The sequence below is a fragment of the Spermophilus citellus genome, assembly GCF_964194105.1.
Source record: "Spermophilus citellus genome assembly, chromosome: 8".
NCBI lineage: Eukaryota > Metazoa > Chordata > Mammalia > Rodentia > Sciuridae > Spermophilus > Spermophilus citellus.
The window spans coordinates 31,580,992-31,841,292 of record NC_138189.1 but is presented as its reverse complement, the minus strand read 5'-3'; the positions used below and the strand labels follow the sequence as shown (position 1 = coordinate 31,841,292).

General features: G+C 36.8%; 2 protein-coding genes and 2 pseudogenes across 8 annotated transcripts; all 4 read left to right on the top strand.

The window, feature by feature from the left end:
• The first annotated feature begins 4,552 nt into the window (after positions 1 to 4,552).
• Positions 4,553 to 4,871, top strand: LOC308655055 (cytochrome b-c1 complex subunit 7-like). The gene has a single exon (XM_081304829.1). The coding sequence runs from the start codon at positions 4,598 to 4,600 to the stop codon at positions 4,835 to 4,837; it is 240 nt and encodes a 79-aa protein (XP_081160955.1). The 5' UTR covers positions 4,553 to 4,597; the 3' UTR covers positions 4,838 to 4,871.
• Positions 4,872 to 11,364: 6,493 nt separating this feature from the next.
• LOC308655031 (large ribosomal subunit protein uL11-like) lies at positions 11,365 to 11,857 on the top strand (annotated as a pseudogene). The gene has a single exon. The product of its transcript is annotated as a large ribosomal subunit protein uL11-like (transcript).
• A 66,017-nt stretch (positions 11,858 to 77,874) lies between these two features.
• On the top strand, positions 77,875 to 78,527 carry LOC308654842 (large ribosomal subunit protein uL16-like; annotated as a pseudogene). Its single transcript has one exon. The product of its transcript is annotated as a large ribosomal subunit protein uL16-like (transcript).
• Positions 78,528 to 90,562: 12,035 nt separating this feature from the next.
• PDS5A (PDS5 cohesin associated factor A) lies at positions 90,563 to 243,148 on the top strand. Of its 5 annotated transcripts, none has more exons than XM_081302951.1 (33): positions 90,563 to 91,000; positions 91,854 to 92,031; positions 149,741 to 149,944; positions 151,903 to 151,989; positions 152,526 to 152,623; positions 156,421 to 156,547; positions 159,350 to 159,430; positions 161,898 to 162,038; positions 167,306 to 167,421; positions 169,572 to 169,666; positions 170,845 to 170,990; positions 174,137 to 174,288; positions 175,416 to 175,529; positions 178,091 to 178,172; positions 179,475 to 179,523; positions 179,748 to 179,887; positions 188,046 to 188,161; positions 197,197 to 197,302; positions 199,406 to 199,566; positions 202,564 to 202,687; positions 203,516 to 203,674; positions 209,953 to 210,021; positions 211,801 to 211,937; positions 216,201 to 216,324; positions 216,553 to 216,757; positions 217,216 to 217,330; positions 226,927 to 227,059; positions 228,308 to 228,427; positions 229,905 to 229,967; positions 231,792 to 231,937; positions 233,365 to 233,473; positions 238,963 to 239,309; positions 240,255 to 243,148. In XM_081302951.1, the coding sequence occupies exons 2-33, from the start codon at positions 91,894 to 91,896 to the stop codon at positions 240,256 to 240,258; spliced, it is 4,008 nt and encodes a 1,335-aa protein (XP_081159077.1). In that variant the 5' UTR covers positions 90,563 to 91,000; positions 91,854 to 91,893; the 3' UTR covers positions 240,259 to 243,148. The 5 variants fall into 5 exon arrangements, 4 of the variants coding, with proteins under 4 accessions (XP_081159077.1, XP_081159079.1, XP_081159078.1 ...); XM_081302953.1 differs by lacking the exon at positions 90,563 to 91,000 and adding an exon at positions 91,079 to 91,211; XM_081302952.1 differs by lacking the exon at positions 90,563 to 91,000 and adding an exon at positions 91,112 to 91,252.
• Positions 243,149 to 260,301: the final 17,153 nt, after the last annotated feature.

The window sequence follows — 260,301 nt, the reverse complement described above, 5'->3', positions numbered from 1 at the left end:
CAGCCAGGGCGCGTCGACCCGCCCCGTGGGGCCGGCCCGGGCGACCCGAGCCCGCCGGCGCTCCACCTCTCCCGCTCCCTCAGGAGAGCAAGCCCCGGCCTGGCCGGTTCTACGGCGTGGGGCCCCCAGCCCCCGCGGGCTGGCTCCAGCCTGTGGCTTTCCCCTTCCTAGTCAGGGGCACCGGAAGGAGCAAGCTTCTGTCCATTTATCAGGTTCTGGGGGAAGGCTGGAGCCGTTTCGCGCGGTTGAATGTAGCGACCCGGGGCCGGAATTCCTGCCAAAATAAGCAGTTGCTGAACCACGGCAGTTTCCAGCCCTCGTTTCTCTCTCCCAAGCCCGAAAATCAAAACAAACACAAGGTCGTACTAGCCGGCCGAGCTGAGGGAGGAAATAACAGCTGGGGAGGGCCCGCCAGCGTGGGGTCCCGGCTGCAAGTTGGGAGGGACGGCGGGCGGGCCGGACGGCCCCGCACTGCTCGCGGGGGCTGCTCACTCCGGGCAAAGGAGGGCCGCAGCCGCGGCGCCCAGCGCGGAGACAAAGGAGACCGCGGCCGGACGGAGGCTGCCTGCTCCCTACCCGCGCTGCCAACGAGGGTCTGAACTCGCTGGCGGAAACAAAAGTGCAGGCACGTTTGCATGTGGAACTGTGGGCACCGGCCTTTGCCCCCTGCAGAGCTTGAGGTTTTTTTGTTTTTGTTTTTGTTTTTTCTTCGGATGCCAAGAAAAAGCAAGAGTATTATCTTCCCTTTTGCGATTTCTATATTATTAGCCTGTCCTCCAAGCCTGCTCCATGTGTCTCCCTGAACTCTTCCCCGGTTTATTTGTTCTGTGTTCTGATATGAAGTATTCCAGGTTATGAAAAATTCCCATCTTAGCTTTCTGACTAGTGATACTGATGGTGGTGGTTTTGCTTGGTGTTTTGTTTTTTTCCTTCCTCGGTCCCATCTCTTTGCAGTTACTTTGTATCCCACCTTTAAATGTTTTTTTTTTTTTTTTCGCAGAATAGAGAAATGAAATAAACTCTTGACCAAGTATTCCTTCACTTCCAAAAGACATGGTCTTTCAATATTGTTAGGACACTTGCTATAAACTGAGTGTAAATTTGGGGAAAGTGCAAGTGAATTTTTTTCTTCATTTAGATCTAATTGGTGCCCCAACACTATTCTATTGATTTTTCTAGAAACCTGTAAACAGGGAACTCGGGATGGTAAATTTTCTGATAAAATCACCCACACGAGGGGGGAGGGGGAAGAAGGGAAGTTTGGTTTTTTTTTTTCTCTTTTCCTTTTTTTTAGAGATCTCTTGAGTTCCAGTGTTAAGAAATTACTATGCAAACACCTTTCTTAATGCTTTTACTAAATGTCAAAAACAAAAAGTTGTAATAACCCAGAATCTCAATATATAATAGCCATTGCTGAGAACCTAATATTAGCTTTGCCTCTCAACAGCCCTTAAAAGAGGCTAATAACTGTAATATATGCCACTTTTGAAATGAAAGAACCCTAGTAATTATAAACTTCAAACAAGTCTAGCAAATTAATGTTAATTTCGTTCATATGAAATATGTTCAACATGATAATAAAACTTGCATTTAAATTCTTTGTTTTCCTTTGAACATCTATTAAGGATTTATCACATTTTAAATCTGAACAATAAGAAATGAAGTGTTTTTAACATTGGAGAGAATATTTCAAGGCACAAAGACAACATCCAAGCTGAATAATTTTTTTTCCTTACTCTACCCGTAAAAAAAAAGTCAATACCATAAAATTCTGAAAGTAGACTCAAATGAAGAACAAAGCAATCTTTACTCAACATTCACAAGGCCAGCCTTCCTTTGTGGATGTTTATAAAGATTTCCTCCTCCCTTATTGGTTCAAATTCTAAGCCAATAGGAAAAGTACAACACATCTTTCAAAGGGAGAGGCAGCTTTAGGTTGACAAGGAATAAATGGATTGTTTTATGCTCATTCACATTCAAGATCATGTATCTTGTAATTTGTAAGAAGAAATTTTAAAATCTTTGAATTATTGAGTATCTTTATGTGGGTGCTACACCATCTCACAACCTGCTCTCTGTAGAAGTCCAGCTGATTATATTGGTTATGCTATAATCCATTGTAACATTATTTAATTCAGGCTTTTTTCTTTCTTTCTTTCTTTCTTTCTTTCTTTCTTTCTTTCTTTTTTTTTTTTTTTTTTTAAGAATCTCACTTTGCTGCTCAGGTATTGGTCTCCAATTCCTGGGTTCAAGGGTTTAAGGGATCCTCCCACATCAGCCTCCCCAGTTAACTGGGACTGACTACAGGTATGGGCCACCACACCTAGCTGGTTCTAATGTTTTAAATAAAAAGACTAGCCTTTAAATAATGAAGTTTATGTTTCGAAAAATGTCTTCAACTTTTGTAGATAAAATTGGTAAGGCATTATAAATAAACCTTTTGTATTTGTCTAATGCCACGTTTGGTGAAACATGATTTCCTTCCAACTGAAAGTAATCTGTGCCACCTTTATATTCTTATGGTTTGACTTGGAGTATTCTAGTTAATTATTTACATGTTTACACTCTCCCTCACTAGATCACTAATTCCTTTAAGATAGGTCTGTTTCCCATTCAGCCTTGTATTCCTTGCTGCCAAACTCAGCATACAAAATAAACACCCCATGGATGTCTGCTGAGTGAAAGAATGAATAAGCATTTACTCTTTGACACAATATATGGCAAATCAAAAGAAAATCTGTCTCAGGAAGTTTTTTCTCTTTTACATGATAGTTCATAAATTGTTTCCATTCCAATTAAATTTAGGATAAATTTGTTGCAAGAACTTCACTGAAAGAAAATAGGACCAACATATGTTGGAATGCTTATGTTTTTAAATTTCAAATCTGATGGAAGCCGAATAGGAGGTAATATTGCTGTTATCCAAAGTGAGTGAGTTTCAATGAATTTGCGTAAGATTGCTTTAGGGCTTGGGAGGTTGCTCAGTGGTAGAACACTTGGAGGCCCTGGGTTCAATCCCACACACAAAAAAGAAAGCTGAGGCTGGGAATGTGGCTCAAGTGGTAGCGTGCTCACCTGGCATGCATGTGTGCGGCCCAGGTTCGATCCTCAGCACCACATACAAACAAAGATGTTGTGTCTGCCGAAAACTAAAAAATAAAAAAAATTTAAAAAATAAGCTGAAGGGAAGGGAGGTGTCACACCTGTCAATCCCACCTTCTCTGGAGGCCGACGCAGGAGGATTGCAAATTCAAAGCCAACCTTGGCAATCCCTGTCTCAAAAAAAAAAAAAAAAAAAAATGAGGGGTAGGCAATGGGGAAAATGGAGGAACTGATTAGGCAAACAGGAGGGAAGAGGAGGGAAAGGAAGGGAGGGGGAATGAGGGCAGGAAAGATGATGGAATGAGGTGGACATCATTACCCTAGGTACATGTATTGACTGCACATATATATGGCACAATGCTACATTGTATATAACCAGAGAAATGAAAAGTTGTGCCGCAATTGTGTACAATGAATCAAAATGCATTCTACTGTCATATATACCTAATTAGAATAAATTTTTAAAATTTTTTAAAAAACTGGAGATGTAATTTAGTGGTAGAATGGTAGAATGCTTGCCTAGCATATGCAAGCCCCAATACCACAACAACAACAACAACAAAAATTGCTTCACCACACTCAACAGGTGCTGCAAGCTCTATGGCTTTGGGGAAATTACTTAAGCTTAAGACTCTGTTTTCTTATCTCTCATAAGAATGGCATAATATCTACTTTCTGATGAATTAAAATAATACCTGTAAAAGTAGAGACTTATGGTAGTTATTATTACATATACTAGTGTACTTAGTCATGAACAAAAAGTAATTTTCTCCACTTAATTACTTATCTAAAAAGACAAAGTCTGTTAAAAAAATAATAATAAGGAAATAATTAAATCTCCTGAGGGAAGGAATAAGGTACTAAGAACATCTAAGAAGAGGTAACTTTTCAGAGTGAGGAGAATGAAGATACTCCAGTCAGAGTTAAAACTTAATGAAAAACCAAATCTGACTATTTCTCTTCTGAGAGACTTAACTATTTACATTAGCTTTTCTCAAAAATTGTGAAAAAATATATAAGTAAGAGATAAATAAGTTATACATTTCTTTTAAACTGGAGACCTTCTCATTGCCTTTCCTTTGAATAAATTCTCACTGCTTTTATGAGATAAGTGTGTTTATAAAACTTAAAGAGAGGGCACTGGCCCGGCGCGTCCTCTAGGACATACCCAGAAGGCAGTCAAGAATGGCGTCAAGGGGCTGGGGATGTGGCTCAAGCCGTAGTGCGCTCGCCTGGCATGCGTGCGGCCTGGGTTCGATCCTCAGCACCACATACAAAGAAAGATGTTGTGTCTGCTGAAAACTAAAAAAATAAATAAATATTAAAATTCTCTCTCCTCTCTCTCGCTCTCGCTCTCTCTTTAAAAAAAAAAAAAAAAAAAAAAAAAAACTTAAAAAAAAAAAAAAAAGAATGGCGTCAAGGCTGCTGTTGCAGCATCAGGCCCGGTATTCCAAAATGGTATTACAATGCTGCAGGATTCAATAAACTAGGCTTAATGCGAGAAGATACGATATATGAGGATGAAGATGTAAAAGAAGCCAGAAGAAGGCTTCCTGAGGACCTTTATGATGATAGGATGTTTCGCATTAAGAGAACACTGGACCTGACCATGAGGCAACAGATCTTGCCTGAAGAGCAGTGGACAAAATATGAGGAGGATAAATTCTATCTTGAACCATATCTCAAAGAGGTTATTTGGGAAAGAAAAGAAAGAGAAGAATGGGAAATGAAGTAATCATGTAGTTGAAATCGTGGATACAGCTGTCCTCATAATATTTTTATGAAGTCGGTTAAATCTGAAACATACAATTTAAAAATTATTTCATCTGCATATATATTACTTTAAATAAATGTCTATCATAATAAAAAAAAATTAAGAGAGGGCTGGGTGCAGTTTCACACACCAGTAATTTTAGGGACTTGAGAGGCTAAAGCAGGAAGATTGCAAGATTCAAGACCAGCCTCAGCAATTTACAGGCTCTATCTCAAAAGAAAAAAGAAAACATTTTAAAAAGGCTGAAGGACTGGGGTTGTAGTATGTGTACGGCACTGGGTTTGATCCTCAGCACCATATAAAAATAAATAAAATAAAATAAGTTTATTATATCCAACTGCAACTAAAAAAAAGTCTGAGATGTGAAGATAAAATCTAAATCCCTCAATCCCAGCCACCAAATCCTGTTACTCCTGCAGGAATGGACCTGAAATAGGCCTCAAACCTAAGTCTTCTGAGGGATGCTCTTGAGAAGTAGACCTTTGTTTGACCCAGTTTCACTGTGTGTAAATGGATAGGCATGAGGCAGTCTCCAAACTTGAAAGGGTGGAAATGTGATTGCCAAAGAGTATCTAAAAAGAAAAAGAAAAAAATCTTGAGAATGCCAAGGATGGCTTCCTCATTACTAGGATAATCCTCCTCTGTTATATGATAAATTCACACTTCTATATCTTTGTGAGGGATTTTATAGGAAGCCATACCTCAGGCTGGAAGCATATTGTAGTAGCTTCCAGGTTTATGTCACTCTAAATTTTCATGTAGTGACTGAGGGTGTAGCTTGGTGATAGAGCAGATACTTCGCATGCACAAGACCCTACGTTCAATCCCCAATGTACACATGTGGGTGAGCATGCACACATGCACACGCAAAGTCAACAAGTATGGTTACAGGATATAAATTTTCCTTACCGGCAAAGGATATGATTTGGGGGGCAGGTTGCTAAAGAGCAAACCCAGTGCCTATTGACATTTGACAAGTTTTGTCTGCTATTTGAGACAATCACACTCTTCCAAGTACATCCTACTTCCAGTGATGGTGAAACCATTGGCCCATATAACCATTCTCTTTCATTTATCTGTGTCTGTACAACCCAACTCAAATGTTCTTCTTTATATAAAATTTTCCTGATGTCCCAAACACAATGAACTGCTTCTTCCTCAATCCCCCAGCAATTTGCATACGTCTCTCTCACTCGTTCGCAATAGTAACTATTCATTGGTGTACATCTTCACTAGAACTGTGAGCTCTTTTCCCCTAAAAAAGCAGCAGATGTACTCACAGTAATTAGAAAGTGTTTTTTTTTTTTTAAGAGAAAGAGAGAGGGTTTTTTTAATATTTATTTTTCAGTTTTCGGTGAACACAACATCTTTATTTTATTTTTATGTGGTGCTGAGGATCGAACCCAGTGCATGCCAGACGAGCACATTACCACTTGAGCCACATCCCCAGCCCTAGAAAATGTTTCTTACACATTGAAATGTAGTATACCCACTTTCAAGTACCTTCCTATCTCACAATTTCCCTGTTGGTTGTACTTACTTCCATTCTACAAGAATGGACTTGAGAAATTACTCTCCCTCCATGGCCACAGTTAATTAACCATGGTTGGATATCTTTATCCAGTTAGCCCCTTCCTGAAAAATATCAGACTTGGGACAAAGGCTATTAGTAAAATCAAAATGGAAATAATAAACAAGAAAAAAAAACAGCACAATTTGCATCACAGACAACAGGCTGGTTTCTAAAATATATAAACACTTAGAAGTCAATAGGGAAACCACTAGCCAGGTGTAGTGCTAGTACAAGCCTGTAATGCTAGCTACTCAGGCAACTGAGGCAGGAGGATTGCAAGTTTGAGGCCAGTCCCAGAAACTTAGCAAGACTCTGTCTCAGTAAAAAACAGTAGTTGTTTGGTATAACTCAGTGGTAGAGCACCCCTGGATTCAATCCCCATTACCACAAAAAAAAAAGGAAGAGAACAACAACCCAATAGGAAAAAACAGTGGACAAAACATAAAAAGGAAATCTCACAGCAAAAGAAATACAACTTGTTCTTAAGCATATTTTAAATCACATATGTTCCTGAGGTTTTTTTTTTTATTGCAGCATGATTTGTAATAGCAAAACATTGGGGAAACCTAAATGTTCATCAATAGGGAAGTGTTTAAATGCAGGATTACACCAAAACAACAGAATCCTATAATATAAATGAATGATGACATTCTCTAAGTGCTGATGCTTCAAATCTCCAGGATATATTTTCTATGGAAAATATTTGTTATGCTGCCATTGGTGTAAAAAGAAAAATGGAGAGAGGGGAATAGACAGGTAGTTACATAGATAGATTTTACCACAAGTACATAAAATACTTCTGGAAGGAGATGGAACAAACTGTTCCATTGGTTGTCTTTGAGAAAGTGAACTGGGTGACTAAAGGAAAGAGGATGGAGAGATTTTTCACCACACAGTCTTCCCTTGGTATCCCACATGTGATTGTACCAGAACCCTTTGTGGATATCAAAATCCACTCAAGTCCTTTGTATTAAATGACATAATATTTTCATATTATGTAGTCACATCCTTCTCTATGCTTTAAATCACCTCTGATTATCTGCAAAACCTAATACAATGGAAATGCTATGTAAATAATTGCTAAACCGTGTTGTTTAGAGAATAATGACAGGGGGAAAGTCTGTATATATTCAGTCCAAATGTGTGGTTTTTGTTTTTTCTTTTTTGTACTGAGGATCCAACTCAAGGGTGCTCTATCACTGAGCTACAGCACCAGCCCTTTTTAATTTTTATTTTGATACTCAGTCTCACTAAATTGCTGAGGCCAGCCTTGAACTCCTGCCTCAGCCTCCCAAGTCTCTGGGATTGCAGACCAGCATCACCACACCCAGTAATTTTTCTTTTTTTCCTGAATATTTTCAATCTTCAGTTAATATAACTTGCAAGTATGAAGGGTCATTTTGAATCAAATGAATATTTTCTATGTAAAAGTAAATAGCACTTGGACTGGGGTTGTGGCTCAGAGGTAGAGCGCTCGCCTAGCATGCATGAGGCACTGGGTTCAATCTTCAGCACCACAATAGAAAATAAATAAATATATAAAGATTTTATTAAAAAAAAAAGTAAATAGCACCTAAGTGAGCATAAAAGATTTAGGATTCTAGAGAAATTTGGTTTCTTTGCACCACTGAGTCTGTGGGTTTAATTCATGAACTGGGAACAACTGCATTGCACATGGGAACTGGAGAGGAAAGGAAACTGTTTTAAAGAATGAAGCCAACAAAGCAAAAAGATGAAGAGAAAAGACTGGGCTCTGAACAACTTAGTTCCACTCTTTCCTGGTGCCAGCTCCCCTTGGTTTCTTCAAAACATTCTTGTATTCTTATAATAAATCTCCCTCTTTTTTGGCCTAAACTAACTTGAATTGTTTTCTGATAGTTTCATCCAAAAGTATCTATTCTGGTAGTTTTCTGTAAATGCTTGTGGAAATGAAGTGAAAAAAATCTTTGTAATGGAGTTTATTTGGGTTCTCAAATTTTGATTGTACTATTAAAAGGAAAAAGAAAAAAACTATCCAGGCCAGACGCCGTGGTGCACACCTGAACCCAGGCACTCAAGAGGCTGAAACAAAAGGATCTCAAGTTTGAGCCCAGCTTGGGCAACTTGTGAAACCCTATCTCAAAACAAAAAAATAAAAATATGGGAGCATAACTCAGTAGTAGAGCATAACCGGGTTCGATCTGCAATACAAAACAAACAAATAAACAAACCCCTCAATGGAAGGAAGCCAAATCCAAGGCCATTCTGAAAGACTTTCACCCTAAGCTAAGGTGGTGTTGGCTAGTGGAAAACATAAGCTGGACAGGGGACAAGTAATACATCCACCTTTTAGACTTTACTTTTAGTCCCTGCCTAAGAACTTGACTGATCAATTAATGTTTGGTGAAGGCCTATCTGAAAGATAAACTCATGAATTTTGTTAATCAGGATGAAATTTGAGCATTATGGGACATTTTTATTTGTTTGGTTTGGTCTGGTGTGGTTTTGGTAGAAAGGCATTAAGGATGACAATTCCAGGTAAAGATACCTTGGCTATCATTGTTTCAGCATATTCGAGTTTCCAAGGTCTAGGACTACAAAAAACTTTGAGGCTAACTCCTTCAGAAGGTAATGTCCATTTCCTTCTCTATCTATGTTTTCTAACCTACAGATGATACTATCTTCTCCTACTATTTTTGTCATTCTTCCCAGCACCAAATAAGAAGTTCTTAGGAAAATTTCTGGAAGGCCCAGAATTATATTTACAAAGAAACTCCTAGAGTTAATGAAGTTAGATATATTTTGTATGAGCATGGTATCACAATGTATACTCCACGAATTCAGTACAGAAGTTTCATGTATGTTCATATATCTTTTACATAAGGTGAATTTAAACAATGACAAAATTTTATCTGATATGAAATAAGTCAGAAAATAATTGCATTATGAATTACTATAATGTAGAAGAGCACAATTTATTTCTATTTTCATAGTCTTTTATTAATAACCTTTTATAAATAACCTACAAACTTTCCTGAAACAAAAGAAAAATGAATGTTTAAAATTAAAATAAAATTTCATTTGAGTTATGATTGCAATTAATAATTACAACAACAATAGTAGCTAACACATAGCATCTTCTATGTGCCAGGTACAAGTCTAAGCACCTTATTTAATTTAGGGCTGGGAATATAGCTCTGTGGTAGAGCAGTTGCCCAGCAGTGCATGGACCCTGGGTCCAATTCCTAGTACTGAAGAAAACACACACACACACACACACACACACACACATACACACACACACAATTTATTTCTATAAATTCCACAATTTATTTCTATCACTGAAATTCACTGAAATTGAAAGATAGTGTTCTATAAATACTATAAATAGGGCTGGAATTGTAGCTCACTGGTAGAGCACTTGCCTTGCACTTGTGAGGTCCTGGATTCAATCCTTGGCACCACATAAAAATAAATAAAAATAAAGATATTGTATCCATCTACAACTAAAAAAAAATTAAAAAATACTATAAATACTAGGATGTTATTCTCCATTCAACCAATATTTCTTGAAAACTTATTAGGGATTTTATAAAAGTGTAAGACATAGTACTTGGCTGTAATTTATCTGAAATAAGATATAGAAATACAAGTCATCATTGTTGTTATTTTTCTAAGTATATAGTAACATATAAGAATATATATTCCTGTGATTTGTGTTAGAGTCTTGAGGGAGTCCAGTAAATAGCATGCCCAGATTGAAAATAATGGGCAAGCATGCTGAACACAGTAACCTACTCAGGAGCCTAAGGCAGGAGAATCACAAATTCAAGGCCAGCCCGGGCAACTTAGCAAGACCCTGTTTCATAATAAAATTTTAAAAGCACTGGTGGGGTAGCTCAGTGGTAGAGAGCTTGGCTAACATGTGCAAGTCCCTGGGTTCAATGCCCAGTACTGAAAACAAAACAAAAGGTGTGTGTGATGGGGGAGGGGCAAGCATAAAGTAAATTAAAAGTTAAATATCACCTTGAACTGGTAAGGATTAGCTGGAATATACAGTTCATGAGAATCAAACTGACCTGTCACCTGAACTCTGAGATGAGATGAACTCACCCACCCTGTTCCACAGGCAGCACAGGGCCTCATTATGAATTTCATGGAACTGGAGGTACTTTTGCTTTTTTACTTGAGTCCTCCTCCGCCCCCATAAAAAAATAATATTTAAATTTTTATTTTGTGACTACATTGGTATAAATACAAATAAATTATTACATATTAAAACATTTTTTCTCTTTGACTTAAAAGTTCATGTTTTTCTTCTGGTTTTAAAAGAAATTAAAACATTTTCATGAGCCTCTGAAAGTAATATGGACTCTAGACATTGTGTCCACTGTGTCTAATGGAGAAGTTGGCCCCAGGCAGCACACTGGACCAGGTAACTTCAATCCTGGAGGAAAACCTACACTCTGAAAGCAGGCTTCCTCTTAAGAGGAAATGAGACCAAAATGCTAGGTTGTTCTTCCTCTTTTCTCTTTCTCCTTCGTGTGTGTGTGTGTGTGTGTGTGTGTGTGTATGTGTGTGTGTTGCTGGGGATCAAACCCAGGGCCTCTTGTATACTAACCAAGTGCTCTACCACTTACCATATCCCCATCCTCTATTTTTCTTCCTGAATCTACCAAACTGATAAATTATTCTCCCCTCCCTAGGAGTAAAGAGATAGCAAGGAGTTGCATCGTTTCAGCTCACTCCATACGAAAGAAAACTATCAGGAGAGAAAAAGAAACCCTTTCTTAGCAATTATATTCTTATTACTGAAATGGTTGCATTTGGTTTCCACAATTTTATAAGATTACCCGTCTAGCCTCGGAGGACGTCAAAGTGCAACTTTCTTTGGTAGTCCCAAATCCGGGTTTATCCAACACCAGCTGCCTCCACCATGCTGCCCAAGTTCGACCCCGATAAGATCAAAGTTGTGTTCCTGAGGAGCATCTGTGGCAAGATCAGTACCACATCTGCCCAGGCCCCCAAGATCAGCCCCCTGGGTGTATCTCCAAAAAAAAGTTGATGGTGACATTGCCAAAGCAACTGGCAATTGGAAGGGTCTGAGGATCATAGTGAAACTGGCCATTCAGAGCAGACAGGCCCAGACTGAAGTAGTACCTTCTTCCTCTGCCCTGATCATAAAAAAGCCCTCAAGGAGCCACCAGGAGACAAAAAGAAACAGAGAAACATTAAAAACAGTGGAAATATTACTTTCGATGAAATTATCCAACAGATGTGTCACCGATCTTTAGCTAGAGAATTTTCTGGACCTATTTAAGGAGATTCTGGGGACTGCCCAGTCTGTGGGCTGTAATGTCGATGGCCACCACCCTCATGACATCATAGATGACCTCAGTAGTGGTGCAGTAGAGTCCCCAGCTAGTTAAGAAGTACATGGGAAAATATTTTAATAAAGGATCTTTTGACAACAACAACAACAAAAAAGATTACCCATCTAGCTGGTCACAGTAGTACTTACCTGTGATCCACCAACTCAGGAAGCTAAGGCAGGAGACTCACAAGCTGGAGGCCACTCTCAGTAATTTAGCAAGGCCCTAAACAACTTAGCAAAACCCTGTCTCAAAATAAAAAATAAAAAGGGTTAGGGATGTAGCTCAATGGTAAAGTGCCCCTGAGTTTAATCCCCAGTACTAAAAAAAGGAAGAAGAAAAAATTATCCATCTAACACTTCTTTCTCCAGATTCCTCTACCAGAAAATTTTCTGATTATAACTAAGCTTTCCATGAAGCTATTTCTGCAAGGAAAGAGTGTCTCAAGCAACTGATAAAATACACAATCTGCTGTCTGGTTACATTTCTCATTATAAATTAATAAATTAGCATTCTAGTCTATATATTACTCTCACAGGAGACTGTATGCCTTGAGAATTCATGGATTCATTTAACTTTTTTTTTTCTTTAACTGTTATTGAGCCCAAAAAGTTAAGTTTCAGAATCTGAACTATGTCAGCTTAATCTAAGTTACAACAACCCTACCAGACTTTCTGAGTAACCAATAGGATTTTATTAGCCAGGGGCTGGGGATGTGGCTCAAGCGGTAGCGCGCTTGCCTGGCAGGCGTGCGACCCGGGTTCGATCCTCAGCACCACATACCAACAAAGATGTTGTGTCCGCCGAGAACTAAAAATAAATATTAAAAATTCTCTCTCTCTCTCCTCTCTCACTCTCTCTTAAAAAAAAAAAAAGATTAAAAAAAATTCTCTCTCTCTCCCCTCTCTCACTCTAAAAAAAAAAAAAAAAAAAAAAAAGATTTTATTAGCTGAAGTTCAATTCTTCCATTCTCTAACAATAGCACTTCCCACTGTCCCCAGACTGCCTATCATAATCTCAAATCCTCAAATTAGTCAAGAGGGTGGGAGAAGAAACACTAAAGCAAAATTTTTCTGTAGCTATTGTTTTCTTCCAGTTCTATTCAATGACAAGTTATTAAAAATACATGGCTTTTCTCCATGGCTCATAATTAGGGAAGGGTTAGTCATTAGCAGTTAGTTCTTTATAAAATAAATCGTATCTTTTATGAAAAATTGTCTCTTAGAAATTTTCATGAGGGGTTTCTTTGTTTTGGTTTTGGTTTTTTTGTTTGTTTGCTTTATAGTACTAGAGATTGAACCCAGGGGCACTCTACGATTGGGCCACATCCCCAATTCTATTTATTTATGTATGTATGTATGTATTTATTTATTCATTCATTCATTCATTCATTCACTTATGATAAAAAGCAGGGTCTCACTAAGTTGCTGAGGGTCTCGCTAAATTGCCCAGGTAGGTCTTGAATTTAACAATCCTCCTGTCTCTGTTACTCCTCCTCCTGAGTCACTGGGATTATCATTATCATCAGCACACTGGGCTTCATTTGTTTTTAAAAAACCTCCATGGCCAGACAATGTATCATCTTGAATGACACAAGAGAGGACTGGTGATATAATAAAGGTTGGAATGGAACATCTTAATACTTTTATCTTTTCTTCAAACAGAGCCACTGAAGTGCCAGCCAGTTATGTGCTTAACCTAATTGAAAGTTGGAAAGCATTATCTAGCTGTGTGTCCAGAAGAAGGAAACAGATTCCTTTGAACACTTATTAATCTCTGTCTCAATAACTGAGATTAAATTATTCCCATTTTCAGAAGAAACTGAGGCTCAGAGAGAATAAATAACTTGTCAAAGTCACACAACTAGAAATCATGATATAATGTAGTCATGATTCAAACTCAGGTCTGGTCAATAAAGATTTCTTGATTTCCCCTGTGAATTGGCATTGAGAGTACAACCAGGGTCTGCCCTTGAAAAATTCCATCCACTTCCTGCCACTGTGCCAGTAAGCCTACCTCCACTACCAACCCAGCCCTTGGTTCAGTGGAAGAGACTTAGCTCCTCCTTTTTCTACGCTATAGACCACACCCCTACCCTTTATTCTTCTCTTTTTTTTTTTTTAACATTTTATTTTGAAATAAGTTTACACTTACAAAAAAAAAGTCACAAAAACCATTGTGAGTTCATGTATACCCTTCACATAGCTTCCTCTATCATTAACAACTTGCATAACCACAGTGCAATTATTAAAACCAGCACATTAACATGGCTAAAATACAATTAACTGAACTGTACAACTTATTCAGATTTTGCCACTTTTTCTCCTAATGCACTTTTTCTGTTTCAGGACCCAATCTGGAATCCCACACGACATTTGATGATGTGTTTCCTTAGTCTGCGCCAATCTATAATTGTTCCTCAGCCTTCCTTGATTTTCATGACCTTGATACTTTTGATGAGTTTTATTACAGTCTCTGGCTTACGATGGCTCAACTTGTAATTTTTCACCTTTAAGATGGTGAGAAAATGATCCACAGTCAGAAAAAAAAAATTGTATTTTGGATTTTCATCTTTTCTTAAGCTGGTGATATGTGGTAGAATGAAATCCTGGGATGTAGCAGCAGGTGAAGTTCCCATTCAGCCACATGGTATTGGGGGAGGGACAGACCACCAACACTCTATCTAGTACTGTGTTGCTAAGGTAAGATATTCAGAAAGTTAGATGAATTACACACATTTTCAACTTAAAATACTTCCAACTTTTATGTATGAGAGTTCACCAGAGAAACAGAATCAATAGAATATGTTTATATTTGAATATTGATTTATTAGGAAATGGAGTCACAAATTCAGAGTGAAATTTTCCACAATGACTGTCTGCAAGCTGAATAACCAGGTAAGTCAGTAGCATGGCTCAGTCCAAAAAAACAAAAAGCTCAAAACCAGCAAGATTGTTATAGTGTAGTCCCCAGTTGAAGGCCAAAGGCTCAGAGCCACCAGAGGACTGCTGGGGCAAGTTCTAGTTCAAAGGCTGAAAAACCAGACTCTGATGTCTAAGGACAGAAGGAAGAACCAGAGTTTCCCCATTCTTGACCTTTCCTGTTCTATCTGAGCCCCATCCCCCACCCACACTAAGGATCTATCCCACTCATTTGCTGACTCACATGCCAGTCTTCCCTGGGAACACTCTTACAGACACACCCTGAAGTTATCCAGGCATTCCTTAATCCAGTCAAGTTAACACCCCAAATTAACCATCATGGATGGGCTATCCAGATGTTACCAGCCTGAGTTCAGGAGCATCTGTAGTCATTTTGCAAAATGTTTCTCAATTTGGTTTCTCTGGTATTTTCTTGTAATTAGACTTAAATCATGAATTGTTGGCAAAAATATCACAGAAGCAATACTGTGTTCTCAACAGATGATATCAGAGGTCAGTGTCTTATTTGGTGATATTAGTCTTGATCACAGGGTTAAGCTGATATTTACCAGGCAGTAAAATTACTGGTGTTTCTTTTGTATTGATATAAATATCTTGAAGGAGATACTTTGATATTATGAAAAAATGCTGTTCTTAAACTTTCCACCAATTTTTTAAAATTTATTTTAATTAGGTATATATTATATCAGAATGCATTTTGATTCATTGTACACAATTGCAGCACAACTTTACATTTCTATGATTGTACATGATGTAGCATCACACCATATGTACAGTCATACATGTACCTAGGGTAATGATGTCCACCATCTTTCCTACCCTCATGCCCTCCCTTCCCATTTGCCCCATCAAAGTTCCTCCATTTTTTCCCATGTCCCCCCCCCCCCACCCATCCACTTATCAGAGAGAATGTTTGGCATTTGGGCTTTTGGGATTGGCTTACTTCATTTAGCATGATGTTCTCCATCTCCACCCATTTACCTGCAAATGCCCCAAAATTTTATTCTCTTTTAATGCTGAGTTTCTTTATCCATTCATCTATTAAAGGACATCTAGTTTGCTTCCATGAATTCAACAAAGCAGCAGGATATAAAATCGATACCCATAAATCAAATGTATATCTATTCTTCAGTGATGAATCCTCTGAAAGAGAAATTAGGAAAACTACCTTATTCACAATAGCCTTAAAAAAAAAAAAAAACTTGAGAATCAACTTAACAAAAGAGGTGAAAGACCTCTACAATGAAAACTCAGAACACTAAAGAAAGAAATTGAAGAGACTTTAGAAGATGGAAAGATCTCCCATGCTCTTGGATAGCCTAGCACCTGGGAGGCACTGGGTTCAATCCTCAACACCATATAAAAGTAAATAAATAAAATGAAGGTATTGTGTTCAAGTACAACTAAAAAATAAAAAAGATTCAGTGGTAGACGGTGATATCAATGGTGGAGAGGAGTGGCAGAGGGAGGGGGCAAGTAAAGATTGAACATGTTAATAGCAATAAAAGCAAATCATGTTTACATATGAGAATTAGAGTTGTGGGAGGGAATGTAATTCTGTTATATTTCCTTGCTCAAGTTTCATACCAGATGCACTGATCCATGAAGGATTTGTATCATAGTAGATGAGACAGCATTCTGCTCTGAACTAAAAGTGATTTTTTTTTGGAGGGGCGGGGTGCTGGGGATTGAACCCAGAGGTGCTTTACCACTGAGCCACATTCCTAGCCCTTTTTATTTTTTATTTTAAGACAGGGTCTCACTAAGTTGTTTAGGGCCTTGGTAAATTGCTGAGGGTGCCTCAAACTTCCAATCTTCTTGCCTTACCCTTCTAAACGGCTGGGATTATAGGCATGTGCCCTATGCCCAGCTAAAAAGGATTCTTTAGAAACATAACCTGCTTACCAATACCTGTCTTTGACTCATATTCTACTTTCAATAAAGCATGAAAGTGAAAAACTTGCTGCTCCTGTTGTGGAAAAGTGTCTTCAGATTTAGACTCCCCTCTGGTTGGACGCCTGTGTCGGTGTTGGTAAAGGAGAGGCATCTGCATGTCTCCTGCAGTGAGCAAAGGACTGTCTCCTTGTTTGCTTCAAAGGCTTTCTGACTTAGTACATTTCAAAAAAGCAGGGAGAATGTTCCTTACATGTGTATTAGCTTCCTTCAGTTTGGCTTTTATTCATAAGTGGAAAATCAAATATTCCTTGTAAGTAAGTATCTGAAGTACATTTGAATAACAGACTTCTCAGAAATTTTGTTCTTCCCATTCTCCAAGTCAGCTGTTTCTTGGATCTTGTGTGTCTCTTTAAAAGGATTCTTTTGAAATGCCCTGAATGAATCTTTTAGATCACTTTGAAAAAGAAAAAAAAAAATGACTTTATGGATGGGTGTGCTATTTTATCCAACTCAAGTTTATTGTTATTAGCAACAAATAATCAAAGCAATACTCTTAAGAATATCAAAGTGTGCTGGGGTTGTGGCTCAGCAGTACAGCGCTTGCCTCGCACGTGCATGTAAGACCCTGGGTTCGATCCTCAGCACTACATAAAAATAAATAAGTGAAATAAAAGTATTGTGTCCAACTACAACTAAAAAATAAATATTTTTAAAAAAAGAATATCAAAGGATGTTTAAATAAAAAAATTTCAGGAGTCTTGTTAAGGAAGTCAGGGTCTAACTTAACATGATAAAGATTTGGGCCTACTTTTTCCTCTATTAGACACAGGGTCTCTGGTCTAATTCCTAGGTCCCTGATCCACTTTGAGTTGAGTTTTGTGCATGGTGAGAGATAGGGGTTTATTTTCATTTTGTGGCATATGGATTTCTAGTTCTCCCCGTACCATTTGTTGAAGAGGCTATCTTTTCTCCAATGTATGTTTTTGGCACCTTTGTCTAGTATGAAATAACCAAACCATATTTATGTGAGTTTGTCTCTTTGTATCAGTCAAGGTTCTCTAAAGAAACAGCACCAATTAGAATTATAAGGAGAAAGATTTTTTTTTTATATATATAAGGAGAAAGATTAGTCACATCCCTAGTCCTTTTTGTTTATATTTTATTAAGACAGGGCCTAGCTAAGTTACTTAGGGCCTCACTAAATTGCTGAGGCTGGCTTTTCAAATCGTGATCCTCCTGCCCAGAAAGATATTTGAGGGAAATTTTAGAGGAAATGGTTTATAAGACTATGGAGGTGAGAAGTCTCACAAAAGGTCACTGCATGTTGGGGAACAACGAGAGCCAATAGTGTGGCCCAGTCCAAGTTTTAAAAACATCAGAACCAGGGACTGGGATTGTAGCTCAGTGGTAGAGTACTTGCCTAGCACGTGAGATGCACTTAATTCAATCCTCAGCACTATATAAAAACAAATAAATAAAGCAAATATATTGTGTCCATTTACAACTAAAAATAATTCTTTAAAAATCAGAACCAGAGGCTGGGGGTGGTAGAGCACTTGCCTAGTGTGAGAGAGTCCCTGGTTTCCATCCCCAGCACCAAAAATAATAAATCAGAACCAGGACAGCCAGTGGTGTAACTCTTAGTCTGAGGCCAAATACCTGCAATCCTGGATGACCTCTAATACAAGTTCCAGAATCTCAAAGCCAAAGAACTGAAATTCTGACATCTAAGAGCAAGAGATAGATGTCCCAGTTCCAGAAGAGAGGGTGAATTTGCCTTTCCTCTGCCTTACTGTTCTATCCAGACCCTGATCTCATTGAATTGTGCCAGATCTTCTTCATCCAGTCACTGATTCAATTGCCAATCTCTCTTAAAACACTTCCCAGACATACCCAGAAATGATGCTTCACCAACTATGCAGGAAACTTTAATCCTGTCAAAGTGACACCTCAAATTAGCCTGCACTCTCTTCCCATTCTGTGGTTTCTTGCTACTTTTCTGACTGATCCTTGTTGGAAGATTTTTTTTTTTTTTTTTTTTTGCACAGGAAATTGAACCCAAGGGTGCTTTACCACTGAGCTACATCCCCAGTTCTTTACTTATTTTGAGACAGGGTCTCACTAAGTTGCTGGGAATCTTGCTAAATTATTGAGACTGGCCTTGAACTTGAGATTCTCCTGCCTCAGCCTCACAAATTGCTAGGATTACAGGAATGCCCCATTGCACCCAATGCAAATTCCTCTTCTTATCCCTTAAACATTGATTCTTCCCTGATTCTTTCATCAACTTATTCTCTCCATCTGCACTCCCCAGTTTCATGAGTAATCTCATTGTAGCTAATGACTTAATTATCACATATATAAAAATGACTCTAAAATCTGGAAGCATAATTTAGCTTTGTCCAGTGGCACTAGAATCATATATGTAAGTGTTTTTTAGTCAATCTTCATTAAACACCCTGAAAAAAATTCAGGTAAACAAGTTCAATAATGGTAGTTCTATGTAATGTTTTGAGGAAACTCCATACTGTTTATTATAATGGATGTACTAATTTTCATCCTACTAATAAGGTACAAGGATTTCCTATTCTCCACATTCTCTCTGGTTTGTTATCTTTCTTTCTTTCTTTTTGTAATAACTGTTCTAAAAGGAGTGAGGGGATACCTCACTGTGGCTTTTGTTTGCATTTCTCTGATGATTAGGTATGTGGAGCATTTTCATGTAACTATTGGTAATTTGTATATCTTCTTTTATAAATTCCTATATAAATGTATTTTTGTCTTTTTTATATCTGGTCATTTGTTTTTCCTACTGTTCAATTATTTGGGTATTAACTCCTTATCAATCAGATAGGTGGTTTGCAAATATTTTCTCCTATTTCATAACTAGTCTCTTAACTTATTATTATTTGATGGGATGTACAGAACCTTTAAGTTTAATGTAATTACATTTGTCTATTTTTTGTTGATGTTGTGCTTTTGGGTTCATATCCCCCCAAAAATATCACTGTCTGGACTGTGTATGCTGATGCACATCTGTAATCCCAGCTACTCTGGAGGTTGAGGCAGGAGAATTACCAATTCAAGGCTAACCCCAGCAATTTAGCAAAACTCTAGCCAGGCATGGTGGTGCATGCCTGTAATCCCAGAGGCTCAGGAGGCAGAGGCAGGAGGATCACATGTTTAAAGCAAGACTCAGCAACTTAACAAGGCACTAAGCAATTTAGTGAGACCCTTTCTCAAAACAAAAAAATAAAAAGGGCTGGGGATGTGACTCAGTAATAAAGCACTCCTCGGTTCAATCCCTGATACCAAGAAAGAAAAAAGGGCAGGGAGTGGTTAAGGGATATAGTTCAATATCCAGAGCCATAAAATTAAATAAATCAAAATTAAATTAAAAATTTAAAAATAAAAAGGGTCGTCAGGCATAAAAAGGCAAATATATAGATGTCATTTATATGTGGAATCTAAAATACTTGAAATCATAGAACAGAGTGAAATGGTGACTACCAGGGGATAGGGACATGGAGGTTAAGGAGATGTTGCAAATTTTCAGTTAGTATGAGATATTCTGGAGATTTATTGTACAACTTGGTGTCTGAAGTTATAATATTGTATCCTGTTTTGAAAGTTGATAAGAAAGAAGGTTTTAAGCATCTCACCACAAAAAATAAATGTTAATTAGCTTGATTAAGCCATTCCACAATGTGTACATATTTTAAAACATCATGCTGTACATGATAAATGCATGTAATTCTTATGTCTATTTAAAAAATGATATTGAAATTGTATTCATTTGAAAGCTTTGCCACACTTTTTTTAGTATTTTCACTAACTTTCTGATATATTTTTCATCATTCAAGAATTATACCTTTTTAAGTTAGTACTCTATAGTTAAGTCTACCAATAGTTTAAAAAAAAAAAGTGAGAGCTAAAAATGAATTTTACAAATTTATGGCCAATCCACCTGTAAGAACATTCTCTCATATTCCTTTACTTATGATAGTTCTATTGAGATTTTTTTAAACCATATAGAATTCCCTAGAATATTATTAGAATGAGTAACTAGGGTTTATTTCTTTGTTTTGGGGTCTGTCATCTACCTGATTGCATCAAAAATAGTTCTCTTTTGGAAAAGCTCAAAATCTTAACTTAGAACATATATTCAGTGATATTAACAGTCACTGATAAGATGTGACTTGCTCTTTTTATTTTATTTTTTTAGCTGTATGGACCTTTATTTTATTCATTCATTTATATGTGGTGCTGAGAATCGAACCCAGTGCTTCACACATGCTAGGCAAGTGCTCTACCACTGAGCCACAGAATCAGCCCCTGTGACTTGATCTTTTTTTAAATAGTTTTAGTTATGGTGGACACAATACCTTTATTTTATTTAATGTGGTGCAAAGGATCAAACCCAGTGCCTCACACATATTAGGCAAGTGCTCTATCACTGAGCTACAACCCCAGCCTGTGACTTAAACTTTTATAACATTTTTCTTTCTCTCTGGAAAAATAAAAATAAAAAGAGCTAGAAGTGTAGCTCAGTAGTGGAGCATCCCTGGGTTTTATCCCCAATAACACAGAAACAAAATAACAACAACAACACTGTTTGAGTCAATGTCATGGAGCTTTTCCCTGTCTTCTTCTAGTAGTTTTATAGTTTTAGGTCTTACATTTGTCTTATCCATTTTGAAAATGGAGTTGATTTTTGTATATGATGTGAGAAGAGGCTCTAATTTCATTCTACACGTGGATATCCAGTTTCAACAAGTTCATGTCAGAACTGACTGGTTTTCCCTTGGGGTCAGACACAGTGGAATACATCTGTAATCCTAGCTACTCAAGAGCCTGAAGCAGGACGATTGCAAGTTCAAGGCCAACCTGGGTAATTTAACAATATCCTGTATTGAAAATTAAACTAAGGACTGGGAATGCAGTCAGTGGTAGAGCACTTGCCTACCATGCACAATACCATAAATTCAATCCCTAGTACTGCTAAGAAGAAAAGAAAGAGAAGAACTGATTTGCTTCAGTAATTTTAATTTCACACTTTTTTTGTGTGTGTGTTACTCTCTGGGGATTAAACCACTGAGGGGCATGCTACCACTGAGATATATCCCCAGTCCTATTTTTTTTAATTCTGAGACAAGGGCTCCCTAAATTGCTGAGGCTGACTTGGAGCTGACTTGGGACTCTCCTGCCTCAGCCTCCCAAGTCACTGGGATTACGGGTAGGAGCTACTACAGCAAAGTTCAAATGCTTTTTAATACTTCCTTTTCTATTCAATTAGTTTAAGACCTCATATATAAATAAATAATCCTTTTTCATACTTTTTGTTTAATAATATTTCTGAAATGTGACACATACTGTTGAAAACAACACTTGCTCTTATATCTAAATCACATTTGCCTGGTTGGGGATGTAGCTCAGTGATAGAGCAATTGCCCAGCATTTGCAAGGTCCTGGGTTTGAACTTAGCACTGCAAAAAATAAGTAAATAAATCATATTTGCCTAAAATCAATCAGAAATTTTATATAATAAAACTTTCAAAGCAGGAAACCATCTTTCATGGCAATGAACTTCTTACAAGTCCAAACTGCATCTTCTATTTTCTTTAAATCAAAAGTAATTCAGCATGTTTGTATGCCATCTAGGTTGTATATTCCTTTTGGTTCAAGAAGTTAGAAATTTATATATTTAGCTGGGGGAGAGGGTGGCACATGCTCATAAACCCAGCTACTCAGGAGGCTGAGTCAGAAGGATCACAAAGTTCAAGGCCAGCCTAGAAACTTAGTGAGACTCTAACTCAGAATAAAAAAATAAATTAAAAGGGCTGATGATGTAGTACAGTGGTAAAGCACCCCTGGGTTCTATTTCGTGTACACTCCTCCTGCACACACAGAAATTTATATACTTGAGTACTTGTCTAGCATGTGTGGGACCCTGGATTCAACCCATAGTACTGCCAAAATCAATAAGAAAATTATATCTCCAGTGCTTTTTTAATTAAAGTTGCATTGTGTCTCTAACTTGTCCAAGCCAAAGATACACAGGCTTCATCCATGATAGCTCTTTCTTTAATACAAACCTTATATTCTTTATCAGTAGGCAATCAATTTTCAAGTCCCAGAAATTCTAGCTCCTACTCAACCCTGTTTTTCTCTGTAACAGTGCTACTGCTTTATTCTAGGCCATCATTATCTTTTTTGGATCACCACAACTGCCTACTAACTGGTTTCTCTTCTCCAGTCTTGCTTACCCACACATAATTATCTATACCATAAACAAAATATTCTTTCTAAAATGTTAATCTTCCTAGTTCACTTTCCATTAAACTCTTCCTTTGAGGCCTCAAAGGACACTAACAAAAAAGCAAAAAGACAATCCACAGCATAGAAGAAAATTTTGCAAATCATATAACTAAAAGGGACTTACTTCTATAAGAGTTATTGCAACTCAGTAATAAAAATGCAAATAGCTGGGCATGGTGGTTCATGACTGCAATTCCAGCTATTCAGGAGACTAAGGCTGGAGGATCACTAGTTTGAGGCCAGCCTGGGTAATCTAGCAAAACCATCTCAAAATAAAAAATAAAAGGGCTGGGGATGTAGCTCTACAAACACTTTAGCATGCAAGACTCTGGGTTCAATCTCCAGTAAAACAAAAACAAAAATCAATCAAACAAACAAAAAAGAATCCCACAAATAACCCAATTTAAAAATGGGCAAAGAATCTAAAAAGGCACTGCTAAAAAGAAAATATATAAACAAACCATAAGCACATGAAAAGGTGTTCAACATCATTAATCACCAGGGTAACTAATATTAGCTATGTGCTTCTGATGCTTTAATATTTGTGGGACTTGCTTATTCTGGAGTGACTGCCCTTCCCAAGATTAGCCAGTTCCCAAAGATAGCAAAGGACTTGCCTCTGAGCATAACTTTTATATGCAAATCAACCCATTGATAAGCTACACAAATCCATTAGAGTGCTCTTACACTTCAGGCCACATTTCCCTTCCCTAATCACCCTCAGGGAAGGATACCAAAAAAATAGGTGAAGGGCTGGGGATGTGGCTCGCCCGGGTTCGATCCTCAGCACCACATACCAACAAAGATGTTGTGTCCGCCGAGAACTAAAAAATAAATATTAAAAATTCTCTCTCTCTCTCTCCTCTCTCACTCTCTCTTTAAAAAAAAAAATAGGTGAAGTCCCTAAACCTCAGAGTCCACTGAAATTACTCAAACTAGCCTATTCTATGCCAGATGAGGTGATGCTCATCTATAATCCTAGCAACTGAGGAGGCTTAGGCAGTAGGATCACAAGTTCAAAGCAAGCCTGGGCAAAATAAAAAGAGCTGGGATATAGCTCAGTGGTAGAGTTCCCATTGGTTCAATCCCACAATAATAATAATAATAATAATAATAATAATAATAATAATAATCTGCAACATGAATGAGCCTTGAAAAATATTATGCTAAGTGAAAGAAACCATTGGAATACTTGAATCTATAAGAACAAAGTAGAATGATAATTGGTAAGGAATGGGAGTTGGGTGACAAGGGGTAACAAATAAGGGGTACGGGTTTTGAAGGGGATGAGGAAAACATTCTAAAATTGATTGTGGTCATAAATGCATGATTCTACAAATAGACTAAAAGCCATTGAATTAAACGCTTTTGTGTGTGTGTGTGTGTGTGTGGCACTGGGAATAATACTCGGCTTCTCAAATGCTAGTTAAGTCCTCTACCACCGAGCTATACTTCCAGCCCAAATTGAGTACTTCAAATGGCTGATATGTATGGTTTAATATATTTCTCTTACTCCTTTTTTTTTTTTTTTGGTACCAGGATTGAACCCAGGGGTGCTCTATGACTGAGCTATATATCCCCAGCCCTTTTTATTTTTAATTTTGAGACAGGGTCTCACTATGTTGTTGAGGCTGGCCTCAAACTTTCGAGCCTCCTGAGTTACTGGGATTACAGACATGTGCCACCATGCCCAAATGAAGAACGTTTTTTAAAATACTTTTATTGAGTTATAATTCACAACCCAGCTGGGTATGGTGGTGCATGCCTCTAATCCAAGCAACTTGGGAGTCTGAGAAGAGAGGATGGCAAGTTTGAGGACAGCCTGGGCAATTTAGCAAGGTCCTAACCAATTTAGCAAGAATCTGTCTCAAAATAAAAATTAAGGCCAGTTGCAGTGGCAAATGGCTGAGGCAGGAGGATTGCCAGTTCAAAGCCAGCCTCAGCAACTTAGCAAAGCCCTAAGCAACTCAGCGAGACCCTGTCTCTAAACATGTAACGTATATATGGGCTGGGAATGTGGCTCAGTGGTTAAGCACCCCTGGGTTCAATCCCCAGTATGTATGTATAAATTAATTAATTCTTTAATGGCTCCCCCTTGCCCTTAAATAGAAACTAAAGAATAAAATGAGTAGGGCAATAAGTAATCTGGCCCCAGCTAATTTTCCCAACACTATCACTTACCAGTCTTCTCTTCAGTCATCAGCCTCTTTCCTCCACTCGAATTCTAGCCACCCTGATCTTTTCTGCCATTTCCCTGTATGTGTGTTGGCTTGAAAATAAGTTTACAAATTTTCAGATAGTTGAAGCCTAATTCTCCTCCACTTCAGTATGGAGTAGCTTTAATGAATAACCACTAAGAAATAGAATGTGGTAGAAAGGATAAGGAGTGACTTGTAAGACTGGGTCATAAAAGACATTGTGTCCTCTTTGCTCTCTGGGATCACTTGCTCTTGAGGAAGCTTCTTTGGAGAGACCTGTGAGGTGAAGAGCGGAGATCTCCTGCCATCAGCCATGTGAATGAGCCACCCTGAAAGCAAATCCCCCATGTGAAGCTTTTTCAAGTTTCCGGGTGACTTCAGCCCTAGCCAATAACTTAATGGCAATCACACAAGAGACCCTGAAGAATAATCACCTAATTAGGCCACTTCCACATCCCTGGGCCACAGAAACTGTGATATATTGAATTTTTGTTCTTAAGCCACTAAATTTGAGGGCTTAAAGATATATAACTAATATAATATGCCAAGCTATCCATCACACATGTCAAACATCACAGGCTGTTTAGCCCACCTCACTAATCCATAATTATACTTATCTATTTCAAAATCATATTCCAGGCTGTCTTAGCCACTGATTATTTCCCAGTACTAATGGTTACCACAGCGTATATTCATTTAATTGAACTCTGTACACACACCTTGCCAGAATACAAGCTCAGTGAAGCCCCAGATGTGACTATGTCCTTTTGATACTGTATTCCTAGCACTAGCCAAAGTGCCTAATACATGATAATCTATTTTTTAAATGGAGGAATGAATAGTTTGATGAATTAATGAATGACTGAACGGTTGGCAGGGATAAAGAAACCTTGAGATAAAGAACCCATATGTGCAGAGGCTGCTATAAAAGTACAGACGAATGACATTTAATTCAATCTGTGACATTCCCTGTGTTAGTCAGATTTTTGTCACTGACAAAATACCTGAGAAAAACAACTTAAAGGAGGAAAGACTTCTTTTGTCTCATAGTTTCTTTTTCTGGACCTGTGGTGAGACAGTACATCAGGGTGGAAGAGCTTGGTGGTCACCTCATGGTGGCCAGGAAGCAGAGAGAGAGAAGGAGAGTGGTGGGGATAAAAGCATGCCCCCAAGGACCTGCTCCCTTCAATTGCTCCCTTCAACTAGGTCCCACCTCTTTCAGTTTCCACCACCTTCCAGTAGTTTGTTCAGCTATGAATTCATCAATGGATTAATCCACTGATGAGGTGAGAGCCCTTGTGATCTAATCACTTCCCCAAAGTCCCACCTCTGAACACTGCTGCATTGAGGACCAAGCCTTCTACACATGACTCTTTGGAGGACACTCCAGATCCAAACTGTAACAGCATTTATTATTTGACTTTTGGCAAGCTTCAGATTTTATGGTCCCATTTGTATGAAAAACCAAGAATAGGCAAATATATAGAGACAGAATCTAGATTAGTGTTGTCTAACACTGGGGAAGGTGGAATAGGGAGTGACTGCCAAAGAATAATGGGTTTCCTTTTTGGAGGAATGAAAATATTCTAAACTCAGATTGTCATGATGGTTGTAAAATTTTGTGACTATATTAAAATCATTTAAATGTGTGAATTTTATAATATATGAATGATATCTTTAAAAAGATGTTTTGTGGGGATTGAGAGTGGTAGAGAACTTGACTAGCATGGGCAAGACCCTGGATTCAATACCAGCCACACACAAAAACAAAAACAAAAACAAAAAAAAGAAAAAGAAAAACTAAGATGTTTGGTTCTGGGTAAGACAATATTCTTTCTAATACACTACTGTGTAGCATTATTATTATTATTTATTGTTATTATTATTTCTATTAATATGTTTGTCTTAAAATATATGATTTAGTGGAGCATGATTATGCATGCCTGTAATTCCCACTTAGGAGGAAGAGGCAAGAGGATCACAAGTTCAAGGCTAGCTAAGGCAACTTAGTAAAACACTGTCATAAAGTAAAAATAATAAAAAGTAATAGAAACATTGTTCAGTGGTAGCATACCCTGAGTTCAATCTCTAGTCTCTGCCAAAAAAATTAATTGAGCATGTGTACCATAAAAGATATAAAAGATTTATGCTTTTATTTTTTTCAGTTCTAGGAATTGACCCAGGGCCTTGTACATGTTAGGCAAGCACACTACCACTGAGCTACATCCTCAATCCCAGGCCAGGTTACACAATTTTATTTACAGTATTGCTTTGTGTAGCATTAATTTTCATTTATTTATTAGTCAGTTTTCTGTTACTGTAACAAAATGCCTAAAGTTTGGTAATTTGTATAGAAAAGAGATTTATTTAACTCACAGTATTGGATGGAGGCTGAAAGTCCAAACAGCATGGTACCAGTATTTGCAAAGTTCCCCTATTATATCACATATAGCAGGTGGCATCATGAAGAGAACACATGCGAAAGGCAGCAGTTACATAATGAGACAAGAAGCCAGAGGCAGGAAAGCAGCTGTTTTTAACATCTCACACTGGCAAGAATTAACTCAGGGTCCCACGAAAACTATCTTAATCTCTCCTATAAGGACAGCACCTCCAATGGCCTAAGGATCTCTTACTAGGCCTACCTCTTCTATTATTTTTTAAAATGTTTTCTAGGCCCCACCTTAAAGGTCCTCCTACCACTTGACATTGTCACACTGGGGACCAAGCTTCCAACACATGAACTTTTAAGGAACAAGCCACATCCAAACCATAAGAACTTCTTTATCTACTGTGAAGTTTCCAAAATGGAAAATGGTTTTAAAAGTTCGTCCTCTATGTACGGTGCAGTGGTATTTGCTTGTAATCTCAGCCACTTAGGAATCTGAGACAAAAGGATCACTTGAGCCCAGGAGTTCTAGGTCAGCATGGGCAATATAATAAGACCGTATCTCAAAAAAAAAAAAAAAAAAAATGCTGGGCATTGGAGCACATTTGTAATCCTAGTGATTCAGGAGGCCAAGACAGGAGGATGACAAGTTCAAGGCTGGCATGGGCAACTTAGTGGACTCTGTCTCAAAAAAAAAAAAAAAAAAAAAAAAAAAGGACTGGGGATGTAGTTCAACGGTAAAGCACCCCTGGGTTCAACCCACGGTACCCCCTCTCCCCCCAAAAAAGTTCCCAATCTATTCAGATCATTCATTTTAGAATCATTTCCATCATATTGAAATAATATTTCCCAGGGCACATTGCAACGATAATATATGAAATACTGGAGATGGATTTTTTTCTCATATATTTGGTACTTTATTTTTTATTTTTTGTTTATTTTGGGTTTTCAGTGATGGGAATCGAACCCAGGACATTGCACATGCTAACGCCTGGATTCTACCACTAAGCTACCCTCCCACATTTTCTTTATTCATCTAATCATGAAGGGACCTTTGGGGTGCTTTCACTCTTGGCTATTGCTAATAGAGCTGCTGTGAACATGGTTGTTCAGGAATCTCTTTGAGTGTCTGTTCTCAGTTTTTTAGAATGTATACCCCAGAAGTAGGAAAGCTAAACCATAGTGTAGGGCTTTTTCTTTGTTTGGTGATGCTGGAGATGGAACCCAGGGTTTTTTCTTGTTTGTTTTTTTTGTTGGTTGGTTGGTGGTTACATCAGGGATTGAACCCAAGGGTGCTAAGCCACATTCCCAGCCTCCTCTCTTTAAAAATTTTTAAAAAATTTTGAATTAGGGTCTCACTAAGTCCTTAGGGCCTCTCTAAGTTGCTAAGGTTGGCTTTGAACTTGTGATTCTTGTGCCTCAGCCTCCAGAGCTGCTGGGATGACAGGCATGCACCACTGTGCCTGGCAATTTTTATTTATTTTTTTAAATGGGGTTTTACTATGTTGCCCAGGCTGGTCTCAAATTCCTGGTCTTATAGGATACTCCTGTCTCAGCCTCCCAAGTAGCTAGAACTATAGGCATATTCCACCATACTCAGCTGATATTTTTTATTAATATTTTAGAATTATAGAAGTATAGGAGGGTTTTGTTGTTGTTGTTGTTTTGAGTACAGAGATATAACCCAGAGGTGCTTAACCACTGAGCAACAATCCTCAGCACTTTTCATTCTTTTTTTTTAGTATGTGCCACCACACCCAGCTGTGGTCTTTTCTTTTTTGGTATCAGGGATTGAACCCAGGGGTGCTTAGCCACTCAGCCACATCCCAGCACTTTTTTATTTTTTTTATTTTTGAGAGAGTGAGAGAGGAGAGAGAGAGAGAGAGAGAGAGAGAGAGAATGTTTAATATTTATTTTTAGTTCTCGGCGGACACAACATCTTTGTTTGTATATGGTGCTGAGGATCGAACCCGGGCCGCACGCATGCCAGGCGAGCGCGCTACCGCTCGAGCCACATCCCCAGCCCCCCAGCACTTTTTTAATATTTTATTTAGAGATAGGGTCTCACTGAGTTGTTTAGGACCTCACTAAATTCCTGAAGCTGACTCAAACCTGCAATCCTCCTGCCTCTGCCTCCAGAGTTGCTGGACTTATGTGTTTGCACCACCAGGCCCAGTTCCCAATTCTCTATTTCTTTCTTTTTTCTTTTTAATATTTTTAGTTGTAGATAGACACAATATAACTTTATTTTATTTATTTAGTTTTTTACATGGTGCTGAGGATGGAACCCAGTGCCTCATGCATGCTAGGCAAGCCCTCTACGACTAAGCCACAACCCCACCCCTATATCTTTCTTTTATTAAAAAAAAAATTAGTTGTCGATTGATCTTTATTTTATTTATTTATATGTGGTGCTGAAAATCAAACCCAGTGCCTCACACATGCTAGGCAAGCGCTCTGCCACTGAGCCATAAACCCAGTCCCCAATCCTTAATTTCTTAGGAGAGATCAACTGTGTCCACCATGAACAGAGAAGATTCAGGTATAGCTATGTAGGAGGTCTTAGGAAGATAAACTGAGCCGGGTACGATAGCTCATGCTTGTAATCTCAGCAATTTGGGAAGCTGAAGAAGGAAGACCACAAATTCAAGGCCAGCCTCAGCAACTTAATGAGACCCTATCAAAATAAAAAGGGCTGGGGATGTAACACAGTAATAAAGTACTCCTTGGTTCAATAACCAGTACCAAAAATAAAAAATAAAAAGAAGAAAGACAAACTGATCAGAAGAAGGTTGATAATGGGATTTGTCTTGAAACTGAAAGTTTGCATAGCAGGCAAGCTGCTTACTTGGATGGCATGTTTATGTGTAGCAGCTTGTGAGATGGGCAAGCTTAACTGATGAAGAAAATGATACCTTCCAGGGCCAGGATTAGGTGAAGTCACTCAACTGGGTTAAAGTATAAGGTGTGCCAAAAGACTCAGTAATGAAGATAAATTAGAGTTTAATGCAATAATTTTAAAAAATCATAATTGGTATATAAAAATTGGTATAAAAATCATATATGGGGTAATAAAAATATTACCATAATAAAATATCAAAAATTTAAAAATCTGATCAGTATTACTAATTTTTTCTTTGGCCTCAGACTGCAATATGCCTGGGCACTGCACTGCTTGGCACCACCACCTAGTAGAGGGTAGGCTGACAGAACTGCTTTCTGGACACACTTGTGTTTTTGTGTTTTTTTAAGAAGTTTGGATGGTGATGATCAAGACAAATGCTAGTATGTCACCCTCAAAATTTTCAGGAGTGAATGGATGAGCTTGACCTTCCAGCCTTTTCTTTTAAAAATCTCCCCAAAACACATCAAAACAAGAAATGGAAACACAAACCTATCTTCCATAAAACTAGGAAACATAGATACTCCAAAACTTATAACAGATGAAGGAACAGTATCTAAATTAGCAGAGCAAAGCCTACCTCTGTTGGAGAATACCTATAAGAAGGAAGGATGTGAATCCCCCAAAGTCTCAGCAATCGAAGCCTGATACTTGGGAAGACAGTGATAAGAAATGGGCACTGAAAATAGTGAGAGGTGTCTGAACTGAAGAAGTCATTAGCTCTACAACACCCTCCCCAGGCAGGCAACCACCCCTCCCCATTCCCATAGCCATTATCTGGGGAGCTTCAGGAGCACCAGGCAGGAAGAGGGCAGGATATAGATTCAGCCCAAGTCTACAAACTGCACTATGAGTTTCCTTCATCTTCCTTTGCTCTAGGCTACAAGGTCAGAACCAGGTTTATACTCCCCAGGCAAGAGATTAGAGACTTTCTCCTGAAAAAAAAAAAAAAAATATATATATATATATATAATTGCCACATAGAAAATACCTACACATACTGACATTTGGAGACCACACACTCACCCACACACAAAAGCTGCCTAAGGACCTCATCGATCTAAATATAAACCCACAAACTGACAAGACCTGCCCACTCACACAGAGCTTTGAATCAGATTTGCAGCGATTCAGTTAAAAATCTGAACAAACACCCAAGGATCATCAGGCCTTTGAGGAAAGCTTCCAACAGTGAAGACAGAGACCAAAACAAATAAACTGGAGGAAGGAAAAGAACTCAGGGAAGACAGAGGTAATAGAGGCAGTAGAAGAAAAATTGGAAAAGTAAATTAATATACTCAAGGAGATATGATTTTACATAATAAAATAAGACTTTAGTCCTCTAAAAAAACAAATGGAGGGAGGTTAAAAAAAGAAGGAAGAAGAACAGGAAGGAGAAAAGAAAGAAAGGAGGGAGGTGGGGCAGAGGAAGTTAGAAGTTTAGAGAGCAGAAGTGCTTTTGGAAATTAAAAATGGGGATGAAGTAAGAAGGACAGGAAAATTAAAGCACCATTCTAGCAGATTGAATATCTAACAAAAGATTCTCAAACTAGGTGTGGTGGTGCACATTTATAGTTCTAGTACCTGGGGAGACTGAGGCAGGAGGATTGTTTAAGGCCAGCCTCAACAATTTAGCAAAAACCTATCTCAAAATAAAAAATAAAATGGACTGGGGATGTAGCTCAGTATAAATTGTCTCTGAGTTCAATTCCCAGTACCTGTCCCCTGTGTTGCCAAATGCTCAGTCCTTGTCCCCGATGCCAATCCAATAATAAGAACACAGTTTTGAGAAAAAGGAAAAAGATTTATTGCTTTGCTAGCAAAAGAGAAACACAGGGGACTCATGTCCCAAAGATGGTAATTCTGCTCATCAGCAGAAACAGGATTTTTTTAAAGAGGTGATTCACAGAAAATGAGATTAGAGAGGAGGGTTCAGGAAGGAGAAGATCAGAGAAAAGATTTGCAAGGAGAAGGTTAGGGATAAGAAGATCAGGGAGGAGAAGACCAGGAAGGAGAAGGTTAGGGATAAGAAGATCAGGGAGGAGAAGACCAGGAAGGAGAAGGTTAGAGAAAAAGAAAAAAACATATAAATTGCAAAGCCACAAGGGATAAGGTCAAGTATCAAATGAACCCTTTACACCCGCTGAAAAAAGTGGGGGTGATGCTGAGGATATAGCTCAGAGGTAAAGAGCCCTGAGTTCAATCCTTAGTACCACAAGAAAAAAAAATTGCCAAAAAAGAGAACAATGGGAGGGCTGGGGTTGTGGCTCAGCGGTAGAGCGCTCGCCTAGCGCGTGCGAAGACCTGGGTTCGATCCTCAGCACCACATAAAAACAAATAAACAAAATAAAGGTATTGTGTACAACTAAAATAAATAAGTAAACAAAGAGAACAAGATTATCAAAAATTAACACAAGCCAGGCTTGGTGGCATACGCCTATAATCCCAGTGGCAGAGGCAGGAGGATCATGAATTCAAAGCAGCCTCAACAACTTAGCAAGATTTATTGTCTCTAAATAAAAATATAAAAATGAGCTGTGGGTATGGCTCAGTGGTTGTGTGCCCCTGGGTTTAATTCCTGGTATAACTGTTGTATCCCCCACCTTCCCCCCAAAAAAGAAAGAAAAAGAATTAGCAAGAGACTATTTTCCAGAAATGAAGACCAAGTCTCCAGTTTTGTTTTTGTTTGTTTGTTTTTGCAGTACTGAAGATTGAATTCAGGACCTCATATATGCTAGGCAAGCACTCTACCACTGAGCCACACCTCAAGACTCCCAAGTCTTTTTTCTTTTAGATATTTTTAGTTGTAGATGGACACAATACCTTTGTCTTATTTATTTATTTTGATGTGCTGAGGATCAAACCCAGTGTGTCACATGTACTAGGCAAGCACTCCCGCTGAGCTACCATCCCCAGCCCCCAAACTCCAAATCTTTTCTTTAAAAGAACATATTTCATACCCAATATAATACATGAGAAAAACATCAACACCAAGACATTATCTTGAAGTTTCTGAACCACTAGAAAAAAATACAATTCAAAAAGTGCTTAAAGAAAGCGGGGGAGAAGACCATGTACAGAGGATTGGGAATTAGAATAGGATTGACTTTCTCAACAATATTGGATGCTTGAAGACAAAGATCATTGTGCATAAAATTCAGAATTAAAAAATGATTTTTTTTAACTTAGACACATTTAGACATGACATGCATAGTATCAGAAAGTTTAACTTCTTTGCACCCTTTCTCAGAATAATGCTAAAGGATGCACTCCAGCAAAACAAGTGGGCACATGAAGAAAGGGTAAGTCATGAGGTACAGGATGTAGTATAGTCCAGGAATAACAGTTGTACAGCCAGTCTAGAAAGAAATCAGTACTGATGTGAGTAGAAGGAGAGGAGACCTCCAGGAGGGAGGACTACAGGAGAGAAAAATAGAAGTGATAATGTGAAAATGGAATTCACAGAGCCAGGCATGTTGAAATACACCTGTAAGTCCAGTGACTCCAGAGTCTAAGGCAGGAGGATTATTCAAGACCATGCAAAAGGATGGGGGATGTAGCTCAATAGTAGAGAGGCCCTGGGTTCAATACCTAGCACCACACACAATAATGATAACAATAATTAAAAATAAATAAATGATATATATGTTAAATAATTATTTATGACTTTGTGCAAGAAAATAAAAGAAAAATTATGATGAAACAATTTTGAAATGAGAAAACTCTGAAAGAGTTTTTCAAAATGGAGTTTCAAGGCCATTAGGCAGTGTTTATACGTATTTCCCATGCTGCTGCCTGAAATGTAAACTCTGATCACCTTAGCTCTCAACTGCAGGCTGTCTCAAAATAAAAAATAAAGGGCTGGGGACGTAGTTTAGAGGTAAAGTGCCCCTGGGTGTAGGCATCACGTTATTACACAATGATGTATATCAAGAGGTTATCAGACATTTTCATTCTGTTTATACATTCTTTTCTTTATCTTTTTCACCAGCTCCTGCTCTCTCTCAACATTTCAACAGAAGTTTCCTACAAAGGAATGTTTATTGCTTTGTAATAAATAGCAATGCTTGCCTGCATAGGCTCCCACTCAGCTTCATTGGAACACTGATTCAGAGTTATCTGAAACTGTCTCCTGAATCGCCATTGCTGGACCCCCAAATAAAGTTCTCTTACTTTTGCAGTTTCTGAGATTGAATTGACCATGTGCTGGGGCATGTTGTGGTGAACTGGAAAGAAGTGGTTTCTATGAACTCTCCACTCAGAAGACAAATTAAATAAAAAATTACAAATTTAATTTATGTTAATTAAAGGGCAGTGTAGGGTACTGTGGCAATATATAGAAAGGAAATTCAACCTTTTCTAGGAAGCCAGATAAGATCACTTTGAAGAAGGTAAAATGTAATGTTGATATTTAAGGGAGACATAAGAAGAGTTCAAGAAGAAAGATTTAAGTTCTATGCTGTTTCTACCAAAATTCTATCACAGATTTTCATGAAACTTGACAAGCAGAATCTAAAGTAGATACAGGGGGGGAAAAATTAAGGTTAAGAGGAGCCAGATCAATTTAAAGAAAAATAAGATGGGATAACTTTTCTGAACAAGATCTATTATAAAAATATAGTAACTAACTAGAACACAGTATTTTGGGTGGGAGTTGTTTTATTTTGTTTCTTTTCTTTCTTTTTCTTCTTCTTCTTCTTTTTTTTTTTTTTAGTACCTTGGATTGAACCCAGGGACTCAGGCATGCTAAGCACCTACTCTACCATTGAGCCCTAGACAGTTTGCTTTTCTTCGCTCTGTTTTGTTTTTAGATAAAGGATTTATTGCTTTGCAGCAAAGAAAAAACACAGGGGACTCCTGTTGCAGAAGCTGTGATTCAGCAGGAAGAGAGGGCTTTTAAAGAAGTGATTCAAAGGCTGTATTCCACACATTCTGTTGGGGTTGTTAATTTGGGAGACAGTCATTTCTGAGTTCTTCTGGTATCATCCCCAAAGTCTGGATTACTTTTTTTCTATGGTGAATGTGTACTCAAGAACATAAATTTTTTTCTTGGGCTTTTTTTTTTTTTTTTTTTTTTTTGTAGCATTGACGTAGGCAATTCCTTTTTGATTGTGACAACTTTCTCAGGAAGAAAGGTAATCCTGTTGCCCCTGAGAAGGTATACTCTTACACATGCATTCCCTTCCCTTCTCCCTTTTTTTCTTTAGCAGTACTGAGGATTGAACCCAAGCCCTTGTGCATGCTAGACAAGTGCTACATTCCCAGATTATTATTTTTTTGGTGGGGGGGCAGTACCAGAGATTGAACTTAGGGGCACTCAACCACTGAGCCACATTCCCCAACCCTGTTTTGTATTTTATTTAGAGAAAGGATCTCACTGAGTTACTTAGCCCCTGGCTTTTGCTGAGGCTGGATTTGAACTCACAGTCCTCCTGCCTCAGACTTCCTAGTCCCTGTGCCCATCTCATCCTTAGCTTTTTTTTTTTTTTTTTTTTTTTGAGACAAGTTCTCGCTAAATCGCTCAGCCTAACCTAAAACTTTTGATCCTCCTGCCTCAGCCTGCAGAGTAGCTGGACCATAGGTATGCTTCACTGCAGCCACTCTTCCCCTGGCTGTTGTCATATTATACCCTGCACTACCTCGGGATTCTACCAGCAAGAAGGTCATCACCTGATGTAGGCCCTGGACATTGCACTCCAGAACCAGGAGCCAAAACAAATCTTTTCTTTATAACTAAACAAATAAAAAAACAAAAGTCAATATGGTCTCCTTACCTAAATAAAATTAGAACAATGGAACACTCTCTTTGCTCACACATTCTTACTTATCCCTCAGGGCACAACATGAATATCACTGCCTCCAGGAAATCTCTGCCTGCCTCCTCCCTCAAATTCTTGATTAAGTTCCTTCCTGTGGTGCTTTCATAGCACTCTCTTTCCCTATAGAGAACTGTCAACCAAAATGTAAAAAATGAGAGATTCTCCCAAGAATACTGGTATTTACTTGGGAAATGCATGGCATTGGGAATAGCAGAGCATCGCAGTGGGAAAATGCATGCCATCTAGACTATTGGTGCATGCAAGGATATTGAGGCAAGGGGAAGTTTTAACGGCAAAAGCCAGGAGACTTACAGCAGTATTTTGAAACAATAATCCTTGGTCTCAGTGATTCATAACAAGAGTGGCGTCAGACCAAGCTTGGACAGTTGCTGGGCACATGTCCTTGGAGAAACACTTTTTGTGTAAGGTTGCAGTAGTCTCTGTGCAAACGTGTGTTTCTGGCAGAGTCTTTTGTGTTAGGCAATCTGTGTTAAGAACCCTTCCTTTATAATAACCTTCTGGCTTTTTTTTTCCCCTTGGGCTTTTTTTTTTTTTTTTTTTTTTTTGTAGCATTGACGTAGGTAATTCCTTTTTGATTGTGACAACTTTCACAGAATGCTACACATTTGTTCTTACATCTGCCTCCCCCGGTAACAATTAGGACAGAGACCATTACTCTTTATCACTCTCCATCCTCAGCCTGTGGTGTTCCTTTTTACTTATTTATTTATTTTTTGCAATACTGAGTATGGAACCCAGGGTATTCTACCACTGAGTTACGCCCCAATCCTCTTTTTTTTTTTAATATTAAGACAAGGTCTTGTTAAATTGCTGAGACTAACCTTGAACTTGTAATTCTCCTGCCTCAGGTTCCTGAGCCACTGTGATTCCAGGCTCATGCCACTACACCAGGTTTGTGGTATCATTTATGGGAAGACATTTCATTTTCTCCTACAGCACTAGGGATTGAATAGGGGGGGCGGGGCGCATTCTACCTCTGAGTTACATCCTGGCTCTTTTTATTTTTTATTTTGAGACAGGGTCTCACTAAATTGTCAGTGATCCTCCTGCTTCAGCCTCCTGAGTCACTGGGATTACAGGCTCATGCCACTGTGCCTGGCTTTATGTGCCCAGATTTATGGGAAGACTTAAAGTACTATCTTAGAAGAATAGAAGAAAGTCAGTACTAACCTTCCCCTACCACTGCCATTCATTGCTGCTCTTTCTGCCCCTTTTCCTCATTTGTTGAATAATTTAGCCCTTTTGTTCAGTTGTCTTCCATAAATCCAGCCAAATTTCTGGATTTCCACATATATAAAGACAGTCCGTCCAAAACTTGTCCTCTGGGGTTCTTGACTTTTTCATTTTCAAACAGATTTCATCACTTCACCTCAGCATCTTCTCAGAAAGTCATGCCTAGGTGATATGGTTTAGATCTGAAATGTCCCCCAAAGGCTCCTGTGTTAAAGGCCTGGTCCCCAGTGCAGCAATGTTCAGAGGTGGGGCTTTGGGGCAGTGATTGGATCGTGAGGGCTTTGACCACACCAGTGGATTAATAATTTGATAGCATACTGGGAGATGATAAATACCATAGGAGGTAAGACCAAGTTGAAGGAAGCTGGCCCTTGTGGGGGGAGTTCCCTGGGGAACTACATCCTGCTCTGGATCTTCTCTCTCTTTCTCTCTCTCTCTCTCTCTCTCTCTCTCTCTCTCTCTCTCTCTCTGCCTTAAATGCCATAGGGTCAACAGCTTTCCTCTGCCACACTCTTTTGCCATGATATTTTGCCTCACCTTAGCACCAAAGCAGTAGAGCTACTCACCATGGACTAAAACCTCTTAGACTATGAGCCAAAATAAACCTTCGCTCCTCTAAGTTGTTTTTCTCAGAGATTTTTGTCCCAGTAATGGAAAGCTCACATACTTTATCTTCAAAAGCATGAATCTAGCCATCTACTCTGGAAATAAATGAAGCTATTTACTTGGAACGACACAGGCTATTACACAGAGCTTGTTCTAGCAAGGGAGTCAGTCACCATCACTTGCCGTTGGCAGAAACTCAAAGGCAAGCAGAAAGCAGTGTAGAGGAAAAGATTTAAAAAAAAAAACCCAGCCAGGTGTGGTGGTGCACACCTGTAATCCCAGCTGCTCAGGAGACTAAGACAAGAGGATCACAAGTTTGAGGCCAGCCTGGACAATTTAGCCATACTGTGTCTCAAAATAAAAAGGGCTAGGAATGTGGCTCAGTGGTAGAGTGCTTGCCTAACATATGAGAGCCTGTGAGTTCAATCCTAGTACTTGCCAAAAGAAAAAGAAAAGAAAGAAAAAAGAAAAAGAAAGATAAAACAACAACCAAACAAAACAAAAACAAAAAATCTTTGAAGGAATTTTTTCAGGTAGGGTCTGATTGGAATTCAGATTTGGGGTATGAAAAAGCTGGACACAGGCTATCTAGAAGTGGGACATCTCATCACATTGACTTAGCATGTTTGGCTTTCTCTTGTCCTATATTGGAATGAAGGGACAAAACAAAAGGTGGGGGGACTGGTAGTTATTGACCAAGTCCTGTTTGTTCTGGGCCCATTGCTTCAAATTGTGTGTGAGAGTTCCATTGTCATGCATGGTTTGGCCAATGTCCATGTATTCAGTCTTTCACTATTCATTAACCATAACCACCAATCTTTTCAGTTTGCCTATTCCTGCTCGATGATTCCTTACCTTACATTTGGACTAGTTCCCATGTTTCATGGATTTTCAATTTCTCTTTACTGGATCTTTTCTTCATTTTTCAAATAGGATATTAAAAGCAAATGCAGCTGGGTGTGGCAGTGCATGCCTATAATCCCAGCTGCTTGGGAGACTGAGGTAAGAGGACTGCATTTAATGCCAGCTTTAGAAACTTAGAGAGACCCTTTCACAAAATAAAAATAATTTAAAGAGTTGGGAGTTGGGGGATGTAGCTCAGTGGTACGGTACCACTGGTTTTCAATCCCCAGTATGGAAATAAAAAAGCGAAAATCCCAACTCCATTTCCTATCTGCCAACTTTGATCTCTACTATCCTGTGCAAACAAACTTCTCAATTTTTCTATATATGTTTTCTGTGATGGGTCTACCAGAAGTCTAATTACCATCTTTTCTCCCTTTCCTGAGATAGTTCACTCTCCTAAAATTGATGTATATCATTATGATCCTTGCTGTTTTTGAACCTTATCATTAGACTACACAAAGTCTTAATGATTTGATTATTTTAAACTATATGAAAATTTAATTTGGTTCAATCTAAAGTAAATTTTGTAACCCTAACAATATATACTATGGTTTTTTAAAAAAACTTTTCTTAGTTGTAGATAGATACAATGCCTTCATTTTATTTATTCATAACTTTATTTTATTTATTTATTTTTATGTGGTGCTGATGATCAAACCCAGTGCCTCACACATGCTAGGCGAGCAGTGTACCACTGAGCCACAAACCCAACCCCTACTATGGGTTTTTGTTTTAAAATTTTACATAGGGCTGGAGTTAGGTTCAGTGGTAGAGCACTTCCCTGGCATGTATCTGGCCCTGGGTTTGAACCCCAGCACCACAATTAATGAATAAATAAGTAAATAAATTTAAAAAGTCATTATATAAATATATGTTTATATGTATGTGTCTGTGTCTGTGTGTGTATGCAACTTGCTTCTTATGAGTCAGTATAAACTTTTTTTTTTTAATTGGGGGTCTTGCTATGTTGTCCAGGCTGGCCTTGAACCCCTGGACTCAAGTAATGATCCTCTCACCTTAGCCTCCTGAGTAACTGGGGTCATAAGCATATGCCATCATACCCATCTGCTAGTTTTTAAAACTTTTTTATTTTTATTTTTAAATAATTATGGTGACACCATAATTGCAAAGATAGTACAGAGATCCTGTTGCACTCTTCATCTAGTTTCTTGCAACAATTACATTTTTCTGTAACCATAACATAATATCAAAATCAGAAAACTGGCTTTTGTATAATATATGTTTAAAGTCCTAGTACTATGCCATTTTATCACATATATAAATTTGTTCAACCACCACTGCAATCAAGACAGAAAAATATTGCATTACACAAAGATCTCTTTTGTGCTACCCCCTTTATAATCACATGTATATTCCCTACAATCTCTGGCAACCACTAAGCTATTTTGTGTCTCTGTAATTTTGTCAAAATCATAAAAATGAAATCATGCAGCATGTACTCTTTTGAGATTGGCTTTCTTGCTCAGCATAATACCCTTGAGATCCATTCGAGTTATTTCATGTGACAATCAATAGTTTCTTTTTAATACTGAGTAGTCCATGGTTTAGATATACTAGTTTATTTAATCATTCACCTATTAAGGGATGTTTTTGATTGTTTCAAGGTTAAGGCTACTTCAGATAAATCCACCGTAAGCATTAATATACAGTTTATATGTGAACATCAATTTTTATTTCTCTGGGATAAATATCTGGGAGTGCAAATGTTGGGTTGTATGTTGTATGACTAATGTATGTTTAGGTTCTTAAGAAACTGTCAGACTTTTTCTCGGAATGATTGTACCATTGTACATTCCCACAAGCAATGTATGAGCAACCGAGTTTCTCCATATTCTCACTAGCGTTTTGTATGTTACTGTTGGTTTTAGCTGTTCTAAGAGGTAAAAGTGAAATTTCTTCATGGGATTCATTTGCATTTTGCTAATGGCTGGTGAAATTGAACATCTTTTCATATACTTATTAGCATATGTTTTGTGTATTCTCCTTGGTGAAAAATCTTTTTACCTCTTCTCCTCCTCCTCTTCCTTTGCCTTCTTCCTTCTTCTGTGGAAAATCCAGGGCATACAGACAATGCTGTACCACTGAGCTACATCCCCAGGTCCTACTCATTTTCCTTTTTTTTTTTTTTTTTTTGGTGCTGGGGATTGAACCCAGGGCTTTGTGTATGCAAGGCTACCATCTGAGCTATATCCCCAGCCCCCTCATTTTCCATTTTTTAAGATTTTTTTTTTAGTTTTGATGGACCTTTATTTTATTTATTTATATGCAGTGCTGAGAATCAAACCCAGTGCCTCACACATGCTAGGCAAGCACTCTACCACTGAGCTACACCCCAGCCCTCATTTTCCATTTTTAAATTGGATTTGGTTTTGTTTTCAACTCTTGATTCACTAATTACTCTTTTGAGACTTGTCTTATATTAAAAAAAAAAACACTAAATACAGGAAAAGCTTTATATAAACCTATAGTGAAGTCATATTTATAACAACAAAATGTAAAGATCATCCAAATATATCATAAAAATGAAACATAAGGATATTAAAATGAGGTAATATTGTACTTTCTTTATTTTTTTTTTTTGTCAAATGGATACAATTTATTTATTTATTTATTTTTATGTGGTGCTGAGGATCAAACCCTCACACATGCCTCACACGTGCCAGGCAAGTATTCTACCACTAAGCCCCAGCCCCTAATATTGTACTTTCTTTACCAAATACAGCCAATCATCAGAATCTCTTGAGAAACTTTAATAAAAATACAGATTTCTGAGTCCTTGTTTTGCTGTTGTTGTGTGAGATCCTGAGTGTGTCTCATTCTTGACCTACTAAATTATGTTTTCTGTGGTGAGACAGAGAAAAAGGGATTCTTCTATAGCCAGGTTTTAGAATCATTGGGTTTGGTGGGAAGAACAGATTCTGAAGACATCTGATCTTTCTGCTTATCAGCTCTGTAACCTCAGGCAAGTAAGTTTTCAGACTTCCCTGAGGTCAATTTCCTCATCTGTAAAATACCAGTTCCTGGGAGTGCTAAGGAATTAATTAAATGGTGCTTATAAAGAACTGACCTGGGCTGGGGCTGTGGCTCAAGCGGTAGCGCACTGGCCTGGCATGCCTGAGGCTCGGGTTCGATCCTCAGCACCACATACCAACAAAGATGTTGTGTCCACCGAGAACTAAAAAATAAATATTAAAAATTCTCTCTCTCTCTCTCTCTCTCTCTCTCTCTCTCTCTCTCTCTCTCCCTCCTCTCCCCTCTCTCACTCTCTCTTTAAAAAAAAAAAATGTTAAAAAAAAAAAAGAACTGACCTGTGCTCTAAGTAATTGTCATTATTGTTACAGTAAATTGACACTATAGGGCTGGGGATGTGGCTCAAGCGGTAGCGCGCTCGCCTGGCATGCGTGCGGCCCGGGTTCGATCCTCAGCACCACATACAAACAAAGATGTTGTGTCCGCTAATAACTAATAAATAAATAAATATTTTTTAAAAAATTGACACTATATAATATTATACAGCAAACAAATATTTATGAAAAAAAAATCTTGTTTTCCTATTTATCAAAGTCCTAGAAGAAAGAACATCATGTAATTTTCAAAAAAGGGGGGCAGGCTGGGCATGATGGCACATGTCTGTAATCCCAGCTACTTGGGAGGTTGAGGTAGGACGATCAAAAATTCAAGGGGCCATACTGGGCAACTTAAACATGATCCTGTCTCAAATTAAAAAAAATAAAGGGTGGTAAGGTTGCTTTGTGGAAGAGTGCACCTGGGTTCAATCCCTGGTACCACAAAAACAAAATCAACAAAAAATTTATGCCAGCGACATGCACCTACCTGCAGCTCCAGGGTTAAGGCAGGAAGATTACTTGAACCCAGGAATTCAAGACCAGCTTAAGCAACATCGTGAGACCCTGTCTCAAAAACAAACAAAAATAAAATAACATTTCTGATTTTCATCTGGACACGAGGCCACCCAGAATAAAGATGACATTTTTCAGCTACACTTCCAGTTGTAATTAAATGTGGTATGTTTAAATTCTGGACAGTGAGTTATAATGAGAAGTAATGTGTACAATATTCAGAAAGCATCTTTTGACAGAAGGACACTTTGTCCTTTCTGTAGGCTAGAATGGGAACATGATGTCTGGAGGTCAAGCAGCCATATTGGATTCATCAGATTAAAAAAAAAAAAAACATCATTTTGGGGGCCATGGGGTGTCAGTATTAGGGATTGAACCCAGGGGCTAGTTACCACAACTCCTGTTTTTTTATTTTCTATTTTTAGATGGCTCTCGTTAAGTTGCTGAGGATCTTGCTAAATTGCTGAGACTGGCCTCAAACATGCAATTCTCCTGCCTCAGCCTCCCAACTCACTAGGATTACAGGTATGCACCACTGTGCCCTGCCAGGTTTCCTTTATGTAAGATAAAAATAAATGTTGTTCTATAACCCGTTGTTTTGTTTGTTATTTCTGTTAGTCAAGCCAAAAAGTAATCCAAATTAATGCCTCTTGCTTTTACTTCTCTTCCTTTAATCTTCTTTCTGCAATTTGCTTCTCTTCTTATGTCATTTCCCTTGTTATGTGCAGGGCACAATTACTTTCCTGTTCTCTCCTTGTCACTTTATTTGATTTTTTGTGTGTGTGAGTAGTGCTGGGGTTCAAACCCAGGGCTTCCCACATGCTAATCAAATGCTCTGCCTCAACTACACCCACAGCCTCTCTTTGCTTTCTTGTTCTCCCTCCAATAACATTTATTGGGCAATACCATATGCCAAATGTGGGCAATACAAACTGCCAATAATGCTACCTCTATCCTGAAGCATTCATATTCTAATTAGGCAATTTATAAACTGGTGCAATACAGTATGATATAATATAAAATATACTACATCACGTACAAAGGACATGAAGAGTTCTTTAAGACTCAGTTCATGTGTAGGTTTCCCTGACATCAAATGACTTTTCTGATTCTTTTTTTTTTTTTTAAAGAGAGAGTGAGAGAGGAGAGAGAGAGAGAGAAAGAGAGAGAGAGAGAGAGAGAATTTTTTTTTTAATATTTATTTTTTAGTTCTCGGCGGACACAACATCTTTGTTTGTATGTGGTGCTGAGGATCGAACCCGGGCCGCACGCATACCAGGCGAGCGTGCTACCGCTTGAGCCACATCCCCAGCCCAAAATGACTTTTCTGTACTCTGTAGCAGTTACCACACTAAATGATCTGCAAGGATTTTTCTGGAACTTACAAGAATCTTCTTTTCCTTTCTTCTTTATACCAACTTTATTCTTAAACATTATTAGTGGTGACATAACAAGACTGGCGTGAAATGGGTATTCCAGACCCTTAGAGATGCTCTTTTCTCTTGGACCCAAAAACCTTAAAAAAGAAGTAAACTGATGTTTAAAGATATCAAGAGGCCTTAAAATATGGCAGGATGATGGAGAACCAGTGAAAACATGGATCAATTTGTAAGTTTATGATTTTCACTTTTTTTAAAAAAAGTTTTATATCTGTTGTGTGCCATCATGTAACTTCAGGTGCTCAGAGGACAAAAAGATTAAATAAAACACTATCCATGTTCCTTTTCAGTATATAAACTTAAACGTACTTAATGAATTACAACAGACCACAAGATAAAGGCAAAATAGGGGCTAAAAGTGCTTTTTTGACAGGGGGGAGTACCAGGGATTGAATGCAGGGGCACTCAACCACTGAGCCACATTCCCAGCCCTATTTTGTATTTTATTTACAAACAGGGTCTCACTGAGTTGCTTAACACCTCACTTTTGCAAAGGTTGGCTTTGAACTCCTCCTGTCTTAGCCTCCTGAGCTGCTGGGATTACAGGCGTGCACCAGTGCACCTGGCAAAAGTGCTTGTTGGCCAGAAGATGGAGAAATTAATTTGGGTTTTTAAGATATGTTTAATATATAATTATTTAAAATTTTAATATCTCAGGCCAGGATTATGGCTCAGTGGTAGAGCACCTGCTTAATATGTATGAGGTACTGGGTTTGATCCTTAGCACCACATAAAAATAAATAAATAAAATAAAGGTATTGTGTGCATCTACAACTAAAAAAAAAATGTTTAAAAAAATTTTTTTAGTATCTCTTGGGTGTCTACATTATAAATTCAAGCACATAGAAATTACCTTGAATTTTTTTTTTCAATATATTTAAGCACAAAAAAATGTGTACACAGCCGTATGTTGGAATTGGTGACTCTGAGGCCCACTGGGCTGGCTGTTCCCTCCATGCTGGCTTTGTGGTTCTTGGAGGAAAGATTGTGAGCAATCTCAGCACAGTTAGATTTGCACATTAGCACTTCCAGCTCCTTGATATTGTGGACCAGTAAATTCCAGAAGTCACTGGGGAGCATGTGCTTTGTTTTCTGGTTGCTCCTGTATTCCATAACCAATGCTTGGCATCAAGATCTGGCCCTTGGATCTTCTCCACACCCTGTTGTCAATACCTCTGTGTTTCTGTCTGATATGCTTTATTTTGATATATTGGTCTGACTGGTGCTTCATGAACTTCTTGGTCCTCTTTTTAATAGTTTTGGGCTTCACTCGAGGTCTGAGGGCAACCATATGTTTATTCATGCAGCTTTCTCTGTTTTAAATACCATTTACTCCCTTGTCCGTCTGGCAAAGTCTATTTAAGATCTAGTTCAAGTATTTCTTCTTTGGGAAAGTCTTCTCAGTTTTACCTCTTCCTTTTCCTCTCCTGACAAATAAGCATCATGTCTCAGCTTTAAGGGAGGACATTGAAGCTTTAGCCTCCAAGGCTGTTTGGTCAGGAACCCTCCAGGGGAAACCCAACAATCCATAAAGAACAAATGGAACAGGCTACCTGGTTTTTTAAAGGCAATGGTTCTCAGGCCTAAGTCAACCCCTGGATTTATTGAATCATCATGAGTAGAGAAAGTCTTGGGACAAAAAAAACCATCCCTTAATAACAAATAGAATTTCCAGGGGGCTGGGGATGTGGCTCAAGTGGTAGTGCGCTCACCTAACATGCATGAGGCACTGGGTTTGTTTCTCAGCACCACATAAAAATAAAATAAAGATATTGTGTCCACCTAAAACTAAAAAATAAATATTTTTTAAAAAGAATTTCCAGTTATATGATTTGAATACTTTTTTAAAAAAAGTGACCTGTGTAATTGCACATTTTATTTCAGGCAGAGGGAACAGCATGCACAAAGACAAGGGTTCACAAAACAATACTAATTTAAAACTGATTACATTTACAAACTGCTACTTCCACTACCACATCTCTTCTTGTATTATTTATCTTTGTTAATGAGTGAAGTATTAAGTCTGGGGAGTGGTGACAAAAATTTTTTTTTTTCTTTTTGAGTTTAAAAAGTGTGATCACTTTGAGAGAGCATGCAAATTTGCTTCACTTTACAGTGTTTATCAGAGCACTTAATAAAATGTAAGGGTGGTATTTATTTGAAGTTGTACAGTATGACTTACTTCACATCTGTTGGAATAGAAAATATATTCTGTTGAGTATTTAGGAGGCTTACATGTTTTCTTTTGTGTTTGGATTCTTTGTATTTTTTCATGTTCAGTACATCAAATAAACAAAGTTGAAGAGGGATAAAAAAAAAAAAAAGAAGGATCATTTAAGGTCTTGTAAGCCATGTAAAAATATCTTTGTTCACTGTCATCCATTGATTCTAGAAAATTCTTAGCCATTGTTTCTTTGAATATTCAACTTTACTGCATTCTTTACTTTTGAACCACTGTTAGAACTTTATTAGGACTGGGGTTGTGGGTCAGTGGCAGAGCATTTGCCTAGCCTGTGTGAGGCACTGAGTACAATTCTCAGCACCACATAAAAATAAATAAGTAAAATAAACATCCTTGACAACTAAAAAAATATATATTTTTTAATGTGGGCTGAGGATAGAACCCAGTGCCTCACGCATGCTAGGCAAGCGCTCTGCCACTAAGCTACAGCCCCAACCCTAAAAATATATATATTTTTAAAAAATTAGATTTTTCCTTATTCTATAAATTTCTCCATGTCTTTTTACATTTTTCTTATTTTTAGTTTTATATCTTCTATGTATTTTCCCTAAATGATTTATGCAATTCCTTAATACTCTCTTCAGCTTTTTTCATCAGCTGTTAAATCTGTTCATAGTTCTTAAAATTTCAATGACTACATTTTTCTTTTCTAGAAATTCTATTTGTGATTTCTTTTTTTTTTTTCTTTTTGGTACTGGGGTTGAACTCAGGAGCACTCTATGACTGAGTACATCCCCACCTGTTTTATTTTGAGACAGGATATTACTAAGTTGCTAAGGCTAAACTTGAACTTGATATCTTCCTGCCTCAGCCTCCCAAATCACTGAGATTACAGGTGTGTGCCACCATGCCCAGTTTGTAATTTTTTTCTTTGCATGCATGCATGTATATATGTATTTAGGTGTTGTTTTCTAAGCTCTCTGTTTGTGTGTGTATGCGTATGTGCATGCGCACGTGTGTGTTTTGTCCGCTTTTCTTCCCCCAGCACTGGGGATTGAACCAAGGGCCTTGTGCATGCTGGGTAAGCATACTACCACGGGGTTGTAACCCCCAGCTCCTGGTTTTTTAAAATAAATAAATAAATAAATATATATATATATATATATATATATATATATATATATATATTAATTATAGTACTGTTGATTGAACACAAATGCACTCTTGAACTACATTCCCAGCTCTTTTTATTTAAGACAGGGTTACTGATGCTAACCTTGAATTTCTGATCTTTCTGCCTCAACCTCCTGAACAGCAGGGATTACATGTGTGCACTGCTGGGCCAGAATTAATTTCTCTCTGTTTAAAAAATTTTCTATGGAGATCTTATGTTCAGCTGGGCTTTGTCTTTGGAAATTTTGTGAAGGCTGAGTTAAAGGTATATTCCTCCAGAGAAGTTTATGTGTTTGACAGGAGCATACTTAAAACAGGCCACTTTTCTTTTCACCAGTTTTACTGAGGTATAATTTACATACAAGAAGATTCACTAATTTAGCCAGGAGCTGTGGTGCATACCTGTAACCCCAGCTGCTCAAGAGGCTGAGGCAGGAGGTTCCTGAGTTCAAAGCCAGCCTCAGCAACTTAGCGAGGCCCTAAGCAAGTCAGTGAGTCTCTAAATAAAATACAAAAAAGGGCCGGGATCTGGCTCAGATTGGACCCCTGGGTCCAATGCCTGGTACAAAAAAAAAAAAAAAAAAAAACAGAAGATTCACTAATTTGAAGTGTACAATTCTATGAGTTTTCATCAACACAAGTAGTAATGTAACCATCATGATAATTAAGATATAGAGTATTTCCATCACAGGCCTGAGCCACCTTCCTTGGATTGTTGTTGTACTGTTAATTTACTTTTTTCTAATAACTAATAATAGTAGCATCTTTCAAAGTCTTTTTTGGCTATTCATATTGCTTCTTTTATGACCTGTCTGTTCAAATCTTCTGTCTTTATTATAGTGTTGTCTTCCTTTTATTGTTATGAGTTATTTACATATAAAAAGATATAAGTTCTTGGGCTGGGGATGTGGCTCAAGTGGTAGTGCGCTTGCCTGGCATGCGGGGCGCTGGGTTCGATCCTCAACACCACATAAAAATAAAGATGTTGTGTCCACCGAAAACTAAAAAATAAATATTAAAATATTCTCTCTCTCTCTCTCTTAAAAAAAGATATAAGGTCTTTATCAGATATATGCTCTGCTAATGTTCTCTTCTTTTTCTTTTTCTTTTTTCAGTGCTGGGGTGGAATCCAGTAACTTAGGGAATAAGTATATGGAGTATATGGAGAGGGGAGAGAAAACACAGAAGCTTTGGTTTTAGAACCCTTTTAGACCTCACGCTTTGAGTCTCTTCATTTTTAGCTGGTCCTGATAAGTGTACTTTATAACAAAACTGCTATTGTAAGTATAGCACTTTCCTGAGTTCTGTGAGACATGCTGATGAATTCCTAGACCTGAGAAGTATAATGGAACACCCACCCTCTCCAAATTTGTAGCAAGTTGATCAGAAGTGTAGATGTCTTGGGTACTCCACTTCTGGTTGGCATCTAAAGTGGAGTCAGTGTCATAGGAGACTGTGGTCTTTAACCTGTGGATTCTAACACTAACTAGAGATAATTAGCATCAGAATTAAACATACTACACCATAGCATGTCAGAAAGCAAGGGCAAGGTCTAGAAGGGTTCTTTAAAAAAGCAGGTTAAAGACAGAAAGGTGGGGGCTAGGGATGGGCTCAGTGGTAGAGTGCTTGCCTGGCATGCATAAGACCTTGGGTTCAATTCCCAGCACCAAAAGTAAATAAAGGATGAGGGGGTAGTTTCCTTATCTTGAAAGTGCTAGGTAGCATACAGACAGGAGCAGTAGGATCAAGAGGTTAAGGGGATAATTCTATAGACTGGGGCTGGGGATGTGGCTCAAGCGGTAGCGCGCTCACCTGGAATGTGTGCGGCCCGGATTCGATCCTCAGCACCACATAGCAACAAAGATGTTGTGCCCCCGAGAACTAAAAAATAAATAAATATTAAAAAATCTCTCTCTCTCTCTCTCCTCTCTCACTCTCTCTTTTAAAAAAAAAAATAATAATTCTGTAGACTGGTCCTACTATGCTGGCCCCCACTTGCTTTAAAAAGTAATTTACCTGAGGCCATTCTGGCCTGTCCTGGTTTAAGTCAATAGGATATGCTACATTCCTCAGCAGATAGCCTGTTATCTGCAGGAAAAATACTGGTCCAAAAACTTCTCCTGGCAATTACCCTGAAGGGGGGATTTTGTGACCTTTGTACACACCAGATTCTAGGACTCAGGGAGACAGAATAATTAGAACACAAAGCCCCCAACCTCAAAATCTGTAAGAACAAGTTCCAAATAAAATCAGTTAGTCTGGGCCAAGGTGACCCAGAGTTGCCTTTAGTTCTTTTTTTTTTTTTTTTTTTTTTTAATTGTTTTCTAGTTGTATATGGATAGGATACAATGCCTTTATTTCATTTTTATGTGGTGCTGAGGATTGAACCCAGTGCCTTCCACATGCAAGGTGAGTACTCTACCACTGATCTACAAGCCCAGCCCCTTGCCTTTAGTTCTTTAGCAAGTCATTATAATGATAAAATTTCCCCTCCATGGGATAAGATCGTATGCAGTAGGGACTTAAATGTCTGATGCAAATCAGCTATCTGTCAAAAATCAAAAGGAGGATCTGGGTGAGATTCTCTGGACAATTTCCAGGGACCCACCAATAAAACTGGAGGACAGGAGGGGCACACTGTTTCTATCTGGGAGGACCCACTCTCTCTCTTTCTCCCTTAAGAGTGTCCCCATTTCCCCTTTTCAATTCCTTCTAAGGAACTACTGCCTGCTACTGTATGCAACTCACTTGAACTTCTTCAGGTAAGATTCCAGGTCTTGTTCTGAAATAAAATGACCAGTAGCAAAATTGCATTGCAAAGGGGTGTATATATTGTGTCAGGAGGTATTTGTGATCATTAGGCAGTCTATTATGGGCTGGGTTTGTGGCTCAGCAGTAGAGTGCTCACCTAGCATGTGAGAGGCCCTGGGTTCAATCCTTAGCACCACATAAAAAATAAATAAATAAAATAAAGGTATTGTGTCCAGCTACAACTAATATATATATATATATATATATATATATATATATATATATATATATATATATTAAAAAACAGTCTATTATACCTCCTTTCTTGCTATTTTGGCTCTGCACTTATTTATTTATTTATTGTGGTGCTGGGGATGTACTCACGGCCTTGTGCATGCTAGGAAAGCCCTCTACACCTGAGCTACACTTCCACTCTGTAGGTGTTCTTTAGGGAGGCTTTTGTTTTGTTTTTTCCAGTTATCGGTTCATTACATCACCAAAAAAAAGGAGCCCTCCCTACTTACTATAGTATGTAAGTGTGATATTTAGAGACCAAGAAGGAAAGGCTGAGAGGAAAAACCATGTCAGTAGCTTAGAAGGATTCATTTAAGAGAAATCTGGAGAACAGTTAGGGAAGAGGATGGGATAGGAAGCACTAGTTTGGTGTGTGAAGAGAATGAATTCTTTAGAGGGCTGGAAGTGGGAGTTGACTTTGAGCTAAAGGAGAAAAAATGAAAAAACAAAGAAGAAATAGAGAAGAAACAAAAATAAAATAAAATCCGAAAAGGCCTCCCTGGAAAGAAAATTCCTATTACAAATGCCTCTTTTCAAAGGGGGTAAGAAAAGAAGTAAGATGGAAGGAAGGAAGGAAGGAAGGAAGGAAGGAAGGAAGGAAGGAAGGAAGGAAGGAAGGAAGGAAGGAAGGAAGGAGGCTTCAAAATAACTGTCTTTGCTAATATAGAGAAATATGAAAAATTCACTGAAGCCTAAAAAGAATGTAGTACTTCAAGTTAAAGTGACTCAAACTGGAGTCATCAGACAGAGATGCATCTGGGAATTGCTGTTGACATTCCATAACAAGCTCCGCATAGGAGTTATAATGCTGGGACCTACTCAGCTTCTGTTGAATACACACATACACTAAAAGTGCCAAGGCTTATGTATTCAAGCTAGAGTTACAGATCTCTGCTTTCAGGTTAGTCCTTTTAGGGAAGTAGGAAAGAGAAAGTGGATCCTCCCAAGTAGAAGGGATAGAGAGTTTCTTTTGTAGTTACAGATTCCTGATTATACATGAGGTTAGATACAAGATTGGTTCCTCACCCTCAAGTATCAGCAAGGGCCCTCTCCTCCCTTGATATCCTCCACCTCAAAGTATGGAACTCAGGCCAACCAGGCTGCTGCTGTGTCTGTGTTGAATTACCTGGCCCAGCTCTTATCTGTAGTTACTAGAGCCCAAGTGCCTTCATGAGGTCAGCAAAAGGATCAGATAGGTATCAAACTGTTTTTAGCACCTTTATTAAAGCTGCTGTGTGACAAACAGCATATTCTTGGTTTTACACTTTGTGAGGTGGGAGAAACAGAGGACTAAAAATCTCACATCTTAAGCCAAGCCGTGATGCTCACCTATACCCAGCTACTTGGAAGCTATGGCAAGAGTATTGCTTGAGCCCAGGATTTTGTGCCCAGCCTTGGCAACACACCAATACCCACATCTCAAAAACAAACAAAAAACTACCTTTAGGGCTCAGTGGTAGCACTCACTTAGCATGCTGGAGATGCTTGGTTCTATCCACAGAACCATACAAAAGAAAGAAAGATGGGGAGAGAGAGAAAGGACAGATGGACAAAAGAAGGAATGAAGGAAGGGTGAAAATCTCTCCCATCTCTTATACAAGAATACTCACAGAAGTGCTATTCACTATTCACAGTGATCAAAACCTGGAAATAAGTCAAATCAGTGGGTGACTGTTGACACGTGAATGAATACATAAATTGTGGTATATCCTTACAATGGAATAACATTCAGCAACAAACTGGCACCCATAAGTGCAGGAAATGGCAATGGATGAAATTTTAAAATGTTATACTGAATTAAAGAAGCCTACAAAAGTATGTGTTGTATACTCTAAATTTCACTGACATGAAGTTTCAGAACAGGCAAAACTACTCTGTTGGACCCCTTTACTAACCTTTATGATATGCTAGCTACATCAGCTTTTTTTTTTGGTTCTTTGAAGTTAACAAGTATCTTCCCACCTCAGAGCTTTGGCTCTACTTTTCCCCTACTAGGTTATTCTTTTTTCCCTTTCAAGTTGAATTACTCCTCCAATGCAGACATTCTCCTCCTGCCCCACTCAATGGAAACCTAAAACTCAGACTTTGGCTAACTTTCAGAGAATCTTGCTCCTCACTTTTGTTACAATTATCTTAATTTTTTTTTTTTTTAAAGAGAGAGTGAGAGAGGAGAGAGTTAGGAGAGAAAGAGAGAGAGAGAATTTTTTTTTTAATATTTATTTTTTAGTTCTCGGCGGACACAACATCTTTGTTGGTATGTGGTGCTGAGGATCGAACCCGGGCCGCACGCATGCCAGGCGAGCGCGCTACCGCTTGAGCCACATCCCCAGCCCCAATTATCTTAATTATAAATAAAAATAATTATTAGGAGGAAGTGTTGGGGAGTGACATTGGCCAAATATGATTTATAGTGTATGTATATATTATATGTAACAAATCCCATCATTATGTATAACTATAATGCTAAAATTAAAAATGTGGAAAATAAATAAATTACTATATTACTTGAAACAGTCTGTCCTTATGTTATGAATACCTAGGTTTAGGAACTACTTCTGTCCACTCACTATTCTATTCCTAGTCTTTTTTTTTTAATATTTAATTTTTAGTTTTTTAGGTGGACACAATGTCTTTATTCTATTTTTATGTGGTGCTGAGGATCGAACCCAGTGCCTCACACATGCCAGGTGAGCGCGCTACCATTTGAGCCACATTCCCAACCCCTCTATTCCTAGTCTTTAGCATCATTCTTAAAAATATAGGTCAGGCATGATGGCACATGCCTATAATCCTAGCTTCTCAGGAGACTGAGGCAGGAGGATCACGAGTTTAAGGCCAGTCTGTGTAACTTAGCCAGACCCTGTCTCAAAATAAAATTTAGAAAGGGCTGGAAATGTAACTCAGTGGTACAGCACTTGCCTAGCATGTGTGAGGCCCTGAGTACAAATCCCCTGTACCACAAAAAAAAAAAAAAAAGAAAAAAGAAAAGAAAATATGGTATGCAATTAATAAATAAATATTTGTGGAATAAAGAAAGAGCCAAATGAACAAATCTCTCCATATTTCCATCATGTTTTCAAAAAAAAAAAATTGAATTTTTTTTTTTCTGTGATTCTCCACTAAACCTAAGATTGGTCTACCATTGAGCTATACCACCATCTCTTTTTCTAGAGACAGGTTTCTTTATGTTCCCCAGGCTGCCCTCAAATTTGCAATCCTTCTACCTTTCAAGTCACCAGGATAACAGTGGTATGTTACTACATCTAGCAATACTTGTTGATTACCTTTTCATTTGGTGATAGTCTTGTAATTTTTTTTCCAGTGCTTGGAATCAAACCCAAGGTCTTACACATGTTAGACAAGCACTCTACTACTGAGCTACATCCCTTGACATTTTAAATTTATTTTTTCTTTTATTTTCTTTCTTTCTTTCTTTCTTTTTTTTTTTTTTTTTTTTTTTTTTTTTTTTTTTTTGAGGCAGAGGTCTTGGTAAGTTGCTTAGGGCCTCACTAAGTTGCTGAGGCTGGCCTTCAACTTGTGATTCTGCTGCTTCAGTCTCTGGAGTCACTGGGACTACAGATGTGTACCATGCTGCCTCCCAAAGGAATCTTTATGACTTGCTGCACATAGGAAAAGACAAGCCAAATGGCCATTTCTGAAATTCCAGTTCCTCACATGACTTCAGCTTGAAATAGTCAATACACCAATTGGGCATAATTTGAGAAGGCACATCTTTAACTCCTATGACATTGAAGTTTGACTCTGAAGGTCTAAGAACCAGGGGAGTCCAGAACTCGAAAGTTTTAATAACCAGGAGCTCAGATACCCAAGGACAAGAGGAGATGAGTGTCCCAGCTCAAGAAAAGAGAGGGAGAATTTGTCCTTCTTCCATCCACCCTTTTGTTTTACTGGAGTCCTGGAGGGATTAAATGATGCCTTCCTGCCTTGGTGCGTATTCAGTGTACTGATTCATATGCTAATCTTTTCCAATTAACACCCTCACAGATACACCAAGAAATTATGAGTTACCATCTCTCTGAATATCTCTTAGCCCAGTCAAGTTGATACATAAAATTAACCATCATGAAGAAAAATCATTTTTAAGTAATATTGAACATAGTTAATTCTACTCCGTTGTTAACTCTAATTCCGCCTATATCTCAAGTGGAGTCAGGGATAAAAGCATTAAAAGTCTAACATGACTGAATGTGGTCTTCTCTTCTCCTGGGTACACCACTTGACCTATGTTCTGGTTCATTCTAACGAACACCTGATATATGCCTTGAATAAGACAGAGAGGGTAGTACAGTCCTGTGTTAAATCCTATTGTTAGCCAATGGGTATATTCACATCGTCCAGAATTTTTTTTTTTTATTCAATTAAACAAGTATTTATTTTTGTGGCACTGGGAATTGAAACCAGAGGATATCTACCATTGAGCTACATCCCTAGCCTCCCTCCATCCCTGTTTTTTGTTTTGTTTTGTTTTAAATTTTGAGATAGGGTCTTGCTAAGTTGTCCAGGCTGGTCTCAAACTAGGATCATCATGCCTCAACCTCCTGTGAGATTACAGGTATGCATCACTGTGTCCAGCTGAACAAATATTCATTGAATGCCTATTGGTTGTCAGGCACTGTTCCAGACATTCAGGATATATCAGTGAACAAAATAAATATCCTTGTCTTCACAGAGCTTGTGTTCTAGAAGAATATATACAATAGTCCACTGCTTCAAGTTAGTGTCAGATCTAATTCATAGTCACCGGGAGTAAGGGTTTGGAAAGGATTCTTTTATTTTTTCTTATCGGTTTTCTCAATCCCTTAATGATGTAAGGGAGTTTCAGCTTGGCCCCTTGAGCTGCCCTTCATGGCCACAAATAAAAACACTTTGCCTTCAGTCTGTCCCTGTCTTTCGTCCTCCATGAAAGACACCTGAACACTATCCTTGGAATCTTATCTCTACTTTTCCACCTCTGGCACAAGCTGTGAGCCACTCAGTTATCCTCCACTTTAGACAAGAGCAGGGTGTGTCAAATCCTTCCAGTGGAATACATATAATCAGACTTTTCATGTTCAAGAGGCCCTCCCTCGTGCATTATTCTAAAAGGGTCTCTGTTTCTTCCTCTGCATTTGCTCAGATTGCCAAATGCCCTTTCTGTTCCCCAAGGTACAGGTACATTCGTAGTAAGGGAACTTCAAACAGGGAGACAAAAAGTCTATCCTGCAAAACTAAGAGTGAGAATATCAGGAATGTAGATCATGGTCCAGAAATGGAGTTTCTTGTAAGCAATAGTTTTCTGCTTCATTTTATGAAAAAATGGTATTGATAAATTTTGATTTATTAATATATATTAAAGATTACTTATTAAAATGTGAATAATGAATTAGGATTTTAAGATTATAGAGGTGAAAACTCTGACAATTAAATTTAAATAATTAGGGCTGGGGATGTGGCTCAAGCGGTAGCACGCTTGCCTGGCATGCGTGCGGCCCGGGTTCGATCCTCAGCACCACAAACAAAGATGTTGTGTCCGCCAAAAACTAAAAAAAAAAAAAAAAATATTAAAATTCTCTCTCTCTCTCTCTTTTAAAATAAATAAATAAATATTAAAATTCTCTCTCTCCCTCTCACTCTCTCTTTAAAAAAAAAAGAAATTTAAAAAAAAAAACTCAAAAAAAAAGTAAATTTAAATAATTAAATGTGATACTAAAGGAGAGGTGTTTTTTTTTTTCCCAAAAAAGTTGGTGAATACATTAGAAACTTGGTGTGAATATATGTATATGGACTTTGTGTGTGTGTGTGTGTGTGTGTGTGTGTGTGTGTGGTGATGGGGACTGAATCTAAGACTTTGCAAGTGCTAGGCAAGGGTTCTACCTTAGAGCTACAAACCCAGCCCTTTTTATTTTTTTTATTTTGAGACAGAGTCTAAGTTGCTGAGGCTGGCCTGGAGGCCTAGGATCCTCCTGCCTCAAGTTTTTGGAATTATAGGCATAAGCCACCTCACCCAGATCCAGTCCCTTTTTGTTGTTGTTAACCTGTGGCACCATGGAGATCAAACCCAGAGCCTTGTGCATGCTAAGCACATACCCTACTGCTGAGCTATATCCTAGCCCTTGTGTGTGTAAATATAAAGGATACTGCTTTGGTACCAGTTTAACAGAGATAAAACTTTGGGTCCATGACCCAATGATGCTTCCCTTTCTCAGGAAACTGTATTAGTTCTTCAATTCATTAATGATAGATCACCTAATGATTTAAGACATGATTCTGTCTATCTGTCCTTAGTTGATTAGACCAGGCAAAGACACCTGGGGAGCAAATCATATGTAATCACCATAATGAAAAAGAAAAGCATTTAGAATTCTAGATGGTAAGGGATATGGGGAAAAGAAAAAAGAATTATATTTGCTGTCTTTGGAATTTGGACTGAGAGATCCTCATTTAGTCTGGACTGATCTAAGATGGAGATGTAAGCTCAGAAGATTCATTCTCTTCTGCATACCACTATGAACTGAAAAGCAAAGAAGGGGGTCTCTTTAAAGAGCACAGAATGTCTAGGTGAGGCAGCACATGCCTGCAATCCCAGAGACTTAGTTTTTAAATTTATTTATTTATTTTTGGTGGTGCTGGATATTGAACCCAGGGCCTTATGCATATTAGGCAAATACTCTACCAACTGAGCTATATCCCCAAATCCTAGAGACTTTGGAAGGTGAAACAAGAGGATCTCAAGTTCAAGTCTAGACTCCACAACTTAGCAAGATCCTGTCTCCAAATAAAAAATAAAATGGACTGGAGATATATCCCAGTGGTAGAGTGGCCCTGGGTTCAATATCAGAATCATAAAAAAGTTCTAAAAATTAAAAAAAAAAAAAGCAGATCTTCAGAGAAGCAGAAGTAGTATTTCTGATACAATTTTTTCAGTTCTTACTTGATTTCCTTCTTGAGGCCTGGCTATAATTTTACTCCTGAGTTCTATGAGGCACCCCTGTTATCATGTCTATCTCTAGCTAACTATCTTGCTTGCTTAAGATAGTTTGAGTTAGTTTCTTTTGTTTCTTGCAACCAAAGAGAAATAACAGCAAGGATGGTAATAGCATTAACAATAGTAGCCAACATTTATTAAGCATATTCTATGTGCTGGTATTATGCCAAGATGTAGATTTTGCCAAATTTGTTTGCTTTTGTGGTACTAGGAGTCAGACTCAAGGCCTCACACATGCTAGATAAGTGCTTTACCATTTATGAGCTACATTCTCCAGCCCATTGTCACATTTTTAAAATAAACTTACTTTCCAATTTTAAACCTTTTTTGAACCATCGTCTGAACAAACTTTTTAAGAATGTTTGAAAGGTACATAAAGTCTGAAGAAAATAAAGAACTTTTCATAATTCTACTACCAAGAGACAACAGTTAACGTTATTACTTGTTGACACCTAAAAATTTCTTCATTTTGCTCTACCACCCCAATTCCATTCTGTCTTCATATAGACTCTGTTTCCTAAATTAATAAGCTTAGCTAGCACAAATGCATGACAATATAGTAATAACACAAGAAATGTCAAATTGCTGGTTGAACTCTGAACAAATAACTTGTCTACTTCTGTATCCTCAACATTTAGTAAAGAACCTATTAGATAGTAAGTGCTAAGTGGCGACTTATCACTTAAGTAAAGTATCAAAACCCTTTTTAATAAAGGTTCTTCACTTGCCTCTCTTTTTTATATTAAAAAATAAACTGGGGCAGAAGATAGAACTCAGCGATAGAGTGCTTGCCTGACAGATGCAAGGCCCTTGGTTCCATCCCCAGCACCAAAACAAACAAACCAAAACACATAAAGATGAAACTAACTTCTATGGAAAGTTCTATCCTCTGCCCACATTTGTCTCAGTTTCTGATCCTATGCCTACAATTTTGAAAATTTAAAATGGCTTTCAGATTGACAAACCTAAGGCACTGGGGTATATTCAAACACCAAAGTCCCCTTCATGTTCACTATACCATGCTTTCTAAAGATAGGAAAGACTGAAAAAGAACTTAATGTACTCTAGAAATATTTGCAACAGAGTGGAAAGAAAAGGAGTTTCCTGGTTAACTTGCAGTTTATTTAAAAAAAAAAAAAATTCAAGCCAGGCATAGTGACACATACTTATAATCCCAGTGAGTCAGGAGGCTGAGGTAGGAGAATCGCAAGTTGGAAGCCAGCTTTAGCAACATAGAGATATCATCTCAAAATAATAATTAAAAAGGACTTGGAATGTAGCTCAGTGGAAAAGCATTCTGGATTCAATTCTCAATACCAAAAAATTTAAAATAAAAATTAAAAAATTCAAAGGGTTAGGGGTATAGCTTAGTGGTAGAGCATCCCCGGTTTCAATTCCTAGTAGTTGCCCCTGCAAAATGCAATTAATAAGAAACTTTCTATATCCTAAAAAATCATGATAAATCTCAGTTATGATTAGAAGGGGAAATAGACTTTCTTAAGTTTCCTACAGATCCTCTGCTTAATTTTTTCCAGTCTCTGGACAGGTCTGCATAATTGCACTCTGATGAGGTTTTCCAAAACAGTATTTATTTAGGAAGCCCACATTCCAAGAACCAGTTTCTGGAATTACTTGGAGAATTTAGAGAGAAAGTTGTGCAAAATTCTTGGTACATTCCTTGGACAGTCAGATACGTTAGCTACCAGTTCTAAAACTGGTTACATTTCCAGTTAAACTTGAAGTTCAGGTATTTATTCTTACAATCTGCCTGCTGCTGCTGTTGTTGTTATTATTATTATTATATTTATGTTTTAGTTGCAGTTGGACACAATACCTTCATTTTATTTCTTTATTTTTTTATGTGGTGCTGAGGATGGAACCCAAGGCCCCCCGTGCTAGGCAAGTGCTCTACTACCGCTGAGCCACAACCCCAGCTCCCTGCCAGTTATTATTTCAGTGACATTTAACTAATTATAACTGATAGAAAATATTGCTTTTATAAAAATTCATAGTGAATAAAATGAATACAATCATTTGATTATTAAACAATCATTTGTAATACTTTAATGATTATAAATTATTAATTACATGATTATTAAAATATTCCGTAACTTTATTCCTTTCAATTTTGCACAAGCTCAGTTAGTACACTATATATTTCCTATTAAAATTCTACTTTGGATTTTTGCACAACAGCTGACAAATAAATACTTTGAACCAAGGTTTGGGGAGCTGTCTGCTAACCAACAATTCTATTTTTGTAGTTTCTTCATATTAGTTGTGTAACTATTTAAATATTTGCTTTCATATTGTCCTCATTTCATAAGAATGTATGAAAATAAACAAAAATGCAGATTGTAGAGATAAATTAATGCTCACAAACTTATATAATTGAAAAATGTGGAAATCAGATAAACTACTGTTCATAGCTTTATAAATATTTTATGGGTCTTCAAAAGCTAAAGTTTAGGTCCCAAAACATGAGTGTAATGACATTTGTCTTGCAGAGGGTAAAATGCCTTTGCTTCTTTTTACCCACTTTGAGAGAATTTTTGCATATGGCTTGTGTATTCACTTAACAGGGCTATTGGGATAAAACAACACAAACATGGTGGTTTAAAGCAACAGAAATTTATTCTCTTACAGTTATGGACACCAGAAACCTGAAATCAAGATGTCAGCAGGGTCATGTTCCCTCTGAAGACTCTAAGAATCCTTCCCTGTTTTTTCCCTAACTTCTGGTTCTTGTTGGTAATCCTTAATATTACCTGGCTTGCAATATATCTCTGGAATCATTGCCTCCATTGTCACATGGCCTTCTTTTCTAACATGTTTTGTCTTTTTTATTTAAATTACTTAATTCATTAATTTATTCAGATTTGCTATACATGATGGCATAATACAATTGTTTCATATTACACATATAGAGCACAATTTTCAAGACACTGGTTGTACACAAAGTATTTTCACACCATTTATGTCTTATACATGTTCTTAGGGTAATGATGTCTAACTCCTTCCACCATCATTCCTACCTCCTTGCCCCCTCCCATTCCCTCCTTCCCCTTTGCCCTATCTAAAGTTCCTCCATTCCTCCCATGCGTCTGCAGCCTCATATCATTCAGCCTTTGGTTTTCTGGGACTGGCTTGCTTCACTTAGCATCATGTTCTTTAACTTCATTCATTTACCTGCAAATGCCATGATTTTATTCTCTTTTAATGCTGAGTAATGTTCCATTGTGTATATATACCAAAGTTTCCCTATCCATTCATCTACTGAAGGGCATCCAGATTGGTTCCATAATTTAGCTATTGTGAATTGTGCTGCTGTCTTCTTTTTCTTCTTCTTTTTTTAAATTCGTACTGGGGATTGAACCCAGGGCCTCAGACACACTGGGCAAATGTTCTACCACCAAGCTATACCCCCAGCCTTTCTACATGTCTTTTTATAAAAACACCAGTCATTGGATTCAGGGCCTATCCCAATCCAAAATAACTTTACTTTTGGGCTGGGGATGTGGCTCAAGCGGTAGCGCGCTCGCCTGGCATGCGTGCGGCCCGGGTTCGATCCTCAGCACCACATACAAAGATGTTGTATCCACCGAAAAAACTAAAAAATAAATATTAAAAAAAAAATTCTCTCTCTCTCTCCCCACTCTCTCTAAAAAAAAATAATAACTTCACTTTTTAATTTTTTAAAAATTAAATGTTTATTGAACCTAGGACCTTGCACATGCTAATCCTTAACTAATTATATAATCAAAGATTCTACTTCCCTATAAGGTCATATTTTGAGGTTCCGGTGAACATAAATTTAGGAAAAACACTATTCCACCAGTACATTAGGATCATGATTAAGATTTCATCAACTCCAGGGTCTGGAGTGTAGCCCAATGGTAGTATATGTGCTTAGCATGCACGAGGCCCTAGGTTCAATCTCTAGCACCACCCCCCAGCATAAAGTCCAATGGTTCATTATAAAATTGGTCATATTTAGTGGTTAAAGATCAGAAATTTATTTAAATTAACTCAAGCCAGGATTCCTATATTCTGAATTCTTGGGAGATTGAGGCGGGAGGAGCACTTAAGACCAGGAATTTGAGGCTAGCCTAGGCAATATAATGAGAACCTGTCTTTAGTAAATAAATTAATAAACTCAAAAGGAGCTTTCACTAAGGGAACAATTCTTATGGATTCAAGAAAAACTGAAAAAAAATAGGACAAAAATGGAGGCACTCCATATTGCCTTAGCATAGATGTATGAAGAAAGCTAAGGAGACACTATTTTAGCATTGTGTAATTCAGCTAAAAGTTTATTGTCCTAGTTTATAGCTTGTCTTGTTGATATTTTGTTTGCTCAGGTCAGTGTAGGTACTTATACTTAGTCCTCTTTCATATTTGAAAATAGTTTTAGCTTGATGTTCATCCTCATTAAACAATACTTAATTTTGATTTAATGACATTAAGAAAGCATTTTCTTGAGTCAGTTGTCACTGAGGGTTCAATCATTGTGGGGAGCAATCCACACAGCTGGGCTGTAGGGGGAAAGAGACAGAATTTGTAGGATTAAGATATGGGCAAGAGGTAATGGGTGGACAAGAGGTAATCATTATTACCTCAGTACATTGGATAAATGAATGTATTCCACCCTGCTTGTAATTAAGAAGTATATGTCAATACACCTACTTTCTTAATTACTTTAAATCATATAAAACAAAAGGAGACTGACATCCCAAACTTCATTACAAAAATACATTTGTAATGCGATTGTTGAAAGTTTAATTACCCAGAAAATGCTTTCAATCCTATAATAATTTATAGTCCTAATACTAGCAACTTGAGGAAGAACTACAAAGTGGCATTTGTGCAAAATATAACTCCAAATAATTCCTCATGGTACTACCATTATTAGAAAAAAATTATCATAATGGTAGAATTTCTTTGACTTGTGGGATATAATTTCAAAAATTAAATTATATTAAAAGTTCTTCAGGACTGGGGCTATAACTGAATGGTTGAGCACTCACCTAACTTATGTGAGGCTCTGGGTTCAATCCCCAGTACCCTAAAAAAATAGTTTTTTTTGGAATTTGTTTTTGTTTTTATTTTTTTCTCTTCTGCCTTTAGGACTTTGATTAGTTATAATCCTTGGGTTATGAACACATCCTTCATTCATTCATCCATTTATTTATTTAACATACAATGAACATATGATAAGCTACCACCCTGCCCAAGAATAAAGTTGCAGCAAGAATATATCCATCCATGTATTCATGTTCCTATCTTGTCTCACTGTGTTCCCTGTTTTCTCTGGGACCCCAGAGGTAAGCATTGAACCTTGCTTCAGAACTTTCTAACAAGATTATCATATGATGACACTGAGAGTTATCCACATTGCTTATACTTAGTCCTCTTTCATGTTTGAAAATAGTTTTACTTTGATGTTCATCCTCATTAAATAATACTTAATTTTGATATAATGACATTAAGAAAGCTAATATAACTAATTTTATTAACTGCCATAAAAAATGCCAAAATGTATTAAAAAATGGGGCTAGGGTTTCAAAACAAAATTTTGGAGGAACATAATTCATATCATAGCACCAATGATATGGATGAATATATTAATATTGTTACTTTTTTTTTTTTCATTTTGGCCATCCTGGGGATTGAACCTCGTGGTGCTTTACCACAGAGCTACCTAACCTTTTAATTTTTTAATTTTGAGACAGGGTCTGGTACATTATCTGGGTTGGGCTTAACTTGAAATCCTCCTGCCTCAGCCTCCAGAGTAGTTGGATTACAGGAGTGCATCACCACACATAGCCCCCAGAATGTCTCTTATAACAACTCACTCTTAAACAGCTAACTTGGGATCCTAGAAGAACTACCTTAGTTCCTTCCAAGGCAGCACCTACAATGATCTAATAATCTCCCACTAGGACCCAGGTCTTTATTGTCCTATTAATACATTGAGGACTAAGCCTATAACATGTGAGCCCTGGGGAACAAGCCATATCCAGACCATAGCAGTCAGATTTTGCACTTCAAATTGAAAGGGGATGAATACAAAAACAAAGACATTAGAGTGAATTTGTGTTAGCTTTGCATTGCTGTGACCGAAACACCTGATAATAAAAACTTAGAGGAAGGAGATTATTTTGACTAACAGATTCAGAGGTTTAGTCTATGGTCATCCAAGCCCATTGCTCTGGGCCCAAGATTAGGCAAAACATCATAGAAGAAAGAAATGGTAGAGAAAGAGGCTCCATTCATGGCAGCCAGAAAGCAGAGAAAGGGAAGGAAGACGGGGCCCATAAGGAGAATGCACCCTTCCAGGACATACCCGTAAGGACCCACCTCCTTCAGCCACACCCCACCTGCCTAGAGTTACCATCCAGTCAGTCTATTCAAGCTAGGATGCACTGATTAGGTCACAGCTCTCTTTAATCTAATCATTTCACTTCTGAATATTCCTGCATTAACCTAGGAGCCTTGTGGGGACTCCTCATCTTCAAACCATAAAAAAATCTAAATACAATCCTCAAATTACTGTTAGGTGCAGGACAGACTGAGTAAGCTGTCTGCAGGGCATGCAAACAAAGCTATCTACAGGATGACCTGGCCTCTCAAACCCTCTGTCTGGTTCTTTATCACCTGTTTGCTTCAAGCCCAAACGCCCAAGCCCCCGCTCAAGGCTGAACACTCAACCCCCTGCTCAAGGCCGAACATGTAACCCCCCTTGTGCCAACAAGGCAGCTTGCAGACCCAGAGACCTCATTAGATTTGGACTATAAAAACTCCCTCCTGCCGGGCCCCTCTGTCTCTTGCTATCTCCCTTGCTTTCTCTGTCTCTCTCGCTCTCTCTCTCTCTCTCTCTCTCTCTTTTCTCCTCTGTTGCACTGCTGCAATAAAGATCTCTTGGTTGCTCCGAGTGTTGTGGTCACTTTTCTTTCATTGGTGCCGAAAACCCAGGAGAGGGTTAAAACCCACTTTTGGGTCCCTCTTCCTTCGGAAGTGCCACTCACAGGACAGCCTGAACCCATTTTCTCGATCGCCAGAACTCCATCCCCACTGGCCTTCTATTGGTGAGTTTCCCCTTCCTGGAGTCCTAAACCCAATGGTGGTGTCAGGAGGATTTGACCGTTGATGGTCCAGCAAACCCCTTTGCCCACCTGTGGGGAGGAAAACACCCCACCACAGCCTTTAAGGCTACGGTGGCCCTCAGGGACTCCTTTCTAGGGCAGAATAGACTCCTGGGTTCAAAATTATTCCCTTCCCTTCCCAGCTGGTAGTTTCCCAGCATAGGCTTTGTAGGTCTCCCTCGAAGGACTGTGTAACCTCCAGGGACACATAACAGAGAACTGAACATCACACCCCACCCAGACCTTCATGGTCTCGGTGGCTCTCCTAAAGTCCTAGTCCTCACCTTCAAGACTTGGCCACCAGAGAGAACCTTACCCTCCCCTTCATCTCTCTTCCCCTGTCTCTCTCTTTCCCCTCTTTCCGGCCCTGGGAGTATCCGGCCTCTCCAGGAGGGGTCCCAAAAAGCCTTGGCCAAGGTCTCCCATGGCTCCGGCTCCGTCCAGGACCAGAGCTTCGACTGTCAGGATTCCGTGACGACCAATCTCTGCAGCTCGAACCTGCCACTAAGGCACTCCTGATTTTGGGCTCTAGCGGGGACGCCTCTTTTGCCAATAAATCAGTTTCCTCCTTCTCTCCTGTACTATCTTTGCGTCTCCTTCCCTCTCCCTTATACTATGTTTGCGTCTCCTTCTCCCTTATACTATGTTTGCGTCTCCTTCTCCCTTATACTATGTTTGCGTCTCCTTCTCCCTTATACTATGTTTGCGTCCTCTTCCTTCCTCCTTATACTATGTTTGCGACATGGGTAATGTGTCCTCTCTGCCAGTCGACTCTCCCCTACAATGCCTCTTGGATAACCTCAAAACCCTCTCCTTGACACCAGACATCAAACTTAAAAAATTGATCAAATATAGCACCCAGGCCTGGCCCAATTATCCCTTAGACAACCAAAGCAGATGGCCCCCTTTTGGGTCCCTAGATCCCTCCATTCTAAGGGATCTCTACAATTACTGTGAGCATTCGAAAAAATGGGTAGAGATCGCTTATGTCCAGGCTTTCTTCTTGCTCCGTTCCAATCCTGCTCTCTGCACCTCTTGCAAACCTCTACAAATTCTTCTAGCCTACAAACCACCCCCCCACCACCGATCCCCAACTTTATCCTTCTCCAGACTCATCCACTACTTTAACCCTGCTGATGAACCTCCACCCTATCGCCCTGCTCAAATAGGTCCTCACCCTCAACCTTCTGCCCCAGCCCCTCTATTGTCTCCCCCGCCTCAGTAACCTGTTTTCTCCCCTCCACTCACTAGATCAAAAACCTACACCACCACCCTTCCTCAGACCGTTGCCCCCTTGCTGAGGTAGCAGTTACTGAAGGAATCCACCCACTCACTCACTCCTCTCTTCTCCTGTCAGTGCCCACACTGGGTCCCACCGGATCCTCTTACCAGCTAAACCCAAAATTCAAACTAGCTGAGGAGAGCCCTCAGACCCCTATCCAAGATCTGGTGAAAATGGCCTTTAAAGTTGCTTTGTCATCATTGAAAACAGGTTACTAAGAATTAAAGTCCCTTATAGGCTTTTTGGGATATTCACTCCCATCTTCCCCTCTGCTCTACCTGTTCTACTGCTCAAGTTTCCTTGCTAGGAAAATCCCAAACCCCTTTCCCATTATTCTTTTACATCACTCCTTCCTCATTCTCAGATCCACCAGAGCTGCTCTCAGCCCCGCCTTCCCGTCTTCCCCCTTCCTACCCAGGCCCACAGAAAAGTCTTAACTGACCTTCTCCAGCAACATTCACCGTGGCTGATTTTAGGACTTTCAGCAAAAGAGTCTCTACAAAAGAGTTCAGTGTAGATAAACTTCCTCTTTTTATGTTGCCCTGTTTTACTTGGCCACTATCTGAAAAAATCAGCACTTCAGGTGCTGGACACCCCCTTACTAATTTTTCACAAAAAAAAAAAATATAAACAAGGCCTCTGGCCTTGAGCTGGGCTTCACAGTGATGACTACATTTCTAAGATAAGGGAGTTACTAACTTGGCTCCCTGGTAACAGCTGGCAGGGGGAGGAGAAAAAAAAAAAAAAAAGAAGAAGCTCTCCCCTTCCCAGGTGTCCTTGAAGGGTTAACTTGCCCAGAACAGAAAAACAAACATACAAACAAACAAACCCTGCTATTTATGAACTTCTGCAGACTGTGAACTTCTGAGCCCCACCCTTTACATGCTAGGTGCAAAATTCTGAAACTACCTAAACTCGGGGTTCAGGGATTAATTGATTACAGCAGAAGCTGTGTGCTCCAAATCTAGCTGCAACTAAATAAGACTGTTTCCCTATCTTTGGTGCTATCTTAGGTGCCTTGCCTTGTCCATCACTACAACAATATAATTCTATACACTTAAACATTGCTCATGTTTTCATGAAATGGTCAACAGATGTGATTAATTGTGTGCTACAAATAACAAAATATCTCTTATTAAAATGGAATAATTTGCCTGAATTCAGAAATTTACAAGGATTGTTTCAAAGTGTAAATAAAGAAGAAGTTAATAGATGGGAAAGAGAAATTAGAAGGTTCTAAGTATGGATTTAATAGAAGGAAAAAGTGTTTCTGGATAAAAGAGTCTATGTGATAAAGTAAATAAGAGGGTTTAAGCAAGTGATAAAGAAGGTCTATATATGTTGGTTATATATGTAAGTTTTTTGAGCAAGTAATCTTGAAGGAATTAAGAATTATACAACTATGGTTAAACAACAACTGTTATTTTGCAATATTGTAATATGTTACTTCTTTAAGAGCTAAACTTGATTAACATAAAAACATCAATGTAATTGTGGTACTATTACTTTTCTTTGTATATTAAATGTATTCATATTTTCCAGATATATAAGTCTTTAAGATAGAAGCTTAAAAAAAAACATTATATCAAGCTGATGTTCTCCAAAAGGTTGCATGGTAATTTTAGGTTTATAAAAATAAGATATTGGAGATTTATTTATATAATTTAATTTTCTATAACTGGACCTGTTATCAATAAGATTAATATAAAGTTCTATACACTGGGTACAATTTAAATGTAACATCATATTGTGTTAGCTAGTATTCATGTGACATCAAGAAACAATATATGTAAACTTTATAAAATAATTAAAAAAAAAAAAAAGATCAGCTTCAATACTAGAACACTTTACCTAAGATTTATAAAGAGCCCTGCCTTACCTGAGATAAGGCTGTGCCTTCCATCTTACTACATGTCAGAATGACTCCAAAGTAGGCCAGACTTCAGCTAAAGCCAAGTACTCTTAATTTAAGGTGAAACTGACTTTGCTGGATGTTTATGATCAAGACTTAAACTTAAGTTAAAATGGCCAAGAAAACCAATATTTGGCTCTGGCCCTCTGAGTCAGTCTGAATCCAGGGAACAGGGAACTTCTCTAAAGAGCTTTGCAACTCTGGGCCACATAACCTCCTGATCAGGGAGATTATTGAGACCACTGGAGAATGAAAAGCCAATCAGTGCATTTGCTATGAAGAGGAGGGTCATTGGAGACAGGAGACATCCCTGATGCTTCCAAGGAAAGCCACATGGTCAAGCAAGACCTGGACCCATCCTAGCGCAAATGGCACTAGCAGAACTGAGAAGCTGTTCTCAAGTTCCCCCAAGAGTGACCCCTATGAGAACTCAGCTGACTCTTAACAATAGATAAAAACAAAGTCAATCTTGACTAGCTTGATCTTAAACACCTACCAAAACCATTTAAGCCAAAACACAGTCATTCCTGGGAGTAATGAAAGACAAAGAACAGCTAGAAAAGAGGAGACAACAACTAGGCCAACAGGCTCCATGGGGAATGTTCAGTCAAGTATGGCCTTGGCTCCTCCCCCTCACAGGACCCCTATTAGTCCCCTTTATGTTTCTCCTAAAAGGACCATGTCTATTAAATTGCCTACAGAAGTTCATGCAAGATCAGATACACAAATTCACCAACCAGTCAGTCAATCAACTACTTCTTTAAGACTACCAGCCCTGGTGCCCAAGACAGAGACCTATGACTCATGACCAACTCCTCTGGCTCCAGAGACTCTGCCCCCACCTAAAACCCTCCCTAACCCCTTTTACAGATTTTACAACCCCTCTTTCACTTCCTAGGAATGAGAACTACTCTCTGGTAGGTCCACTCTGCTTGTTCTGTCTGCTCTACAGCATCCCCACAAGGAGCATCAAACCTAAACTCCCCAGGCATCAGATGAGGAGCCACCAGCCAGGCAAAGACTGGTAGATCAACTCCACCCACATGCCTAGGCACAAAAAGCTTCACCACCTACTTACTTTGGTTAATACTTTTTCAGGTTGGATAGAAGCCTTCCCTACATCCAGGGAAATTGCTGACACCATTGCCTCCATCCTCATTGAGGGGATCATTCCCAGGTTCAAACTTCCCGCCTCCATCCAGTGAGACAATGGTCCAGCTCTCACTTCTCAGGTTGTTCAACTAGTCTCCAAAGGCCTCAACATCACTTAAAGGCTCCACATCTCCCACCAACCCCAATCCTTGGGTAAAGTTGAAAGGCCTAACAGCATTCTCAAAGATCATCTCACTAAACTTACTATAGAACTCAGGCTCTTCTGGCCCAATCTCCTGCTGTTGGCCCTCACCTGAATTCAGGCAGCCCCAAGAGCCCCCTCAGGCCTTAGCCCCTTTGAGAAATTCTATGGGTGCCCTTCCTTAACCACCCAAAGCTTTCCAATCACTCCTCTTCCCCTTGTGTCCTACCTAACCTATCTCACACTTCTACGCAAACTCCTAAGGGAACATGCAGACCAGTGCCTTCCTGCGCCATTCATTGCCTCAATCCCAGCACAACCACAAACTGAATTGGACTCTCTTCAACTGGGTGACTCAGTCTTACTTCAGGAACTGCATTCTCAATTGTTGGAACCTCACTGGACCGGACCCCATATATACTACCCCAATGGTGACCAAGCTTTTGGGCCACTCCCCCTGGTACCATGTCTCCCACCACGCCCACTAAACTCAAAAATTTTTGCCAACTCTCTTCTTCTTTTACTAATCATTAATCTCTCTCAAGTTTCTATCCCAACCACAGATGGCGCTTTAACATCCAAGCGACACGGCACCAGGATGATACCACCCACTCTCAGTTTATGGGTCAAAGCGATTGCCCTTCCACTGGCTGCAATTGGGCTGTCACCCTTAACATTACTGGATTCAACCAAGCCACCTCTAATATTTCCTAGAGTCTCTGCTACAGGACCAGTGGCTGACACCAAGAATCTCCTCCATCCAGGACTGTTTTGATGCCATCGACGACTGTGGCTTCAAGGAACTTTTATGGACTACCGAAGTAGTTGTCTGTAGCCTCTGAGTGTTATTTTTGGCTGCCCTGGTGTTCTCAGACCTGTCCCCCGAACATTCCTCCACTTCCCCTTCTAGGCCCAACACTGCCCACCATTAAGCAGGAAGTAGCCAGAGGACTTTATGTCGTCCCCCATGTCACATAGAAAAACAAAAAGGGAGAAATGTTAGGTACAGGACAGGCTGAGTAAGCTGTCTGCAGGGCATGCAAACAAAGCTATCTACAGGATGACCTGGCCTCTCAAACCCTCTGTCTGGTTCTTTATCACCTGTTTGCTTCAAGCCCAAACGCCCAAGCCCCCGCTCAAGGCTGAACACTCAACCCCCTGCTCAAGGCCGAACATGTAACCCCCCTTGTGCCAACAAGGCAGCTTGCAGACCCAGAGACCTCATTAGATTTGGACTATAAAAACTCCCTCCTGCCGGGCCCCTCTGTCTCTTGCTATCTCCCTTGCTTTCTCTCTCTCTCTCTCTCTCTCTCTCTCTCTCTCTCTCTCTTTTCTCCTCGGTTGCACTGCTGCAATAAAGATCTCTTGGTTGCTCCGAATGTTGTGGTCACTTTTCTTTCAATTACTATGACAAATAAGTTAATTATTAAAATCTTGCTCATATGAAGTCAAAAGAATTCAGACTTCCTATGTGTTGTCTTTATCAGTCATCAGTGAAATGCCAAACTCATTTTGTTCACTCCACATATATATGCTACTATCCTATGCCTTCTGTGTCCCCAGGTTCTACATCCTCAATTCAACCAATTGTGGATTGAAAAATACTTAGGGAAAAAATTTTGTATGCACTAAATGTATACAGACTTTTTTTTTTTTTGGTCAATGTCTCCTAATACATAACAATAACTATTCACATAGTGGCTATATTATTTAGATATTATAAGCAATCTAGAGAGGATTTTAAGTATACAGGAAGGTATGTAAAAGTTGTATGTGATTTCTATGACATTTTATATAAGGACTTGAGTATCTGCAGGGTTGGGAATCTGCAGAGATCCTGGAAACAATCTCCTGTGAATACTAAGGAATGACTACTTTCAAGCTTTAGCAAATCTAAGCCAACATTTTAGTGACACCTAAAAAGACACTAAAATAAATTATAGCCTCCTTTTTATTTCATTTCATAGTGATTATGACATATTATTAAAATTTCTTTATGACCAGAGATATGTGGGTGATTTATAATTTGTGAAATTATTTAGGATAATTTTAGTTACATTTCTAATTGAAAACAAATAACTAATTTTAGACAAACAGTAAACATATTTTTAAGACTGCTTTTTTTTTTTTTTTTTAGAGTGGAAAGTAGAAGCTTTATTAAGGACAGCAGAAAAGACTTCTCCCTAGAAGAAGAAAGGGACCCAAGAGGTGGAATCCCTTAAGACTGCTTTTGATAGCTTAAATATTTTTGTAGGGCTGGGGATGTGGCTCAAGTGGTAGCGCGCTCGCCTGGCATGTGTGCGGCCCAGGTTCGATCTTCAGCACCACATACAAACAAAGATGTTGTGTCCACCGAAAACTAAAAAATAAATATTAAAAAAATTCTCTCTCTCTCCCTCTCTGTCTCTTTAAAAAAAAAAAAAAAAATATATATATATATATATATATATATATATATATATATATATATATATATATATATTTGTATTTTTATCCATTGGGTTACATTTTACTACTGTTCATTTTCACTTGAACAGATGTAGTCTTCTATTATCCTGATCCATTCTTTTAAACTACCACCCTGTTTAACATCTGTGGCATTCAGTAGGAACACAGTTCTTTGTCAAAAGAAAAATTACAACAAATTTTGTTATAGATCTAACTGGCTTTTATTTGTGGTTTCTGAATTGCAGTGGCCTCCATTGTATGAAATCAAAAGAGAACTTCCACTGGGCAAGAGCACAACAATGGGGTTGTTTGGGGTTTTATTTTGCCTTCTGTTTTCAGAGTTAGGATCTCACTGTGTTGCCCAAACTGGCCTTGAACTCTTGGGATCAAGTGATCCTCCTGCCTCAGCCTCTCAGGCACTACCACAATGTTCAACAGAACAAAAAAAAAAATTTTTTTTAAGTGGAAAACAAGGAAACAGAACAATAGGGCCTGTCTAAAACTTAATGTCTTAGCACTATTCTCAATTACTGTCATTCCGGGATTCTAGTCTCATCATTGATGGGTTATAGTACCCTCATTATCACACATTCCTTTGAGGTTTTTTGTTTTGTTTTGTTGTTTTTATTTCAGCCTAAAAGACACTATTTGACATCTGATAGATGGCTGAATGCAAATATTTAAAACTTTTAAGAGAATACAGCACCACAGAGAAACTACTACTATGACCATAAGGAAGATAATACCTAGAATTTGAAGTTTTTTTCCTTAGCCAGGACCCTCACGAAGTTAATCAACTAAAACTGAATAGATCAAAGAATAAACCAAATGAGGAGACTACCTATTTGCTATGGTTTGAATTCCCCCACCAAAACTCACGTCAAAATTTAATCCCCATACTAAGAAGTGCTAATTTCTCTATGGTACTTAGAGGTGGGACTTTTGAAAGGTCATTAAGATTAAATGAGGCCATAAGGAAAGGGGGCTCATCCAATGAGACTGTGGCTTTAAAAGAAGAATAGGAGCTAAAATGCTCTGTCTCATCATATGTTGCCCTGTATTAACTGCAGTTTCCACCAGCAAAAAGGACTTACTTAACCAGTAGCAGCCATCCAATCTAAAACTTCCTATCCTTTAGAATCATGGGCCAAATAACCCCTTATCTTTATAATCTTATCTGTAGTATTAAATTATAGCAATAGAAAATGGATAAAAGGACTGTTTTAATCAAGGATAAACTTGTGTCAGGGATGTTGCAAAAGTTACCCCCTGGATGGACTAAAAGAGGATCCAACATTTCATCAAATTAACTGAAGAAGCTACTGGTTGTAAAATTCTAACTACATACAGTATCATTCTGCCAAGCAAAATAGGTAGAGATGAACAAGGAAAAATTCAGAGTGTAAGAGTCTCATTCTGATAGGGAGTTTTACTCTATTTTCTTGGGGAAAACTGTCTGCCGCTTGAAGTCACCAATTTTTTGTTCTGGTTTGCAATTTGAATATTTCTAGTTATGGCATTGGATATTCTGGTGAAATTCAGGAATAGAGAAGTTCTTGTTCTTAGTGGTTATAATGGGGAAAAATTTGGATTGGAGGAACTGGAAGAATTTATAACCCAGTCTAGACTACAGAAAAATAATAAAAACTCAAAAACAGCAATCCTAGCTACTTGGGAGGCTGAGGCTAGAGGATCACAAGTTCTACAAGACCAGCCTTGGCAACATAGTGAGAAATTTAAAAACAAAAAAGGCACCAGGCATGGTGGTGCATGCCTGTAATCCCAGCAGCTCTGGAGGCTGAGACAGGAAGATCATGAGTTCAAAGCCAGTCTCAGCAACGGAGAGGCACTAATGCTAAGCAACTCACTGAGACCCTGTCTCTAAATAAAATAGAATTGGGGATTTGGCTCAGTGGATGAGTGCCCCTGAGTTTAATCCCCAAAAAAACAAAAAACAAAAAACAAAAAAACAAACAACAAAAAAAAAAGGGCTGGGGATACAGCTGAGCATTAGCCAGTAAACCAAACCAAACCAAAATTTAAAATCCTCAGAAACAATGAATAGGAATTTAATCTAATAATAAATATGCTATGACTTTTCTTCAAAAACATCATGTTTACCTCTACAATCACCCCCATTTCTGCCAAAGATAATCAATGTAAGACTAATTTGTTTGAAAAATAAATTTAGCCTCATCAAATTTGGACTAATTATTTACAGAAGTACAGCAAGGCTCTTTTAAGAGTTTGCTTTGCTGGAGCTTTTGATAAAAAATCTCAGATTGAATCTTTAAAAGCTTCTCAAGGCCAAAACAATATGTCCAATTCTATCCTGTTATAAAGAGAGTGAACTCTTGGGGCTGGGGTTGTGGCTCAGTGGTAGAGCACTTGCATGCATGAGGCACTGAGTTCAATCCCCGGCACCACATAAAAATAAACAAAAGTATTGTGTCCACCTACAACTAATAATAATAATAATAATAATAATAATAATAATAAGTGGATTTTTAAAAAAATATACAAGTAACTATTATCATAAAAATAAGAATATTCATGAATAGTTTCAGAATTCTGGAAATATCAGATAGGAAGAAAAAGCAAATGTTTAAATTTTTATCAATGAAATATACATTACTAAATTATGTAAAGAAAAAAGAGTTTCCTTATTTCTGGAAAACAAAATATTTTTTTAAATTATCAATGTTACAAGTAAAAAAAGTCATCAAAACCCCAAATTATTCTTTATAATTTCAGTCAGGTATGATGGATTTAATTCTTGCTCTGCTTGATCTTAGCAGTTTCATGAACCTATCAAGTTTTTCATTCAAGTTCTGGAAATTCTTACTGAGGCCAATGGCATCAGCTTAATGTCATCAGAAACCTGTATTTGTCAGAATCCTTCTCATAAAATCTCATTGAAGACATAAAAATTTTATTTGCTTGCAAAAAGTTTTCAGAAAGCATTAATCTCACCTTTATGTATATCCACAAGGCATTAAAAAAAAACTACGAATAAATAGCAAAAAGATTATAGTAGAGGGAAGGGAATGGGGGAGGGAGGGGGAGAGGGAAAAGGCAAGTACTGAGGACTGAATTAGAGCAAATTGTATTCTATGCTTTTACAATTATGTCAAAATGAATCTTAATATTATGTATGAGAAAAAACTAATAAAAAGAAGAGCATACAGGGGCGGGGGATGTGGCTCAAGCGGTAGCGCGCTCGCCTGGCATGCGTGCGGCCCGGGTTGAATCCTCAGCACCACATACCAACAAAGATGTTGTGTCCGCCGAGAACTAAAAAATAAATATTAAAAATTCTCTCTCTCTCTCCCCCTAAAAAAAAAAAAGAAGAGCATACAAATATTGTATACATGTATGAATATGTAACAAAGAGCTCCACCGTTATGTGTAATTACAATGCACAAATTTTAAAAAATGGAAAAAAGAAAATCATAGGAACAGAGCAATTACCTGTGGACAAGACTTGAAATAGCCATGGTTAAAGAACTGGATGAAAGTTAATGATGCAACTCACCAATAACCAAATAATTTGATTATTTCTGTGGCATACAACATTTTAACATAATAGCCAGAATTGTGAATGATAATATATATGGTTTAGGAATCTAATTCAATTTTTGGAGGACTTGTATCAATAACATATCCATACATAGCATCATGTACTATTTGACAATATTTCCCATATATTTTAACATATCAAATAATATTAAATCACTTTATCCTTTCACAAGGTAAGAGACACATACTTTGAGGTTTTCCAGGGGCCCAACTGGAAAATCCCAAAGTTAAGTCAAGGTCAGAAAGATTTAATATAGAATTTGATTTTGGAAATTTTGTCAAAAAATGTCAAAAAGTTTAACAATACTTGATCAAAATAGGATCATAGGTTACTGTAAATAGTCACTCATTTAACCACAGCAATAAAGACATCAAAGGCAAATACAGATATTGAAATTGTAAGGAAAATTTGCTATTTAATAGAAAGGACTAGTTTTTAATTTTTTCTTTCTTTTTTAAATATTTTATTTTTAGTTTTAAGTGGACACAATATCTTTATTTTGTTTTTACGTGGTGCTGAGAATCGAACCCAGTGCTCAAGCATGCTAAGCAAGCGCACTACCACTTGAGCCACATCCCCAGCCCTTTATTTGTTTTTTTTTTTAGATACACAAGACAGTAGAGTGCATTTTGACATACATACATGGAGTATAAATTATTATAACTAGGCTTCCATTCTTGCAGTTGCTCATGATGTGGAGTTTCAGTGGTTGTATATTCATATATGAACATAGGAAAATTCATTCTACTCTTTCCTATTCCCAGCCACACTCCCTTCCCTTCATTCCCCTTTGTCTAATCCAATGAACTTCTATTATTCCTCCCCACACACCCTTATTATGTGTTAGCATCCACATATCAGAAAGAACATTCCCTCTGAAAAATCTCCCTTTTTTGGGGGGCGGGGAATTGGCTTATTACACTTAGCGTGATAGTCTCCAGTTCCATCCATTTACCTGCAAATGTCATTATCTCACTCTTCTTTATGGCGATGTCATATTCCATTGTGTATAAATACCACATTTTCTTTATTCATTCATTTGTTGAAGGACACCTAGATTAGTTCCACAGCTTAGCTATTGTGAATTGAGCTGTGTCACTATAGTATGCTGATTTTAAGTCCTTTGGAAATAAACCAAGGAGTGGGATAACTGGGTCGAATGGTTGTTCCATTCTAAGTTTTCTAAGGAATCTCCATATTGCTTTCCAGAATGGCTGTACCAATTTATAGTCCCACCAGCAATGTATGAGTAAACCTTTTCCCCCACATCCTTGCCAACATTTATTGTATTGTTACCTTCTCCTTCTCCTTCTCTCTCTCTCTCTCTCTCTCTCTCTCTCTCTCTCTCTCTCTCTCTCTCTCCAGTGCTGGGGATTGAACCCAGGGCCTTGTGCATGGGAGGCAAGCTCTACCAACTGAGCTATATCCCCAGCCATTATTACTTGTATTCTTGATAGTTGCCATTCTGAATGGAGTGAGATAGACTCTCAGTGTAGTTTTTTTTTTTTAATATATATATATATATTTAGTTGCTGATGGATCTTTATTTTATTTATTTGTATGTGGTGCTGAGAATCGAACCCAGTGCGTCACGCATGCTAGGCAAGCGCACTACCACTCAGCCACAACCCCAGCCCCTCTCAGTGTAGTTTTAATTGGCATTTCTCTAATTGCTACAGATGTTGAACAGTTTTTCATCTATTTGTTGACCATTCATATTTCTTCTTCTGTGAAGTGCCTATTGAGGTCCTTTGCCCATTTGTTAATTGGGTTATTTGTATTTTGGGTGTTAAGTTTTTTGAATTCTTTGTATATCCTGGAGATTAATGCTCTATCTGAGGTGTAGGTGGCAAGGATTTTCTTACATTCTGTAGGCTCTCTCCTCATGGTCTTGACTATTTCCTTTGCTGTGAAAAAGCTTTTTAGTTTGATACAACCCCATTGATTCATTATTGATTCTTTTTTTAAAAAATATTTTTTAAGCTGTAGATGGCCACAATACCTTTATTTCACTTATTTATTTTTATGTGGTGCTGAGAATGGAACCCAGTGCCTGCCTTGCATGTGCCAGGCAAGCACTCTACCACTGAACCACAATCCCAGCCTCACTTTTTTCATCCTTGATTGTACTTCTTATGCTTTAGAATCCTGTTAAGGAAGTAGGTTCCTAAACTGACTCAATGAAGAGTTGGCCCTACTTATTCTTCTAGTAGGTGCAGGGTCTCTGGTCTAATGCCTAGGTCCTTTATCCACTTTGAGTTGAGATTTGTGCAGTGTGAGAAATAGGGATTCAATTTCATTGTACTACGTATGGATTTCCCATAAAAAAGACTGTTTTCTTAAGCAATCAAAGACCTAAGAAGGACAATAGGAAGCACAGGAAATCATCCTGACAAACCACAAAAACTAATATAAGGCATGTGCAGGCGTGGGAGCGCCTGTTTTCCTTTGTGGTGCCACAGAGATCCTGGTACGGCCATGGGCCACCGCCACACCCAGTGTTACTAGTACTATAAAAACAAGCTGTCCCCAAAGTCTCCTTTCTGCTGGCATGTCCCTGATGCCAAAATCTGCATCTTTGATCTTGGGCAGAAAAAAGGCAAAAAAAAAAGAGGCAAAAGTGGATGAGTTCCCATTCTGTGGCCACGTGGTGTCTGATGAATATGAGAAGATATCCTCTGAAGCCTTGGAGGCTGCTCGTATTTGTGTCAACAAGTACATGATAAAAAGTTGCGGCAAAGATGGCTTTCATAGCCAACTGTGGCTCCACCCTTTCCATGTCATCCAAATGACACGTTCCTGTGCTGGGGCTGACAGGCTCCAAACAGGTATGCGGGGTACCTTTGAGAAACCCCAGGGCACAGTGGCCAGGGTTCACATTGGCCAAATCATCATGTCCATTCGCACCAAGCTGCAGAACAAGGAATATGTGACTGAGGCCCTACACAGGGCCAAGTTCAAGTTCCCTAGCCCCAGAAGATCCACATCTCAAAGAAGTGGGGCTTTAACAAATGTAATGCTGATGAGTTCGAAGACTTGGTGGCCGAGAAGCAGCTGATTCCTGATGGTGTGGGGTCAAATATATTCCCAATCATGGTCCCCTGGACAAGTGGTGGGCCCTGAATTCATGAGGGCTTCCACTGTGCTGTCCCCTTCTTAATCTCACACACACACCAATAAATCCTGTATTGTATAAAAAAAAAATCTGTTTCCTAGGCCAATTACTTAAGAGGCTAAGGAACAAAAACACCTCTCAGTTTCCTATTAAGAACAGATCAGGCTGGAAATGTAGGTCAGTGATACAGTACCTGCTTAGTATGTGCAAAGCTGTAAGTAGTCTCCACCAACATTATATATATTTGTTATGGTTTGAGTGGAGGTGTCCCCCAAAAGCTCATGAGTGAGAAAATGCAAGGAGGTTTAGAGGAGAAATGATTGGGATATGAGAGCCTTAACTCAATCAATGAATTAATCCTCTGAAGGGATTAATTGAGTGGTGACTGAAGGAAGGTAGGGTGTGGCTGGAGGAGTTGGGTCATTGGGCGTGTGCCTTTGGGGTACATATTTTGTGTCTGGCAAGTGGAGTCTCCTCTCTGCTCTCTGATCATCATGTGAGCTGCTTCTTTCCACCACAGTCTTCCACCATAATGTTCTGCCTCACCTCTAGCTCTGAGGAATGGAGCCAGCTGTTTATAGGTTGAGAGCTCCAAACAGTGAGCCCCCAAATAAACTTTTCCTCCTTAAAATTGTTGTCAGTCTTTTTAGTCACAGCAGTGAAAAAGCTGACTAAAACAATATTTATAAAGACAGATCATTAGCCACTGTGCTGACCCCTTCTTAATCCCACACACACACACCAATAAATCCTGTATTGTATAAAAAAAAAAAAAACCCAACCAAAATCTTTGTTTCCTAGGCCAATTATTTAAGAGGCTAAGGAAAAAACACAGATCATTAGCCAAAAGAACCTTGTTATTTTAGTATAGGGGACCAAATTCTAGGTTTGCATCAGTATACTTTTGATATTAATGATCAATTTTTAGAATAACTTATAAATACTTGCCCTCTAATTGTAGCCAACTTTATCATATATAAAATTTCTTGGACTGGGGTTGTAGCTCAGCAGTAGAGCACTTGCTTAGCATTTGTGAAGAGCTGGGTTTGATCCTCAGCACCACATAAAAATAAATAAATAAAATAAAGGTACTGTGTCCAACTACAACTAAAAATATATGTTTTTAAAAAAATCTTTTATACAAAATCATGGAATTTGCAGGGAAATGGATGGCACTAGAACAGATTATGCTTAGTGAAGCTAGCCAATCCCTAAAAAACAAATACCAAATGTCTTCTTTGATATAATGAGAGCAACTAAGAACAGAGCAGGGAGGAAGAGCAGGAAGAAAAGATTAACATTAAACAGAGACATGAGATGGGAGGGAAAGGGAGAGAAAAGGGAAATTGCATGGAAATGAAGGGAGACCCTCATTGCTATACAAAATTACATATAAGAGGTTGTGAGGGGAATGGGAAAATAAACAAGGAGAGAAATGAATTACAGTAGATGGGGTAGAGAGAGAAGATGGGAGGGGAGGGGAGGGGGGATAGTAGAGGATAGGAAAGGTAGCAGAATACAACAGTCACTAATATGGCATTATGTAAAAATGTGGATGTGTAACCGATGTGATTCTGCAATCTGCATTTGGGGTAAAAATTGGGAGTTCATAACCCACTTGAATCTAATGTATGAAATATGATATGTCAAGAGCTTTGTAATGTTGTGAACAATCAATAAAAAATAAAATAAAATAAAAATTTAAAAAAAAATATTTTATACAATTTATCTTGCACAAACCTACATCTTTCTAATCCATTTAGTTTTATCTGATACTTTTCCTCTTTTTAATTTTGGTTCAATCATTCTACTTTTAACAAAAAAAACCCACATCTTTCATATCTCATAGCTTCATTTACCAAAGTCATATATTACATTCCTTATATACCAAGTTGTTTCCTGTTTTCTGTATTATTTCTATTTTTAATTATCTCATGTGAATTAGATTTTTTTTAAAAGAAGTATTAGGGACTGAACTCAGGGCCTCACACCTTTTTTGGCAAGAGTTTTGCTGCTTAGCTACCCACCCCGCCTCAACCACTGGAAACACACACTTTTGTTTTATTTTGAGATAAAGTCTCTAAATTTCCACAGGCTGACTTGAATTTGTGATCTTCCTACCTCATCTCCTGAGTCCCTGGGATTATAGGCCTGTGACACCATACCAAGAATGAATTAAAAATTTTAACTCCTAGAAACCTTAACTTTTAGTGAAGACCTAGGCAGTATATATTTTGAATAGTTACATATCAATATTTTGTGAATATACGTTTCATAATTTCTAGAAATGTGCTTTCTCATAGAACAATTTTTCATGTTCACTAGCAGACTCAAATACATATAGCCTATCTATACCATATAAAAACAAGATACTGTGGTAAAGATATTGCCTAGCATGCTTAAGGTTCTGGGTTGGATTCTCAGTGTTGAAAATAAAAAACAAGACACTGAGTTGGGCACTATTTCACTTACTTGGGAGGCTAAGGCAAGGGGAACACAAGTTTGAAATGAGCCTGGACAACTTAGAGAGATCTTTTCTCAAATTAAAAAATAGAAAGGACTGGGGATGTAACTCAATGATAGAGCACCCTTAGGTACAATCCCCGTGCTGAATAAATATAGATAGTAATAATTCATATTATATACATATATTTTATATATCCCAGAAGCAAAGAAAGTTAAAATTTAATCATGTTTTTTTCATTTTCTTTTTTTTTTATTGAACAAATGAAACACATCAAGCAATTCAGCAATTCCTTTTTACTGTGCTCTGCTCTAAGGTTGGATTTGTAATTTTATGATACTAAAACATCTAGCAGAGAAAACAAATCTGTCTAAACAGGAAATCCAGACCAAATGTTATTTTATTTAATGTTGACAATTATTAAGACATTATTTATTTTACCAACAATTTTTAAAAACTACAGTTATGTGCTGCATAACAACATTTCAGTCAATGGCAGACCACATATACAACTGCAGTGTCATAAGATTATGATGGAGCTGAAAATTTTCTATCACCTAGTAACATCATGACGATTCTACCATCATAACACAATGATTTACTCACATTTGTGGTGATGCTTGTAAACAAGCCTACTGCACTGCCTCTCATGTAAATGTACTGACCATATAATTATGTAAAGACATAATACTTGGAAATGATGACAAAGAACTGTTACTGATTTATGCACTTACTATATAGTAAATTCTTTATCATTATTTTTTAGTGTACTCCTATTTATTAAAAATAGTTTACTGGGGCTGGGGATGTGGCTCAAGCGGTAGCGCGCTGGCCTGGCATGCGTGCGGCCCGGGTTCGATCCTCAGCACCACATACCAACAAAGATGTTGTGTCCGCCGAGAACTAAAAAATAAATTATTAAAAATTCTTTCTCTCTCTCTCTCTCTCTCTCTCTCTCTCTCTCTCTCTCTCTCTTTAAAAAAAAAATAGTTTACTGAAAAACAGCATACACGCATATTACACTGGTAAGAATGCCATACAGCTCACCTTTATCAAGGTTTGTTTGTTCATTTGTTTGTCTGAAGTGCTGGGGATTGAATCAAGGGCTTTGTGCACACTAGGCAAATACTCTAAAACTAATGACATCCCCAGCCCTACCAAGTCTCTCCTTTTTTTTTTTTTTCCCCTGCAGTGCTGGGGATGGAACCCAGTGCCCTGCACATGCCAGATAGGCACTCCACTACTGAGCTGCATCCCCAGCCCACAAGTTTCTTGATGGCAGCAAGAGGTCATGTCAAGTGATTGAGGTGTACCATCTAGGTTTGCGTAAGTATACTACATTTGAACAAATGCCTCACAATATATTTCTCAAAAGTATCCACATCATTAAGCAATATGTGACTATAGTTTATTTTTCAAAGGTTGACCCAAGTCACATGAATAGGTAATTTGTCAATTTTTATTTTTCTGAGCTAATGACATTATTGCTTTTTTTTTTTTTTAAACAAAAAATTAGGGCTGGGGTTGTGGCTCAGTGGTAGGGCACTCGCCTAGCATGTGTGAGGCCCTGGGTTCAATCCTCAGTACTACATAAGAATAAATGAATAAAATAAAGGTATCGTGTTGTCCAACTACAACTAAAAAATAAATATTTAAAAAAATTTAAATAGAACAACTAAATAGAGAGAGAGAGAGAGAGAGAGAGAGAGAGAGTGTGTGTGTGTGTGTGTGTGTGTGTGTGTGTGTGTAGTGTAGTACTGGGGCCTTCTACCACTGAGCTATGTCCCCAGCCCCCTTGTGAGACAGAGTCTCATGAAATTGCCTAGATTGGCTTTGAATTTGTAATCCTCCTGCCTCACCCTCCCAGTTGCTGGGATTTTACGCATGCACCACCACCCTTAGTAAGCTTTTTATAAATTTTGATGACATTATCTAAGGTAGAACTATATTAATATATACAAAACACATACATCTATATATGTACAAAAACATATAGACAGAAGCAAATCTTACGGCATTCGTTAAGATTTTTTATTTTCCAATTTTCAAATAGTTTCTCTCTCCAGTTATATTCAGACTACCAGACTTTCAATTGTTCATTGCCCTGAGCAATTGTTAGCTAGGCAACTATAAATTTAATTCTCTAAAGGAATGACTCCTAAGTGGAAAATCTATATCTCAAAGGTACAGAGAATGAATGCAAGAGTTTTCTCCAAGGAATAATCTAGTACATATTGCCTATCATTAGAGGTCAATTTTATAGGGGCTGTACACTAAAATTTTAGATTTTAATGTCTCCAAGGCTCATGTGGATGGACAAAATATCTGTTTCTGTTCAAACAGGATTTGGTGAACATTCCTCTAATTTTCTTTTCTTTTTTTTTTTTTTTCTGGAGAGTGAATATATGAACTCCAGTCTTGCCTTGAAGTTAATCCAAGGAAGCTAGTAGTAAGTTTACAGGGTGCCTTTCATGGGATACTTCTTTATCCTGGTGACCAACATGATAACTAAATGCCCAACCCACAACCAGTGTTTTCTCTCCCAGGAAACTTGTTTATCCTGGTCAATGCATTCTGGCTCTATGTCTAAATTATGTCCAATTAATTCCTAATAGGATAGCCATGAAAAACCTGCTTGACGGCAGGTATGTGCCACTGCACCTGGCTGACTGATTTTTCAAAACTGATTCTGCTAACCCTTTCACTCAGTTCTATCACATCCCAAAGGTGAAAAGAACACTACATAAATTACATAAAATCAGGCCAGCAGGATTTTTAAAAAATATTTATTTAGTTGTAGATGGACACAATATCTTTATTTATTCATTTTTACATGGTACTGAGGATCAAACCCAGGGCCTCACATGTACAAGGAATGTGCTCTACCTCTGAGCTTCAGCCCCAGCCCTCAAGCAGGTTTTTCGTAGCTTTCCAGGCATATAAAATGCTTTGTCTACCATATTTGTTAATGGGTTCTTCCATGAACTCAGTAATATAGTTAAGAAATAGAAGCCAAGTTGAAAAGCCACCTAACTAACTAAATTGGTCTCAAATTATGTCCTTCTGACATTCAGCTGGTTATTTTGAACAGGCTCCTGAGTTTTCTTCAAAGCTCATCTGTATACTTACTTGTAAAATCCTGTGTGATTTCCTATGATTTTCTGTTGTCTCAACATCCATTTTTGAAACCTCCTCTGTACCTTGCCTGACTGACACCCAAACCAAACTCTCATCCAGCCAAGGCTCTCATAGAGCATGGCTATCCTGATAGGCACATACCTGAAATCCCAGCAGCTTGGGAGCCTGAGACAGGAGGATCGCAAGTTCAAAGCCAGTCTCAGCAGAAGCGAGGCACTAAGCAACTCAGTGAGACCCTGTCTCTTAATAAAATACAAAATAGGGCTGGGGATGTGGCTCAGTGGTTGAGTACCCCGGGTTCAATCCCTGGTACCAATCATTGGTCACATTTAATTCGCCTTTGCAAAGAGTTTTTGAAGGACACAATGATGTAATTTTGTTGAGATCTTTTTAGAAGTTGAGTTTAATTGAGGAACCCTCATTTAAACATTTTTTAAAGCATTATATTACTCATTTGGAAAATTCCACATAAAGGCCATACTTTGTTCTGTAGATATTAAGGATCCCATTTTTACATCAAATCTTGGATCTACCAGAGCCAAGATAAAGCCTGGGAGAGCAATGCCACCAAGTTGTGTTGTATAATGCATTCATAACGTATCTCATTGTATAGACATTTTCTAGTGTCCAGCTTATCCTCTCACAGTAGCCTTACTTTTTGGTGGCAGCTCCCTCTCATAATTCTAAAATGTTTGAACTATGCCCACGAGTCAAGTTGTGGTTTTGGCCCTGAGATTCCCTTGACCAACCTGTCTAATGATTTCTCCCTAACGGAACATGCAAGGGAAAACACACAAACACACAGAGAGGAATTTCTGAAAGCCTCAGTTCATATCCCCTGCAGTAATGGCCATTTATTGCCAGTTTCTGTTTGATTCTATTAATAGACACCTGATTCTTCTTATAGGACCTGTCATGATTTCAACTTTTGCCAGTGATTTATCAGCCACTTTACAATCCCCCAAAAGCCACATGTTTTCTCATAGCATAAACCCTTGGTACCTATTACAAGGAATAGCATAAACTCCTTGTAGTGGTACGCACTACAAGGGCATGCACTTTATCATAACACAAACTCACCCTGAATTTGAAAGTCAAAAAGATTGAGGGCTCAATGCGAAAAAGAGCAGATTCTGACCAAAGAAGTTTACTTACAATCATTGGGCTCCATGAGGAATACAAAGGATTCAATACCTCAAAAAGGGTCAGTGGTACCTCTCAGGAGTCACCAGCAACATCATTCATATCCCTACATGATCACCAAAACTATCAAAAGACAAAATTACAACCATTCAGATCCCTGCATGATCACCAGAACTATTTTGTTCAGATTTTTTTTTTTTAATATGGTGCTAGGGATTGAACCTAGTGCCTCATGCGTGCTAGGCAAGCACTCTACCACTGAGCCACAATCCCAGCCCAATCACCAGATCTATTAAAAGACAAAATGACAACAAATTTTGTTGTAGATCTAACTTGTTTTTTATGATTCATGAGTTGGGGCTGTGTTTTATTCTACAAAATAGAATGAATTGGGTACAATGGCTACAGGCTTGTAATCACAGCCACTAGGAAGGCTGAAGCAGGATTATAAATTTGAGGTCTCCCTGGGTAACTTAGTCTAGAACAGAAAAAAGAAAGAAAGAAAGAAAGAAAGAAAGAAAGAAAGAAAGAAAGAAAGAAAGAAAGAAAGAACAACAACAATATGATAGGGCTCCTATTGGGCAATAATAGAGACAGTTTGGTAAAATGGGACCAAGGACATAGAACAATAAGGGAAAAAACTAATTGGCTAACATCCAGTAAATTCAGGTTACTTTTTTTTTTTTAATAAGAATTAAAGCAGAGAAGATTTCCTTATCACGCTGACTCAGGTGAACTGAAGTCTTGTGTTAATAGGAAAAACTGGTCTGTTTGGAGATCTGTCTGCTTCTTTAAAGGTTCAGTTTGATTATGTGACCTTTATCATGAGTGACTCCATTTTGATTTGGTCTGTTGTGTCTAGTGCAGAGTACAGTTCAAACCCATGGCCTAGTATAAATTATATCTAACATCTTCTACCCTCATCCTCAGTCAATTACTACTAAACACTATACTAGAATAGTGGTATTCAATACAGTGGGCACTAGCTACATATTGCTGTTTAAATTTAAAATCAGCTGGGCATGGTAGTTAAATTGTAGAATATTCCTGAGTTCAATCCCCAATGCTGCAAAATAAAGGAAGAAATAAAAAGAAAAAAATTAAATAAAATTCTGTTGTCCCAGCTACTTGGGAGGCTAAACAGGAGGATGGCTTCTACCCAGAATTCAGGGCCAACCTGACCAATATAGTGAGACTCTACCTCTTTTTTCTTTTTTTTTTAAATATTTATTTTTTAGTTTTCAGCGGACACAACAACTTTGCTTTGTATGTGGTGCTGAGGATCAAACCCGGGCCACAAGCATGCCAGGCGAGCACGCTACCGCTTGAACCACATCCCCAGCCCGAGACTCTACCTCTTAAGGAAAAAGTTGGTTTTGCCCTGGTAGTGCTGTATACCAGCAATTTGAGAGGCTGAGGCAGGAAGAATGCAAGTTTGGGGAGCAACTTAGCAAGATCCTGTATCAAAACAATAAAAAATAAAAACAGCTGGGGATGTAGCTCAGTGATAAAGCACCCCTGGGCTAAATCCCCAGTACCATATACACAAAAAAAAAAAAGAAAAAAAAAAAAAGAAAGAAAGAAAGAAAGAAAAAGAAAAAGAAAGAAAGAAGGAAGAAACTCCCCCCCCCCATGCCAAGTACTGGGGATGCTTGGTTCATGTTACCATCACTCCTTGAGAAGTAAGTTAACCAGTTATAAGACAACTGTTTTGCAGTTGTCTTATGACTGGTTAACTTATTTCTTACACTTGTATCCCTATCATTATGTCCAACCTAAGCAGCTAAAATGATTTTTAAAATTGATTAATTATTATTGTTATTTAGTGTGTGTGTGTTTACTGAGAATTGAATCCAGGATGCTCTACCACTGAGCCAACTCCTCCATTCTTTTTATTTTTTATTTTAAGAAAGGGTCTCATTAAGTTGCCCAGGCTGCTAGCAAACTTTCGGGCCTCCTGCCTGAACTTCCTGAGTAGCCAAGATAACAAGCATGTACCATGGTGCCCTGCAATACTATTTTATGTAAAAATAACCATGTAAGGCTTAGTATGTGACAATTAATTTTCTAGGAATTTTATAAATGTTGACTTAATTATTCTTCATAATGATTCTCTAAGCACATACTATTGTTATCCCTGTTTACAGATGAGGATAATGAGGAACAGAAAGATTGATTTAACCAAGGTTGCCTAGATTATAGGACATAAATCATATTATGTTACTTCTTTGCTTATAACAGTCCAATGGTTACTCATCTTAGAGTACAAACCAAAGTGCCCCAGAGGCTTAATATGTCTATATAATAGTAATCTGCCCTTATCCTAAGATTCATTTCCATAGTCTCAGTTACCTTGATCTAAAACTGTTAAATGGAAAATTCCAGACATAAACAATTCATAAATTTCAAATTGTGCAGCATTAAGTAGCATGATGAACTATCATGCCTTCCCACTCCATGCTGTCTAAGACATAAATCATTCCTTTGTCCAGCATATCCATGCTGTATGTGCTACATGCTGTTTTAGTTACTTAGTAGACATCTTGGTCATTAGATACACAGTAATGGTATGGCAGTACTTGTGTCCATATAACACTTATTTTACTTAATAATGATCCCAAAGTGCAAGAGTAGTGATGGAAATGAAACACCAGGGCATAAAACATAGAAGGACAGATCAACTCTGGTGCTATATAGCAAAACTGCAGTGTGCATAGAGGAAAACATAGTATATATAGGGTTTGGCACTATCTATGGCTTCAAACCTCCATTGTGAGGCCCTTGCAGATTGTGGCAGTCTACTAGATTTGTATCCCCCTCTTCCCTACTTTATTTTCATATGTATTTATTATTATTATTTTGGTCTATTTCTTCCCAAACAAATGGAAGTGCCATCCCCCTAGACTCTCCATCCCAGCTTTTTTTTTTTTTTTTTTTTTTTTTTTGTACCAGGGATTGAACTCAGGGGCACTCAACCACTGAGCCACATCCCCAGCCCTATTTTGTATTTTATTTAGAGACAGGATCTCACTGAGTTGCTTAGTGCCTCGCTTTTGCTGAGGCTGGCGTTGAACTTGCAGATCCTCTAGACTTAGCATCCTGAGCCACTGGGATTACAGGTGTGAACCACCACACCTGGCTCCATCTCAGGTTTTAATGTGTCCTCCATTTAATGGTTGAATGTGACAGGTAGAACCACTAGGGCCCTGTCCACCTTCTACCATGCTTTTTTTCCCTCAGAGCCAAAACAATGCCTCCCATTGGCAGAAAGACCTTTTTGAAAAATAATTGTTGCACAAATTTTGTTTTTTGTATCTTTTTGTATGTATCTTTTCTCATTTATTGTATGTGGAAACATGTTTAAGAAGAGAAATAGCTGGGCAGAGTGGCACATGCCTGTAGTCCCAGCTACTCAGGAAGCTGAGATGAAAGGATCACTTGAGCCTACCTTTGATTGATTAGTTGATAGAAAGGAAGGACAGGAATTCTGAAGAGTATTGTACAAACTTAATTTGTTTATGTGTTGCAGTTTTCAGGGTTTACCATCTTTTGAGGGTCTATAAGGTTATACAAAGTAATACGTTGTATAAAGTTGAAATTTATGGGAGATACAAAACTCCCTTCAATAATGGAAAAGTTACTGCAGGTAAAAATAAAAAAAAATCATTGCTCTTTAATTTTATAAATATAACAGGAAATCGTGCTGTATATGTGTAATAAGAATTGTAATGCATTCCATTGTCATTTATTTAAAAAAATCAATAAAAAATAAATATAACAGGGGAAAAAAAAACCCCACACACCAGAAATGAGAAGGAAAAGCCTAAAAAGAGTAGCTTTTGGTGGACTTAGGTTTTTTGTTGTTGTTTTTGGTGGACTTAGTTTGGATGAGGCCAATCTTAGATTCTGCCTTCTACTCAGAATTCCAGCAAGGAGCTTAGATTCCAAGAAGATTGCTCCTTTGTGGAATATCTGAAAAGTAATTCAGTAAATTGAAGTGTCTTTACTATTTTTAAGATCAAGGTAAAAGATGTTGAAAAGAAAATACACCAGCCAGGCCTGGTGGCACATCTGTACCCAGTGACTCTGGAGGCTGAGACAGGAGAATACCAAGTTCAAACCCACTCTCAGCAACTTAGTGGAGCCCCACGCAATTCAACAAGACCCTGTCTCAAAAAAAAAAAAAAAAAAAAAAAAAAAAAAAGGGGCTGGGGATATAGCTTAGTGGTTAAGCACCCTTGGGTTTAAGTTAATCCCCGGTACTAACAAACAAACAAAAAGTCAAAGAATATGCATCAATAATAAATAATCAAATATTTTAAATGATGCTAGTAGTTTCAGGAGCTAAATGTTATTATTATATTCTTTTTTCAACTTCGCTTTCTGAGGTTTATTTGTTTTATTTGTCTGAGGTTTTATTTGTCTTTTTTCAACTTTGCTTTCTTAGGTTTATTTGTTCAATATTTGCCTTAGATTGCTCAAATACTGCTTTCCTGAACTTTCCTCGAGAGTTGTTTTCCTTTGGATGAAAAGAAAAGTTAATCCTTGGCACATTTAAAACATAAAACAAAATAAACAAGCGAGGTTTTCCATATCTTCAAGAACCATCTCGCTAAATTGTAAAAAAATTTTGTAAAAATTTGTAAAAAGAAAAAAATAATTCTGGGTTCCACTGGGAGATTCTGATTAGTAGCCGAAGTGATAGGGAGGCCAGTAGTCCAAAGACCATACCTCAAGAACTTATCTCAGAAAAAAAAAAGAACTTATCTCAGTGCTATTTTCATATTTTGCAGCTTTCAATATATTAATTTTAGAAGTTTCCGGTGGAGGAGGGTACGAACTCTGGTGACAGTCAGAAGATAAGAGACTACGCAGCAGCCCATGTCGTTCCATGTTGCAAAACTTTCCTTCAGTTTGTAGATGTGTCCCTGGGGAGGAAATCAGTTCGTTTCACCGGGTAACTAACCGTTTTTCAACTACTTCTGTCCACGTCCCTCAGGGTGACACTCCAAAAGTCATGAACTCAAGTGGGCGGCGAAAGGTTAAAGAAAGCTCTGTTCGCCCTGCTCGTCCGCGCGGCCCTGCGAGGACGGGGTTCGCTTCCCGCCACCCGGGCTCCTCCTCCGCTCGTCCTCTGGGGTCCGGTCCTCCCGGAGGCGCCCCGCGCGGGCAGGTCTTGGCGCCAACCGGGTGGCGGCGCTGTTCGCCCCGCGCACGGCGGTCTCGGGCCCGAGGGAGGCGGAGGCACGGCCGGCGGAGGAAGGGGAGGGAGCGAGGCGCGCGCTCTGCTCTCGCGTGCTCTCGCGCCGCTCGCGTGACTGGCCGGTGTGTGTACGACGCGCCGGCTCCCGGGGGCTCGGACGGCCGGGCGCACGCCGCGTCTAGGGGTGTCCAGGTCCGGGTCGGCACTAGGTGCGGGCGGGCGGGCGGGCCGCGGGGGTCCGGGGCGGACACACGCGCACACGCTCCCGGAGGAGCCTTCTCCGAGGCTGCTCTTCCTCGGCCAGACGGAGAGCGGCACTGTCTCCCCGCCCAGCGCATACTCGCCCCGCGTCTCCCCCCGCGGCGGCTGCTCCTCCTCGGCACCGCCAGCCCCAGCGCCGCTCCGGGGCGGGCGGGCGGGCGGCGGCGGCGGCGGCGGGACCCGCGGAGCCGCTTTGTGTGCAGCCCGACGAGGGGCGGCGGCGCAACCACCTGACAGAGGCCCGGGCGCTTGATGCACCTTCCGCCCGCATGAGTAGGAGGTAAAGGCGGCGGCGGCGGCTCGGCTCCCGCCCTCGGCTGGTGGAGGGAGGGGACGGAAGGGGAGAGCGGAGGGGGGGCGCGGGTCCGAGGCCCGGCGGGGTTGCCCGGAGGTGCCGCTGAGGCCTCGGCGGTGCCGGGTGGCGCCCAGTGGCCGGGGCCAAGAGAAGCCGCTGGGATCCCTCAGCCGAAGTTGAAGGAACAAAATGTGAAGTGCGGAGCCGCGTCAGCCGCTTCCTGGCGTGGGGTTGGGGGTGAGGGCGGCTTGTTTTCCCCTCCCGCGGGGGTGAGGAGCTGGACAGGGGAGGGGCAGGAGCGCAGCGGGGACTGCCCGGGCCCGGAATCTCAGCCGGGCAAGGGCGTTTTGTTCCCGGGAGCCGCCGCGGCGTGTGGGTCCGGTCGGGTCCCTAGTTTTGCGGCCTAAGCCGAGCCCTATAGGCCTCGCGTCTCCTTTCCCGGAGGGGAACGGCCGGGTGGGGACTCCGTGCTGCTCTCTGGCCGAGACGGGGCCTTGGGATCCTCGCCGGCCTCCCCCGGCCGACAAACTTAAGACCTTGGTGCTCGGGGGTACATTTCATTGTGAAAGGCGGAATGGGAAACTCTGGCCGCTGCTCGGCGCCTCCTGCGGCCGTGGTGGCTGGTGCCCGGGAGCCCCGCGGGCCCCGGGCTGGCGCGGGTGTGGGCGACGGGCCGTCGGTGGGGTCCGGACCCCGGGACCGGGCGGATGAACAGGCTGCCTCCGGGTTCCCGGCCCCGGGGGAGAAAGAACCCGTTCCAGATTAGAGATTTTTGAAATGAAAAAAGAGGTTACAAAGTCGCCCCTTTCCCGCTGAACTTTGGTTTTCTGACCGATAGAGGCCGGTAGAGGACTGTGAAAGAAAAGTTGTCCCCCAGGATGGACTTCACCGCGCAGCCCAAGCCTGCCACTGCCCTGTGTGGCGTCGTGAGTGCGGACGGGAAGATCGCTTACCCTCCGGGAGTAAAGGAAATCACCGACAAGATCACCACCGACGAGATGATCAAACGACTGAAGGTAAGGTCTGAACAGACTGTTCACACTCAGAGATGTTTTTCATACCCTGTCTCCTGTGGTATTACTGCACTACTCCGCCTGGCCTTACAGTTCAGCTACCAAGCCCCCCCCCCCCCCTTCTTCTCATTTTATCTCTTCTAAAAGGTATTTGTTCTGTCTTGAATACATCTTTGAATAAGTTATGTAGGAAAATGACTTACGGGAAATTAAAAAGGAGTGTGATTTTAAAGAAAATCTTACTGTTTTTCAAGCATAAGAATTCAGGTGTTTGTAAAGTAGTCCCCCCCCCCCCCCCACACACACACACCCCGTGAATATTTCATTTTATGAGACTACTGTTTAAGTAGCTGTCATTCTTAAGTTAAGGCAGTAATTTGCCTAGGAACATTTCTGTTTTCATCAGCATCTGAGAAGTTGATAATCAGATGTGTGCTTAAACATTGACAGAAGGTACTAGTTTTTCAAAATTCAGACTTAAGGTGATGACTTAAGTTCCTGTGTTTATTTGAGCTTAAGAAAGAGTGTTGCTCTTTTTATGAGACCTCAACTTATTTAGTATAAGTATGGTGGTCATGTGAATTTCAACTTTAAGTTGATCAGTTCTTTGCTTTCCATTCCATGGACATAGATTGTGGTCACAGCCATTCTTGTGTGATCATCTTGAAGCAGTGGTTCTCAATTAGGACAGCTTTGACCCCCAGGGAATATTAAAGGCAATGCCAGAGAAATTTGGTTGTCACAATTTGGGTTAGATTAGGGAAAGACCTGAGGCAGATCAGCTAGGAAAATGTTCAACACCGTGGTCTAGGTAAAAGATGTTAAAATCTTGCAAATAGTGCTATGACCGTGGGGATAGAGATAAGGAATGTTCAAGGAAAGTTTCAAAGTTAAAATCAGAAATGGTGGGAGGTGACGGAAGAAACAATCGTGGTGATTTTTCTTATTTGAACAACTTGGTGAATTTGTGGGAACTGATCTTGCCTCTTTTTTCTTAGAGTTTAGTATAGTACCTGGTAAATGTATACAATGTTGTTCTAAAGTATTCCTATAGTTTCTAAAATCTAATTAGACTCTTCAGTTTGTTGCTTTTTTGGAAGGGATGAGACACAGTTTCACTAAAACAAGCTTTTTTTTTTTTTTCCTCTCCAAATTTTTAGTGGTACTGGGGGTTGAACCCAGAGCCTCACATACTAAAGCATGCATTTTACCATTGACTTATACTCTGCAGCCTAAAACAAATTTTGATACCAAAGATTAGACATGAATTGAGGTACTTAATTTTGGGAGCAGGGTACTTGGGATTGAACCCAAGGTATTCTATTACTCAGTTAGACTCCCCCCCCCCCACACACACACACCTTTTTTTGTTATGGGGGTATTGAACCTAGGGATGTTTAACCTCTGAGTTACATCCCTAGCCCTTTTTATTTTTTGAGACCGGGTCTAGCTAAGTTGCTGATGGTGGCCTTAAACTTTCAATCTTCTTGCCTCAGCCTCCCGAGTCACTGGGATTACCGTCATGCCACCACATCCAGCTCCCAGTTTTTTGTTTTGAAATGGGGATCTCACTAGGTTTCTGAGGCTGACCTCTAACTTGTCCTCCTGCCTCAGCCTCCCAACCTGCTGGGATGAGGTATTTAATTGATGCTTCTTAAAAGTTATTCTAGGTGTTTTGAGTGAGAACCTGAAAAATTGTGAAATATAAAGCTAAATAAGAAGTTTATAGATGTTAAATTTTATTTTCCAATTAAGAATATTCACACCCTGAATTCTAGTGGTGAATAATTGATTAAAAGTGGAAAATTAGGGGCTGGGGATGTGGCTCAAGCGGTAACGTGCTCGCTTGGCATGCGCGGGGCGCTGGGTTCGATTCTTAGCACCACATAAAAATAAAGATGTTGTGTCCACCAAAAACTGAAAGATAAATATTAAAAAATTCTCTCTTCTCTCTCTCTGTCTCTCTCTCTCTCTTTAAAAAAAAAAGTGGAAAATTATATCTTTATATTTTCCACTTGAAATAGGTTCAGTATCAGAAATACTGTTAACTATAAGTGGACATATAACCAAATCTAGAATGAGCATTGGGTTAGGCTATTTGTTATGAGTTCTTTTGGGAGTTAAATTGACATAACATTTTAGCCAATTTGAATGTCCAACTGCCAAAATTTTGTTATTCTTTTTATTGTGTATTCCTCCTGCTTTTCTTTTTGTATGTTTTTACAGTGTGCTTTTTGGGGATTCCTATTGATATAAAGTATTATTGTCTCATTGGAATTGTAGGGCTTCATTGTTGTTGTTTTATGGTGTTGGTGATGAAACCCACGTCTTTGTGCATGTTAAATAGTCACTTTTCCTCTGAGCCACATTGCTCAGTCCAGAATTTTTTTTAATGTAGATTTAAAAAAATATTTTTTAGTTGTTGATGGATCTTTATTGTATTTATTTGTATGTGGTGCTGAGAATCCAGTGCCTCACACATGTTAGGCAAGGATCATAATCCCAGCCCTTTATGTAGATTTTTAGCTATATTAACTATTTTAACATTTTGACAGCTTTTTTTATTAGAACATTAGTTATGGGTAAATTTTATAAATCAATAGTTTATTATTATAACATAGCAACAGTTTCTAATGCTGTATAAATATAGAGGGCTTAAAGGCAAGTAAAATCTTGGTCAAATGAATCCAGAAATGTTTGATTTATTCTCTTCAGTTGTTAAGAAGGAACAAGCATATTTTCAGCAGAATCATAATTTTAAAATTAGAGGATTTTAAAAGAAATTCTGGAACCATCCTTACTTTACAGATGACAAAAGTTAAGCCCAGAGTGGCTAAGGAACATTTATCACTAATCACTATCAATCATAGGGCATACTGGCAGACTCAGGGCAATAGCATTTTTATTTTGGTTCTTAAATAGCTTGCTTTTTTTTAAAAATCCCAGGTTTGAAACCCTGGATGCTTTACCACTAAGTTGCATCCATAGTCCTTTAGTTTTTGTTTTGAGACAGAATGTCTGCCTTGTTGCCCAGATTGGCCTCAAACTTGCAATCACAATCTTTCTGCCTCAGCCTCCCAAATTGTTGGGAATTATAGGCATGTGCCACTGTACCCAGTTTAGCTTGTTTTCTTCTTCAGAATCTAAATGAAGTAAAACTAAGAAGCTGTGATTTTTATCAAGTATTTGAACATGGCTATGTGAAAAGAGAAGGAAGTTAATGAAATTTAGTTTGGTCTTTTTGCAGAGAAAGAACAGTTTTTGTTTGTTTTTGTTTTTTTGTGGAACTGGGGATTAAACCCAGGACCTTTCATTTGTTAGGCAAGTGATCAACCACTAAGCTACATCCTTGCCTTTTTAAACTTTATTCTGAGGCACGTCTTACTAAATTGCTCTGGGCTGGCCTTGATTTTGTCATCCTCCTGCCTTAATAGCTGGGATTAGAGGTGAATGCCACCAGGCCTAGTGCATTTTTTTTTTAAATTAGAGGAAAAACTATTATGAAGATTTGAAACTTTCTTGAAAATAAATGTTAACATTATATCTTTTGAAGAGCTAAGATATTCTTACATATATTAGAAATTTCAAATTTCTTTTCCCAAGGAACTACTTACATATTTTTGTTATGTCTACTCACACTGATCTTCTGTCAGTTCCCTGAACATACCATGTTCATTTCTGCCTAGACAGATTCCTTATCCCCCCTGCCCCTCCCACTTCACTCTAGTCATTTATTTGTAACTTCTTAGGAAGGTCTCTTAGATTTCCCATTAGATACTCTTAACATCTTCATGTCACTTACTATAGTTGTAATATCACAGTTGTCTATATGTTTGTTTGGTTTATTTCCTCATCATCCCTGTAAGACTCATGTATACTAGTACCATATCTGCTTTTGTTCACTTTTATATTCTCCCAGGGCCTAGCTTAATACCTGGCACATGTGATATTTGTTGTGTATCAATATGTTGAATGAATGAATACTTTGTATTAATGGTAGAATTGAAATGTGTTTTTATTTTTGTAAGTGAGGGAATATTTTAAAACATTTTTGAATTAGAATTTTGGATGGGGATTTTCACTAAGGTTCCATCCCAGATATGATAACACAGATTCTTAAGACTTTTAGAGTTAAAAGCTAATTTAGAGTTATTTAGTTTTGTTCTAATTTTTTAGATGAAGAAACTAGTCCTGCAAGAGATGTGAGCAATCCAAGTTACATAAAACTGAAAATTGTTATTAACTTCTGTTAAATTGTATATGTATATTAATTGACAGAAATTTGGGAGCTACATTGAGTTTATTGTTTGGAAGGACAGTATCATTGTTACCTTAAGCATCTCAAATGGCCATCTTCCCATATAGTTGGTTCTGGAGCTAATGCCAGAGTAACATCTGATAAGTTTTTGAACACATTTAAAACATATCTATAGGATTTGGGGCCGTAACTCAGTGGCAGAGTGTTTGTGTAGCACTTGGGAGACCCTGAGTTCAATCCCCAGCACTGCAAGCAACAACAACAAAAACATAGTTGTACAAATTCTGTTAAGGGCTTCTCCCCCAGCTCTATAATCTATCTTAGATCATATACTTATACAGGTCTATGTGTACCACACAATACTTTGTTCTTTCCTTTCTTGCTATTTTGGGAGTGGGAGGAAAAGATGGGCAGGGTGAAGTTTCTTATATACATTTCTTATTTTCTTGGTCCAGGCAATATTGTGGCTACCACTTTATAACCAGATCTACCATATTTATTCTATCACAGAATCAAATCAAAGTATTTATTCCCTTGATGCTAAAAGTAAAGAAAGATTAGAGAGTAGAGTTTTATGAAAATATACCCCCCCTTTCTCCTACCATGCGTATTTTCTTCATATTTCTCTATAATTTTCTCATCAGCCATTTTTGTTCCTCCCATCCCTCCATTTCAACTTTTTATAGTCAGGCCTGTTTGACAGTTTAGTAGGAATTAAGTTATGGTGGTCTTGATTAAACACGGGGCGTTTCCTTTTCCTCATTACACCTAGGTTGGGTGAAGGGAATAATAGATTATTAGAAACAAAAATGCCATAAATTCTTTCCCCTTTCTTCTCTCCAGAAGGATCCCAGAAAGTATTTTTACTTCCATGAATGATTTTTACTTATCCCTAATTGCCACATAGTATGATAATTTTGCATATAATTAAGTATATAATTTCAACTCTAAATTCTGTGTATATGGTTTAATATTTTTATTAATTTAGAAGATTCTGCTAAGACTTTTACATGTTAAAGTTTCACACAACTGGCCTCAAACTTGCAATCTTCCTGCCTTAGCTGGGATAATAGGTGTACACAATTAGCTTGGTGAGAGGCAAAATTTCTTAAAATGAGTCCTAAAATTCAGCCTCAACTACATGCATTGGTGAAGTGATGCTTTGTGTGGCACAGTTCTATTTAATTAATTAATTTGTTTATTTTTGGTACTGGGGACTGAACCCAGGATTGCTTTACCACTGAGCTATATCCTCAGTTCTTTTTAAATATATCACTTTATTTATTTACTTTTTATGTGGGGCTGAGGATCAAACCCAGTGCCTCACCCATGCTAGGCAAGCGCTCTACCACTGAGCTACAGCCCCAGCCTCATCCACAGTCCTTTTTATTTTTTATTTTGAGAAGGATCTTGCCAATTTGCTTAGGACATTGGCAAGTTGCTCAGTCTGGCCTCATACTTGTGATCTTCTGCCTCAGCCTCCTGAGTAACTGGGATTAAGGTTTGTGCCATTGTCCCTGTCATTTTAATTATTTTTAAGTTTATATTTATGTGATGTTAAGGACATTCATATTGTTATGCAACCATTACTACCAAACCATCTCCAGAGAACTTTTTCATCTTCGTCAACTGATACTGTACCCCTTAAACACTAACTCCCATTATTCCCTTCCCCCAGTCCTTGGTAATCACTGTTTTACTTTTTGTCTCTATGAATTTAACTACTCTAAAATACATGAAATCTCATGTATGTAAAACCATGCAATATTTATCCTTTTGTGATAGGCTTATTTTACTTAGCATAATGTCTTCAAGGTTTATCCATCTTGTAGCATGTGTCAGAATTTCTTTCCTTTTTAAGACTGAATAGTATTCCATTGTGTGTATGGACCACATTTTGTTTCTGCATCATTCCTCAATTGTCACTTTTGGCTCTTGTAAGCAGTTTTGATTACATCACAGTTTTGTGGAACATAAATTCAGACAGGGTTTGGCTTGCATATACTTTTTTTGGGTGCTAGGCACACTTGTTGATAATCTATTGGTAATTAGGCTGATCTATAGAATCCACAGTAGTTTCATTTAAACACTTTTTTTTTTCCTTTGTTACTGGGTGTTAAACTCTGGGGCACTTTAACACTGAACAACATTCCTAACCTTTTTATTTTTTATTTTTATTTATTATTATTTGGTACTAGAGATTGAACTTAGGGGTGCTTAATCACTGCACCACATCCCTAGACCTTTATATATATATATATATATATATATATATATATATATATATATATATATTTTTTTTTTTTTTTTTTTTTTAAAGAGAGAGTGAGAGAGAGGGGGACAGAGAGAGAGAGAATTTTAATATTTATTTATTTTTTCTTAGTTCTCGGCGGACACAACATCTTTGCTTGTATGTGGTGCTGAGGACCGAACCGGGCCGCACGCACGCCAGGCGAGCTCGCTACCGCTTGAGCCACATCCCCAGCCCCTTTTTATATTTTAGAGACAGGGTCTCACTAAGTTGCTTAGAGCTTCGCTAAGTTGCCAAGGCTGGCTTTGAACTCAACAATCCTTCTGACTCCTGAGTCACTGGGATTACACACATATGCCACTACACCCAGTTTTTATTTTTTATTTTGAGGCAGGATCTCCCTAAGTTGCTAAGGCTGGACTTGAACTTGTGATCCTTCTACCTCACCCTCGGAGTCACCGGGATTACAGGCATGAGCCACCATATATGACATTTCACTTAAACGTTTGATGGTCTTAGTGACAATAGTTGAAAGTTTGTAGTCAGCTGCTCCTTTTCCTGTTTATGATGCAGTCTTAGGGTTTCTCCACCAGAGTATCTGGACTTGTCTCCAAGACACCATTGTTGCCAGTACTTGATCTAGGATTGGTAGTATCACTTCTACCTTACTGTATTGATTAATCAGCCCAACTTACATTCAAGGGGAGAAAAAGTTGACTCTACCTTATTTTTTGTGGTGCTGGGGATTGAACACATTTAGATAAATGTACTACCTTTGAGCTAGGCGTCCATCCCTATTCACCTTTTAATGGAAGAATTAGGAAAGAATTTGTAGCCATCTTTAATATGCCATAGGAGTTCTCAAGACAAGTCAAAGTGTACTGATTGTTTACTTTGTAGTTACAAATTTGAAAAGCATTTTATTTCAAAAACAATAGTATATATTCACAGGCACCTAGCTTGATTTGTAAAGTTAAAAAGCTGTAAGAAAAAGTTGTAGGATTTTTTTTTTTTTTTTTTTAAGAAGGAGGCGCTTCTCATTTATGTTGCCTAGGCTGGCCTTGAACTCCTGGGCTCGAACACCCAGGGCCTTGTGCATGATAGTTAGGTGCTCCATCACTGAGCTATATCCCCAATCTCTTAGACTAGGTAGTCCTTCCACTTATTGGGAGAGGGAAGGCTTCCTTAACAAGACACTTTTGAAGCATTCATGTCATATATCTTATAGTAATTCCATAATTGGATTTATCTCATTTCCTCATGCTTAGACTTAGGTTAAACTTTTTTGGGGGGCAAATATACTAAAATAGTATTGTATATTTCCCTTTGTATCATATTGGGTCACATGTCTTAGATTATTTATTTTTTTAATGAATTATATTAATGTCTTTATTCCTTTTCAGACTCAAATTGTCCCAAATATGTGTGCTGGCTCTGGTGTCTTTTTGAAACATCTAGTATCCTTTTGACATGTCTATGAGTCTTAAAGCACATTATTTTCTAGTATAAGGTATTCTTCATTTTGTTTTCCTTGGTCCAGATTTGTTTATTTTGCTACTAGGGATTGAACCCAGCTGAGCATTTTTTTTTTTTTAAATTTTAAGCCCTTTTTTAAAATTTTAAGACAGGGTCTCACTAAGTTGCCCAGGCTGAAATTTGCTATCCTTCTGCTTTAGCCTCCTAAGTAGCTGAATTACAGGCATGCAATAACATACCTGGTTATTTTATGTTTGTTTGTTTTAACCATAATAAAAATGTTTGTCAGTGGAAATGAAAAAGGCCACCACCAATAAATAAACATAGATACATAAATGGAATACAACCGTAAAGAAATTAACTGTATATTAAAATAATTCAAATTTGGGCTGGGGTTGTGGCTTAGCGGTAGGGCACGCACCTCGCATGTGTGAGACCCTGGGTTCGATCCTCAGCACAACATAAAAATAAATAAGCAAAATAAAGATGTTGTGTCCATGTATAACTAAAAAAATATTTTAAAAAAGTAAATTCAAGTAACTCACAAACATGGTACTTTATGTACCCTTTATGCGACAAAAAGAACAGTAAAGAAATCTTGGGGGCTGGGTTATGGCTCAGAGGTACAGTGCTCACCTAGCATTTGTGAGGCACTGGGTTCGATCTTCAGCACCACATAAATATAAAGATGAAAGGTATTGTGTCCACCTATAAGTAAAAAATAAATACTTAAAAAAAAAAGAAAAAAGAAGGAAATCTTGGGAGCTGGGTGCAGTGGCGCACACGTGTAATCCCCGTGACTTAGGAGGCTGAAGCAGGAAGATCACAAGTTTGAGTTCAGTTTCAGCAATATAGTGAGGCCCTAAGCAACTTAGTAAGACCCTATCTCAAAATAAAAAAAATGAAAAGGGATGGGTTGTAGCTAAGTGCCCCTGGTTTTAATCCCTGGTACCATTGATAGATAGGATTCAGGATATAGCTCAGTGGTAAAGTGCCCTTGGGTGCAAACCCCCGTATCAAAAAAAAAAAAAAAAAAAAAAAAGAAAGAAATCTTGTGGGCTGGGGACATAGCTCAGTAGGAGAACGTGTGTGCTTAGCATGCATGATATTCTAGGTTCTATTCTCAGCACTATTAAAAAAAAAAAAAAGATGGGGCTGGGGTGGTAGGTAGCTCAGCGGTAGAGCGCTCGCCTTGCACATACGGGACCCTGGGTTCGATCCTCAGCACCACATAAAAATAAATAAGTGAAATAAAGGTATTGTGTCCAACTACAACTGAAAAATAAATATTAAAAAAACAAAAAAGAAATGAAATCTTCTAAAGGATACTGGTAAAGAAGATCTGAATTTAGTGTATTCTCACAGTAAGATAGTACTGATAATAAGTTCATCCATGTTATGGGGAACCAGGGTTTTTACTGTAGAAAAAAAGGAGATACAAATATGGAATGGAGAAAGGATTAGAACTCTGGTGCTGAATTGCAATTGGAAGTATCAGACTGAACACTTGATTGATTGATATATTGATTAAATAAACTATTTTCTAATTCTGTATTAATCTAAAAAACCTATAGAAATTATATCTTAATAGCAATGCAAACACAATTCAAATCTTGATTTATAAACACCATTCTCTAGTAAAATTAGAAATAGGGCTCCTTGGAAAAAATGACCTATTTAAATCTGGGGAAGGACCATGTGTGATGGCACACTCCTGTAATTCTAGCAGCTTGGGAGGATTAGGCAGTAGGATTGCAAGTTCAAGGCCAGCCTGGGTAATTTAATAAAACCTTTTCTGAAAATAAATATTAAAAAGGCTGGGGATATAGATCAGTGGAAGGGTGCCCCCGAGTTCAGTCCCTAGTACTGGGGGAACAAAATGTATATTTGTATATATGTGTGAGTACATGTATTAATATATATTTGCATATGTGCGTGTAATATTTTATATATGAATAAATACATATGTTAACCCTTTTAGGTGTACAGTAGTGTTAATTATATGTATATTGTGTGCAACAGATATCTGGAACTTTTTTCCTTGCAAATGAAACTTTACCTATTAAGTAACTTCTTTTCCCCTTATCCCAGCTCCTGGTATCCACTATTATGCCTTCTCTTCTGTTTCCAAGTTTGACTATTTTAGATACTTAATAGGTAGACTTAAGCAGCATTTTCCCCCGCCTTTGATAACTGGCTTATTTCACTTAGTATAATGTCCTCAAGGTTCATCCATGTTGTAACGTTACAATATATCCTTCTTTTATGGTTGAATAATCCATTTTCTTCACCTATCTTAAGTGTTTATACACACACACATACACATACTGTAGAATACTGTTCAACCATGAAAAAGGTAAAAACCTTTTATTTGCAATAACATGGATGAACCTAGAATACATTAAGTGAAATAAGGCACAGAAGGAAAGAAAAACACTGCATCATCTCATTCACATGTAGAATCTTTAAAAGTTGCTATCATAAAAGTTGAGAGTAATATAGTGGCTACCAGGGTGGAGCCGAGGGGAGGGATTGGTCAGCAGGTACAATGCTAACAATATTAGGAAGAATAAGTTCTGATGTTTTATTGACTATAGTTAAAACAATAAAGTATTATATATGTTGAAGTAGCTAGAAGAGGATTTGAGGCATCCTTGGCACAAAGAAGTGATAAATATTTAAAGTGATACATATGTTAACTACTCCGGTTTGGTGTACTAAATATCATGGTAAAATGTGAACAATTATTATATGTTGATCAAAGGTGGGGCTGGGCTGTAGCTCAATGGCAGAGCACTTGCCTAGCACTTGTGAGTCCCTGGGTTTGATCCTCAGCACATATAAAAATAAATAAAGGCATGCTGTCCATCTACAACTACAAAAAAAAATTTTTTTTTTTAAAGGGGCTGGAATTCAAACTATTTAGTTTGAAGAAATGAGGATAGGGATGGAATTTTAGTAATAGAGATAATGTTGAAACTTCAAGCCTCACTCAGATCTTAATTCATAATCTTGAATTAAATAGAAATTAGGTGTAGGTTTACTAAAAGTTATATGTAAAATAAGTAATATTGGTGTGTTTAAGGCCAATCCCATGATTTATATATCTATATCAGAAATCTCTATGGTGCTCACATTAGAGTAGGTTTAAGGACTTTAATGAATACTATTTCTGTTAGTTTCTGTTTTTGGAGTTAAAATGTTTAATTTAAGCAGTTTCGCTAAGGTTGCTGGCACATGAAAATATGTTCAGTTGAATGTCTTCATGAAAAAAGGAAAAAAGAATGAGTGGTTTTTAAGCCATATGTAAAAGTCTAACAAGTTTGTTCAAGGCAATTCAGGAAGCTTCTAAGCCAGGCACCGTGGTGTGCATCTGCAATACCACCTACTCAGAAGGCAGAGGCTGGAGTATCACTTGAACCCATGAATGTGGGGCCAGCCTGTCAACAACATAGTGAGACCCTGTCTCTTAAAAAAAAAAAAAAAAAAAAAAGTTTGAAAAACAACTCAGGCATTTGACCTGAGTTGTGCTAAATTGTGGTTTTACATGAATAATAAAGCAAAAGACTAGTCAGTTACAGTGAGCATCACCCTTTAATTGTGACCATTTTGTGGAGTCATTATTCTATGTCCTGACCAGATGACATCTTTTCTTTGAACTCTGTTAGTTGCTGAGATTAGTTGTCTAATACTAGATGTGAAGGCTGTAGGTGAGTAAAATTTAAAAAGTGATTAGTAGAATTTTATGTACTTAGATTATTTAATGATAATATGAATTGGATTTTATAATTTATATATTCAATGTGTGCTTCCCCCACCCCCCCAAAAAAATCCTAACATTTCTGTAGTGAAAGTTCTCGGTAAACATTAGTAGTACATTGATGCAATTATTTCATTTTGTTAATATTTGAAAATTTTTAAGTTCAGTGGCTATGTATAAATGACCTATAATTTCAAGTGCTTGTTGAATTGAATATCCTTTGTCTGTTATGAAATAGATAGAGGTGAATTTCTTCAAAAAGAAAACCACTGAATAAAAGTATTTTTCTTAAGCTTCATGAAGATTGAGTTAGTGTATATAAAGAGGCTATTTTGTTTCTGGTTGAAGTTATTTATAAAATATGTCTTCTTGAAGCGCATACCTAAATATCTTTGAAGAAGATGGTAAAAATTAGGCAGTAATAAAATTGTGTGTGTGTGGCAATTGAACCCAGGTCATTGTGCATGCTAAGCAAGCCCTCTACCAATGGAACTATATCCTCAGCCCCTGAAATTTTTTTTTTTAATATCTCTTTGGAATAATGTTATGTAATTTTGTCTATTCACTTCTTTAACTGCTATTTTATCAGATTGGTGGCAGGGATATAACTCACTGCCGTTGTCTCACTTGTTCTATACATGTTTTTGTTGTTCATTTTTTAAAATAGACCTTTTTTTAACTGCAGTTTTAGGTTCGCAGCAAAATTAAGTGGAAAGTACAGAGAGTCCCCAACCCTGTCCCCAATCTTGTACACTGGAGTGGTACATTTGTGAAGCAACCTTAACACATCATTATCACTTTTTTTCCTCCTGTATTTTTTAACATGGTAAATCCCAAATGCTTTATTTTATTTTTTAAATTTTAGATTTGTCATTGTCCATTAGGCCAAGGTGAGCTTGTCAATTCACTCATCTTAAATGGATGCAGAGGATTCTAAATCTTGAAGATATCCAGCATGCTTTAAGCTAGATTGATGGCTTTCAGAGTAAAAATCTGAGAAAAAAATTCCTGAATATCACGTATAGTGTTTTTTTTTTTAATTTTATTTTTTTTATTAGCTACACATGACATTACAATGATCTTGGCAATTCATACATTTGAATCATTGGGGTATAATTTCTCATTTTTCTAATTGTACAGATTGCAGAATCACACTGGTCATAGAGTCACCTATATATATATATATATAGCAATCATAATGTCTATTCTATTCTGCTGTCCTTCCTATCCCCCTGCTCCTCCCCTCCCCTCCCATCATTTCTCTCTATCCAATCTAATGTGACACACGTTTTTTTTTCTTTTTCTCATCACAACATCATACATGTATTCTGTATAACGATGAGGTTCTCCTTCCATCTTCCGTGCAACTCCCCTTCTCCCTCTTTTTCCCTCCCACCTCTCTTCCCTATTTAGTGTAGTCTTCTTCTCATGCTCTTCTTCCCTATCCCATTTTGAGTCACCCCCTTTATATCAGAGAAGACATTCGGCATTTGTTTTTTAGGGATTGGCTAACTTCACTTAGCATAATCTGCTCTAATGCCATCCATTTCCCTGCAAATGCCATGTTCTTGTTTTTTTTTAATGCTGAGTGATATTCCATAGTGTATAAATGCCACATTTTTTTAATCCATTCATCTATTGAAGGGCATCTAGGTTGGTTCCACATTCTAGCTATTGTGAATTGTGCTGCTATAAACATTGATGTGGCTGTGTCCCTGTAGTATGCTCGTATAGTGTTTTTATAAAGAATCAGATACCCAGTAACAGGTCCCACCTGATTGCCTCATGCAAATTTAAGTATAGGAGTAGCTTAGCTATCTGAATTTTTTTTTAACCTCTTCCTATATTTTAAATAAGCCCCTTAGGTGATCTTAAGACAGAAAAAAAATACACCGAGAATCCCAGAAATACATTTGAGTTTCCTTATTGTTAAATGTCATTAGCTTTTCTCAAAAGTTTTGTCTACAAAGGATTTTTAAAATTAGATACAGATGTTTTACATTAAGTTCTGCCAGCACTGGGGAATGTGCTTCAGTGGTAGAGTAGTTGTCTAGCATGCACAAAGTCCTGGGTTCAATTCTCACTATCGCCAAAATTAAATAGATAAGTTCTGCCCAGAAACAAACTTTGTTTCCCAATTATTTTAAAGTGAAATCTATCTGAAAAATAATTGAATTTATTTAAAAGGCAGGTAGCTATGTATACCAGAACATCTTCTACCTCGTCTGGTGACAAATTATTTAGAATTCTGTATTAGTCTACATTGATCCCTATGGAACTTCTGAATGATTAAAAAATGAACTCTTCATATGGCTTTATTACTTTTCACTTCAATTATTTGCAAAATGGGAATGCTTGAAATATATGATGGTAGTTTAACAGAACATTTCAAATAAATAAATTGCTCTAGTAAGAGAGATTGCCTTATTTTCTGATTGTCTTAAAGATTTTCTTTCGTTTTTTTTTCATACTGGGGATTGAACCCAGGAACACTTAACCACTGAAACACATCCTCAGTCCCCCACCCCCCTTTTTTGAGACAGAGTTTTGCTAAACTGCTTGGGTCCTTGCTAAGTTGCTGAGGCTGGTCTCAAATGAACTTAGGATCCTTCTCAAACTGCCTCAGCCTCCAAGATCCTGGCATGTGCCACTGCACCTGGCAATATTTTATTGACCGAGTGAAAAAAAAAAATTTAGTTGTTGATGGACCTGTATTGATTGATTGATTGATTGATTTATGGTGCTGAGAATCGAACCCAGTGCTTCAGACATGCTAGGCAAGTGCTCTACCACTGAGCCACAATCCTAGCCCCAGAATTTTTTTTTTTTTTCACTACGTCTCCTTTGGGATTCTTAGAATTTATTGGACCCATAGTTTATCTTTTGTTATTTTTGAAAGACATTCAACTGTTATCTCTTTTTTTCTCCTAATTTAAAAATTTATTCTTTTTAGTTATACATGATAGTAGAGTGTATTTTGACATATTTATATAGGCATGGAATACGTCTTATTCTAATTAGGATTCCAGTCTTGTGGTTGTACATGATGTGGAGATTCACTATGGTGTATTCATATATGTACATGGGAAAGTTAAGTCAGATTCATTCCACTGTCTTTCCTATTCCTGTTACCCCACCCTTCCCTTTTTTCCCCTTTGTCTAATCTACTGAACTTCTGTTCTCCCCTGCCCACTTGTTGTATGTTAACATCCACATATCAGAGAGTACATTTGACCTTTGGTTTTTTGGGGATTGGCTTATTTTGTGTAGCATTATAGTCTCCAGATCCATTAATTTACCAGCAAAAGTAATAAAGTTGTTCTTTTTTGTGGCCAAGTAATATTCCATTGTGTATATATACCACATTTCCTTTATGCATTCATCTACTGAAGGGCACCTAGGTTGGTTCCATAGCTTAGCTATTGTGAATTGAGCTGCTATTAACTTGATGTGGTGTGACACTGTATTATCCTGATTTTAAGTCCTTTAGTTATATACCAAGAAGTGGGATAACTGGGTCAAATGGTGGTTTCATTTCAAGTTTTCTGAGGAATTTCCATACTGCTTTCCATAGTAGTTGCACCAATTTGCTGCCCCACTAGCAATGTATGAGTGTACCTTTTCCCCCATATATTGCCAAGGTTTATCAAACATTATTTCTTAAAGGATTCATTCCTAATCTTTTCTTTCTTTCATCTTGACATTGTTTGATAGTTTAGAAGAGTATCCATTTCTCTGCCCAAATTCCCCTTGTTTATGAATGTTGTCCACCTTTTCCAGTATACCTTTTCCCCCCACTATACCTTTAAACATACTAATAATCATAAGTGTTTGTTTTTCTTTTTTGGTGCTGGGAATTGAATCCATTGCCTCATGCATACACATACTACCACTGGACTACACCTCCAGTTGTTATTTTAAAGCCCCTTCCTGATAGCTTTAACATTTGGGCCACCTCTGGCTCTAGTTTTATTGACTGACTTATCTCTTGACAGTAGTAACCATTACCCCTTGTTTTAGACTAAGTGCTGGACATTATGTATAAAAGAATAGTAAACTCTGAGGAAGTTAATTATAATTTATGACAAGAAATAAACCTCTCTTTTGTTAGGCTTTTAGTTTGGGGAACTAATCAATTTTAGTCTGGTTGAGCTGTGATCTCTATATTTTGCCTTATCAATTTGTATGTGTCATTCATTAATCTCTCTTTTGTGTGTATCTGGTGCTGAGGATTGAATGCAGATTGTGCATCCTAAGCAAACACTGTACAACTGAGTCGTATCCCCAGTCTTATCAATCAGTTTTTAAAATGTATTTCACTGTAAGCTGCAGTTATTAGTACATTTCACTCCTAAGCACTTCAGTATGATTATGATTAATTAAGAGTTCACCTGGCTGGGTGTAGTGGTGCACACCTGTAATCCCTCCCAGTGGCTCTGGGGGCTGTGGCAGGAGGATCACAAGTTCAAGGCCAGCCTCAGCAAAAGCAAGGTGCTAAGCAACTCAGACCCTGTCTCTAAATAAAATAAAAAATAGGGCTGGGCTGGGGATGTGGCTCAAGCGGTAGCGCGCTCGCCTGGCATGCGTGCGGCCCGGGTTCGATCCTCAGCACCACATACCAACAAAGATGTGTCCGCCGAGAATTAAAAAAAAAAATATTAAAAATTCTCTCTCTCTCTCTCTCTCTCTCTCTCTCTCTCTCTCTCTCTCTCTCTCTCTCTCTCCCCTCTCTCACTCTCTCTTTAAAAAAAAAATAGGGCTGGGGTTGTGGTTTAGTGGTGAGGTGCCCTTGGGTTTAATCCCCGTTGCTAAAAAAAAAAAAAAGTTCACCTGGGCTTAGTGGTACAAACCTATAATACCAGAACTATTTGGGAGGGTGAGGCAGGAAGAATGAAACAAGGTCAGCTTGAGCAATTTAGTGAGACTATCTTTTGCAGCTCAGTGGTAGAGTACTTGCCTCGCATGTGAGACACTGGGTTTGATTCTTAGCACTGCACATAAATAAATAAATAATAAGGGCTCATTCACACACACACACACACACACACACACACATACACACAAAGAACTGAGGATGTAGCTCAGCATGTATGAGGCCCTGAATTGAGTCCCCAGTTCAGCAAAAAGAATTCAGTATCAGTTTATAGTTTTGGGGGGAAGAAGGGTAAAACAGTGCAAAGCAGATACATTAATTGTTACATCTGATGAGTTTATTTTTTTTAAGTACATTTATTTAATTTTTATGTGGTGCTGAGGATCAAACCCAGTGCCTCACATGTGCTAGGCAAGCGCTCTACCACTGAACCACAATCCCAGCCCCCTGATGAGTTTTTTTTAACAGATGCATACTCTTGTGTACTCAAACTCTTAACAAGATCATGGAACTTCCCGGCATGGTGGTGCACACTTATAATCTCAGTGGCTTAGGAAGCTAAGGCAGGAGGATTGCAAGTTCAAAACCAACCTCAGCAAAAAGCAAGATGCTAAGCAACTCAGTGAGACCCTGTCTCTAAGTAAAATACAAAATAGGGCTGGGGATGTGGCTCAGTGGCTGAGTGCCCTTGGGTTCAATCCCCAGTACAGGGGGGTGAGGGGATAATAGAACATTACCATCACCACAAAAGTTCCCTCATGCCTCAGTCATTCCCTGCCCTTATATCACCCCTATGTAGGCAACCATTTTTCTGATTTATTTTTTTTTAAGCTTAGTTTCTTTTGTAATGATATTGGGATACAACCCAGGGCCTCAACTACTATGTTAAATCCCCAACCCTTTTATTTTTTTACCTCCCAAAACTGGGGATTGAACCTAAAAGTGCTCTCCCCCTGAAGTATATCCCCAGTCCTTTTTTAGATTTTGATGCAGTCTCGCTGGCTTCAGTCTTGCAGTCCTCCTACACTTGCAAGTCACTGAGATTAAAGGCCTGTGTCACCACAACCATCTCTCAACCTTTTTAAAAAACTTTTGAGACCAGAATCTTGATGAGTTGCCCAGTTTGGCTAAAACTCCTTCCTCAACCTCACAAATAGGTAGGATTTCTGGTGTGTAACACCTTACCCAGCTAGTATGTACTCTTGTGCAGGCCCTCTTTCACATCTTTCTGAAATTTAACCATGTTGTATATATTGTTAGTTTGTAACTTTTTATAGCTAATTATTATTCTATTGTATGAATATGCAATTTGTTTTGCCATTCTCTTATTGATGTTTAGGATTGCTTGCAGTTTACACTTATGGATAAAGGTGTTGTGAACATTCCTGTACAAGTTTTCTGTTGAATATAGGCTTTATCTTGGGTAAATACTTAGGAGTGTAATCATAGGGTTATAAAATAGATTGTTTTTATAAGCAGCTGCCACTCTCCTAAATTGGTTGTACTGTTTTACTTTCCTCCCAACAATGTATGTGATATATTTTCAAGGAGAGAGAGAGAGAGAGAGAGAGAGAGAGAGTGTGTGTGTGTGTGTGTGTGTGTGTGTGTGTACTGGGAATTGAACCCAGGGGAACTTTACCACTGAGCTACATTGTCAATTTTATTCATTCATTCATTCATTCATTCATTTATGGTGCTAGGGATTGAACCTTGCATGCGAGGCAAGTACTCTACCAACTGAGCTATATCCCCAGCCCTTATTTTTATTTTTTATTTTGAGACAGTGTCTTGCTAAGTTGCTGAGAGTCTCACCAAATTGCTGAGGCTGACCTCCAATTTGAAATCCTCTTGCCTCAGCCTCCTGAGTTGCTAAGATTACAGGTGTGTACTACCATGCCCAGCCTTTATTGTTTTTTAATATTTATTTTTTTAATTGTAGTTGGACACAATACCTCTATTTATTTTATGTGGTGCTGAGGATCGAATCCAGGGCCTCATACATGCTAGGCTCTTCCACTGAGCCACAACCCCAGCCCTATTATCTTTTTTTAATTTTTAATTTTTTAATTTGTTCTAATTAGTTATACATGACAATAGAATGCATTTTGACACATTGTACACAAATGGAGCACAGCTTTTCATTCCTCTGGCTGTACATGGTGTAGAGTCATACCAGTAGTGTAATCATACATGTATTAATAATGTTTGTCTCATTCTCCCCACAGCCCCACCTCTCCCCTCACTCTCCTCTGCACAATACAAAGTTCTTTGATTTTTCCCTATACCCCCCACCATGGATCAGCCCCCTGCTTATCAGAGAAAACATTCAGGTTTTGGATTTGGGGGATTGGCTTATTTTATTTAGCATAATATTCTCTATAGTTCCATCCATTTACCTGCAGATGCCATAATTTCATTCTTCTTTAAGGCTGAGTTATATTTCATTGTTTATATGTACCATGTTTTCTTTATCCATTCATCTGTTGAAGGACATCTAGGTTGATTCCATGGTTTAGCTCTTGTGAACTGAGCTGCTATAATTCTCTGTTTACATTGCTTATATTGGGCTATCTTTTTAAAATCTGTTTAGGAAGGGGTTTATCAACTCTGGTTCTTTCTAAAGACCTAACTTTTGGTTTTGTTAGTTTTCTATTTCATTAAGTTCTGTTCTTTATCATTTCTTTCCTTCTACTTAGTTTGGGTTTTCTAACTCAGGGTTTTTCAGTTTCAGCACTGTTGCTCTTTTAGACTAGATAATTCTTTGGAGAGATGTCTCATGCCTATTAGATGGGAATACCAATCCTTCAACTTATAAATATTTGGAATATTTGTAATTATCTGATTGTTAATCACTTCTAATTGAATTCTACTGTGGATAAAAAATTTATTCTGTATTTTTAAAATCTATTAATAGTTTTTTTAATATTTATTTTTTAGTTTTAGGTGGACACAATATCTTTATTTTACATTTGTGTGGTACTGAGAATCGAATCCACTGCCTTGTGCATGCTAGGCAAGCACTCTACACTGAGCCACAACCCCAGTCCTATTAATAGGTTTTGAAATCTATTAAGATGTGTTTTTCTATATACCTCTGTATTGCAGCACTGTTCACCATAGCCAATCTGTGGAATCAGCCTGGGTGCCTGTCAGCTGATGAATGGATTAAGAAAGCATGCTAGATAGGCACGATAGAGTATTATTCAGAAATAAAGAAGAATGAAATCATGTTATTTTCAAGAAAATGGATTGAACTGTAGATCATTATGTTAAGTGATATAAGCCAGACACAGAAAGACAAGTATCACGTTTTCCCTCATATATAGACATGGAAAAATAAAGATGACCTGAAAGTAGAAGAGGAACTATTAGGGAAGAGAAAGGGGACCAAAGGGGAAAGCAAGAGTAGGGAGGGTAGATATAATTGAAACATGAAATGTCATTGTGAAACCCATTAATTTGTACAGTTAACAGGAGTTAATGTTTATAGTAAAAACAAATAAATACATTTAAAAGATTTGGGGTTTTTGCTCAGTGTATGACCTATCTTGTCAAACATATGGTATAACTGGGAAGAATGTGTATTTTGCTGTTTTTGGATTAGTGTTCTGGGTCAGTTTGTATCATTTAGGTAGGAAGATTGAGATTGTTATCTTTACTTATTTTTTTTAGCTCTTTTGTTGAGAAGGGGTGATTAAACCTCAAACTGTGATTATGGAATTGTCTATTTCTCTGTTGAATTCTGTGAATTTTTATTTTATTTATTTTGAAACTCTTCTTAGGCATATAAGCATTTATGTTTGTTACATCTTCCCAATAAATTGGCCCTTTTATTTAGCCTTCTGAAATGTTCCTGATATCTAAACTGCAGACATAAAACTTTTTATACTGTCTATCTGCTTTACAAATTTTTCTTTACATGGTATTTTCAAAATGTATCAAGCATATGGTGGGGTCATGCTTTTCTTTCTATTTGTAATTTTTCATCCACTTTGGCCATCTTTGCTAGGCTCTTCCACTGAGCCACAACCCCAGCCCTATTATCTTTTTTTAATTTTTAATTTTTTAATAGTCACTTACATTTAATATTATTTGGTTGGATTTATGCCTATCATTTTGAACTTTTTTAGAATTCTATTTTAATTTTCCATTGGCTTTGAAGGTATACTCCCTCTGCTGTGTATATGTGTGTGCACGTGTCTGTCTTTGTTTGCATTAAACATTGCAATACATATCTTTAACTTTTTTTTTTTTTTTGGTATTGGGGATACCAAAAACTTAGGGGCACTTGACCACTGAACCATATCCAGCCCTATTTTATTTAGAGACAGGGTCTCACTGAGTACCTTGGCATTGCTGAGGCTGGCTTTGAACTACTATCCTCTTGCTTCAGACTCTGGAGCTTTGGGGATTACAGGTGTGTGCCACTGTGCCCGGCTCATTTCTTTAACCTTTTATAGTCATAGTTATTTTTTTACTACTTGTGTAAAATTTAAGATCCTTTCATTAATATGAGTTCATTTACCCCACCACTGACCGTTATGCTATTGTTTTCATATGAATAATAGCTACATAAATGACAAACCCCACATTAAACATCAAAGTGACTTTTCATTAAAAAGTTTTGTATTTTTTATCCTTTTCCAAACATCAGATATTTCACCTGATGATAATATTCAGTTGAAGAACTCTTAGCATTTTTTAAAATAGTATATAAGATTCTTAATTGACAATTTCAGAGCTGTGATGACATTAGTCCACTGACTTTCCAGCAGTTTTTGATAAGTCATCCATTGGTTATATGTAATTTTGTTTCCTTGTATGTAATGTGTCGTTTTTCTCTAGTTGCTTTCAATGTATTTCTTTTTTCTTTTTCTTTTTTTCAGCAGTTTCACTCTGATTTGCCTAGGTATGGGTTTCTCCCATGTTTGTGGTGTTTGGCTTTATTGAGCTCCATGGATTTGAAAATTTGTCTTACCATTTTGGGGAACTTTTTTGGTGATTATATCCTCACCCCTACTACCCACTTTCTCTTTTTTCTTTTTAGGATCTATTAACACATATCATAGTTCTTTAAATTTTCTTTTCATTATCCCTCAGTTCACTAGACCCTTTTTGTCTTTCTGCAGTCTTTTCTTTCTCCAATCTTCATATTTGATATTTTCTTTTGATTTACTTTCAAGTTTTAAGACTTTCTTCTGTTATCTTCAGTGAGAGATAACAGCCTGATTTTCCATTGTAAAGTTGTATTTTTTTCCCCAGGGACTTGAGAGAAATGTGGTGCTGAGTGTATTTTTTTCCTATTTTTATAAAAAAGACACAACTTACATATAGTAAAGAGCATACACTTTAAGTGCAATACTCTTTATACTCATATTTCCGCACCTGGACAATTGCCTTGTGTCTCTTTCCTGGAGATAACAGGTATTCATCTGATTTTTATCAGTGTGTTTTGCCTTCAAACTTCATATAAATGGAGTGATGCAATATGTACTCTTTTTATGTTAGACCTGTTTGCTGAATGTTGTCTGAGATTCATCCATATCAGTACAGATTGCAGTAATTCTTTTTCATTGTGAGCATATTGAGATTTATCCACAATTCTGTTACTATATGAGTTGTTAGTTTTTTTGCTTTATAAATAACACTGGTGTGAACAATGTATGTGTTTTTTGAGTAGAGGTAAGGACTCATTTATCTTGGCTACATACCAGGGGTTGGCAGACATTTGTAAAAGGTCAAATAGTAAATATTATATGTTTTTTGGGTCAAGAGTGTACTGTAACAAGAATGAAATTTTTCTAGTAATGAGAATGGAATTCTCTTGGGTTAAAAATAACATTTTGCTCAGTTGGGGTTCAAAGTTAGTGTTTTTTTGCTGCTCCATAATGGGATTTTGTGTATTTCATTTGAAAAAAAATTTTTTTTCACAGAGATATTCCCAAATACTTTAATCCATCCATAAGTAAATGGTTGTAATTGAGCATATTCATTGCTTGGAAGACATTTATAGAATTAGATTCTTTACCTGATTGCCTTTTAGCATGCCATTACAGAGCAGATTAATAGCTTCCTCTTGAAGGGTAAAATGGAAGCTCCTCAGTTGCACAGTGCACAGTGGACTTTGAAATATGGAAATTTCATGTGCTTTTGCATTGAGGTCCTAAAAAATATTTCTGGGAATTGTAGTTTAAGACAGGAAATTAAAATCTCACTTCTTATACTTATTGACAGCATAGGAATGAGCTTGACAATGTTTGTGATTGAAACAAGGTTAGTTATTGAAATTACTTGAAAGTAGTATTTTAATTTTCTTGTGGCAGTGAGAATCCAACCCAAGACTTTGAGCATGCTAGATAAGTACTCTATCCCTGAGCTACATTCTTAAGCCCAGGACTTGAATATTGTATAGGCTTCACATTTAAAATGGTTTTATACCTTAAAGTTACACCTTGAGAAACATTAACAAGTCTGTAAAAAAAATTACTTTCCAAAATCATGTGTTTCTTTTAAAATACTAACATAGTAGTAATTAAAGGGTATTGAATGCTGATGAAGCTGGACACCTGGAGTGATGTGGGCAGGGATAGCAAGAAAACAAAATGGAAGTCTCTCTTCCTTTTTTTCTGCCTTCTAATTTCTCTGCTTCCTATTGAAAAATGTGATATGAGCTGGCTCTCAACGAAGTCTGGGAGGGGCTGGGGATATGGCTCAAGTGGTAGTGCACTTGTCTTAGCATGCGTGAGGCACTGGGTTAGATTCTCAGCACCACATTTTAAAAAAATAAAGATATTAAAAAAAAGAAGTCTGGGAAATGCCTTAATCCTAATCAGAATTGCTTTATATTTAACTTACTTAGCTAGGTAGTCCTGAAACTTTATTCCTAAAGAATCCTGACTTTATTTGGACCCTGTAATTTTCTCTGAGCTTTTAATATTGCATACTTTGCTTTAGCTATTGAGAGTGTTGTGTCAGCTCACAATAGGATAAATGAAGAAATTGAGAGCAAACAAAAATGTTTATAAACATTTTATTATTGCTGCAGTGTTCTTAAGTGCATTTTTGGTATTTTACAAATATGTTGGAATTTTTTTTTAAACCTCAACTGGTTCTTGACAACTGATGGTTTGAGAAAAACAGTGCCTAGACCACCTGCTGAGTTCTACACATATTCCTTCTGCCCTTATTTCATAAAACCATCCTTCAACTCTTGCATTAGTGGCAATGATCAGGTGCAATCTCAATTTAAGTTTGTGGAACCATTGTTATGACCAGTGGAAGAAGCATTCCTCTTATGAAAACCAAAACCTGAATAACAGCTGACCTACACTTTAGGGATGGAAGCAACATTTACTTTGAGTAGGATATTAGGTATATTAGTGAAAAGGTAGACACTCTATTTTCTACTCTTCAATTTCAGGCCCATGTTCAATGGGAGAAATATCACAATTTATTGGGGCATTAATTGAAAGTTTATGTTATGCCTTATATAAAATAAAGCCTCCCCCTTTAGGAAATTATCTCTTAAGTGATACCATAATAGTAAGCCATTCCACTATACTTTCAAGCTAGCTGTTAGTGATAGGATTGATAGACCAAAGAATTCCAAGGACATGGCCTTATCATCAAATAAGGTCATCAGTTAAATTCTGGGTGAGTTTAACACTTAGAAAATATTTATATTTGTTAATTTTTTTTATATTTGTGAAAAGAGCTCCTGCTGATAACCTATTTAGACAAAAACAATTTTATATTATTTAACATGTAAAGAAAAATAAAAATTATATACATGGTTTGTTGTTCCTAAAAATCAAGTTTGTGTAAGTGCAGCCAAAAACAGTTTCTTAGAGTTGCTTCTGTCTCATATGGTAAGACCACTAATTTTGAGATACATCCCAATTTCAGAGATGTGTGCTTAAATGTGTGCTTAAAATGTGTGCTTTAGAATTTTGATAAAAGTGTGGGGGATAGCTCAGTGGTAAATTGGCCTACCATGTGTGAGTCCCTGGGTTCACTTACCAGTAACATACAAAACTGACAAAGTATAATAATTTTTATTTATCAAAGACCCAATTTGAGTCAGATAGTAAATCAGGCACAAACATGTTTATAAATATCACAATCTTAAAATATTGTATTTCTGTCTTTTTTTTTTTTTAACAGCCACAGTAACTTATTTAGGTCACCTATCCTGTAAGAAGCAGAATAGAATTCATACCCATGGTCTGAATAAATCCAGAATTTAGTTTGTATGCTACTGTGTTGTGAGTATTATCACTACACAGTCCCCTCACATTGTTGGCATGTTGGATTCAGCCAATAGAAACCACTCAAGTTTAGAGATTGAAAATCAATAATTATAGAATTCTGGATGGTAGTGTATATGGTATTGTTAGAGTATGAATGAAATGACTACATTTTAGCTGTAGATCAATAGATAAGTAAGGCAGGAGGGAACAATACAATATGATTAAAGATTTAGAATCTATTTTGAAGGCAAAATGTAGATTCAGTAGGGACAAAGAAATAGAAGAAAGTTGAAAGGCATTTTGTTATAAGAAGATGATTTTATGAATAAGAATGCTGGAAATAAAATAGTGTATAAGTCAGGCCTGCTAGTCTACCCCTTTAATTCTAGCTACTCCAGAGGCCAAGACAGGGCTTTGCTAGTTGCCCAAATGCAACAATGTAGTGAGACTCTATCCCAAAATAAAAAGGGCTGAATATATAGCTCTGTGGTAGAATCCCCCTAGGTTTAATCCCCAGTAGTTGGGAGAGTAGAGGAAGAAAAAATTTTCTAAATGAGGAAGTTCCAGGTGTGACTCAAGTAGATTAACAACAACAACCAAGAAATTTGATGAAATATGCTTTTAATAATGATGTTGAGACTTGAAAACATAGGTATGAACTTAAGTCTATCCATAGCACATTTGAGTATGTGGTCATTCTATGAAGGAGGAACTATAAAGCCAGGATGTTAATTGGATCTTTGATCTAGAGTGGATTGTAAATTTTAATGCTTAGTTTGAGAACTGAATTTAGAATCTGAAAATTTGTGTCTAAATCCTGGATCCTTTACTTACTGAAAATATGACCTGTAGATAATCTCTTTCTGACGTTCATATTTTTTTCTTTTCTCTTTCTAATTCCCCACCTTCTTTTTCTTTCTTCCTCCTCCTCCATACTTACAATTAAGGACTATGTTCTACATATACTATAAGCTAATGTTTATTATTAATTCCTAGGCCTTGATTTTGTGACTTATGATACTGATAATTCCCTGGGTCTTTATCATTTTATCAAATAAATGCACGCTACTTTGCCAGAGGATTATCCTGTCTTTAAGCTTTTATAGTCTCCCTCAGTTTCTCTAGGTGATTATGTTTTTGCATCCCTGTTTTGCCTACAACTTGTTAGAATGGGCTATAGTTCAATGGTAGAGTAATTACCTACTATTCTCCGTCTTCCATCCCTAGCACTGAAAAGGGAGGGATTGTTGGGGTGAGTGATATATGCCTTAGATGTCAATCTGTAATAGTTATATAGAAAAAAAACATGGTTAGCGTGGTTATCTTATGTTTTACTTATTAGAGACAGAGTCTTGGTAAGTTGCTTAAGGTCTCTCTAAGTTGCCAAGACTGGCTTTGAACTTAGGATCTTCCTGCCTCAGCCTCCCAAGCAGCTGGGATTGATTACATGTATACATCACTGCACTTGGCAACAGAACTGTTTTCTTGATTTTCTTTTCAGATTATTCGTTCCAAGTATGTAAAAATACAAATGACATTTGTATTATATAATGATCTGGCATATTATAATTGCAAAAATAATTTATTCTAATAGGTTTTTTATATATATTTTTAAAGAGAGAGAGACTCTTTTTTTTTTTTTTTTTTTTTTTTAGAGAGAGAGAATTTTTTTAATATTTATTTTTTAGTTTTCGGCGGATACAACATCTTTATTTGTAAGTGGTGCTGAGGATCGAACCCGGGCTGCATGCATGCCAGGTGAGTGCGCTACCGCTTGAGCCACATCCCCAGCCCTATTCTAATAGTTTTTAGTAGGTTCCTCAGGAGTTTGTATGTGCAAGATCATGCTCTGTACCAATAAAGATAATTTTACTTTCTCCTTTCCAATCTATATTCCTTTTATTTATTTATCTTGCCTGTCCTTTAATACAGTACTAAATAAAATTGGTGAGAGCACCCAGCTTTATTCCTAATGTTAAGGGGGAAGCATCCAGTCTTTCATCATAAAGTATGTTGATAGCTGTGTATTTTTCATTTAAAACTTTTTATCATTTCCTTGTATTCATATTTTTTTTATTTGTATTGAGGATTGAACTTGCCTAGAGGTACTACTTCACCAACCTACATCTCCAGTCTTTTTTATTTTTTTATTTTTTGTTTTTATTTTGAGACAAGTTCTTGCTAAATTGCCAAGTCTGGTCTCAAACTTGTAATCTTCCTGCCTCAGAGGCCTCCTGAGTTGCTGGGATTATAGGTGTGCACCAGCAACCTGGTTATTTGTAGTTTTTTAGCATTTTTTCTTTTTCATTAAAGTGCATTAGATTTTGTGAAACACTTTTTCTGCATCTTTGCATGAGTTTTGATTTATATTCTATTTATATTACATTAATTGATTTTCAGATATTTAACAAACCTTGCATTCCTGGAATAATATGTTCCTAATTTAGTTTGCCAGTATTTTCTTGAAGATTTTTGCATCTATATTCATAAGATATATTTATCTGTAGTTTTCTTGTGATTTTTGCCAAAACCAGGCAAAATGATTTGAATACCCCATAAAATGATTTTGAAGAGTTCTTTCTTTCTTTCTTTCTTTCTTTTTTTTAAGAGTGAATTGGTATTAAATGTTCACAAAGTTAAGCAGTAAAGCCATCTGGGCCTGAGCTTCTCTTTGTGTATAGGTTTTTGATTGCTAAATGAATTTATTCCTCTGGTTTTAGGTAGATCTGTTCATATTTTCTATTAGTCTTGAGTCAGTTTTAGTAGTTTGTGTCTTTCTAGAAATTAATGTATTTCATCTAAGTTATCTAATTTGATGAAAAACAATTATTCATAGTATTCCTTTTAAGATTTTTTTTTTCCTCCATGCAGTCAGTAATATCTCCTCTTTCATTTCTGAATCTGGTAATTTAGCTTTATTTCCTTCTTGGTTAATGTAGCTAAAAGCTGTCAATTTTGTCAATCTTTTCAAAGAACCAGCTTTTAGTTTCCCTTTCCCTAGCTGCCATCAAGTTATAGATGATAGTATTTTTGGTAACTGATATAGGGAGCCTTTTGTTCAATTCCACTTCTCTGCCACTTTATCTTGCTCTTAGGGAAATTCCCTGTATTTATTAGTGATTTTCCTCTGACACTCACTGCTCATACCATAATTATGAGCAGTCTGTCTTTTTCCACATATTCAAACTTTATTTGAACCTCACTTTTCCCTCTTCTATCCAACTTTTAATCTTCTTAACTTAAAAAAAATCTTGTATTTAATTTCATTTTTGAGGAAAAAGACATTGAAGATCTATCCTTTCAATAGTAGGGCAAATGAGCCATCATTATCTAGTAAAAGGTGAGCTAGAAGTTAAATTCATATATTAAGAAATCTAGGTCCCAGGATTTAGCTCAGTCGTAGAGCACTTGCCTAGCATGCGTAAGGCCCTGGGTTCATCCCCAGCACCACAGTAAATGAATGAATGAGTGGAAGAAGAAAGAAAACATTAAACTGCAAGGTGCTTCCCTCTAAATTCTCTAGCTAGTCTTCACCTAACTAAATTGTAAGAAAAATTGGCTTTTTGAGTTGAATTGGGAATATAACCACTTAGTTATAAGCACTGTAACATAGTACAGTTTATATAGTATAAAATATTATATGTACTTTATTTTCCTTTAGTTATTTTTGGTACCTCCTTCATTATACTATATATAATATATAGATAAATGTGATAAAATATATATAATTAGAATGATTAGCTATTTTGCCTGGATTAGAATTTTTGTACCCTTGGGAAGCTACTTAGCCTCAGTTTCCTCTGTTAAAAGAGGCTGTTAATTTTGCTTCCACTAGTTGTGATAGAATGTCTGGAGTCCAGCTACTTCACAGCCTGAGGCAGTAAGATTTCTTGAGCCCAGGAGTTCAAGGCCAACCTAGGTAACATAGCAAGACTTCTGCTTGAAAATTTTAAAAGAGGAGAAAAAAAATTTTTTTTTCTGCCCCAGTCTGTACGAGCAATTGGGGAGATTGAAGTAGAAGTATTGCAAATTTGAAGTTAGCATGGGAATTTATTAAGATGCAGTCTCAAAATAATGATGACAACTACTTTGGTGATGCTGATGCGTCCCACAAGGTATAATCATATTAGATGAGTTAATGGTGTATTTAAATTACTTGAGGGGCTGGGGATGTGGCTCAAGCAGTAGCGCGCATGCTTGAGGTGCTAGGTTCAATCCTCAGCACCACATAAAAATAAAATAAAGATGTTGTCCACCGAAAACTAAAAAATAAATATTAAAAAATTCTCTGTCTCTCTCTAATAAATAAATAAGTAAATAACTTGAAATGTGCCAGGAATGTTGCAAGAACTCAATAAATGTTGGCTATATAGAACTATTATAAATACTTCATTCACTTTTTAAAAATAAATTTTCTGTACTGGGAACTTTCTTGATAATGTGAGGGTCAAACTGTAGAATAATTTATTGGTTTATACTATATAATTGTCATTCATTTTGTCCTTCTACCTCACAAATACCCCAAGGTTGGAAAAGTTATAAGGTTATGTTAAAACCAAGTCGTGACTCTGAAGCTATTCATAATATTTTCTAATCTTGTAAATTTCCCTTAAAGCTAAAAATAGCTTGACTGTCTCTGTTACAGCCACTATCCAGGTAGTGGATAGCTCCTTCCCCCCCCCCCCCAACTGGGAATTGAACCTGGGAACACTTAACCATTGAACCACATCCTCACCCCTTTTTGTATTTTATTTAGAAAGAGGATCTCATTGAGTTGCTTAGGGCCTTGCTAAGTTGCTGAGGCTGATTTTGAACTGATTTTGGTCCTTCTGCCTCAGCCTCTCCAGCAACAGGATTATGGATTATAGGCATGTGCCACAGAGGTGCTCTACCCCTGAGCTATATTCCCAGCCTTTTTTAGTTTTTAAATTTTGATACAGGGCCTCTCTGAACTGCCCATGCTGGCCTCAAACTTGCAGTCTTTCTACATCCTACCCTGGAGTAGCTAAGATTACCTGCCTATGCCACTATGCCCAAAAATTGTGACTTATTTTGAAGATGAAAGTAAATGGATTAAATATTTTTACCCAATGGATAAATCTCCAGGGATCAGTAATAAGTAGTTTTGTAGTATATACTTATTAAATGGTTTGGGTCTCATAAAAATAGATCATTAAAATAAATTTGAGTTTGGAGTTTAGGGAGAAAATGGTGACCTGTGTAAAATCTAACTTTTCTATACTACACAATTTAGACATGAAATAATAAATTTGTCTCTTTAATGAGGCTAACCTTGATTAAATATATTTGTCACAAAACAAATTATATCTCCAAACAATCTGTGCTGGTTTATTAGGGAAACGGGTTATTGAGTTTTCCCCAAATAATAATTTATTGGAATTAAAAGACATAATTATTAATTTTTTTATCTTAATAGCACTTAGTCTTGAAATCTATATTAATTGCGAAGAATTTTTGATCACTGTTCTCAGACTTGTTCTGTCACTGAAGTTTAGAGCATGTTAAACATATGCTAATATATTGAATTCCTTCAGAAAATATGAATGTACTTTTGTCTTTGTAAGACAAATGTAGAATATGTAAAATACAGCCCCTATCATTTAAGAGATCATAATCTTTTATGATTATGATCTCTTAAATGAGATCAATGAGACACGATTTTTATACTAATAATCACAGCATGAAATCGCATTGTAATTGCTGGAATTTTCAGTTCAAAGGAGTCATTGATTCCTTCAGACCAGAGTGGTCAAGTAGAAGTTCAAGAAGAGGAAGTAGAATTTGGGCAGGAACTTTTAAGGCAAGTAACATTTTAATATGTTTGAGGTAGGGGATATAGTGAGGAATAGAAGCAACTATAAGACACTCACATATTTATTCAACAAGTATTAAGTTCTCGCTATGAGCTTTTTCTTTCTTCTGTGTAAAACTGTAAACATGGTAAAGATGTTTTTGGAAGATAGTGAATAAATCCAGTTTGACCAGAGCAAATAGTTGAAATTATATCACATTTTGTATTTATGTATAAATACATATGTGTGTGAATAAAAGAAATGACAAAATTATTAGACTCCTTGTTAGAGTTGGTGTAGCATTAAAACCTTTTTAAAGAATGATTTAGAGGGCTGGTGATGTGGCTCAAGTGGCAGCATGTGAGGCTGGCCTGGCACGTGTGAGGCACTGGGTTCGATCCTCAGCACCACATAAAAATAAATAAAGATATTGTGTCCACCTAAAACAAATAAATAAAATAAAATAAAATAAAAATAATGATTTAGAAACATTGATTTTGAGATCTGGGTATAATGTAAAAAGGACCTAAACTAGGGGAGATGACAATAGAATCTAAATTTTATTAACTGTATTTAGTATTGAAGCTAACTCATTTAAGAAAAGCAGTCTGTGTTCCTTTTTTTTTTAAATATTTTTTTTTGTTGTAGATGGACACAATACTTTTATTTACTTTGTTTACTTTTATGTGGTGCCAGGGATTGAACCCAGTGCCTCACGCTTGCTAGGCAAGCACTCTACCACTGAGCCACAACCCGAGCCCCTGGGTTCTTTATATATATTGAGCCATATCCCCAGCCCTCTAAATCATTATATATATATATATATATATATATATATATATATATATATATATATATATATATATAATGTATGTGTGTGTGTGTGTGTGTATATATACACACACACACATATATATACGTATAATATTTTTAGCTGTAGATGGACACAGTACCTTTATTTATGTATTTTTATTTGGTGCTGAGGATTGAACCCAGTGCTTCATATGTTTGAGGCAAGCGCTCTGCCACTGAGCCACGATACCAGCTCAGGCAGTCTGGGTTCTTAAGAATACTGGATTTTTTTTTTTTTAATAGAAAAGGTTTATTTTGGCCTACTATTTTGGAGGTTCCAGTCCATGATTGATTGACCCTGTTAGCTTGGGCCTGTGGCAAGGCAGTACATTATAACAGGAGTATATGGTTGAGAAAAATAGCTTACCTCATCTACCAGGAAGCAAAAGGAAAAAAGAAAAGAGACAAGTCCCATATATAGTCTCCTTTGAGAGCACCTCCTTGAGGTGACATAAGGATCTTATCTCCTAAAGGTTCCACTGCCTGGGGCTGGGGATGTGGCTCAAGCGGTAGCGCGCTCGCCTGGCATGCGTGCGGCCCGGGTTCGATCCTCAGCACCACATACCAACAAAGATGTTGTGTCCGCCGAGAACTAAAAAATAAATATTAAAAATTCTCTCTCTCTCTCTCCTCTCTCACTTAAAAAAAAAAAAAAAAAAAGGTTCCACTGCCTTCCATTATCATCACCCTGGGGGCCAAGGCTTTTAATACACAAACCTTTGCAGGGATGGCTATTCAATATCCAAACTATAGTATTCTGCACCAGGTCCACAAATGAAGTTTTCTTAAAAAGAATTTTACAATCTAAATACAATGAAAAGACATGATAAAATGTGATAAATTTGATCAGTGAGTCACTTTGAGCTTTAGACCCCCAAATTGCTCTAATATGCTGAATTCCAAAATTAAGATGTCAGAGGTATATAAGATAATTATTGGTTGTTTTAATAGCTTTATGCATTTATTTGTGCTCCTGACTTACTTGTCTTAGTTTTCACCCAAAAATGTATTACATGAAAGGATTTTTGTTACAAATTGCTGTGGTTAGAATATCACCCCCAAGGGCTCATATATTGAAATTTAATCCCCATTGTTAGGTATTAAGGAGAGGACACAATCCAGCTATGGTGTTTGGAGGTACAGCCTTTGAAAAGTGTATAGGATTGCATGGGATCATCCAGGTGGACCCTCCATGATTGAAAGAGATGGCTTAATAAGAGATATAAAGAACAAAGACATACATGCAAGCTCCCTGCATCTTACTGTTTGATAACCAGTACAGCCTCAGCTCTCTGCCAGCAAGAAGGCTATCAGATATTGCCTCTTGACTTTGAACTTCTAGAATCAAGAGTCAACATAAACCTCTTTTTGTTAAAACAAATCCAGTCTAAGGTATTGTGATATTGCCAATGAACAACAGATTAATATACAAAATAATGATATGGAATGGGAATGGAAACTGGAAGAGTATGTACTGGCAAATAACTGTTTTCATTCTTACTGGCTGTCTATGTATATATTTAAGTGAACTAACATGTTAATATATAGAAGACTTAACTTCAGAACTCATGTTTTTATACCTGAAAGATAGGTGAAGATATCCCCCCACTGTTGAAAGATTAGTATATATGTAAAATTCTCTGAGCTAGTAGCTTCATTAATAATTCAACAAACACTTTGCACTTACTTTGTATCAGGCACTGTTTCATATACTGTGGAATTACACAAATGAATACTTTTTTTTTTTTTTTGACGGTGCCAGGATTGAAACCCAAGGCCTCACATATTCTAGGCCAAGCACTGTTCTACCAAGCTACATCACTCCTAGCCCATAAATATATTTTGAAGATTACTGCCTTCATAGAACTTAACAGGTATAGTACAGGAAAGAAAGAAGAAGCACATGAAACATGAGAAAAAATGAAGAAAAGTATAGCCAACAAGAAAAATAGGAGTGTTCTCCCAGGCAGTGTATTAGATAAGTAATCTAATACACTGGTTTTTAGTTTTTTGTGTTAGACCTATCATTAGCTCGTTATATTTCTTCAGTTAATATCTCTGGTCTGAGTTTCTCCCTCTCTCCCTCTATTTGTCCCCCTTGTTTTAATATCAAAGACTTGACATTTGTAAAGTCTTTATCTAAAAGGTGATTAGATTTGCTGCTTTAAAGGGAATCTAAGATTCTACTCTTACATAAAATATTTTAAAAATTTTCCCACTTTGTGTCATGTGACAAAAGTGGAAAAAATAATGAACTAAAACATTAGATCCTTGTTTTCATTATTTCAGAATATATTTCTAAAGCAAGATATTTTTATTTTTTAAAAAAATCATGCCATGAGTTGGATGTAGTGCTTCATAATTTTAGTCCCAGCTATTCAGAAGGTTTAAATAGGAGTATCACTTGAGCTCACAAATTTGAGACCAAGGCCTGGGGTTATAGCTCAGTGGTAGAGCACTTGCCTAGTATGTGAGGCATTGGGTTTGATCCTCAGCACCTCATAAAAATAAATAAATAAAATAAACCTGCCCATCTACAGCTAAAAATATTTACAGAATAAAAACAAAAACAAAAAAAACAAATTCGAGACTAGCTAGGGCAACATAGCAAGACACCCATCATACCTTTAAAAATTAAGCATTGTAATTAACGATAGCGAACTATTTTACTATATATATATATTTATATTTATATTATGGGCCCCTTTTTTATTTCTATGTGGAATGAAATAAAAAGTACATAAGGGGCTGGGGTTGTAGCTCAGTGGCACTTGACTAGCACATGTAAGGTACTGGGTTCAGTCCTTAGCACTGCGTAAAATAAATAAAGGTGAAGTGAACATATGAATAAAGAAATGGAATATGATAAATAGCCCCAGAAGTCCAGTGTGTCCCTTTGCCCCCGAATCATAAGCTTCTTCCTCCTCCATAACTACTATATGAATGTAATCTGCCTGGCTTCCTTATATAGTCATGCATAACTTAACTATTGGACATATTCTAAAAAAGTGCATCATTAGGCAGTTTCATTGTCATGGGAACATTATAGTATATTAAACAAACCTAGATGCAGTGACCTGGATGCAGTGGTTTCATGCCTGTGATCCCAAGTAGACTTGGGATCTGAGGCAGAATCGTCAGATTTCAAGGTCAGTCTGGGCAACTTTGAGACCCTATCTCAAAATAAAAATAAAAATGGCTGGGATATAACTTACTTGTTTAAGAGCCTATGGGTTCAGTCCCCAGAATCACTCTAAAACAAAAGCCAGGCATTGGTGGCAAATGCTTGTAATCTAAGTAATTTGGGTGACTGAAGCAGGAGGATCACAGGTTTGAGTCCAGCCCCTACAACTTAGTGGACCCTATTTCAAAATAAAAAGCACAGAGGGCTGGGATATAGCTTAGAGGTAAAGAGGCCCTGGGTTCAATCCTCAGTACCAAATAAAATGAAATAAAACCTAGATGGTTTAAGCCTACTGTATGCTTAGGTTATGACAACATAATCTATTATTCTTATGCTACAATCCTATATAGCATTTTACTCTTCTGAACACTGTAGTTAATTGAAATACAATGGTATTTGTGTATTTAAACACGTCTGAACACAGAAAAAGCACTGTAAAAATACAATTCGTTAGGAATTTTCAGCTCCATTGTAATCTGATGGGACCACTGTCAAATATGGGACCCATCATTAATTAAAATGTCTTTCAGAGTTTATGATTATAGTTGCACCATCTTAGATATGCATCTCTAAAAATAATAGGTTTAATTTTTCTAATTTTGAATTTTCTAATAGAATTATACTGTTTCTTATATTACATGTCTCTTTCAATACTGAAGCTCTAACTATGAGCTCTTATATTTGTTTTTAAATTCTTTTTATTGACTTATTACTCCATTGTAAAGTTTATTCAATTTTTTCTAATTTTTTCTTCACTTTTTATATTTGTATTTTTAAAATATGAAAGTGGGGTTTTATTGACTTCAAATTTCTTGATATCTTTCACTTTTAGTTTCTGGCTTTTACAACCAACACTTCTGTGATCATTATTGTATGCATATTTTGTTATATGTGTAGAAGCTGTTTTAGGGCACAGGCAGGTAGAATTGTTGGGTTATTGGGTATGCGTATCTTATACTTGACTGGAAGCACCAACTTAAGTGTACCAAGTTACATTCCAATTAATAGCAAGTGAGAGTTCTCATTTTCTATGTTGGACCTATAAAGAAATTACCAGTGAAGGAGATTCATAAAATTCTTTTACTTTGATTTCTTTTTTGTCTGCTACAACACAGTGACTATAAAAATAAAAGTTTTATTAAGGTATAATGAAATACAACAAATGGAACATATTTAAAGAAAACAGTGTATAATAATTGTATGGTCTTGGTCCTGACTTCTGATACAGAGCTTCAGAAACCCTTGGAATTTCCCAAGTAATAGTGTCTTTGCAATGCCCATGAGGCACTTCTTGTCAGGCACCCTAGATAGCTTCATGGGAACTGGTCACCATAAAGGCCAAGGACAAATTTAAAGGGGTGAAAGTTTTGACCTTCTGACCTCCCAGGAGAGGGAGGAGGGCTAGAGGTCAAGCTCAATCATGTCTGTGGAATAAAACCCCAGTATAATCTGTGGATCCCAAGATTAAGAGAAGCTACCTAAACCAGGCGTGATAACACTCCTCTAATCCCAGCAACTCTGGGCCAAGGCAGGCAGGAAGATTGCAAGTTAAAGACAATCTCAGCAACTTAGTGAGATCCTGTCTCAAAATAAAAAATAAAAAGTGCTGGTGATGTAAAGTGCTCCTGGGTTCAGTCCCCAGTGGGGGAGGAGGAGTAGCTTCCTAATTGGTGAAAACACTGATCTACTAGGAGGGCAGGGTGCTGAGATTCTCCCAAGAAGAGGATATGTAAGCTCTGTTTTCCCATCTGTCACCGCTCACCAAGAACTTTACTTAGAATGTCTCTTAAGTTTGACTGTTTCTGAGTTGCATTCTTTTTAATAAAACCATATTCATAAGGATAGTTCTTTCAATGACTTCTGTGAGTCATTCTAGCAAGTTTTGAATCTGAAGGAGTTGTAGGAAGCATTATATTTACAGCTGGTCTGTAAGAAGTACAGGGGGTTCTTCAAGACCTGTGGCTAGCGTGTAGCACACTCCAATTGTCAGAATTGCTGTTAGGACATGACAACAAGTTTTGATATTTGTGTACAGTCTTGACATGATCACCACCATCAAGATGGTGAACATATTTGTTACCACTATAACTTCCCTTCTTTCCCTTTTAGTTCTCTCAGTTTCCTATTTGTATCTAAATTCTTTTTTAATTTTTTTTTTTTTTTTAGGGAGAGAAAGAAAGAGAGAAGGGGGAGATAAAGAGAATTTTTTAATATTTATTTTTCAGTTTTTGGTGGATACAACATCTTTATTTTATTCTTATGTGGTGCTGAGGATTGAACCTAGCACCCCGCGCATGCCAGGCGAGCGCGTTACCGCTTGAGCCACATCCCCAGCCCCTGTATCTGAATTCTTTATCTCAGTGTATTTTCTATGTAGTTGCCTCTATCATTCTTTTAATTGCTAATTATTTAATTGCTAATTAGTATTGTGATATGAGCATATCACAATGGATGGGTTTATCCATTTTGATGGACAGTGGTTATTTCCAATTTGGGGATATTCTGAATATAAGTGATATGAAAATTTGTAAGTTTTTATGTGACATAAGTTTTCAATAAATATTTGAGAGTAGGCTGGGTATGGTGGTATGTTAGAGTGTAGTCCCAGATATTCAGGAAGCTTAGGCATTATCAATTGATCCCAGAAGTACAGGGACTGCCTCTGCAACATATGAAGACTACCTGTCTTTAAAAATTGGAGGGGAGGGGAGAGTAGACTTTTTGGCTTAAATGTTAAATATATCTTTAACTTTATGAATGTTTCCAAAATAGTTGTAACATTTTATATTCTTACTACCAGAGCATGTTCTTTTTGCAAAGTGCTCAAATCTTTTCCCCGTTTTTGTACTGGGGAACTCATACCTGATTTGAAAACTTAACTGTAAAACAACAGTAATCAAAGCTATGTGGTAGCTTTGATTAGAATATGAGTTTAACTAAAAAGAACCAATTAAAAAAAAATCCCACATATTAACAGATTTTTTCCCAACAAAAAAATGTCAAGATATATCAATGGAAAAGTCTTTTCTAGAAATGGTGCTGGAACACTTGTACACAAAGTTTGAAATTATCTCTATGAATTGCAGACATAAACATAGAACTATAGAACTTTGAGAAAATGTAGGAGAAAGTCTTTGAGATCTTTGATTAGGCAAAGATTTCTTAGGATGCAAAGCACAAACCATAAAAGAAAAAAAAATGACTCATTGGACTTCATTACTTCATTAACTAAATCCTTCATCAATTAAATTTGTCTGTACTATTAGATTTAAAAGATACACTACAGACTGGGAGAAAATATTTGTTAAAATATATCTCTGATAAAGGATTGGTATCTAGAACATGTGAAAGCTGATCATTTTCTTTTGTATAAGATACTCACACACCATTAGATATAAAACATATATTTTTCAATATGTTGATTTTTTAATGAAAAGTCCTAACAATTTTGAAAAGAAAGAAATGCCTATACAAGAAGGAGTAAATGTTTCCATGCTGAAAAATGTTGGAATCAATGATTGCTTAATGCTGAATTCAGAAAGGAAAGAGAACAGAAGAGTTACTTTGGTTCACATCACTTGACAAAATGCTATAGCTGACCATAGTTTAAACCTCAAAGACTGTGTTGTTTGAGGACCTCATTTATTCCCTCATTTCCACAGTGAAGGAGCTCATCTCTTGCTTGACTATTAATTGAAAAATCTTAATTCTATGTAAATATTATAATGACAAAAGTTATAGTACATTTGTCATTCTTTGTTCTAAGTGCTTTACGAATATGAATCCATGTAATATCCAAAAAATTTAATGGGTTTGGTAAAATTAGCTTCTTTTACAAATAAGAATACTAGATTCAAAAAGATTAAGAGGCTTATTAACTAAAGAGTGTCATAACCCATATATAAATGTATATTTTTAAACATTTACTTAAGTACTGTGGATCTTTCAAAACAAATACACTATTAATGTCTGTTGTGGTGAAATGTCTCCCTTAAAAGATATTTTTGAAGTCCTCACTTAAGGGTCTTTGCAGATATAATTAAGTTGAGAATTTATACTCAATTAGGGTGTGCTGTAATCTAAGAAGCTTTGAAAAGAGTCATACAGAAGGAAGAAGTTATGTGAAGATCAAGGCAGAGATTAGAGTGATGTATCTGTAAACCAAGGAAAGTAAGAATTATAAGAAGCTAGGAAGAGCAAGGAAAAGTTCTTCCCTAGAAACTTTAGAGGAATCAAAGGTCTTTTTTTTGGGGGGGGGGATTTTTTAAATATTTATTTTGTAGTTATCGGCAGACACAACATCTTTGTATGTGGTGCTGAGGATCGAACCTGAGCCGCACGCATGGCTACCGCTTGAGCCACATCCCCAGCCCTCAAAGGCCTTTTAAATTCAATTTCTTGCCTTGAAAACTGAGGGGGCTGGGGATGTGGCTCAAGCGTAGCGCGCTCGCCGGGCATGCGTGCGGCCCGGGTTCGACCCTCAGCACCACATACAAATAAAGATGTTGTGTCCGCCGATAACTAAAAAAAAATAAAATATTAAAAAAAAATTCTCTCTCTCTCTCTCTCTCCCTCTCTCTCTCTCACTCTCACAGAAAACTGTGAGGGAATAAATTTCCATTGTTTCAAAACAAAAACAAAAGTAACCCAAAAAGTCTCAGAATTCTTTGAAAACAGGCAAAATATTGAAGGATGTACTTCACCAAGAAAATGTATAGATGGTAAGTAAAAACATGAAAAGAAGCTCAATAATGTGTTATTTCATTAGCAGTTGGGAAATTAAAACTTAAATGAAAACTACTAGACTAGTAGTTAAGAACAAACAAGTGACAAAACAAAAGTAACACACACTTAGCATATATCTTACCAATTATCATATTAGTTTTTTACACAGAGATATAAAAACATGTTCATTAGAGCTGGGGTTGTAGCCCAGTGGTACACCGATTGCCTAACCTGTGTGAGAGGCCCTGGGTTCGATCCTCAGCACTACATAAAAATAAACAAATAAAGGTATTGTGTTTATCTATAAATTTTAAAAATGTTTAAAAAATGTTCATTAAAAAGATGATGCACTGGGATGGAGTTGTGGCTCAGTGGTAGAGCACTTGCCTAACACACATGAAGCACTGAGTTCAATCCTCAGCACCAAAAATAAATAAATAAATAAATAAAGGCATTGTTTCCATTTACAACTAAAGAAATATTAAAAAAAAAAGGTAGTGCACAAATATTTATGGTGGCTTCATTCATAATTGTCAGAAATAGAAACAGTTCAAATTCCAGGTTAGCAAATTTAAAATGATTAAAATCATACAAAGTACATTCTTTTTTGTTATTGTTGTTCTAATTAGTTATACATGACAGTAGATTGCATTTTGACACATCATACATAAATGGAGTATAACCTCTCATTCTTATGACTGTATATGATGTAGAATCACACCGGTCATGTAGTCATATGCACATAGGGTAATAATGTCCAGTTCATTCTACTGTCCTTTCTAACCCTCATACCCTCTCCCCTCTCTTTATTCCCCTCTGACTAATCCAAAGTAACTATTCTGTAGCTCTCCTTATTGTGAATTAGCATCTGCATATCAGAGAAAATATTCAGCCTTTGAGTTTTGGGGATTGGCTCATTTCGCTTAGCATGATATTCTCCAGCTCCATTCATTTACCAGAAAATGCCATCATTTCATTCTTCTTTAAGACTGAGTAATATTCCATTGTGTGTATATACCACTTTTTCTTTATCCACTCAAATGTTGAAGGACACCTAGGTTGTTTCCATAGTTTAGCTATTGTGAGTTGATCTGCTATGTAAACATTGATGTGGCTGTGTCACTGGAGTGTGCTGATTTTAAGTCCTTTGGGTATAAACCAAGGAGTGGGATAGCTAGGTCAAATGGTGGTTCCATTCCAAGTTTTCTGAGGAATCTCCATACTGTTTTCCACAGTGGTTGTACTATTTTGCAATCCCACCAACAATGTATAAGTGAACCTTTCCCTCACATCGTCACCAACATATATTGTTGCTTGTATTCTTGATAATTACCATTCTGACTAGAGTGAGATGAAATCTTAGAATAGTTTCTTTAAAACTTTTATTTTTTTATATGTTTATTTTATTTATTTTTATGTGGTGTTGAGGATCGAACCCAGGGCCTCACACATGCTAGGCGAGTGCTCTACAGCAGAGCCACAATCCCAGCCCTCTTAGAGTAGTTTTAATTTTCATTTCTCTAAATCCTAGAGATGTTGAACATTTTTTTCACATATTTGTTGATTAATTGTATTTCTTCTGTGAAGTGTCTTATCAGTTCCTTTGTTCATTATTGATTGGGTTATTTGTATTTCTGGTATTAAGTTTTTTGAGTTCTTTATATATCCTGGAGATTAATGCGGTATCTGAGGAAAAGATTTTCTCCCATTCTGTAGGCTTTCTCTTCACATTATTGATTGTTTCCTTTGCTGAGAAGCTTTTTAGTTTGAGTCTATCCCATTTATTGATTCTTGATTTTACCTGTTGTACTTTAGGAGTCTTGTTGAGGAAGTCAGATCCTAAGCCTAAGTGTTGAAGATTTGGGCCTACTTTTCTTCTATTAGGCACAGGGTGTGTCTGTTCTAGTGCCTAATGCTTTGATTCATGTCTCACTGAGTTGCTGATTTTTGTGCAGAGTGAGAGATAGAGGTTTAATTTCATTTTGCTACATATGGATTTCCAATTTTCCCAGCACTATTTTTTGAATAGGCTATCTTTTCTCCAGTGAATGTTTTTGGTGTCTTTGTCTAGTAAGAGATAACTTTACTTACGTGGGATTGTCTCTGTATCTTCTATTCTGTATTATTGGTCTATGTGTCTGTTTCAGTGCCAATAACATGCTGTTTTTTCTATTTCTATGAACAATGTCATTGGGATTTTAATAGCAGTTGCTTTTGGTAGTATGGCCATTTTAACAATAATAATTCTGCCTATCAAGGAGCATCTTGGAAGGTCTTCAGTTTCTTTCTTTAGTGTTCTGTAGTTGTCATTGTAGAGGTCTTTCACCTCTTTTGTTAAATTGATTCACAGGTTTTTCTTTTTTTTAGACTATTGTGAATGGGGTAATTTTCCTAATTTCTTTTTCAGTAGATTCATCACTGATGTATAGGAATTCATTTGATTTATGGGTGTTAATTTTATATTCTGCTATTTTACTGAATTAATTTATTCTAGAAGTTTTCTGGTGGATGTTTTTTAAATCTTCTAAATATAGAATCATATCATCAGCAAATAGTGATAGTTTTTTCCTATTTGTACTCTTCAGTTTTTTTCTCCTAATTGCTCTGATGAGGGTTTCAGGGATGATGTCAAAGTGGTAAAAGGAGGGCATCCTTGTCTTGTTCCAGTTTTTAGAGAGAATGCTTTCAATTTTTCTCCATTTAGAATGATGTTGGCCTTGGATTAAACATAGATAGCTTTTACAATATTGAGGTATATTCCTACTATCCCTAGTTTTTTTTAGTGTTATAAACATGAAGGAGTGCTGTATTTTGTCAAATGATTTTTCTACATCTACTGAGATGATCATATGATTCTTGTTTTTAAGTCTATTGATGTGATAAATTATGTTTATGGATTTCCAAATGTTGAACCAACCTTGCATCCCTGAGATGAACCCCAGTTGATGCAAAGTTCATTCTTTTAATATAACAATTAAACTATTTCCAGTGTGCCACTGCTCCGCAATTCAAAGAAAAAATTACTGATACATGAAACAAAAAGAATGGACCTCAGGAGCATTACCCTAAGTTAATAGAGATAGAGAGCATAGATCAATCAAGGGTTGCCATGTTAAGGAAGAAATTGAGAATTGACTTCAAAGCGGGGTACAAAGGAACTTTTAGAGCAGATGACAGAATTTTTCTTTTGTGGGTGAGTACCCAGGATTGAATTCAAGGTCACTCGACCTCTGAGCCACATCCTATTTTGTATTTTATTTAGAGACCATGTCTCACTGAGTTGCTTAGCACTTCTCCATTGCTGAGGCTGGCTTTGAACTTAGGATCCTTCTGTCTCACCTTCCTGAACTACTGGGTTTACAGGCATGTGCCACCATGCCCGGCTGAGTTTCCTTTTTCTTACTGAATTCTAGGAACATGTTACCTATATATTAGACTGGTTCTTTGTTGTTTGTATTTGTCATAAACATGTCCATTCTGTGGCATGCCTTTCCAAAAATTTTCTAGAGATCTTTTTTTTCCCTTCCATTGGTCAAAATTTTATTTTGCAGACATTAATCTTTTGCATTTTTTCATTCCACTTATGCAAGCACAGAGGGAAGTTCTACAGTGGCAGCTACAGAAAAATCCCAAGGTAGGAGGGCAGTGTACATGTAGCTATCTGAGGCAAGAAACTATCAAGTGATGCCTTTGTGAAATTGGACACTCCTGCTTGTTTCCGCAGTCCATATGAGTGATATGATTTTTCCCAACCTTTCACCTTCAGTCTATGTATATCTTTTCCTATCAAATGCGTCTCCTGTAGGCAGCATATTGTTGGGTCTTGTTTTGTGATCCATTCAACTAGCCTGTGTCTCTTAATTGGTGAGTTTAAGCCATTAACATTTAGGGTTATTATTGAGATATGGTTTGTTCTTCCAGCCATATTTGTTTATTAATGTTACTAAACCTGATTTGTTTTCCTCTTTGATTACTTTTTTTTTTTTAAGAGAGAGAGAGGAGACAGAGAGAGAGAGAATTTTTAATATTTATTTTTTAGTTCTCAGCGGACACAACATCTTTGTTGGTATGTGGTGCTGAGGATCGAACCCGGGCCGCACACATGCCAGGCAAGCGCGCTACCACTTGAGCCACATCCCCAGCCCCCTCTTTGATTACTTTCCCCCCTTTACTGTCCTACCTCCCACTGTTGGTTTTCATTGTTATTTTCCATTTCCTCTTCCTGTAATGTTTTGCCAAGGATTTTTTGAAGAGATGGTTTTCTAGCTGCAAATTCTTTTAACTTTTGTTTATCGTGGAAGGTTTTAATTTCATCTTCCATCCTGAAGCTTAATTTCGCCGGATACACGATTCTTGGTTGGAACCCATTTTCTTTCAGTGTTTGAAATATGTTATTCCAGGATCTTCTAGCTTTCAGAGTCTGTGTTGAGAGATCAGCAGTTATCCTGATTGGTTTACCCCTAAATGTAATCTGCTTCCTTTCTCTTGTAGCTTTTAAAATTCTCTCCTTATTCTGTATGTTGGGCATCTTCATTATAATGTGTCTAGGTGTGGATTTTGCACATTCGGCGTCCTGTATGCTTCTAGGATTTGGGATTCTGTCTCATTCTTCAAGTCTGGGAAGTTTTCTCGTATTATTTCATTGAATAGATTGTTTATTCCTTTGGTTTGGAGCTCTGTGCCTTCCTGTATCCCAATGACTCTTAAGTTTGGTCTTTTAATGTTATCCCATATTTCTTGGATGTTCTGCTCATGGTTTCTTAGCAGACTTGCTGAGCTGTCTATGTTGTTTTCAAGTTGAAATACTTTGTCTTCATTGTCTGATGTTCTATCTTCTATGTGATCTACTCTGCTGATAGTATTCTCAATTGAGTTTTTAAGTTGGTTTATTGCTTCCTGCATTTCTAGGATTTCTGTTTGTTTGTTTTTTATAACCTCTATCTCCCTGTATAATTGATCTTTTGCTTCCTGGATTTGTTTATGTAGTTCCTTGTCAAAGTGATCTTTCATTGTCTGATTTTGCTGTCTCATGTCTTCCTTGAGACTCCAGATCATCTGAAGCATGTATATCCTGAACTCTTTATCTGACATTCCATCTGTTGCAGCTATTACCTCTTCTAAAGTTGAGTTGACCTGCATTGCTTGTGGTCCTTTCTTTCCTTGTCTTTTCATACTGCTCGCGTTTCTTTCTGCTTGGTGAAACTGTTGTGTTTTTGAAATTTTCCCCCTATTTATTTATATTGCTCTTGTATAGTTGGAAAATCTCCCTTGCAGGGCGGGTAGTGGCTGTACTCCTCCTCTAATTAGGGTGATTTGTCTACCACGCTGGTTGGTCGCAGGTCTGCCCACCCTGCGGGCGCGGGTGGCGCCTCTGCTCTGCCCCCACTCCAATTGTGGTGACCGTGTGACGTGTCTACCACGCTGGCAGGCCTCTAGGCCTGTTTCGCCGGTGGGTCGCAGGTCTGCCTGCCTTGCGTGCTCGGGCGGCAGTTCTGCTCAGCCCCCACTCCAAATGGGGGTACCTGACTGCCTCTCCAACGGGTCGCTGGGCCTTTTCCGGACACAGGCAGAGGCTCTGCTCCACCCCCACTCCAACCAGTGTGACGTGACTGCCTCGGTGCTACGTGTCCACCACACTGGCAGGCTACCGGGCCTGTCCTGCCAGTGGGTCGCAGGTCTGCCTACCTTGCAAGCTCAGATGGCGGCTCTGCACAGCCCCTACTCCAAATGGGGTGACTTGGCTACCGCGCTGTCAGGTTGCTGGTCCTGTTCTAGGCGTGGGCGGCTACTCTCTTCGGCCCCAGCTGCAGTTGGGGTGACGTGATACCACGCCGGCGGGTCACTTGGCCTGCTCTGGGCGCAGGCGGTAGCTCCACTCTGCCCCCCTGGCCCCCACAGCACCCAGCAGGACCCGGACCGAGAAGCAGTCACCGCAGGTTCCCCAACCCTGGGCCAAAACTGTTCCGGGGGTCAGAACCCAGCCGCTTCGAGCTCGATGCACGCTCCACTAGGGGCTGGCTTCAATATGCAGTCTCCGCAGGTTCCCCAGCCCTGGGCCAAAGCAGCTGCAGGAACCAGAACCCGGCCGCTCAGAGCTCGGTGCACGCTTTTCTAGGAGCGAGCCCCAAGGAGTATTCTCCACAGGTTCTCTAGCCCTGAGCCTGAGCGATCTGTCTGTGAGACGCAGGCAAATGCCAGCCTGAAATCACCTGTTCCGTAGCTGAATGAGCTGAGATCAGTAGAAAACAGGGATGATTCCATCAGCTCTCCAAGATGGCGGCCGCTGTCCTCCTCCGTGGTCCGACCGGTGTCGAGAACCGAACTGGACCACTTCTCTCCTCCGTCTCAAAGCCAGAACTCAGCACTAAGCACGGCCATTATGCCGCTGGCAGTAGCCCCCAGAATCCGCATCGCTGCACCCCCGCTCCGGCACCTCGCCGCTTCCCAGCGTGCGCCGCAGACTCCAGCTGCCGGGCTATCCGCCGATCAGGCAATGCCTTAAATTTTTAAACAATTTTCTAGTGGTAAATAAATACTAATCAATTAACTAGACCTGAGTAAGTTTTATTCCAGAATTGTAGGATAGTTATTGAACATGATATTAATTTTTTTAATACACAATTACCAGACTAGATGTTAAAAGGGTATTTCTTTAATCTTTAAGACAGAGGAAAGATTGTGTAGTCACCATTTTAACCACTGGGGATGCAGCTGTTAATAAAAACAAAAGTTCTTTTCCTGAAAAAACTTAAGTAAAAGTTAAGTGTATGCATTTCTGACTTAATTATAAAAGTAGTTTAAAATTATAATTAATGGGCTGGGGTGTGGCTCAGTGGTAGAGTGCTCGCCTAGCATGCATGAGGCACTGGGTTTGATCCTCAGCACCACATAAATGTAAAATAAAGATATTATGTTCACCTAAAACTTAAGAATAAATATTTTAAAAAAATAATAATAAAATTATAATTTACATACTTCAGCCAGGAATGGTAATGCATCTTAGTAATCCAAAAGAATAATAATGATACTTTCTCCCATTCCTTTATTGCTTAACATTCAACCAACTTTTGAAAAATAGACAAGTTTTATTTTGTGAAATTTTCATTTCAATTTCTAATATATATGTGCTTTTTCTTGAATTGTGGTAAATGTGTTCTGTTCAAATTTTAACCTTTTATTTTTATATAATTATATACTTTGCATACTGGGAAGTGAACCCCAGGTGGCTCAAACATTGAGCCACATCCCCAGCCCTTTTTAATGTTTTATTTTGAGACTGGGTCTCACTAAGTTGCTGAGACTAGCTTTTTAACTCGTGATCCTCCTAAATGAGCCTCCTTAGTCACTGGGATTACAGGCATGCACCACCATGCCCAGAGTACAGGCTTCAAGAAACATTACAAGAATAGTACAAAGAGGTCCTGCTTTCTCCGGATTTTAACTTTTCCTCCATTTACTTTTTTTCTCCCTTCCTCTCCCATGCTCTGTATGAGCACAAAGCCATTTATAATAAAAAGACCATATCCTGTTTTCTGATTTGCCAATTCTGGTGTTTATATTTAGGTTCATGGGTGACAATATTTAGTCATCCTCACCTGTATCATTTCTTTCATACTTGTCTATCTTTTGTGGCTATTTACATACATATTCCTTTTTTGAAAGTTTTGAAAACTTCTTTTAGTGAATTCTCTTAGAACAAGTGGGTTTTTGCTTGCTTGTTTTTTGGGTTTTTTTTTTTTTTTTTGTATTTTTCTTTTTTATGCTATTTCACAATCTCCTGCCAACCTAATTTAGGATCAAGCCTAGAGGCACTTTACTAAGGCTATTCCTCTAACCCTCTTTACTTTAAGACAGGTTGTCACTAAATTGCAGTGATGGATCTTCAAGTTGCAGATCCTCCTGAGTAATTGGAGAGGTGTGCTGCCATGCCCAGTTATAATCTTTATTTCTTTCAACACAGGTTTTACTGTATTTGTTTCACTTGGTTGTACCATTAAGAGTAACTAAGACAAATGTTTCCCTAGTGTTTTAGTCAGCTTTTTCATTGCTGCAACCAAAAGACCTGACAAGAACAATTGTAGAGGAGAAAAAGTTTATTTGGACCTCACAGTTCCAGAGATTTCAGCCCATAGACTGAATTCAGGTATCCCTCAAAGGCCAATTCCATTGCTCTGGGACTGGTGAGGTAGAACATCATGGTGGAAGAGTGTGGTGGAGGAAAGCAGCTCAGGACATCATACCAGAAAGCAGAGAGGATAGAGAGAGACCTCCCCAACCATGGACAAAATATAAACACAAAAGGCATCTCCCCAATGTCTACCTCCTCCAGCTGCACCCTTCATGCCTACAGTCACCACCCACTAAATCCCTATTATGTCAAGACTCATAACCCAAATATTTTATCTCTAAACTTTCTTGCACCTGTGCTTTTGGGGGACACCTAATATTGAAACCATACACTATAGAAGTCAGTACTAATTCTTTAAATTGTGGTAAAATATACATAAAATTTATCGTGTAAAGGCTAGGATGTGGTTCAGTGATATAGCACTTGTCTTAAGCATGAGGCACAGGATTCATTCTTCGGTATCACAAAAATACAATCAAATGAACAACAACAACAAAAAAAAACCACTGTTTTTACTAGTGTTAAGTGTATTGGTCTGTGGCATTAAGTACATTCGTATTGTTATACAGCCATTCTTACCATCTGTCTCCAGAATTTTTTCATCTGCCCAAACAGAAATTCTGTAACCATTAAAGTTTTTACATTTCTCTCTCCCTATTAGTCTCTGGAAATTATTTCTATTCTTTTTCTAATGATAAAATATATATTTAAATGAAAATAACAATATAAAATAGCATTCATAGTACAGTTCTCCCTTGTCCGTAGAGGACATATTTTACAACCTATAGTTTTGATGCAGATCCTGAAACTGCAGAGAGTACTAAACCTGATGTATCATGTGCTTTTTCTATACATACATATGTATAATAAAGTTTAATATATAAATTAAGCACAATAAGAGATTAGCAATAAAAGATAAAATAGAGCAATTATTAAAATGTGCCCTTTCTTTATTAAATTGCAAACTTTCAGGTTTTCACTTAAAAGAAGTACTTCATGGCCTCTTTGGGGGATACCTGAATTGCCAGTATCACTGGTCTTACACTTTTAGTCCATTACTCGAACATACGCACTGATAGCTCAGTCAACCTGATAATCAGCCAACTACTGAGCAACTCCTGGGCAGGTAACATACAGCGCATGCATATGCTGGACAAAGGATGATTCATGTCCCAGGCAGGATAGAGTAGAACAGCATGAGATATCATCATACTACTCAGAACAGTGTGCCGCAGTCTGGCTGGGCACAATTCAGGAGCCACTTGTCAAAAGAAACTAACTTTATTTTTAGAACTACAAACGCCAAACAAAACAGCTCCTCAGGGAAAACCCCTCAGAGCCCAACTGCCACCACTGGCTTCCCACAAGCCTCTCACCCCCACACAACCCTCACCACCTCCCACAATCCTCCTGTTCTTGAGGCCGATTGGCTGGGTCGTGTGGGCGGAGCCAAAGAAGTCCCCCAATGAGCAGCTCCGTGGAGGAGCCAATCAGCTAGATGTTGCTGGGGCCGCTGTGAGCCAATCATCAGCTGGCAGTCTGAAGGGCAGGGAAACAGCCCAATGAACATCACCGCAGAGGAGCCAATCAGCTAGATGTTGCTGGGGCCGCTGTGAGCCAATCATCAGCTGGCAGTCTGAAGGGCAGGGAAACAGCCCAATGAACATCACCGCAGAGGAGCCAATCAGCTAGATGTTGCTGGGGCTGCTGTGAGCCAATCATCAGCTGGCAGCTGGAAGTTTGCTGGCAGCTGGAAGTTTGCTGGGGCCCCTTTGGCTGTGGCTCTCAACAACAGTGCATAATTTAAAACTTAGGAATCATTTATTTCTGGAATTTTCCATCTAATATTTTTCAGACCACCATTGACCAGTGGTACTGAACCCTTGAAATGCAAAACCATGAATAAGAAAGGACTACTATATAATATGTTGGGTCAAATTAGATTTAGGATACGACAATCTTTTTTGTTTGTGTTTGTGGTAGGATTTTTTAAAATTTTAAAATTCTAATTTGTTATATATGACAGCAGAATGCATTATAATTCATATTATACATAGAGCACATTTTTCGTATTTCTGGTTGTATACAAAATATATTCATACCATTCAAAGTCACTTCTATTTTCTGTCTGTATGCATTTGACTACTCTTTGGTATGAGGTAACTTATTGGTGAAATCATCGCATTCTAAAAATGGTATAGATATCATCGGGAGGAACTAATATGTAGTTACAGCCTTTAAAAGTTTTTTTTGTTGTTGTTTTGTTTTATTTTGCCACAGCTATGTTAAGAAATACACTTAGAGTCAGGCACATGCCTATAGTTCCAACTATTCAGGAGACAGAGGCAGGCAGGAGGGCCAGCCTGGGCAACAGAGTGAGACTGTGTCTCTTAACAAAGAATAATAAAGAAAAAAGCATAATAAATGAGTATAGAAATATACAAACAAAACTTTTAGAAAAGAAAGAAATACACTTTGTGTGACTCAAGTCAAACATCCATGTATTTGATATTTATCTGAATTAAAATTTCAACTAAATATCTGTACCCTATGTGATATCATTGTGATATTTTATTTTCATCTCTCCCTTCTGTGTTGATATTAATCCTGTTGCGTTCTGTGATCAGATTATCTACAAGATGGGCTGGAGTTGTGGCTCAGTGGTAGAGCACTTGCCTAGCATATGTGAGGGCACTAGGTTCAATTCTCAGCACCGCATATAAATAAATGAACAAAATAAAGGTCTATGAACATCTAAAAAATATTTTTAAAAAATTATCTACAAGTATACAGCTTTATTTATCTATAAACTTAGATGATAATAATACCTCCTGGAAATATTGTCATGAGTAAATGAATTAATGCATATACAATGCTAGAATGTGATAAATACTCAACAAATATTAATCTTTATTAATAGTATTATTGTTAGTGTTTCTCTTCTTTATCAATGTCACATGCATCCAGCTATGAACAACAACAAAAAAATAATTTTGCTTTCTCCTTTACCCATTTTTCCAAAGAAAAAGAAGGGGTGCGGGGGGGGGGAAGCTAAGGCAAATAGATAAATGCCCCAAAAGCATTAAAGAACAATTCACAAGAAGAAACATAACAAGAAATTTTTCTGCTGTCTTAAGTTTGTGATAGATTAGGTAAGAAGAGATGCATCTACAAAGAGGCAATAGAATTTTTAAATGCCTTAATGATTAGAATAGGGAATCGGATGTGTTTAAAAGTCTTAAGACCAGACCAGAGTGGTAGGGCATGTTTGTAACACCAGTCCAGATTCAGTTGAAAGAAATGATACTATGTTATTTTAAGTAAACCAGGGATTTAATACTGGAAATGTATGATTGCAGAGTAATTTGGAAGGGCTGAAACAGCAGCCTTAATCCAGGTTTATAGGACTAGATCCTTCCTCAGAATGGCCCACTAACCGAGCTCTGTGCTCTAATCAGAAAGGTGGAGAATTTGGAAAGCCACTGTGGAGCTCTTCTTAACTCGGGACATTCTGTGTTAGCTGTAATCCAGTAATTAGGAATGACACTTGCCTCAATTTGCCTCTGAGCCTCATACACTTAATAGTACCAGCTCAAGATGGATGCCTTCCTCCTTTTCTGTCTTAACAAAACTAGTAACTAGTTGATGGAAAGCTACTGTGTGTAGGTATACATGGGCTCATGCCCGTGCACGAAGCCTCCATTCCATACTTGCCCACTGAAAACAGAAGCAGCTGCGAGACAATGTTGTCTGCACTTCCACCCTCCAAGTCTCAAATCAATGTTTCTGATTGGCTAAACCTTAATTACAACTGCCACCTCATAGTAAGGGAACCTCAGAAAGTTGGTTCTTAGCTTTCTTGTATTAGTTGTGTGAAAAATAGAAAGTCTGGTGGTTCATTTTTCAGAATCTAGTATTCAGCCTTAATTGGATCCAATTGTAGCCCTTCCCTTTTACCTGCCCTAATTAGAAAATTAGCCAATCACATAGCTTGTAACCCTGAACTCCTCTAATCAGAGTGAAGGGCCGAGCTGCTTTAGATTAAAGCAGGCAAACTACTTGCCCACGCGCAGTTGCTAGGCAGATTATTATAGCCTGCCCTCCTGTGTTTGTTTTCTTGCGGCACCTTGTTATTTCTTTTTCTTTTTAAAAAAATTTGTGTAGGCATTGAGGGGCCTTTATTTTCTTCATTTATTGATATGTGGTGCTGAGAATCGAACCCAGTGCCTCACACATGCTAGGCAAGTGCTCTACCACTGGGCCACAACTCTAGCTCCCACCTTGTTATTTCTAACAGTAGCACAAAAAGGAATATAAAAAAGAATGAACATGGTTTCAGTTAGACGTTGGTGTGTAATAAAGCAAAACCTAGTGGCTTAAAAACATTATTTCTCTTAATTTTCTGAGATGACTGTGTGATCTTGTTCCAGAGTCACTCTTGGAGCTAAATTTAGTTGAAAGCTCATGAGGGTACCCCATTGTCCTGTACCTGGATTAAGTGATGTCTCATTTTCAAGGGTTCTACACATGGCATTTTTTTCCTGGATAGTCTGAGCTTCCTAACTGTATAGTAGTCAAATTCCCAAATAAGAGCTGTAGCTTCAATATGTTAATATTTATCAGGTCTCTCCTTACATCAAGCTTGCTGATGTCTTTGTCAAAATATATCATATAGCTAAACCCAGAGTCATTGCTGGGAAGATTACAAAAAGTATAAATATTAGGAAGGATTGTATAGTCGTTAGCTTCCAAGGTGGCCCTGAATGATCCTCATTTCCTTATATCCACTCCTTTGTGTAGTCTTCTTCACTTTTTAAAAAAATATTTATTTTTCAATTGTAGTTGGACACAATACCTTTATTTTACTTATTTATTTTTATGTGGTGCTGAGGATCAAATCCAGGGCCTCACACGTGCTAGGCGAGCGCTCTACCGCTGAGCCACGACGTCAGCCCTTCTTCAACACTTAATAGGGTTGACCTGAGTAAATTAGTAGACTTGGAAATGACAGTGTATATTTCTTGAGATTAGGCCATAAAAGTTTTTTCGGTAACTCCCATTTCTATAACAGAAGCGGAACATCCTTAATTATGGAACTTAGATGTACTGCTTGCCCTTTTCACTTCATTTCTCAACCCCCACTAACCTAACTGCCTCAGAATTCTTGGTAAGATTAATGTCTCTAATGACTTGAATGTCCTACTGATTTGGGTTTGATGGATCTAACTGACTATGTATTAACCAAAGAAGTATTTTCATGAAATTCAAATCTGATTATATTATGTTATTACTTAAAACAGTTCAATGGCTTTTCTTGCCTTGGAGATAGGATTTTCATGTTCTCTCCTTGAAATTTATGGTAACTTATGAGGATTTAAACTCTGATCCTTAGTTTACTCATCTATAAATGAGTTTTATTTTGTTGGTTGAAGTTAAATAAATGCTGTCTGTAGAAAGGATTTTTTTTAAAAAAAAGACTGAGTGAGTGAGAGAGAGAGAGAGAGAATTTTAATATTTATTTTTTAGTTCTCGGCGGACACAACATCTTTGTATGTGGTGCTGAGGATGGAACCCGGGCCGCACGCATGCCAGGCGAGCAGGCTACCGCTTGAGCCACATCCTCAGCCCTAGAAAGGATTTTTATAAGACAATTTCAGGTGACTATTAGTATGCTTGTTAGGATAATATTTGATCTCTAGGATTATTTTTGATCTCCACACATCTCCTTTTTAAAATTTATTCTACATTATTCTTTCTTCCAATCAGATAATGATCTGTACTGAAATATTAGTGGATAAGTAAGATGTTGTAAAGGTCGGGTGAGCGTCAGAGGAAGAGACCACCAAGAGACTGTCTCATGCAACAGCAAAGGGTTTATTGGGGCTCCAGCATGCTGGGGCTCAGAGCTCACTTGAATAGAGCAGAGAGCCCTGGGAACAGCTTAAGCAGAGCTTATATACTTTCCTTGGAGAGGGCAGGGACTTCACATACAGCATAGCCCATCATTGCACGGTTTCTGGGAGGGCAACCAGATGATCAGGGGAGATTTCAGTATACATTTAGTGGGCATTTCCAGGAGTTGTTTTCAACTTCTACATGAGTTTCAGGTTCCAGGAAAACAGAACTTAATTCTTACATTCTTAACCTTTTCAATGTAAGACTCTCAGGGATTTGTATACTTTAAAAGTGGATTCTTATTAACTAGTAACTGCATTTCTAAACCCAAATAAGAAGCTGTAACAGAAAAGTGGCAGAGAGGGGCTTGATAATGATAACCAGAGTAGTTTATATACTTACCTGTACATTGTTGTCTAGCTTTAAACTTTTACCAGTAAAGCCATCTGGCATTGGAGATTTCACTGTGGAAAGATTTGTTGTTGTTTTTGTTTTTAATTTCAGATTCCCTTTATTTTCATAGAACAGGAATATTCAGCTGTATTTCATGTGAAAGGGTTTTCTTTTGATTTATTCTTGCTAGAGGTCTGTCACTTTTCTTAGTTTTTGGCAACAGTTTTGGGCATTCTTGGTTTTTTTCCTTTTGTACAGTAGTTTTCTAATTCATCTGATGTTGGCTTTTCCCTTGATTTCCTCTCCCCTTCCTCCTTTTTTTCTTTTAATTTAATATGCTATTTTTATCACTTCTTGATATGAAACTATAGGTTATTAACTTTATTCTTTCTTTTATAGTAATATATTTAAGCTTATCAGTTTCCCTTAAGTCTAGCTTTACTGCATCCCATGAGTTTTGATAATTTATATTTTCTTTATCATTCAGTTAAAAATATTTTCTAATTTCCAATATGATCCCTCTTTTGATCAATTGAACTTCCCTAAATATTTAAGGAACCAGTCTTACTACTAAAATTTTTATAACATAGGAAAAATTTGTTTCAACCCAGTAGAACCTTAATACTAAAACCTGGCAAGGTTGTCTTAAGAAGCTATAAAACAAAAAATTTAAAAAATTTGTGCTTCTCCACAGACACATACACACACACACCAAAAAAAAAAAAAAAAAAAGAAGCAGCAGCAGCAGCTACAACCAGCTTGAGTCGTAGAGCTCTTACCTAGCACATGTGAAACATTGAGTTTGGTCCTCAGCACCACATAAAAATAAATAAATAAAACTGTTTTTTTTTTAAAGCTACAAATCAATTTCACGTATACCACTTGAAAGAAATTGAAACAGTGTAATAGCAAATCAAAAAACAATATATAAAACTGTTATGACCACATTGACTTTATTTTAGGAATTCAAACTTGAGCTGGACTTAGACTTTACAAATATAAGCTAGGATTAAAATTAGAAAATCAGCAGGATTTAGTATATTAACAGAATTTGATGAGAAAATACCATTTCAATAGATGCTCCATATTGTGACAAAATTCAACACATATTCATGATTAAAAGTCTTGACAATATAGAAATATTGCAGCATTAATATTTGACAGTGATAACAGTTTAGGTAAAATATGGCTAATAGTGCTTATTTTCTAAGGTTGGGAAATTAGGGATTTTTCTTTATTTTTCAATTTTTTTGAAGGGTTTTTTGTTTTTTTGAGAGAGAGAGAGAGAGAATTTTTTAATATTTATTTTTCAGTTATCGGCGGACACAACATCTTTGTTTGTATGTGGTGCTGAGGATCGAACCCGGGCCGCACGCATGCCAGGCGAGCGAGCTACCGCTTGATCCACATCCCCAGCCCTTTCTTTTCAATTATATTTGCATTTTATAGTGATTCTCAAATGTGCATTTGTGGGGCTGGGAATATAGCACAGTGGTATAGTGCTTGCCTAGTATACACAAAGCCCTAGGTTTGATCTCCACCTAGTGTTGAGAGCCACAGCCAAAGGGGCCCCAGCAAACTTCCAGCTGCCAGCAACCAGCTGCCAGCTGATGATTGGCTCACAGCGGCCCCAGCAACATCTAGCTGATTGGCTCCTCTGCGGTGATGTTCATTGGGCTGTTTCCCTGCCCTTCAGACTGCAGGCTGATGATTGGCTCACAGCAGCCCCAGCAACATCTAGCTGATTGGCTCCTCTGCGGTGATGTTCATTGGGCTGTTTCCCTGCCCTTCAGACTGCCAGCTGATGATTGGCTCACAGCGGCCCCAGCAACATCTAGCTGATTGGCTCCTCCACGGAGCTGCTCATTGGGGGACTTCTTTGGCTCCGCCCACACGACCCAGCCAATCGGCCTCAAGAACAGGAGGATTGTGGGAGGTGGTGAGGGTTGTGTGGGGGTGAGAGGCTTGTGGGAAGCCAGTGGTGGCAGTTGGGCTCTGAGGGGTTTTCCCTGAGGAGCTGTTTTGTTTGGCGTTTGTAGTTCTAAAAATAAAGTTAGTTTCTTTTGACAAGTGGCTCCTGAATTGTGCCCAGCCAGACTGCGGCAACCTAGTACCTCAAAAAATTGTAAATATAAAAATTAAATAAAATGTGCATTTGTTAATTTTATAGGCATGAATAGCAACAGTGGTTTATTTATAATTAAAACTACTAATCAGAAGTACAACTATATGAGAACATTTAAACATGGATTTTTGTTAAGTACAAAACCTATTAAAGCGTCAAATGAAAGAGCAGTTGTAAGGAACCTACATACAAGGCAGCTTTGATTCTAAAACACAAAAGAGCTATGGGGTGGTGCACACCTGTAATCCCAGCATCTTAGGAGGCTGCGTCAGGAGGATCGTGAGTTCAAAGCCAGCCTCAGCAAAAAGCAAGACCCTGTCTTTAAATAAAATATAAAGTAGGGCTGGGGATGTGGCTCAGTGGTTTAGTGCCCCTGAGTTCAATCCCAGTACCCCAAAAATAAAATAAATAAAATACAAAAGAAATATATCTGATGTTGCCAAATATGAAACCAATTTACTTGTGAATATAGGGCCAAGAACCTTTCACCTGTTTTTGATATAAAATGAATAAGGTACTGGGCACAGTGGACATGCCTTCAATCCCAACAACTCAGGAGGCTGAAGCAGGAGGATCTCAAGATCAAGATCAGCCTCTGCAACTCAATGAGACCCTGTCTCAATTAAAAAAAGGACTGCAGATGTAGGTCAGTGATAAAGCACCCTGGTTTCAATCCCTAGTACTGATCAAATAAACAAAAAAAAGAATAAGGAAAAATATATACTTGGGAGGCTGAGAGAGGAGGATCCCTTCAGCTCAGGAGTTCAGGGCCAACTTGGACAACATAAAGAGACCCTGTGTCAGCACCACATAAAAATAAATAAATAAATAGATAGATAGTTTTTTTGTTTTTAAACTACAAATCAGGGGTGGGGTTGTGGCTCAGTGGTAGAGTGCTCATCTGATACGTGTGAGGCCCTGGGCTCAATCCTTAGCACCACATAAAAATAAAGGTATCGTGTCCAACTACAACTAAAAAAAAAAGTTACAAATCAATTTCTTTCACTTATACCACTTCAAAAAAATTGAAACAATGTAATGACCAGGTTGAAAATTGACTTTATTTTATGAATGCAAACTTGGGCTGAACTTAGACTTTATGAATGTGAAAACAAATTAAATAAAGCAAATAATCAGTTTTAAGTTTTTCAAAAATCTGGTGCTGATATCAATACTACCTATGAGTAATCCAAATGTTGAAACTTTTTAGTCTCTTTGCAACTAGCCATTTTTTATTTATCATCTTTCCCCAAAATTCTTTAGGTTTACAAATTTATTTTAAACCTTCTTGTGATAATTGACAGCTAGTTTGTCTTGTGTTATAATGACTTTTTAAAAATAAGCATCTCCAATATAATGCTAAGTGATGTTAGCCAATCCCAATAAACCAAATGCCGAATGTTTTCTCTGATATAAGGAGGCTGATTAATAGTGGGGTTGTGGGGGGGGGCATGAGAAGATTACAAGAACTCTAGATAGGGCAAAGGGTTGGGCACAGGGGTAGAAATGAGGGTGGAATGAGATAGACATCATTAACCTAAGAATATGTGTGAATATACTTTGTATATAGCCAGAGATATGAAAAATAGTAATCTATATGTGTAATATGGATTGTAATGCATTCTGTTGCCATAAATAACAAATTAGAATAAAAATTTTTTAAAAAATGCATCTCCTATTGGTTATTACGTACCATGAATTGATTACTTTTCTTTTGTGTATTTTTATAGATGGTAGTCAAGACCTTTATGGATATGGATCAGGACTCAGAAGATGAAAAACAGCAGTATCTCCCGCTAGCCTTGCATCTTGCATCTGAATTCTTCCTCAGGAACCCTAATAAAGATGTGCGTCTCCTTGTAGCATGTTGTTTGGCAGACATATTTCGGATCTATGCCCCAGAAGCTCCATATACTTCCCACGATAAACTTAAGGTAAATACAATTTTTGCAAAATAATTTCACTTTTATTTTTATTGTAGTTTACTCTTATCAACGAGTTTCACATTATTCTTGCATTGAAAAATTATATCATAACTTGTAAAACCAATTAGTTGTTCAATTAATATATATTGAGTATCTACAAAAATGACTGTTATTTTTATGAAGCATTGAAACATAAAACCTGTACTTGTGAATTCATATTTAGCCTTCAGGTTAATCTGCCACAAATCCCAGAGGGCTATGTTTATTGAATAAATAGCAGATCAATGATAATTTTAAAAACGATAGTATACCAGAATTTACACATTCAAATAACTTCTTGCTTACAGTTATTCAGCATGCACAACTGTATGCTTGTTGTCAGGTGTGGTTGTACACTCTTATAATCTCAGTGGCTCAGGAGTTTGAGGCAGGAGGACTACTAGTTTGAGGCCAGCCTGGGCAACTTAATAAGCGTCTGTCTCAAAATTAAAAATATAAAGGGATGGGGATGTAGGTCAGTGGTAAAGTACCCCTTTGTTCAAGTACTGGAGGGGGACTATATGATCATCTTGATGGTTCTACCTTCATTGAAAATGTTTTAGAAAGTCTTCTTAAATTGATTTCCTGTGCTGATTTATATCATTCAAATAATTTTATTCTTGGCAAATTTTAATTCTCTGGACTGCTTTGTTCTAAATGCCTCCCTCCCCATCCATGGTTTCTCTTTCCACAGTTTTTCAGCTATGTCAACCATGATCCAAAAATATTAAATGGAATGTGGCTCAGTGAGAACATTTGCCTAGTATGCATGAAGCTGTGGGCTCAATCTCTGGTACATAAAATAAAATAACTAGAAAATTCCAGAAATAAACAATTCACAAGTTTCATAGTTCACACCATTTTGAGTGGCATAATGAAATATTGCACTATCCTGATTCATCCCTCCTGAGACATGAATCATGCCTTTCCCAGAGTATTCACACTATATATGTTCAGATCAACTGTGGCAGGTATCTTAGTGCTTGTATTCGAGTAACTCTTATTTTACTTAATAATGGCTTCAAAGTACAAACTTTTATGTTGTTTTGACTGTTTCATTATTAGTTTTTGTTATTCTCTTACTGTGCCTAATTTATAAATTAAACTTTATCATTGGTATGTATATGTAGGGAAAAAAAATAGTTCCATATTATCTGTAGTCTCAGGCATCCACTGGTGATCTTGGAATACATCCCCTCTGGATAAGGGGTGATTACAACAGTACAAAAATCATTTTGTGCCATATTGATACTAAAATTTTAAGTTAAACTGTATAAAGAAAGTTTATTAAGAAATGGAACACTATCACTGGGTGTGGTGGCACACATCTGTATTTCCAGCACCTTGAGAGACTGACACAGGAAGATCACAGGTTCAAAGCCAGCACTAGCAACTTAGCAAGGCTCTAAGCGACTTACCAAGACTCTGCCTAAAAACAAAAAAGAAAACAGGCTGGGGATGTGGCTTAGTAGATAACCTCCCTTGGATTTGATTCCTGGTACAAAAAAGGAACATTATCAACCCTTAGACCAATAATCTATGGCCTATATTTCTTAAAACTTTGTAGTTGAACATCATATTCAAAACTGATGTAAATTCCTGTTTACATGTAGGAAAGAATAATGGAAAAACTAATTCAGTTCCTTAAAAATGATGATAATTTTCCATGTTGCAAGGTGAGGATAGTTAATGGAGCGGAAGTGCTAGAGTAGAAGGCAATAAGATATAGAATGTATATAGAAAGGTATTATTTTGTTTGACTTCCTCTTTTCCAATCATTTTAAATAATGGACTAGGTCAATCCCAAGATATTTGGCCAGAGAATTATTTTATTGTAGTTTGTAACAGTTAATATATATACAGACTTTGTATGTTGTCAAAGAATGATAAGAATTTGTGTCTAATATATTTTATTATTTTTTTAACAGGACATATTTTTGTTTATTACCAGACAATTAAAAGGTTTGGAGGATACAAAGAGTCCGCAGTTTAATAGATACTTTTATTTATTGGAGGTAAAATATAATACTTTATTTAATATATATGAAATTATTTCACATAGTTGAAAATTCTTTCTGGTAACTTTATAATGTAAATCAAGAATTTTTTGTTTTATACAAAGCCCAGTTAATAAAATGCCTTCCTCATTTCATAAGGAAAATCTAATCTTTTTATTATTCCTTATAACCTGAAAAGATAATTATACTGGAAAAAGGTATTAGATGCTTTGAAACACTACCTCTTGTTTTAACTTTTCTGGTTTTACTCTTTTCTAATCTAAAAATGGATTTTCACTGCTCCTTAAATTTTATTTATTTATATGTGTCTACCAACCCCTAAATATTCACTGTTTTTCAATTTGAGAAAATTGATGCCATTAGGTATATGTCTTTTTAAAGATCAGAGTGAATGACTAATATAACTTACAAGTTTATGTTGAATCTTATAGGGTTTAATATAGATTAATATTTCTAAAATTAAATTTTACTAATGAGTTTTTGTGTAATCATTCTGTACATATGTAATAAATTTATTTATTTATTTATTTAAGAATTTAGCTTGGGTTAAATCATATAACATCTGCTTTGAATTGGAAGATTGCAATGAAATTTTTATCCAGCTTTTTAGGACTCTCTTCTCTGTGATAAAGTAAGTTTTTTGAAAAACATATCTACTTATCTTTTTCTTGCTGTTTATTGAAGTGTCGTGTATCTATGTGGATAAGAATTTTTTAGAATTATAAGGAATTGTTTTCTTTAGCAAAGTTAATATGAATCATAAAATAAACAATTTTGTTGCCTGAAAACTGTCTTTGCCATTATAGTGCCATTTTAAATTTATGGTGTGGATTTATTGGTTGACTCCTCTGTGCCTCATTCACTCTGTGCTGGGACAGTAGAGAAATATAAAGCAGAGTGTTTGATTTAAAGAATCTTATTTTCAATGGAGGCAACAGCCTGTAGTTGTAAAGCAAATGGTATGAGACCTTAAACAATACAGTGCTATATTATAAGATTGTATAAGTGTATGTACCATTAGTGCTGGGAGGCATAATAGTTCAGTTCTTAAGAACACCAACTTTGGTGTCTTATTTTGGGTCTGGGGATATAGCTCTGTTGGTAGAGTGCTTGCCTCACGTGCAGAAGGCCCTGGATTCAATCCCCAGCACTGCTACACACACACACACAAACACAAACACACACACATGTGTGTCTTATTTTAGAGCTAGGAAAAAAAAATCCTAAACATTGCCTAAATCAGCTCTTTTTTTATAGAAATAGGGGAACAACTAATTTAGAGGTAATGTGATAACTTGCCCTTGTACAAATTTTTGGACACAAGAGCCCAAACTCTGATTGCAGTCCAGTTTTTATTGTTCGTTTGTTTTTTAAATAGTAAACCAAGCATCATTATAAGATGTGTTCTAAAGCATTACATTGCATGAAACATAACATATCTCACATAAGTTATAAATTTTCTAGAGTCCACATTGAGAAAGGTAGAAAGAAGCAGGCGAGATTCATTTTAATAACACATTTTATTTATCACATTGTATCCAAAAGGATTATCCTTTCAATATTTGGTTCTATTCATACTTCAGATATCCAATAGCTATATGTGGCTAATGGCTTTCATACTGGCAACATTTTATTCTGGAGTTTTCTGTAAACTTCTGTGACTAGTAAATCACTTTTTCCCTTTCCTTTGATAGAATGTATAATTAGATAACATCTATAATAAACAGGAGAGGACCAAATCCGCTTGGTCTAGAGATAGAAACTTACTTGGTCTGGAAATGGAAAATTAAGAAAGACTGCATGAGAAAACACTTCATGGTATTTGACTACCTGCAGACCATTAGAGTAAACAATAGACTTTATCAACTTTACTTTTGAATTAGTTAACTTTTGCTGCATAATAAAACAAAATATAATTCGAGAGTGTAAGACAACTACCATTTTATTTAGCCCATGATTCAGCTTGATAGTTGTTTTGTCTGGTCTGATTCTCTACTGTGTTATAGTCCTTTGGCAGATCTTCTGGCAGCTGGCTAAAATAATAGAATGAATGAGTCACATGTCTTTTATCACCCAGCAGACTAGTCTAGTCTCTTCCTCTATTGACTAGGTTTCAGAGGTATCAAGAAAGGGCAAATTTCACTGCAAAAGGACTTTTAAACTTTTGGTAGCTTCTATTTCATTGGCCCAGCAAGACACAAAGACTAATCCAGATTCAAGGTTTGGTTAGATAGACTCCCTATCTTGTAGTGGGAGTAGCACCATTGTAAAGGGACATATTTGTAGGAGTGGGGACAGTTTATGGCCATTGTTTACATTGTATCAGTTTTTTGCAAGCATTTCTTTTGAAATTGAAATTAAAATTAATCACCACAACCAATTTGTGAAGTTACCTGCCCCTTTTATAACCTTAACTATCCATTTCAGTCTTTCTTCCCACTCTGCAATTATTCCCTCTCAAATTTACTTTACATACACACACTTTTCTTTGACCCTATTAATATTTTTATTCCATGAATTTGATGACTGCGTTGTTTATCAAATTAATTGAAATAATTCACAATTAGGTATGAGTAAACAAAAGACTTTTAAAAGAGGAACTTAGTTACAAAATCTTGTGTTCTTCATTCCTTTGCAGAAGTCCAGATTCATACCTAGTATAATTTTCTTCAGTCTGAAGGACTTTTCTGTAGTTCAGGTCTGATGGTGATGGAATTTGTTCATCTTTTGTATGTCTGAAAAATATCTATTTCACATGCATTTTAGAACATTGTAGAGTTCTAGATTGGTACTCTCCTCTCGCCACTCTTTTAGTCACCCTCTAGAGCTCAGAATAAAATCCAGAGCCTCGTGTGTGCTAGGCAGCCACTGTACTCTGAGCTACCTCCCCAGCCCTCTTCTGGTACTTTTTTTGGTGTGGGGAGGTACCAGGTATTAAACTCAGGGGCACTTGACCACTGAGCCACATCCCCAGCCCTAGTTTGTATTTTATTTAGAGACAGGGTCTCACTGAGTTGGCCATTGCTAAGGCTGGCTTTGCACCTGCAATCTTGCTGTCTCAGCCTCCCAAGCCACTAGGATTATAGGCTTGTGCTACCACACCCAGCTTCTTTTAGTACTTTTAAAGATGATATTCGTTCTTTTTTTTTTTTTGGCTTGCATTGTTTTTAATAAGATATTTGTTACTTTTAACCTTTTTTCTTCTGAAATATGATGTATTTTTTTCTCTAGCTGCATTTAAGATGTTCTCTTTCATTTATTTCAGTTGATTTAATTATGGTGTATCATGAAGTTTTCTTCCTGTTTCTTGAACTTTGGGGGCTCATTGAGCTTCTAGAACCTGTGGATTTATACCCTTCTGATTCCTCTTCCAAACTCCATTGTTAGTTCTGGGGATTATTTCCTCTGCTCTGTTAGGTAGGATATTTCCCCAAAGTCAGGGAATTTTCTCATATGTATGTGCTGATCTTTAACCCCCAAAAGACTCTTTGAGCTCCCGTCTGGTACTCTGCTCCTCTGCAATCTCTAGCCTACCTAGACTCTGGGAAACCATTAGAATCTGCCAGGACCTCCCTTCTTGCCCTACATCCTAAAAATATACCAACAGAAGTTTGGAAAATTGTAGGGTCCACTTTATTGGTCTTATCCCTCAGCAATAGTTGCATTATGTCCAATATCTGAAAACTGCTCTTTCATATACTTTATCTAGTTTTTGGTTGTTACAGATAACAAGGTTAAATCCTGTCCCTTTTATTTCATAGAATATTTTTTTTTAAGTCTCTCCATCTCTTTTCCCTCTACTCCTTTCCTACCTTCAAGTATATATGCATCTGGGAGCCAAGTGCTCAGATTGTTTTGTATCAAGCTCTTCAGTACCCCAGCTCCAGGCACTATAGAGATAACTACATAATTTATTCTTTACAATCTTGGTGTTTTATAAATTAAGTAAGGTATTTAGGTGTAGGCATGCAAAAGGGGTATCTTTCTCAAAGTTGAGGAAACTGTGTATCTAATAATATGGCAGTTTTCCTACCAACTTTTTAAAAGTTTTTCATTATTTTTCTTAAAATCCTAGTTCTCAATGGGTCTTTTTCTCCCCCCCCCCCGTGTGTGTGTGTGTGTGTGTGTGTGTGTGTGTGTGTTATAGAGAGGGAGAGAAAGAAAGAAAACTGCATACCATCCACTTCATTAGAAAGTAAAGTAGTCTTTGTTTTTTAAAAATACCATAGAACAATACATTACGGACACTGAATAATCAACAGAGGGAGAAAATAAATACAACAGTCAAGATTTCTTTGCTATTATTGACATGGTTTCCTCAAATGAAAATCTTTTTACATCTGAGATTATTGTTCTAAACTGGGAAGTTTGTCTTTTTGTATGCTTCATTTTTTTCTTCTTCTTTTTTTTTTTTTTTTTTTTTTTTAGCAATAGCCACAATAAGAAGGTACAAATGCATATGCTAGACTTGATGAGTTCTATCATCATGGAAGGTGATGGAGTTACTCAAGAATTATTGGACTCCATTCTTATTAACCTCATACCTGCACATAAGGTCTGTATAGTATGAAGATATTGAATATTAATATTTAAAGGTAGTGCTACATATATGAGTAAATGATTGGTTTTTGACCATTTGCAATCTGTGTAATTGTTGTCACTGTCACTCTCTAGCCCTAAATAAAAGAATATTAGTCTTATAGCTGTTTTGTTAAAATATATATTGATTAATGTATTGTGTAAGATTTTCATTCAGTTAAATGATACTTGTTTTCTGGAGACTAGAAATGTTTTGTTTTCACCACTCATAACCAGCCTGGGAATTATAAGAGTTGGGGTATTGTGTTTTTAGTTAGTTTTGTTTGATAAAGAAATGTATTTCCTCCTTTGTAACATGGAACATGGGGGTGCAGATTTCTTTTCAGAACCTATATTGTACCTTTTCTTAGGTATTTTCTGAAAAATTTGGGCAGAAGTAGGAGCTATATGGTTAATGTTATGGGGAAAAGGATGATTCAGAGCTGTGTCATTCCTCCCCGTTTCCTTTTTCTATTTCTCTCCATCAGGTCCTCCTAAGAAACTGAAGGACTTGGCTTCCCACAAGCTCCACCACTGGGCTCTACTCAAGCCTACCCCAATGTTGATATTTGCCCTCCTGCTCTTTTCCTCTAATGGTTCTGTAACCTATTATCAGATATTAGATTAACAATGTATCTAATCATACTTATTCACAAAAAGATGTGGTTACTTTTAATTTATTTTCTTGACTCTCTAAATATTATTTGCATTTTATTAATTTAAATGAATCTATAGTTGGTAAAAATTTTGAGAGTATGGCAAAAACAAGCACATATCAGGTAGAACAAGAGAAAAAATTTTAAGAGGAGATAGCATATTTGGTATGTATATTCTTGATAAAGAGTATTGTTATGATTGAGATTTAAACCCTTTTGAGAAACGGAAACATTAACTTAGTTTAAAACTAATTTATCCTTTTGGCAATGTATAAAAGCCTAGAGCAGAGGTCAGGAAGCTATGGCTTATAGATCAAATCTGAACTATTAATTATTACTTATTTATGTAAGTACAGTAGTCCCTCTTATCCATGGTTTTGCTTTCCACATATTGTTTACCACTGGTTAACCATGGTCCAAAACATTCAATGGAAAACTCCAGAAATAAGCAATTCATAAGTTCCAAATTGCATGCTATTCTGACTAGTGTGAGGAAATCTTGCACCATCCTACTCTGTTCTGCCCAACACTAATTATTTCTTTGTCCAGCATATCACATCCAATGTAAGTTATCCCATTGTTCAGTGTATCCACACTGTATATGCAACCTGCCTGTTAGTTACTTGTAGCCAATTTGGTTATCAGCTGCATGGATAGCAAATGCTTGTGTTTAACCCTTATTTTATTTCAGAATGGCCCCAGAACACAAGAGCAGTGATGCCAGCAGTTTAGATTAACATTTTTTAAAAAGCCATAAGATGCTTCATTTAAGTAAAAAATGCTAAAAATCTTGTTACAATAAGGAAAGCAGGAAAAATTATGTGCTGATGTTACTAAAATCTATTCTAAGAAGACTAGGAAAAAAAATATAGGTTCAGGATAATCCAAAATCTAAAATGCTGCAAAATCTGAAATGTTTTCAGTGCTAATTTGATACCACAGGTAAAAATTGCACCACTGACCTCATGTGATGATTTGCAGTAAAAACACAGTTGATTATAAAAATATTAAAATATTGTATAAAATTATCTTCAGGCTATAAGTTTTATACGAAACACAAGTGAATTTCATGTTTAACTTGAAACATGTTTAACTTGTCTCATTTTGTATATTCAAATGTTCCAAACCATAAACACTTTTGATCCCAAGTGTATTCAACCTGTTTATATAGGATTCACTACTATAAATGGTTTCAGACATTGACTGTGGTCTTGGAGCTTATCCCCCAAGGATAGGGGAACTATTGGAACACAGTCATGCTTATGTGTTTTTATTTTTGTTCATGACTGTTTTTACACTGTCGCAGCATAGTTATATAGTTGCTGTTGTGACTGGATGACCCAGAAAACCTAAAATATTTACTGTAGGGTTCTTTACATAAAATATTTGCTGATCAGTGGGAGTGTAGACTTTCCTAGTCTCTTTTTGAGAGGTGCAAGTTGATGGTAAATGAATCTCACCTTGATTCAAATCTTTGTAGTATAAAGATGTTAACAGGTATTATTCAAAAAAAGAATTCCTTTTTCAATTATTTTCTTTTCTTTTTTTAAAAATTAAATGCATCATTACTATAGTCTTTCTCAGACCCTTTCATTTGTCATAGTATGTTGGACTGGAAGAAGGAGCATATTATTCACCATTTCAAAAATACAGTTGATTAAGAACCTTTTTTCTATGGAACACTTTCTAGGTCTACTTTTCTTGAGAACACACATTAAGCAATATTGATTTAAGAAATATTGAGCATGGTGGGTTGGTTAGTTGTGTGTGTGTGTGTTTCAGGGTACATGGATATAGTTGTTAAGTCATATCGATTAATAGATAAACAAAATCAAAATGTCTTAGGTCCATTTTCAGTTTAGTGAAACAATATAGGGTTACAGTTTGGGCTGTCTAATGCTTGTTAGTTTTGATTTGTTGTTCAATTTGTAACTTCTGCATTTAAGAGCACTTAACAGAGGAAATGGTTTTACCATATGGAATTGTTTACCCAAAGGAATTGTTAATTTTTTTTGTTTGTTTCAAATTTTAGTAGTCTTGACAAGTACACTGTTCTAATAATGATAATATTTTATTAATTCACCAATTCATTTGTAACTCTGCATGTTTTTATTGTTTTTTAGAATTTAAACAAACAGTCCTTCGACCTTGCAAAAGTCCTATTGAAAAGGACAGTCCAGACTATTGAGGCATGCATTGCCAATGTATGTATTTCTGTCTATATTTATTATGTAATTGTGTAATTTTTAATCCACTATACTAATTTATTAGAACCATTGACATACAGATTTATTTATAATATAAATTATTTAGTCTACTTAAGAGTAAGTGTGAAGGTATTACTTATATGTCAAAATGTGATCAGTGGAAGAAATGCAGCATATCTTCATAAACTTTATTGTCATTGATTTAAAAATGGTACAAGATGGCCAGGTGCAGTGATGCACACCTGTAATCCCAGTGACTTGGGAGGCTGAGGCAGGAGGATTGCAAGTTTCTGGACAGCCTCAGCAGTTTAGCAAAACCTTGTCTCAAAATAAAAAATAAAAGGGGCTGGGGACATAACTCAGTATTGAAGTGCCCTGGGTTTATTCCCTAGCCAAGGGGAAAAAAAGGTACTAGATAGTTGAAATTATTTTCTGAAAACTTGTCTACAACTCCTACCCTCTCTTCTGCATTTGTATTTGTATTTCTATTTGTCTTATTTCCCAGATATGCTAATCTCTTTCACCTTCTCCCTGCATGTTTATCTGAGTCTGTCTTTATCTATACATTTTCCTCTTTGTGTCTTCTAGATCATTCTTCTGAACCCCCTGTTTCTTCCTCTTGAATAGTTGTTAAATAAATGTTTTTAAAAACTTGAATCGAAGTTTGTTCTTTTTTTTTTTTTTTTTTCAATTAAACTAAAAAAAAACTTGGGAAAAGAACTATTCGTGGGGCTGGGGATGTGGCTCAAGCGGTAGCGCGCTCGCCTGGCATGCGTGCGGCCCGGGTTCGATCCTCAGCACCACATACCAACAAGGATGTTGTGTCCGCCGAGAACTAAAAAATAAATATTAAAAAATTCTCTCTCTCCTCTCTCACTCTCTCTTTAAAAAAAAAAAAAAAAAAAGAACTATTCGTGATTCTACTACCTTAATAAAGGAATTAATTCCCTTGCACATTTGTTCATATTCATATCTATTTTAATTTATTTCTCTGTTTTGACTTTTTATTTATAATATGAGTAACTGTAAATGTTCCTTTAACTTAATATATACCCATTTCTCTATTGCCTTGTACTAAGGTTTTCTTCAGTGTTTTCCTTTACAAATCATTGTGAATCTAACATTCATCTGTTGTTGAATATTTATTTTCCTCATATAAAAGACAAATGAGGGTGTAGCATTAGTATTATTTCAATTAGTAAATTGATATTTAATGGATTAAAATATTTTCAGATAGTTATGAGTGTACAGTGAAAAGTGTCTTTCAACCTCAAATCCTCTGTCCTCAATTTTCAGAAATAACTGTCACTTATAGGTTTCATATAAATTTCCAGAGGAAGCATTCTGTGCTCATTTATGTCTGTATTTTATGAAAACTACCTTTCTCATTCTTTCCACAGTCCATATAATAAATACAAATATCTTTTAACTCTTAATTTATATTGCTCTTTGAAAGATATTTGGGGATTTCATGATCAAACCTAGGGCCTTGAACACACCAGTCAAGTGCTCTACCACTGAGCTACACTCCCAGCCCAAGAAGCATGTCATTTTATGATGCAGATATACATATTTATGTTATATGTATACAACTCCCTTTTTCTAATTTTAGAATACAGTGCTTTCTGCTAAGTATGCTTGGAGAGGGTGCAATCTTTTAATTTGTGTTCCTGATGTTATATATACTTTATTTTCTCTAACACTTTTAAATTATTTCTGCATCATCAACTTTTCTTTCTCTCTATCCTCTGAGTTGAAATGTATTTGATTTTCTCTGGGTATTAACAAAATAAACTCATCCCCCATTTTAAATATTTTTTTTTAATTACTAAAAAACTTGGGAAAATTAGATCAATTTCTTGAAAATAATTTTTACATAAAAATCAGAGATTGAGGGCTGGGGATGTGGCTCAAGCGGTAGCGCGCTCGCCTCGCATGCGTGCGGCCCGGGTTCGATCCTCAGCACCACATACCAACAAAGATGTTGTGTCCGCCGAGAACTAAAAAATAAATGTTAAAAAAAATTCTCTCTCTCCTCTCTCTCTCTCTCACTCTCTCTTTAAAAAAAAAAAAAATCAGAGATTGAGATTTTAATTTTTTTCTGTGTTACAATGAAATAACCATAAAATTTTCTATAATGAACTACACAAACTGCTTAAATTGTTTTATTTTGGTGAAAATTAAGATTCTCAGAAATGTCATCCTTATTTGAAGCACAGCCAAATTTTTCTTAATTTTTCTAACATTCATGATTTAATATTATCTGGAAGTTTATTTCTTTTGCTATTTAGATGACTGTTCTATTACTATTATGTATTAGTGATTCAAATGCCTGTCCTTTATCATCCCCTTCAATTGTATATGTGATAACTGATGCTGTTGTTTTTTTTTTAAACACATGTTCATAGAAAACATTGAAGTTTTAAAATAAAATACATATTTTTGTTTTTAATATTTCCTATAGTTTTTCAATCAAGTCCTGGTGCTGGGAAGATCATCAGTAAGTGATTTGTCAGAACATGTATTTGATCTGATTCAGGAACTTTTTGCTATAGATCCTCATTTATTATTATCTGTGATGCCGCAGCTTGAATTCAAATTGAAGGTAGGATTGACCAATTTTCAAGCCCTTTAAGCTTTTAAGAAAAAAAATGTTAATCGGAGAATTTTTCCCTTAACTGTAAAAGAATAAAATGTGAGTTCAATTTATATCCTTTCCTCTAAAGTACACAGTTTTAATCATTTAAATAAAATAGTATCTCTCTTCTGGGTAAAAGAAGATTTGATGCTACAAAATTGTAATATACCTGTTTGTTAATTACATACTGATAAACATAGTGACACAAATAATAAATAGATTTTGAAAATGATGTTATCTTTGAAATTTGTAATATACAGTATGTTGTTGTTAAATGGTATTCATTGATTAGTTATATTTTAAAACAGTGAGATTTTAAGCTGAATGCTCAAAGGGCCTCAATTATAACTTTGTAACCCTCTTATGGTATAGGTCAAAGACAGAAATTTTATTAAATGGCTTGGGGTATATCTGTTTTTTTATTGTTAACAAGGAATTTCTGACTTCTCAAAATAAAAACTTGACACTTTAGCTGGGTGCAGTATCACACACCTGTAATCCCAGTGGCTTGGGAGGCTGAGGCAGGAGGACTGCAAGTTCAAAGCCAGCCTCAGCAATTTAGCAAGGTGCTAAGCAACTCAGTGAGACCCTGTCTCTAAATAAAATACAAAATAGGACTGGAGATGTGGCTCAGTGGTCAAGTGTCCCTGAGTTCAATCTCCGGGAAACCCCCCCCACCCCCCCCAAAAATTTTTTATTTGATCTTTAATTCAAACTATAATTAGAACCAACATTACATTTCTTTCTTTCGAGATGAGAAATTTAAGATTAAATGTTTTGCAGTCTGTTAAAGCAAGTAGGGTTTTTTTTTTAATGAGAAACTCTTGTTAGGAAAATGTTATCTAGAATAATAATAAATGTTATCTAGAATAAAATAGTTTTTATGAGAAACTGTAGAAAAATGTCATCTAGAATAATAATAAATGTTATTTAGAATAAATAAGGTGTGTTTTGGTTGTCACAATCATCATCATAATCATTTTGGCAATGTGGATTGAATCCAGAGTTATTCTTTCACGGAACTACATCCCTAGCCCTTCTTATTTTTTCTTTTGAGATAAGGTCTTGCCAAGTTGCTGAAGGACTTGCTAAATTGCCTGACTGGCATCAAATTTGCAATCCTCTTGCCTCATCCTCCTTAGTCATTGAGATTATAGGCATATGCCACCATGCCTGGCTTGGATTTTATTAAAGAGTTTATTTTAACAACATAAACACTTAGCTTCCATACTAAATTTATTTCTGAGTTGTAGGGTATTAAAATATGTTCTCCATCCCATCACACACACACATACCTATTTTTGGTGTCTGAAGATGTGAAGTCAAGCCTCTAAGCCTTAAATAAAAGACTGCTGTGATATGGTGGGAAAGGAGGGAAGCTATTTTTTCTTAGATTTCCTTTTGTGTGCTTAATGTAAAGTGGAAGATTCTAAGCTGTAGTGGCTATTCATGCCCCACTTTCTAGGTTCATGTATCTAAAGCAGAGGTGCTAATAAGCTGAAGTCAGCCTGAAAATATTTTTTTGATACACTTTATTTTAAAATCTCTTATTGAGATGGATATATTTTTTAGTTTCTAACAAAGTGAATTTAAAAAACCAGGAGATTTTGTTTAAAAGTCCGTATGCATTTTCTTTTTTTAAAAATTCAGATTTGGCTGGCACAGTTGCCCATGTCTGTAATCCCAGCTAATCAAGAGCCTGAGGCAGGAGAATGGCAAATTCCAGGCTAGCCTTACTAATTTAGCATGACCTTGTGTAAAAAATTAAAAATATATAGTTCAGTGGTACAGTGTCCCTGGATTCAACCCTCATTACCTCCCCACCCTACCCCACCCTGCCCACACATATACAGAAAATCAAGTCTGGTTCACTAAGACTTTATCTTTTATTTCACACCAGAATGGCTAGCACTAAGTAGTAGTATCTTCTTAAACTATTTGTAAGCTTTTTAGTTTATCATGGTTCTAATTATTCTTTTAGTTTATATACCACCTCTTCTTCATTGGTACAATTTGACTTCATACCTGTTTACTCTAAAGGTAATGAATATGAAGTTTTTCATAATATTTTATTCTGGTTTACTAACCCCATAGTAAGGGGTTAGTAGTAAGTACTTTATCTAACACAAAGTCATTGATCTTTATATTTTTCTATATTAGGTTATTCATGCTTTTTAAAAGTTTAATACTGCATCTAAATAGTAGTAATAGAATATTTTGTTTATTGTCCTAGAACAACAAACAGATGTTATTACCTATGTTCTTATTTGCTCCCTTCTGAAATCCTAGCCTGTACTTTTATTAATTTTCTCATCTGCAATGAAGAAACTGAGATTTAGATTAGCCTGTGTATTAAATATTATTATGGTACCTCTTTTTTAGTCAACAGTATGTGCCAAGCAGATTACCTAGGAAATTTTTATGGCTGTGGTGATGCAGTTTTATCTCTGAGTTTATAGACTCCTTTGGTAGTTCGCAGCTCTTGGTTACAGTCCTCTGAGAACAACAAAAATATTTGAGAAAATGCTTCAATATAAGTTTCTTCGGTTTTACTCTGTATTGTGCTCTATGTATGGTCTATTTTATAGGTCCCCACAGTTCGTTTCTCATATTTGTAAAGGATACCCTGAGTTACGCTACTTAGCAACACTGGCAATAATTCACAGGAAATTTGTCACATTTTACATTTACATTTAAGATTTTTGTTTATGGCAGGGATTGGGAAAGGGAGATTTACATTTATTCACCAGATTTTAAAACATTTTAATATAGTCATATTTAAAGAAAAAATCAGGTATTCACAAAAAGAATGTTTTGAATCAATTACATTGTAATTAGAAACAGTAGTAAAATTTGTTACCTTTTCAGACTAGGACTAGACAGAATAAAAGCTACAGTGGCTTTATTTCTCTTTTTGAAAAGTAATTGGTAAATTGTTAATGTAGAATTTCTCATTTTGTCCCACTTACTTATTAAAATATGTAGCTGTATTTGTAATTCAGTGCATATATCCTATCTTCATAAGATAATAACTTTGGTTAGATTAATAATACATCAGCTGTACATCAGAAACACGAAATGGTTTTTGCACCAAAAATATGTATACCATCATTGTAATCATTCCAACTTTACTCGAGGAATGTATATTAAATTTTACAAACACAGGAGGAGCTAATTTTCACTTAGTTATGTAATTTCAATCATTTTATAAATGTTAAATGTCACATTATTTGAAATAATTACTGATTTACTCACAAATAGAATAAAATTTACACTTAGTCTAGTATTTGAAATTTAAGAGATAGGTTTAATTTTTCTTTAAAAATCAAATTTTTAAAAATCAAATTTTGGCAGGTGTGGGGGCGCACTCCTAAATCCCAGTGGCTTAGGAGGCTGGGGCAGGAGGATCACAAATTCAAAGCCAGCCTCAGCAAAAGCAAGGTTCTAATCAACTCAATGAGACCCTGTCTCTAAATGAAATACAAATGGGGCTGAGGATGTGTGTCGCTCAGTGGTCAAGTGTCCCTGAGTTCAATCCCCGGTACAAAAAATAATAATAATAATAATTATGCCAGTTAGTAATTTGGCAGTACCACTTAGCATTGTTGTCACAATTAAAAGAAAATCTTTGTCAGAGAAGATCATTTTGTCATTCATTATGGCAAAGCTAGATTTAATTTTCATTTTTACATCTGTTTGATATAAATGCGTCTGCTTCACCTAGAAAACTTCTATTTCAGAGAGTTAAAATATTCTTAAGGACTAGATTATATTTTCTACTTGAACTTCTGTCTTTTCCCACAGAGATTTGTTTGTTCAATATCTGGTATTGCTTTACACAAACATTGTATTTGAACTCCTAAAAAAATTAGTAGTTGTTTTTTTTTTTTAATTTTAGGGATTACGTTTACTTTCCTAATGAATATGTGAGTTTTAAAAAGAAATTTCACACACCATGTGATTTCAAAATAATTTACACTAAAATGTGATGTCACTAATGAAACTAGAACAGAATTTTTTAATTCCCTTTTTAATACTGGGGATTGAACCTACAGTCCTCTATATCCCTAGACCTTTTTAATTTTTGAGACAGTGCTTTATTAAATTGACAAAGCTGGCCTTGAACTTTTGATTCTCCTGTGTCAGCCTCCTAAGTCATTGGGATTACAGGCATGTACCACTAGTCCCAATGTGGAACAGAATTTCATAGCTTATATTGGTTCATTATAAGAAAATAGGAGACTCTTACCAAAAAATTACTAAATTTGGGGGTTTTTTTGTAATGTGCCAGTCACTTGACCTTTTAGATCCTCTTAAGATTGATAACTTGATTAAAATATTGCAAATTAAGATCTTGGGGCTGGAATTGTGGCTCAGTGGTAGAGCTCTCCCCTGGCATGGGCAGGACCCGGGTTCAATCCTCAGCACCACATTAAAAAATAAATAAAAGCATTGTGTCCATCTACACCTAAAAAAATAAATATTTAAAAAAAGATCTTAATCTATATTGATGTTGAACCTTAAATTGAAGGACAGAATTCTTATAAAGAAAGTTTATTAGGGCTGGAATTATGTGCAGTTTGGTCCTTTACAAATTTTTTTTTTTCCCTAGAGCCTTAGTATCAGAAATGGATGAAGTATCTTTACATTTTTACAATGTGTATACCAATGTAAGATTATAAATAAGCAGTGAAGGGCTGGGGCTATAGCTCAGTGGCAAAAGCGCTTTCCTAGCATGATTGAGGCACTGGGTTCAATCCTCAGCACCACATAAAAATTAACAAAATTTAAAAAATTAAAAAAATTAAATAAAAAATAAAAAAAATTAACAAAACGAAGGCATTCTGTCCATCTACAACTACAAAACAAAAAATTTTAAAAATAAGCTAAATTTGCAAATGGGAAAACATCAGATAAGATCAAAGTACCAGATGATCTCTCTTGGAATAAATTTTGCATAGTAAATAAGAGCATATGATATTTTAAAATATTCAGAAATATGAAGTTGTGGGCTGCAGCTGTAGCTCAGTGGTAGAGCACTTGTCTAGCATGTGTGAGTCACTGGGTTTGATCCTCAGCACCACATTTTTTAAAAAAAAAAGGCATTCTGTCCATACACAACTACAAAAAAAAATTTTTTTTAATAAAGTTGTATGTTTTGGGGAATATTTCATTTTTTTGTATTCTGAACAGTAAAACTCAAGCTTCATTTATTTTCTCTTTTCCCTTTGTAGAGCAATGATGGAGAAGAACGATTAGCTGTTGTTCGACTTCTAGCTAAATTATTTGGATCTAAAGATTCTGATTTGGCCACACAGAATCGACCTCTTTGGCAATGTTTTCTTGGACGGTAAGAGAACATGAAATTCAGATTTATGTATTTTGGGGCCTATTCAGTAGGGTCCACTTGATTATAACTACACATACCAAAACTTTAATTAATGTTTGTTGGTTTCATTAGCATTATACTAAAAAGTGTCTTGGAATAGTTAGACATCATCTCAGGATGTGCTAAAAATTTGAGATTTTTAAATAAACTTTTCAGGTGAAATCACTAGTCCCGTGTGAAGAATCTGGTATTTTTATCTAATTGTATGATGAGTTTTCAAATAATTTGGTAAAATTGTGTGACTATGAGATGAAAAATATTATTGCTCTTAAATTCTTTTTAAAGTTTCTCAAGAACATAGAATGATTAAATTTTACTTGATAAGGTTGAAAAATCTATGAAATTTATTAAATTCTTCCTCACATTTCATTTACTTTTGTTTCAAAGGTTGATTTAAAAGTAGATATTTAGTATTAGTATTTTGGGGAACATTTGAGATTCATCATTAATTCAACTGATTTTTTTGAAGATGGACTCATTTAGAATAAATTTACTATAATAATCCTTACAGTAATTCTATGTTTTGTGAAATCTCTGACAGTGACATAATGATATCTCAGCAGTTACTTGCTCAGAACAAACCATCTTTAAGGTCTTAAAAGAAGACCTGAATATTTGAATAATTAACCTTGATTCCAGAAGAGTTTATAATAGAGGCAATGAAGCAACTGCACTTAGAAGGTTCCAGAGGAGGTATTCCCTATCCTAGTGATTGACATCAGTATTTATTGCAAATCATTCAAGCAAAAATGCAAGAATGTATTTTTCACTTGAGGTTCTTGTAAGATCAAAATCAGCATATGGGTTTTTAAACACATCATTTTATATTCACTGGTGTATCACTCTGGTGATGTGTCAGTGATTTATAGAAACAAAGAGGTTATATTTTATCTGTTTTGTATTATTTAATTGTAATGTTAAGTGTTTTTATACTTTGCTTGATCAAAAATTTTTTTCTCTGACAGTTGAAAAATTATAAATCCTAAATGTAAGATTATATTAAAATACAAAGATTAGCTCTGCGTAGGAAAGTTGGAGGCTATAAACATTAAGACATTTATTAAATGAGTTTACTTGAATATTTTATGAACTCATTTGAAAAATTAAAAATTACCTTTTATTTAACATCACATTATTATCCCCACCCAAACCCCCCTGTGCTGTGGATTGAACCCAGGGCCTTGCATCTGCCAAGCATGTGTACTACCAATGACCAATACCCCCATCCCAAAATCACATTATTTTTCAATAATAAATATATTTTAAAAAGTTGCCCAGTCTATTTTAAATTTGAATTGCAAAGCTTATCCTTATTATATATCATGTTGTTTTTCATATTAACTGAATTCATATACTGCTGGGCATGGTGGTTGTGGTGGTGATGGGGATGGTGGTGGTGGTGGTGCACATCTATAATCCCACTGCGGGTGGTCAGGCAGGAGGATCGAAAATTCAAGGCTAGCCTTAGAATTCTAGTAAGGCCCTAAGCAACTTTGCGAGACTGTGTCTCCAAATAAAAAACAAAAAGGGCTGGGGATGTAGCTCAGTGGTAAAGTGCTTCTGTGTTCAATCCCCTGTACCAAAAAAGAAAAGGAAAAAAAAAAGCATTTTACTACAAGTGAGTCCCAGGCGGATGAGGAAAGATGACTCATTTTTATCCACTCTTATTTCGGCCTCTGGATTTTAGTCTTATGTATGGTCTGATTTCTACTCCAAATTCCCCAATAGTTTCCTCTTATAAATTTTTTTACCAAGCAAAGTTTATGTGTTCTGAATATTTATTTTTTATTTATTATGTGGCAAAATAATAATCTCTCAGAGTTTTAGATCTGTAAAATGAATAGTTTTATTAGTCAGACATATGTTTATATTTTTTATCATTTTGTTTTAGCATGGTAAAACAAATTGTTTCAAAAACGTTTCTTTAAAATTATGTCTTTTGTCTTATATACTTTATATTCTCCCATCAGAACATATTAGCTATCATTATAATCAATGTATTTTCTAATCAGTAAATATTGTTGTTTATAAGCACTTGTGTGTTAGATATACCTTTTTTGAAAATATTATTGTGCCTTAGAATTAATATTTAGCAATCTCTTTCTATATAGATTTAATGACATTCATGTTCCTGTGAGATTAGAAAGTGTGAAATTTGCCAGTCATTGTTTAATGAATCACCCAGATTTAGCAAAAGATCTCACAGGTAAGCTATGGTTTATTGCAAATGAAGTAATTACAGAAATAAAGTTTACATGCAGGCAAAGATCCAACTTCATTTTCTGAATAGATTTTTAATTCTAGCATGATTTCAGGTCACTATTTCTCATGCCCTAGGAAATGATTATATGCTTTATAAAATAAAAAATCTTTGTTGTTTTGATCCTTTTGAATTTTTTAGAAAAAAAGAAATATTTTAAGGAAATAGATTTGGGCACAAATCATTATATTTATATAATTAAGTATAGTAACATACAATAATAAGTAGGAAAGCGGTTGTTTTCTGAATTAAACTAAAATTTGTTTCTTCACTTGAACATAGAGCTTTTAAAGCTACACATTTGATTGTAGCAAATAGGTGGCGTCTATCAAAGTTCTGTTGTTTATAAAAACCAGAAGAAATGACACTTTTTACCTTGATTTACTTTGTTTTATAAGTTGTTCAGGATTTGTTTGTTTGTTTATACCAGGGAGTCATTTAACAACTAAGCCACATCCCCAGCCCTTAAAAAAAAAATAGTTGTTGATGGATCTTTATCTTATTTATTTATTTATATGTGGTGCTGAGGATTGAACCCAATGCCTCACACATGCTAGACAAGTGCTCTACTACTGAGCCACAACCCCAGGCTCCCCCGGCCCTTTTAAATATTTTATTTAGAGACAGGTTCTCACTAAGTTGCTTGCGGCCTCACCAAGTTGCTGAGGCTGGCTTTGAACTCAGTCTTTCTGCCTCAGCCTTCCAAGCCACTGGGATTACAGGGATGGACCAGTATGCTCAGCCTATTCAGTAATTTTTTAAAAAAGATTATGAAATATTCTGGATTTTAATGGTGTAGGTATATACCTATCAGCTAATTTGTTATAAGCATTTACTATTCTTCAAGTCTTTTAATTTGTAACTGCAAATCTAAACTGTATAAATCTCATACTGTGTTGTAATTCAACCTTTCCACTAAAATAACCTTATTTATTAAGATGTGCTATGCAGATTTGTGATTATTACAGAGTACTGGTGTCTTAAAAATTATTTTGATTCATGCCACATTTTACAGACACTGTCTTAGTATGAACAAATGCTAAAAGCATTAGTCTTTTCTGACATTCTGAATCATGACAAATTACATAGCTCACATGGAGCTTAAGTTTTTTTTCTTATTACAGAATATTTGAAGGTTAGATCACATGATCCAGAAGAAGCTATTCGTCATGATGTCATTGTTACTATAATAACAGCAGCCAAAAGAGACCTTGCCTTAGTAAATGATCAGCTGCTTGGATTTGTAAGGGAAAGAACACTGGATAAACGGGTAAAATCTGAGGAATTTTATTCTTCCTTATTTTACTGTGTTTTATTTGTTAAATACAATTGGTATTATTTTCTATAGTAAGATTTATTATCCATAATAACAATTAAAGCTTTTCTGCTTGAAAATCAGATTAATGACAATGCTAAATAGATTTTTATTTCTTGTACATATTAATTACCTTTGAGTACATTGGATTCTAGAGTCTTTCACATCTTAGTTATGGTTTCTATTTTAGCATTTTCCTTTATAAAAGAACAGGTAAATTAGGGCTGGGGTTGTAGCTCAGACATAGAATATTAGCCTAGTATGCGTGAGGTACTGCGTTTGATCCTCAGCACCACATAAAAATAAAATACAGGTATTTCATCCACCTAGAACTAAAAAGTTTTTTTTTAATAAAAGGTAAATTAAAAGTTTTATTCTATTTTTTCTCACATATGATAAGTTTTAAATAGTAACTTATCGATCTGTTTCTCATTTATTACAACCTGATATAACTTAGCTGGGTCTGTCATTGTTTGAATAAAAATACCATCATACTTACTAAGAAAGTGATATTTCCACCTGGGTTTGGTGCTGCACATTTGTAATCCCAGGAATTCAGGAGGCTGAGGCAGGAGAATGCCAAGTTCAAGGCCAGCCTCAACAGCAACTTAGCAAGATCCTGTCTCAAAAACATCTGAGATATTTTTTCCATTTGCTCTCGTTAGAAATATGAACTGATGAGGAAAAGTAATACTAAAAACAGAAATAGCAGTTGCTAAGAAATAGTACTGTCCCCCATAAGTAAGAGACTGTTATACAAAGCAGGCTGATTAACATCTTTAACAACAATTGCATTGCAGTTGCTATTTTATTTTATATCATTGATAATCAAATTTCCTGTGGAAAAGTATAGTTTAGCTATAATTTCAGGGTAGAGAAGAAGTTGGTTTTGAGTAGTCTTTATGCTCTTCTTTTTTAAATAATTATAAGGGGCTGTGCAGGGGGCTGGGATTCTGGCTCAGTGGTAGAGCACTTGTCTGCCATGTGTGAAGCACTGGGTTCAAGTCTCAGCACCACATATAAATAAATAATTAATAAAGGTCCATCAACAACTAAAAAAACCCATATAATCTTAAAAAATAGGCTGGGCAGGATGGCCCCTGGCTATAATTGGGAGGCTGGAGAGGGAGGATTGCAAATTCGAGGCCAGCCTCAGCAACTTAGTAAGACCCTATCTCAAAACAAAAATTAAGAACTGAGGATGTATCTGTGGTACAGCACCCCAGGTTCAATTCTCAGTAGAAGGAAAAAAATTAAAAATAAAAGTCATAAGAGGCAGATGTTTTAATGTACATTGGCCAGGCGCCACGGCACTTGCTGGTCATCCCATTGATTTGGGAAATCAAGGCAAGAGGATCACAAATTCAAGGCCAATCTGTGTAAATAAGCAAGATGCAGTATCAAAATTAAAAAACAAAAAGTGTGGGTTGGGGATGTACCTCACTGTTAGAGTGCCTCTGGGTTCAATACCCATTACCAAAAAACAAAAAAAAAACCCACTGTTTAGCTTGCTTAACTGTGTTAGTAATTCTAACTTTGAAGATTTCTTTTTGTCTTTAACTTAAATGACTCTACCTTGTTGTTAATTGGCATTGCCCTCTTTTCTTCCTATATGTTATTGCCACTCATGTAATATCTTCCTTCTAGAAATATTTCACTCCTATTAATGTTTCATAGTTTCAAAAGGAGTTGAACAAATGACACTTCTTAACTGAAACTACATTATGTGGTCATAATAATACCTATTAGACATTTTAGACCTGAATTTTGGACTAATAAGTTACATAGTAGCCATTTTAACAATTGTTTTCTCCTATATAAAAGGGGACTAGGAATTAATCTTATATTTCATGGTACACAGTTTTTGGTTTAAGTGATATCAGAAGGCATCCATGTGAGGCATGTTGGTGCATGACTGTAATTTTAGTGACTTGGAGGCTGAGATAGGAGCCTAGGCAACTTAGTGAGACCTATCAAAATTTAAAAAAAATAAACAAGGCACCTGTTAACTTGTTGTATAGGAACAAAGTATTATTCCATCCACTAAGTTGGCAAAAAAATGAAAAAATAACAAAAATTTTATAAGGAAGTACTGACTTAAAAAGTATTTAAATCTCCCCTCACCATTTTTTAAAAGAGAAATACACTTTTGCTTATTGTTTTTTCTTAGATCTTGGCATAGTCTTCATATTAGGTTTTTTGGTGCTGAGATCAAACCCAGGGCCTCACACATACTAGGCAAATGCTGTAACACTGAGCTCCACTACCAGCACTCATGTTAGGTTTTTAACTGGTCTCTCTTCTTTTTTCTTTTTCCTGTCCGCCTTCCTCTTAACACCATTCTTTCCTTCTCTAGTAACTCTTTCATACCAGCCTCTAGAAATCCCCGGAGTCTTTTCACTAACTAGGACATGCTATGTATGTAAATCATTTGTCTACAAAGTAAGACAAGATGATGATAAAGAATAAGATGATCACTGAAGTTCTTTCCAACGTTGTAGTCTCAGTATCCTTTTTTTTAAATATATATTTTTAGTTGTAGATGGACATGATACCTTTTATTTATTTTTATGTGATGCTGAGGATCAAACCCATTGCCTCACAAATGTGAGGCAAGTGCTCCACCACTGAGTTACAGCCCCAACCCTAGACTCAGTATTCTTGATACTGAATGAATTTTGTTCTTCTTATTCTGAGTTAACATCAGAAAGCATATAATTGAGAACTAAAACATTTTAGGTTTTTGTTTGTAGAATGAAACATTTCCTTTGTCTTTTACATTTAAAATTGGACATATATATTTTTTTCTTTAATTTAGAGAATCAAATGATATATTTAGTAGGATTTACTGTTGCTTTGCTCTGTATGGAAATAAAAAATTGGTAGATCATTCAGCAGTATCTCCACAAGAAAATTTCTAAAGTAGTTTTGTTTCTAAATAGGAACACATTCAAAATACTTAGTAAAGCCTGTTGTAAAAGAAATATTATGTACACACACACACTTAAGACTGACTGCAACCTAGTAAAGCCATGGCAGTTTTTGCAGGTTAATATAAAATTTTGTTATTTTCCTCATCTAATAAATGTTATACTTTCTAGTGGCGAGTAAGAAAAGAAGCTATGATGGGTCTGGCTCAGCTTTATAAGAAATACTGTCTTCATGGTGAAGCAGGAAAGGAAGCGGCAGAGAAAGTCAGCTGGATAAAGGACAAACTTTTACATATTTATTATCAGAACAGCATTGATGACAAGTGAGTCTACTATGTTGATTGAATGATTGAATGTAAAACTGCTTTTCATTTTTAAATGTCTTTATCTAACTTTAAATACTTTATTTCTAAATTTAGAAATAACTTTCTATGAATTCTTACATACTATGTTTAAATTAGTTTGTAAGGTAGCATAGTAATAGTAAACTAGGCAAAGACTTTGTAGTCAACCAGACCAGAGACAGCTGTTTGCTGTGGCCCTTATGATTTTACTTCTGTGCATATCAGTTTAACATAAAAAGGAGAAATTTTCATAATGCGCTTTTTACAGGATTGTCGTGGATTAAATAAAATAATAAATGTAAAGCACAATGTTCCTTTCTTTGCCTGCAGTATTGTTTGATAATTCATAATTATTAGTTTTTCTTTTTGCAACACTGTCATTACCAATAGAGGCATTATTACGTTCTTTTCATTTTCTGAATGCTATTTCAAATTTTATAATGGATTGGGTTAATGATACTTGGTTTTTGTAAAATACTTTGCAGTGTTTTATTGATTTAGAGTGATTACTTGGGTATCACAGGTAATGTATTTAATTGGTCAATGAACAGCTCTTTGTTTTCTTATTCCAGTAATACTGAATAATAGATATAAGTTTAGCAAGAAGGATATTTCAGTATTGATAAAGAATTTAGAATATGGAGAGAAGAAAAATCAATATGCATATTTTCAGGAAGTATTAAAAAGGAGATCCTCTTGTTTTCTCTCTGTGACAACATGGGAAAGGAACTGAACTGTAATCAGAGGAAATTAATGAGTTTCTTGACAATTAGAATCAATTTATATGTAGTGTTAACTAATTTGTTATAGTTTTGGACTGTTGAAGAATAGATGGTACAGCCTGCGCAGTGTTTAGGAATAACATTTTAGTATCCTAGAATAAATGTTTCATAAGGACACATTATAACTTGAAGCCACAAGTAGTAACTGCCTCTAAATTTAAAAATAACTGTAGAACATCTTCCATTGGAAAAACCGATTAAATCCTGATGTTTCCCATCATATGTGAATGCACTATTGGTTTGGTATCTTTCTTCAAAATGGTAAAAATGACTATTATCACTTTAGAAATAAAATAATTGTGCGTTTTGGGTCTTGTTTCACAGACTATTGGTAGAGAAAATTTTTGCTCAGTATCTTGTGCCCCACAATCTGGAAACAGAAGAGAGAATGAAATGCTTATATTATTTATATGCTAGTTTGGATCCAAATGCTGTAAAGTAAGTTATTTTTCAAATGACTAAATTATTTCTGAAAATTTTATAAAATTACTTCATCTTATCTAATTGTTGTTGTCATCTTATCTAATTGTTTTAATTCAAGAAACTCAGGCAAATATTTATAGAGAAAAATATTATTTAAATTCAGATCAGTCAACAGCAAAGCTATTCCTATATTCATAGTGTTTTTTTTTTTTAATTTTTTTTTACTTGTCAATGGACCTTTACTTAACTAATTTATGTATATATAGTGCTGAGAATTGAACCCAGTGCCTTACACATGCTAGGCGAGTGCTCTACCACTGAGCCATGACCCCAGTCCCCTCATAGTGTATTTGACAACTGGGTCATAATATGTTTTCAGACATTCACCAAAGTCCCCGTGTCAGAATACCTGATGGGTATCTAAATTATACTATTCTCCTTTATCCTTTCATACTAAGTACTAAACTAAGAAATGAGTAGGGTTTTTTTTTTTTTTTTTTTTTTGAGAGCATATCTTCATCACCTCTACATAAGATGTGCATTTAATTGTCTAATGAATATTTTAAGACAGAAAGGAAGCACTATTAATAATTTTGCTTGGAGTGGGGTGTGGTGGTAGTGCATACCTATAGTCCCAGTGACTTAGGAGACTGAGGCAGGAGGATCACAAGCTCAAAGCCAGCCTGGGCAACTTGGGCCCTGTCTCAAAATAAAAAATAAAAAGGATGAACTGAGGATGTAGTTCAGTACCCCTGGGTTCAATACCAATACCACCAAAAAAAAAAAAAAAAAAGAAGTCAATTAAAATGCACACAAAATAATTGAGTCCTGTATTAAGAATTTTGAAACTTTTGATTTAGGATTTCAGCTGTATTTTATATATATGTTTGTGTGTGTAAATAAGCTGTATATAATTGTATAATTACATATATAGGTATAAACTTTAATTTGCATACAGAATGTTGTAACATCCCTTTACCCAGAATCATCCTTTTTAACCATATACACGTTTTCTATCTCTATATATACATTTTATTTACACACGTTTTCTATCTCTATATATACATTTTCTTCCCAAACATTTGAGAATAATTTGCAGATGTGGATCCCTTTAGATATAAATACTTTAGTGTTGATTCATTATAAACAAAGATATTTTCTTATAGAACCTTAACAGTGTCTAATCCACTATATGTGTTCGAATTTTCCTCAGTTGTTCATATAATGTGCAGGTTTGTCTCATCTGGGATTAAATATTACATATGGAATTACTACTCAATCTCTTTTTATGACTGTTTTTTGGAAGAGTTTTCATAGGCCAATTATTTTGTATAACATAGTCTCCATTTGGATTATTTTGCTGTTTAGTCTCCATTTGGATTATTTTGATGTTTTCTCATTATTAGATTATAATCATCCATTTTTAGCAAAAATTCCTTGAAGGTAATATATATCACATCAGGAGGCATTAGCCATCATTCTTTAACAGCTTTATTAATGCCACTCCTGATAGTAAAATGCTTGCCTAAGGGTTTAAATGTGTGTGTTTTGTGGTACTGGGGATTGTACCCAGGGGTGCTCTACCACACTGAGCTACATCCATAGCCCTTTTATTTTTATTTTAAGACAGGGTATCACTAATTTGCCAAGACTGGCATCTCGAGATTGAAGTCTCCTGCAATAATCTCCCAAGTAGCTAGGATTACAGGTGTGCACCACTGCACGAAACTTGGCCTAAGGTTTGATATCCCTTTGTATTTCTAAATATCTGGCCAGGGCACTCAGAAGGATTTCTTAGAGGTACTCTGGACACCTGGAAGTATAGAGGGCATTTGTAAGAGAGGAAAGTCTGTAATCATGGAGAGAAATGAGTATCAGGGCTGTATATAATTGTATAATTACATATATAGATATAAACTTTAATTTACATAGCTCATGTGAGGCACTGGGCTTAACCTTGGCACCACATAAAAATAAATAATAAATAAAGCTTTTGTGTCCACCTACAACTAAAAACAATATTTTTAATAAATAACCAAACAAATAAATGGTTGGTATCCCTTCATATAGATTCCTTAGCCTGGCGTTCAAAAGACCTTTTTCATCTGCTTCCTATCTATGGTTCGCTACAGCAATTTATGCTCCCCACTACACTCTGTAGTCCAAGCATATAAATGTTCTTCAGTTTTCTGTGTGTGCCATACACCTAGACACTTTATCACTCCTTGGGCCAGAACACTCTGGCTATCTCTGAGCCTCTTTATTTAACTGCAAAATTCTTCTTTTCTCAGATATTTCTTCTCAGTGGTAGAGAGTTTGCCTAGTATGGATAAAGCCTTAGGTTCCATCTCCAGGACCATAAAAAATAAAATCAAAATAATAAATTCCTCTTATGAGGAGCTTTCTAGTTACCATTTATACTATACAGTAATAAATCCTAGTAAATAAATTTTTGCTTAAAATTTTGTGTAGATGTAGAAAAATAGTGTATATATACCATGTAACAGAAAATTAAGTTGAATAATTTGCAGTAATGTTAAGTAATATTTTTTTTATACTTACAACTTTATTTACAGAGCTCTCAATGAAATGTGGAAATGTCAGAACATGCTTCGGAGTCATGTACGCGAACTATTGGATTTGCACAAGCAGCCTACGGTAAGTTCATGATTTGTTTAAATTCATAGGCTATTGTCATGATTAAATGTTATATAGTACTATTCAAAAGTCATATATTTTCTTATTCCTTCAATGTAAAATCAATATTAAGTATCAATCCTATAATACCAGTGTCAGAATAACAAATTCTACTCAAAGTTTTTTGGAAGGCAGGTAGAAAAAAACTTGAATGTTCTTGATGGACTTTTAACTATGTTTTGCTAGAATAATATATTTTATTCTTTTTTAAATATTTATTTTTGGTTGTAGTTGGACACAATACCTTTATTTTATTTATTTATTTTTATGTGGTACTGAGGATCGAACCCAGGGCCTCATGATGAGCACTCTACCACTGAGCTACAGCCTCAACCCCAACCCCTAGAACAGTATTCTTAACCCTGGGAACTGTAGACAGATTTCTCAAGGATCCAGGGATGTTAGAGGAGGGGCTTGTCAAAACTTTTTTGTAAATAACTAGAAGTAAAAACTTAATTTTTGACATTCATGTAATCTCTGGTTAGCTATTCAACTCTTCCTTGGTATAGGACAAAAGCAGTTATAGGCACTCATAAATTAATGGACATGGCTATATCAAGAGTTCCAACAAATGTCACTCTTGGGGATCAACTTGGGGGATACCAACTTCTTTTCCAAATTATTCCAATTTAATATAAATTATTAATTCCTTGTGTTGTAATTGTGAAGGAAATACTTTTTGAAGGGGAGGTTATTCTAAGTTTTTAAGAGATGATGGTTTTGGCTGGACATAGTCGCACATACCTATAATCTCAGTGATTTGGGAGCCTGAGTCAAGAGACAATTGTAAATTCGAAGCCACCTGGGCAACTTAGCAAGACCCTATTTCAAAATAAACAATAAAAGGAACTGAGAATGTAGCTCCATGATAGAGTGATTGCGTAGCATGTGTGAGACTCTGGGTCCAATAGCCTAGCACTGCCAAACAATAGAGCGCAGACTGGCCCCAAACACCGGGGCTCAGATGATCCTCCTTCTTGAGTAGCTGGGACTCCATGTGTATATTATCATGGTTACTTTTTAGATATTTTTTAAGAACTTCCTACTAACATCTTCTTTCCTTCTATTTGTCTTAACAATTTGTTGCCTCTTAATAGTTATTTGCTGTTAACTTAGTGTGTAGATTGGTAAACCATTTTCAGTGGGTAGATAATGATGAAGTTTTTTAAAACTATGAAGCATGTACAATAATGATTATTATATTTTCTTAAAAAAATTAGCATGTGTGACTGGTTGTTCTTTCTTTTCTATTTTAAATTTCAGTCAGAGGCTAACTGTTCTGCCATGTTTGGAAAACTGATGACCATAGCAAGTGAGTATGTTTATTCACCCAGTAAATATATACTATATATCAAAACAGACAATTAGTTCACCCCATAAGACTATCAACTTAATGCTAAGAAAAATAGTTCTTAATTTATTTCTAAGAACCAGTTTGTCCAGTATTCCTTTGATGACTCATCAATATTTTTATGACAGTTGCTTTTAGTTTAGTAGTTTGTCTTTCCTAATATTAGTTCCCTCTTAATTTTATAGAGAATTTGCCTGATCCTGGGAAAGCACAAGATTTTGTGAAGAAATTTAACCAGGTTCTTGGTGATGATGAGAAACTACGGTCTCAATTGGAGTTATTAATCAGCCCAACCTGTTCATGCAAACAAGCAGACGTTTGTGTGGTTAGTAAATTATACTTTTACATTTGTTCTCCCAGCTGACTTGTAGAAGTCTGTATTTCATTAAAGCCTTTTGACGTTTAGTGTTTTGTGTGAATTTAACAGCAGTGTGAGCCCTGAATTATTGAGAAGTATTTCTGTGGTCAACTTAGTTCTCGTTATTTACCACTTATTCTCTAGCTACATTCCAGGAAAAAATTAGTGATCTAAGCCAGAGAAGTTTGTCCTAGGAATTGAGTAAGATAAAGTATTTTGTATTTAGTAGATATTCATTGAATAAATGATAAGAATGATCTAAATGCTTTGTGTGCATGCATTTTCTTCTCCTGTGTGTTAGCATGGAAATAACCTCTGTAATAAATCAGCAATAGAAATGTTGTCATATATGTGATTTCATTTATAGATAAGATAAATTCCTATGTAGACTTTTGTCCTCATTCTATTCTTGGACTCCTTATTTTATAGAAAACCAGCATCATTGAAAATATCAGGAAAGAAACCTTCATCCGTTCATTTACTCAGCATTTTATGAGACAGAGTCCTAGTTTGAATTTCAGCTATACCATTTACTACCAATATGACCTTTAGTAAGTTATTCAATATTTTTGAGCCTCATTTTCCTCATCTATCTATATATATACATATATAGGGTCCTGGATTTAAATAAGTGGTAGTTCTTATGATATTACACATATATGACAAACACTATGCTTATAACCAGGCTTAAAAAGATGAATAAGACAAAGGTAATTATTTAGTTATTTATGTCTGTGTTCTAAAAAGGATTAGATTTGATATAATTATTTAAATATGTGATAAATGATAAGGATTATAATAGATACGTATACAAAGTGGTCTGGGAGCATAGAACAGAATATCTTATAATAAAATATCTTTTATTCAGTCAGAGATTTAAACAGATCAGTGTTTAGGAGGACATTGAAGGAACCAGTTTAGGGAAATGTGCTCTTCTGTTGTGCCTAGTAATGTGGATGTCCAAGTGTCTAGACTACTTAAACCTTTGCACTTCTGAGATAGATGATTTAGAAACAACTATTAAAGGTTTCATTTACCCCTTTGGCATCTTGAATTCCAGTTTCAGAACATTGTGTCCTGGGGAGGAGGAGGAATCTGATGTAATTGAATCATTGAGCAAAAACAGCTTGAAGATACCTCAGAGATATTTGGTTTGATCACTCAATTTTTCAAAGAAAGACATTGAATTTAAAGAAAAGGAAATTTGGCTGGGTGCAGTGGTGCACGCTTATAATCCCAATGGCTCGGGAGGCTGAGGCAGTAGATCAAGAGTTCAAAGCCAGCCTCAGCAAAAAGCAAGGCATGAAGTAACTAAGTGAGACCCTGTCTCTAAATAAAATACAAAAAAGGACTGGGGATGTGACTCAGTGGTCAAATGTCTCTGAGTTAAATCCCTGGTACCAAAAAAAAAAAAAAAAAAAATGAAATTTAAGACCACAAGCACCAAGAGTTTCCAAATTAAAAACTGTATGCAAAGCAGATGTTTGTAACCATAAACCACAATACCTGAGGATGAAAGTAACCAATGAGTTATACAGTGTAGCCAATAAGTGCTCCTGATTTTAGGAATTAGGAAGATGAAGATGGAGATGAAGAGAAAGTATAGTAATGATTCCTTCTTTTCTAGGTCTTATTAGCATTGTGTAACTTGAGTGTATTCGTTAATTTATCTATTTGCTTTCATTTGAAAAGAACACCTTTTAAAAACTCAGGAAAACAACCATTGTTAGAAAAAGTTCTTATCATTTTGTCCTTTCTCTCATGGGTACTGTGTATTAGTTACATATTTTCTCTGACATCCTTGATTAGATAGAAGAATGGAATAAAGGAAAAAATTAAGTATAAAATTTGTTTTCTGTCATTCTGTATAGCTTTGTTTCCATCTTTTAACAGTTTTTTTAAAAAAATCATGTTTTATGTCACAGAGATGAATATTACTCAGTAACAGTAGGAATAGATATCTAATAATTTCCTCCCCTTTGTCTTAGTTACATACTTGAAAAAGTTTTAGAGAATACTTTGTAAGGACTATAAGCAGAGACATACTATGGATTAAAACTTATGTGCATGTATGTGGAGAGTATAAGAGGGTATGCAATGAATGGCATTACATTTCTTTTGGGTTTTGTGTTTCCACACTTTGGTTTTACAGAAGGATAACATACTTGCTACCACTTCAACTGTGCTTGCTGTTTAATACTCCATGGCCTTACTATGATGGCAGATCCCAAATTTTAAGATTTTTTAGGAAGCTTATTTAACATATAATGAGACAGTCCTAAATTTGAATTTCACCTATAGCACTTACTAATACTGTGAACATTAATAAGTCACTCAGCAGGGGCTGGAATTGCGGCTCAGTGGTAGAGCACTCTCCTAGCATGTGTGAGGCCCTTGGTTCAATCCTTAGCACCACGTAAAGATAAATAAAGATATTGTGTCCCATCTACAACCAAAAAATATTTTTAAAAAAAAGTCACTCATCCCAGATGCCCTTCAATAGATAAATGGATAAAAAAAATGTGGCATTTATATACCATGGAATATTACGCAGCACTAAAAAATGACAAAATCACGGAATTTGCAGGGAAATGGATGGCACTAGAGCAGATTATGCTTAGTGAAGCTAGCCAATCCCTAAAAAACAAATACCAAATGTCTTCTTTGATATAATGAGAGCAACTAAGAGCAGAACAGTGAGGCTGAGCAGGAAGAAAAGACTAGCATTAAACAGAGACATGAGGCAGGAGGGAAAGGGAGAAAAAAAAAAGGGAAATCACATGGAAATGGAGGGAGACCCTCATTGTAATACAAAATTATATATAAGAGTTTACGAGGGGAATGGGATAACAAACATGGAGGGAAATGAATTTCAATAGATGGGGTAGAGAGAGAAGATGGGAGGGAAGGGGAGGGGGGATTTTAGAGGATAGTAAAGGTAGCAGAATACAACAGTCACTAATATGGCAGTATGTAAAAATGTGATGTGTAGCCGATGTGATTCTGCAATCTGTATTTGGGGTAAAAATGGGAGTTCATAACCCAATTGATTCTAATCTATGAAATATGATGTGTCATGAGTTTTGTAATGTTGTGAACATCCAATAAAAAAAAAAAAAAAAAAAAAAGTCACTCATGCTGGGGATGTGGCTCAAGTGGTAGCGCACTCGCCTAGCATGCATGAGGCCCCGAGTTCGATTTTCAGCACCACATAAAAATAAAATAAAGATACTGTGTCCACCTAACACTAAAAAATAATCTTTTTTTTTAAAAAAAGTCGCCATTTCTGAGCCTCATTTTCTTCATCTATAAATATTACCAACTTCTTGGGATTTTAAAGAATAATGTAAAAATGAAATTTTATACATGGCCTAATACAAGGCCCCCTTCACTGCCTATAGATTTAAAGTTCTTATGGTATTATACATAGATGACAAGCAGTAGGGACCCGTAAAACAGGTGTGAAATAGGATCATGAATCTATCTTTTAACAAAGTCTCAATGTCATTCTGTTGTGTGGCTTTTGAACCACACTTAAGAAACCCCTTCCCTACAGAGTTATCTAGATATACATTATATCTTCAGAAATCCAAATATTCTTTGTCCCTTTCTCCCTGGATCAAGCTTACATTTTGTTTATGGTTTGTTTGGATATCAGATCCAGGGCCTTGCACCTGCTATCTAAGCACTTTACCATTGCACCACACCCCCAAACCCAAGCTTACACTGTAATCACTGCATGGTTTAGTAATTTGTATTATACATGACCTATCATCCAGCTTATATTTTAGGTAACAGACACAGATGAGTTGATTTCAATAGAGAATACAATATGGTTAGTGTTCTGATAGAATCATGTGCTTTGATAACACAAAAGAGCATCACTCATCTCAGGAATGTGTGGAATTAGGGAATGGCTTGTTCTATAAGTGACTCCTGAGTTGATTTTTAAAGGATAAGTTGGAGTTAGACCACTGTGTCAGCATTTCTGGCTTTGGGTGACTGGCTATCAAAGCAGATGCTATAGGAATAGAAGATACCATTTGTGGTGTTTGAGCAGTTGTACTTACAAGTCCGAGATTCAGGCCAGGTCAGTATTTATTAGCACAGTTGTATCTCCTGGAGGAGGTAGGAAAAAATATGAAGGAAAGGAGAGAGAGATGCTGACTTATATTTTAGTAACACTCATAAGATGCTTTAATTTTTTATTTAATGACAATGATGCAGATCCACTTTTACATGGAAGTTAAAGCTTTGGAAATTGTTTCTTATGATAAATTATTATATTCTTACCTAACTTACTGATTCTAACTGCAAAAAATACTTGACACTTGATAATATTAAATCTTTTTAGGAATTATTTTGATGGCTATGAAAGCACAAAAGGGATATAGGAGGGATTACTGTGCATAAGAAAGAATACTTCTAAGAAGCTAACACTTTTTATTGTCAAAATAAGAAAAATGTACAAAAAGGAAAGGTAGATGGATACATCATTTTAATAACTCTTATTTTTATAATAATAGGGTTTATAAATTATAACCTTATGGATTATAGGTTATTTCTTCAATATTCCTTAAGAATATTAAGCACCGTTTGTAAATAATAAGCATTAGTATTATTAGTGCGTACTGGCAGTGTAATATAGCCTCTTTGAAATTAAAAGCTCCAATTGCTTTTACTTCTGAACTTCCTCATGCTGAGAATGGAAACTGAGAAGCAACTGGCCCTGGTAGGCACCAAGGTAACAGAAACTGTGACATACTGCTGAATAGCACAGCCTAGCTAAATCCACATGTGTATATTTTCTATCTTTTGTCCCATATTCCCTCTCCTCTCATAAAACCATCCTTGAGCCCCTCAGAGATGGAGATTTGAGACAGAAAGGTCTCAATCTTCCTCAGTCCCAGCTTTGGGAAAACCTGTTTTCTATCACCAGCCTTTGTATCCTGAGCTTTAGTAAAGTGACAAAGCAGTAAGACTTTTGTTCCTGGTAAACTGTAGCACAGATGTGATAAAAAAATTTCTTAAAAAATTGTCAGAGATTCAGAAAAAAAACAATTGTTTTTTAAAAACTCATTCTGCCAACAGTTTCCTAATAGGATTGCATATGGTTACTTTTGTTTAAAGCTTTCTCAACTACTATTCAATTAGAAAAATTTCTTGTTGGTCTTATGTGTTTTTGTTTATTAGAGGTATATATAGGCTTCTAAATTTTTTTTCTTAAAAGTGTAAGGAAAACAAGATAAACTTTATTGCTGCCACAAATTAACTTGTTTTGTTGTTTAACCCTGATATCACATAGATTATCACATTTCTATTCTAAAACAACTGCTGTGTTTATTTACCTAAGTATTACCTACATAAATTATTGTTATGACCAGTCACCTAAATGTAAAACCATTAAAAAGGAATATAAAAATGTAAGTGTTATCTCTTTGTTGAGCTGTGTGGAATGGCATGCCTATAACCTTAGCCACCCATGCAGGCTGAGTCAGGAAAATTGTGAATTCGCACCAAACCAGGCAACATAACCAAACCCTGAAATGGGAAAAAGGAAAAAAAAAAACTGTCTAGTATTATTGCTTATATACATTGGTTTATTTTATGTAGCTCTATTACTGTATTCAAATGTGTGACCCTTTTCTCCTTGCCACTTATTTCTTTGTTCTGTGCATAGTAACTATTATGACTAATTAGTTATTAGTCATAACTAAACTATACGTTTTATTTTTCTATTTTTTAGTAAGCTATTTCAAAGCATTGATAGTATAGTCTGCCTAGCAATTTTCCACTAGTCACATTTGTTGTGAGGCAGTCTCCAAAATATTAAAGCAACTAAATTTTACACTAGAAGGATTTGGGGATACCTCACCAAATAACACTAATTTTAAAAGATTATAAAGTATTAAATTTCAGATTTTAAATGGGACTTAGCACAATGTAACGACTAAGCATGAACAAAATATTTTATTTTCTTAAATACTAACATTTTGCCTGGTTAATTACAGCATGCTAGAATAAATTGGGCAAATTCTAATGATTTTTAGTGATTTTCTTCAGAATCTTAACTCTTGGGACTTACACTCAAATAACTGATCTGGCTGGTGTTCAAATTAATGTAATTTGTATAAATATGTCAATTTATGTCATTAAAATTAAAGTCTACAATAGAATTTTTTTCTTTTCAATCTTGTCTTCCAATATAAAGATATCACTAAAAATATCATTTTTATGCAAAACGTTTATAAATAGAGCAATTACTATTTATTGCTGCTTTATAGTTCTAAAAACACACTGAATGTACAGTATTTAGCTCAGTTTGTTGGCGTGTGCCTGTAATCCTAGCCACTGGGGAGACTGAGGCAGGAGGATTATGAGTTCAAGTTCAAGGCCATCCTTGACAACATAGCAAAAACCCATCTCAAAAAAAAAAGTGTTATCCTGTCAGCTAAAATACATATTTACTTATCAGAATTATTTGATTAGGGCTGGGGTTGTAACTCAGTGGTAGAGCACTTGCTTATCACCTGTAAGGCACTAAGTTTGATCCATAAAAAATAAATAAAAGGTATCATCCATTTACAACTAAAATTTAAACTAAAATAAATTTAAAAGAATTATTTGATCAGAAGCCTTGTTGTTAACATTCATTTGTTTCTCCAGTGCCCAGTACATTATAAAGTCCATCTTCTTTAGAAACTTCCAACAAGAATATCTTTCTTTGGGGCTGGGAATGTGGCTCAGGCGGTAGCGCGCTCGTCTGGCATGCGTGCGGCCCGGGTTCGATCCTCAGCACCACATACCAACAAAGATGTTGTGTCCGCCGAGAACTAAAAAATAAATATTAAAAAAAAATTCTCTCTCTCTCTCTCTCCTCTCTCTCTCTCTCTCTTTTAAAAAAAATGTTACTTACTGTTTAAAAAAGAATATCTTTCTTTGTAGTCACTATTCGATGTAATGCCACCATCTTTAAGCTTAAATTGAGTTAATTTTATACTTGGGTATATCACATAGCTTGCAGTAATTCTGTGTTCCAGTTATAACAAATTAAAATTGTAGAGCTGGGATTATAGCTCAGTGGTAGAGCACTTGCCTAGTATGTTTGAGTCACTGGGTTCAATTCTCAGCACTACATATAGATAAATAAAGTCTACTGACAATTAAAAAATATTTTTTAAAAAACTGTAGGGGAGTGCATTATTCTCATTCCTCAACTGTGTACTTCCTAATCTGAATAACAAATACAAAATATTTATTCACTTATGAACATACTCCCAATCATACCTTTCTTACCATTTTTTTTTTAAATAGATCTCCCTATGTTGTCCAGGTGGGCCTCAAATGATTCAGCTCAAGGAATGCTCCTGCCTCTGACTCCCAAGTAACTGGGATTATAGGCATGTACCACTGTGAGCAGTTGAATATCCCCCCTTTTTAAAAGGAAGAAATTGACTTAAAGAAAAAGTATTCCATCAAATTATGAAATAATAAAAACCGGGCTGGGGATGTGGCTCAAGCGGTAGCGCGCTCGCCTCGCATGCGTGCAGCCCGGGTTCAATCCTCAGCACCACATACCAACAAAGATGTTGTGTCCGCCGAGAACTAAAAAATAAATATTAAAAATTCTCTCTCTCACTCTCTCTCCTCTCTCACTCTCTCTTTAAAAAAAAAAAAAAAAAAGAAATAATAAAAACCAATAAAACATACCAATGAAGGTCTCAAAATTGAAGAGGCTAATGCAGGAAGATCTCAAGTTTGAGGCCAGTCTCAGCAACTTAGATCCTGACTAAAAATATCAAGGGCTGGGAATGTTAGCTCAGTGCTAGAACCCCCTTGGTTCAGTCCCCAGTAACCTCCCCCCCCAAAAAAAAAAAAAAGTTGTGTACTAAATTTCATGAGAGAAATATGAGATAAAAAGCAGAAATTATTTAGAAACATAATTCATTTCTGTTCCCTACTGTCCAGATTCTAGTGATTACCTGATGAGTATATCAATTTTAGTCTAAAAAATTTTTTTCACTCCTACTAGTTTTGGATTAAAAAAAATTTATACTTAATCATTTTTATTTTCAGACACATCAAAGTGAGTCATACTTATGTTAAAACTCTTTCCTTTCTTTAGAGAGAAATAGCTCGGAAACTTGCAAATCCTAAGCAGCCAACAAATCCTTTTCTAGAGATGGTCAAATTTCTTTTGGAAAGAATTGCACCTGTGCACATTGATTCAGAAGCCATAAGGTAAGCTAGAAAACATACAATAAAAGTAGATTATAATCCTAAACTACAGTGTTCTAAGTTTAAATTCTGGACCCCTACAGAGACTTAAAAAAATGTTCCTTTTTTACTTTGTTTTAATGGTAGGGGCATAAAACATTTAGGTTGTAGAAAGGCCTACTCATTTAATTATCTTTGACTTTATTTATAAGAATTCTTGGAACTGGGGTTGTGGCTCTGGTAGAGTACTCGCCTAGCATGTGTGAGGCACTGGGTTCGATCCTCAGCACCACATAAAAATGAAATAAAGATATTGTATGTCCACCTACAACTAAAAAATAAATATATTAAAAAAGAATTCTTGTGTTTATTTTTAGTCTATGTACTCATTAAAGAAAACCAAGAACACAAGAAAATTTTTGATTTGTATGGCTATCAACCAATTTCTGAGTTTTCTTAAACATTTTATTGGCAACACAGTGCTCTGTGTAGTGTATAATTTATTATTGTTCACTTGATATGTGAGAACAATATGGCATATTAAGAGGACAGAGTTGACAGTAAACAAATTTGGTTTCAAAATATAAGTCCAAGGCCAGAAATGTAGCTCAGTGGTAGTGTGCTTGCCTAGTTTGTGTGATGTCCTTGGTTCTATCCCTGGCACTGTAAAAATACAAAAACATAAGTGAACTTTGTGACTCTGGGAAAAGTCCTCTAATTAGCAGAGTTTTCACTAATAATATGCATATAAAATCTTGTTGGATGATTATAAGAAATAGAGATAAAAGAAAACAGCCTGTATTCTTTGATGATTGCCATTCTGACAGGAATGAGATGAAAACTTAGAGTAGTTTTGATTTGCATTTCTCTAGTTACAAGAGGTGTTGAACAATTTTTTATATATTAGTTGATCAGTTGTATTTCTTCTGTGAATTGTCTGTTCTGTTCCTTAGCCCAATCTGTAGGCTCTCTCCTCAGGTTATTAATTGTTTCCTTTGATGAGAAGAAGCTTTTAAATTTGAGTCCATCCCATTTATTGATTCTTGATTTTACTTCTTGCACTTTAGGAGTCTTGTTAAGGAAGTTAGATCCTAGGCCGACATGGTAAAGATTTGAGCCTTTTTTTTTTTTCCATTAGGCACAGGGTCTCTGTTCTAGTGCCTAAGTCTTTGATCCACTTTGAATTGATTTTTGTGCAGGGTAAGAAATAGAGGTTTAATTTCATTTTGTTACATATGGATTTCCAATTTTCCTAGCACCATTTTTTGAATAGGCTATCTTTTCTCCAGTGAATGTTTTTGGTGTGTCTAGTAAGAGATAACTTTATTTATGTGGGTTTGTCTCTGTTTTCTATTCTGTACCATTGGTCTATGTGTCTGTTTCGGTGCCAATACCATGCTGTTTTTGTTACTATGGCTCTGTAGTATAATTTAAAGTCTGGTATTGTGATGCTTCCTGCTTCACTCGTTTTGCTAAGGATTGCTTTGGCTATACTGGATCTCTTATTTTTCCAAATGAATTTAATGATTGCTTTTTCTATTTCTATGAAGAATGACATTGAGATTTTAATAGGAATTGCATTAAATCTGTATAATGCTTTTGGTAATATGGCCATTTTGGCAATACCAATTCTGCCTATCCAGGAGCGTGAGAGATCTTTCCATTTTCTGAGATTTTCTTCCATTTATTTCTATAGGTTCTGTACTTTTCATTGTAGTAGTCTTTCACCTCTTTTGTTAGATTGATTCCCAGGTTTTTGTTTGTTGTTTTTGTTTTTGTTTTTGAGGCTATTGTGAATGAAATAGTTTTTCTAATTTCTCTTTTGTCTAATTGTTCTGGCTAGAGTTTCAAGGATGATGTTGAATAGAAGTAGTAAAAGAGGATGTCCTTGTCTTGACCAGTTTTTAGTGGGAATGCTTTCAATTTTTCTCCATTTAGAATGATGCTGGCCTTAGGTTTAGCATAGATAGTTTTTACAATGTTGAGGTATGTTCCTACTATCCCTAGTTTTTCCAGTGTTTTGGACATGAAGGTGTACTGTATTTTGTCATATGCTTTTTCTGCATTTATTGAGATGATCATATGATTCTGTTTTTAAGTCTATTAATATGATGAATTACGCTTATTGATGTCCATATGTTTAACCAACCCTGCATCCCTGGGATGAATCCCACTTGATTGTGGTGTACTATCTTTTTAATATGTTTTTGTATGCAATTTGCCAGAATTTTACTGAGAATTTTTGCATCTATTGTTCATCAGGGATATTGTTCTGAAGTTTTCTTTCCTTCATGTGTCTTTGTCTGGTTTTGGTATTAGGGTGATATTAGCCTTATAGAATGAGTTTGGAGGGGTTCCTTCCTTTTCTATTTCATGGAATACTTTGAGGAGTATTGGTATTAATTCTTCTTTGAAGGTCTTGTAGAACTTTGCTGAGAATTCATCTTTTTTTTCTTGGTTGGTAGGCTTTTGAAGTGATGGGAGGGACTTGGGGGAAGGGATATGGGGATAGGAAAGATAGTAGAATGAAACAGACATTATTACAGTATGTATATATGTGACTACATGACCAATATGATTCTGCAGTATGTGCATTCAGAAAAATGAGAAATTATATCCCATCTATGTAAGATATGTCAAAGTGCATAAATGCATTCTACTGTCAGATATAACAAATTAAAACAAGTAAAAAATTTAAAAAAAAGAAAACAGTCACGTATCATAACACCGACAGTATTCCCATCATTTTGACGTTTTAGTTTATTCTGATAATTCTTTTTGGAAATGTCTATGTGAATGCCTCTTTTTTTAATTTTATTTAATTTTATTTTTTTCCACTAATCATTTTTTCCAATAGACAAGATGTGTCTCCTTTCGATATTGGGGTACTATGTAGCACTTGTTGGTTCTTTTTCCATACTTTCAGAATTTGGATACCTCATTCTAGTGCCTGAGCAATTAGTTATTTCATCTATGTGAATCACTGCTGTGGTTGTATTAAAATGCTGGTTATCTTAGTTTGCTAGTACTGTCATAACAAAATACCACAGACTTGATAGGTTAAACAATAAAAAATTATTTTATCACAATTCTGGAGGCTAGAAGTCAAGATACCAGCAAGATTGATTGCCTCTTAAACCTTTTTCCTTGGTTTGCAGATGGACACCATCTTACTGTATCCTCACCTGGTTTTTTTCTCTCTACATTGTCCAAATCTTATTTTATGAAAATAATGGTTGTATCAGATTATGGGCCATCTCTATGACTTCACTTTTCCACAAGTAACTCTTGAAAGTCTTATCTCCAAATATAGTCACATTATAAGATCCTGGGGGTTGGAATCCACATTGAATTTGGGAATACACAATTCAGCCCATAACAGTGATGTTTGCATACTTCGTTTTAAGATTTGCTTAGCCTCTAATTTCCTCCTTTGCATAAAAGAAAACTAAGAAATTAAAATTTGTAAAGAGTAAGTGCTTTGTCCACAGCTCGTTTTATCAAAAACCATAACTTAAACCTAGGCATATTATTTTCCATGTCAGTGTTCTTTACTCTGTAGGGTTTGGGTATTTTGTATATATGTACTGGGGATTGAACCCAGGGCCTCACAAATACTAAGTGTGCATTCTACCACTAAGCTACATCCCCAGCCCTGTATTATTTGATTTTAAGGGGATAGATCAAAGCGATGGTAGAGGAAAAATAACACTCTTCCCTACCTGTATTAATTTTGGAATAGAAGTGTAATGGCATTGGAAAACCAAGACCTCCACTAGCCTCACAGGGTTTCATTACTTCATTAAATTATAATAAGCTATTTTTTTATATCAACTGTCAAAAGATCAAAAACTCACTTTTTTTTTTCCCCATTAGCATCATGAGTTGTCTGATCTCAGAAAGCAAATTATAGTTAGGTTTTTATACAGATTAATCTATAAAAATGCCAATGTATTAATTTCAGTGAGAAATATATATCATTTATTCCTTCCATGTAGCCAGATCTTCATGGGATATTAAATTACAGAGGGTTTATTTATTCACTTACTATACACTTGTTGCAACAATTTGTAAAGTGCATTGGGTAACTGGGGAAGAATAGTTTCATAACGTATATTGTGTGGGGTTGGTTTGTTGTTAGAGAAGGCTCCAGAAGTAGCATATTTGATGAGTGGTAAAAGTAGAAACTACTAGTGAAGATTGCAGGGAAAATATAGTCCCAATCACTAACCTTGTGTTGAAGGCTAGGTTATTTAAGGCACTGTGAACTTCAATTCAGGACTGAATCCTGAGGAGTAATAAGAAGGGGCTTTCCAATGATAAGAACTTCATTAAATTTTTAAAAAATTAATTTTGAGGAGGCTTGCTCATCACAAGAGTGATATATCATCGAGTTTGAGCTGTAGCTCAGCAGCAGAGCACTTGCCAAGCATGCGTGAGACTCCACATAAAAACAAACAGTAGTAGTTTAGTAGTAGTCCATCTACTACTACCAAAAAAAAAAAAAAAAAAGTGATATCATTGAAGCCAAAAAGAGACTAAAAAGTAGTAGGGTCAGAGGGTACTGAACCCAGAAGTAAAATAAGTTAAATACTGAAAAGTATCCATCAGATTAGGAAAAGAAAAAAGGTCACAATGACCAAAATAGTTTCTGTGGGGTAGCAAAGGCAAATTCAGAGCACCTTGGATATGAAAGGTGCAGGATATGCTTCCCAACATCTATATCATGGTACATAGAACAGATATAATATTTGAAAAGAGAACATTGCTCAAACCTACTATTAACTGATCTTGCTCAACAAAAGCCCCTTGGCTGCCTCAAGGTTTGAGAAAATCAAAGAGCTAAATTCTACAATTCTAAACTGCTTTAGGAGTAATGTAGATAGCTATTAAAAGTAAAGGAGGGCCGGGGTTGTAGCTCAGTGGTAGAGCACTTGCCTACCAAGCATGAGGCACTGGGTTCAATCCCCAGCACCATATAGAAATAAACAAATAAAATAAAGGTATTGTGTCCATCTACAACTAAAAACAAAATTTAAAAAAAATGTAAAGGAGACCCAGGCACATTGGCGCTCTCCTGTAATTCCAAGAAGCCTGGGGGGGGGGAGGGCTGAGGCAGGAGGATCTCGAGATCAAAGCCAATCTTAGCAATTTAGCAAGGTACTAAGCAACTCAGTGAGAACACTGTCTCTAAATAAAATACAAAATATGGCCGGGGATGTGGCTCAGTTTGTATGGAGATTGTCTTTGAAGATGAAGAAAGTAGTCCCAAGGCAAGGAATACAAATAGACCCATTCCCTAAATAAAATACAAAAAAGAACTAAGGAACTGGCTCAATGATTAAGTGCCCCTGAGTTCAATCCCTGTATTTAAAAAAAAAAAAAAAAAAGGAGAAAGGTAATGACAAGGGAGTAAACGTGAAGAAGAGTCTTTTGCTGTGCTTGATAATGAAAGAATTTTGAATATTTAAATACATTTGAAAAATGCTAACAGAAGAGAGGTTGAAGGGGGGGAAAGGAGAATATAATTATGATGGAGTAGCATTCCCTAAGTAACATCCTCTTATGACATGAGAAAATCACAGACTCAAACTAGAGGAATGTTTTAGTCAACTTTTTCATCACTGTGACCAAAAGACCTGACAAGAAAATTTTAGAGGAGGAAAAGTTTTATGTTTTCAGAGGTCTCAATCGCTTACATCAGGCTCTGGGCCTGATGTAAGGCAGAATGTCATGACAAAGGGTCTGAGAGGAAAACAGCTCAGGACATGACAATTAGGAAGCAGAGAGAGCTCCACTCATCAGGGACAAAATATAAATTAAAGGCATGCCCCTATCTTCTCCAGTCACACCTTACCTACCGATATTTGCTGCATAGTTAATTTGTATCAATGGATCAATCCACTGATTTAGGTTATAGCTCTTAAAAAGTAGTATTCAAACATTACTGTTATGGGCTGAATTGTGTATCCCCAAATTCATGTGGATTCCAACCTCTAGGATCTTATAATGTGACTATATTTGGAGATAAAGTGAAATCATAGAGATGGCCCATAATCTGATACAACCATTATTTTCATAAAATAAGAAGATTCGGACGAGATAGGTGTAGAGAGAAAAGACCATGTGAGGACACAGTAAGATGGTATCCATCTGCAAACCAAGGAGAAAGGTTTAAGAGGCAATCAATCTTGCTGGTATCTTGACTTCTAGCCTCCAGAATTGTGATAAAATAATCACATCATTCACCTCTGGGTATTCTTGCATTTTTTCACACATGAGCTCTTGGGAGATACCAAATATCCATGGTATATCCATACCATAGCAGAGAAGTTAGAAGATAAGATATGGAAAATTTGAAGAAAGCCTCCATTATTTTCCATTCTGTAAAAAGTAAGTTATTTGCTCAGTAGAAGAATTTAGACCTGAGTTGGAACAGTAAAGGTTTGTTAACAGGTCTTGGAGAGCATAGGAGTCTTCTCAATTTTGAAGAAGCAGTTGGATTGGCGATGGTTTTCTGCTTTATGATATCCCTATGAAGTACACTGCATGTGTATTTACCTAACTTATAAAGGAGAAAAAAATGCTTTCATAAAAGGAAGGACTACAATCCTCATTTCAAGAATCGAACCTTTACATTTTACCTCCTTTACTCATAGTAGAAGTAGAAGTGGTTGATGCCTGTCTTGTTTGCACTGTTACTTCCAAAAGAGACCATAGAGTTGGCATATGATAGGTACTCAGTAAATGCTTATTAAATAAATATATGCATGAATCCAATCTCCGGTAGTCATATACATGTATAAAATTTTGCAATCATACTTTTAATCTTAAATACATGCATGGTTCAATGGGGTTTTCTTCTGAAGTTTGGGGGGCTGGTGTTAGTTCAGATATTTCTGGGATTTTTTTTTTAAAGTTGTTGATAGACCTTTATTTATATGTGGTGCTGAGAATCAAACCCAGTGACTCACATATGCCAGGCAAGTTCACTACCACTGAGCCACATCCCTAGCCCTATTTCTGGGTTTTTGTTCAGTGTTTTTTAAGGTTTTTTATTGTTGTTGTTTTTTTTTTTTTTTTTTAATTTTTCTTCAGTATTGGGTTTTTTTTTTTTTTTTTTAAGAGAGAGTGAGAGAGGAGAGAGTTAGAGAGGAGAGAGACAGAGAATTTTTAATATTTATTTTTTAGTTCTCGGCGAACACAACATCTTTGTTGGTATGTGGTGCTGAGGATCGAACCCGGGCCGCACGCATGCCAGGCGAGCGCACTACAGCTTCAGCCACATCCCCAGCCCCAGTATTGGGGTTTGAGCCCAGAGGCACTTTAACACAGAGCTATATCCCTAGTCCTTTTTCGTTTTTATTTTGAGACAGGGTCTCACTAATTTGCCAAGGCTAATCTCAAACTTGTGATATTCCTGCCTCAGCCTTCCAGGTTGAAGGGAATCTAGGCATGTACCACCACATGTGGCTCAGAATATTTTTCTCACATTAGAAAAGTCAGGACATAAACTGAGAGAAAATATTTGTAAGGTATGTATTTGATAAAGGATTATTATCCAGAATGTGTGGGTATAAAGTTTACAACACAAACATACATACCTATCCAATTTGCTTTCTTCAAAAACTGTTTCAGCTGAAGATGTTGATGAATTTTTAAATTATTCTTCTAACTAAAGAGGAAGTTAAAGTGCTAAAATTAGTTTAAATTTCAACATCTGCATCCTATATGTATTTTGTACTTGAAAAAGAAAATTATTATCTTTTTTTTTTTAATGCAGTTTCCATTTTATGGCTATTATGAATTTCCTATACCATGAGGGTTGCTTTAAATCCAGAAGTTCAAAGCCAACCTAGGCAAAATAGGAAAACCCCTTCCCACTTTTTTTTTTTTGTACCAGGGATTGAACTTAGGGTTACTCAACCATTGAGCCACATTACCAATCCTATTTTGTATTTTATTTAGAGACAGGGTCTCTCTGAATTACTTAGTGCCTTCTGTTGCTGAGGCTGGCTTTAACCCATCTTTTTTTTTGTGGTTGAACCCAGAGCCCCGTACATGCTAAGTTAGTATTCTACTACTGAGCTATGTCCACAGCCCAAAGGGTTCTTTTGTGTGGGGGGAGGGGTGCAAGGTTTTTTTTTTCCCCCTAAGAGAGAGTGAGAGAGGAGAGAGAGAGAGAGAATTTTTAATATTTATTTTTTAGTTATCGGCAGACACAACATCTTTGTTGGTATGTGGTGCTGAGGATCGAACCCCCGGGCTGCACGCATGCCAGGCGAGCGCGCTACCGCTTGAGCTACATCCCCAGCCCATGGGGTGCAAGGTTTGCTGGGGATTGAACCCAGAGCTTCATGTGTTCTAGGCAAGCACTGTACCACTGAGCCACACCCCCAGCCCAAGACCTTATCTTAAAACAAACAAAAAATTAATAATTTGAAATGTCTATAACAAAGGAATATAATTTAACCCAGATATTTTCATATTTGCTGTAAGAATTTAATGATTTCATAATAAAATAATACTTTCTTCAGATTACTGATGAGAAAATAGTCTCAAAATCAAAAATCAAATTTGTTTTGTTTGTTTGTTTGTTTTTGTTTTTGTTTTTTTGGTTTTTGTGGTCCTGGGGATCAAACCCATGTTCCTCACAGGCCAGGCAAGCATTCTACCACTGCACTATACCCCTGGTCCCACTTTTTTAAACTTAAAACGGTACCATATTGTTACATTGTCTGATTTTTATCCTATTTGTGGTGGTAGGTATGTTTGAAAAACAAAAAAAAATTCTATAGTTTTGACAATTAAATTGATGCTAATTAATGAATGTATTTATGAATATAGCATGATGCAATTTCTAGCATGTCATGTCATTGATTTTAGTTTTTATTTTTCAGTAAACTCATCTCTCAAGTAGAAAATAAAGTTTAATGTTTTATCCTCCAAAGAAACTTCTTTGAATCTGATCATTTTAGGCTGTATGTTTCTGACCCAGAACAATTATGATCGTTATTAAGCTAGTATTATTGCTAATTTACATCTTCTTCTTTTAATAGTGCACTGGTAAAGTTGATGAATAAATCAATAGAGGGAACAGCCGATGATGAAGAGGAGGGTGTAAGTCCAGATACAGCTATTCGTTCAGGACTTGAACTTCTTAAGGTATTTTATATTCATTTGTTTCTATAGAGTATTTTATATTCATTTTATTTATTTGAGGACTTGAACTTCTTAAAGTATTTTATATTCATTTGTTTCTATAACTTGCATGCTCTTTAAGATATGCAAGATTCAGGTTGTTTCATTGGAAATTATTCAAAATATTAAAAGTTTGTAATAGAAATCAGATGTTATAAAAATAACTTTTACATCATAATAATTACATTAAAAGGTATTTTTTTATTTTGCTCTTTCATTCATCATTTGCATGCCTGCTATACTAATGACAGTATATGTTTTATAATCTCATCTTTTCAGAGAACCTGCATTTGAGACATTTGGCTGCCCAGTTTAGGAACTGTTACATGATAGCATCTGATTAAGGAATTTTTAATAATTTATAATCATAATAGATGGCAAATAAGAGCCAGGCAATAAGATTTTGTAGTCACGATATGACAAAAGAAAGGGGTTATTTGGGGAAGTAATGGGAAGCAAGTTTTGGTTTCAGATAATGGAATGCCATTGGCATGAAAGGAAAGGTACTGGAAGGGGCTTTCAACCTGTCCTTGAATCTGGCAAGCAGTCGATAAAGCTATGATTGGATTCAGTAAAGAGGGGAAGAAATTGAAAGCAAAGAAATTGAAACCACTGCAGTATAAACCAAGGGAAAAAAGACCAACTAGTGCAATGGGCCTTAGAAAAGTGAGTGATGAGATCATACTGAGATGCTCGTAAATATTTCATTTGAAAGAATTAGTACATTGTTTCATGAATAAGGTTTTAATAATTGGGTTATACTTTTTAAAATGAGATTACCTTTAAAGTAAACGTATTTTAATAGGTTGTTTTTTTACTGAGTTGTTCAAATTTAATTCCCCATGTTTCAATAAATAAGTAACACTGCATTAGTAAATAATACCACTTCAAACTGCAATGAGACAATTTTTATACTTCATGACACATTTGATAATTCTTTTTTTTTAATATTTATTTTTTAGGGGCTGGGGTTGTGGCTCAGCAGTAGAGTGCTCGCCTAGCACATGTGAGGCCCTGGGTTCGATCCTCAGCACCACATAAAAAATAAATAAATAAAATAAAGATATTTTAAAAATATTTATTTTTTAAGTGTAGATGGACACAACACAATGCCTTTATTTTTTTAATGTGGTGCTGAGGATCGAACCCAGGTCCCCCATGTGCTAGGCGAGCACTCTACTGCTGAGCCACAATCCCAGGCCCTTGATAAATTCTTGTTGAATAGGTTAATGAAGACTACCTGCTCAATTCCCTCCTCTCCACTTTTAGCCCTTATTCTTGATATTATTCTGAATTATTTCCACTTCATGGAAGATAAACTTTGTAGACATGTCACATATAAGTTGCTATAAGGCCCATAATGATAGACTATGGGTTATGTCATAAAAATAAGGGAGTAGTCAAGCACAGTGGCATACACCTATAATCCCAGCAGTTCGGGAGGCTGAGACAGGAGGATTGTGAGTTCAAAGCCAGCCTCAGCAACAGCCAGGCGCTAAGCAACTCTGTGAGACCCTGTCTCTAAATAAAATGCAAAATAGGGCTGGGGATGTGGCTCAAGTGGTAGCGTGCTCGCCTGGCATGCGTGCGGCCCGGGTTCGATCCTCAGCACCACATACCAACAAAGATGTTGTGTCTGCCGAGAACTGAAAAATAAATATTAAAAAAAAATTCTCTCTCTCTCTCTCTCTCTCTCCCCCCTTCTCCTCTTTCTAAAAAAAAAAAAAAAAAATGTTTAAAAAAAATGCAAAATAGGGATGGGGGTGTGGCTTAGTTGTTGAGTGCCCCTTAGTTCAATCCCCATTACAAAAAAAAGGAATAATTATATGTTTACAATTATAATTCACAGTTTGCAATTATGTCTTCTTTGTTGATAGTTACAAGAAATGAACTTTTTGATAGATTTTATTTAACATTTTCTTATAGTATATCTTTGTTCTGTGTAGCTAGCATGTGTACAGAATTTCACATTTTATTTATTATGGAAAATAATTTTCCCTTTTTAATATATTAGAACCATTGTCTACTTCTAAATCTATATATATATATATATATCTGTTCCTCTAGGTTCTGTCTTTCACACATCCTACCTCGTTCCACTCTGCAGAGACATATGAGTCCTTGTTACAGTGCCTAAGAATGGAGGATGATAAGGTAGCAGAAGCTGCAATACAAATTTTTAGAAACACAGGCCACAAAATAGAAACAGACCTTCCCCAGATACGATCGTGAGTATATTTTTTTGCATGGTAAACACAAAAGTTTCTAAGTGTGAAAGCCATAAAATCATTGTTTTCTTTTCAGGAAGAAGAGAGAGGAATTACTCATTTGGTAGCTATTTTTTTGTATCCTTTTTTTTTTTTTTTTTTTTTGTATGTCACCTTGCTCATCTTACCACTGTTAAATGTAGACAGAGAAATAAACATAAACTACTTACGAAAAAAATGATTTAAAATATTAAAAGTGGGCTGGAGATGTGGCTTAGTGGTAGAGCATTTGCCTGGCATGTGTGAGGCCCGGGGTTTGATCCTCAGCACAACATATAAATAAATAAAAGATCCATTGACAACTAAAAATATTTTTAAAATAAAATAAAATAAAAATATTAAAAGTCAGAAGTTAACACAAGACAATTACAGTGGCACATACTTGTAATTCCAGCTACTTAGGAGGCTAAGGATTGCAAGTTCAAATCCAGCAGGGCCAACTTAGTGCTCCTGTCTCAAAATTTTAAAGTAATTAAAAGAACTTAGGATGTAGGTCAGTGGTAGATTCATTGCCTAATCTGCATGAGTTTTCATCCCCTCATTTCAATCCCCAGTTTAAAAAAAAAAATTATCACAGAATTTAGTATTTTGTTTGTGATTAATATATCTTTCTAATCTGTGTATGTTTATTTTTCTCAATAAAATTGTTCTTGTTCTCACCAAGAATGAGGCAAATGGTGTGCTTCATAAAGTATTTATAAGTTGCTTGGTTATTGGCAGTGGTGCTTTTGTTACTTTGATCTCTCCCTCTAGATCAGCTCTCCCTCTCATAAAAATGAAATACATTTTGGTTTCACTTTGCATCTTAAAGAGGTTATCCTCAGAATCAAATTTGTGCTGAGAGTTTATATTTAGATTTAAAATATGTGGGAGACATCTTTTAGAGGAAGAATACACATTGCTCATATTTATTGAGTCAGATTCTCCTAGGATATCCTGGTAGTTCATGGCATATCTGAATACTAAGAAGTTTTTCCTCATAGGATAATAGTAGGACAAATGGACTCTTGAGGGTTTTTTTAAATTTGTAAGCTAATGATTTGTGAAATAATTCAGTATTTAATGTAGATTCTTTTCATTCTCAGCACTGTAATGACTAACATAAAAGAATTGCCCAGTCTGTCCCCGCCCTTAAGGAGTTTATAATCTAAAGATGATAATCTTTATATGTGTATATTATCAAAAATATCATTGACATGGTAGGGTAGTTTCTGGTGAATTTTTCAGAGTAGAAAAGTCTATGCTTTTGCTAGGCACAGTGGCACATGACTATGATCCCAGTGGCTTCGGAGTCTGAGGCAGAAGGATCACAAGTTCAAAGCCAGCCTCAGCAATGGCAAGGTACTAAGCAACTCAGTGAGGCCCTTTCTCTAAATAAAATACAAAATAGGGCTAGAGATGTGACTCAGTGGCCAAGTGCCCTGAGTTCAATTCCTGGTACCAAAAAAGAAAAGAAAAGAAAAATCTATGCTTTTCTTTTTTGTAAGGTAAAAATATGTTCTTTAAAGAATTATATCCCCCCACCCCCGCCCAAAAACAAAAAAAAAGTTGGGTAAAAGTGGAAGAGTTAACTTTGGACACAAGGAATAATGTCTCTTGTTCTTAAGCATAGTAGTGGGTAAAAAAGGACATAATTACTGAGAAGCAGAAAATCACAACACCAGAAGACTTCAGTAACACCTCAGTGGCACCATTGTATTTTAGCACTTTAGAAAAAAAACAGAGAAAGATTAAAGTTTATTTGTGTTTCATTTCAATTTTCCTAAGAGGAATTAATAATACATTTAAAAACAGTTTGTTCAAAACTAAAAACAGTTTGATCAAAACTATCCCTTTCTTATTCATTGGTATTATTATGTAAACAGTGTTTACATAACTCATTCTTTTTTTTTTTTTAAAGAGAGAGAATTTTAATATTTATTTTTTAGTTCTCGGCGGACACAACATCTTTGTTGGTATGTGGTGCTGAGGATCGAACCTGGGCCGCACGCATGCCAGGCGAGCGCGCTACCGCTTGAGCCACATCCCCCCGACATAACTCATTCTTAAATGAGTTTGTAGGTGGGGGGAAAAAAAGACTAAATAGGTTGCAGTTGTGGAAGTCTATTTGGGCATTGAAATCCAAATCCCATAATTCTAAATTCTTTGTGGAGAAAAACTTGAGGTGTATTCATATATATGAAGTCAGATTTATAGTGACTAGCATTTGTTCCAATTTTTTTGGTTGAGATGCATGGTCTGAATCCTTGGATATTGCTATTAAGATCTGCCTTTCTGTTATTATAAGGGGAACCCTTTGCACATCACCATTGTATCTGCTGCCAACAACTTTATGATTCATAAAATAGGATCTTTTCTTATTGAAAATTAAATATATGACAAGTATTCTTTGTTAAATTTTTATTTTTCTTTTTAAGTTTTCTTCTGATTATTAAATACTTGTTTGTTTATTTATAAAGCTAAAATTAGGATGTTTGTACTTCTCGTATCATTTTATCAATATTATGTATGCATCTGTGCATCCTGTTATTTTGGCTATTTAATAAAACTTTGGCCTTTTGCTACTGTTTTTCCATGGCTACTTTGAAATAATTAAAGGGAATTACAAAAAGGTACTAAAAATTTAGGAATTATCTACTTGGAAGGTAAATGTAAAAATATATCATAGAGCATGCTCTAGATTATAAATGAAAGATGGTTATTATTTCTCCATATTTGTGAGGTAGGTTTAAATGAAAATGTCTCTTCATAATAGCCTTTGAAGTGTGTATTTCTTGGTATGCACTTGGGAACAGACAGGGTGCTTTAAATCATTCTGTAAATCAGATAATTATTAACAGAGGCTTCTCTGCATACATCCAAATAGGGGAATGGGAGTCAACCAAAAGAATACTTGTGGTTTTATGGGCTTTAAAAAGGAAACGGAAAAAAAAAAAACTATGATTTTTTTTTTTGCAGGACCTTAATTCCCATTTTACATCAAAAAGCAAAGAGGGGTACTCCACACCAAGCAAAACAGGCTGTGCACTGTATACATGCCATTTTCACAAATAAAGAAGTCCAGCTTGCACAGATTTTTGAGGTATATATATATAATGCATAGGATCTATTTATTTTGGTTTTGGTCTTTATTTTATAAGTTCTGTGGTTTGATAAAATGGAAGTTAGATTTTGAAAAAAAGTTATTTGTATGTAATCCTACCCTAAAATATAAATTTCCTTTGGAGGAGGGGTTTTATCTGTTTTATTCAGCACTGTATTTCAGTACTTAGTTCAGGTCATATATTCAAAAAATTCATATTGAAGGATGTGTATTGTATGTGACAACATTTTACTTAATTTAAAAGCCTCTTTGTCTCAGTGGTCCATTTATCCTTACAAAGTGTTAATAGATAACTTTGAACAATCCTTTTTAAGTACATAACAACCCTACATGAAAATCAATCCTGTTTTCCTTTCTTTGTATATAATTTTTAGCTTCATCCTGCTACTAGAAAAGTAGTCCTATTATCATGAATTGCAAAGAATATGAACAAAACCCCATGAACTCTTAACTTTTTATTCTAGGTCACTAAAATGTCCCCACAGGATAAGAAATTCTCCAGCATGGCAAACCTTATGTAGACGGGCTAGAAATAAAGCAGATTTGATGAAGCAGAAGTGTTCTCATTTTTACTTCTTTAACATGGGCTTAATTTTTTCCTTTATCTTTTTTTCTTCAATTTTTCAATTTTTTTAAATTTCAGTAGGTGAATTAAGAAACAAATCTCTAATGTGGTTAAAATTATCATATCATTAAAATAGGCTGATTTGGGCATGATAAATTTGGAAGACTCAGGGAAATCTGTTTCCATAGAATCTTTACATATTTATGAAACAAACTAGTAATTTTTCTGTTTTATTTTTATAGCCACTCAGTAGAAGTCTGAATGCTGATGTACCAGAACAACTTATAACTCCATTAGTTTCACTGGGCCACATTTCTATGTTAGCACCAGATCAGTTTGCTTCCCCAATGAAATCTGTAGTAGCGAATTTTATTGTGAAAGATCTGCTAATGAATGACAGGGTAAGTTTCTCATTTAATTAAATTTAGAGTCATGATATTGACTTTTACATTATCACAAAAACATCATCATTTCTGTTTGTCTTTCTTTAACTGTGGATTGAACCCAGGACCTCATGCATGCTAAGTTATATCTCCATCCCCTCTCTTTTCCTTTAAAATTTTTCTACATTGTACCTTCTTGTTTACTTACTAATTTTCCATTTAATTGCCTGACTTTGAGATCACTGTTACTAGAAGTTAACTGCCGCAGTCTGGCTGGGCACAAATAACTAAGCTGCCAAAAAGCCTTGTAGGTTCAAACAGCAACTCTTTATTCCCGAACTCTCACAGGCACTCTACCCACACTTCCCCGGGAACACACACTCTCCACCAGGCTCCCCGCCCCAATTCTCCCAGAGCCTGAGAGAACTCAATGGGAACTCCAAAGTAGCAAAGTAGCAAGCCTGAGGCAGCAGGATCCACCCTATTCCCAGAGCAAGGTCACCTTTCAACCATTCCCTCTAGCAAAATGCCAGGCGTCATTTGGACTAAACTGTGGCTCTCAACAGTTAAGAAAGAAAAAAAAAAAAAACTTGGGTATTGTGGAACACATTTATAATCCCACAGATTTATGAGGGTGAGGGAGGGGTATGACAAGTTTGAGGCAAGCCTCAGCACTTAATAAGACCCTGTCTCATAATAAACAGGGACAAGGTTATAGGTCAGTAGTAGAATGTATGCTTAGCATGCGTGGAGGAACTGGGTTCAATCCCTAGCACCAAGAAAAGAAAAAATGAGAACATGAGATGTATGATTCATTAAGTAAAATATATGTCAAATGCTATTATCCAGACTTGTAAATGATCATTTACAGTTTTCTGGATTGATAGAATTTTGTGTTATCAAACACTGTTAAAAACATAAGTGGATTAGCTGAAGCATGGTGGTACATGCTTATAATCCTAGCTGCTGCTTGGGAGGCTGAAGCAGGAGAATTCCAAATTAAACACCAGCCTTAGCAATGCAGCAAGATTCTGTCTTAAAAGAAAATTTTAAAAAGAAAAAACTAGGGATGAGCACCTGTCTAGCATGTGTAAAGCCCTTAGTTCTGTCCCTGGTACTACAATTGTTTGGGGGTGGGGAGAATCACTAGTTTACCAAATGAATCTAAATTATAAAAAAGTTATTGAATATAAACACAGACCATTCTTACATAATGGATCAGTGTGGTGACTTTCAATTCAGTGTTAACACAAATCCAAATTATCTAAATTTTCTCCAACCTTTCCACATAGTCAAATAGTTTTAAACCCTCACTACTAAGAACTTGCCAGCACCTGTAATCCCAGCAGCTCAGGCAGCTGAGGCAGAAGGATCCTGAGTTCAAAGCCAACCTTAGCAACTTATCAAAGCACTGAGCAACTCAGCAAGAGCCTGTCTTTAAGTAAAATATTTTTAAAAGGGCTGGGGATGTGCCTCAGTGGTTAAATATCCCTGGGTTTAATCCCTGGTACAAAAAAAAAAAAAAACATTTTTAACTGACAGTTATTACTAAGGAGGTACAGTGACTTTTTAATGTGTGTTTAATGAGTAATGATCAGATAAGGTAATTAGTTTACCTATCATCTCAGGCATATAAAATTTTTTTGTGTTGAGAACATCCAAAATCTTTTGTACTAGCTATTTTGAATATTCAATTAATTGTTGTCCACCACAGCTCTCCTACTGTGCTATAGACCATTAGAAATCATTCTATCTAGCCTGGTGAAGGGAAGCACACCGGAAATCCCAGCAACTTAGAAGCCTGAGGCAGGAGAATCAAGTTCAAGACAAGCCTCAGCAACTTAGCAAGACCCTGTCTCAAAATAAAAAATTAAGAGTGCTGGGGGCATCTCCTGGGTTCAATCCCTAATATCTCCCGCCAAAAAAAGGAATATCCTATCTTAACTTCTCTTCAGGTTATTATCGATTCTCTCTGATAGATCCTATTTTAACATGGGCATTATTGGCTTATTTTTCTAACTGTGATAATATATATATAAAATTTCTTATTTTATGTGTACAATTCACTGACATTGTCTAGATCCTCCTCGTTATCTAATCACCATCACCATTCATCTCCAGATCTCTTTAATTATCCCAAATAGAAATTCTGTACCCATTAAGCAATAACTCCTCATTACCTCCTATCTTATCCCCTTAGAACCTCTATTTTACTTTCTTTGTGAATTTGCCTATTGTAGTTTATCTCTTTTGTGTCTGGTTTATTTCATTTAGCATGTTTTTTTTTTATTTTTATTTTTTATTTATTTTTGGTACTGGGATTTGAACCCAGGGGCACTCAATCACTGAGCCACATCCCCAGCCCCTTTAGAGATAAGGGTTTGCTGAATTACCTAGGGCCTCAACTGAGTTGCTGAGGCTGGCTTTGAACTCAGGATCCTCCTGCCTCAACCTCCCAAGCCATTGGGGTTACAGGCATGTGCCACTGCACCTGGCTTCATTTAGCATATTTTAAAGGTTCATCTATCTTGTAGTATGTCAGAACTTTATTACTTTTGTTACCTCTGTTGACTGGTGACGAGTCGAGTCCTTGCTTCCCCAATGTTGAAGTATAATACCAGAGAAACACACTGAGGCAAGGTCAGAGTGGAAAGTAGAAGTTTATTAAAGGACTGCAGAAAAGACTTCTCCCGGAGGAAGAAAGGGACCCAAGAGATGGAATCCATTGAAGGGCGAATGTGTTCCCCCTTTTATAGTTCTTTCAGTGATGGAATGTAGGTGGGAAGACCCGAAGGGTGGGGCACAGGTGGGCCAAAGAAGTAATCTGGGCAGGAAGGACTTTTTATCAGCATCTTCCAGTTTGCTGGGAGCTGTTTCCTTAACACTTCTTTGGGATGGGCTCTGGGCCTTGGGGATATTAACATTCCAAGAGTTGTTCTGCTTTTCCCAGAATTCATTCTCAACATGGCCTCCGTTTTGGATCTTACTGGATATTAGACCCCATTTACCTAACTACACTGACTACCTAACTTTAAATCTGGCTTCACTTTCATAACTGAATAATATTCCTTTGTATGTATATCCCACATTTTCTCTGTTGAACACTTGGGTTGTTTCTATCTCTTGGCCACTGTAAAATGTTAATATGAACATTTAGGTCCCTGTTTCTAATCTTTTGGCTATGTACTTTAGAATAAAATTGCTGGGACACATGATCATTCTCTGTTGAATTTTTTTAAGAACTGCTGTACTATTCTCCACAGTGGCTGTATAATTTTATATTCTTGCCAGCAATGTGTGAGAATTCAAGTTTCTCCACGTCTTTGTTAACTCTCACCGTTTTCCTTTTCTTTTTTTTTTAATTGGTTGTTCACAACATTACAAAGCTCTTGACATATCATATTTCGTACATTAGAATCAAGTGGGTTATGAACGTTTTCCTTTTCAAAAATTGCCATGCTAGTCGGAGTAGAATGGTATTTCATGGTTTTGTTTAGCATTTCCTTGATAAATAATGATGTCAATGATTATTTTTTCATATGCTTATTGGCAATCCATTTATCTTCTTGAGCTGTCATTCAATTTCTTTACTTCAGTTGTCTATGATTGTTGTTGAGTTTAAAACTATACATTCTGAATATTTAATCCTTTCAAAGTATTTGTCCAGTCCAAGATCATGGGACTTTCTTCCCCTGTGTTGTCTTCTAAGAGTTATATTTTTAGCTCTTAAAGATTTTTTATTCGTTTTAAGGTAATGCTTACATATAGTATAATAATCCAGCTTCATTCTTTTGCTTACGGATATACAATTTTTCTAGTGCCATTTGTTGAAGAGACTGTTCTTTCCCCAGGGATTATTCTTGGCCCCCCTTTTCAAAAATAAATCACAAATTGGGGGCTGGGGATGTGGCTCAAGCGGTAGCGCGCTCGCCTGGCATGTGTGCGGCCCGGGTTCGATCCTCAGCACCACATACCAACAAAGATGTTGTGTCCGCCGAGAACTAAAAAATAAATATTAAAAATTAAAAAAAAAAATCACACAAATTGGCCACAGTGGTGATACCTCAGGTTATCAGTGATGAGTCCTGCCTCCCCACATGTTGAAGTTTGAACATTAGAGAAGCACGCTGAGGCAAGCATATGAAGCAGGGTTTATTTAAAAAGGGGTAACAGACTTCTCCTGGGAGGGAGAAGGGGGCCATAGCTGGTATCCTAGTATCCCGAGAAACAAGGTGTTCTGCCCTTTTTATATGTCCTAGGTTTCCTTTATTCTCCTGCCTTTCCTCCTTATCTTTCTCCTTCCTGCATACAGTGACTAGGCCCAGGAATGCTCTGTAGAAGAGCCCAAAGGTGGGAAACAGGTAGGCTTGTAAAGGTAAAATTTCTAAGCTGATTCTAAGCTGCAAAAGTCTGAGTTAAAGTGTAAAAGACTAGGGCATTGTAAAGCTTCTAGATTACAAGGCCTGGGCTAAAAGGTAAAAGCCTATTGTTACAATTCCTCTGCTATCCCCGGAACCTGTAAGTTGTTAGGACAATGCGGGAGCTGCTCAGTAAATATCTCCATTGATTCCCTGGTTGTTTAATAGCTAAGGGCTCCAGGTAACATGGCACGTACGCATATAGGCCCCAGGACCAATCAGTTTGAATGTGTGCCCCACTTGGAAGTGACCAATCACCCCTGCCCAAACTGTTCCCTCCAATGAATGGACTAATCATGTATCAGAATTGTTGTTCAATTTCCCCGCGCCTCATGATGATTTGTTCTGATGTATGCAAAGCCCACCGCCCTCTCCAAAAAGTGTACTTAAGCTCTGCTTGACCTCTGCGCTGCTCTCCCTTCTTGAGTGAGCACGGAACCCTAGCGCACTGGAACGGATCCCTAATAAAAATTCCCCCTTGCCATTGCATGAAGTTAGTCTCGTGTGGTCTCTCCTTCTCCGACGCTTCGCCGGACCCTTACAGGCTGAAGGGGACGGGGCTGGATGGAGTAGCCAAGTAGCCATTAACAACCTTATAGCTCCCTGTAGGGAGAGGAAATTTCTGGGACTGGTTATCTTGCAACTGGTTGGAGCAGGGGCTGGTTCTTGATAGGGGTGGTGGAAGACCCTAAAGGAATTAACATTTCAATCCCTCAGGGGACAGTCTCCAACTTCCTGAATTCACTCAAAATTGGCCTCCTTGATCTGACCTGATTTACACACACTGACTGTCTATCTAATTCTGGCTTCAGAGCATACACCTCTAATCCAGCAGCTCAGTGGTATCACAAATTCAAGTTCAAGACCAGCCTCAGTAATTTAGCAAAGCACTAAGCAACTCAATGAGACCCTGGCTCAAAAAGGCTGGGGATGTAGCTCAGTGGCAGTGTATTATATTTATATTTTATTATGTAAGGGTCCGGCGAAACGTCGGAGAAGGAAAGACCACACGAGACTAGCTTCATGCAATGGCAAGGGGGATTTTTATTAGGGATCCGTTCCAACGCGTTGGGACTCTGTGCTCACTCAAGAAGGGAGAGCAGCCCAGAGCCCAGAGCAGAGGTCAAGCAGAGCTTAAGTACACTTTTTGGAGAGGGTGGGGGGCTTTGCATACATCAGAACAAATCATCATGAGGCGCGGGGAAATTGAACAACAATTCTGATACATGATTAGTCCATTCATTGGCGGGAACAGTTTGGGCAGGGGTGATTGGTCACTTCTAAGTGGGGTACACATTCAAACTGATTGGTTCTGGGGCCTGGATGCCTACGTGCCATGTTACCTGGAGCCCTTAGCTATTAAACAACCAGGGAATCAATACAGATATTTACTGAGCAGCTCCCGCATTGTCCTAACAACTTTACAGACATTACAGGTTCCGGGGATAGCAGGGGAATTGTTTACTTTTTAGCCCAGGCCTTGCAATCTAGAAGCTTTACAATGCCCTAGTCTTTTACACTTTAACTTTAACTCAGGATTTTGCAGCTTAGAATCAGCTTAGAAATTTTACCTTTACATTATATATATATAAATAATTTATTATATTTTATAATATAAAAGGAATTATACAAGGGTTGTCTGGGTTCCCTATTCTGTTCCATTGCTCTATTTATCTATATTTGTCTAGGTTATATGGGTTTATGGTTAAGTTTTGAACTTGGAGAATATGACTCTTCCAACTTCGTTCTTCTTTTCCAAACTCTGCTGAGACTTTTTAAACCTTTCCCAGAACTTGGCATTGCTCAGCATGAAAAACTTAATGAACAAAAACTTAAATTTTTCTTTCTGAAAAGCTAAATTTTTTCATTTGTCCATAGTCAACAGGTGAGAAGAATGGAAAATTGTGGTCTCCAGATGAAGAGGTGTCCCCTGAAGTACTAGCAAAGGTAAATTTGTGTAGGTCTTCATTACCTTTACTTGAAAAAAGGAATGTCCGTAGATAACTTTTTTTTAACCTAACAGTTAATTAGCATTTTTCAGCAAGGTGCTTTATTTTAAAATCCATAGCAAAAAGAAAAAAAAATGTTTCTCAAATTGTAGTTCTCATTGTTCCTTATATATGTATGTGTCTTTAGTCTAAATCAATTGTGGTAAGGCTGGTATACACAGGGATGTTGGTGGAGTGTTGGTGCTCAGAGGCATCTTATAGATAGACTCACCAAAATCTACATATTCACTTAGCAAAGACAGAGGTTGTTGTTTTAGTCAGATTTTTTGTTCCTGTGACTAAAAGGAATTTACCAGAGCAATTTTAGAGGAGGAAAAGGTGTATTAAGGGGCTCATGGTTTCAGAGGTCTTAGACCATGGACAGCTGACTCCATTCCTTGAGGATCTAGGTGAGGAAGGACATCATGGTGGAAGAGTATGACTGAGAAAAGCAGTTTATGTGGGTGGTAATCAGGAAACGGACTCCACTTACCAGATACAAATATATACCCCAAAGCCACACCCCCAATGAACTACCCCCCAGCCACACCCCACCTGCCTTTAGCAACAAACTCAGTTAATCCCATCAGAGAGCAATTAACTGGTTAGGTTAAGGCTATGACATAATTGTTTCTTCAGACCTTCTTGCATTGTTTCACGTGTGACCTTTTGGAGGACACCTCACATCCAAACTATAACAGTCATTACAAAATTGGTGACTTTTGATAGATATAAATTGAATGTTATTAGAGCTAATTTTTTAAAGGGCTGGACTTGGAATTTAATATATGAGATTATATCATTTTTATAATCTGTTTTTTCATAATCATGTATTCTATAAATTTAGTTTTCCTGATTATCAATAAGTATACTAACTGATACTAAGATCAAATAAATCTGGCTACAAATAATTATGGAAACCCCAATTTTTTGGGTGAGAATGTTAAGTAAGACTAAAGTACATTTCATGATTTATTCAGTTTTTCAATTGTATAAAAATAAAAGAGGAAAATATGAAATCCTGTCTAAATAGTTGCTTTTAATAAGAATAGTTTCAAATTTATTTTTAAATAGATTTTTTATTTTTTTATTTTTAATTGACACATAGTATTGTATATATTTACAGGGTAGGATGTGATAAATCAGTACATATTTAATTTATAATCAAGTCAAGATAATTAGATCAGACATTTATTATTTCTCTGGGCCGGGAACATCTTTCAACTAGCCATTTTGAAATACTAATTGTCAACTGAAGCTATCCTACTATGCTATAGAACATTATAAGTTATTCCTCCTATCCAACTGCATTCCTGTATCTGTTAGCCATCCTGTCTCCATCACCCTTCCTCAAATTTTCCCACGGCCTAGTAGCCACTGTTCTAAATAGCTATTTTTAAATCATGTATTTTCAAATAATTTAAAAATCTTGGACAACTGTTCTAGTGTCAAAAATCAGAGTTCAGGAGCCAGATGTTGCAAAATTTATTTATTACAGTAATGTGTCTCAGTTGCCTTATCTGCTGAAAATAAGGAGCTCTGGGGAAAGTGCCTGGTACTGTAAATAGTGAATAAATACTAGTTTTTATTGTGACTGTTACTTATCACTTAAGGTTGTATAATAAAATTTGCAGATATATAACCTCAGTAAGCTCATTAATCTAATTATTAAAAATTATCTTCCCTTTAATTGGAATTGTAAGTTGCTTTCTTTTTTTAGCATGTTAATATTTTATAGGTACAGGCAATTAAACTTCTGGTAAGGTGGCTGTTGGGTATGAAAAACAACCAATCTAAATCTGCCAATTCAACTCTTCGGTTATTATCGGCGATGTTGGTTAGTGAGGGTGACCTGACAGAGCAAAAGAGGATCAGGTGAGATTTTTCTTCCTTTCCAATTTCTTTAGCTCAGAAAATTTGGTAAGAGTTTGCATTGGAATTATTTACCTAATTAATATAGAATGTTGTAATTGCACTAGGTTCTCTGGAATTAAATCTTTAGTAGCCACTTGGGGTTTATATCTCTTAGAATACATTTATTTCAATAAATGTTTCTGTGTTTTTCTATGAACATAAAAGAACTAACTATAATCACTGTAGTCCAGTTTTACAGTTAACATCAAACCTTTGGTTCAAACAAAATTTGTTGAATTTCTACTCTGCAAAACCCCATGAGAAGCATTGCAGGGGGGGAAAAAAAAACTAGATCAATTATAGCAGGGCTTGAGTTGTGGCTCTGTAGTAGAGCACTTGCCTGGCATGTGAGGCCCTGAGTTTGATTCTCAGCACAAGAAAGAGAAAGAAAGGAAAGAAAGAAAAGTCCATTGACAACTAAAAAATTATTTTAAAAAAGATCAGTTGTTGTCTTCAAGAAATTTGTTTTGTAGTAAAAAGTGATAGAACAAGTTATAGTGACTTAAATATGAAGAAAATAGTAATATCGATGGTACTTCAAAGAAGGAAGAGTTAAAGCCACCTAGTAGTTGAGGAAGAGACTATATTCTACAGATACAAAGAAACAAAACAAATTGCTTTCTGTTTCTACTCTTCAGGTCTTTTTAATTCCCATATCTTTTGTGTTCTTTTTAAGATGGAAATAACACCCATTTTTTTCAATTGCTTTTTTTTTTCTTTCAAATTCTTGGTTTATCCCAGGCATGGTGGCATACACCTATAATCCCAGCTACTTGGGAAGCTGAGGTGTGAGGATCACAAGTTTCAGCCAGGCCTGGGCAAATTAGTAAGACACTGTTTCAAAATTAAAATAAAAGTGGCTGGGGATATAGATCAGTGGTAGAGTGCCCCTGGGTTTGATCCCCAGTATCCCATACCCCAGAAAAAAATCTTGGTTTACTTAGGGAGCAGGTGTACCAGTAGATGTAAGTAAAGATTTCTGCTTATGAAGCATTCCTTCTTTAAAAAATTGTTTTAGAGGACAGAGATTTAATCATTTCTTTATGCATTTTGTATTTGCTGAGCACTGTTAGATACCAGGTACTGCTGTGTGGGGTTGTATGTGTATGAGTGTGTGTGTGTGTGTGTGTGTGTGTGTGAGAGAGAGAGAGAGAGAGAGTGTGGTGTGTGTGTGTGTTTTTTAATGCTGGGGTTAAACCCGGGGGCACTTTACACTGGACTAGTCTCCAGCCATTTTTATTTTTTATTTTGAGACAAGATCTTGCTAAATTGCTGAGGCTGGCCTTGAACCTGGGATCCTCCTACCTTAATCCACCCCACCCCCCAAGTCACTAGGATTATAGGCATGCTACACCAAGCCTTCCACCTGCTGTGTTATTTATTTAAAGATATAAAAGTCCTTCCCTCCAAGGAATATGCAGTCTAGTTAGAGGAGATAAAATGAGCAATTACAATAGATGGTGCCAAATGCTTAAATAAAGTAAGCCAAGGGTTAGCCTTTTATGAATAGAGTGATGATGATTAGAGCTGGGTTAGGGATGTGAGAAGATTAAATGTAGGATTACTGTATAGTGTATAGTAATGAGCTCATACAAATCAGTCACACATATGCAGAATCCCCACTAAAGATGAAGACTAAATAAATCAGTTGACCTGAAAAAAAAAAAAGTTTAACATCACTACATGCAGTTAAAACAATTTAAATTTAAGTGATCATCCATTTGCCTAAAATCAAGAAAAAAAATTTTAAATCAATTTTTGTTTAGTAGAAAGGCAAATGGCTTCTGTCATTACTCCTATGGGAATGAACCTATCATATTTGTAGAAAGTTTAGGGATTTGGTATCTAGATCCTTAGAAATGTTCTTTTCCAGCCAGGCACAGTGGTGTGTATTTATAATCCCAACTACTCAGGAGGCTCAAGTGGCAGGATGGCAACTTGGAGGAGCCTCGATAATGTAGTAAGACCCTGTCTCAAAATTAAAATTAAAAAAGGCTGAGGCTGAGCGCAGCACAGGCCTGTACACCTGTAATCCCAGCAGCTCGAGAGGCTAAGTCAAGAGGGTAGTGAGTTCAAAGTCAGCCTCAGCACAGGCAAGGCACTAAGCAACTCAGTAAGACCCTGTCTCTAAATAAAATACAAAAGGGCTGGGGATGTGGCTCAGTGGTCCAATGCCCCTGAGTTCAATCCCTAGTAGCACGCCTCCTTCACTCCACCTTACCCCACCCCACCCACACTGCCAAATAGTTCTTATCCTTTAACCCAGTATTTTCACATTTGTGAAATAATAAAAATATACACACAGATGTAGCAAACCAAGTTTTTCCAGCATTATTTATGAGAAAAAATAAGGGAATGAATTACCATGGACAAATATCATGGACTTTTAAATTTTTCTTGTAACATGGTATTAGCTTGGACTCTAGAATTAGAAACAACACAATATTCCATTTATTATGTCTGTGAACTTGTGTAAAGTACTTGATTTTTCTAAGCCCCAATGACTTATCTTATAGAAAATTATTCTGGGACAATATAAGCATTAAAATAATACCTCTTATTTTCATTCATTCATGATTTATCTGCTAGAGAAGCTATTTGAGGGGCCTCAGTGTTACCAGTGCTGTATGTTTGTTTGTTTGTTTTGGTACTGGGGATTTAACCAGGGTGGTCTATCACTGGGCTATGCTGTAATCCCAGCATCCAGTAACCCCCTTTTGTTTTTTTATTTTTTATTTATTTATTTTTTACTTAGTGAGACAAGGTCTCACTATGTTGTAAAATTCTCAAGCTTCAGCTTCTTTAGTCATTGGCATTACAGGCATGTGCTATCAACCAGTACTCAAGTTTAATAATCCAATTATCTTAGTATGCCATATTTCTTCCTCTTATATGCTAAGCAAAAGTCCCAGTAGATTCAAACCAACTTTTCTTCCCATTTCCTAAAGTCTTCAAAATAAAAAGTCAGGCATGGTGGTGCGTACCTGTAATGCTAGCTACACAGGAGACTGAGGCAGGAATATCACAATTTCCAGGCCAGTGTTGGCAATTTAGTGAGACCCTGTCTCAAAATAAAAAAGAGAAAGGATATTGATCCTTTGTTTTTGCATACATATTAAATATATTTTTTATTCTCTTTTCACACACACAAAAAAGCTTAGTGGTAGAGTGCCCCTGGGTTCTGTCCTGAGTGTACTATAAAACAAAAAGAAAGAAAGAAAAAAAATTGAAATAGGAAGATTATCATTCATCCCATTCATCTTCATGTTATCATTTACATTATATAAATTTATGGAGTGAAGGTGAGAGTGCCAAGCCCTCATAGATTCCCTTTTAAAACTTCATTGTTCTGGAAAGAGGTTGGCCCCAGGTACTAGTACTAAGGTAGACACTGGCTTTTAATCTCTGTATCCTTTCCTTTGAGTTATTTCTGTGATACTACTTCCCTCCTAGCTGCTTCCCTGACATTTCATCAGACATTGTAAGATTAAGCTAGATGTCCATTATGTGTATATGTATGTATATGCACAGACAGTGTAGGAATTAGGTTTTTTTTTTTATATACCTTTATTCTTATTTATTATTTTATGTAGTGGTGAGGCTCCAACCCATGCCTCACACATGCTATGTGAGCCCTCCACCACTGAGCCACAACCCCAGCCCAAGAAAATAGATTTAAAATTGATACTGGATGTTTTTTAATTCTTTAGTTGTTTTCATTTTTTAAATCACATTTTCTATAATGATTATATATTCTTGATATCCTGATGTAAATTGCTCTTTCTAATATTATAAATAGTTTGATTGTAAGAGTAAGCAAAATCAGGGCTAGGTATGTGGCTCAGTGGTAGACTGCTTGCCTAACATGCATGAGGCCTTGGGTTCAGCCCTAGCACACACACACACACACACACACACACACACACACACCCGCGCAAAAAAACAAAAAAAAAAGTAAACAAAGTTGTTTAGCTGTGTGGATTGAGCTAGAGCATGATGAGAAATGAAGGTAGATAAATTTGTTATTACAAAGTCATAGTGATTTTAGCCTTTTTCCCTTTACGTGAAGTTCATGGACTCAAAGTAGCTTTCCTGTATCTGTACAGTATATTATTTTAAGCATAAATTTTACCCTGTGTATCATACACTCAAAAAGGGATCAAAGCACTTTTATGAATGATAATGGTTATAGGAAATGTTTATTTCTTTTTTGTTTGTTTATAGTAAATCTGATATGTCTCGCTTGCGATTAGCTGCTGGTAGTGCCATAATGAAGCTTGCTCAGGAACCTTGTTACCATGAAATTATTACTCCAGAACAATTTCAACTCTGTGCACTTGTTATTAATGTAAGTAACAATTTTTTTTGCCATGTATATCTCTTCAAAATTAAATTCATTTACTTTAATATAACTGCAAGTCCATTTAATATATTGATGTATGCACTAAAGAGACTGCTATTTTATTCCTCTAACATAATTATTATTTTACAAAACAAAACGGAAATGCTGAAATTGCTCCCCTTTTTGGTAAATGTCTGCCAATTTTTAAGTGTTTTTGTTTCTATGCTGCTATAGGATGAGTGTTACCAAGTAAGGCAGATATTTGCTCAGAAGCTGCATAAGGCACTTGTAAAGTTACTGCTCCCATTGGAGTACATGGCGATCTTTGCCTTGTGTGCCAAAGATCCTGTGAAAGAGAGAAGAGCACATGCACGACAGTGTTTACTAAAAAACATCAGTATACGCAGAGAATACATTAAACAGAATCCTATGGCTACTGGTAAGTACTTGACAGTTCCCAATGTGACAGACCTTGACAATGGAATAATTTTTGGGAGAGGCAGTCTTATATTCCTATTGTAATTTATAGTAGCACTGAGAGTTTTATAAAATGTTATCATTGTACTTAAGATGAGCTTAAAAACTGATAACCCTGGATTTTGAGTCCTGATTATTTATACTGCACACTGTTTTGGGTAATTGTATATATAGTTTGATTTGAACACATTTCTCAGATAACAGGGTAAATAATTTTTTCCTATATTTCAAATATCTTTAAGCTTTAATATCTTTCGAAATTAAAGTATAAGTATTTTAGTGTCACCTAAATATCATGTTGCTTCTAATTTACAAATAACTGAGGGGAAAAGTGGAAACTGAATCACCAAAGTGGTTAGAACTCATAAGAAGGAATTTATATAAAAGCACTGTTATTAATAATGATATTTTATACTTTAGAGAAATTATTATCACTGTTGCCTGAATATGTAGTTCCATACATGATTCACCTGCTAGCCCATGATCCAGATTTTACAAGATCACAAGATGTTGATCAGCTTCGTGATATCAAAGAGTAAGTCTTTTTTTGATTTTTTTGTTTCCTAATTCTTTGCAGTTACTTAATTGTCTATGTATTTGAAATAAGTTATTTTAGTTTTTATAATATGGGATTTTTACTGTTTATATTAAGATAACCTTCAATTTAATAATTTACAAAGCCATGAAATAATTTTTTTTTCCCATGGACTGGGGCATGTAGCTCAGTGGAAGAGCATTTCCCTAGCATGTGCAAAACTCTGGGTTCCATCCCTGTCACTTCTGCGAGAAAAAAAATTCTCATCTTAAAACTAACATTTATGTGCGACTTCAAAAGATAATACCTTCAAAATATGTACCCATACACAGAATAGTCTGTGGTAGATCTATAAACAAGTAAAAACACTGAATCAAGGTGTGCTGTTTATGTAAAATAGAGCTTCGAATATGATGCAGCGTGACAGTAAAAGGGGGCTGATGATATCTACAAATGGCCTCTAAGAAACTTTAAATCACTATTTTTTTTATTTAGTTGTAGATGGACACAATACCTCTTATTTTATTTATTTATATTTTGTGGTGTTGAGGATTAAACCCAGTTATTCACACACGAAAGGCAAGCACTCTACCACTGAGACACAACACCAGCCCTAAATCACTATTTTCTTTCTTTCCCCATTGCCGCGTTTTTCTTTTGCACTCTTGAAATGGTACTTCATCTTATATTTAAAGTATCATAATCTGCTTGAATCAAATGTATGAAATAGGAGGGCTGGGGATGTGGCTCAAGCTGTAGCGCTCGCCTGGCATGCGTGCTGCCCGGGTTCGATCCTCAGCACCACATACCAACAAAGATGTTGTGTCCGCCGAGAACTAAAAAAATAAATAAATATTAAAAATTCTCTCTCTCTCTCTCTCTCTCTCTCTCTCTCTCTCTCTCTCTCTCTCACTCTCTTAAAAAAAACCAAATGTATGAAATATGATATGTCAAGAGCTTTGTAACATTTTGAACAACTAATAATAAAAATAAAAAAATAAAGTATCAGGTTGATTGTGTGGGACATTAAGTCTAATCCTAAACTTAAGAACTCAGCATTTTTTAAGAACCCAACATTTTATGTCTATTTCCTACAACTTTGGTCACTAAAATGGTAAAATCTTTACAATTAGAAGAGATGTTGGTTGGATGCCATGGTACCTGTGCGAGTTCAAGGCCAGCCTGGGTAATTTATCAAGACCCCATCTCAAAATAAAAACAAAAGAGTTAGGGGTATAGCTCAGTAATAGAGTGGTCCTAGGTTTAATCCCCAGGACCAGGGCGGGGGGGGGGGAGGGGGGAGTAATTCATTTGGTCACTTATGTAATTCCAGAAACACAGGAGGCTGAGGCAGGAGGATCACAAGTTCAAGGTCAGGCTCACCAGTTTAGTTTAGCAACTTAGTAATACTAGACCCTGTCTCAAAATTAAAAATAATAAAAAGGGCTGGGGATGTAGCTCAATGGCAAAGTACTCCTGAGTTCAATTCCCAAAGCAGGACAGTTACAAAAGAATTAAAAGTAAGCCAGGCATGGTACTGAGCCTGTAGTTCCAGTGCTAAGGAGGATAAGACAGGAGGATCACTTGAGCCCAGCATTTAGAGTCTAGCCTGAGGAAAATAGCCAAACTATGTCTTTTGGGAAAAAAAAAAAAAATATATATATATATATATATGAATGCTTTAAGTTTGTGGAGTAATTGGAATTATAATTAAAATCAGTGGTGTATATTTTTGGTTCTACCTAGCATGTAACACTGTTGAGTATTACCATGTAATTTCTTATCCAGATATATGATTTAACTTCTTGATAGTATACTATGATAAATAAAAGTTTTTAATTTTAATGAAGGTTAGTTTTTTTTGTTTGCCTATATTTTGTTTTCATATAAGAATCCAAATTCATAAAGATTTTCTACTGTGTTTTCTTCTAAGATTTTTTTATAATGTTAGCTCTTAAAATAAAATCTTTAATTCATTTTGAGTTGGTTTTTGTATATGGCATAAGGTAAAGGTTCACACTCTTTTTTTTTTTTTTTTTTTTTTGATGGTGCTGGGGATTAGAACCCAATGGCTTGTGCATCCAAGGCAAACACTCTACCAACTGTGCTATATCCCCAGCACCAGACACATTCTTTTGCTTATGAATATCATTTTTCCCAGCACCATTTGTTGAAGAGATTTTTTTTTCCCTAAAAGTTGGTTTGGCACCCTTATCATAAATAATTTGGCCAGCTGGAAAGATAGCCCCATACTAGAGTGCAAAGCCCTGGGTTCAGTCCCCAAAGTTTCAAATTGAGAAATGTGAGTCCTTCTAGTTTTCTTCTTTTTCAAGATTGTTATGGCTTTCACATGAATTTTAGGATGCTATTAGCATAGGATTTCTTTCTTTTCACTTAGGTCTTTTAAGTTTTTTGTTCAGCAGTGTTTTGTAGTTTTCAAAAGTTTGTACATGTTTCACCCCTCTAATATTTCATTTTTATTTATGCTATATTAATGAAACTGTTCTCTTAATATACATTTTGGCTCATTCATTATTAATGTAGAGAAATCATTTTGTTATGCACATTTGCTCAATTCATTTATTGACTCTTTGACAATTATGTTTTGTTTTTTGCTTTTTTGATGGTTTGGGAGTTTTTATTGTTGTTGTTGTTATTGTTATTGTTGTTTTGGTTTTCGTACTGGATATTTAATGCAGGGCACTCATCCCCAGCCCTTTTTTATTTTGAGATAGGGTCTCTTGCCTCAGCCTCCTGAGTCGCTGGGATTACAGGGCATGTACACTGCGCCCAGGTTTTCTATGGATTCTTTAGGGTTCTCTATACATACACAATCGTATCTGCAAATACAATTTAGATACCTGTTATTTCTTTCTCTTGCCTAAATTGCTTTGACTAGCAATTCTGGTATGAAGTGATGAAAGCCAGCATCCTCAACTTGCTTTTAATTTCAGGGAGAAAATTCAGTCTTTCACCAACTGAATGTGTTGTTAACAATGAGATTTTTTTGTTTGTTGGTTGGTTGGTTTGTTTGTTTTTTCGTTTTGTTTTAATGCAAGTCACTTTTATTTAGTTCTAACTTTTTCTGTAAATAGAAACAAACAGTATTGCAAATGTCACATTTGGAAAATTACTGTGAATGTGTCATAAATTCATTTGAGTTCACTAGGTCATTTTTTTCAGTAATAGATACATATTCACTCTCATATAAACCAGATATTACCGATGAGATGACTTTTTATAATATCCCATTGAGTTACAATGGCCATATAATAGAACACACAAACTTGGCTTTTTTGCTGAAGGGGTCATTCAGAGTTTTCTACTGCAGTTAGATATTGGTTTTTCCCAAACATAGACATCATCCCATTGCTATGGCTAACTGCATTTTTCTTCCTAGCCTTTGACAATTCACCAATATACCAGGGCCAGGTCTTCTATTCAAAATCAGACAAACAATCCAAACTCTTCTGAAGTGTACCCAGTAGCACTGCCCTCATTCTCTGACAGACACACAATCCCCTCACTTTCCTTCACTCCTTTTGTGTTCATTTAATCTATCATGCATGAAAAAAAATGATTATTTATAAGCTGTAGTAAACCACACATGCTTTGTTTACATGATAAGTCATCTTAATTATGAAGTTAGGTATAATTTCCTATACAAAATTTTAAGATAGCTTATTCCAGTTGAACTTCAAAATGGATCCATTTTCAAGAATGACCACTTGTTTGCGGGGGGGGGGGGGGGTTATTTAACCCCTTCTTAAACTCTGACAATGAGACCAATTATTTTGTCTTCTTCACTGCATTAGAATCATTCAGAATACTGGTTAAAAATGTCACCTCCCAGACTTCATACTATAGACCCGCACTGCACATCCAGTAGAAGTAGAACATGAGTCCCATATGTAATTTTAATGTCCTAGTAGTCATTCACTGACTGACTGTACCGAGCTATAGAGGGAAGGAGCCAAGCAGCTTCCCTGTTCCTGGCCTTCTGTTCTCTTGGCCCTGTTCTCAGTCCAAGGCCACCTAAGAGGCTAGGGGTTGCTCTCTATGCTAGGCAGTACCTGAAACTCTGACCTGGCAGGGAGTAGGGTTGGGGTGGGGGAATCCTTCTATGGATCTACAGCAGTACAGCCAGAAAGATACCAGCTGTGGGGGGTTTTGTTTTTCTTTTGGGGGTACTGTGAATTGAGCCCAGGGGTGCCGATCTGAATCTCCAGCCCTTTTTATTTTTTATTTTGAGACAGAGTCTTGCTAAGTTGCTGAGAACTTGAACCTGCATTCCTCCTTCCTTAGCCTCCTTGGAATTACAAGTGTGTACCCCTGTTCCCAGCTTAGCTGTGGGGTTTTTATATGTTGCCTTTCTCATGTTGAGGAAATTATTTTCTAATCCTAATTTATTAAGTGCTTTTATCATAAGCAGTCCCCACTTTCTTCTTCATGTACCTCTCTGGCTTCAGTGTCTAATAGGGACTCAGCATTCTAAACAGTTGATTCTGATTTTTTTTTCTTAGTATAATAGTTATTTTATCTTTGTGGCAGACACCTGAAGCTTCCTACTCTGCTGTTTTTTTTTTCTTACATCAGTAGCAATATATTTGTATGTGGAAAAAAACATACTTAAGTTAGCCTTTAGTGTTTAATAATATTTGTTCCTTATCATAGTGATATTCAATATGAAAATATGTTTAAAAGAAGAAAATATTTATAATTATACATCCCCAAAACCTATTGCTGCTATTAATGTCAGATCAGACGGGGGAGGCTTTATTGAGATATCACTCCTGGGCAGAACTCGATCAGACCCACAGAGGGGACAGGGGAAGGGTCTGAGGAGAAACCGCATGGAAGCTCGACTGGACTGGACTTTTATGGGGCTTACAGCAGGAAGGGAAGGGCTTGGGACAAGGAAAAGGTGTTTCTAGGGTCCCTTGCCCCCTTGAAGTTGGTCAGGGGAGTTGGCTGAACTCCAGGATTGGCCAGGGGGGGTCCTGTTGATTGACAGGCGTTAATCAGGAGATCTTGCTGATTGATGTTCTTTTCCTGTGCGGGCTGCTTTGTTCTAAGTTGCCACTAAGTCGCCGCCACCGACCTAACAATTAATACTTTGTTCTGTATCTTTCTATACTTCTAGTATTCTTAGTTGTAGATGGACACAGTAACTTTATTTATTTTTTATATAGTTCTGAGGATTGAACCCAGTGCCTCACACGTGTTAGGCAAGCACTCCACCACTGAGCCACAACCCCAATCCTCTTTCTACACTTTTTAATCCTTTTTTTTTTTTTTTTTTTTGGTACCAGAGAACCCAGGGGCACTTAACCACTGAGAAACATCCGTAGCCCTTTTTATATTTTGAGATGGGGTCTCACTAAGTTGCCTAGGGCCTTGCTAAATTGGTGAGACTGGCATCCATCTTATGATCTTCCTGCCTTAGCTGCAGCATCTCTGGGATTACAGGTGTATGCCACCATGCCTGGTTTAAGAGAGAATTTTATTTATTTTTTAGTACCAGGGATTGAACAGGGACACTCAATCACTGAGCCACATCCTCAGCATTATTTTGTATTTTATTAGAGACATAGTCTCACTGAGTTGCTTAGTTTGCTGAGGCTGGCTTTGAACTTGTGATCCCCCTGTCTCAGCCTCTTGAGCTGCTGGGATTACAAGCCTGTGCCCCTGCACCCAGCGTGAGAGAATTTTTTAGTTTTAGGTGGATACAATATCTTTATTTTATTTTTATGTGGTGCTGAGGATCGAACCCAGTGCCTCGCGCATGCCAGGCGAGCGTGCTACCACTTGAGCCACATCCTCAGCCCCAGAGAGACTTTTTTATAAAGACCTATAGAATGAAGGTATAGATTAGTGGTAGGTACTTGCTTAGCATGCCCAAGGCCCTGTGTTTGATCCTCTGCAGTGAAGTGATTTGGGTAAAAGCCATACTGCCAAATGATGAGAACTAGAAATAAATAAAGGTAGGCAAATCTTTGAAGAAATTAGCTGTGAATAGGGAGGGAAGAAACCAACAATAAAAGTCTTCTAGAAAGAAGACAGAGAAGGTGGGATATGATTTGCAGGTCAAGAAAATAATGGTGGTAATATATTGAGGTGGAGTCTCAAAGGAAGAATGGATTCGATCCTAAGGATAGATAAAGGTGAAGGTAGAAGAATAAAAATAATTTCCAAGGGCTGGGGATATATATAGCTCAGTTAGTAGAGTGCTTGCCTTGCAAGGGTTCAATCCCTATCACATAGAACAGGATATTTGCTGGTAGGTGAAGGTGAAAGAATCATAAATATGAGTAGAAGATAGAAAATAGCTACTGAAGGGTCTGGGGTTGTGGCTCAGTAGTAGAGCGCTTGCCTCGCATGTGTGAGGCACTAAAGTTTGATCTTCAGCACCACATAAAAATAAATAAACAAAATAAAGGTTAAAAAAAAAGAAAATAGCTACTGTAGACGGGTACAATGGTACACACCTGTAATCTCAGTGACTTGGGAGGCTGAGGCAGGAGAGTCACCAAATTTAAGGCAAACCTTGGCAATTTAGTAAAACACTGTCTGAAAATCTTAAATTTATAGTTCAACTTCTCAGGTGCATAATTTTTCTCTAGTAGTTAAACATTCTGGATGTAGGTGCCAATAAGCCAAACACTTGGATTGTTTCAGGTTTTGAATTTTAAGGCAAGTATACCAACAGGAAAATTGTAAGGGAGTTGAGACTGTTTTGGAGAGTGATTAAAATGTTGGTTCAAGTAATACAAACCAGAAAGGGAATAATGAAGAGAAGATGCAGGAGTAGAAAGCCAAGAAGGTTAGAGTTGAGGAATTAGCAAGGCCAGGGGCTGGGAGGACAACTGAAAAGGAGGTCTCGAGAAAGTGGAATATTGGGATTAAGAAATCACGGGGAGGTTGATAGATGACATTGACAAGGAGAGGATAGGAGACATAGCCAGATGGTGTAAGCTTCCTAGGAAAATTGTAATACAAACAGAAAAACTGGAATCAGCAGTAAGGAAGATAGAAGCTGAACCTATCCTCCCACTCTAAGCATGAACATCTAGTAGAATAAGTGGATATAACTTAAGGAAATTGCAGAGCAAGTATTTTGGAGAGCAGCTGAGGAGCTTGGTTTCAGTTGTGATAAAATGCTGAAGTGAACATTCACTAAAATTTGTTTTCTATGGAAAGTACATTTCAGAAAGCTCAGTGAAAAGACTTGGAAAGGAAATGGATAAGGAAAGAAGCACAGCTTTACAGGAATCCAGAGGATGGGTTAAAATTAGCAATTACATTTAATAATTTTTTTTATCCTGAATTAACATACTTCTTTCCAGTTGATTCAGTGAGTAAAGTCTATGTTTCATTGGTACATATTATAGCCTTTAAATATATATTTATATTTAAAATCTTACTGTGTGGTTTTTAATGTAATAGTTCTGTCTAAAAGGATCAAAGACTCGTCAAATTAATAGAAACTCAGTAGAATTCTGAACCCAAAGAATTAATGATTTCAGTGTTCACATAAACAAAGAGTTCCTCAGACTTGTAGAATGCATGAGTCCTGTGTTGTTCATCTTAGTCCAGCACATAATTGCTCAGATAACTTAGGTTAGTTATGTTGCATTTTTGTTAAAAGTATAGAATCAGACTTGATTTTAGTCATAGTTTTTTGTTTGTTTGTTTGTTTGTTTGTTTTGTTATTGTTGTTGTTGTTGTTTTCTTTTAATCTCTGTGACCTCTTAGGGAAGTTTACACCCAGAAAAACCTTTTGAGAAGTTCTATTAGCTGATTGTTATTCTTCTCATATTTATTGTCTTTCCTATTCTCCTTTATTTGATTTTCCAGAATTGAAGCAACCATCTAGATCTAACTAGAGTTAACTATTTGCCAGAGTTAATAAGTATTATAGAAGCTACCAATATTTATTTAAATGATTAAGCTAGTCTCTTAAAATATTTACATGAGGGGCTGGGGATGTGGCTCAAGCAGTAGCGCGCTCGCCTGGCATGCGTGCGGCCCAGGTTCGATCCTCAGCACCACATACAAACAAAGATGTTGTGTCCGCCGATAACTAAAAAAAATAAATATTAAAATTCTCTCTCTCTCTTTCTCTCTCTCCCTCTCTCACTCTCTCTTTAAAAAAAAAAAGATTTAAAAAAATATTTACATGAAATATATGCAAAGTTCATACAGAATATCATTAATTCTCTCCCATTAATGGAGAAACACAGTAGCCCTACATATAAATCATCCTGGCAATTAAAAAAAAAATTGAAGGGGATTGAAGCCAGGAGCACTCTACTTATATACCCAGTCTTTTTTATTTATTTATTTATTTTTTTGAGACAGGCTCTCCTTAAATTACCAAAGGTGGCCTCAAATTTGCAATCCTGCCTCAGGTTTCCAAATTGCAGGGATTACACATGAATAGCTCTTCCTGGTAATTTATTAGAAACAAGTTCTGGCCAGGCACCATGGTCCACACTTGTTATCCCTCTGAAGGCTGAGGCAGGAGGATCGAAAATTCAGAGCCAGCCTCAGCAACTTAGCAAGGCCCTTAGAAACTCAGTGAGACCCTGTCTCTAAATAAAACACAAAAAAGGCTGAGGATGTTGCTCAGTGGTTAAGTACCCCTGGGTTTAATCCCCCATACCAAAAAATAAAAAAGAAAGAAACAAGCTCTGCCCGCAGATTTGTCAAATGTAAGTTCCCCAAGTGATTCTAATGTTCAGCCTGATTTAGGGTTTACTTTTACTGTGTTGCAATCATATGCTTTATGTATTAATGAGTGTATAGTAGCAAGTACAAAACAGCAAAAATGATTTAAGATATAATTATTTAGCTAAGTGGCTTGTTAGCGCGCACACCAGCCTCCTACTAAATGCAATTCAGATTTGGATCTCAGCAGAATTCAATACCAATTATAGGGGCTAAGGATGTGGCTCAAGCGGTAGCGCGCTCACCTGGCATGCGTGCGGCCCAGGTTCGATCCTCAGCACCACATACAAACAAAGATGTTGTGTCCGCCGAAAACTAAAAAATAAATATTAAAATTCTCTCTCTCTCTCTATCTCTCTCCCTCTCTCTTTGAAAAAAAAAATACCAATTATAAACCTGCATATCTCAGTCAGTATGTCAAAACTGGCTGGTTCTGTTTTGCTCATCATGTTCAGTGTTAGACATGTCAGATGATCTAAATGTTTACCAAATAACTATAGTGTGAGTTTTTATATGCTTCATGCAGATGTCAGAATTTCTCATGTTTTCATTTTTTTTTTCTTTAATTGTGGATGGAGACAATACCTTTGTTTTATTTGTTTGTTTGTTTATTTATTTTGAGGTGGTGCTGAGGATGGAACCCAGCGCCTCACACTTATAAACAAGGGCTCTGCCACTGAGCCACAATCCCAGCCTTATGTTTTCGTTTTTTAATATATTATTTTCCACTTCTTACTTACTAAGAGTAGAGTTTCTTTATTTTTTTTATTTGATTACATTCTGACAACAGACCTTTCCAATAAGATATTTATTTCATTAAGCAAAAACACTTACATTTTTGTCTCCTTAATATTTTTACAATTTAGGTGCCTGTGGTTCATGCTTGAAGTTTTAATGACAAAGAATGAAAATAATAGCCATGCCTTTATGAAGAAGATGGCAGAGAACATCAAGCTAACCAGAGATGCCCAGTCTCCAGATGAAACCAAGACAAATGAAGTAAGATGAGTATTAGGCCAGAGGATATTAAGATGTCGTAGAAAAATAAATCAACTCCTTTTTTCTGATCATTACATAATTTTAATCGCAGAATATTTATTTATTTTGATGTCTTCACTTTTATTTATTTATTTTTATGTCGTGCTGAGGATCAAACCCAGGGCCTCACGCATGCGAGGCAAGCACTCTACCGCTGAGCCACTACCCTAGCCCCTGCAGAATATTTATTAAAATATACTCAGGGTCAGGTTTTTTTGTTTTGTTTGTTTTTTGTTTTTTGCTCTTTAAATTTTTTTTCTTTTTTTGGTAGTAGATGGACAAAATTCTTTTATTTTTATGTGGTCCTGATGATCAAACCCAGTGCTTCACATGTGTTAGGCAAGCATTCTACCACTGAGCTACAGCCCCAGCCCCTTATTGCTTTTTATCACACACAAAAAAATTTGTGATTTAGGGGCTTGGGGGAGGGGTTCTGTTTGGTTGGTTGGCTTCTTTTGTTTTGGTTTTTGGGTTTTTTTGTTGTTGTTGTTGTTTTTCAGTGCTGGGGATTGAACCCAGTGCCTTTTGCATGCCAAGCAAATGCTCTACCACTGAGCCACATCCCCATCCCTATTTTGGGATATTTAGTACTCTTTAATAAAAAAGGCTGGGGTTGTAGCTCAGTGTTAGAGCGCTTACCTACATGTGTTAGGCACTGGGTTCGATTTTCACCACCAGATTTTTTAAAAATAATTAATTAAATATAGGTATTGTGTCCATCTGCAACTGAAAAAAAAACAGTTTAAAAAAAGGCATCAAAGTATCTGCAAAGCAAGAGGATACAAACTAATAGTATTTGGACTGAGAATATAGCTCAATGATAGAGCCTTTGCTTCTCATACTCCAAGCTCTAGGTTGTATCCTCAGCACCAGTACAGGTGGGAGGGATCCGAAATTTACAACTGTGCTGTCTTATGTATTTCTACCAAGAGTTACAGAAAAATGAATATGTTTGTTGTATGCTTTCTTTGTTTTGACTTGTCTTCTCTACTTCATACTTGGCATTCATGTTAAATTAAGGTAGGGGTTGTTTGTCATCCCACCCGCCCCCTTTATCAGGAGGAAGCTATGCAGAACAGAAAAAGGAAATGTTCAAGGAATAAATAACCACATAGTCTGTTTATAACTTTTATGTATTTGGTGGAAGTGGTTCTTTTGATTATTTTGTAATCATGAAAATTATGTAAAAATCTTTATTTTCTTTCCTAGAAACTTTATACAGTATGTGATGTGGCTCTGTGTGTTATAAATAGTAAAAGTGCTTTGTGCAATGCAGATTCACCAAAGGACCCAGTCCTTCCAATGAAATTTTTTACACAACCTGAAAAGGTAATTTTTTATATACCTCATTTTTCTACCATACTAAAATGATTTAAATATAAATTACATCAACAAATATTAGATAATCTTGAGTACAGAGTTTTAAAAAAAAACAACTCTAGGTTTATTGAAGAATGGAAAATTTTCTTTAGACCCCTGCATAATATATCGGTCTCTCCTAAGTAGGAATACAAATAAAGTTTTTTTAGTGGGCTGGGGATGTGGCTCAAGCGGTAGCGCGCTCGCCTGGCATGCGTGCGGCCCGGGTTCGATCCTCAGCACCACATACCAACAAAGATTGTGTCCGCCGAGAACTGAAAAATAAATATTAAAAATTCTCTCTCTCTCCCCTCTCTCACTCTCTCTTTAAAAAAAAAAAAAAAAAAGTTTTTTAGTTCTTATGTTCCTTCTAGTGTTTCTAGTAGGAAAAACAGTTTTTTCAGATTTTTAAAAATTATTTTGACCTCATTTTATTTAAATGCTGTTAATATGTTTATAGACAATAAAATAACTGGTATAGTATATAAATATATCTACATATGAAATCAAATATTAGAGTTCATGGAATTGGTCTTGGCAGTTGATTGACCTGGATTCTCGTCAATCATTTCTGACTTGAGGACTAAGTTTTAACTCCTGAAATTTAATTCCTTCATCTCTGTAATGTAGGTATAAAAAATATATATGAATAGTTAATAATTAATAGTATCTAGGTTTAGTTGAAGAGTTTATTACACAGTGAGCGTTCAATAAATGGTGCTCTTAATTGATTACACGTAATACATTTTTTCTGCTACTACCAAATTGATTTTCTTTTTTTTTAATGTACTTCATTTTATAGTTACAGTGAGAGATAAGGCTTTTATTCTTTTGTTTTCTGTGGCTGGAGGACCTGTGTGCACCAAATGTCAGTAAATATTCTAGATAACCCAAGCTCGTTGAAGTGTTCCCAAGTATTTTGAAATTTAAAACTTTTTTTAAAATGTCTTGGGCTGGGGATGTGGCTCAAGCGGTAGCGCGCTCGCCTGGCATGCGTGCGGCCCGGGTTCGATCCTCAGCACCACATACAAAGAAAGATGTTGTGTCTGCCGAAAACTAAAAAATAAATATTAAAAATTCTCTCTAAAAAAAAAATCCATTAAAATGTCTTATTTATTTCCTGATTTTATGTGATATTTTGAAGTTTCTTTAATGGTTCTAAGAAACAAAATATATTTACTTAAGTGACAGGTTTTTCCCTTTAATGAGGATAATATAATTTCCTTGGAGACTCCACTAAGCCATATGAAAAATTAGGATTTTGCTTCGTTTGAAATTTAGAAAATTTACCTCTCAAAATAGAAAAATGTCTAGGTCATGAATTGAGATAGATAAGCATAAATATGATTATTATTATTGCAGGGTACAATGCCTGAAAAGTTTTGTTTGTATGATAAAAAGACACATGTACAATTTAATAGGCTTTTGTTTTTCTTTTTTTAAATAGGACTTCTGTAATGACAAGAGTTATATTTCAGAAGAGACAAGAGTGCTTCTATTAACAGGAAAGGTATTAAGTATATATATATATCTTCTGCTGCATGTCCTCTGTATTTTATAGTACCTTAGGTATCATATTATGGGTTTGTAGCATCTGATGGTCAGAATTTTTTCTGCCATGAATTACTCTTCTGAATTGCCACCATGTGTTCTGCTCGATAATGAAAAGCTTCAAATTAATTTATATACAATATAAAATGCAGATTTTACTGAGAAATAGGGTAATAAACTTACATGTATAAGATAAATAAGATAGTCAGGCATGGTGGCTCACACCTGTAGTCCCAGCAACTTGGGAGGCCAAGGTCAGAGGATCATAAGTTTCAGGCCAGCTTCAGCAACTTAGTGAGATCATGCCTCAAAATAAAAATTTTTTAAAAAGGGCTGGGGGCCTAGGACTGTAGCTCAGTGGCAGAGCACTTGCCTAGCATGCATGAGGCACTGGGTTTAATCCTCAGCACCACATGAAAGTAAAAAAATAAAATAAAGGCATCCTATTCATCTACAACTATAAAATAGAAATTTTAAAAAGGAGTGCTAATAAATTAGTCAATTTGAAAATATCTTTTTTTTAAAAAAGGAGGGGAAGCTGGGGACATATCTGTTGGTAGAGTGCTTGCCTAGCATGCACAAATCCCTGGGTTCAATCCCCAGCGTCACAGGAAAAAAAAAAGAAAGAAAAAATTTTTTGTTGTTGTTGTTCTTGTTGTTACACATTTATTTTTATTTTGTTGGTACAAAGAAAAATTTAAAAAAAAAATAAGTTCAGTGGTAAATTGCCCTAGGTTCAATCCCTAGTATTTAAAAAAAGAATTTTGAATACTAATGAGTTAAATAATTAATATTTCATAAAACTAATATGATGAGTCCTAAAAGTGTTTTTTAATTTAATTTAATTTGTATATATACAAAGAATATTTTATATATACATATATATAAAAATATATATACAATATATATATATATATATTTTTTTTTTTAGTTGTAGATGAACATACAATACCTTTATTTTGTTTATTTAGTTGTTGTTTTTTTTTTTTTTTTTTTTTTTTTTTTTTTTTAGTGGTCAATTTACCTGTATTTATTTATATGCGGTGCTGAAAATCGAACCCAGTGCCTCACACATGCTAGGCAAGTGCTCTACCCACTGAGCTATGACCCCAGCCCCTATTTAGTTTTTTTTAATGTGGTGCTGGGTTCAAACCCAGTGCCTCACACATGCTAGGCAAGTGCTGTACCACTGAGCCACAACCCCAGCCCTAGAAATTTAATTCTTGATAAATAATTGCTAAAAATATTATATATATTCAGTAGTTTGTTTACAAGACATTTTATTATGTATTTCAATGTTTTAGGTACTTATTTTGATTAAGCAATAAGAGCCAGGTGTGGGGGTACATGCCAGTAGTCCTCGATACATGGGAGACTGAGTTGTAAGGATCACTTGATCCCACTAGTTCAAAAATTGGCAATATGGAATGATCTCATCATATTAAAAAATAAAAATAAACAAAAAACCACACAGGCCTCAGCTCAGTGGTAGAGCACTTGCCTCTTTGTGAATCCTGAGTTCCATTTCAAGCACCCTGATGGAGGCGGGGGGCATTGTAAAGCTGTAAGGAATAACAAATATTGCCTCATTTTTAATGCTTATAACTTTTTTTAAGACAGCCAAACATGTTTTTACAGCATTATCATTTCTAATAAATTTAGGGCTTAATCTTCCAAGGTAACAACTCTTGGCTTAAGCTAAAGAATATCTTTACCTGCTTCTGAATTATATGTATCCCTTTCACTACAGTATAAAATAATTTGTGTGTGTGTGATTTTTCAGCCAAAGCCCACTGGAGTACTAGGTGCAGTAAACAAGCCTTTATCAGCAACAGGAAGGAAACCCTATGTTAGAACCACTGGCACTGAGACCGGAAGCAATATTAATGTAAATTCAGAGCTGAATCCCTCAACCGGAAATCGATCAAGGCAAATTTTTTCTCTTTTTTTTTTTCTTTTGTTCTCTCACACTACTTGGTTTATCTTTTAATTTATTCCTAAAGCACTCTATCATAAAGTAGACTTCTACTTTTAGAAATGTTTTGGTACAAAATAATTCTGATGACTTGTACATGTTTTGTTGGTTTGGGGAGAGATTAGGGGGTGGTTTGTGGTGCTGGGGATCAAACCCTAGGCCTTGTGCATTCAAAGCAAGCGACACCCCCCCCCCCCAGCCCGTGTTTTTTTAAAGAGGAGAATCAAGAATAGACTGAACATTTTGAAATAATATAGTATTCTAAGTACATAGAAAAGTTAACAAAAAAGGCTGGGAATTCAGTATTAGAGTACTTGACTAGCATATGCAAGGCCCTGGATTCCATCCCCAGTACCACCACAAGATTAAAAAAATAATAATTAAAAAAATTAAAAACACAAGTATTTGGGGCTGGGGATGTGGCTCAAGCGGTAGCGCGCTCGCCGGGCGTGAGTGCAGCCCGGGTTCGATCCTCAGCACCACATACAAACAAAGATGTTGTGTCTGCCAAAAACTAATAAATAAATATTAAAAAAAAAAACACAAGTATTTGTTATATAACTAATTTACATAGAAATGCTTATTCAGTATACATAAGAAAATTCAACACTTTGAAAACCATAAAAATAACTATTAAATAACTGGGAATACTTTTTAAAATTTTATATCTAATTAGTGTAATGTGATTAAGGTAATGTTGATATAGCATTTTCCATATAATTAATGTGTCATATTTGCTTTGTTAATCATTGAATAAAGAATTTCTACCTGACCCTGCTGTTAAACTCTAAATATTGGGTTTTTTAAGCATTTTATTTGTATCCATGAAATGTTAAGGGTAAACTCAACTAGTAATGTTTAAACCATTTTTAGCAATAAAATTCCAAAATATAAAATGAATTAATATGGAACAGCTGTGGTTTAGAGAGAAGATGGGGCTTCAAACACTCCTAAGTGGCCTTTTTTCCTTACAGCCCCTCTCTTGCAGAACATTAAGAATACTGGAAATTACAGTACTATACTATGACTTATAGTTTTATTTTTGTTTTAGGGTTTCTTACCCCCCAACAGATAAGATTTAGAATAATTACGTTATTTTGTTTCTTGATAATTAATCTTTGTCAGGTGGTTTTAGGCAGTGATTTCTTCCTTACATTATTAAATGGAAATCAGTCATATGATACAATAAAGCAGTACTCTGTAATTATAGAAGATCTACATCTTGTGATCATTTCATCACTTGTTTAGATTTCTAAACCAGGCAAAGCTGTTTCTTATTGGAAGAGTGAAAGGGGGAGTTTTCTGTGTATGTGGTAAAAAAAGAAGCCTTGTTTTTTTTTGTTTGTTTGTTTTTGTTTTTTTTTTTTTTCTTTCCCACTAGGGAACAGAGTTCAGAGGCTACAGAAACTGGAATTAGTGAAAACGAGGAGAACCCAGTGAGAATTATTTCTGTTACACCTGTAAAAAATATTGACCCAGTAAAGAATAAGGTAAAAAATTTTTAATTTATCTTCTCTTAGTTGTAGGTGGATACAATACCTTTATTTTATTTGTTCATTTTATGTGGAGCCAGGGATTGAACCCAGTGTCTCATGCGTGCTAGGCAACCACTCTACCACTAAGCCACAACCCCAGCCCCTCTATCCATCTATCTTGAGGAGCTGGGAATTGAACCTAGGACCTCACACATGGTAGGCAAGCACTCTACCACTGAACTACACCCCTAGGTCCTGTTAATATTTAACAGGTGGATTTTTCCTATGAAGGTTCTTATTATGATTTCTGGTAGGGGTAAGAATTTCAACAGCCAAATGCTAAATGTACTGGGTCTGTATACCACATTTTATACAAGTGTGATTTTCACTCTCTTCAATACTTACTATACTTCTGCTCTGCAGAAATGATTCTGCCTGCATCTACCCACTTCATTTTATAAGAGTTTATGTAGTCACCCATAATAGTATGCTTCTGCCCCATATTCCTTCTACACCTTGAAAGAATAGAAGTGTGAGTTTTTGAGATCTTACTTTTAGAATTTTATTGATTCATGCCCAGAAGTCAGCACTCTGTTTTGTATATATTGTACTCCTCAAAGTTAAGTTTTTATGGTTTAACATTTATAAGTACGCTTGAGTTTTTACTTAACAGCCACATTCTTTTTCTTTTTCTTTTTTCTTTCTTTCTTTCTTTTTTTTTTTTTTTTTTTAGTGAGAGAGAGAGAGAATTTTTTAATATTTATTTTTTAGTTCTCGGCGGACACAACATCTTTGTTGGTATGTGGTGCTGAGGATCGAACCCGGGCCACACGCATGCCAGGCAAGCGCGCTACCACTTGAACCACATCCCCAGCCCTGATAACTTTTTTTTTTTAGTACAAGTGGATTAAAGATACTATTAAGAAATTCTTTTTGTGGGGGAGGTACCAGGGATTGAACTCAGGGCACACACTCAACCACTGAGCCACATCCCTAAACCTGTTTTGAATTTTATTTAGAGTCAGGGTTTCACTGAGTGCCTCACCATTGCTGAGGCTGGCTTTGAACTCACAATTCCCCTGTTTCAGCCTCCTAAGCTACTAGGATTATAGGCATGTTCCACTGCACCCAGCACTATTAAGTATTTCTTTTCCAACAGAATTATATTTTTGACATACTTACCTTTTAATCAAATGTTTTAGTATTACTCTCAGGTATATAAAATACAATTATTCCAAAATAACTTTTCCTATCTAATCCCTCATTATGTGAACATGAACTGAATCAATAAGGATACATTTTAGATTAATTTATCACTATCCAAATTTTTGCTACCTGCTCTCTGAAACACAGCATATTAATGGATTCAAGTAACAACAGGGTACCATCTCTCACTGTCAAAATTCTTAGAGAATCCAAGAACCAATACTTTTGAATATTATCAGGTCCTCATAAAGAATTAACTAGATTGGATATTAATAGATACAAAAATGCACAATTTCACAGTCATTGAATTACATATACTTAGAGTGCATATTAAGAAGTGGTACAAGCTGGGCATGGTGGCACATGCCTGTAATCCCATTGCCTTGGGAGGCTGAGGCAGAAGGATTGAGAGTCCAAAGCCAGCCTCAGCAAAAGTGAGGCACTAAGCAATTTAGTGAGACCCTGTCTCTAAATAAAATGCAGAATAGGGCTGAGGATGTGGCTCAGTAGTTGAGTGCCCCTGAGTTTAATCTCCAGTACCAAAAAAAAAAGGAGGAGGAGGAAGATACAAGCCAGGAGCTGTGGCACATGTCTGTAATTCCAGATAGCCTCATGAGGCAGGAAGATCACAAGTTTGAGGCCAGCCAGGAAAACTTAGACCCTGTCACAAAATAAAATTTAAAAAGGGGAAAGGAATACTGGGAATGTAGCTCATTGGTGGAGATGGCATGTATGAGAACATGAGTTTGATCCCAAGTTCTACAAAAGTTAAAATTAAGGACTAAAATTTATTGCTAACCAATCTCTTGGAGATTATCTGTGTGGAAATTATTCAGCAAATAGGATGTGTATATTTAGAAATATACACATATTTACAAAGTACATTCTTTCCTATTATTTACTCTATGAAGGAAATTGAAATAGGAAGGATAAATAAGGGAAGTAATGAAAAGAAGAACCAAGACACATACATCCCAGGATTCAGGCAAGTGATATTGGCAATGTTATTTTTCTCAGTACCCAAGACAACTGCTTGCCTCTTCATTTGGCTTACTTGAGCCCTTTTTACATATGCATATACACTAATTATCATAAATGTGTAATTGTCATCAGTACATGATTTTAATGTTTTCTTTTAAGCATTTTAATCTGTATTGTTTTTCTCCTTTCTTTTGCCACTACAAAAAAACTGTTTCAGTGATTTTTTTGTTTTGTTTTTTGTTTTGTTTTTAATAGTGTCAGGATTTTGGTAAGTTGCTGAGGCTAGTTTCAAACTTGTGATTCTCTCATCTTGGCCTCCTAAATTTCTGGGATTATAGGCACATGACACCATGCCAGCTCAATGAATATTCTTTATACACTCACACAACAAATTCTCCCTGGTGCTTTTATACCATGGATCAAAGGATAACTATATTATAGATTTAAGACATTTCCATATTCATTCTGTGAAGGAATGAAACACTTGACATTTCTGTCAACAGGGGGAGAAAGTACTTTTTCCCTCTACAATCCCACCAACAGTTTTAAAGTTCTTTTTACTTTCTTCACTCTTACCTGTTGAAACTAATGCCCCACTATTAATTTAATTTGCATTTCTTTGACTGCCAGTGTGTTTGCTGAATATTTAAATGTTCCCTTATATAAATTGCTTATTGATATTTTGCCCATTTTTAAATTGAACTCAACTTCTAATGCTGTAGTAGTTTTACCTTCTAGTTAACATTCTTTCTTCCATCCAATCCAATAGCCATACAGTAGCCAATGTGCTTTTATTAAAATGCAGTTTGGGTTATGTTCATCCTCTGGTTATGAATTACTTTCTTTAGCACTAGAAAAAAATTCTCATTTTGGTGGGGCTGAGGTGTGGCTCAGTGGTAGAGTGTTCCCCTGGCATGCGTGAGGCACTGGCTTTGATCCTCAGCACCACATAAAAATAAAATAAAGAATATAGGGGGCTGGGGATGTGGCTCAAGCGGTAGCGCGCTCGCCTGGCATGCGTGCGGCCCGGGTTCGATCCTCAGCACCACATACCAACAAAGATGTTGTGTCCGCCTAGAACTAAAAAATAAATATTAAAAATTCTCTCTCTCTCTCTCTCTCTCTCTCTCTCTCTCTCTCTCTCTCTCTTCCCTCTCTCACTCTCTCTTTAAAAAAAAAAAAAGAATATAGTATCCACCTAAAACTAAAAAATAATTCATATTTTGACATGTTCTATGAAGCATTCATGAAGCAGTCCATGCCTGCTTCTCCTCCCTTATCTGAAGCTACACTGCCATCATTCCTTATGGTCAGAGTTCCCTAAATCTACAAAGCTGTGTATCTTCAGGTATTATTATTTTCTCCATTTAAATAATTGTCTCCTGAAAAGGACTGGTTAGAAATTGATATGTCATATTTAAAATAAAAATTACTCACCTGCCTGCCACACTTGTAGGTGAGGATGGGAATCACATCTGTTTTGTTCCCCAATCTATGTCCAGCAGCCACCACCCATAGAAGTCAGTTAAATGAATAGTTCCTACTTCGAGTTTAATAGTAATAGTGCTTTGTTGAGCTGGGCCTGTGGCTCAGTTGTAGAACCCTTGCCTATCATGTGCAAGGTCCTGGGTTCTATCCCTAGCAGTGCAAAAATTTTAAAAAAAAAAAGTGGTCATGGTGGTTGTTTTACCTAGAAATCGTCTTTCCTTTTTCAAGATTACTTTGCATATATGTTCTCTGATGCACTGTGTAATTTTTTCCTCCCGGTGGTGCTGGGGATCGAACCCAGGGTCTCACATATGCTAGGCAAGGGCTCTACCACTGAGCTACAACCCAGCCCCTTGTAAGTTTTCTTTTGACATAAAGATTTATAATATTTTTCCCATCACTTCTTGGCAATTTGGCTAAGATGAAGTGTAATATTTTCCTCCATTCTGGAATAATTTTCTGAGGAAAATGAATATTTTAATATTTTTTGGATGATTAGTGTTCCCTTTAATCAATTAGAATTATATCAATCAAATTATAACTTATGGGGGCCTGGGGTTGTGGCTCAGGGGTAGAGCACTTGCCTTGCATGCGTGAGGCACTGGATTCGATCCTTAGCACCACATAAATTAATAAAATATATTGTGTCCATCTACAACTAAAATTTTTTTTAAATACTTTTTTTAGTTTTTAAGTGGACACAATATCTTTATTTCATTTTTATGTGGTTCTGAGGATTGAACCCAGTGCCTCACGCATGCTAGGCGAGCGCTCTACCACTGAGCCACAACCCCAGTCCAACTAAAAATTTTTTTTTTAAAAATTATAACTGATGGGCTAGGGCTGTATCTCAGTGGTGGAGCACTTGCCTATTGTGTGAGGCACTGGGTTCAATCCTTAGCACTGCATAAAAAAAATAAACAAAATAAAGGCATGCTGTATATCTACAACTACAAAAAAATTTTAAAAAGAAAAAATATAACTGATTCCTAAATGTCATTTGTGTATGTATTATGTCACTTGCATTCTGAAAACCGTTGTTTATCCTTTTTTTTTTTTTTTTTAAACTGTTTTTGGTACTGGGTATCCAACCCAGGGCCTCATGAACTCCAGGCAAGTACATTGCCACTGAGCCACATCTTCAGCCCAAACCATTATTTATCCTAAATCCATTATATATGTTATGGTAAAATGAGATTCTATTACTTTGAACAATTTTAGATGACTTAATACTAAACTAAAATCCCATGAAATAAAGAAAGAAAGAAAATACATACTGAATTATGAAAATATCCTTTTGAAAAGTGATAAATTTAGAGCATGCCATCAATGATGAGGAGTGTGTATTATAGTAAAATCAAAGATTTTCTTTCTCTCTTGTGTACTACCTGTGATTTCTTTTTTGGGGGGGTGGGTGGGGTATTGGGGATTGAATTTAGGGGCAATTGACTACTGAGCCACATCCCCAGCCCTATTTTATTTAGAGACAGAGTCTCACTCAGTTGCTTAGCACCTCACTATTGCTGAGGCTGGCTTTGAACTCAGGATCCTCCTGCCTCAGCCTCCCTAGCCACTGGGATTACAGCTATGTGCCACCACACCTGGCCTGCTTATGCATTTTAGTAAATGTTTACTAAGTACATAATGTGTGACAAGCACCAAAGTATGCACCAGGCACAGTCGTCCTCCTCAAAGAGCTGACTTTTCAAATGAGATGTAAACAGTTCACTAGAAGCCCTGGAATCCCAGCTCCTTTCAACTTCTTTTCAACTACCAATCATTGATATTTAAGGAATTTGTGTTTACAGGATTTTTTTGTGGTCTTTTAGGAAATAAATTCTGATCAGGCTACCCAGGGCAATATCAGCAGTGACCGAGGAAAGAAAAGAACAGTAACAGCAGCTGGTGCAGAGAATATCCAACAAAAAGCAGATGAGAAAGTAGATGACTCAGGGCCACCTGCCCCTTCCAAACCCAGGAGAGGACGTCGACCCAAGTCCGAATCTCAGGGCAACAAAAATGATGATATAAATAAACCCAATAGTAAGGGGAGGAAGAGAGCTGCAGTCAGTCAAGAAAGCCCTGGGGGTCTGGAAGCAGGTAATGCCAAAGCACCCAAACTGCAAGATGTAGCCAAAAAGGCGGGACCAGCAGAGAGACAGATTGATTTACAAAGGTAATGTACACCATTCTTCCCTAACTTAGAATAAATTCTAGTGTCAGTCACCCCAAACAACTGAGTTTTTGGAAGTGAAAACTGCATTTGGTTTTCCTGCAAAAATTATAATGGCATTTATTTTCACTTCATAATCTCTGCTTTTCATTTCTTTCTTTTTTTTTTTTTAAGAGAGAAAGAATTTTAATATTTATTTTTTAGTTTTGGGCGGACACAACATCTTTGTATGTGGTGCTAAGGATCGAACCCGGGCCGCACGCATGCCAGGCAAGCGCACTACCGCTTGAGCCACATCCCAGCCCTCTGCTTTTCTTTTAATATTTATTTTTTAGTTGTAGTTGGACACAATACCATTTATTTATTTATATGTGGTGCTGAGGATTGAATCCAGGGCTTCGAATGTGCTAGGCCAACACTCTACCGCTGAGCCACAACCCCAGCCCATAATCTCTGCTTTTAAAGCACTAATTTGAAGAAAGATCTCCTCCCCACCTCCACCCCCCACTTTAGTTAATTTTTACTTAACCAGGAATCAGAATCACATTCCCTGTAGAAAAATGGGATTCCATCTAACCTGTTAATAGAACTAACATACATTTTCCTCCTGGTTGTTGTTTGTTTGTTTTTAGTATACCAAAATATATTTGTTTACCAAACATCCCAGAAGACAGATCTTATTTTGCTGTTCATAACTTCGTTTTGTCATAGTGTCCAATGACTTTTCTTTAATATCATTTTTGAAACTATAGATTTAAAAATTATGATTTCAGTTAAATAGGTCTTATCATTATAAGCAAATAGGACTGGTAGCAGCATTTAACAGTAGAAAGCAAAAGTTTTTCCATTGGTGTTTTTGCTAACAACTATAGAAATGAAATCATTTGGTTTGGTTTTATCCTGTCTACATCTTTTCTAACTCTGTATTCTTCTACTCCTGTCCCCAAGGTAAAAAGAAGACTCTTTCGTAAGGGAAAAAATGAAGGCCAAACAGAAGCAGACTCCAGCTTCTGCAAAAACTTGGATTCAGACTGTCCCTGCACAGAAAACGAAGTTCACTTCAGAACACACACTTTCTGCCTTGAAAACCGAAAGAAACTCTGACTTCCTTTTCACATGACCACAGTCCTATGATGGAAATGTACAGAAGAAACTTGAGAGAGGCTAAAAGCAACTCTATTCTCCCTCCCCCCAGACTTTTCCTGTGAAAAGTCAATAATTAAGCAAATTGCTTAACATTTGGTTCCAGTTCCTGCATATCTGGAGTTTAAACACATAATACATCATTAATTTCCATGCTGCAGTTTTTATTTTAAAGAAAGTAACAAGATGTCCTTACACTGACACTGAAAATTCATCCATTCTAGAGCCATGAATCCCCATGTTACACAAGAAAGAAACAGAAGTCTACTGAAAAAATTTTTTTTTTTTTTAAGAAGAAAAGAGATCAAATTATTTCTTTGTTTTTCCTTTTGGAAACTTTTATGTATAATTCTTTCTGCCTGTCTACTTTTCTGCAAAAATGAGATGTACAGATTTCAGTTCCCTGCTATGAAAAGTGATGTGGTGGCAATTTTATAAATGTTGCTTTCTGATTTTTATCAGAGTGAGAAAATAATTAAAATAATTATTGATTTGCAAGTAGTAAACTTCATATTTTGATTTCCCCTTCATTTTAGTTTAATATAATTTGCAATAAATGTACATATTGTTTGTTTCATAAAGCATATCACTTTAAAATGGTCTTTACTCCTATGATTATGTTGGAATATTTGGAATTTTAAAGAAGTAAAGACTTCCCAGCATTTGGTTTTATAATGTTTGTCACCAGATTTTTATTATTAATGTAAAAAAAAAGTCAATTTTTTAAAATAGTTGGACTTTGGCAGCTTTGTAAGGAAAATTGGAGGTGTTAGGATTACTATCAGTTTTCAGCATTGTGCTATTGGGAAATAAGTGTTTTTGTCTGCTGTTCTGGGCTCAGTTTTCATCTTTATTTTAGGGATAAATGTTGCATCAATATATTATGTTTCTTGGCATTGTTCAGCATAGGGAATATGTGCACTTATTGTGTACACATAATCATATTTAAGTTTTTTGCATAAAATAAATGCTTCTAGATGTCATATGGCAGTCTTTTTAATCTTTTTATATTATGTTTTATTGTGAATTTTTTATGCAAAAGGGCTAAAGTCATAAACCAAGAACGTGATTAGAGTCAACTCTCCATTATCTATATATATATAAATAGTGACTGGGCTTAGTTTGTGTTAATCATAAACTTACAAATAAAATAATGAAGGCACACTGATTTAGGAGGACTTTTAAATTTGTCCTTTCTATGCTCGTATTTATATTCTGCCCCCTCTGTACACTTAGACTCATCCCCAAAGCCCTAGAAAAATGTGCTTTTTCCTTACACATACCTAGTGTGGGCTGGCAGAAATAAGCAACATTTGCATTATATCTGGTCTTAAACTATAGTCTACATAAAATGTAAAACAAACAATGATATTGTCAAAAGAATATATTAAGAATGAAATCTGCTGGTAGTAAATGTCGCTAATGTTCTCATAGATAATCTAGAGTTGGCTATCACTGAGTGAAAGATGGATAGTTCTTTTCAGTATGCATCTACATACACACATTTAGGTATTAGAAGATGGTTAGGGAACAGTGGATTCCAATGATACAAAGTGCATCAAAGTCTCCTAAAAGTGCAGAAAAGTCCTATTCTTTCTTCCTTTTATCTCTTTATAACTCTTTAGAAAGTATAAAATATTGCCTCCAACATGCTGAAAAAGAATATCTATGCATAAGTATCAGTAAAGTCCCTCAAGCAATCAGCTAGTGTGTTCGAAGTTCTCTTAGTATCAGACAACTTAATTCTTTTTGGTTTTGTTTTGAGGTGCTGAAGATCCAACCAAGAGACTCACACATTCTAGGCAAGTGCTCTAACACTGAGCTACATCCCCAGCCCTGACACCTTGATTCTTAGGAGCTCCAGTTTGGCAGATGTGGTAGCACATACCTCTAATCTCAGCAACTGGGGAGACTGAGGCCTGAGGATTATATGTTCAAAGCCAGCCTCAGCAATTCAGCAAGATCCTATCCCGAAATGAAAAAGAAAAAGGGCTGGGAGATGTGGTTAAGCACTTCTGGGTTCATTCCCTAGGAAAGAGCTCCAATTTGTCACCAACAGAAAGTACATTGATGATAATCTAGTAAACTGAATGCAGTGCAATTAATCAAACGCAGTTAAAGAGAAAGAAGGTTCCTAAGTGTCATATTACACAAAATGTAGCCCAGCCGTTTGCATCTATTTATGGCTGTTTAGGCTTCTACAAGAGAACAATTAACTATAGGTGCACTTGTTCATAGGTATGTAAATGGACCACCCAGGGTTTTGTTAAATGACACACATGTCTGGCACTAAGGGAAAGGAGAGTTAAAAAGCTAGGGACTTTAAGAGAATTTGTCAGTTTTCCTTTGAAAAGGAAAATGTAAAATCTCTTAGGAATTTGGTATTCACATCTCAGAGAAATACAACACAAAAGTGCAGACTTATATTTGAAAATTGATGTTAACCCTTTGTGTCTAGTTTGAAGCTTCTTGTATTTGTCTAAAACTACAAGCCAGAATTTTGTATCTCCTTTGATAAAAAGTGTGTATAATATAAAGTAGTTTTGCATATTATTGTGCTGCACATGGGCTGAATTTTTAGAATTTTTTAAAGACTTGAAGAAGAATCTTGTAATTTGTGTAAATGACAAGTGTAAAATCTTACCATAAAATGCTAAAAATATGCACTGTTTCAAATAAAACAAAGAAATGCAGCATTATTTAGTAGTGTGGAGCCCTGAATATTCATGTCCACCCAGGTATGCCAAAAGTTGATGAAATGTCTTTGCATTATTTTCCATTTAGGTTCTAGAGTCTGCATAATCTGATAAATCAGATGCCACCTTCATACTTCCTGGCTAGGTACTCCCATCTGGCTTCCAGGAACTGAAGAAGAACATAATGGATGATAAATTGTGAGGGACATTTTGAAAAATTAGAACTTGTTCTTTAACCCACGAAAAGTAACTTTCAGTCATACTATCCTACTGCATATCTAGTTAGCACAAATCTTGGATATGTATATATTGGTTTAATAGCTAGTTCATGGACAGAACAGATTGCATACAATTATCTATTATTCAATAGGTTTACAAAATGAGTTAAGAGGAGCCATCATGCCTAGTTTTTTATTTTACCTTTAATGGGTTTATCTTTCACACCCTAATGCTTGGCCCCTTTATGATCCCCCAACCATGAATTCAGACAACTGCTGGTGGAATATATTGGCGGGGGGCTGCACCCACACTGCAAATATACAAACTTTTTCCTTATTCCTAAAACAATACAACATAACAACTTTTCACATAGCATTTACATTGTGCGGATGTGAAGTATAGGGAGGATGGGTGTCAGTCACACACAACTGCTACTTCTATAGAAGAGACTTGAACATCTGCAGATTTGGGTGTTCCTGGGAGATCCAGAATATATTAGCCCCCCACAGATACCCAGGGATGATCACATTGTCAAGATTCCTTTGTTGGGCTGGGATTGTGGCTCAGAGGTAGAGCGCCTAGCATGCCTAGCACCAGAGGGACCTCGATTCTCAGTACCACATAAAAATACAGGCATTGTGTTGTGTCCATCTACACTAAAATATATATATATATATATATATATATATATATATATATATATATATGTAAGTATGTATATGTATATATATATATATGTATATGTATAAAAGATTCCTCTGTTTTCACTTTTCTCACCTCTGGTTTTTTGTTTGTTTGTTTTTTGGTACTGGGGATTGAGCCCAGGGGCTCTTTACCACTGAGCTACATCCTTAATCCTCTTTATTTTTTATTTTGAGACAGCGTCTCACTAAGTTGCTGATGGTCTTGCTAAACTGTTGAAGCCAGCCTCGAATTTGTAATCCTCCTGCCTCAACTTCCTGAGTTGCTGGGATTGCAGGCCTGCATCATTGTGCCCAGCTTGTCTTCACTGTTCTCATAGACTGTCAGATAAACCATTCTACAAGCAGCCTGGCATTTCAGAAAGCAGAGTTTGCAGGCCACCTAGGTGGTAATAGTGACATCATTGCTTAGAAGTTTTATAAGCCAGAAACAGTCAAATAATGAGAATGCGTGCAGAATCAAACACCTTTCCTGGGGGCTGGAGATGTGGCTCAAGCGGTAGCGCGCTCGCCTGGCATGCGTGCGGCCCGGGTTCGATCCTCAGCACCACATACAAACAAAGATGTTGTGTCCGCCGAAAACTAAAAAATAAGTATTAAAAATATTCTCTCTCTCTCTCTCTCTCTCTCTCTCTCCCCCCCCCATCTTAAAAAAAAATCTATTAAAAAAAAAAAAAACACCTTTCCTGCCTGTAAACCATAGCTCCAAACTTTCACTACCACAAGACTAATAACCTCCACTCACTTTATTTTGTCTTACTGCAAAATCTAACAGGAACATGTATAAGATCTCATTTCTAAGATATTTGGGCCAGGCTGATAATCATGAATTCAGTTTTGGGGTATTTCTCAGATCATATTCCCTTATCAATACTTCTGGCTAACTTAAGGTACCTTTCCCCACCTCAATCTCTAGCTACTCTTGTTCTCTACCAAAGACTGTGTCATTCCAAATCTTTTTCATATAAACAGCATTATATCCATAAGGCCAATATCTGTGGAATCCAGTAATACAAAGAGGTAATAAAATGGCCATTTTCTTTATTTCAGGTGTTTCTGTAATCTGAACAGACTAGGCACAATGCAGGGAAGACTTTAAAAACTAGTGCCTTAGAAGGACTAGCATTGGGGGCTGGGGATGTGGCTTAAGCGGTAGCGCGCTCACCTGGCATGCGTGTGGCCCGGGTTCGATCCTCAGCACCACATACAAAGATGTTGTGTCCGCCGAGAACTAAAAAATAAATATTAAAAATTCTCTCTCACTCTCTTTTTTAAAAAAAAAAAAGAAGAAGAAGGACTAGCATTACACTACAAATACCAGGACACTGGTAGCCAAGACGCTCAAGGCCATACATCCCATACTTTATGTGTGGACTTCAAAGCCCTGATCAATGCTATAGAAATAGAAAAATCCTCACTTTTTCTATATAGAGAAATACAATTCTGATTACTGTTATAAACTAGAAAGTCCCTATAGAAGTGATAAGGCTGAGCAATCTGCCTGCCTGGGAATGAGGAGCCAGGCCTGATGCAGGAGGCAACTCTCCAGGCTGAGGTCCTGGAGGAGGAGATCACAGGATGGGGAAGAGCAAAAAGACAAGCACATGTACAAACTGGTCATCCATGCGTTGAGCACTGCCCTGTTGGACCCCTGGCCCTAGCCCCCAAACTTATCCCCCACCTGACATCCCTTCCCTATGCACAAATTCAGGTGTGTCAATAACTCTGGCTTTCAACAAAACTACAATGTTAGGTGGGGACCCAGCAGCATCTCCAGGTATCACCCATTTTAGTCTGTTCTAAAACATTTTTGCAGTATTGAGGATTGAATCCAGGGGTACTCTACCATCAGCCCCCTTTATTTTTCATTTTAAGACAGGATCTCACCAAGTTGCCAAGGCTGGCCTCAAACTTGGGGCCCTCCTGCCTCAGTCCCCTGAATAGCTGGGATTACAGGTGTGCCTCGTTTATCTTGGGCCTTTTTTATTTTTATTTTAAGAGAGAGAGAGATAATTTTTTAATATTTATTTAATTTTTTTTTTAGTTATTGGCGGACACAACATCTTTATTTGTATGTGGTACTGAGGAACCCGGCCGCACGCATGCCAGGCAAGCGCGCTACCACTTTAGCCCAGCCCTTGGGCCTTTTTTAAAAATAATGTTGTTGTAGTATTTTTTAGACCTTTATTTTATTTATTTATATTTATGTGGTGCTGAGGATCAAACCCAGTGCCTCATGCATGCAAGGTAAGTGCGCTACCACTGTGCTATAGCCCTAGCCCTTATCTTGAGACTTTTTGAAAACCTATATCTGTCTCCCAAGGAAAGTCCAAAAACCCTACTTTCTCAGAAGGGATTGGTAACTGCCATTTGGTTACGCGTGGCCTGTGATGAAATGTACCCTTTAAGAAAACAGCTTCAGGGATAAGAAGAGCCGCTCCCCTTTGCAATTTACCCTTGGTCTAAGAGCTGAGAGGCAAGACTGGAACCCTAAAATTACTTTACTCATGACCATTTTAATGGAGGCTCTTTTTAATGTAAAATATAGAATATGCCCAGGGGCTGGGATCTCTGCATTATATTGCCCATTTATCCAGTGAGCCTGCCCATAGAAGATTATAATTATGAGCAGCATAGTGTGTCTTTTTTAGAAGTCATGGCTCATAAGAATATATGAGACAGATTCCCTTTTTCCTCTCTTCACACAAACACAACTAAGAAGTTTATTGATCACAAGGCATCTACCACACCAAGGTAGTCAATCGTGCACCAGCTCCCAAAACTGAGTGGAAAACTTTCAAAACTTTTTTATAAACTCAAGCCACGTGTGGTGGAAGATACCTATAATCCCAGCAATTGGATGGCTCAGAAAGGAAGATTCTTAGTTCAAGTCCAACCTGGGCAGTTTAGCAAGACTGTAAGCAATTTAGCAATATCCATCTCAAAAAAATAAAAAGGGCCGGTCTGGTGGCCCACGCCTGTAACCCCAGCAGCTCAGGAGGCTAAGGCAGCAGGATGGTGAGTTCAAAGCCAATCTCAGGAACTTAGTGAGATCCTGTCTCTAAATTAAATATTTGAACAGGGCTGGGGATGTTGCCTAGTGATTAGGCACCCTTGGATTCAATCCCCAATACCAAAAAATAAATAAAAACGTCTGGAGATGATGTAACTCAGTGATACAGTCCCCCTGTACTTAATCCCCAGTACCGTAATGTGGGGGATTATAAACTCAAATATCACATTATTTCCAGTCTCCTAATCCAACCCTTTCATCATAGTGGCAGGGAAGTGTTTATTGTCCAAGGACCTGACCTTCATTGATATATGATTTCTATCTTACTAATAATTCATCGTTGTTTTTTACAGGGATAGAGGTATTTAAATTTTACAGTTACTATGGAAAGATGAGGAAATTACAAATATTCCACAACAGGTGAGAATAAGAGGAAATTTACTGTGCAAACATATGGCCTTCACTGCTATTTGGCTATGAGAAGGATTCTGAAAGGAGGATCAGATTAGAAAGGTTTCTGCCAGAGGTCACTTGCATTTTAATATCTCTGCTTATGATTAAATTTCTCCAACAATGGTACCTGAGCAGAGAGGCCCAGAAAGGGCTGGCATCGCAATTAAACTCCTTTGGAAAGCTGAGTTGTGAAAGCACACATTGCTCAAATGCAAGAGAACCGTTTGCTCTGTGAATTGAAGTAGGAACCTCATACGGCAGGTTGAATGCCTGTGCCCACCAAGTGGCAGCAGCCAGTTACCCACAGGATCCAGAAGGCCACCACTGGCTGTGCTGGAGAAGGGCACATAGGAGGCCTCACCCCTGTTCTGTGAACTCAGAAGAAGGGAAATCAAGGGAAGCCTAACTGGGGAGCTCTAGAGATAAGCGACCCACAAGAGAGGATGCAAACCTGGCACCAAGTCTTCCTCAGTGTTGAAACTGGTTGTAAAAAGCCAAAATATGTTTCTCTTTGGGATTTTTTTTTCCTGCAATACTGGTACCCAGGGGCGTACTACCACTGATCTACACTCCAAGTCCTTTCCATTTTGAGACAGGGTATCCCTACATTGCCCAGAGTGAGCTCAAACTTGGAATCCTGCCTCAGCCTCCATCACCGGGATTAGACATGAGCCTCCACTCCTAGGAATTTAAATTTAGTGCCTGGCATGGCAACAGGCCCCTGTAGTTAGTCCCAGCAATTTGGGAGCTGAAATGAAGGGTAATTTAAACCCAAGAGTATGAAGCCTGCCTGAGCAACATAGTGAGACAACCTCCCAAGAAAAGGAGAAAAAGCAAATCCTCTCCCAACTGTGATTTGTAATTAGTTGGGTTTCTTGTTTTTGTTTGTAGTTTTAGGATCAACCTAGGACTTCATACATGAAAGCAAGTAGTCTGCCACTAAGCCACACCCAAGCCCTTTTTAAATTTTATGACAGTGTCTTAGAAGTTGCCCAGGCTACCCTTGAACTTGGGATCCCCCTGCCTCAGCCTCCTGAGTCACTAGGATTCCAGGCACACTCCATTGGCCCACCTCAGTTCCCTTTGTAACAACCAAACTGCTCCTAGTTTTAGCTCCGCACCCTCTACCTTTTACAGAAGCTGTTAATCCTGCCATTTGATCAATCCTGCTTAGAGATTAGAAGAGAACAAACTAACAAAGAGCTGCAACTATTGCCCATAGAAAGTGACTAGCTCCAACCTGCTCCATCTTTCTAATACCTTTAATGACACTGATGCTACTCCTCCTTAATCCCATTCCTCTGCTCCTCTTATTTATTTCTCCAACACAGATCTAATTCAATTCATTTGACATTGAGTGCCTATTATATGCCATGAAAGTAATAACACTGTTTATTAAATTTACAATAAGCTGAGGTAGAGAACTAACAAAAACCAAAGATAGAATATACAGAAGTACCAGAACACCTCAGTCCTGTGGTGAGATTTGGGAAAGTTCAGGGACACAGTAGCATTTGGAAGTGGATTTGAAGGATAAGATTTCAATGTATAAGGGCTGGGGCTGTAGCTCAGTGGTCGAGCACTTGCCTAGCATGCCCAAGGCCCTGTGTTCCAGGTCACCACCACAAAAACAAACAAAAAACACAAAAAGAGGGGGCTGGGGATGTGGCTCAGCTGTAGAGCACTCGCCTAGCACAGGGAGGCCCCTGGGTTAGGCCCTGGGTTCCATCCTCAGCACAACATAAAAATAAATAAATAAAATAAAAAATAAAGGTATTGTATACAACAACAACAACCAAAAAAAAAAAAAAAACACAAAAATAAACAAGATTTCAACTTATAAAATGAAAGATAATCATATTCCAAAAGAAGAAACAATTTTAAATGCATAGAGGCAGGACACACAATGCATAGAGAAGCACTGCAATACAGAGAAAATGGAAGAGCCTTTGGTATAAACTTTTCTAAAAGGAATGAACAGTGGGCTGGAGCTGGGGCTCAGTGGTAAAGCGCTTGCCTTGCTCATATGAGGCCCTGGGTTTGATCCCCAGCCCACATAAAAATAAATAAGTAAATAAAATAAAGATATAGTGTCCATCTACAATTTAAAAAAAATAGCAGTTAAATAAACAAAAGCTTGTGATGAAAGTCTTTAGCCAATGTTTTCCAGTCCTTGTATGTACTTGAGAAATGAACTTTCTTAACTGTTTCTTCAGATAGTTGCCATATGAATAAATAAATGTGTATAAATTTGTAAATTAAGAAATAGTATTCAAAAATATACACACACACAGAGTACATCTACAATCTGCTTTGAGCAATGAAAATTTAGCATTTTCAAAGCCAGCCCCTTAGCAATTTAGTGAGGCACTAAGCAACTAGCCAGACCCTGTCTCTAAATAAAATACAAAATAGGGCTGGAGATGTGGCTCAGTGGTTGAGTGCCCCTGAGTTCAGTCCCCAGTACAAAAAAAAAAAAAAAAAACCCTAACCCCTTCATCTTCCAATGCAGATTTATTGTTACATTTGGTTAAATCTATTATCAGTATTTGCTGCCTTGCAATGGTTGTTTGTGAAGAGACTGTTCTGGTTTTTTGTTGGTTGGATTGTTTTGTTTCCAGTGCCAGTCCTCACATGTGCTAGGCAACCTCTCTACCAGTGGGGTAGGTACACCCCTGCCCACAAGTCTTCACTTGAGAGGCCCTAAGAAGCCAGGCATGGTGGCACACCAGGGCCTTGGGATGTGGAGGCAGAAAGACTCCAAGTTCAAAGCCAGCCTCAGCAATTCAGCAAGACCGTAAGTAACATGGCAAGACCCTGTCTCAAATAAAAAATAAAAAAGTCTGGAGATGTGGCTCAGTGGTTAGGTGACCCCCCCACGTTCAATCCTGGTACAACAAAAAATAAATATATATATTTTTAAAAAGCTGTTCTTTTTTGTACTATCATTATCTCTCTTATATTGCTCTCCTTAGATTTACTGTTTGACTTATTCTTTTGTGTGTGGAAGGAACAGGGTACTGGGCCCTGAACCCAGGGACTGGTACATAGTACACAAGCACTCTATTACTTAGCCTCATCCCCCTTTTCATTTTGAGATAGGATCTCACTAAATTGCCACAGCTGGCCTCAAACTTCTGACCCTTCTGCTTCAGTTTCCTAAGCATCTGGGGTTAACAGGCATGTGCCACTGTGCCTGGCCCTGCTCAGCACATTGACACACATACCCTCATTTCATTCTTCAAAGGCACTTTCAAAACAACCAGATTGTATTGCTCTTTGTATTCATTGATTTAAAACATGCCTAGTGGGGCTGGGGCTGGGGCTCAGTGCAGAGCGCTTGCCTAGCACTTGTGAGGCACCAGGTTCGATACTCAGTACCACATACAAATAAATAAAGGTTAAAAAAATGTGTAGTTTCTTAAGGTACTTAAGTACTTAGCTTTCTTATATGGTCTACTCCCACTTTACGTCTTAATATTTGGTAAGTATCATAAAAAATAGTTTATAACTATACAATTACTGGTTACCAAAAAGCATACTTCAATTTTATTTACATATTTGTTTTCCTAGAATGAATAATTACATCTCTATTTGATTAACTTTCTATAGTTCTGTTGCAATTGTCTCCTTGCATCCATTAATCCCAACATAATTTCATCCATTATAAATAGACCTGATGATCTGTTGCTTCCTTGGTTCTGTTGCTCTTATCCTCCTGCTCCTCTCTGCAAAGCTGGAATTCGGAATTCTCTTCACTTATCCAAGAAATGACCAGCTCTTGTATTGTTTCCCACATTTCTTTCTTTCTTTTTGGTATGGTAATTGAACCCAGGAGGAGGTCTTCACCCCTGAGCTACATTCCAAGTCCTTTTATTTATTGTTTGTTTGTTTTTGAGGCAGAGTCTGGAATTCGGAATTGTGGCCCTCCAGCCTCAGCCTCCCAAGTCGCTGGGAGAACAAGCATATGCCACCATGCCCAGCTCCAAGTTTCTACAACATGCTTGCTCCTTCACTTTGGTGGTCTATGTGGAGGTGTTTCCTGAGAGAATGTTAATGGAATACAAAATTTAAGATCTTGAACATCTGAAAATATCTATTTATTCACCACTGATACCCTTAACTGGGGGTGGAATTCCTGGTTAGAAATGTTTTTCAGTAAAAGTAGAAGTCATCACTTGATTATCACATAGCTTCCCAATAGGACTTTACCAATTCATTTAGTTTCCCCAACTCCAAGCAGCTAATAGTTCTTCTAATTTGTACTAAGTGTTGTAGAACAAAACAGCCCTCACAGGCGAAGGATACAGCTGTGTGTTGGAGTGCTTGCTTAGCATGTGTGAGGCCCTCTGTTCAATTCCTAGAACCACCAAAGCAGGGAAAAATCCCTTACTATGGATCCTTTATATTTTTTCAGAGCTAGGGATTGAACCCATGGACATATCCATGCTGGGCACATGCTCTAACCCTGAGTCACATGGCCAGCCAACTATGGGTCGTTTTACATGCATTGTACTTGGCACATGAAAGGGTCTCTAAATGTAAAGAGTGTCTTTCAGTTCTTGGGCATTTGAAACTTTGATTCATTCTATTTCCTTCAAGAAATCTGATCAGTCAAGCCAGGCATGTTGGCGCACACCTGCAGCCCTTGCGACTCCTGAGGGTGAAATGGAGGATCACAAGTTTGAGACAGGCCTGGGAAACCTAATAAGATACTGTCTCAAAAAACAAGAGCTAGGAATGTTGGTCAGGGGTAAAGCACCCCTGGGTTCAAACCCTAATACCTCAAACAAACAATTCATTTCTATCAGTCAGATGTTGGACCTTCTGAAGAGGTCCTCTAATTAATCTCTTTCCCTCCCCTCTTCCTCTCTCCCTCCTCTTCCTTCCTTTCTTTCTCCGTCCCATTCCTTTCAGTAATAGGGATTGAGTCCAAAGCCATAAGCAAGCACTGTACCACTGAGCTACATCCTCAACTCTTCAAAATTTCCTTTAAAATTTTTTTTCCAGGGGCTGGGGATATGGCTCAAGCGGTAGTGCGCTCGCCTGGCATGCATGCGGCCCGGGTTTGATCCTCAACACCACATACAAAGATGCTGTGTCCGCCAATAACTAAAAAATAAATATTAAAATTCTCTCTCTTTAAAAAAAAAAAAAATTCCACCATTTCTACTGGCATAAAAAAATAAGACACATGGGCCGGGGGTTGTGGCTCAGTGGTAGAGTGCTTGTCTAGTAGTTGTGAGGCACTGTGTTCAATCCACAGCATCTTATAAAAATAAACCAACAGAATAAAGGTATTGTGTCCATCTACAACTAAACAAACAAAAAAAACCCAAAATCAGATGCACAGCCTGGCATGGTGGTACATGCTTGTAATCTCAGTGGCTAGGGAGGCCGAAACAACACATAGGGTTCTTCTTTCTTTTTGTGGTAACTAGGGATTGAACTCAGGGGAACTCAACCACTGAGCCACATCCCAGCCCTATTTTATATTTTATTTAGAGACAGGGTCTCACTGAGTTGCTTAGCACCTCACTTTTGTGGAGGTTGGCTTTGAACTTGTGAACCTCCTGCCTCAGCCTCCAGAGCGGCTGGGATTACAGGCATGCACCACCATGACTGGCTTGGCTATTCTATTCTTCAAATTTGAAATCTTTTAACTGTCTTCTAATTTGAACTATAATATTCAACTTACAAAATATTATTTTTAAGTATTCTGTATTTTTTCATGGATACCATCTTTGTTAATAGTTACATTTTCAGATTGTCTTCTCCCTTCTCATTATCAGTGAGGCAATCATCAACAATCCGGTGATTCTTTTGTTTACTTAGTTGTTTTTTGATGCTGGGGATCAAACCTTGGGCCTTGGCACACTAGGCAAATATTCTACTGCTACACTTCACCCCCAGCTGAGTCTTAAATTTGTTCATTTTTTCAAGTTCACTCAGATGAACTTGACTTTCTCAATGAAAATCTCTGAATTAATCCCTTTAAAGGTCTTTTCTTTGGGTCCACAACATCCCTAGGAAAGAATTTCTCATTCTTTCCGAACAGACTTACCTGTCAGCATTTTAGAAACTAGGACTCTACCACACAGTACAGTATTTTAGTTGATTTTCATTTTCAGTCTCTGACTGGTATCTGTTTGAAGATTTATTGTTTCACATTCTTAAAATATAAATTTTCCTTTCACTGTAAGACCATAGAAGCAACTAACTCCATAAAAGGAATACATATTTCAGCCAACTCTCACTCCAGTCTAATACCACATCCTCACTTCTGTAGGGCCTGGTATTCCAATTTCTAGGTTAGAGCACAAGAAGCAAATTAGCATGCTTCCAATCAGTATGCTCTCTGTAAACAATTAGGTTTGAACTTCCTCTACTGTTCCAAACCACTTTCAGCTCTAGCCTTCTATTCTGTCCTTTCCAATCTATAAAAGTTTTGACATCTTGTTTTCTCATTCTCTGTACCTAGACATTTCAGTGGAGTCTATTTGAAGACAGTTAGCATTAAAGCACCTGAGGTGTCTACCATGTTTTATCCTAAGTCCATGCAGCTCAATTTTTTGTTGTTTTTTATGCTTTTGTTTTAGATACTGAGAATTTAACTCAGGGACACTCAACCACATGAGTCACATGAGCCACATCCCTAGCCTTTTTTGTATTTTACTTAGAAACAGGGTCTCACTGATTTAGTGCTTTGCTCTTGCTGAGGCTGGCTTTGAACTCGTGATCCTCCTGACTCAGCTTCCCAAGCTGCTGGGATTACAGGTGTGCACCACCACACCCAGCAAAGCAGCTCAATTTATAAGAGGAAAATTAGAAACAATGTACATATCAGATTAATAGATATTTAAAATACTGCAGCTCAACTCAACATATATAACCATTTAAGTATTTCCATAAAGAGCCGGGCAGGGGCTGGGACTGTAGCTCAGTGGTAGAGCGCTTGCTTAGCACAGGTGAGGCCCTGGGTTCAATCCTTAACACCACACAATCAATCAATCAATCAATAAATGTTAAATCTCAAAATAAATACATACATAAATAAAAAAGCTGGGCGTGGTGGTGCATATCTGTGATCTCAGAGTAGTGAGCCTGAGGGCAGGAGGATCCCAAATTCAAGGCCAGCATCAGCAATTTAGTGAGACCCTATCTTAAAATCAAAAATTAAAAAGGAGGGCAGGGCTGGGGATGTAACTCGATGGTAGAACATCCTTGGGTTCAATCCCTAATACTGAAAAACAAAAACAAAAAACCCCTGCAATCATGTTTTAAAAAATGAATATCAGTTGGGCTGGGATTGTGGTTCAGCGGTAGAGCAGGACCCGGGTTTGATTCTCAGCACCACATAAAAATAAAGGCATTGTGTTGTGTTCATCTACAAAAAAAAAAAAAAAAAAAAAAAAAAAAGATTCTCTTTAAAAAAATGAATATCAGTAAATATATAATATCAGTTCAATTTTATTGAACTAAAAAGAGTACATAAAAGGGGAGAATACTCCAAAATGTTAAGTAAATTTTAGGAGGTATATTTGTTAGCACTGGGTGTTGATTTCAGGGACACTTGACCACTGAGTTACACCCCCAACCTTTTTGAGGTAGTGTTTCCCCTCAGTTGCTTAGGATCTAAATTGCTGGGATTACAGGTGTGTGCCATTATGCCCACTTAGAGCTTATTTTTTAAGTCTAAGTTTCCTGAAATGAACATGTTATTACTAAAATTGCTTGGAAAAATAAAACAGGACTGAAAACTGTTAAATTTTTGGCCTCAACAATGCCAGCTGTCCTGGTCTGTTTTGTAACAAAATATTGGGCTGGGGGATTCTCTATAAGGAAAGGAAATTTATTTAGCTCATAAATCTGCTGCCTGGACAGAGTATGCTGCTGGATTCTGGCAAGAGCACCCCTGGCTACATCATAACGAGCCAGAAGGCAAACCATCCTGTGCAGAAGAGATCAAGTGCATGGGGTAACTTCCATAAGACCCTGCCCCCTTCTCACCAGAGCTAGCCAGGTCTTGCTAGAACTATATTAATCCTTTCAGAGGCTTGTGCCTCCAAGATCTAAATATATTAAGGGGGTGGGGGGGAATGTAGCCTTGACCTAGTATGTGAGAGGACCCCCAACATCACAAAATCAAAAAGATCTAAACATCCCTTAAAGGCACCACCACCACTTCATTATCCCTACACTGAGACAAAGCTTCCAATACATGAACGTTTTAGGGACAACCATATCCAAACCACAATACCAATCACATTACCTCTGGGCAAGTGAGTGCCATATATATTTTTTTTAATCTGTAATTTTAAGGACTGCAAGATTTTCAGCTCAATTTTAGTACCAACTTGGAGGCCAAGCCCAAATTTTAAGAGTTAAAGATAAGAAAGTTATAAAGAAGCAATATTTTCCAAATGAGAGAAGAAAATCCAAGCATATTTAACAGAAATTAGTATTGGAGAAAGAACTGCTACATGAAGAAAAAACACCTAAAATCAATGGAAAGTCTTGAGTATAAAGTGTAGCCCTTAATTTAAAAAAATCGTTAAAATGAAGATTTTAATCCTCTGAATCAAGTTGACTTAGATACAGGAGATAAGACTGGCAACTTTAATCAATCAAACTTTAATAATAATAATTCTTAACAGGGGCTGGGACTGTGGCTCAGCAGTAGAGCGCTCGCCTAGCACAGGAGGGATCTGGGTTCAATCCTCAGCACCACATAAAAATAAAGGCATTGTATTGTGTACATCTACACCAAAAAATAAATATAAAAAAATTCTTTAACAAATTAAAAGAATCACCAAAGCATTTAGGACCATGGTGTTTAGTTGTTGTACTCCCTACAGTCTTCCCACATAGGCCTTTTCTATCCTTTACATCTGGCCCACAACAGGTTCACAACCCAGCTTTTATCATACTTGTCTTTTATTCATTTCAATCATTCAGCCATAATTGCTACTCAAATCTAGATACCATAATCCCCTTGTTCCAATTACTCATTTTCCTTTACCTCAATTCCAAAGTTCACTTCCATGTGTAGATAGCCCTCAACCTCACACTTTCCCTAAAGCCACTGTACTCCCAATGCTTTTGTGCTTGTCAATAGCCTTCCCTCAACCCTGATTCCCATTACTGAGTGAAGATGAAGCCTGGGGACGAACACAGGAGTGAAGACATAATAAGTATATCCGATGGACAGAAATGTAATAAACTTGGCTACAAAGGAAGCACAGAATTAATTAATGAGGAGTAGGTGTATGTAGTGACTTGTAGTTAACCTAAAAAAATAAAATCAAGGCAGGCACAGTGGCACACGACTATAATCCCAGCAGTTTGGGAGGCTGAGACTGAAGGATCTTTAAGTTTTAAGTTAATCTCAGCTATTTATCAAGGCCCAAAGCAACTCATTGAGATCCTGTCTCTACTAAATAAAATATAAAAGGGCTGAGGAAGTGGCTCAGTGGTTGAGTGTCCCTGGGTTCAATACCTAGTACCAAAAACAATGACAAAGTAAGAGCCATTTAAAAACTAGCCTCTTGCTATAATCCCAGTAACACCAGAGGGGAAGGCAGGAGGATCACAAGTTCAAAGCCAGCTTGGGCAATTCGGCTGAACCCTGTCTCAAAATAAAATTAGAAAAGACCTTAAAAAAAAAAAATTTACATGTGGTGCTGAGAATCAAACCCAGTGCCTCACACATGCTAGGCAAGTGCTCGCTCTACTGAGCTACAAGCCCAGTCAGTCCTCTATGGAATTTTAAAGTAGAGAGAATTTTTCTTCACCAAGAACACCTCCCCTATTACTGATTTTTAAAAAGCAAAGAACATTTGGAAAAATAAAGTTTAAATAAAGAAATTCAACCATGGGCTGGGAATGTGGCTCAAGCGGTAGCGCGCTTGCCTGGCATGCGTGCGGCCCGGGTTCGATCCTCAGCACCACATACAAACAAGGATGTTGTTTCCGCCAATAACTAAAAAATAAATATTAAAAAAAATAAAAAAATAAAAATTCTCTCTCTCCTCTCTCACTCTATCTAAAAAAAAAGAAAAAAAAAAAAGAGATTCAACCATGTTAAAAATCACCTAAACAGACTATCACTCTTGTCGTCATTCTTAAAATGTTTGCTTTTTTACATCATGACAAAGTTAGCCCTCCCCATTTTTTTCCTCAGTGCTGGGGATTAAACCTAGGACATTATACGTGCTAGGTAAGGTGCTTTCCCACTGAGCTATACTTGCAACTCCAAGATTACTCTTCTTAACCTTTAGGTTATTTGATGAAAATTTATCTCATGATCAAAACAAGTACCAAGTATTTACAGCCCTTTAAATCTGACCATCTACTACATAGGCACGAGGGCTCATTTCATTATCCTTGATTTTTAGCACTTACAGATGTAGCCTTGCTCCATGAAAAGGACACTTCCTACTGCATATTCCAAATCAATGACCTGGAGCAAGTCCATCTTCAGGCAACAGAGCTCCTAAGCCTGTGAGCTGGTTATAAATACCCTAAAGACACAATCAGTTTTACCATGTGAAATAATTAGGACAAACTCTTAAAATATAGTCTCTACTACTTCACAGTATTAATGGAGGAAGGGAAAATTCATGGATAGTTCTTGATCATTAGACTGTGTGGTGATGAGGATTAAATACAGGGCCTCATGCATGTGAGGTAAATACCTTACCACCATGAGCCACACCCAGCCCCAATCATTAGACTTTGAAAGAATACCTACTTTGCCAAGCCAATACAACTTTCAGAAAACAAGTCATCCTGTTTGTGGTTTTAGGTTGGGTACAAAGTAGTCCTCTCAGTTTAGCAAAGATTTAGTGTTAAAACTGAAGTCTATAAAAATTTAAAGTATTTTTACAGCTACATCATTTCATTTGTTATCTATAACCATGCCAGAAAGTACTGGGCAAGTCCTTCACCCATTTAAAAACAAAGCTCAGAAAAGTCCTGCCTCTGTAATCTTGAGTGAAAACTAGGTTTAAAACCCAGAACCAGTGGGTGTGATGGCACAGACCTGTAATCCCTAGTGGTTTGGGAAGCTGAGGCAGGATTGTGAATTCAAAGCCAGCCTCAGTAAAAGCGAGGTGCTAGGCAACTCAATAAGGACCAGTGGTTAAGTGCCCCTGGGTACAAAAAAACAAAGAACTTTTGGGAACAATTTGCAGAGTACTCTTCAGGGTACCATGAACATTTACAGAGAGATGTATATCTGTAGACAGAATAAGTAGTATTGCTTTAAGTACCAACTAACTGAATTAGAAACTAACCAAATAATGTCCTATTGCTGAATTTCCATGTTTTCAAATTCAAAGACCTGATACAATTTTACTGCATTTATCATCATGTGCCTATCACTGTGAAATCAAAGGATTTTTTTTTCCCTTTTGGTACCAGGGACTGAACTAAGGGGTCCGCAACCACTGAGCCACATCCCCAGCCCTATTTTTGCATTTTTAAATTTAGAGACAGGGTCTCACTGAGTTGCTTAGTGCCTCAAGGTTGCTGAGGTTTGTTTTGAACTGTGATCCTTCTGTCTCCGCCTGAAAGGATGGAATCACAGGCATGCGCCACATCACCCTAGTTATTTTTCAAAGTACTGTGAAGACTAAATTGCTTGTCCAGAGAGGAGTATCCAGAAATAAGATATAAACCATTTTCAGGGGAAAACATGCATGCATTTATTTTTAAGAATTCCCAATAAGGGGGAAAATTCAACATCTTTAAAAATGTGTTTATTTTTTTAAAAAATCAGTTGTGTACAAAAGTGTTTCGTAGTTTTTAATTCTCAAGACAAACACCCAACCCTCCACCCACACCCCACCCTACTTCAATGGTATTTCTGGTAACCCACCCATTTTCCCCTTACAGGAAGTTAATGGCTCAGAATAGACCCTCCTACAGAATTTATCATCACTAACAGATTGTTTAGAGTAGGGATCTAGAGACGCTAACAAGCAAGGTTCTTTCTCAGTGAGGTTAATGAGAATCCCTATAATGGCAGTAGACTTCCAGCAGACACCACAACAAAGCACCATCAATTGCTGAAAGCTAAAAAATAGATATTATTTTCAATAGTATTTCATTTTCTATTGGAAAAGTCTTTAAATTACATTAAATAAGTCTCTTTTCCCCCAAAGAAATAGTCTAGCTTTTATTATGATGCCTGTAAAAAATAGGTAACAGCAAGCAGATAGGATCGTTCACAGCACAGTGCATTGACTTCTCTCCACTCACCCTCAGAACCAAACTTATAAACTGTGCCACACCTGATTATATATAGCAGCATGGTTGAAATAACCAAGCAAAAGGTGGCACATTCACAACTCACATTAGGTGATGATCACAGGTTTATGAGGTTAGATCAGTCCAATAAAACAGTAACAGAACAGGACAAGGGAGATAACAACACTCCCCTACCCCTTTGTCACAAGATTTTTCATCTGTATTGCAACAGTGCAAATATAATGTATGACAATTTGTAGACACTGGAAAAAAGTCACACTTGGGGAAAAAGACTACTTATCAGTAAATACTTCAAGTTGCCTTCTTCCCAGGGACAGCAACTGGCTGATGATAAGCATTTAATTCAAATTGGTACTAAAAGAATGGAAATGCAACTTTCTAAAATCAATGGTTTGTACCCTGGAATTCAAATTCCTTAAAACTAGAAAAAGTGATTAATATATCATTTTGTAAAAGTCCACGAAATAAAGTTAAATGTAAACAGACAGCTTCCTTTT

What these genes read in the sequence shown, in the direction of transcription:
- LOC308655055 (XM_081304829.1), top strand. Translation starts at nt 4,598, where the DNA reads ATGCGAGAAGATACGATATATGAGGATGAAGATGTAAAAGAAGCCAGA.
- PDS5A (XM_081302951.1), top strand. Translation starts at nt 91,894, where the DNA reads ATGGACTTCACCGCGCAGCCCAAGCCTGCCACTGCCCTGTGTGGCGTC. An exon ending in AGATGATCAAACGACTGAAG is followed by an intron (nt 92,032 to 149,740) that starts GTAAGGTCTGAA and finishes GTATTTTTATAG; the next exon opens with ATGGTAGTCAAGACCTTTAT. An exon ending in CAGGACTTGAACTTCTTAAG is followed by an intron (nt 197,303 to 199,405) that starts GTATTTTATATT and finishes CTGTTCCTCTAG; the next exon opens with GTTCTGTCTTTCACACATCC.